General features: G+C 37.4%; 4 protein-coding genes and 1 long non-coding RNA gene across 5 annotated transcripts; 1 reads left to right on the top strand and 4 right to left on the bottom strand.

The window, feature by feature from the left end:
- Window positions 1–89,587: 89,587 nt before the first annotated feature.
- uvrag (UV radiation resistance associated gene) lies at window positions 89,588–203,996 on the bottom strand. Its single transcript, XM_039677630.2, has 15 exons — window positions 203,661–203,996; window positions 197,615–197,732; window positions 196,341–196,375; window positions 192,747–192,908; window positions 191,727–191,801; window positions 191,466–191,551; window positions 177,347–177,452; window positions 166,867–166,993; window positions 158,836–158,920; window positions 156,228–156,315; window positions 155,758–155,818; window positions 151,587–151,752; window positions 131,099–131,174; window positions 99,110–99,201; window positions 89,588–90,606 (listed from the first exon to the last, which is right to left on the bottom strand). Exons 1-15 carry the CDS (start codon window positions 203,766–203,768, stop codon window positions 89,841–89,843), a joined length of 2,151 nt encoding a protein of 716 aa, XP_039533564.2. The 5' UTR covers window positions 203,769–203,996; the 3' UTR covers window positions 89,588–89,840.
- Window positions 203,997–206,120: 2,124 nt separating this feature from the next.
- Window positions 206,121–216,534, bottom strand: dgat2 (diacylglycerol O-acyltransferase 2). Its single transcript, XM_039677353.2, has 8 exons — window positions 216,197–216,534; window positions 215,525–215,653; window positions 215,281–215,388; window positions 215,091–215,161; window positions 211,697–211,901; window positions 210,291–210,465; window positions 208,380–208,582; window positions 206,121–206,618 (listed from the first exon to the last, which is right to left on the bottom strand). The coding sequence occupies exons 1-8, from the start codon at window positions 216,234–216,236 to the stop codon at window positions 206,464–206,466; spliced, it is 1,086 nt and encodes a 361-aa protein (XP_039533287.1). The 5' UTR covers window positions 216,237–216,534; the 3' UTR covers window positions 206,121–206,463.
- A 4,836-nt stretch (window positions 216,535–221,370) lies between these two features.
- Window positions 221,371–230,673, bottom strand: mogat2 (monoacylglycerol O-acyltransferase 2). Its single transcript, XM_039676922.2, has 6 exons — window positions 230,447–230,673; window positions 229,773–229,951; window positions 224,644–224,848; window positions 223,780–223,954; window positions 222,980–223,179; window positions 221,371–221,814 (listed from the first exon to the last, which is right to left on the bottom strand). Exons 1-6 carry the CDS (start codon window positions 230,538–230,540, stop codon window positions 221,660–221,662), a joined length of 1,008 nt encoding a protein of 335 aa, XP_039532856.1. The 5' UTR covers window positions 230,541–230,673; the 3' UTR covers window positions 221,371–221,659.
- Window positions 230,674–235,255: 4,582 nt separating this feature from the next.
- ppm1e (protein phosphatase, Mg2+/Mn2+ dependent, 1E) lies at window positions 235,256–283,330 on the bottom strand. Its single transcript, XM_039675557.2, has 7 exons — window positions 283,149–283,330; window positions 250,671–250,792; window positions 247,200–247,399; window positions 244,017–244,205; window positions 243,775–243,918; window positions 242,152–242,245; window positions 235,256–239,896 (listed from the first exon to the last, which is right to left on the bottom strand). The coding sequence occupies exons 1-7, from the start codon at window positions 283,328–283,330 to the stop codon at window positions 238,950–238,952; spliced, it is 1,878 nt and encodes a 625-aa protein (XP_039531491.2). The 3' UTR covers window positions 235,256–238,949.
- Window positions 282,153–283,583, top strand: LOC148969369 (uncharacterized). Its single transcript, XR_016149605.1, has 2 exons — window positions 282,153–282,303; window positions 283,160–283,583. It is a non-coding gene; the product is annotated as an uncharacterized LOC148969369 (long non-coding RNA).
- The last annotated feature ends 4,775 nt before the right edge of the window (window positions 283,584–288,358 follow it).

The raw sequence follows: 288,358 nt of genomic DNA, 5'->3' as shown, positions 1-288,358 counted from the left end.
CAGTGTTACCCCTTTCGTTTTTTTTCATTTTTGGGCGAAAAATTAAGTGTCTCCAATCTTCTCAAAACTCTGGATTATGATAGAGGGCTCTGAGACTTTGACCTGAGTGCAAAAATGGATGATCTAGACCCTTCCAGAGCTGAGATATCAAACTTCAAAATTTCGACCCGAAAAAAAAACGACAGTGTTACCCCTTTCGTTTTTTTTCATTTTTGGGCGAAAAATTAAGTGTCTCCAATCTTCTCAAAACTCTGGATTCTGATAGAGGGCTGTGAGACTTTGACCTGAGTGCAAAAATTGATGATCTAGACCCTTCCAGAGCTGAGATATCAAACTTCAAAATTTCGACCCGAAAAAAAAAAACGACAGTGTTACCCCTTTCGTTTTTTTTTCATTTTTGGGCGAAAAATTAAGTTTCTCCAATCTTCTCAAAACTCTGGATTCTGATAGAGGGCTCTGAGACTTTGACCCGAGTGCAAAAATGGAGGCTCTAGACCCTTCCAGAGCTGAGATATCGAAACTCAAAATTTCGACCCGAAAAAAAAAACGACAGTGTTACCCCTTTCGTTTTTTTTTCATTTTGGGGCGAAAAATTAAGTGTCTCCAATCTTCTCAAAACTCTGGATTATGATAGAGGGCTCTGAGACTTTGACCTGAGTGCAAAAATGGATGATCTAGACCCTTCCAGAGCTGAGATATCAAACTTCAAAATTTCGACCCGAAAAAAAAATGACAGTGTTACCCCTTTCGTTTTTTTTCATTTTTGGGCGAAAAATTAAGTGTCTCCAATCTTCTCATAACTCTGGATTATGATAGAGGGCTGTGAGACTTTGACCTGAGTGCAAAAATGGATGATCCAGACCCTTCCAGAGCTGAGATATCAAACTTCAAAATTTCGACCCGAAAAAAAAACGACAGTGTTACCCCTTTCGTTTTTTTTCATTTTTGGGTGAAAAATTAAGTTTCTCCAATCTTCTCAAAACTCTGGATTATGATAGAGGGCTGTGAGACTTTGACCCGAGTGCAAAAATGGAGGCTCTAGACCCTTCCAGAGCTGAGATATCGAAACTCAAAATTTCGACCCGAAAAAAAAACGACAGTGTTACCCCTTTCGTTTTTTTTCATTTTTGGGCGAAAAATTAAGTTTCTCCAATCTTCTCAAAACTCTGGATTATGATAGAGGGCTCTGAGACTTTGACCTGAGTGCAAAAATGGATGATCTAGACCCTTCCAGAGCTGAGATATCAAACTTCAAAATTTCGACCCGAAAAAAAAAACGACAGTGTTACCCCTTTCGTTTTTTTTTCATTTTTGGGCGAAAAATTAAGTTTCTCCAATCTTCTCAAAACTCTGGATTCTGATAGAGGGCTGTGAGACTTTGACCCGAGTGCAAAAATGGAGGCTCTAGACCCTTCCAGAGCTGAGATATCGAAACTCAAAATTTCGACCCGAAAAAAAAAACGACAGTGTTACCCCTTTTGTTTTTTTTCATTTTTGGGCGAAAAATTAAGTGTCTCCAATCTTCTCAAAACTCTGAATTATGATAGAGGGCTCTGAGACTTTGACCTGAGTGCAAAAATGGATGATCTAGACCCTTCCAGAGCTGAGATATCAAACTTCAAAATTTCGACCCGAAAAAAAAACGACAGTGTTACCCCTTTCGTTTTTTTTCATTTTTGGGCGAAAAATTAAGTGTCTCCAATCTTCTCAAAACTCTGGATTATGATAGAGGGCTCTGAGACTTTGACCTGAGTGCAAAAATGGATGATCTAGACCCTTCCAGAGCTGAGATATCAAACTTCAAAATTTCGACCCAAAAAAAAAACGACAGTGTTACCCCTTTCGTTTTTTTTTCATTTTTGGGCGAAAAATTAAGTGTCTCCAATCTTCTCAAAACTCTGGATTCTGATAGAGGGCTGTGAGACTTTGACCTGAGTGCAAAAATTGATGATCTAGACCCTTCCAGAGCTGAGATATCAAAATTCAAAATTTCGACCCGAAAAAAAAAAACGACAGTGTTACCCCTTTCGTTTTTTTTTTCATTTTTGGGCGAAAAATTAAGTTTCTCCAATCTTCTCAAAACTCTGGATTCTGATAGAGGGCTGTGAGACTTTGACCCGAGTGCAAAAATGGAGGCTCTAGACCCTTCCAGAGCTGAGATATCGAAACTCAAAATTTCGACCCGAAAAAAAAACGACAGTGTTACCCCTTTCGTTTTTTTTCATTTTTGGGCGAAAAATTAAGTGTCTCCAATCTTCTCAAAACTCTGGATTATGATAGAGGGCTCTGAGACTTTGACCTGAGTGCAAAAATGGATGATCTAGACCCTTCCAGAGCTGAGATATCAAACTTCAAAATTTCGACCCGAAAAAAAAATGACAGTGTTACCCCTTTCGTTTTTTTTCATTTTTGGGCGAAAAATTAAGTGTCTCCAATCTTCTCATAACTCTGGATTATGATAGAGGGCTGTGAGACTTTGACCTGAGTGCAAAAATGGATGATCCAGACCCTTCCAGAGCTGAGATATCAAACTTCAAAATTTCGACCCGAAAAAAAAACGACAGTGTTACCCCTTTCGTTTTTTTTCATTTTTGGGTGAAAAATTAAGTTTCTCCAATCTTCTCAAAACTCTGGATTCTGATAGAGGGCTGTGAGACTTTGACCCGAGTGCAAAAATGGAGGCTCTAGACCCTTCCAGAGCTGAGATATCGAAACTCAGAATTTCGACCCGAAAAAAAAACGACAGTGTTACCCCTTTTGTTTTTTTTCATTTTTGGGCGAAAAATTAAGTGTCTCCAATCTTCTCAAAACTCTGAATTATGATAGAGGGCTCTGAGACTTTGACCTGAGTGCAAAAATGGATGATCTAGACCCTTCCAGAGCTGAGATATCAAACTTCAAAATTTCGACCCGAAAAAAAAACGACAGTGTTACCCCTTTGGTTTTTTTCATTTTTGGGCGAAAAATTAAGTGTCTCCAATCTTCTCAAAACTCTGGATTCTGATAGAGGGCTGTGAGACTTTGACCCGAGTGCAAAAATGGATGATCTAGACCCTTCCAGAGCTGAGATATCAAACTTCAAAATTTCGACCCGAAAAAAAAAACGACAGTGTTACCCCTTTCGTTTTTTTTCATTTTTGGGCGAAAAATTAAGTTTCTCCAATCTTCTCAAAACTCTGGATTCTGATAGAGGGCTGTGAGACTTTGACCCGAGTGCAAAAATTGAGGCTCTAGACCCTTCCAGAGCTGAGATATCGAAACTCAAAATTTCGACCCGAAAAAAAAACGACAGTGTTACCCCTTTCGTTTTTTTTCATTTTTGGGCGAAAAATTAAGTGTCTCCAATCTTCTCAAAACTCTGGATTATGATAGAGGGCTCTGAGACTTTGACCTGAGTGCAAAAATGGATGATCTAGACCCTTCCAGAGCTGAGATATCAAACTTCAAAATTTCGACCCGAAAAAAAAACGACAGTGTTACCCCTTTCGTTTTTTTTCATTTTTGGGCGAAAAATTAAGTGTCTCCAATCTTCTCAAAACTCTGGATTCTGATAGAGGGCTGTGAGACTTTGACCCGAGTGCAAAAATGGAGGCTCTAGACCCTTCCAGAGCTGAGATATCGAAACTCAAAATTTCGACCCGAAAAAAAAACGACAGTGTTACCCCTTTCGTTTTTTTTCATTTTTGGGCGAAAAATTAAGTGTCTCCAATCTTCTCAAAACTCTGGATTATGATAGAGGGCTCTGAGACTTTGACCTGAGTGCAAAAATGGATGATCTAGACCCTTCCAGAGCTGAGATATCAAACTTCAAAATTTCGACCCGAAAAAAAAACGACAGTGTTACCCCTTTCGTTTTTTTTCATTTTTGGGCGAAAAATTAAGTGTCTCCAATCTTCTCAAAACTCTGGATTCTGATAGAGGGCTGTGAGACTTTGACCCGAGTGCAAAAATGGAGGCTCTAGACCCTTCCAGAGCTGAGATATCGAAACTCAAAATTTCGACCCGAAAAAAAAACGACAGTGTTACCCCTTTCGTTTTTTTTTCATTTTTGGGCGAAAAATTAAATGTCTCCAATCTTCTCAAAACTCTGGATTATGATAGAGGGCTCTGAGACTTTGACCTGAGTGCAAAAATGGATGATCTAGACCCTTCCAGAGCTGAGATATCAAACTTCAAAATTTCGACCCGAAAAAAAAACGACAGTGTTACCCCTTTCGTTTTTTTTCATTTTTGGGCGAAAAATTAAGTGTCTCCAATCTTCTCAAAACTCTGGATTCTGATAGAGGGCTGTGAGACTTTGACCCGAGTGCAAAAATGGAGGCTCTAGACCCTTCCAGAGCTGAGATATCGAAACTCAAAATTTCGACCCGAAAAAAAAACGACAGTGTTACCCCTTTCGTTTTTTTTCATTTTTGGGCGAAAAATTAAGTGTCTCCAATCTTCTCAAAACTCTGGATTATGATAGAGGGCTCTGAGACTTTGACCTGAGTGCAAAAATGGATGATCTAGACCCTTCCAGAGCTGAGATATCAAACTTCAAAATTTCGACCCGAAAAAAAAACGACAGTGTTACCCCTTTCGTTTTTTTTCATTTTTGGGCGAAAAATTAAGTGTCTCCAATCTTCTCAAAACTCTGGATTCTGATAGAGGGCTGTGAGACTTTGACCCGAGTGCAAAAATGGAGGCTCTAGACCCTTCCAGAGCTGAGATATCGAAACTCAAAATTTCGACCCGAAAAAAAAACGACAGTGTTACCCCTTTCGTTTTTTTTCATTTTTGGGCGAAAAATTAAGTGTCTCCAATCTTCTCAAAACTCTGGATTATGATAGAGGGCTCTGAGACTTTGACCTGAGTGCAAAAATGGATGATCTAGACCCTTCCAGAGCTGAGATATCAAACTTCAAAATTTCGACCCGAAAAAAAAACGACAGTGTTACCCCTTTCGTTTTTTTTCATTTTTGGGCGAAAAATTAAGTGTCTCCAATCTTCTCAAAACTCTGGATTCTGATAGAGGGCTGTGAGACTTTGACCCGAGTGCAAAAATGGAGGCTCTAGACCCTTCCAGAGCTGAGATATCGAAACTCAAAATTTCGACCCGAAAAAAAAACGACAGTGTTACCCCTTTCGTTTTTTTTCATTTTTGGGCGAAAAATTAAGTGTCTCCAATCTTCTCAAAACTCTGGATTATGATAGAGGGCTCTGAGACTTTGACCTGAGTGCAAAAATGGATGATCTAGACCCTTCCAGAGCTGAGATATCAAACTTCAAAATTTCGACCCGAAAAAAAAACGACAGTGTTACCCCTTTCGTTTTTTTTCATTTTTGGGCGAAAAATTAAGTGTCTCCAATGTTCTCAAAACTCTGGATTCTGATAGAGGGCTGTGAGACTTTGACCCGAGTGCAAAAATGGAGGCTCTAGACCCTTCCAGAGCTGAGATATCGAAACTCAAAATTTCGACCCGAAAAAAAAACGACAGTGTTACCCCTTTCGTTTTTTTTCATTTTTGGGCGAAAAATTAAGTGTCTCCAATCTTCTCAAAACTCTGGATTATGATAGAGGGCTATGAGACTTTGACCTGAGTGCAAAAATGGATGATCTAGACCCTTCCAGAGCTGAGATATCAAACTTCAAAATTTCGACCCGAAAAAAAAACGACAGTGTTACCCCTTTCGTTTTTTTTCATTTTTGGGCGAAAAATTAAGTGTCTCCAATCTTCTCAAAACTCTGGATTCTGATAGAGGGCTGTGAGACTTTGACCCGAGTGCAAAAATGGAGGCTCTAGACCCTTCCAGAGCTGAGATATCGAAACTCAAAATTTCGACCCGAAAAAAAAACGACAGTGTTACCCCTTTCGTTTTTTTTTCATTTTTGGGCGAAAAATTAAGTGTCTCCAATCTTCTCAAAACTCTGGATTATGATAGAGGGCTCTGAGACTTTGACCTGAGTGCAAAAATGGATGATCTAGACCCTTCCAGAGCTGAGATATCAAACTTCAAAATTTCGACCCGAAAAAAAAAACGACAGTGTTACCCCTTTCGTTTTTTTCATTTTTGGGCGAAAAATTAAGTGTCTCCAATCTTCTCAAAACTCTGGATTCTGATAGAGGGCTGTGAGACTTTGACCTGAGTGCAAAAATTGATGATCTAGACCCTTCCAGAGCTGAGATATCAAACTTCAAAATTTCGACCCGAAAAAAAAAAACGACAGTGTTACCCCTTTCGTTTTTTTTTCATTTTTGGGCGAAAAATTAAGTTTCTCCAATCTTCTCAAAACTCTGGATTCTGATAGAGGGCTCTGAGACTTTGACCCGAGTGCAAAAATGGAGGCTCTAGACCCTTCCAGAGCTGAGATATCGAAACTCAAAATTTCGACCCGAAAAAAAAAACGACAGTGTTACCCCTTTCGTTTTTTTTCATTTTTGGGCGAAAAATTAAGTGTCTCCAATCTTCTCAAAACTCTGGATTATGATAGAGGGCTCTGAGACTTTGACCTGAGTGCAAAAATGGATGATCTAGACCCTTCCAGAGCTGAGATATCAAACTTCAAAATTTCGACCCGAAAAAAAAATGACAGTGTTACCCCTTTCGTTTTTTTTCATTTTTGGGCGAAAAATTAAGTGTCTCCAATCTTCTCATAACTCTGGATTATGATAGAGGGCTGTGAGACTTTGACCTGAGTGCAAAAATGGAGGCTCTAGACCCTTCCAGAGCTGAGATATCGAAACTCAAAATTTCGACCCGAAAAAAAAACGACAGTGTTACCCCTTTCGTTTTTTTTCATTTTTGGGCGAAAAATTAAGTTTCTCCAATCTTCTCAAAACTCTGGATTATGATAGAGGGCTCTGAGACTTTGACCTGAGTGCAAAAATGGATGATCTAGACCCTTCCAGAGCTGAGATATCAAACTTCAAAATTTCGACCCGAAAAAAAAAATGACAGTGTTACCCCTTTCGTTTTTTTTCATTTTTGGGCGAAAAATTAAGTTTCTCCAATCTTCTCAAAACTCTGGATTATGATAGAGGGCTGTGAGACTTTGACCTGAGTGCAAAAATGGATGATCCAGACCCTTCCAGAGCTGAGATATCGAAATTCAAAATTTCGACCCGAAAAAAAAACGACAGTGTTACCCCTTTCGTTTTTTTTCATTTTTGGGCGAAAAATTAAGTGTCTCCAATCTTCTCAAAACTCTGGATTATGATAGAGGGCTCTGAGACTTTGACCTGAGTGCAAAAATGGATGATCTAGACCCTTCCAGAGCTGAGATATCAAACTTCAAAATTTCGACCCGAAAAAAAAACGACAGTGTTACCCCTTTCGTTTTTTTTCATTTTTGGGCGAAAAATTAAGTGTCTCCAATCTTCTCAAAACTCTGGATTCTGATAGAGGGCTGTGAGACTTTGACCTGAGTGCAAAAATTGATGATCTAGACCCTTCCAGAGCTGAGATATTAAAATTCAAAATTTCGACCCGAAAAAAAAAACGACAGTGTTACCCCTTTCGTTTTTTTTCATTTTTGGGCGAAAAATTAAGTTTCTCCAATCTTCTCAAAACTCTGGATTCTGATAGAGGGCTGTGAGATTTTGACCCGAGTGCAAAAATGGAGGCTCTAGACCCTTCCAGAGCTGAGATATCGAAACTCAAAATTTCGACCCGAAAAAAAAAACGACAGTGTTACCCCTTTCGTTTTTTTTTTTGTTTTTGGGCGAAAAATTAAGTGTCTCCAATCTTCTCAAAACTCTGGATTATGATAGAGGGCTCTGAGACTTTGACCTGAGTGCAAAAATGGATGATCTAGACCCTTCCAGAGCTGAGATATCAAACTTCAAAATTTCGACCCGAAAAAAAAATGACAGTGTTACCCCTTTCGTTTTTTTTTCATTTTTGGGCGAAAAATTAAGTGTCTCCAATCTTCTCATAACTCTGGATTATGATAGAGGGCTGTGAGACTTTGACCTGAGTGCAAAAATGGATGATCCAGACCCTTCCAGAGCTGAGATATCAAACTTCAAAATTTCGACCCGAAAAAAAAACGACAGTGTTACCCCTTTCGTTTTTTTTTCATTTTTGGGTGAAAAATTAAGTTTCTCCAATCTTCTCAAAACTCTGGATTATGATAGACGGCTGTGAGACTTTGACCCGAGTGCAAAAATGGAGGCTCTAGACCCTTCCAGAGCTGAGATATCGAAACTCAAAATTTCGACCCGAAAAAAAAACGACAGTGTTACCCCTTTCGTTTTTTTTCATTTTTGGGCGAAAAATTAAGTGTCTCCAATCTTCTCAAAACTCTGGATTATGATAGAGGGCTCTGAGACTTTGACCTGAGTGCAAAAATGGATGATCTAGACCCTTCCAGAGCTGAGATATCAAACTTCAAAATTTCGACCCGAAAAAAAAAACGACAGTATTACCCCTTTCGTTTTTTTTTTTAATTTTTGGGCGAAAAATTAAGTGTCTCCAATCTTCTCAAAACTCTGGATTATGATAGAGGGCTCTGAGACTTTGACCTGAGTGCAAAAATGGATGATCTAGACCCTTCCAGAGCTGAGATATCAAACTTCAAAATTTCGACCCGAAAAAAAAAACGACAGTGTTACCCCTTTCGTTTTTTTTTTTCATTTTTGGGCGAAAAATTAAGTGTCTCCAATCTTCTCAAAACTCTGGATTCTGATAGAGGGCTGTGAGACTTTGACCTGAGTGCAAAAATTGATGATCTAGACCCTTCCAGAGCTGAGATATCAAAATTCAAAATTTCGACCCGAAAAAAAAAACGACAGTGTTACCCCTTTCGTTTTTTTTCATTTTTGGGCGAAAAATTAAGTTTCTCCAATCTTCTCAAAACTCTGGATTCTGATAGAGGGCTGTGAGACTTTGACCCGAGTGCAAAAATGGAGGCTCTAGACCCTTCCAGAGCTGAGATATCAAACTTCAAAATTTCGACCCGAAAAAAAAACGACAGTGTTACCCCTTTCGTTTTTTTTCATTTTTGGGCGAAAAATTAAGTGTCTCCAATCTTCTCAAAACTCTGGATTCTGATAGAGGGCTCTGAGACTTTGACCTGAGTGCAAAAATGGATGATCTAGACCCTTCCAGAGCTGAGATATCAAACTTCAAAATTTCGACCCGAAAAAAAAACGACAGTGTTACCCCTTTCGTTTTTTTTCATTTTTGGGCGAAAAATTAAGTGTCTCCAATGTTCTCAAAACTCTGGATTCTGATAGAGGGCTGTGAGACTTTGACCCGAGTGCAAAAATGGAGGCTCTAGACCCTTCCAGAGCTGAGATATCGAAACTCAAAATTTCGACCCGAAAAAAAAACGACAGTGTTACCCCTTTCGTTTTTTTTCATTTTTGGGCGAAAAATTAAGTGTCTCCAATCTTCTCAAAACTCTGGATTCTGATAGAGGGCTGTGAGACTTTGACCTGAGTGCAAAAATGGATGATCTAGACCCTTCCAGAGCTGAGATATCAAACTTCAAAATTTCGACCCGAAAAAAAAACGACAGTGTTACCCCTTTCGTTTTTTTTCATTTTTGGGCGAAAAATTAAGTTTCTCCAATCTTCTCAAAACTCTGGATTCTGATAGAGGGCTGTGAGACTTTGACCCGAGTGCAAAAATTGAGGCTCTAGACCCTTCCAGAGCTGAGATATCGAAACTCAAAATTTCGACCCGAAAAAAAAACGACAGTGTTACCCCTTTCGTTTTTTTTCATTTTTGGGCGAAAAATTAAGTGTCTCCAATCTTCTCAAAACTCTGGATTATGATAGAGGGCTCTGAGACTTTGACCTGAGTGCAAAAATGGATGATCTAGACCCTTCCAGAGCTGAGATATCAAACTTCAAAATTTCGACCCGAAAAAAAAACGACAGTGTTACCCCTTTCGTTTTTTTTCATTTTTGGGCGAAAAATTAAGTGTCTCCAATCTTCTCAAAACTCTGGATTCTGATAGAGGGCTGTGAGACTTTGACCCGAGTGCAAAAATGGAGGCTCTAGACCCTTCCAGAGCTGAGATATCGAAACTCAAAATTTCGACCCGAAAAAAAAACGACAGTGTTACCCCTTTCGTTTTTTTTCATTTTTGGGCGAAAAATTAAGTGTCTCCAATCTTCTCAAAACTCTGGATTCTGATAGAGGGCTGTGAGACTTTGACCTGAGTGCAAAAATTGATGATGTAGACCCTTCCAGAGCTGAGATATCAAACTTCAAAATTTCGACCCGAAAAAAAAACGACAGTGTTACCCCTTTCGTTTTTTTTCATTTTTGGGCGAAAAATTAAGTTTCTCCAATCTTCTCAAAACTCTGGATTCTGATAGAGGGCTGTGAGACTTTGACCCGAGTGCAAAAATTGAGGCTCTAGACCCTTCCAGAGCTGAGATATCGAAACTCAAAATTTCGACCCGAAAAAAAAACGACAGTGTTACCCCTTTCGTTTTTTTTCATTTTTGGGCGAAAAATTAAGTGTCTCCAATCTTCTCAAAACTCTGGATTATGATAGAGGGCTCTGAGACTTTGACCTGAGTGCAAAAATGGATGATCTAGACCCTTCCAGAGCTGAGATATCAAACTTCAAAATTTCGACCCGAAAAAAAAACGACAGTGTTACCCCTTTCGTTTTTTTTCATTTTTGGGCGAAAAATTAAGTGTCTCCAATCTTCTCAAAACTCTGGATTCTGATAGAGGGCTGTGAGACTTTGACCCGAGTGCAAAAATGGAGGCTCTAGACCCTTCCAGAGCTGAGATATCGAAACTCAAAATTTCGACCCGAAAAAAAAACGACAGTGTTACCCCTTTCGTTTTTTTTCATTTTTGGGCGAAAAATTAAGTGTCTCCAATCTTCTCAAAACTCTGGATTATGATAGAGGGCTATGAGACTTTGACCTGAGTGCAAAAATGGATGATCTAGACCCTTCCAGAGCTGAGATATCAAACTTCAAAATTTCGACCCGAAAAAAAAACGACAGTGTTACCCCTTTCGTTTTTTTTCATTTTTGGGCGAAAAATTAAGTGTCTCCAATCTTCTCAAAACTCTGGATTCTGATAGAGGGCTGTGAGACTTTGACCCGAGTGCAAAAATGGAGGCTCTAGACCCTTCCAGAGCTGAGATATCGAAACTCAAAATTTCGACCCGAAAAAAAAACGACAGTGTTACCCCTTTCGTTTTTTTTCATTTTTGGGCGAAAAATTAAGTGTCTCCAATCTTCTCAAAACTCTGGATTCTGATAGAGGGCTGTGAGACTTTGACCTGAGTGCAAAAATTGATGATCTAGACCCTTCCAGAGCTGAGATATCAAACTTCAAAATTTCGACCCGAAAAAAAAAAACGACAGTGTTACCCCTTTCGTTTTTTTTTCATTTTTGGGCGAAAAATTAAGTTTCTCCAATCTTCTCAAAACTCTGGATTCTGATAGAGGGCTCTGAGACTTTGACCCGAGTGCAAAAATGGAGGCTCTAGACCCTTCCAGAGCTGAGATATCGAAACTCAAAATTTCGACCCGAAAAAAAAAACGACAGTGTTACCCCTTTCGTTTTTTTTCATTTTTGGGCGAAAAATTAAGTGTCTCCAATCTTCTCAAAACTCTGGATTATGATAGAGGGCTCTGAGACTTTGACCTGAGTGCAAAAATGGATGATCTAGACCCTTCCAGAGCTGAGATATAAAACTTCAAAATTTCGACCCGAAAAAAAAATGACAGTGTTACCCCTTTCGTTTTTTTTTCATTTTTGGGCGAAAAATTAAGTGTCTCCAATCTTCTCATAACTCTGGATTATGATAGAGGGCTGTGAGACTTTGACCTGAGTGCAAAAATGGATGATCCAGACCCTTCCAGAGCTGAGATATCAAACTTCAAAATTTCGACCCGAAAAAAAAACGACAGTGTTACCCCTTTCGTTTTTTTTCATTTTTGGGTGAAAAATTAAGTTTCTCCAATCTTCTCAAAACTCTGGATTATGATAGAGGGCTGTGAGACTTTGACCCGAGTGCAAAAATGGAGGCTCTAGACCCTTCCAGAGCTGAGATATCGAAACTCAAAATTTCGACCCGAAAAAAAAACGACAGTGTTACCCCTTTCGTTTTTTTTCATTTTTGGGCGAAAAATTAAGTTTCTCCAATCTTCTCAAAACTCTGGATTATGATAGAGGGCTCTGAGACTTTGACCTGAGTGCAAAAATGGATGATCTAGACCCTTCCAGAGCTGAGATATCAAACTTCAAAATTTCGACCCGAAAAAAAAAACGACAGTGTTACCCCTTTCGTTTTTTTTTCATTTTTGGGCGAAAAATTAAGTTTCTCCAATCTTCTCAAAACTCTGGATTCTGATAGAGGGCTGTGAGACTTTGACCCGAGTGCAAAAATGGAGGCTCTAGACCCTTCCAGAGCTGAGATATCGAAACTCAAAATTTCGACCCGAAAAAAAAAACGACAGTGTTACCCCTTTTGTTTTTTTTCATTTTTGGGCGAAAAATTAAGTGTCTCCAATCTTCTCAAAACTCTGAATTATGATAGAGGGCTCTGAGACTTTGACCTGAGTGCAAAAATGGATGATCTAGACCCTTCCAGAGCTGAGATATCAAACTTCAAAATTTCGACCCAAAAAAAAAACGACAGTGTTACCCCTTTCGTTTTTTTTTCATTTTTGGGCGAAAAATTAAGTGTCTCCAATCTTCTCAAAACTCTGGATTCTGATAGAGGGCTGTGAGACTTTGACCTGAGTGCAAAAATTGATGATCTAGACCCTTCCAGAGCTGAGATATCAAAATTCAAAATTTCGACCCGAAAAAAAAAAACGACAGTGTTACCCCTTTCGTTTTTTTTTTCATTTTTGGGCGAAAAATTAAGTTTCTCCAATCTTCTCAAAACTCTGGATTCTGATAGAGGGCTGTGAGACTTTGACCCGAGTGCAAAAATGGAGGCTCTAGACCCTTCCAGAGCTGAGATATCGAAACTCAGAATTTCGACCCGAAAAAAAAACGACAGTGTTACCCCTTTTGTTTTTTTTCATTTTTGGGCGAAAAATTAAGTGTCTCCAATCTTCTCAAAACTCTGAATTATGATAGAGGGCTCTGAGACTTTGACCTGAGTGCAAAAATGGATGATCTAGACCCTTCCAGAGCTGAGATATCAAACTTCAAAATTTCGACCCGAAAAAAAAACGACAGTGTTACCCCTTTCGTTTTTTTTCATTTTTGGGCGAAAAATTAAGTGTCTCCAATCTTCTCAAAACTCTGGATTCTGATAGAGGGCTGTGAGACTTTGACCCGAGTGCAAAAATGGATGATCTAGACCCTTCCAGAGCTGAGATATCAAACTTCAAAATTTCGACCCGAAAAAAAAACGACAGTGTTACCCCTTTCGTTTTTTTTCATTTTTGGGCGAAAAATTAAGTTTCTCCAATCTTCTCAAAACTCTGGATTATGATAGAGGGCTCTGAGACTTTGACCTGAGTGCAAAAATGGATGATCTAGACCCTTCCAGAGCTGAGATATCAAACTTCAAAATTTCGACCCGAAAAAAAAACGACAGTGTTACCCCTTTCGTTTTTTTTCATTTTTGGGCGAAAAATTAAGTGTCTCCAATCTTCTCAAAACTCTGGATTCTGATAGAGGGCTGTGAGACTTTGACCTGAGTGCAAAAATTGATGATGTAGACCCTTCCAGAGCTGAGATATCAAAATTCAAAATTTCGACCCGAAAAAAAAAACGACAGTGTTACCCCTTTCGTTTTTTTTCATTTTTGGGCGAAAAATTAAGTTTCTCCAATCTTCTCAAAACTCTGGATTCTGATAGAGGGCTGTGAGACTTTGACCCGAGTGCAAAAATTGAGGCTCTAGACCCTTCCAGAGCTGAGATATCGAAACTCAAAATTTCGACCCGAAAAAAAAACGACAGTGTTACCCCTTTCGTTTTTTTTCATTTTTGGGCGAAAAATTAAGTGTCTCCAATCTTATCAAAACTCTGGATTATGATAGAGGGCTCTGAGACTTTGACCTGAGTGCAAAAATGGATGATCTAGACCCTTCCAGAGCTGAGATATCAAACTTCAAAATTTCGACCCGAAAAAAAAACGACAGTGTTACCCCTTTCGTTTTTTTTCATTTTTGGGCGAAAAATTAAGTGTCTCCAATCTTCTCAAAACTCTGGATTCTGATAGAGGGCTGTGAGACTTTGACCCGAGTGCAAAAATGGAGGCTCTAGACCCTTCCAGAGCTGAGATATCGAAACTCAAAATTTCGACCCGAAAAAAAAACGACAGTGTTACCCCTTTCGTTTTTTTTCATTTTTGGGCGAAAAATTAAGTGTCTCCAATCTTCTCAAAACTCTGGATTATGATAGAGGGCTCTGAGACTTTGACCCGAGTGCAAAAATGGATGATCTAGACCCTTCCAGAGCTGAGATATCAAACTTCAAAATTTCGACCCGAAAAAAAAAACGACAGTGTTACCCCTTTCGTTTTTTTTCATTTTTGGGCGAAAAATTAAGTTTCTCCAATCTTCTCAAAACTCTGGATTCTGATAGAGGGCTGTGAGACTTTGACCCGAGTGCAAAAACTGAGGCTCTAGACCCTTCCAGAGCTGAGATATCGAAACTCAAAATTTCGACCCGAAAAAAAAACGACAGTGTTACCCCTTTCGTTTTTTTTCATTTTTGGGCGAAAAATTAAGTGTCTCCAATCTTCTCAAAACTCTGGATTCTGATAGAGGGCTGTGAGACTTTGACCCGAGTGCAAAAATGGAGGCTCTAGACCCTTCCAGAGCTGAGATATCGAAACTCAAAATTTCGACCCGAAAAAAAAACGACAGTGTTACCCCTTTCGGTTTTTTTCATTTTTGGGCGAAAAATTAAGTTTCTCCAATCTTCTCAAAACTCTGGATTATGATAGAGGGCTCTGAGACTTTGACCTGAGTGCAAAAATGGATGATCTAGACCCTTCCAGAGCTGAGATATCAAACTTCAAAATTTCGACCCGAAAAAAAAAACGACAGTGTTACCCCTTTCGTTTTTTTTCATTTTTGGGCGAAAAATTAAGTGTCTCCAATCTTCTCAAAACTCTGGATTCTGATAGAGGGCTGTGAGACTTTGACCCGAGTGCAAAAATGGAGGCTCTAGACCCTTCCAGAGCTGAGATATCGAAACTCAAAATTTCGACCCGAAAAAAAAACGACAGTGTTACCCCTTTCGTTTTTTTCATTTTTGGGCGAAAAATTAAGTGTCTCCAATCTTCTCAAAACTCTGGATTATGATAGAGGGCTCTGAGACTTTGACCTGAGTGCAAAAATGGATGATCTAGACCCTTCCAGAGCTGAGATATCAAACTTCAAAATTTCGACCCGAAAAAAAAACGACAGTGTTACCCCTTTCGTTTTTTTTCATTTTTGGGCGAAAAATTAAGTGTCTCCAATCTTCTCAAAACTCTGGATTCTGATAGAGGGCTGTGAGACTTTGACCCGAGTGCAAAAATGGAGGCTCTAGACCCTTCCAGAGCTGAGATATCGAAACTCAAAATTTCGACCCGAAAAAAAAACGACAGTGTTACCCCTTTCGTTTTTTTTCATTTTTGGGCGAAAAATTAAATGTCTCCAATCTTCTCAAAACTCTGGATTATGATAGAGGGCTCTGAGACTTTGACCTGAGTGCAAAAATGGATGATCTAGACCCTTCCAGAGCTGAGATATCAAACTTCAAAATTTCGACCCGAAAAAAAAACGACAGTGTTACCCCTTTCGTTTTTTTTCATTTTTGGGCGAAAAATTAAGTGTCTCCAATCTTCTCAAAACTCTGGATTCTGATAGAGGGCTGTGAGACTTTGACCCGAGTGCAAAAATGGAGGCTCTAGACCCTTCCAGAGCTGAGATATCGAAACTCAAAATTTCGACCCGAAAAAAAAACGACAGTGTTACCCCTTTCGTTTTTTTTCATTTTTGGGCGAAAAATTAAATGTCTCCATTCTTCTCAAAACTCTGGATTATGATAGAGGGCTCTGAGACTTTGACCTGAGTGCAAAAATGGATGATCTAGACCCTTCCAGAGCTGAGATATCAAACTTCAAAATTTCGACCCGAAAAAAAAACGACAGTGTTACCCCTTTCGTTTTTTTTCATTTTTGGGCGAAAAATTAAGTGTCTCCAATCTTCTCAAAACTCTGGATTCTGATAGAGGGCTGTGAGACTTTGACCCGAGTGCAAAAATGGAGGCTCTAGACCCTTCCAGAGCTGAGATATCGAAACTCAAAATTTCGACCCGAAAAAAAAACGACAGTGTTACCCCTTTCGTTTTTTTTCATTTTTGGGCGAAAAATTAAGTGTCTCCAATCTTCTCAAAACTCTGGATTATGATAGAGGGCTCTGAGACTTTGACCTGAGTGCAAAAATGGATGATCTAGACCCTTCCAGAGCTGAGATATCAAACTTCAAAATTTCGACCCGAAAAAAAAACGACAGTGTTACCCCTTTCGTTTTTTTTCATTTTTGGGCGAAAAATTAAGTGTCTCCAATCTTCTCAAAACTCTGGATTCTGATAGAGGGCTGTGAGACTTTGACCCGAGTGCAAAAATGGAGGCTCTAGACCCTTCCAGAGCTGAGATATCGAAACTCAAAATTTCGACCCGAAAAAAAAACGACAGTGTTACCCCTTTCGTTTTTTTTCATTTTTGGGCGAAAAATTAAGTGTCTCCAATCTTCTCAAAACTCTGGATTATGATAGAGGGCTATGAGACTTTGACCTGAGTGCAAAAATGGATGATCTAGACCCTTCCAGAGCTGAGATATCAAACTTCAAAATTTCGACCCGAAAAAAAAACGACAGTGTTACCCCTTTCGTTTTTTTTCATTTTTGGGCGAAAAATTAAGTGTCTCCAATCTTCTCAAAACTCTGGATTCTGATAGAGGGCTGTGAGACTTTGACCTGAGTGCAAAAATTGATGATCTAGACCCTTCCAGAGCTGAGATATCAAACTTCAAAATTTCGACCCGAAAAAAAAAAACGACAGTGTTACCCCTTTCGTTTTTTTTTCATTTTTGGGCGAAAAATTAAGTTTCTCCAATCTTCTCAAAACTCTGGATTCTGATAGAGGGCTCTGAGACTTTGACCCGAGTGCAAAAATGGAGGCTCTAGACCCTTCCAGAGCTGAGATATCGAAACTCAAAATTTCGACCCGAAAAAAAAAACGACAGTGTTACCCCTTTCGTTTTTTTTCATTTTTGGGCGAAAAATTAAGTGTCTCCAATCTTCTCAAAACTCTGGATTATGATAGAGGGCTCTGAGACTTTGACCTGAGTGCAAAAATGGATGATCTAGACCCTTCCAGAGCTGAGATATCAAACTTCAAAATTTCGACCCGAAAAAAAAATGACAGTGTTACCCCTTTCGTTTTTTTTCATTTTTGGGCGAAAAATTAAGTGTCTCCAATCTTCTCATAACTCTGGATTATGATAGAGGGCTGTGAGACTTTGACCTGAGTGCAAAAATGGATGATCCAGACCCTTCCAGAGCTGAGATATCAAACTTCAAAATTTCGACCCGAAAAAAAAACGACAGTGTTACCCCTTTCGTTTTTTTTCATTTTTGGGTGAAAAATTAAGTTTCTCCAATCTTCTCAAAACTCTGGATTATGATAGAGGGCTGTGAGACTTTGACCCGAGTGCAAAAATGGAGGCTCTAGACCCTTCCAGAGCTGAGATATCGAAACTCAAAATTTCGACCCGAAAAAAAAACGACAGTGTTACCCCTTTCGTTTTTTTTCATTTTTGGGCGAAAAATTAAGTTTCTCCAATCTTCTCAAAACTCTGGATTATGATAGAGGGCTCTGAGACTTTGACCTGAGTGCAAAAATGGATGATCTAGACCCTTCCAGAGCTGAGATATCAAACTTCAAAATTTCGACCCGAAAAAAAAAACGACAGTGTTACCCCTTTCGTTTTTTTTTCATTTTTGGGCGAAAAATTAAGTTTCTCCAATCTTCTCAAAACTCTGGATTCTGATAGAGGGCTGTGAGACTTTGACCCGAGTGCAAAAATGGAGGCTCTAGACCCTTCCAGAGCTGAGATATCGAAACTCAAAATTTCGACCCGAAAAAAAAAACGACAGTGTTACCCCTTTTGTTTTTTTTCATTTTTGGGCGAAAAATTAAGTGTCTCCAATCTTCTCAAAACTCTGAATTATGATAGAGGGCTCTGAGACTTTGACCTGAGTGCAAAAATGGATGATCTAGACCCTTCCAGAGCTGAGATATCAAACTTCAAAATTTCGACCCGAAAAAAAAACGACAGTGTTACCCCTTTCGTTTTTTTTCATTTTTGGGCGAAAAATTAAGTGTCTCCAATCTTCTCAAAACTCTGGATTATGATAGAGGGCTCTGAGACTTTGACCTGAGTGCAAAAATGGATGATCTAGACCCTTCCAGAGCTGAGATATCAAACTTCAAAATTTCGACCCAAAAAAAAAACGACAGTGTTACCCCTTTCGTTTTTTTTTCATTTTTGGGCGAAAAATTAAGTGTCTCCAATCTTCTCAAAACTCTGGATTCTGATAGAGGGCTGTGAGACTTTGACCTGAGTGCAAAAATTGATGATCTAGACCCTTCCAGAGCTGAGATATCAAAATTCAAAATTTCGACCCGAAAAAAAAAAACGACAGTGTTACCCCTTTCGTTTTTTTTTTTCATTTTTGGGCGAAAAATTAAGTTTCTCCAATCTTCTCAAAACTCTGGATTCTGATAGAGGGCTGTGAGACTTTGACCCGAGTGCAAAAATGGAGGCTCTAGACCCTTCCAGAGCTGAGATATCGAAACTCAAAATTTCGACCCGAAAAAAAAACGACAGTGTTACCCCTTTCGTTTTTTTTCATTTTTGGGCGAAAAATTAAGTGTCTCCAATCTTCTCAAAACTCTGGATTATGATAGAGGGCTCTGAGACTTTGACCTGAGTGCAAAAATGGATGATCTAGACCCTTCCAGAGCTGAGATATCAAACTTCAAAATTTCGACCCGAAAAAAAAATGACAGTGTTACCCCTTTCGTTTTTTTTCATTTTTGGGCGAAAAATTAAGTGTCTCCAATCTTCTCATAACTCTGGATTATGATAGAGGGCTGTGAGACTTTGACCTGAGTGCAAAAATGGATGATCCAGACCCTTCCAGAGCTGAGATATCAAACTTCAAAATTTCGACCCGAAAAAAAAAACGACAGTGTTACCCCTTTCGTTTTTTTTCATTTTTGGGTGAAAAATTAAGTTTCTCCAATCTTCTCAAAACTCTGGATTCTGATAGAGGGCTGTGAGACTTTGACCCGAGTGCAAAAATGGAGGCTCTAGACCCTTCCAGAGCTGAGATATCGAAACTCAGAATTTCGACCCGAAAAAAAAACGACAGTGTTACCCCTTTTGTTTTTTTTCATTTTTGGGCGAAAAATTAAGTGTCTCCAATCTTCTCAAAACTCTGAATTATGATAGAGGGCTCTGAGACTTTGACCTGAGTGCAAAAATGGATGATCTAGACCCTTCCAGAGCTGAGATATCAAACTTCAAAATTTCGACCCGAAAAAAAAACGACAGTGTTACCCCTTTCGTTTTTTTTCATTTTTGGGCGAAAAATTAAGTGTCTCCAATCTTCTCAAAACTCTGGATTCTGATAGAGGGCTGTGAGACTTTGACCCGAGTGCAAAAATGGATGATCTAGACCCTTCCAGAGCTGAGATATCAAACTTCAAAATTTCGACCCGAAAAAAAAAACGACAGTGTTACCCCTTTCGTTTTTTTTCATTTTTGGGCGAAAAATTAAGTTTCTCCAATCTTCTCAAAACTCTGGATTCTGATAGAGGGCTGTGAGACTTTGACCCGAGTGCAAAAATTGAGGCTCTAGACCCTTCCAGAGCTGAGATATCGAAACTCAAAATTTCGACCCGAAAAAAAAACGACAGTGTTACCCCTTTCGTTTTTTTTCATTTTTGGGCGAAAAATTAAGTGTCTCCAATCTTCTCAAAACTCTGGATTATGATAGAGGGCTCTGAGACTTTGACCTGAGTGCAAAAATGGATGATCTAGACCCTTCCAGAGCTGAGATATCAAACTTCAAAATTTCGACCCGAAAAAAAAACGACAGTGTTACCCCTTTCGTTTTTTTTCATTTTTGGGCGAAAAATTAAGTGTCTCCAATCTTCTCAAAACTCTGGATTCTGATAGAGGGCTGTGAGACTTTGACCCGAGTGCAAAAATTGAGGCTCTAGACCCTTCCAGAGCTGAGATATCGAAACTCAAAATTTCGACCCGAAAAAAAAACGACAGTGTTACCCCTTTCGTTTTTTTTCATTTTTGGGCGAAAAATTAAGTGTCTCCAATCTTATCAAAACTCTGGATTATGATAGAGGGCTCTGAGACTTTGACCTGAGTGCAAAAATGGATGATCTAGACCCTTCCAGAGCTGAGATATCAAACTTCAAAATTTCGACCCGAAAAAAAAACGACAGTGTTACCCCTTTCGTTTTTTTTCATTTTTGGGCGAAAAATTAAGTGTCTCCAATCTTCTCAAAACTCTGGATTCTGATAGAGGGCTGTGAGACTTTGACCTGAGTGCAAAAATTGATGATCTAGACCCTTCCAGAGCTGAGATATCGAAACTCAAAATTTCGACCCGAAAAAAAAACGACAGTGTTACCCCTTTCGTTTTTTTTCATTTTTGGGCGAAAAATTAAGTGTCTCCAATCTTCTCAAAACTCTGGATTCTGATAGAGGGCTGTGAGACTTTGACCCGAGTGCAAAAACTGAGGCTCTAGACCCTTCCAGAGCTGAGATATCGAAACTCAAAATTTCGACCCGAAAAAAAAACGACAGTGTTACCCCTTTCGTTTTTTTTCATTTTTGGGCGAAAAATTAAGTGTCTCCAATCTTCTCAAAACTCTGGATTCTGATAGAGGGCTGTGAGACTTTGACCCGAGTGCAAAAATGGAGGCTCTAGACCCTTCCAGAGCTGAGATATCGAAACTCAAAATTTCGACCCGAAAAAAAAACGACAGTGTTACCCCTTTCGTTTTTTTTCATTTTTGGGCGAAAAATTAAGTTTCTCCAATCTTCTCAAAACTCTGGATTATGATAGAGGGCTCTGAGACTTTGACCTGAGTGCAAAAATGGATGATCTAGACCCTTCCAGAGCTGAGATATCAAACTTCAAAATTTCGACCCGAAAAAAAAAACGACAGTGTTACCCCTTTCGTTTTTTTTCATTTTTGGGCGAAAAATTAAGTGTCTCCAATCTTCTCAAAACTCTGGATTCTGATAGAGGGCTGTGAGACTTTGACCCGAGTGCAAAAATGGAGGCTCTAGACCCTTCCAGAGCTGAGATATCGAAACTCAAAATTTCGACCCGAAAAAAAAACGACAGTGTTACCCCTTTCGTTTTTTTTCATTTTTGGGCGAAAAATTAAGTGTCTCCAATCTTCTCAAAACTCTGGATTATGATAGAGGGCTCTGAGACTTTGACCTGAGTGCAAAAATGGATGATCTAGACCCTTCCAGAGCTGAGATATCAAACTTCAAAATTTCGACCCGAAAAAAAAACGACAGTGTTACCCCTTTCGTTTTTTTTCATTTTTGGGCGAAAAATTAAGTGTCTCCAATCTTCTCAAAACTCTGGATTCTGATAGAGGGCTGTGAGACTTTGACCCGAGTGCAAAAATGGAGGCTCTAGACCCTTCCAGAGCTGAGATATCGAAACTCAAAATTTCGACCCGAAAAAAAAACGACAGTGTTACCCCTTTCGTTTTTTTTTCATTTTTGGGCGAAAAATTAAATGTCTCCAATCTTCTCAAAACTCTGGATTATGATAGAGGGCTCTGAGACTTTGACCTGAGTGCAAAAATGGATGATCTAGACCCTTCCAGAGCTGAGATATCAAACTTCAAAATTTCGACCCGAAAAAAAAACGACAGTGTTACCCCTTTCGTTTTTTTTCATTTTTGGGCGAAAAATTAAGTGTCTCCAATCTTCTCAAAACTCTGGATTCTGATAGAGGGCTGTGAGACTTTGACCCGAGTGCAAAAATGGAGGCTCTAGACCCTTCCAGAGCTGAGATATCGAAACTCAAAATTTCGACCCGAAAAAAAAACGACAGTGTTACCCCTTTCGTTTTTTTTCATTTTTGGGCGAAAAATTAAGTGTCTCCAATCTTCTCAAAACTCTGGATTATGATAGAGGGCTCTGAGACTTTGACCTGAGTGCAAAAATGGATGATCTAGACCCTTCCAGAGCTGAGATATCAAACTTCAAAATTTCGACCCGAAAAAAAAACGACAGTGTTACCCCTTTCGTTTTTTTTCATTTTTGGGCGAAAAATTAAGTGTCTCCAATCTTCTCAAAACTCTGGATTCTGATAGAGGGCTGTGAGACTTTGACCCGAGTGCAAAAATGGAGGCTCTAGACCCTTCCAGAGCTGAGATATCGAAACTCAAAATTTCGACCCGAAAAAAAAACGACAGTGTTACCCCTTTCGTTTTTTTTCATTTTTGGGCGAAAAATTAAGTGTCTCCAATCTTCTCAAAACTCTGGATTATGATAGAGGGCTCTGAGACTTTGACCTGAGTGCAAAAATGGATGATCTAGACCCTTCCAGAGCTGAGATATCAAACTTCAAAATTTCGACCCGAAAAAAAAACGACAGTGTTACCCCTTTCGTTTTTTTTCATTTTTGGGCGAAAAATTAAGTGTCTCCAATCTTCTCAAAACTCTGGATTCTGATAGAGGGCTGTGAGACTTTGACCCGAGTGCAAAAATGGAGGCTCTAGACCCTTCCAGAGCTGAGATATCGAAACTCAAAATTTCGACCCGAAAAAAAAACGACAGTGTTACCCCTTTCGTTTTTTTTCATTTTTGGGCGAAAAATTAAGTGTCTCCAATCTTCTCAAAACTCTGGATTATGATAGAGGGCTCTGAGACTTTGACCTGAGTGCAAAAATGGATGATCTAGACCCTTCCAGAGCTGAGATATCAAACTTCAAAATTTCGACCCGAAAAAAAAACGACAGTGTTACCCCTTTCGTTTTTTTTCATTTTTGGGCGAAAAATTAAGTGTCTCCAATGTTCTCAAAACTCTGGATTCTGATAGAGGGCTGTGAGACTTTGACCCGAGTGCAAAAATGGAGGCTCTAGACCCTTCCAGAGCTGAGATATCGAAACTCAAAATTTCGACCCGAAAAAAAAACGACAGTGTTACCCCTTTCGTTTTTTTTCATTTTTGGGCGAAAAATTAAGTGTCTCCAATCTTCTCAAAACTCTGGATTATGATAGAGGGCTATGAGACTTTGACCTGAGTGCAAAAATGGATGATCTAGACCCTTCCAGAGCTGAGATATCAAACTTCAAAATTTCGACCCGAAAAAAAAACGACAGTGTTACCCCTTTCGTTTTTTTTCATTTTTGGGCGAAAAATTAAGTGTCTCCAATCTTCTCAAAACTCTGGATTCTGATAGAGGGCTGTGAGACTTTGACCCGAGTGCAAAAATGGAGGCTCTAGACCCTTCCAGAGCTGAGATATCGAAACTCAAAATTTCGACCCGAAAAAAAAACGACAGTGTTACCCCTTTCGTTTTTTTTTCATTTTTGGGCGAAAAATTAAGTGTCTCCAATCTTCTCAAAACTCTGGATTATGATAGAGGGCTCTGAGACTTTGACCTGAGTGCAAAAATGGATGATCTAGACCCTTCCAGAGCTGAGATATCAAACTTCAAAATTTCGACCCGAAAAAAAAAACGACAGTGTTACCCCTTTCGTTTTTTTCATTTTTGGGCGAAAAATTAAGTGTCTCCAATCTTCTCAAAACTCTGGATTCTGATAGAGGGCTGTGAGACTTTGACCTGAGTGCAAAAATTGATGATCTAGACCCTTCCAGAGCTGAGATATCAAACTTCAAAATTTCGACCCGAAAAAAAAAACGACAGTGTTACCCCTTTCGTTTTTTTTTCATTTTTGGGCGAAAAATTAAGTTTCTCCAATCTTCTCAAAACTCTGGATTCTGATAGAGGGCTCTGAGACTTTGACCCGAGTGCAAAAATGGAGGCTCTAGACCCTTCCAGAGCTGAGATATCGAAACTCAAAATTTCGACCCGAAAAAAAAAACGACAGTGTTACCCCTTTCGTTTTTTTTCATTTTTGGGCGAAAAATTAAGTGTCTCCAATCTTCTCAAAACTCTGGATTATGATAGAGGGCTCTGAGACTTTGACCTGAGTGCAAAAATGGATGATCTAGACCCTTCCAGAGCTGAGATATCAAACTTCAAAATTTCGACCCGAAAAAAAAATGACAGTGTTACCCCTTTCGTTTTTTTTCATTTTTGGGCGAAAAATTAAGTGTCTCCAATCTTCTCATAACTCTGGATTATGATAGAGGGCTGTGAGACTTTGACCTGAGTGCAAAAATGGATGATCCAGACCCTTCCAGAGCTGAGATATCAAACTTCAAAATTTCGACCCGAAAAAAAAACGACAGTGTTACCCCTTTCGTTTTTTTTCATTTTTGGGTGAAAAATTAAGTTTCTCCAATCTTCTCAAAACTCTGGATTATGATAGAGGGCTGTGAGACTTTGACCCGAGTGCAAAAATGGAGGCTCTAGACCCTTCCAGAGCTGAGATATCGAAACTCAAAATTTCGACCCGAAAAAAAAACGACAGTGTTACCCCTTTCGTTTTTTTTCATTTTTGGGCGAAAAATTAAGTTTCTCCAATCTTCTCAAAACTCTGGATTATGATAGAGGGCTCTGAGACTTTGACCTGAGTGCAAAAATGGATGATCTAGACCCTTCCAGAGCTGAGATATCAAACTTCAAAATTTCGACCCGAAAAAAAAAACGACAGTGTTACCCCTTTCGTTTTTTTTCATTTTTGGGCGAAAAATTAAGTTTCTCCAATCTTCTCAAAACTCTGGATTATGATAGAGGGCTGTGAGACTTTGACCTGAGTGCAAAAATGGATGATCCAGACCCTTCCAGAGCTGAGATATCGAAATTCAAAATTTCGACCCGAAAAAAAAACGACAGTGTTACCCCTTTCGTTTTTTTTCATTTTTGGGCGAAAAATTAAGTTTCTCCAATCTTCTCAAAACTCTGGATTATGATAGAGGGCTGTGAGACTTTGACCCGAGTGCAAAAATGGAGGCTCTAGACCCTTCCAGAGCTGAGATATCGAAACTCAAAATTTCGACCCGAAAAAAAAACGACAGTGTTACCCCTTTCGTTTTTTTTCATTTTTGGGCGAAAAATTAAGTGTCTCCAATCTTCTCAAAACTCTGGATTATGATAGAGGGCTCTGAGACTTTGACCTGAGTGCAAAAATGGATGATCTAGACCCTTCCAGAGCTGAGATATCAAACTTCAAAATTTCGACCCGAAAAAAAAACGACAGTGTTACCCCTTTCGTTTTTTTTCATTTTTGGGCGAAAAATTAAGTGTCTCCAATCTTCTCAAAACTCTGGATTCTGATAGAGGGCTGTGAGACTTTGACCTGAGTGCAAAAATTGATGATCTAGACCCTTCCAGAGCTGAGATATTAAAATTCAAAATTTCGACCCGAAAAAAAAAACGACAGTGTTACCCCTTTCGTTTTTTTTCATTTTTGGGCGAAAAATTAAGTTTCTCCAATCTTCTCAAAACTCTGGATTCTGATAGAGGGCTGTGAGATTTTGACCCGAGTGCAAAAATGGAGGCTCTAGACCCTTCCAGAGCTGAGATATCGAAACTCAAAATTTCGACCCGAAAAAAAAAACGACAGTGTTACCCCTTTCGTTTTTTTTTTGTTTTTGGGCGAAAAATTAAGTGTCTCCAATCTTCTCAAAACTCTGGATTATGATAGAGGGCTCTGAGACTTTGACCTGAGTGCAAAAATGGATGATCTAGACCCTTCCAGAGCTGAGATATCAAACTTCAAAATTTCGACCCGAAAAAAAAATGACAGTGTTACCCCTTTCGTTTTTTTTTTCATTTTTGGGCGAAAAATTAAGTGTCTCCAATCTTCTCATAACTCTGGATTATGATAGAGGGCTGTGAGACTTTGACCTGAGTGCAAAAATGGATGATCCAGACCCTTCCAGAGCTGAGATATCAAACTTCAAAATTTCGACCCGAAAAAAAAACGACAGTGTTACCCCTTTCGTTTTTTTTTCATTTTTGGGTGAAAAATTAAGTTTCTCCAATCTTCTCAAAACTCTGGATTATGATAGACGGCTGTGAGACTTTGACCCGAGTGCAAAAATGGAGGCTCTAGACCCTTCCAGAGCTGAGATATCGAAACTCAAAATTTCGACCCGAAAAAAAAACGACAGTGTTACCCCTTTCGTTTTTTTTCATTTTTGGGCGAAAAATTAAGTGTCTCCAATCTTCTCAAAACTCTGGATTATGATAGAGGGCTCTGAGACTTTGACCTGAGTGCAAAAATGGATGATCTAGACCCTTCCAGAGCTGAGATATCAAACTTCAAAATTTCGACCCGAAAAAAAAAACGACAGTGTTACCCCTTTCGTTTTTTTTTTTAATTTTTGGGCGAAAAATTAAGTGTCTCCAATCTTCTCAAAACTCTGGATTATGATAGAGGGCTCTGAGACTTTGACCTGAGTGCAAAAATGGATGATCTAGACCCTTCCAGAGCTGAGATATCAAACTTCAAAATTTCGACCCGAAAAAAAAAACGACAGTGTTACCCCTTTCGTTTTTTTTTTTCATTTTTGGGCGAAAAATTAAGTGTCTCCAATCTTCTCAAAACTCTGGATTCTGATAGAGGGCTGTGAGACTTTGACCTGAGTGCAAAAATTGATGATCTAGACCCTTCCAGAGCTGAGATATCAAAATTCAAAATTTCGACCCGAAAAAAAAAACGACAGTGTTACCCCTTTCGTTTTTTTTCATTTTTGGGCGAAAAATTAAGTTTCTCCAATCTTCTCAAAACTCTGGATTCTGATAGAGGGCTGTGAGACTTTGACCCGAGTGCAAAAATGGAGGCTCTAGACCCTTCCAGAGCTGAGATATCAAACTTCAAAATTTCGACCCGAAAAAAAAACGACAGTGTTACCCCTTTCGTTTTTTTTCATTTTTGGGCGAAAAATTAAGTGTCTCCAATCTTCTCAAAACTCTGGATTCTGATAGAGGGCTCTGAGACTTTGACCTGAGTGCAAAAATGGATGATCTAGACCCTTCCAGAGCTGAGATATCAAACTTCAAAATTTCGACCCGAAAAAAAAACGACAGTGTTACCCCTTTCGTTTTTTTTCATTTTTGGGCGAAAAATTAAGTGTCTCCAATGTTCTCAAAACTCTGGATTCTGATAGAGGGCTGTGAGACTTTGACCCGAGTGCAAAAATGGAGGCTCTAGACCCTTCCAGAGCTGAGATATCGAAACTCAAAATTTCGACCCGAAAAAAAAACGACAGTGTTACCCCTTTCGTTTTTTTTCATTTTTGGGCGAAAAATTAAGTGTCTCCAATCTTCTCAAAACTCTGGATTATGATAGAGGGCTCTGAGACTTTGACCTGAGTGCAAAAATGGATGATCTAGACCCTTCCAGAGCTGAGATATCAAACTTCAAAATTTCGACCCGAAAAAAAAACGACAGTGTTACCCCTTTCGTTTTTTTTCATTTTTGGGCGAAAAATTAAGTGTCTCCAATCTTCTCAAAACTCTGGATTCTGATAGAGGGCTGTGAGACTTTGACCCGAGTGCAAAAATGGAGGCTCTAGACCCTTCCAGAGCTGAGATATCGAAACTCAAAATTTCGACCCGAAAAAAAAACGACAGTGTTACCCCTTTCGTTTTTTTTTCATTTTTGGGCGAAAAATTAAGTGTCTCCAATCTTCTCAAAACTCTGGATTATGATAGAGGGCTCTGAGACTTTGACCTGAGTGCAAAAATGGATGATCTAGACCCTTCCAGAGCTGAGATATCAAACTTCAAAATTTCGACCCGAAAAAAAAAACGACAGTGTTACCCCTTTCGTTTTTTTCATTTTTGGGCGAAAAATTAAGTGTCTCCAATCTTCTCAAAACTCTGGATTCTGATAGAGGGCTGTGAGACTTTGACCTGAGTGCAAAAATTGATGATCTAGACCCTTCCAGAGCTGAGATATCAAACTTCAAAATTTCGACCCGAAAAAAAAAAACGACAGTGTTACCCCTTTCGTTTTTTTTTCATTTTTGGGCGAAAAATTAAGTTTCTCCAATCTTCTCAAAACTCTGGATTCTGATAGAGGGCTCTGAGACTTTGACCCGAGTGCAAAAATGGAGGCTCTAGACCCTTCCAGAGCTGAGATATCGAAACTCAAAATTTCGACCCGAAAAAAAAAACGACAGTGTTACCCCTTTCGTTTTTTTTCATTTTTGGGCGAAAAATTAAGTGTCTCCAATCTTCTCAAAACTCTGGATTATGATAGAGGGCTCTGAGACTTTGACCTGAGTGCAAAAATGGATGATCTAGACCCTTCCAGAGCTGAGATATCAAACTTCAAAATTTCGACCCGAAAAAAAAATGACAGTGTTACCCCTTTCGTTTTTTTTCATTTTTGGGCGAAAAATTAAGTGTCTCCAATCTTCTCATAACTCTGGATTATGATAGAGGGCTGTGAGACTTTGACCTGAGTGCAAAAATGGATGATCCAGACCCTTCCAGAGCTGAGATATCAAACTTCAAAATTTCGACCCGAAAAAAAAACGACAGTGTTACCCCTTTCGTTTTTTTTCATTTTTGGGTGAAAAATTAAGTTTCTCCAATCTTCTCAAAACTCTGGATTATGATAGAGGGCTGTGAGACTTTGACCCGAGTGCAAAAATGGAGGCTCTAGACCCTTCCAGAGCTGAGATATCGAAACTCAAAATTTCGACCCGAAAAAAAAACGACAGTGTTACCCCTTTCGTTTTTTTTCATTTTTGGGCGAAAAATTAAGTTTCTCCAATCTTCTCAAAACTCTGGATTATGATAGAGGGCTCTGAGACTTTGACCTGAGTGCAAAAATGGATGATCTAGACCCTTCCAGAGCTGAGATATCAAACTTCAAAATTTCGACCCGAAAAAAAAAACGACAGTGTTACCCCTTTCGTTTTTTTTCATTTTTGGGCGAAAAATTAAGTTTCTCCAATCTTCTCAAAACTCTGGATTATGATAGAGGGCTGTGAGACTTTGACCTGAGTGCAAAAATGGATGATCCAGACCCTTCCAGAGCTGAGATATCGAAATTCAAAATTTCGACCCGAAAAAAAAACGACAGTGTTACCCCTTTCGTTTTTTTTTCATTTTTGGGCGAAAAATTAAGTTTCTCCAATCTTCTCAAAACTCTGGATTATGATAGAGGGCTGTGAGACTTTGACCCGAGTGCAAAAATGGAGGCTCTAGACCCTTCCAGAGCTGAGATATCGAAACTCAAAATTTCGACCCGAAAAAAAAACGACAGTGTTACCCCTTTCGTTTTTTTTCATTTTTGGGCGAAAAATTAAGTGTCTCCAATCTTCTCAAAACTCTGGATTATGATAGAGGGCTCTGAGACTTTGACCTGAGTGCAAAAATGGATGATCTAGACCCTTCCAGAGCTGAGATATCAAACTTCAAAATTTCGACCCGAAAAAAAAACGACAGTGTTACCCCTTTCGTTTTTTTTCATTTTTGGGCGAAAAATTAAGTGTCTCCAATCTTCTCAAAACTCTGGATTCTGATAGAGGGCTGTGAGACTTTGACCTGAGTGCAAAAATTGATGATCTAGACCCTTCCAGAGCTGAGATATTAAAATTCAAAATTTCGACCCGAAAAAAAAAACGACAGTGTTACCCCTTTCGTTTTTTTTCATTTTTGGGCGAAAAATTAAGTTTCTCCAATCTTCTCAAAACTCTGGATTCTGATAGAGGGCTGTGAGATTTTGACCCGAGTGCAAAAATGGAGGCTCTAGACCCTTCCAGAGCTGAGATATCGAAACTCAAAATTTCGACCCGAAAAAAAAAACGACAGTGTTACCCCTTTCGTTTTTTTTTTGTTTTTGGGCGAAAAATTAAGTGTCTCCAATCTTCTCAAAACTCTGGATTATGATAGAGGGCTCTGAGACTTTGACCTGAGTGCAAAAATGGATGATCTAGACCCTTCCAGAGCTGAGATATCAAACTTCAAAATTTCGACCCGAAAAAAAAATGACAGTGTTACCCCTTTCGTTTTTTTTTTCATTTTTGGGCGAAAAATTAAGTGTCTCCAATCTTCTCATAACTCTGGATTATGATAGAGGGCTGTGAGACTTTGACCTGAGTGCAAAAATGGATGATCCAGACCCTTCCAGAGTTGAGATATTAAACTTCAAAATTTCGACCCGAAAAAAAAACGACAGTGTTACCCCTTTCGTTTTTTTTTCATTTTTGGGTGAAAAATTAAGTTTCTCCAATCTTCTCAAAACTCTGGATTATGATAGACGGCTGTGAGACTTTGACCCGAGTGCAAAAATGGAGGCTCTAGACCCTTCCAGAGCTGAGATATCGAAACTCAAAATTTCGACCCGAAAAAAAAACGACAGTGTTACCCCTTTCGTTTTTTTTCATTTTTGGGCGAAAAATTAAGTGTCTCCAATCTTCTCAAAACTCTGGATTATGATAGAGGGCTCTGAGACTTTGACCTGAGTGCAAAAATGGATGATCTAGACCCTTCCAGAGCTGAGATATCAAACTTCAAAATTTCGACCCGAAAAAAAAAACGACAGTGTTACCCCTTTCGTTTTTTTTTTTAATTTTTGGGCGAAAAATTAAGTGTCTCCAATCTTCTCAAAACTCTGGATTATGATAGAGGGCTCTGAGACTTTGACCTGAGTGCAAAAATGGATGATCTAGACCCTTCCAGAGCTGAGATATCAAACTTCAAAATTTCGACCCGAAAAAAAAAACGACAGTGTTACCCCTTTCGTTTTTTTTTTTTCATTTTTGGGCGAAAAATTAAGTGTCTCCAATCTTCTCAAAACTCTGGATTCTGATAGAGGGCTGTGAGACTTTGACCTGAGTGCAAAAATTGATGATCTAGACCCTTCCAGAGCTGAGATATCAAAATTCAAAATTTCGACCCGAAAAAAAAAACGACAGTGTTACCCCTTTCGTTTTTTTTCATTTTTGGGCGAAAAATTAAGTTTCTCCAATCTTCTCAAAACTCTGGATTCTGATAGAGGGCTGTGAGACTTTGACCCGAGTGCAAAAATGGAGGCTCTAGACCCTTCCAGAGCTGAGATATCAAACTTCAAAATTTCGACCCGAAAAAAAAACGACAGTGTTACCCCTTTCGTTTTTTTTCATTTTTGGGCGAAAAATTAAGTGTCTCCAATCTTCTCAAAACTCTGGATTCTGATAGAGGGCTCTGAGACTTTGACCTGAGTGCAAAAATGGATGATCTAGACCCTTCCAGAGCTGAGATATCAAACTTCAAAATTTCGACCCGAAAAAAAAACGACAGTGTTACCCCTTTCGTTTTTTTTCATTTTTGGGCGAAAAATTAAGTGTCTCCAATCTTCTCAAAACTCTGGATTCTGATAGAGGGCTGTGAGACTTTGACCCGAGTGCAAAAATGGAGGCTCTAGACCCTTCCAGAGCTGAGATATCGAAACTCAAAATTTCGACCCGAAAAAAAAACGACAGTGTTACCCCTTTCGTTTTTTTTCATTTTTGGGCGAAAAATTAAATGTCTCCAATCTTCTCAAAACTCTGGATTATGATAGAGGGCTCTGAGACTTTGACCTGAGTGCAAAAATGGATGATCTAGACCCTTCCAGAGCTGAGATATCAAACTTCAAAATTTCGACCCGAAAAAAAAAACGACAGTGTTACCCCTTTCGTTTTTTTTAATTTTTGGGCGAAAAATTAAGTGTCTCCAATCTTCTCAAAACTCTGGATTATGATAGAGGGCTCTGAGACTTTGACCTGAGTGCAAAAATGGATGATCTAGACCCTTCCAGAGCTGAGATATCAAACTTCAAAATTTCGACCCGAAAAAAAAACGACAGTGTTACCCCTTTCGTTTTTTTTTCATTTTTGGGCGAAAAATTAAGTGTCTCCAATCTTCTCAAAACTCTGGATTCTGATAGAGGGCCATGAGACTTAGACCTGAGTGCAAAAATGGAGGCTCTAGACCCTTCCAGAGCTGAGATATCAAAATTCAAAATTTTGACCCGAAAAAAAACGACAGTGTTACCCCTTACGTTTTTTTTTTTTTGGGCGAAAAATTAAGTATCCCTAATCTTCTCAAAACTCTGGATTCTGATAGAGGGCCATGAGACTTAGACCTGAGTGCAAAAATGGAGGCTCTAGACCCTTCCAGAGCTGAGATATCAAAATTCAAAATTTCGACCCGAAAAAAAAACGACAGTGTTACCCCTTACGTTTTTTTTTTTGGGCGAAAAATTAAGTATCCCCAATCTTCTCAAAACTCTGGATTCTGATAGAGGGCCATGAGACTTAGACCTGAGTGCAACAATGGAGGCTCTAGACCCTTCCAGAGCTGAGATATTGAAATTCAAAATTTTGACCCGAAAAAAAAAAAACGACAGTGTTACCCCTTACGTTTTTTTTTTTGGGCGAAAAATTAAGTATCCCCAATCTTCTTGAAACTCTGGATTCTGATAGAGGGCCATGAGACTTAGACCTGAGTGCAAAATGGAGGCTTTAGACCCAGCCAGAGCTGAGATATCGAAACTCAAAATTTCGACCAGAAAAAAAAAAACGACAGTGTTACCCCTTTCGTTTTTTTTTTTTGGGGCGAAAATTTAAGTATCCCCAATCTTCTCGAAACTCTGAATTCTGATAGAGAGCCATGAGACTTAGACCTGAGTGCAAAAATGGAGGCTCTAGACCCTTCCAGAGCTGAGATATTGAGATCCCACGTAGCATTTATGCCATTATAAATATCTCAATATCTTAGCTCTGGAAGGGTCTAGAGCCTCCATTTTGGCACTCACGACTAAGTCTTTATATTTCCTGCTTTATATTCTGGGGTGAAGTGTGACCAGGATCTGTGTTTTGATGAGATTCACACACTGACTGCGGTGTGTGTGTGTGTGTGTGTGTGTGTGTGTGCGTGTGCACCAGCTGTCTGGTCTAGTACACAGTAGTGCAGTGCCAGATCTTTGCTGTGTGTAATAAGCCCAGCAGTGTTTATGTGGATGAGTGCGTGTTGGCGCTGATTGTGTCCTCTTCACATCCGTTCCTCCACTCCTCCAGAACCTGACTGCCAACACTCACTTCAGTCCCTAATATGAAGACATGTTGTGATGGATCCGTATCGATATCGGGATTCTGATCACACCTGGTTTGGCCTATACATCCTTTAACATTCCCAGTTATTTAAGCCTCTAAATGTGTGTGTTGTGTACCGTTATAACCGATCTTCAAGCAGTTTCATGGGATTTATGTAACACGTTGGCCCCCCCTTTTTTGTAGGGAAAGTGTTGGATATTTATAATGGCATAAATGCTAAGTGGGATCTCCATATCTCAGCGCTGGAAGGGTCTAGAACCCCCATTTTGTCACTCAGGTCTAAGTCTCATGGCCCTCTATCAGAATCCAGAGTTTCGAGAGGATTAGAGAAACTCAAAAATTCGACTCGAAAAAAAAAACGACAGTGGTACCCCTTTCGGGTTTTTTTTCGGACGAAAAATTAAGTTTATCCAATCTTCTCAAAACTCTGGATTCTGATAGTGGGTCATGAGACTTAAACCTGAGTGCAAAAATGGAGGCTCTAGACCCTTCCAGAGCTGAGATATCGAAACTCAAAAATTTGACCTGTAAAAAAAACGACAGTGGTACCCCTTTCGTTTTTTTTTTTTCGGGCGAAAATTAAGTATCTACAATCTTCTCAAAACTCTGGATTCTGTTAGAGGGCCATGCGACTTAAACCTGAGTGCAAAAATGGAGGCTCTAGACCCTTCCAGAGCTGAGATATTGAGATCCCATGTAGCATTTATGCCATTATAAATATCTCAATATCTTAGCTCTGGAAGGGTCTAGAGCCTCCATTTTGGCACTCACGACTAAGTCTTTATATTTCCTGCTTTATATTTTGGGGTGAAGTGTGACCAGGATCTGTGTTTTGATGAGATTCACACACTGACTGCGGTGTGTGTGTGTGTGCGTGTGCACCTGCTGTTTGGTCTAGTACACAGTAGTGCAGTGCCAGATCATTGCTGTGTGTAATAAGCCCAGCAGTGTTTATGTGGATGAGTGCGTGTTGGCGCTGATTGTGTCCTCTTCACATCCGTTCCTCCACTCCTCCAGAACCTGACTGCCAACACACACTTCAGTCCCTAATATGAAGACATGTTGTGATGGATCCGTATCGATATCGGGATTCTGATAACACCTGGTTTGGCCTATACATCCTTTAACATTCCCAGTTATTTAAGCCTCTAAATGTGTGTGTTGTGTATCGTTATAACCGATCTTCAGGCAGTTTCATGGGATTTATGTAACACGTTGGCCCCCCCTTTTTTGTAGGGAAAGTGTTGGATATTTATAATGGCATAAATGCTAAGTGGGATCTCCATATCTCAGCGCTGGAAGGGTCTAGAGCCCCCATTTTGGCACTCAGGTCTAAGTCTCATGGCCCTCTATCAGAATCCAGAGTTTCGAGAGGATTAGAGAAACTCAAAAATTCAACTCGAAAAAAAAAAACGACAGTGGTACCCCTTTCGTTTTTTTTTTTCGGGCGAAAAATTAAGTATCCCCAATCTTCTCGAAACTCTGGATTCTGATAGAGGGGCATGAGACTTAGTCCTGAGTGCAACAATGGAGGCTCTAGACCCTTCCAGAGCTGAGATATCGAAATTCAAAATTTCGACCAGAAAAAAAAACGACACTGTTACCCCTTATGTTTTTTTTTTTTGGGTGAAAAATTAAGTATCCCCAATCTTCTCAAAACTCTGGATTCTGATAGAGGGCCATGAGACTTAGACCTGAGTGCAACAATGGAGGCTCTAGACCCTTCCAGTGCTGAGATATCGAAACTCAAAATTTCGACCAGAAAAAAAAACGACAGTGTTACCCCTTACGTTTTTTTTTTTTTGGGCGAAAAATTAAGTATCCCCAATCTTCTCGAAACTCTGGATTCTGATAGAGGGCCATGAGACTTTGACCTGAGTGCAAAAATGGATGATCTAGACCCTTCCAGAGCTGAGACATCGAAACTCAAAATTTCGACCAGAAAAAAAACGACAGTGTTACCCCTTACGTTTTTTTGTTTTTGGGCGAAAAATTAAGTATCCACAATCTTCTCAAAACTCTGGATTCTGATAGAGGGCAATGAGACTTAGACCTGAGTGCAAAAATGGAGGCTCTAGACCCTTCCAGAGCTGAGATATCGAAATTCAAAATTTCGACCCAAAAAAAAAAAACGACAGTGTTACCCCTTACGTTTTTTTTTTGGGCGAAAAATTAAGTATCCCCAATCTTCTTGAAACTCTGGATTCTGATAGAGGGCCATGAGACTTTGACCTGAGTGCAACAATGGAGGCTCTAGACCCTTCCAGAGCTGAGATATCGAAACTAAAAATTTCGACCAGAAAAAAAAAACGACAGTGTTACCCCTAACGTTTTTTTTTTGGGCGAAAAATTAAGTATGCCCAATCTTCTCAAAACTCTGGATTCTGATAGAGGGCCATGAGACTTAGACCTGAGTGCAACAATGGAGGCTCTAGACCCTTCCAGTGCTGAGATATCGAAACTCAAAATTTCGACCAGAAAAAAAAACGACAGTGTTACCCCTTACGTTTTTTTTTTTTGGGCGAAAAATTAAGTATCCCCAATCTTCTCAAAACTCTGGATTCTGATAGAGGGCCATGAGACTTAGACCTGAGTACAACAATGGAGGCTCTAGACCCTTCCAGTGCTGAAATATCGAAACTCAAAATTTCGACCAGAAAAAAAAACGACAGTGTTACCCCTTACGATTTTTTTTGGGGGGGGCGAAAATTTAAGTATCCCCAATCTTCTCAAAACTCTGGATTCTGATAGAGGGCCATGAGACTTAGACCTGAGTGCAAAAATGGAGGCTTTAGACCCAGCCAGAGCTGAGATATCGAAACTCAAAATTTCGACCCGAAAAAAAACCGACAGTGTTACCCTTTACGTTTTTTTTTTTTTTGGGCGAAAAATTAAGTATGCACAATCTTCTTGAAACTCTGGATTCTGATAGAGGGCCATGAGACTTAAAACTGCGTGCAAAATGGAGGCTTTAGACCCAGCCAGAGCTGAGATATTGAAACTCAAAAATTCGACCCGAAAAAAAAACGACAGTGGTACCCCTTTCGTTTTTTTTTTTTGGGCGAAAATTAAGTATCTCCAATCTTCTCAAAACTCTGGATTCTGATAGAGGGCCATGAGACTTAAACCTGAGTGCAAAAATGGAGGCTCTAGACCCTTCCAGAGCTGAGATATCGAAACTCAAAAATTCGACCTGTAAAAAAAACGACAGTGGTACCCCTTTCGTGTTTTTTTTTTTCGGGTGAAAATTAAGTATCTCCAATCTTCTCAAAACTCTGGATTCTGATAGAGGGCCATGCGACTTAAACCTGAGTGCAAAAATGGAGGCTCTAGACCCTTCCAGAGCTGAGATATTGAGATCCCATGTAGCATTTATGCCATTATAAATATCTCAATATCTTAGCTCTGGAAGGGTCTAGAGCCTCCATTTTGGCACTCACGACTAAGTCTTTATATTTCCTGCTTTATATTTTGGGGTGAAGTGTGACCAGGATCTGTGTTTTGATGAGATTCACACACTGACTGCGGTGTGTGTGTGTGTGTGTGCGTGTGCACCTGCTGTTTGGTCTAGTACACAGTAGTTCAGTGCCAGATCATTGCTGTGTGTAATAAGCCCAGCAGTGTTTATGTGGATGAGTGCGTGTTGGCGCTTATTGTGTCCTCTTCACATCCGTTCCTCCACTCCTCCAGAACCTGACTGCCAACACTCACTTCAGTCCCTAATATGAAGACATGTTGTGATGGATCCGTATCGATATCGGGATTCTGATCACACCTGGTTTGGCCTATACATCCTTTAACATTCCCAGTTATTTAAGCCTCTAAATGTGTGTGTTGTGTACCGTTATAACCGATCTTCAGGCAGTTTCATGGGATTTATGCAACACATTGGCCCCCCCTTTTTTGTAGGGAAGTGTTGGATATTTATAATGGCATAAATGCTAAGTGGGATCTCCATATCTCAGCTCTGGAAGGGTCTAGAGCCCCCATTTTGGCACTCAGGTCTAAGTCTCATGGCCCTCTATCAGAATCCAGAGTTTCGAGAGGATTAGAGAAACTCAAAAATTCGACTCGAAAAAAAAAAAGACAGTGGTACCCCTTTAGTTTTTTTTTTCGGGTGAAAAATTAAGTTTCCTCAATCTTCTCAAAACTCTGGATTCTGATAGAGGGTCATGAAACTTAAACCTGAGTGCAAAAATGGAGGCTCTAGACCCTTCCAAAGCTGAGATATCGAAACTCAAAAATTCGACCCGAAAAAGAAAACGACAGTGGTACCCCTTTCGTTTTTTTTTTCGGGCGAAAAATTTAATTTCTCCAATCTTCTCAAAACTCTGGATTCTGATAGAGGGCCATGAGACTTAAACCTGAGTGCAAAAATGGAGGCTCTAGACCCTTCCAGAGCTGAGATATCGAAACTCAAAAATTCGACCCGAAAAAGAAAACGACAGTGGTACCCCTTTCGTTTTTTTTTTTTTTCGGGCGAGAAATTAAGTTTCGCCAATCTTCTAAAAACTCTAGATTCTGATAGAGGGCCATGAGACTTAAACCTGAGTGCAAAAATGGAGGTTCTAGACTCTTCCAGAGCTGAGATATCGAAACTCAAAAATTTGACCCGAAAAAAAAAAAAAAACGACAGTGGTACCTGTGGAGACAAGCACGCATACACACACACACACACACACACACACACACACACTTATGGCGCTTTTCCACTGCATAGTACGGTACGGTTCGGTTCGGTACGGCTCACTTTGGCGCTTTTCCACTGCATGGTACGGTACAGTACGGTTCGCTTCGGGTCGCTTTAAATGGTACCTGGTCTGTTGAGGTTCCAAGCGTACCGGTACTAAAATGTGACGTGAAACACTGCAGATCACTGATTGGTCAGACAGAATCTTCACTACTAGCATCATTGGATTTGCGACACGAGACACAAGACACTTTTTTAGCAGTATTTTGTTTTGGTGCCATCAGCCTCATTTTAAACACATTTTTCCGTCTAGCAGTTAAAAACAACCACATACCGAGAATCAGGAACACCATCCCCTCGATAGGCTCCATTGTTCCTGTGTTGTGGGTTTGAAAATGTGGCGCTTTTAAGATGATGTCATGGCAGTAGAGGCGCGCGCAAATAATGATCAGCCCCACACTCTTTGAAGGGGTACTACTGCAGTGGAAAAGCAACTGAGCTAAGCGAACCGAACCGAACCGATCCGTACGAGTCGAGTCGTACCACGCAGTGGAAACGCGAAGCGAGCCGAATTGTTCCGCGCCAAGTCGAACCGTACTGAGCCGAACCGTACCGCACTATGCAGTGGAAAAGCGCCATTACTTTCAAACAAACACACACACACACACACACACTTGCATGTTGAATGGTTTTCTAAAATATTCAATTTACTCACTGCATATTTGTATAATTCAGATAATAATAACTATAATAATAATAGTTATTAATAATAATCTCATTAATACTTAATAATAATAATAACCAGTACACTATAAAGAAAATGACAAAATATAAAGTTAAGCCACTTTATAAGACTACACAATTTGGAGTATCCATTTAAGACTGCAAAGAGATTGCGGAAAACTTTGGCTGAGGCTTTAAAAAAATAGATGACTGTCAAAAACAAACGATGATTTTATTTAGCAGAGATTAAGAACTGCACGTTTACAGCACAAGGTTCAACTCAAGACATTAGGTGGTATGTAATGGACTTAAGCACAGCTGTGGGTTGACCAGACCGAGGCTTTACAACAAGGAAATGAGACCATGTTTGGAGAAGTCTACATCAACAGAGCCAACCTGGACAATAAGTCAGTGGAGCTTGTCCAGCTTTACCTTGGCTTGAAGTCCGGACCAATTATCCCTCTCACAGTAAGATTGAGTAATGATCGGCACACCGTAACAGCAGTTTCTTCTCCATCTACGCTAACAAGACGAGAGAAGTTCTGGCAACGCTGAAAGACTCGTTTATTAAAATATCAAGAGGAAAATGTACATTAATCACTATGCTTTAGCTCTACAATGCTGGAATGAACATGAAATAGAGTGATTATAAAACACGCTTTGTCCTGTGGACTACAGCATGATAAGCAAATGTTGTTAGCGAAAGATTTCAACAACTTAAAATGGGGCTGAAAGATAGACCTGAACCCTTAGACCAGAGACAAAATAAAAACATATTTTCCTTTCAGTTTTCTCCAAGGAAATCAGAATCCAAAAAATAAGTTCCATGCAGAGGATAATTCTAGGAATTGTAAGCCAGCAGCGCATGTGAGATATTAGCTGCTTGATAAATTCTGGGAATTCTAGAACCGCAGCTTGAATGGATTTTCATAATTCTTCCAATTATTATTTTAGATACGCTGCTTTTACCATGTTTTTGGACATGCATCAATTTAACACCATCTGTTTGGACGTGCATTGGTAACTACGTGGTATCATGTGACATTTTGCTTACTAAATATTATGACTATGGTTTGGAATTACCATCTCATAGGTTTCATATTTTAGTTCGATTATTTTGCTAGCCATTTAGGTATTCTGTCATTTCTTTAGTTTATTGCCGCCGATTTTGGTGCCTCCGAGGTCATCAACAAGTTTTTTTTCTAATCAGTTATGTACATTAGCGTTTTATGTGACATTTAATTTTGTTAAATTGATGTTTATTGCATTTTTCAAATTCAACACGTTACCATGACGGTGTTTAATGTTTTTGTGAATGACACTGTGCAGCTTCTATATATTAGTATTAACTTTCTTGTGGAAGAGCACTGATCATGTGACTCTCATTACTGATGTGATTGTTGGCTGTCAGTGTATTACAATAGAACAAAACAGATTTTAATATTTCAAAAGGTCAGTAAATGAACATTATATCAGAGAATGAAAAATTACAGTTAAAAGTCTGTAAAATCTAAAAAACTTCTGGTAACCACAGCTGCCAGTTGTTGTTTTTTTCTCGGTATATTTAACGGAAATGTAAATTTTACAGTGTAACTACACTCAAAAAATGAATTTTGGCCTCTTGTTAAAATAATTAATTAAAATAAGCAAAAGTAACATGATTTTTTAAATATTGTCACAACTTAATTTAATTGTGTTCAATCAACCTAATTCATTTGTGTGAAATCTACATGAATCATTGTTGTTGACATCTAACTGGGCAGTGGATCTGTAGTTCACAGCATGCTTTCCAAGGGGACTGCATTGAGAGGGTCAAGTTATGGAAAAAGTGTTATTTTATGTATTTTTCAGTAAATGGAAAGATGTTGTTAGTGTTTTATGTTCAGTTATGTTAGAAACTTAGAGTACTTTCTGTAATGTTTTTGAATTTTGTGGTTACCATTATGCAGAAGAGCGGTGACTGTGTTTAGGTCAGTATTGTGTTCAGACTCCATACTACACTATATGTGCTTGTGTAAACCTCACTCACAGTCCTGCACAAGTAATATAATATTACTATGTAAAAAATAGTTTAAAAGTGTCTATCATTAGAAGTGACCATAGAGTCAAAAGAACTAAAATTATTATGTTGGTGAATTAAGGCAGGACAAAACTAAATGTAGTTAACCTGACAAAACTTTATCTAGTAGGAATGACTAAATGAATTTAAATTCATACAAGATTACAACAAATTATTTCAAACTAATTTGAATTTGTTGGAAAAATGTAATTCAATTTCGTGGAAAACCTTTCCTTAATTTAATTAAGTTCGTTCAACAGATTATTCGTAGAAAAAAATATTTATGTCAAAAAGCTCTATTTGAAGAGAAATGCTAGCGAAGGGCTATTGCAGCCCTTCAAGAACATAGCTTCTTCTAATTCCTGTCCAAAGCATTGCAGCGAAAACAGGTTCAGGATGAGGAAATGAGGACGACGCTGCTGGCAACGGACATAAGCCTGTCTGAGTCGGTGCCATCCTCAGCAGGAGCAAAGCATGCCTAAGAGCTGATGGGGGCCGTGATAGCTCCCACATGCCTTTATCTACAGCGACAGGAATGCCCCTTCTGAAGTCCTGTCTGTGTTTATAATTTGATAACACGTGTTTGTTTGTGCATTTACGTTTGTTTTTATGCTGATTTTGATAGCTCTGTTTGCTTTCCCGTTCGCTTCACTCTATTACGAATAGGATGTTTGTGAAGTGGATGGGCAAAGACATTTATTAAGCCTTTTTCCGAGCGAAACAGCATTGATTTCGACGTAAACAACGTTAGGAGTAATCAACAATCATAATTATCTCCTGTTGTGGTACGATAACAAACACTTCTCACTTTAAAAGAAATTATAATCAGACTTTGATCAAAATCAAAGGAATATTTCTCTCAAGACATTATTACAAATAACGTGTGGATTATTTTGAACTGCAGAGATATACAGGGAATGATGTAAATAACGTCGAAACGCAGAAACAAATACTCTTAACATGACGTGCGAGAGTAAATCAGTGTTTAGCGATCCAAAGTTTGTGCGGTCACAAATGTAAGCAAGTCGTGAGAGATTTTTCTTTCGCATCTAAAGTTAAACAACCAAACAGTTCAAGCCGAGCACCATTAGCGGGCTGATTAATGCTATATTGCTCCGACAGATGCGGAGCCAGTGAGTTGTGGAGCAACACTCTCCTAGGAGACAGATCTTGGCCACAAACACTTTGATAAGCTTAAATTTCTTTTTGAGAAGGTTCAGTATATTTAAAGGATATAGCACAAAAAAAAAAATGAGGCAATCAATTTCTCTTCTTATTGTTTTTCCACAGTTCCTGTTTGTTTGAGTTAGATGCCATGTTTTCACGAACACATATAGGCCTCCTTCTGGTTGGCTTTGTGTCAGTGTTCTCTCATTGCTCTACTGAGCTTGCATTTTCCAGTGCATTGCGCTGGGTTGGTTTAACAGCTGTGCAGGGTGAAATGTGGGCTGTCTTTTTAAGCTTGACGATCATTTCCTGTGCACCCCTCTAACCTTTTCTTTGCCTGACTGTGCCTCTAATCCACAGCATGTATAACGGCATAGGACAGATACAAGCGAATGACAATGTAAGCTTCATTCAGATCTGATGCCACAACTTTAAACTGGGAACAAAAACGACCTGCTCTTTTGTGTGGAAACTAATTTTCACCTCATAAGAAAAAAATGATGCTTTGGTAAATCGTAACTACACTCATGTTTATGTCCAAAAGTTCTATTTAAAGAGAAATGCCTTAAACGATTGCATAATACGTTCATGTTAAAGGAGCGATAAAGTATGTATACAAGCTGTTTAATTAATTAAAATATCATTTTTTTTATACAATGATCCCATAAAGGGATCCCTTAAAAGGTTCTATATACTGTATGAAGCACATGACAGAAACTACTTTTAAGGTTCTATTTAGAACATTTTATTATAAGGGTATAAGACATTGGATGCTACACATAATTAAGATAAAATGTCAAAATTATGACATACTAAATCATAAATAGTAGGTCTGTCAAACGATTAATCACGATTAATTGCATCCAAAATAAAAGTTTGTGTTTACATAATATATGTGTGTATAATTATATATAGAAAATAATTATACATTGTACACACACACATGTATTATATAATCACAAACTTTTATTTTGGATGCGATTAATCGTTTGACAGCCCTAATAAAAAGTCATAAGTATGAGATACATTGTCATTGTGATAAAAAGCCAAAATTGTCATGTGATAAAAAGTTACAATTATGTAATACAAACATTTTGACCATAATTATGATCTATGACTGCTTAAAGCGATAGTTCACCCCAACTTCTGTCATCATTTACTCTCCCTCAAGTTGTTCCAAACCTGTATACATTTCTTTCTTCTGCTGAACACAAAAGAAGATATTTTGTAGAATATGGGTTACCAAACAGGGTTAGAAAATCAAATTGAAAAATACAATGGAAGTTAATGCGACCCTTCAACTGTTTGGTTGCAAACATTCTTCAAAATATCATCTTTTGTGTTCAGCAGAACAAAGAAAATCAAACAAGTTTGGAAAAAATTGAGGGTATCTAAATGATGACAGATTAAAAAATATATATTTATTTTCTCATGGGTAATGGGTGGAATGGACAATCCATACTTTTGACTAAAATAAAACCAAAATTAACATATACCTAGCACTAAACGCGAATGAGAAAGTAGTTAGCAATTAAAACTTAGCGACTTATAAATAGATAGGGTCTGCTGTTGACAGAATACAATGAATGGGGAAATGGAAGCACCATTTTACCTAAAGAAATTGAAGTTCAGTTGTCCTTTTTAGACCATGACATAGTTTCATGTGTCGAAGTTCAGTGTGCTTTAAGGATTAAATTATTGCACGGTGGCCATTACGCAGCATACAGAAATTCGGTTTGATATTGGCTGACATGAATATGAATGAAAAGTTTGGTAAACATGACATCCATATTTTTGATTCAGCAGGACGCTGCTGTCCTGAAACTACACAGCCCAGTTCAAATCGGTTTAATTCTGTGTGTAAACATGGATCTGTATAGCTTTACATGCCTGTTTAACTGCTATGTTCCACTTAATCTCTACAGGATACGATTTCCATTTCAACCCACCACAGAAATCCCTCCCCAGTGGGTTTTAAGTCAAAAGCTATGGCTGAACAAATTAAATTATTTGAATGCATATTCAAACAACCTTTTTGTATATCACCGATTCAATTTTTCTTTACATCACAGCATCCTAAAACAGATGGAAACTTGATTTGTACAGGCTAGCCGAGAACCATGTTATGATTTGTGCGATATTCAGACCCACGAGACACCTTTACATGGGGGTAGAAACTTCCATCTGACTTGTGAGCTGAATTGTAATCGTGTCTGACATAGCAATGCCACATCCGTTGGCTCTGCCCTCCCTCCCTGCGTGCCGTGTGCAGCCAGACAGCAGGAGTGAGTAACAGCTGATTTATCGATGGGTTAATGTGGAGCAGAACTCTTGGAGGGGGCCCTGAGATGGAAAGCCATGCACAAACACAACTCGCAGGCACGCACATTTGAGCAGTCACACATATTCTAATACACATACACTACCAGTTAAATGTTTGGACACACTTGATTGATTTTATGTTTATCATGATCTTTAAAAAGGAATGAAAGAATGTCTTGTGCTTAAGGGAAAGGAAAGATGAATGTGTATTTAAAATGGATCATTTATGTAGAAGAAATGTGAAATTATTTTTGAATTTGGAGCTTTCTAGACTGAGAAAAGCCAGAAAATGTGTTTTTGGCTTATGTGGATGAAAGACAACAACTCCCAGAATGCACTTGCTTCGCTGCCCTAGGAGGCCATGCCTACCGGTAACAGAGCGCAGTAGTTAAACAACAAGTCTAGGCTACTAGTGAGTCTCCGTGATGAGTCTGCCCGAAAATGTGTTTCGAGATCGCCCAAAATGTCCGGGATTGGGCTTTTGCGTTCTACAGTCGCCGTTCATCATGTTTCCTGTGGCGAGCGGGACGAGTGAGGGCCGCGGGAGAACGGCGCGAGGCCGGTGGCGTGATTACCGATGAGCGACACCTGTGAGACGCACAGTTCTCGTATCTCTCACGGAGGAGCGTGAATTTTCTTAGCAATGTTAAAACGCACATCAACCGATCACTTGTTTAGCGTTCATGTAAACACTACATTCAGATTCACCAATCGGAATGAATTCAGTTAGATTGAAACAAAAGCTGTGCATGTAAACAATGAATGGCGACTCCAGAAAGGAAAAGCTGAATCCCGGACATCGACGGCCGGACATGTCCGTGAAAAAGAGGATGGTAACCCCTATACTCAGCTTTCTCCACAGAACAAGAGCCTGCTAGCTTAGCTTCCAAAAAAAGATGGCCGACACTATGTGTTCATTCTGTGAGTGAGATCGCCCTCTATGGGCGCGTTGAGAACATGCGGGACAGACCTTACTACTGACTGTAGTCTTCAGCCTCTGGGCAAAAAAGCGACGATTTTTGCGTCATCGAAGTATTTTTTTCAGACAAAAAAATACATAAATCTCTCGTCTCAGGGGGATATGAGGGTGGAAAGCACGGTAATTGGAAAATACTACAGGTTTTCTACTAATACAAAGCTTAATGCTAAATCCTGAAGTATCCCTTTAATCGCCTCATAAAGACTGAGCGAATGCCCAAAATATGCAGAACTGGTAGTGTTGCATACAGAGAAATCCACCAACCACACAGCTTTTATACTGATCTGAGGCTTGCCAACTTATTATATAAACATTCAATCATATATAATTATCATTAATATATAATCCTTCCTTATTATTCATAGGCTATACTATGGTATTTACATGGTACTCCAAAGATTGTCCAAAATTTAAAACATGCCATTATTTATCAAGATTCATGTCCAGAAATCCATTTGTAATAACTTTGAATTATGGTTACAATACTTGTGCACTTTCCAGTAAAGCATTTTATTGGGAAAAAAAATCTGTAGCAGCGGTATAAATATATTTTAAAATGATGTGCAATTAACCTCTAAATATTTACACGCCAATTAAATTCAGTTCATGTCATGAGGCCCGTTTGCAAAATTACATTGAATCGCATAGTAAAAACACCCCCGTCCGACGTCATCCATCTGCTCTGACAGGTGGATTTAACTGCAAACAAAGACACCGCAAATATTTACATTCCTTCATTGTTCCTTGGTTTCTCTTCTCCGTCCCTCATCCCTCATTTTCTCCTCTCTTTTAACCCTGTCTTCCAACACTCATTTACCCAGGTCAGCTGGCGTAATTGTAGCACACTCTCCCTGGTGTTCGTATGTACAATTCCAACTTGGTTATATTTGAAAGTGTTTTATCCTGTTACAAAACAAATGTAGCTTTTGATTAAACACAGCTTTCAACACCTTAATGAGGTTAGTTAGATCTGCTTTCATCTTGCTCTCATAAAAATACACAAATTACTTCTCCATGTGCAAGTCAATGATATATTCCCATTTAATTAATTATTGGTGTTCTTTCCTTCCCCATTTTCCATACAGTGGCCCCCAAAACTATTTGGACACTTATGTTATATTAAGAATGCCATTGCATCGAAAAGTAAGATATTTTAAATGATAATACGGTAAAAAATAAGAAAAGTAAGAAAGTATTCGGATCTCAGCTTTTGAAACTGAAACATGTCCGTTAATGTGCTGAACAACACCTGTAGGACAACTATATGAACTTGAGGACTTCATACAGCCATTAAAAAATTCAGTTTTAAAAAAAAAATTGCAAAAATATCACTGAAGAGTGAAGATAGTTCTGAGAAAAGCTCCAGCATCATTTGTTTGCATATGCAGCTTGGTTTGATATTTTGCATAAAATTTAAAGACAGATTATTAAGTGATATGCTGTAAGATTTAAGGTCACTGAATATGGAGACAAAGTGAAGGACAGAGGAGAGTCTTTACAGAGCCCGACCATCTGCCCAACATACCTTCCTGAATGAGAACTCAAGGGACATTCATTCAGTTCTCTCTCTCCTGGTCATACCGACCCATTCAAAGCACAACTGAACACCCATCTGTTTCTATAGCACTTGAAATCAATGCAGCTCTAGCGCTCAGTTCTCATTATTTAGTTCCCCATGTGGCATCATTACACAAAGCCAAAGAGAAATAGAGATATGGACAGACAACGAGAGCTGCTTTCCTATTCAAAACAGACATATCTGCAACCTGCGATCTAACCTTGCGTTCTCTGTTCTCGAGCCTAATAGATTGCGTCTGTATTTTGTACTTTTACAAATCTCACAGGAAACTCACAAAGTCACAAACTATAACATTTACAGACTGTTATAACTATAAGCTGTCTGAATCATGGGGATGTTTTCAACATTAAAGGAATAGTTCACCAAATAAAATGCAATCCTGTCTTTATCTACTCACCCTCATGACATTGAAAGATGAGTTGACAATGACCGAACTAGAGTCCTGCAAAAAAAAAAAAAAAAAAAAATTACCTCCTCAATGTATTAATAAACTAACATATTTTATTAAATTGTTTCCTCGTTTTAGTTCAATTGAGGACACGTTCACTACTCTTGTCAATATAATAAAAGTGAATGAGCATTGGGCTATAAAGCTGAAAACGATAAAAACAACAATATCATACGACTCATTTGATTTATTAGTCTTCTGAAGTCACGATAGCGGCATGTGGCGAACAGACCAAAATTTAAGTTACGTTTTATTTTATTTAAAATCTGAGAGTTCATGAGAGTCCATTGTCCGATTTGTTAATGAATCGTTCTTTTGCATCGAATCAATTTGATGAATTGGTGAATTGGTGATGAATTGTTAGTTGGTCTCGCGTCCCATTAAATAACATGGGGAGGCGGGGGTTATGAGCTATACTAGGACCGGTCACAGGGGGGCGATCGAGACGTTTTGGCTTCACTTTTGAGGGCTTGTGCGGCACGCTTGATTCCCACCCGTGAACTCGAACTAGATCGATGTGAAACCATACAAAACAACAATGGTTTGTTTACATGACAACTCCTTACACTCAGGTAGTTTGGCGTGACTGGCCTGGAACGCTAAAATCTGCGCTCACACTACACGCGACACTATACCATTCATTTTCAATGGTGAGCGGGCGACGACCGTTGGCAACCGGTGGGGCGTGTCCAGCGACTCGACAAAGTCTTTATGCAAATAAAGAGCGATTTTCGCCAACGACAACCAAAAGGAGTGAAGTCAGTGGAGCGCGTCACTCTTCAGTGCTGAGTCTGACCGAGGCAAGTTGAACGAGAAGCTCATTTTAGCAGTCAGAAACTGTCCTATAATTGATGATATATCTCCGTGTACATACAGTGGTGTTCACCATTGTCAGTTAGATGGCGCTATCTAACCCTAACCCTACCCCAGACCTAAACCTACACGCGTCATCTAACTGACGCTAAAGGTAAAGAGTCTAGATGACGCCCTAGGATAGCATCATCTAACTGACGTTAAAGGGTGCCCTAAAACGTCGTCTGTTGACGTATGGTCAATGAGATGACGTCTTGGGATGAGAATGTGTTGCGCAAACATATGATGAAATATATTGCACAAGCTGGACCACCTTTTTTGATGCATTTTTTGTGCCTTTGCTTCCATTTTGAATCCTGAAAGCTCCCCATTGTAAGCTCACAGACTCGAGCAAACCATCAGGATATTACTGAAAATGTCTCCGTTTTTGCCATATGGGCTTTGAAATGACATAAGGGTGAGCAAATAATGGATGCTACCCCTTCGCTGATAACTCGTGTATGGTGTATGAACAGCTATTCTTTACACAGTTTCCACTGTGATGAGACAAGGGCAACCGGTAAGCATGCACAAGGGTATTGTATTCCCTTTAGAAGCAGTTTGCTATACAGCGGTCACAGCAACAACAAAAGAGTTTATTAGTCTCTCCCTGTAGAGCTGTCAGCATTAGTTTTATAGTTATAGATGGATGTACGAGGAATGGACACATCCTGTTGTCCTCTAGAAAGGTTACTGGAATCATGTGAGCTGGGGAAAGGTCAAGCCCTGCAATGTAGCCCAGTAGGGGGAGACATATGGGGGATTATTGGAAGGTAATAAGCTATATCTCATGCTCTAGATCAAAGTAAAGCCACATCATTGGAGCTGTCCATGGCACACAGCAGGCCATGGGCAGGGTCAGAGCAATGTGCCCAAAATAAACATGAACCGAGCCTGTCACCTTCACACTGCCGCAACATCTTCTCTTAAAGTCACAGCATGTGTTTGCTTTTGTCTCACTTTTGGTTTGGTTGCCCTGAACCAGATTTTGACCATCAGGCCAGAGGCAATGAGGCCATTAGTTTAGAGAATAGCCACGGTTTGCAGAAATGTTTTACCAAAACTGTATATAAACAGAGACAAACAAAAGTAGATCTGCCGAGCACCTGTGCTTACATGCTTTCCTTTTGTTTGTCATGAACCAAGTTCTAGACATATTGAGTACACAGCACTCTTTCTTGTGATCATTATTTGCTTCTTGAGCATCAATTATTTCTTGCGTATCAAGAATTTATGTAAACTGTGCCTGGATGGGGTTATTTATATCTGTAGTTCGTTATAAAATAAATGTGCTAAGTCGACATTTCTCATGCCCATTATTTCCAGTTCAGTTTCGGATCTATGGAAACAATAAGAATATTATGGCAAGGGAGACATCTGTGATGGACATTCAAAATCCAACTGCAAATAAAATAAGGTTTAGGATTTGGATGAATTTAAGAAAGATCTGTCAGAAGATGTGTTGCTACACTGCAAACTAAAGCACATTAGGGTTTCATCTGCTATTGTTTGTGTGGCTATAATGAGTCAAACTACCACCTCATAAAAGTATGCATGCCCACAGAGTCCACCATAGTGGTGACTGCTTTCATGTTTAACACCAGCGTTGGCCTGAGACCATGTGTAACCATCTGTCAGACCTCAAACCTTAACCAAACACTAAACTATGTAATGTTTCTCTTTATGAAGACAGTTTGAAGTCAAATTCTGTTTAATCAATGCATCATAATAGGGCTGTAGTTGTTAGCTAAACTTTGCAAAGACACTATTAGGTATCATAACAGCCTGATGGTATGGTATAAATTATCCTCCGTAAATCACAAAGAATGAAAAGAAAAAAAAAAAAAACGCTTTCCTCGGCATACATGGCAACCGTACAGATTTTTCACAAGGTTTGGAAAGGAACTTTGGAACCACAACCTGAATGATATCATTTTACTGTTAACCGTTATGACGTTTGTTTGACCGAGCGCAATTCACGGGGAACCGGTTTTCAGAATGGGATCTTTTTAAAGGGTGTTTGTGGGTGAAAGCTTCTTTTAGAACGACATAAAGAGAATGTTGTTGGTGATGAAGAGGAGTTTGCATTTTCTATAGTGAATGTTTATACTCTATTTATACTTAAAGACATGGCATTATATATATATATATATATATATATATATGAAGAGTTCAGATGCAAAAACCTCCATATGAAGTGCCATATGAAATTTTCTTCTAGAATGATCATTTTTATCAAGCTTGTATACTTAAGTTCAGTAATTTCATTTAAATGGCAATAAAGATTAGCTATTAATTGTCATTTAAGTGAAATTACTGAACTTAAATATACAAGCTAGATAAAAATGATCATTCTAGAAGAAAATTTCAAATGGCACTAAGAGGGTTTTGCATCTGAACTCTTCATATATATATGAAGAGTTCAGATGCAAAAGCCTCTAAATGCCATTTGAAATTTTCTTCTTTAATGATGATTTTTATCAAACTTGTATATTTAAGTTCAGTAATTTCACTTAAATAACAATTAATAGGTAATTATCTTTGCAATTTAAGTGAAATTACTGAACTTAAATATACAAGTTTGATAAAAATCATCATTAAAGAAGAAAATTTCAAATGGCTTTTAGAGGCTTTTGCATCTGAACTCTTCATATATATATATATATATATATATATATATATATATATATATAAAAATCAAAGACATAGCATATATATATATATATATATAAATCAAAGACATGGCATATATATATACAGTATATTATATATATAAATGCTTGTGTACCTAAACATAGACAAAACTTTCTTTTTAACTGATTTAAATTTATGACAAAAATACAGATAACTCATCCTGCACTACACAGATTTTTGTCCAATCAAATCATAAATGATAATTGCTGATAACACCTGCAAGCGATTGGAAAGTATGATTTGTGGCTTTAATGCCATGCAAGCTTGCAGTCGATTGTAAAAAAAAAAAAGGAAGTTTAAGCAGGCTAAATAGAGTAAATATTTTAATTAAAAATGAAGTAAAAATGGAAAAAAAAGAAAGAACAATAACATGCATTTTGGAAGAAAAAAAAAATAGGGTGAATTTCCTTTTCATGCCAAAAAAAATAAAATCCTGCCCAAACTTCCTGTTTCAATAGGAAATATGACTACACAGGATAGAAAACTTTCCTTTAGACCTTAATACCAACCAGAGATGATGCGAATGGATAAAACAGAGACATTCCTTTCATATTGTTTCTCCATATGGGGCTGCATGTCATTAGGATATATATTTGTGTAGATGCTAAGCTCTGCCTGGTACCATAGGTCTCGGTAACATGAGTCTCCACAAACTCATGATAGATCTGAGAGCAAATGTACAGAAGTAGCAAAATAAAGCAGCTAAGGTCATGGCCACTATGCAGATGTCATTTCTCAGAGACTTTGAGAGCCAACTAGGAGCCACTGATGTGTGTGTTTCTATTCACTGCAAGAGGAAATATTCTCACTCTATTTTTCAAAACACACCGCCTACACTTTTTTCAAGTCCTATTCATCTGGCCCACATTTTCCAGAAACTCATTAAGCGTGTTGTGTCAGTGCTGAATGGTTTCAATAATCCAGGGCAGGTGGTTATGACTCTACCGAGGCCGTAAAGTGTCTAGTCAACTCCAGAGTACGAACCTATAGGCTCTAAAGATCCTGATATACTCACAGCAAAGGTCATTTTTCGTCCTTCGCTTAGGGGTAAAAAGAAGTTTGAAATACCTTTGCGGCGATATACAGTTAGCAAACGTCCCGCTACTGGGAGTAGCATTTAGATTAACATGCAAATATGTACTGCGTTACTCTCAATAACAATGACAGCGGTAAGCAGTTAAGAAAGCATTTAACCATATAACGACGTGGATATGTTTGCTCTAGTCACGTTATGTTTATTTAGGGCTCCATACAACAAATTGCAGCTTTGCAGCACTAAACATGAAAAAACAGTGTCAGCGTCTCTTTAAAGGGGTCATGAACTGGCTTTTTAAATTGTATTATATTGTTGTCTGAGGTCAACTTATGACATTCGCTTGGTTTTTGCATTCAAAATGAATAAGTAATAGGCTATTTTGTACCCTAGTTTTGAGCCTAGCTGAAAAACGGCGTTTTTTATGGGCGTCTCGCACTGAAGACTTGGAAGTAAACGCCCACTGCTGTGAGTGAATAACAGTTTTGCATATTATAATGAGTTTCGACTCACCCGTCGATGCACTTGGGGGAAATTGTTCTGAAAACATCCAATGTTGAAAATGGCAACCGGAAGGATTCGCCCATACATGTTCGACCCAGAGTCCGTGTGTTGAACCATTCCTGTCAGATCCAATATAGACGGCACAGCACCGTTCTTTACTCTTAATCGGTCTGCAAATCCAGTCTTGTTTACAAAACAATCCTCAGTGAAATGAAGGGAACAGACGGACAATGTTTTACCCTCATCAGCTGGAACGTCATTAAAAATAAAGTTTATCCAGTCCTATTGGGATCCAGAGGAAGCTTATGCAGCGACTGTCTTCTTCCACAACCAGGGCACTGCACAATATTCTGTATTGCTCGGTAGCTCGATCCGGTTTGTCATCACGAGGTAGGGATTTATGTTATTTAGCTATGCGTGTAATGCGGGGCTAAACCGGCAGTGTTGAAGTAGGCGTTGATCTTCTTCTGCGGGGGTGGTGTTTTATCCTCTTTGTCGTCATAGTTCCCCACTTTGAAAAACGAGTCGTTTGCTGAGGCTGGTGTCAACAAAAGCTTTTATTGGATTAACAAGGACGTTTTCAGTTCAGAAACTTACAGGATATTCTTATAATCTGATGCCCTCTTAGATGTCAAAAGCTCAAGGAAAATTTGATTTCTCAGTTCATCACTCCTTTAAATTAGATTTAGCCGGAGACTCAGAGCACATCTATTACGTAACCACCATGATGGACCAGTGGAAGTTCAAAGGGGTTTACCTGTGGGATCCAACTTTTCAGAAACTCCAGAAATGAACTCCGAATGAACTTCTTTTTGTTTGAAAGTACATCACAACAGTTTGTTGCTCGATTTCACTTGAAGTGGCCTTTAAATCAAGCCTCTTTGCCATTCCCTGGCTTTCCTTTCAGGTCAGAATTTGGACACATGCACCCAGGAGCTGAAACACAACCCCGCCCACCCTGAGAGCTTCATGTCAAAGGTCACAGACATCAAGGGGACCCTACGACCCAACTGTTGACCTCTGGGACAGCTTCACTCTACTTTGTGCCTTTGTCACCATGGCCAGTTAGAAGAGCAGCATTGATTTGCATCACTTCTGTCTTGCTGGCGAGGGAGGTCTCGTCATCTCTTCCCACCCAGGGACTTCATCTCACCAAGTACCGCTGACCCTCACCCTCTTGGGGCCGACGGGAGCTTTGAAGCCCCTGGGACTCGGCTACTAAGCCTAGTTTTATTGCGAGGGAACGGGATGGGTCAGGTGCCTGTGGAGACCTGTCGAGACATTCTTATCTGTACGAGGCTAATCTACACAGCAGCTACTGTGGATTCAATCTCAAGTGCCACTCTTTGCTGCAAAGGTTCACATGTGATCATTTCCTCACACTGGTCCTCAAAGCGAGTGTGTCGTTGAGGTCCGGAGATTGGATTGAATTACGCAGAGGAGTCCGAGTCCTGGGGCTGTTGGGCTGCGTTTTGTGCTTTCCTGTAATTCATAACACAATGTGTAAGTGATCAATTGAGGCAAAGTGGCCTTACAATTGCCATTTAGAAGCAATTGCTTTTAAACAAAACGCCGGCACTTCGGGGAATTTCACTGGGAACATTTGAAACATATTTCTTACAGTAGAGTAGCAGAAAGATCACAGCTTGAGATGTTTTTTTGTTTAGCTCCATTTCAGAAGGTCATATTTTACACTTGCATTTACCATTAAAGCCAAATAAGACATTTGCTGTCCACATCTAAACATGAATTTACTCCAAGATCAATCTGGAACCGAAGAAACCGTGGCTGCAGATTACGACCCACGTGTCCCATGTTCTGCGGACTCCCAATTTTTTTTTTTTTTACCCAAACAGGCGGGCATTCTTGCTTTGGTACGACCTCAAGATGAAACCTCTTTGTTCTCACTTAGCTTTACACAAATCTTCCTCATCATCGAGCTCCTTCAGCTCCCTCTCCCTCAGTCTGTTAATCATTCACAGAGAGCCGAAATAAATCACCAAAGCAAGAATGTGCCGCTATGAAACCATAGTGCTCTTTGATGGGGTAGATAGGGGAATCAGATTTCACAAACATGCCAGTTTTGAATTTTTATAGAAGTGTATTGAATTCATTTCTAAATTGAATTGGGGATTTTGTGCAAGAGCATGCAACCATCGAGAGAACGCTTGAAAGATGAAGGCCCGTTGGATCGAAACAAGAATGTTACAGTCTAAAACCTACAGTTTGGAAGCAAATTGGATATAAACATGAGAAAAGAAATGTAGTGTTATTTAATTTAATTTAATTATTTGCATCAGACTGCAGGAGGGAAAAATGTCATTTTTATTCTTGAAAGTTTCTTTTCAATACTTTTTGTCTGACTGCAGTCAGGGCTTGTTGCAGAAATGGTTGCACTGGAGCAATGGTTTAATGCATGTTGTGATAGTTTAAAGGAGAGACCTACTAGAACACACAAACCTGCCCGTTTCCCTTATAAACTTCTCCTCTTATGGAAAACCTTCCAATGGCACTTTTTACTGTGACTGCTTGCAATCTACATCCCTAGAGTGAAAGACATGCGTCCCAACTCCCATTTGCATATGCACACATACTTTTCCTGTATTTTACACTCTCAGAAAAAAGGTACAAAAGCTGTCACTGGGGCTGTACCTTTCCAAAAGGTAGACTTTTGTCCATTTTAGGTGCTAATATGTACTTTTTAAGTATTAATTTGTACATTTTAAGTGTTAATATATACATTTTAGGTGCTAATATGTACATTTTAATTGCTAATAAGTACATTTTTGGTGTTTATATGTACATTTTAGGTGCTAGTATGTACATTTCAGGTGTTAATATGTACATTTTACTTGTTAATATGTACATTTTAGGTGCTAATATGTGCATTTTAGGTGCTAATATCTACATTTTAAGTGTTAATATGTACATTTCAGGAGCTAATATGTCCAATTTAGGTCCTAATATGTACATTTTAGGTGCTAATATGTCCATTTTAAGTACTAATATGCACATTTTAGGTGTTAATGTCTATTTAAGGTGCCAATATGTACATTTTAGGTGCTAATATGGGCATTTTAGGTGCTAATATGTACATTTTAAGTGTTAATATGTACATTTCAGGAGCTAATATGTCCAATTTAGGTCCTAATATGTACATTTTAGGTGCTAATATGTACCACTAAGGTACCAATATGCAGCCTTTGGGTACAAAAGTGTACCTTTTGAAAAGGTACTACAGCCCCAGTGACAGCCTTTGTACCCTTTTTTTCTGAGAGTGTGTTATAAATGCTCTTGATGTTACAATATGACAAAAATCTCGCTCTCAGCTTGTTCCTAATCACTCAAAAACCACTTACTGACAAGAAAACCTTCAGCTCAGAGAGCCAGTACAATAAAAGTCTTGGAACCAGCAACCAGGCAATTGGTTACATTCATCACACCACAGAAATGTCACAGAATATGAGAACGATGTCTTTCAATTACAAGAGTGCATCATAAAGTTGAGTGTGATTTCATAAAGCTCAGGCTTAAACATACAATTAGTCATTCACTATTAAGTCATGCGTTTAGGAGCTACTGTACTTCCTGAAAAACATGTCATAATATCCTGATAAGCCCTGAAAGCTTTCACAGGACATAATGGAAACTGCCCCATTACAGAGGCCACCAAAACAATGTTCATGTGAACACAAATTACAAAGACTCAAACATACTGGGCATACAAGTGGTTTGAATTTGATAAAAAAAAAAAAGGCTCTGACTTTATCTAATTGCCCAGTATTGTCGTCATTTCATTTTCACTATGTGGTTGAAGTCTTTGAACATTTATTTCGTTTTTATGGATATCTGTGGAATGAATTAAGCTTATGGTGAACAGATTTTTCCGAATATTTCAAAACATGATTATGTTTTGAGGTTGGGCCTTTGTTAGAAAAGCAGCTATAAAGTCAATTTATCTGGTACATTTTTGCAAACTTGTTTGAATGACCCAGCCATACAATTCACTCTTTTACAGTCACTGTAATTATCTTTACAATGTAATTCAACGAGCCTTTTTATCAGTTTCAACATGTTTTTTGGTGTGCTTTACTATAAGTGGCTATTTTATTGATTCATATTGTAGACATTAAAGTACATACATTTTCATTTGCGGACAGATGCCACATGGAACATTTGTACACTGTTAAAAATATAGTTATAAAACCATGGTCTTATCACCACTCGAGAGCTTAAAAAATATAAGCTTAATTCGATTTTTAACATTTGCCATTTGTTAATGCTATTGTATAATGTATTTTCCCCAAATTTGCTCAATAAATATTTCCAACAACAAATCTTTAATTTTAAATAAGCATCAGCTAACAAACAAGTCAATGTTTAACCCTAAAACCGGACGAATGTGGGCAAAATAGTTTTGATTTATTTTTTAAAGATACTTCCCTTGATCTGAGCGCTACAAGACTTGGCTACTTTTCCTAAGTTTGCCTCCTGAACACACACAATTTTTGACTCAATTCTACAATGTTAAGAGGGTGAAAAAAAAAAAAACTCCTTAATCTTGTTTTTGGGTCAAAAATGGGCACCCATAGAAATGAATGGGAAAAACTGTAATTTAGAGCATTCTAAAATAAGCCAAAATAAGACACCAGGTGACCGCAAAGTCACTTCATCTTTAAGTTTTAGCTCTAAAAACTTATTGGAATGATATTTTAATGTAGTTAAAAAAATAAAAAAATAAAACATAAAAATAAGGATTATTTACATAGTAAATATGGTACTTTTTCAAGTAAATAAATTCAAAAATACCCCCAAAATAAAAAAAAAACACCAAAAATGGATAGACAAAACTTTATCGAAGACAGTGATATAACATTTATAATAAATAAAAATTAGCATCACACCTGGGTCCTCTGTGCCCACATTTGTCCCCAATTACAGGATTAAGGGCTATAAAGTGAATATGGTTTGAGGGCTACTAAAAAAAAAATTGCATTTTGCATAAGCATGAACAAATAGTTCATATGAAATTATTAATTTTACATAAGCATGCAATAGAAACGTTACATTGCACCTCATATTTTTTTAAATGCGAAATGCAACTGACATTTGGACATTTTTTCACACAATGCTTATGCAACATGAAAAATCGTTTTTTTTTTTCAACATTTGTTTTTTGTTGCACTACATAACTCAAGCTAAAATATTTAAAGTTGTACGCCAATTAGCAATTAACAGCTAGAAATCATCATGACAATGGTAATTTAACACAGATGGTTCCGCAATCTTGTTTTTGTGGCATCCGACCTCAGAGCGATCACACTGATGACATCAGTTCCTCAGATTCGGTGCACCTCACACCCCGTAACACGACAGTACTGCTATATGTTTTAAAGACCTGTCAGCTGTGACGGATTGCCAGACCTCCCTTTAATTCAAAATGTCCTTCTGTCGGATCAGGCAAAGGCTGTGGTGGTTTTACGTTGTCTGTGTACAGCTGAGGGAATGTGAGATGGTTGTTCCCCTCTGACCTCACAGTGTAGTTACTGTTTTACAGAGATAAGAACTAAAGCTTTGAGGAGACCAGATCCCTTTTTATGTGTCCAGTAAAGACACACAGCGGCATCATTGTGCAGGTGGTTCAGGCCCTCGCACACAAACACAGAAAGCGCTCCAACTTTTGTCGATTGTCTGGACTGCTGACTGAGAAAAGCTTTCCCTATGGAGTTCACACGGATATGTTGGGCAGACTTACAGAACGGATGAAAATACACTGTGACCCTTTCTAAAACCGGCCCTGATTTTTCCTCAGCGCACAATAAATGTTTATACTCTCCAGCTCTCGCCTTCTCATTGATTTTAAAACCAACGGCCTTTGGTAAACAGGTCGGTATTTAAATAGGGAACAACCTCTGGCTTCGATTGGAAAAAAAAAAAAAGGAATGCTGTTTGTTTGCCCAGGAACCAATGCTGAACATCGCAAGGGCCAAGTCTTATGACAGCTGAAAAGAGACTCAAATGGAGGTGGATGGTTTTAAATAAATCGACCTCATGTTTTGCTAGAAGGAGCCAAGAGTAAAATTGCAGGAAAAACTTTAACTGAGGTAATACATGTCCGTGTTTATTTGCACACACAAGCTCTGTTCCAAAAACCTATGCCGCTTCACTGCCTATAGACAACTTCCATAGCATCAATACATTTCAATAAATATGATACACAAGTGGACTTTTTCTTCTGTTGGTCCAAAAAAAAATTGGCTTTATCTGAGATTATTAAAAGGAAAAACATGAAGGAAAATGGAAAATTAAACAGGATGATGAAAGGAAGAAGCCCAAAATATGTTCGTTTTTTCTGCGCTGTAGGTGGTGGTGTGTTTCATCCATATTATTTATGGCTGGGATGGAGCTCTTGTAAGGTAATTAATAATGACTTAATTCATCCCAGTCCAAGAGTTCTGGAGCCTGTGGGAGGGGAAACAGGGAGGCTTGACCTTATCCTCCAGGATGATTTAAATCCCAACTGCCCCTTCTCCCTGCGGTGTCCTCTCAGTGAATATACAGACCCATATGATCCATACAACCATGGACAGTTATTATTAAATTCTTTTTGGTGTAACTACATCTATGGGGATTTTATGGTAAACACCTCGACACACATATATGAGACAAGTTTTGGTGTGAGATAATAGCATACTTTCGTAATATCATTTTAAACAATTTGATTGTTTTTTTGTACAAATAAATCTTTTTTATTAAGTTTATATTTCGCAATAGTTTACATCTCACAGTTCTGTTTCAAACTGAATGTCAGAATGGGAAAGAAAGGTGATTTAAGCAATTTTGAGCGTGGCATGGAGGTTGGTGCCAGACGGGCCGGTCTGAGTATTTCACAATCTGCTCACTTACTGGGATTTTCACGCACAACCATTTCTAGGGTTTACAAAGAATGGTGTGAAAAGGGAAAAACATCCAGTATGCGGCAGTCCTGTGGGCGAAAATGCCTTGTTGATGCCAGAGGTCAGAGGAGAATGGGCCGACTGATTCAAGCTGATAGAAGAGCAACTTTGACTGAAATAACCACTCGTTACAACCGAGGTATGCAGCAAAGCATTTGTGAAGAAGACACAACACGCACAACCTTGAGGCGGATGGGCTACAACAGCAGAAGACCCCACCGGGTACCACTCATCTCCACTACAAATAGGAAAAAGAGGCGACAATTGGCAAGAGCTCACCAAAATTGGACAGTTGAAGACTGGAAAAATGTTGCCTGGTCTGATGAGTCTCGATTTCTGTTGAGACATTCAGATGGTATTCAGAATGAGAACATGGATCCATCATGCCTTGTTACCACTGTGCAGGCTGGTGGTGGTGGTGTAATGGTGTGGGGGATGTTTTCTTGGCACACTTTAGGCCCCTTAGTGCCAATTGGGGATCGTTTAAATGCCATAGCCTAACTGAGTATTGTTTCTGACCGTGTCCATCCCTTTATGGCCACCATGTCCCCATCCTCTGATGGCTACTTCCAGCAGGATAATGGACCATGTCACAAAGCTTGAATCATTACAAATTGGTTTCTTGAACATGACAATGAGTTCACTGCACTAAAATGGCCCCACAGTCACCAGATCTCAACCCAATAGAGCATCTTTGGGATGTGGTGGAACGGGAGCTTCGTGCCCTGGATGTGCATCCCACAAATCTCCATCAACTGCAAGATGCTATCCTATCAATATGGGCCGACATTTCTAAAGAATGCTTTCAGCACCTTGTTGAATCAATGCCACGTAGAATTAAGGCAGTTGTGAAGGTGAAAGGGGGTCAAACACACTATTTGTATGTTTGTATTGTTGTTCCTAATAATTCTTTAGGTGAGTGTAGATAGCTTCTATTATTTGCCAAAAACAACAACAGTCCTTATATGCCTCCACTCTATACCAAGCCTATGTAATTAAATATTCAGGTGCTAGAACCAATAGCTTTGCCCACCATAATGCAATATACAGATTGCAGCTGAAAAACCTGAAAATCAATCAGAAAAAACTGAGAAAATAAATTTGTTCAGAGAATGCATATCCAAACCCACTCATTTAGTCAAAGGAAGAATATAAGAAAAAAAAAAGTACTTTCTCTGTACAGACGGAAAGCATCATTTGAAAGAAATGACTTTCTCCCTCTTCATCCTTAGCAGGTCTGGATTGTCTCAGCGTCTCTGCGAGGTCAGAATCTGACGAGCGTGTGACCTCCTCTTTTTCCTGTAGCTGGTTCTGCATAGGCATGTCAGGTGTTAGCTGATACCTCTTTCTGCAGAGGAGGAAAAGGGGACGCAAAAATGGGGGAGGGGCATTTTAACAAGCCATATTAAAAGCAGGGATGCATTAGTGTGGAAAACATTCGTTTCTGAGCAAGGATCAAAGGTCACTGACGAAAAAAGTGCTGCATCTCTATCACTTTTTGTGTTTTTAAAGGAGTATGTCGGGGTGGCTCGGGTAACAGCCCCAATAACATCACAGCTTGTATATATAACTCTCAGGAGAGAAGACAGACAGAGAGTGACGGAGTAAACGAGGCTAGAAATGAAAGAGAGGGGAAGAGAAGGGAGGGGTGGTGACTTTTTGGACTTGCCTGTCTAATATGTTTTCTGTATTGGGGCCTCTCGGCTCGCTGGTGGAAATACTCATGGGAGAGATAGAGACAGCCTCGCCGGCACTCACACAAGCCACCTGAAAGACACATCCCAGCACAGTGTGACCATTTCCTCTGGAAAAAAAAAACCTCTTGCAAACCACTCAGTGCCTGCACATACCTCCGCCCGGATCCGCACGATAGCCTTTCCAGAGATGCGCTTTGAAGTCGGACATCATCATCAGGTTTATACCCACAAAACAACTGCTTAAAGTGTCCTCCAGTAAACAACATGGATCTGAATCACTCACGATTCATTTGGAAGGCTTTCACAGGACAATCACTTATATGACTTTATGGCAACCGTTCGAAAGGATTGAGCAGATAATGAGTCAAAAACATTCAATCATCAGTATTGAATCATACATTTTTCATTTATTTCATCTATAATTAGCATTACAACAGCCTCCGCCACCTAGAATGTTAGCTACCAATTAGCATCTATCCTAGCCTGGTTAAAACCAGTTGTAACTGAGTTATGGTCTGGCAAAGCGTCATAGACAAATCATTTCCAGAGGGGCGTCACCAACGGACGTCACGGGTAGACCTAAAACCAATCCCAATAAAACCAAAAAGCGATGAAGGAGATGACGTTTGCAGAGTGGTGGAGAAACATCTCCGATTGTTGTTCTTTGCTCGGCTTGTAAAAAGCAAACGTTCAAATCGCTTAAAACAGACGCGATAGCTGATTCGAACGAGCGATGTTCGACGGCGGCATACATCTTTGTAACAAACCCTGCTTCAAAATCCCAGCACTGTCGTCATCGTGTAAAGCCCGCCCCAACGTTTCTGATTGGTGCCGCGGTTTCGACGGATTGAAAATGGGCTTGAATGAGCTCTTTGCAATCTAAATTTACCGTAAGTTGTCTGGGTTTTCCCAGGCTACATCTATCCATCATTTGAGCTAGCTTCTAACTAACAACCTAAAGAGAAATAGAAGTCACTTTAGATTGAAAAGCATGAAAATTGAGACAAATTAGCTTATTGGTGGACAGCCAGAACATAGGTATGGCCATAAATATGTATCACTTCCTCCATTATCCAATACATAAAATAGCACAAAACTATTGATTAAAAACAGAACTCCAATTTTACAACTGAAAGTCTCTGGCGAGTGCGTGTTGTGCTGTTGCAGTCGAAATTGCTTGGCCGAGTCAGAACCTTGAGGTTGGTGGATCGGTTTACTGTCGCATCCCTGACGCATGGTAAAATGCAAGATTCATGAACGAGGGCATGTTGAAGAAGTGTCTGGCAACAGTTTGGGATCAAAGAGTTATTACTTTCCCCCAGTTTAATTGTCACGAGGGACTCGAAGAATTCGGTTAACGCCAGCCATGATTTAAACCAGCGACCGAGCATCTCCCTCTCCTCTGAATCAGTCGGAAGAGCTTTTACCTATGCCTCGTTGTCTGTCGTCTTGCGGTTTTCTCCGAAGAATTTGACAGTGCTGGAAACATTTTTGGCTGGTATTATTTTCCCATGATACCATGCTGAGATTGCTTCCACTTGAGGACGATTGTGTTTATCCTCCGAGGAAGTTTAGTCTTGGAAATTACAAGCATTTCTCCTCTCATGAGCCTATGTTTGACATGAACCAAGAGCGAATCTTCACTTTTCTCAAGAGGCCTCTTCTGTGTTTCACAGTTTCAAGGTGAGAACTAAATTTTGGGGTTCAAAGACCATACTGTTTGCTCCAAGGAAATATTAAAAATCCCACACTTTTTTTTTTCCGGGAGTTGCCGGGAATCTCTGATAAGCGTCTGTCCTATGCTGCAGGCTCCAGCGCTGACCATGTAAACATGACCTTGAGGTGTACAGGCCCATGTGGTTACAGGTCACTAACACATTCAGTGTGTGTGTGGTGAGAGGCGGTGGGGTCATAACGTGTCAGCATGCGTCTCCAAGCACTCGTTGACTCCTTACCTGACCATGTAAACACCTCTGGACACACAGCTGAGTTTATGAGCAGGGTGAACCCACAGGGCTTTGGCTGGGATTTTGTATGCCGAACTATTCAAGCAAACGCCCTTGGCACATAAAAACACAAGGCTATTTGTGTTTACAGCAGTACAAGGGGAGTGAGGTCTGGATCGCAGCGCAGCGCTGATTTCTAAGGGATCGCTTTTCCCTAACCTCACTTGAGCCTGTGAAGTCAGTGTTCCAGTAAAACCCAAAACGTGTTGTCTACAGCGGTCTGTTCAAGGGTTTGCATACAGACTTCTTTCAGGGTGACCGAGTGCAAAGGTAGCAACCAAACGTAGGTGTTACTATATACAAACTCATCACTATCCTCTCTCTCTTTTGTAAAATTAGAAAAAGTAATGGCAGGAAACTTCATGGAGTTCTTACTGAAGATGTCTCAGGTGTTTTAGTAAAAATCCTACTGGGAAATTAAAATGAGACAATTGTTAGCACTCTCAGAAAAAAAGGTACAAAAGCTGTCTCTGGGGCTGTACCTTTTCAAAAGGTACACTTTCGTACCCAAATGCTGCATATTGGTTCCTTAGTGGTACATATTAGCACCTAAAATGTACATATTAACACCTAAAATGTACATAGTCCTACCCAAAATGTACATATTAGCTCCTGAAATTTACATTTTAACACTTAAAATGTACATATTAGCACCTAAAATGTACATATTAACACGTAAAATGTACTTATTAGCACCTAAAATGTACATATTAACACCTAAAATGTACATATTAGCACTTAAAATGTACATATTAACATCTAAAATGTACTTATTAGCACCTAAACTGTATATTTTAACACTTAAAATGTACATATTAGCACCTGAAATGTACATATTAGCACTTAAAATGTACATATTAACACCTAAAATGTACTTATTAGCATCTAAAATGTACATATTAACATCTAAAATGCACATATTAACACTTAAAATGTACATATTAGCACCTGAAATGTCCATATTAGCACCTAAAATGTACATATTAGCACCTGAAATGTCCATATTAGCACCTAAAATGTACATATTAGCACCTAAAATGGACAAACGTTTACCTTTTGAAAAGGTACAGCCCCAGTGACAGCTTTTGTCCCTTTTTTCTGAGAGTATAGTAAAAAATATAGAATATTATTGTAGATAGCATTCAGGATTGCCAGGTTTGAATAACAAAACCAGCCCATTTACCATTCAAAACCCGCCCAATCACGGCCAAAACTAAATCTTCAGACATGTTTGAGATCTCTTTGGGAGTTCTAGATGAGACACGTGTGAGATAACTAAGGGGAATTTATTAGAAGAAAACTCAGTGAAGTAGGAGATTTAGATGAATAGTTGCCCAAAAATGAAAATTCTTTCACTAATTATTCACCCTCATGTCATTCCAAACCTGATGTCCTTCCTCTTATGGCAGATCATTACATTTTGAGCACAAAAATGACAAAACAAATTTCAATGTGGGTTTCCAAATTTCTTTGTGGGTGAATTATTCTTCTCAAAAGGTGCATTTAGATCTCATTTAAGTCAAAAACTGCTGTTTTAAAACAAAATAAAGCCAACAACCAAACCCCAAAGACCATATAATGATCATAAAAAAATGTCAATATGGTGAGCCACTAATAACAGGGTCATTTTTGGGTGAATTATTACTATTACTAAAAATATAATTTAATTGTATTAACAATAGAAACAACTGAGATATTAAATTAGAGATTGTATTTGTAATGGCAAAATGCTGAAATGGAAAAAAAGAGCACCCCTAAATCAATAAAAAAAAAAATAACTAAACAAAAAAAATATATATATATTATAAAAATTGCCAATACAATAGTATGATTATTTTGGGTGAAATATTCCTTCAAAAAGGTGCATATTTGGAAATACAGGTTCACTCTCAGAAAAAAAAGGTACAAAAGCTGTCACTGGGGCGGTACCTTTTCAAAAGGTACACTTTTGTACCTAAAGAGTTCATATTGGTACCTTAATGGTACAAATATGTTTTCAAAAGGTAGGTACCAATATGCACCCTTTAGGTACAAAACTGTACCTTTTGAAAAGGTACCGCCCCAGTGACAGCTTTTGTACCTTTTTTGCGCATTTGTAATGGTTGAAAATGGAAAACAGGACAACACAAAACAAAAGCAAAAAAACAAAACTACAAAATCTCAATGCTATTAACTCTAGTTGACTCGGTTGTTATAATCTAGCATGTCATTTCTAGATGGGCCTGTCATTGTGCTTCCTTCCTAAAGCGCTGATGGATAATGCCCTTGATGGATAATCAGCTCCTCTGAGGAATGCCTGCTCTCGCTCACGCTTACCATCACATGCGTATGACATGATCAGAGGGCTCTGCAGAGGTCAGTGAGGGGGGCGGGCTCCGCGTTATGGGACAGCTTGGAACATTTATAAAAAGACTACACCAATCACTACAGGAGAGGAAATACCGGGGAGGTAGAAACAGCCTCGATAGACAAATACTTCACAACCGTCACATGGGATCATTAATTTGCTGATTCTGGTGCAGATGACAGTGTTTTTATTTATAGAGGACGAGGGTAGATAGACTCACTCAACAGCTGCTCTCCACCTGGGACAAATAGTAAAATCTGTCTTAGGCCACATGGTCACCTTCAAAAGAAAGAGTGTAATGCGAGAATAAGAGAGAGGGAATCCGTGAGCATCTACCCATGATTCAGTGGGGCATGACGGGCACGCTCTCTCACACTCGCCGCATTTATAGTGAAAGCAGACAGGCATCTCCAAAGCTTTGAACATTACGGCCATGCGAACCCCTGTATTAAAGCCTGCTCCGGTGAAATTAATCATACAACACTAGATATTTCCCAGAGTTCTCGCTCCACACACACATTCACATCATACCCTCCGTTCTCACGCACATGTGCCTGGCTGTTACAGTAGTCGTGAGAGGGCTCAGACACACAATTCTTCCATCATTTAATTAAATGTGTTTGTTCTGCTTCAATTATTTTATTTTAAAAACAATATTTTATTTTTGAGCGTGGCATGGTTTTTGGTGCCAGACTGAGTATTTCACAATCTGCTCAGTTACTGGGATTTTCACGCACAACCATTTCTAGGGTTTACAAAGAATGGTGTGAAAAGGGAAAAACATCCAGTATGCGGCAGTCCTGTGGGCGAAAATGCCTTGTTGATGCTCGAGGTCAGAGGAGAATGGGCCGACTGATTCAAGCTGATAGAAGAGCAACTTTGACTGAAATAAACACTCGTTACAACCGAGGTATGCAGCAAAGCATTTGTGAAGCCACAACACGCACAACCTTGAGGCGGATGGGCTACAACAGCAGAAGACCCCACCGGGTACCACTCATCTCCACTACAAATAGGAAAAAGAGGCTACAATTTACAAGAGTTTACCAAAATTGGACAGTTGAAGACTGGAAAAATGTTGCCTGGTCTGATGAGTCTTGAGACATTCAGATGGTAGAGTCAGAATTTGGCGTAAACAGAATGAGAACATGGATCCATCATGCCTTGTTACCACTGTGCAGGCTGGTGGTGGTGGTGTAATGGTGTGGGGGATGTTTTCTTGGCACACTTTAGTGCCAATTGGCAATCGTTTAAATGCCACAGCCTTGTTTCTAACCATGTCCATCCCTTTATGGCCACCATGTACCCATCCTCTGATGGTGACTTCCAGCAGGATAATGCACCATGTCACAAAGCTCGAATCATTTCAAATTGGTTTCTTGAACATGACAATGAGTTGACTGAACTAAGTACTAAGGCAGCGAAGGATACATCAATACTGCCTTCAAAAATCGATTAGATGAAGGCATCTTAGGTGAGACGTGAAGATAACTTTGGATTTGGATGTGCCTTGATGCCTTCCTACCTTACGAATACGTATTCGTTCTTTACGCAACTGTGAAAAGAAAACAAAAAAAAAAAACAGATTTTTTTTCTTTTCTAATAAATAAAGAAGAGAACTCCACCGATCTCCATCAGCGGCATTATTAGTACAGAACTGATTAAGGAACAACACTTCTGCGCCCAGCCATCTGAGAGTATTCAGTCTGTGTGAGGCGATTAAATCAAAATGAGTAACAAGTCCCATAACGACAGCCTTATAGCAACACAAAAATCCATCTCCTCTTCGTCATAAACCTGTATTCAGACAGAGGGATTCCTGAAACGTTCCCATGATGACATCAGGTCTCCATCAGAACAGAAAAGACATGCACTTTGTCATAAAGCTGTAGAAATACTTGAGAATAATGTCCTTTCTGCTCTGGCGCTGTTAGATTACAACACCACTGAGGAACTCGGAAAAGTAAAATAAGATACTCTAGGTGAACAGAAACCTCAATGAAGCAAAGGTTTTATTGGACGTCACATTGGTATTTTTTTGTGGTTTTGTGGGTGTTTTAGAAAGCAATTTAAAAGTAACTAATACAATATGTATACACTACCCTTTAAAGGTTTGAGATTTTTTTTTAAAGAGACTTATGCTCACCAAGACTGTTCATTTGATCAAATAAATACAGAAAAATGGTATTATTGTGAAAAATTATTATTATGAAAGATTTGTCACTTTCTATTTCAATATGTTCTAAAATATAATTTATTCCTATGATCAAAGCTGAATTTTCAGCATCATTACTCCAGTTTTTAGTATCACGTGATCCTTCACAAATCATTCTGACATGATGAATTCTTATTATTGTCAATGTTGAAAACATTTGCACTGTAATGTTTTGTGGAAACAGGATTATTATTTTTTTTCCAGGATATTTTGATAAGTAGAAAGTTCAGAAGAACAGCGTTTATTTGAAATAGAACAATCAAAAAGAAAAAAAATACTACTTTATTACTGTAAAAGCAATTTTTTTAATGATCAATTTACTGACCCAAAAATTCTGAATGGTATTGTGTATTGTATTGAAAATTCAAGTGTGCAAATACAAACTAACAAAATATGTTGTAAGAAAATGTTTAGTTTTCTAAAACAACGATATTCATCACATTTTGGAGATTTTGAACTGATTGAAATCTGAAGCACGCAAAGTTGATTTGCATATGAAATAATATCTGAAACACAGTGAGTCTGTGAAGTTTGTGTGTAGTACACATCATTAAATAGCGAGTTATTTGGAGCTCAGTTCACTTCTGGCATAAACAGGCTTGTGTGTGGCCACATGCGTATGCATGAGTGTTTTTAATTCCTCCTGGCTGGCATCCTCACAGCATCCATTTCCAAAGCAATCACCTTGTTGACAAGCCTCCACTCAAACTCTACTACAACTCACCCGCTCTCTCGGCTGTTTTTGACACTTCCGAGCTGTCATTAAAACACACTCAAAAACCGGCTTCATTTCACCCTCGGGACCGAGCGCTCCTGTGCAGAGGATATCCGTCTTCTCCATTTACCTGCCCCCCTCTCTCTCTCTACTCTAATACAAAACGTACAAAAAACATACTCATATTAATAGACATTACAAGCATGCCACAGGCTGATGTCCGTGTTCCTGCAGGTGAATCATCACCTTTGTGTATCATCGTATCGTGACAGAATGTGTTATGGGGAGGAAGACGCTATTGCCTATCACCTTCAATGACATCACTGCAGTCAGGTTCAGAATAATCTAAAAATATCCCCGTGTACGCCAAACATGCTTTATTTCAGAATAAATATTTTAATACATTTAATAGAAATTATTAAACATTCTGAAATGAAACATGTTTGACGCAATTAATTTTATTATTTTTATATAGGCCTAAGTTCTACAATCCGCGAATGAACTATCCAGTGTCCACAGATCAGCAACATTCACCATGGGTTTACTGTAGTAACACTAACCTTAACCATGTCAGTTTGGCAGGAATAGTAGGCTATAATGCTTTCAAGTAACATCACGTTGGTTTTATTTTCACATTATGAATACAATCACTGCCCTCAAATGTTAATAACTGAACTAAAATAAACCTTTGTTTATTACTACTACAATATTACATTTCAATTTGTCCAAGGAGCTGTTTTGTTTTTTATGCTCTTAAGAAAAGTCAAGTATAGCTCCATCATTGCTAAAAGTAAATAAATATCATACTTTATGATGTTAGTTTAAATAAAAAAATATTTAATAAATTGTATTAAGGACATTTCTCTGGCATTTCTTTCTTTTTGCTGTATCGAAAATGTACCGAACCGAACCGTGACACAAGTGTATCGTCTCGTATGGAACCGAACCAAGAATTTTGTGAACCGTTACAGCCCTAATATATATATATCTTAAATATATACATGCATGCATATATATATATATATTAGGGATGCACCGATATAAAAATGTTGGCCGATACCGATAATTCTTTATATTTGAAAGCCGATAACCGATATATCGGCCGATAAACTCAAATCCAAATATGTGTCTAATTTTGGAGCCTAAATTACAAAAACAAAAGTCTCACAATAAAATTAATCCATGTCCCAAGCACACAATTATAATGATGTTCTCATTATAGTGTTGTACAGCCGATAAGACAGATATGTGCTGCACATGTTGTACCGAACCGTATTTTCATTTTTTGAAGTGCTTTCAATCCTATTTCAAGAAATTCAAAAACATAAACAGTGCTCAACAAGCATCTCAGCTGAAGGGAATAATACATTATTTATCGGCTTTAATATATTGGCCACGTTTTCTTACCAGGCCGATAACGATAACATTAAAAATGAACATATATCGGCCGATATCGATATGCTGGCCGATATACAGTGTATCACTGTATCGTGCATCCCTAATATATATATATATATATATATATATATATATATATATATATATTAGGGCTGGGCAAAAATTAATTGCGATTAATCGCATCCAAAATAAAAGTCTGTGTTTACATAATATATTTGTGTGTGCTGTGTATAATTATTTTGTATATATAAATACACACACATGCATGTATATATTTAAGAAAATGTGTTATTCATATATAAAATATTTATATTTATATAATATAGATCATGTAATTATATATATATATATATATATATATATATATATATATATACAGAATTTAAGCGCAAATAATTCTTAAATATATACATGCATGCATAGGTATTTATATATACAAAATAATTATATACAGCACACACAAATATATTATGTAAACACAGACTTTTATTTTGGATGCGATTAATGGCAATTAATTTTTGCACAGCCCTAATATATATATATATATATATATATATATATATATATATATATATATATATATATAAATCACACACACACACACACACACACACACACACACACACACACACACACACACACACACAAACTAGTTTAATTGTGAATAATTTAAATGTAACTATTATATTATACAGTCCAACATATTATACTATAAATGTATAATGTGATCTAAAAATGATGTTTCTCTTACTACCAAGACACAAAACTGCTAGGCCACGATTCTGAGTTCAAGATTTATGGGCTCCACTGCTTTTTACATGCATTATGTTATGACAATACCTCAGTGTGTGCAAGGTATTGTGGGGTCAGTGTGAATTCTGCTCATTTACTGAGATTTATTCCCCAGCTTTAAATTAAAACACATGCCGTTTCCTTCCCACAGGCCGACAGCCCAAAATCACACAGGATCATTTTCACATCCGCTCACAGATAGCGACGGCACCTCTTCGCCCTGATAAGGTTTACAGCTCGAACTCAGAACACCCTGACAGGTACAGTTAAACAGATATGACGCCATCGGTTTCACACAATCAGATGTGAAAACCGATCATGACAAGCTGCTTTTCCGATAGCTCGCCTTGCAAACGCAAACCATATTATCCACTATGTCATTGAGAACGAGAGCGACTCTGAGGGCTATGCTAGTCTAAGGTTTCTCTTTGATAATACAGTTCAGGCTAAGTGCTCAATGGGTGTTACACATGTATTTCCATGCCAAACAAAAGGACAGAGATCACAGCGAGGATGTACACGGAATTCCCACCTTTCCCAAAATAGCGCTCTGATTCAGCTGAGTATCAGATCTTATTTATAGCGCGGGTTTTGATTGTCGTAAGGCCGTTTCTGCTTTCCTTGGCTGCAGGGTAGCACCGTCTTGAATGAACGTCCTCTTGAGATGGATCGGCGCTACACTACTCTACATATAAACCGTCACGAAAGCAGCAGCGTGGGGACAGTTTTGGGCTCATATATCAAACTTTCCACACAAACTGAATGGAAACAGTGTGTAGAAATTTCACGTTAAGCATGATAATCTCCAGACAGGATATGGAACCCCTTTAGAAGCGTGAAACCGCCCACACTTAGCTGCAAAATTACATGCTATTACGAAAAAGCGTGCCCTACAGCGGTCCAGACGCTTTGCTCGATGGCCTTTGGGGTCAGAGATGCAGCGATAAGGGATACTGGCGGATGTTGTGGCTAGACGGAACTAAACCAGTTTAAAGTCCATCCGAAATCACTCTGAACCAAGCCACCATGTCACTGTATCCATTCCGAGGCCGTCTTTGTAATAGGCATGCCAAATGCACAGGATCTCCAAAAACGCTCACATGTGATTCCAATAATACCGTTTTCCAAGATGGGATGAGGAGAGTCAAAGTTCAAGCCTCTAAAACTAACCAAACATCAGAGGATAGGTGAATAAATCAGGTCTAGGGTGATGCTTTGCAGGTGATAAAAGGTGAATCAAAACTATGCGTTTTACAATTTGGCTCCTTCATCCCGTCGGTCTCGTTTAGGCTCATCCCACTATCCCACTCGCCTCTGATCTCAGCCCAATACTTTCCACAAGAATCCCAGAATCACATCCCACTTTTGTCTCTTTGTGGCTGACAGTGAATCTCTGCCGATGAGATCAAACAAAACACAATTACTCACATTTCTGTTCAGGACACGTACTGTATGTTACACAAACAGTCAATCAAAATATCGGCTTAATGAAAGCAGTGTAATGCACTGGCGTGATTTGTATTAGAAAATGACAGGCACAATCTTTTATTTTACGCCCCATGTGTTATTTTACAATATATTTTAGTTTTATCCCTCAGATTTGTTTTGAATAGAGTGAAAAATCCCTATATTCTGCATGCTAGAGATGGCAAGCATTGATAAATAAACTGACAAGGCAGGGCAGGGATATAAATATTAAAGGAGATCAAAAAGAGAACATGTTTTTGTGATGCATAAATCTTTGGAGTATATGAAATGAAAGCCACTATAATTAATTCATTCCAGACTGCAGATAAAAAGCCACTAAAGATCCCAAGAAGTCACTTTCAAACATACAGGTCATAAACAATAGCTTCTACAAAGACCATTGAACTGGATTACATTAGCTTTGTCTGATTTGTATGAGTAGTCATGATGCTCCGAAGGATCTTTTGCTTATGACAGGAAATTTATGAAGTAATAATGTTGAAGACTACACATCCTCATGGCCAGATAAAGTCAAGGCAGTTCAACTCTACTTGAATGGGGAAATCTCCAAGCTATTTGTCAAGATTATATTTCAATAATATGATCAGCAGTCTGAAAAATGTAGCTTAAGTTGTGTTAAAACCCTATTTTTCAACAATCATGCGCATGGAGTTAATAAACAGGCAGTTATTTTAGATATTAGTTTGACATTTAATGTTAAAAACACAATCATGATGCAATGTAAAGGCCAAATATATGACCTGATGTGTGTGTTCGTAGAATCAACATAAATGCAAAAATTTAACTTTAGGCCAGTAGTATTGTGTTTGACAATATTGGGGAAAGTTACAATAATTGTAATGCATTACAAATTACAAATTCACAGGAAAAAATACTAGGGCTGTCAGACGATTAATCGCATCCAAAATAAAAGTTTGTGTTTACATAATATATGTGGGTGCACTGTGTATAATTATTTTGTATATATATATAAATACACACATGCACGTATATTTAAGATAAAAATATTATTTATATATACAATAATGATATTTATTGATATTTATATATAATATAAATTATATATAAATCTTTATACAGTATATACATGAAAATATTTCTTAAATATATACAAGCATGTGTGTGTATTTTATATATATATATATATATATATATATATATATATATATATATATATATATATATATATAAAATAATTATACAGAGCACCCACATATATTATGTAAACACAAACTTTTATTTTGGATGCGATTAATCATGATTAATTGTTTGACAGCCCTAAAAAATACATTATAAAATATGCTAAAATATAAAAGTTATTTTAAATTTTAATAATATTTAATGTATTTTCAATAAATAATCAAATAAATACAGCCTTGGTAAGCATAGGAGACTTCTTTCAAAGATATTTTGATAAAATTGTGAAAAAAGATATTTCACATTTTTTGACAGGTATGGTGTATATATAGTTTGAGAAATGTTCTCACATTGTACCATATCTGCACCAAAACCAGCCAAATCTCTAAAGATCTCAAAAGAAGATCAAGAAAGAAAGAAATGCATGCATCTCCGTCAGGTTGGAATCCATCAGGTAGCTCATGGACATATTCAATGAAATACTGCAACCTCCGTATTCAAGTCTTTGAAGTGAGTTTGAGAAGCATGTAATATTAAAGACATCAGCCATGGGAGGGTTTGATTAAGTCCATCAATCACAACGTAGACGCCCAAGTGGCGGGTCGTGCTCCACAGAGTACACACAGTAAATAAAATACAATTCCCCCCTACCAGGATTTAAGACCACATTTATCCAGCCTCTTCTGAAACCATTCCTGACGCTGTGCAGAAAAAAGGACCGGTTTGGATTTAGCACATGTTCCGTGCCAGCGGGGTTCCCGAATCTAGAGGGATGGCAATGTCTTAACGCAGAACAGGCCATGGCCGACGAGGCCAAACCATTTATTGCCCTATCTGTCTATTTCATTTCATTCGGCTCCTGGAAAACAGGAGACAAAAAGGCAGGTGTGGAGGCGAAGAACGGAACGGAAGGAAAAGACAGACAGCCTTCTGGATTCAGTTGGATTGGGGTGCCCATTGTTCAATCCAAAGTGGAAAGGTGGAAGCACTTTGTGGTGACCCAGTCACAACTCACAGTTTCTGATGGGGCTCAGTTCACCGAGAGACCACCTGGGACGTAGTAAATAATTATTCAACTCACACTCCACAGACAGATGCGAGCTACTGTTGGGGTGAATGTGTAACCTGACCGTCTCTTTAGAGATCTACCATGTTTCTTTATCCGGAGAGATGAAAGCGGATCCCACTGCTGCCCCCAATGGCCTGTCCTACGAAAAGAATTGTCTTTACAGTTTATTTTACACATTTTTGTTCTTACAGACATCATGAAGCGTACACTCTAAAAAATGCTGGGTTGTTTTAACCCAACTTTGGGTCAAATATGGACTAACCCAGCCGTTGGGTTAAATTTTTACATTACATTTTTAACCCAACATTTCAGGTTTGTCCATATTTGACCCAAAATTGGGTTAAAACAACCCAGCATTTTTTAGAGTGTAAGTAACAATTGCAATCTAGTGAACTGTCTTCCATGTATAAAAATGATCTATCCATCTATCTGATTTTAGTATCGCTTCAAAGGGGGTGGGGTTCTAGACTCATTGTTATGGTTGCACACCCTCTATTGCTGTGACATCATCATAAATGCGACACAAACAAACGCGCAACACAGGAGCAATGGAGCATATCAATGGAATATCCATCCATCCAAATTCAGTTAAGCTTCATTAAAGGTGTAGTTCACTTTTAAAAAAAAAACGTTTGCTGATAATTCACTCACCCCCATGCCATCCGAGATGTCCATGTCTTTCTTTCTTCAGTCGTTTTTGATGAAAACATTCTTCATATAATGCACTTCACTGGGAACCAAATGATTCAAGGTCCAAATGAGAGTTTCAGTGTAGCTTCAAAGGATGAACGAATCTTTTTTTTCGAGTCATTTCGTTCTAAACCAAATGACTCGAAAAAATATTCGTTCATTTTGATGAACGAGTTCGAACAGGAGAGTCACAAACGCTCATCACAGAACAGAGCAAAGCGAGCATTTTGAGCTTATAAACTTTTTTATTTATTTTGTAAATGAGTGATCGTTTCGCTAGATAAGACCCTTATTCATTGTCTAGTGTCGTTTAAAGCCCTTTGAAGCTGCACTGAAACTCTGATTTGGACCTTGAACCTTTTGGTCCCCATTGAAGTCCATTATATAGAAAAAATCCTCGAATGTTTTCATCAAAAACCTTAATTTCTTTTCGACTGAAGAAAGAAAGACGTGGACGTCTTGGATGAGATGGGGGTGAAAATTATCAGCAAAAATATTTTTTTTTAAAGTGAAATACTCCTTTAATTCAATATTCATTCTCTGAAGATATGTCTTAATTTAATACAAGTACGTCGTGTTTTAGCAAGAAAGATGTTTTACTTGAAAACAACATTCATTACAAAAAAATATTCGTACTTTTTTCTTTTAAGAAAGTCTAAAATTTTAAACAAACCAGTATATATAGGCTATATATTTTTTTACTGTGACCCTGTTCAATCAAACACAAAAATTTGAGCCATATTCAAGTGATATCCCAGTATATTCCAGGCCATAGTGAAAGGCTCTCAGACTGAGGTGACGAGAGTTAAAGAGCCAGAAACCAGAGATCAGGAGCTCTGATTGTGTAAACAACAGCAGGGATAAATCGACACAGTATGAAAGCCTTTCACAACCGTTACCTTTGACCCTTTAACCTCTATGTGTATGAAACATGAGCTATTTACAGTGTCTGCATTGCATTCCCTCGGCACACACACACACACACATCTGTCACAGATTAAGAAAAGGTGGATGGACTAAAATGACTGATGGAAATCAAACCCACCAAATGACCTTCTGTACATAAATACACATGTACGTACATACACTTTATGTCGAGCTGAAGGCTTTAATCATATTTCTGGCTCTTCCTCTGTATTTGCAGTAGTTAATCAGACTGTTGTGAGTGAGTCAACAAACAATTTGGGTTTAACTACTCAGATTCTTTCTGACAGCTTTCAGGAATCTGTTTATGGGAAAGATGAGTGATAGATTGAAGAAGACTTGACTTGACAGTTACAGACAGCGGTAATAGGTTTAGACAAGACCGTTTGCTGAAAGAATTTGTATTCGGTCCAGCTGCAGCTCAAGTTTTTTTGGGCCAAAAAATTCTAATTTCGGATGTTCTGGACGTGCTTGTGATTAAACCAGCATAATATAATTAAGCTCTGTTACAGAAACCTAAGAAACTGCCTCGCTGTTTCCCGTCTACATAGTCAGCTGTCTTCTAAGGCTGCATCCTATACTTTTTTTTTATATAAATAATACTAATTTGTTTGGTTACACTTTATTTTAAGGTGATGTATTTACATTGTACTTAGTCAAATAAGTAATAATCACTACATGTACTTACTATATAGAGTTAGAGTTCGGTTTAGGGTTAGTCACTTGGGTAACACTTATACTTTCGCTCAATAATGACATTTTGAATGCAAATATGACATTGTTTAAGATGACAACTTTGACATACAATGAAGTTAAATTGTTATGTGGTTGGCTTTGACATGAGGCCATTACAACTGTGTCATGAATATTGTTTGTGACCTCAACTACAGTGGTACACACTGAATTTGTCATTAAAAAGTTATATTCATAAAGCTGTCATGAAGCCATTGTCAAAACCAACCAGCAGACCGTTTAATGAAATGTTAACCAATAAAGCTAGGTGGTTTCTTAAGTTTGATCATTAATCTGCTATGTCTTGTTTATGACAGGTTGTGTTGTCTTAGTAATGTCAAGTTGTCATGACAAAGACACTGACAGGTTATGAAGTATTGGTTTATGTCAAGATGTCATAACAAAGACATCTCAAACAATGTCATATTTGCATTAATGTCATAATTGAGCGAATGACACTTAATGACAGTTGTCACAAACATGCACGAAACTTTAAACATATGTCATGTCTTGATTATGAAGGCGTCATGTCAGTCTTATGCACACCCCTTCAAGTAAAGTGTTACTGTTACTTGTAATTAGGCATAATAGACTGTGTTTAAGTATGTATTAAAAGATTATTCTTAATTTGATATACTATAATCTCTTCATTTCAACATCATAATCTTACACAAAACTTTGCATTCATTTACATTATGCAAGTTGACTGGTCATCTTGAAAACACAGCTAATGGTAATCTAGTCAGAAGGAGCCTTTGAAAGTGGATCTCTCATATCACATTTCCCTAAGTCTGAAATAGCCCTATTACACCATTAAACTTACAGTTATTACCAATTTTAAAGAAAAACATGACTATGAAAATATGTGTGTGTGTGTGTCCATGTGTATGTCCATTCCTTGCCATGAAGCTAAAGATGACAGCCTCATTTTCAGGGGTGATTATTTTTGTCATTATCAACAAAAATGGCAGCACTGGCTACTTTCATCAGCAAAAATGCTGAAAATCCCTTATAATGAAGGTATCGTGTTTACCCGTAGCATTTTAGCTAATTGTTTTTTCCCCCCGCTGTGCCCTAATATCGAATGTCACAGCAAAAGAAGCCATTTCAAAGTCAGGTAGCGAGAGGCTTCCGTCCTCACATGATAATTATCTTCAAAAGCACCAGCTATCCAAATTCATATCTTGACTTTGGATTAAAAGGTCATGTCCACTGCAAGGTATGTATAATAAGCACAAATAAGAACAGATGGACAGGCTGAATATTAGTCTGCCGGTAGTGTTTTCCACAAACAGTCTTGAGTTAAACTAGCGAGCACTAGAAACTAGAAGAAACTACTGAATTATTTAGATTTATTTTCTCACATAAACATTTATTTTATATATAGCCCTCCAAAAACATCTAATAATCATATTTATTATATGCAGCAGTACCATGCTAACCAGCCAAACCCTTGACCCTTGGTAAAAACTGCCAATATTAAGAGATTTTATTTTATTTTCAAGAAGCTTTAAGATTTTAACAATTTTCTTCTTTCCAAGACCAAAGAAAAGATTTAAGATCAAAAAGTTTTAGGCCCCATGGATCCAAGAAGCGCAAACCAACCTTGATGGCACCAAGGCCATGTAGCTTGTTTCTCTTTTTAAATTGACACAGCAATGCACCACAGCTGCAAACATTGACAAACCAAAGACAATTTTACTTCTATAATGAGTGAGACAAAGAAGAGAACGAGAAGAAAGTAGCCGACAGAAAAAAATCAAGTATCTCACTAATGCGTCGATGGATTTCACAAGAGCTTGAATAACTATAATTTACTGAGCCGAGTCTGATGGGCAGAGAAAAAAGGCTGGGCAGGAAGTGAGGAATGGGCTTCGCTTGCCAGGCCAGCCACAGTCCTGGATCCCTCAGCAGGGGTTATGAAGAGAAGATCTGACTTGGCATGCTCTTCATCTCCCAAGTGAAAAAATAAAGCCATGTGGTCCTCAAAAGAATGCATTCACATCACTCGCTCTGACCACATGGAAATTAGACCATAAACACAGAATGTCTACGACACAGATAACACGAGCCATTGCACAGAAGTCTGTGTCATTATGCCAAGAATGCAAACTTGGCAAAAACCATTAACAATCCCACTTGGATCTTCCATATGTCTCAATATAAATCATATATTATGTGTCCCTCTGATGATGGAAATGAAGGCTCGTATTTAATAACAGCTGTTAATGCACACATGGGAAAACACAATCAAAAACAATGAGAGTTTGGAGAAATGAAGCACATCGACATCCAACACTGCTAGCGAGCCGATGCAACGGGTGAATCTGATGATGGCTCCTTTGGGGACAAAGTGAGAGGAGAAGGAAATGGCTTGGCATGTTATGAAAATCTGAAAAGATGTGAAGTAACGAATGTGGTGGTCTCCTCCATTAAAGAAAGTCAGCAAATGCATTTACTGACAAGGCATGACTCCTGATAATCCAAACGCATTACTCTTTTGCACCAGCGCTTAATGGGTAGATTCTCAAAAAAACAACAAAAAAGTGTGTATTTTACGGAAGCGTATTGGATTCACTTGAAGAACAAAAATCCGCACTTTTTTTCTGAATTAACGAGTTAATTATTTTAGAATTACGAGATAATTTGTCATGGAAAAAAATGTGTGCTTTCCATGAAAAATCATCTCGTAATTCTGAGATAATTAACTTGTTAATTCAGAAAAACAGAACAAAACTTTTTTCCATGACAAATGATTTCGTAATTCTGAGATAATTAACTCAATAATTAGAAAAAACAGAGTAAAAACTTTTTTCCATGAAAAATTCTCATAATTCTGAGATAATTAATTCGTTAATTCAGAAAAACAGAGCAAAACGTATTTTCCATGAAAAATTATCTTAGAATTCTGAGATAATTAACTCGTTAATTCAGAAAAACAGAGCAAAAACTTTTTCCATAAAAAATTATCTTGTAATTCTGAAATAATTAACTCATTAATTAAAAAAAACAGAGTAAAAACTTTTTTCCTTGCAAAATTATCTCGTAGTTCTGAGATAATTAACTTATAAATTCAGAAAAACAGAGCAAAAACTTTTCTCCATGAAAAATTATCTTGTAATTCTGAGATAATTAACTCGTTAATTCAGAAAAAGAGTAAAAACTTTTTTCCATGAAAAACTATCACGTAATTCTGAGATAATTAACTTGTTAATTTAGAAAAACAGAGTAAAAACTTTTTTCTATGAAAAACTATCATGTAATTCTGAGACAATTAACTCGTTAATTCAGAAAAACAGAGTAAATTTTTTTTTCAAGTAAATGCAATATGCTTCCGTAGTATTTGATGCCAGAGTTAGAAACCCAAGCACCAGTCAAAAAAGATGAATGAAATGGCTGTAAATGATCAAAATACTGTTATTTATTTGTAATAAAATAAAAAAATATATAATATAATAAAATGTTTTACGTTACAGACATCTAAGCTCAGCTGATTTTCATTAAAAAAAAAGTTTTTAGGAACTGCCTGATGAAGCTATCAAAGTAAAATGTAGTAGAAAAAAAAAGCAATCATTAAATCAGGTTAAAGCCTATGTAAGGTGACATATCTATAAATGGCTGGCTTAACTCGATTTCCCAGACACACAAAACCAACTTTTGGGTTTGGCAAGGACAGAGCGGTCTAATGTTTTAGAAATATATGTATATAAATTGGTATTTTCAAGTTGAAACTGTCAAGACAAACCCATCAAATAAATTTAAAATGGTTTGGCTCTAAGTTTCAAAGCTCTAGTCACAGGAGGTTAGAAAAGCCAAACCCAATGTTTCCATAGTGTTACTCTACAGATAGTGAAGCATTTCAGTAGACTGGAAGGAATTCCACTCTGTGTGTAGACAGAAGGAGTCAGAGAAAGAGACCACCACGGAAACCCCCCTGAAGCACACACTGTACGGCACTATCAGGTGAGAGCTATATGTTTATGAGTGTCAGGCCAACCCAGATAACCCTTGGTGTGCCTGGTGCCAAAGCCTCATTTGCCCCCTCTGACCTGAAACATAATATCAAGCACATCTTTCTTCTCCAACACTCCCTTCTTCTAAGCTTCATCTGTTCTCACCTCCATTCGTCATTTCCACACGTTACCCCGGTTTTTCCTGTCCTCCATCATTCAAAGTGTCCATCTTTTAACCTGTCATCAGAGCTGCAGATGTATAGGGATCTGCCAAAAACATCAGTTTCCAACACGACCGAAACCTTTATGATGAGTCCAATGTATTTAGGGAGGCATTCGCTTCATTCTGGAAGGTAACGGCGTCTGTGAGTTAGAGAAGAAAGAACAATAGCAAATTAATTCAACGTCTAATTCACTCCTCTAATGGATCGGCATATCAAGGAGGTTATGTGGAAACTGTGTAGATAGCATTCACTATGATCATAATCTGGGAACATCAGATATTTTCATCAATAAGTCAGACAGGAATTATTTTTTTTACAGAATGGATGCCACATATAAAAAGTAGTTCAGTGTAGAGAAGACATTAAATTAGTAGTAAAATAAGACCTAAAAATGAAACAATGTAGCACAATTCATTGCTTATGCAATCTTATGAAAACAAACTTGTCATATATTTGTCAAACAGTTCTGTTAAATTCATTTAAAATAAAAATCTAGAATCAAAAACAACTTACACTTTGTACGACAAGGCTTTCAACAAGGCTGTCCGCTCTATAGGGCTCAAACGGGGATCCTATACAAAGCAATAAATTATATTGTTAATGAACGTGTTTCCATAATAATAATCAGTAAATACAGTAAACACATAAAACTAGGGATGCACGATTTATCCGCCAGCATATCGGTATCGGCCGATATATGTTCATTTTTAATGTTATCGTTATCGGCCTTGTAAGAAAATGTGGCCGATATATATTAATAGCCGATAAATAATGTATTATTCCCTTCAGCTGAGACACTTGTTGAGCACTGTTTATAATTTTGATTTTCTTGAAATATCTTTAAAAAGAGATTTTTAAAAATTAAAATACGGTTCGTTACAACATGTGCAGCGCAAATCTGTCATCAACACTATAATGAGAACATCATTATAATCGTGCGCTTGAGACATGTATTTAATTGTGAGACTTTTGTTTTTGAAATCAGGCTCTCAAAATTAGATAAAAATTTGAATTTAAATTTATCGGCCGATATATCGGTTATCAGCTTTCAAATATAAAGAATTATCGGTATCGGCCAAAATTTTCATATCGGTGCATCCCTACATAAAACAGTTCAACATGGAGATAGATGGAAACAAAGACTGAAGTTTTCTACTACCCATAACACACACATAAGTGTGTAATTTACTCAAATGTCTTTCCTTTCATATATTAAAAATGACTTGCTAATTTATGACTTTATTACCTCTGAAGACATTATGACTGTAAGATTTGTGCAGCTGATGCTCCTTTGGTTATGAACAGCTCGTGCAAGCGTGTGTGTGTTGTCCGTGAGCGTGCACACCACTGGTTGCAGTTTCGCTTGTCGCCAGAGGGGGCGTAGTTCTGCAAAAACTCAGAGACTTGCGCAATGCACCTTTAATCATAATACAACATTGTCTACATTACAGTCAGATTGATTGTGGTCACTCTTAATAACACAACTCACATGGCTGTGCACTCATAATGACAAATCAAGGATGTTAAGAGGCTAAAAGCAGGTTTCAAGTCTAAAAAGACGATAACATGGTGTAGGCAACACCGATTTTTGTCATTTTTGTCTGTACTGACAGCACTCCAAATGTACAAAAAAATGAGCTCAATTGACCGGAGTTCTCCTTTAATATCCGTGATGCTGGATTGGTTCAGGCTAGCGGCCGAGCTGCACAGTCATTCTGTATCACACAAAAGCATTCTGACCTATAATAAAAGCCGAAACCGAAAAAAGAACAGAATACGAGAAAGAGATGACGGATGGTGCGCTAGTCACAAATAAAGCAGGAAACGCACAAAGAAACATCCACACATGGTCTAAGATAACATATACATCCAAATTTCAACACACAAAGGCATATGCTGTAAATATGATCCGCCTGTGCCATTATGAGAGGGATTACGGTGATTTTGTTACCTATTGTTAAACAAAGGTTAGTCTTTTGTGACTTAGGGAGTTTTCCATGTTGCCCACTCTTACGCCTGGTGTCAGTTACGTCATCGGCACATGCTTAAAGGTGATTATAGAAAACCACGTAGTGTGGAAGTGTTAATTTAACACAAAATGTGAACTTGAGCTTGTCAGGGTGTAATGAGTTGACGTCAGTCTCAGGCCATTGTGTCCAAAGCGCTCGTTTCCAGCAGAGGTCGCGGAGCATGGTCACCTGACTGACTGTTTTTCTTTTTGGAGCTTACGTGCCCCAAATCGGTCCAATTTAAATACTGATATTGATCCAGTAATATCCGTTCCGCTCAAATGCATTTCAAGAGGCCAAACATGAGGCCGCAGAGAGACTGAGAGAACAAGCAAAGTTCAGTCTCATTAAGGGTTTTGAGTAAAAACATGATGTGTTCTTAAGCAATGAGGCTTAACTGTGTAACACGTCCAGAATGCCAAGAGCTTTCGAGAAGTGATTTGTTGTTTTGGGAGCCGTAACAGCGGCGACAGCTGATTGGATGGCAAGATGGAATAGCCTTCAATAAGACTTATGCTAACTAGTCAAATATATTAATAGATTGCAGAAAATTAGCAGATGCATTATGAGAAAATTAATTTTATGGAGGGACAGAAATCTCTCAGATTTAATCAAAAATAATCTTCATTTGTGTTTTGAAGATGAACGAAACGAAAGGAACGACATGAGAGTGAGTAATTAATGACAGAATTTACATTTTTGGGCAAACTATCCCTTTAAGTTACAGATATTTAAGAGCTTGGAATTCCAGACACGAGAAATTAATTGAGGACCTCAATCTGAAACGATGTCCTCGGGAATCCCGAATGTCTGAAGATTTGATTGAAGAGGGTTTAGGCTATATCCGTGACAACTATGTTATTTTTAAATAACTAGACTTTTTCTAGACTTTACATCAAGAGTCATAGAACTATATAAAAGGTTACAATGATTAGACATTTTTGTTGCCTTGAATTTATCGGCTGAATGAGACACTTTGCCGTTAGCGAATGAGCAATTATTACAATTATTAATGTTTTTTGAAAGATTGCAAAAGTATTAAAGCACTACTTTAAATTTGAAACTTCTCAACAATCCTCTTTTTTCACATCGCACTCCCATCATGTAGAGGTGTTATTGTCCTGTTGTAAACCAAATATAGGTTTTTACAGTATCGTGCACAGGCTGAGCATGCAGTGTGTCTCTGAGGCCATTGGGTGCTGGACGCTTTTGTGAGGTGCTGATGATGAGGAACAGAAAAGCAGACACACACACTAACTGGACTGATTTCACTGCAGCACACACACTCTTAGACGAAAAGGTTCTATATAGAACCTTAAAAGGTTCTAAAGCGCTACGTTTTTGGAACCCCTAAAATGCAATGCATGTGAATGATCACAAAATTCAAGATATGGGGGTTAAAAAATTAATCGTGAAGAGTGACATTTCAATTTTTATCCTCCAAAAATCTCATGATTAAAATGTGATATTAAGTTACTACAACAGTTTAATAAACAATAATTTAATTTCAACTACAAAATGTTGCAGAATAATGTAATGTAATATATGAATGAATAATAACCTATAAAGGACCTTTGTGCCAAAAGGGTTCTTTCTTGTCATTATAGAACCTTTTTTAGCATAAAAGTTCCTTTGGAGTTGAGTAAAGAACCCTATGCTTCATATATAGAACCCCAAAGAACCCTTTTTTCTAAGAGTGTGCACGAATGAGCTGAATTAACATACAGGGGATCAAGAACACACTCAACAAGGAGGAGCTGCATTGCATTAACATGGCGGTCTCTTGGTGTTTTCACACCAAATTTACTGCAAACATGGACGTATAAAATTCACACTGTCAGATAACAGATTTTTTGTCTTTTTCTTGAAGTTCAGATGGCAAAAGAAGTTAAAAGTGTACTGTAAGTTCACCCAAAGGGAAATTTCTGTCATTAATTGCTCACTCTCATGTCGTACCTTCGCCACACAAATTAATATATTTTTGATGAAGTCCGGGAGCTTTCTGAACCAGCAAGTGACTGCAACCTTATTAGCACTTTCACGGCCCAGAAAGGTAGTAAAGACTTCAGTAAAATAGTCCATGTGACTACAGTGGTTCAACATTAATGTTATAAGTGACGAGAATACTTTTTGTGCGCCGTTCTGGCATAGAGCGCGTTTACAACTGGAACAGCATCAGAGACTGACACTGAAGAGAAGAAATTGTTGAATAAAATCATTAATTTATGCACAAAAAGTATTTTTGTCACTTTATTACATTAAGGTTGAACCACTGTAGTCACATGACTATTTTAAGGATGTCTTTCCTAGCTTTCTGGACTTTGAAAGTGCTAATAATATTGCAGTTTATGGTATGGAGGGATCAGAAAGCTTGCGGATTTTATCAAAAACATCTTAATTTGTGTTCAGAAGATGAACGAAGATCTTACGGGGTTGGAACGACATGAGGGTGAGTAGATACTGAAAGAATTTTCATTTTTTGGTGAACTAACCCTTTAAGCTAAACAACAAAAACGAGCTTCATTATATGTCTTTTGCAATATTTTGTTTTATATAGTGTATTTTTGCATGTTGCACTGTTTTGTATTCTGTTTTTAGTTGATCAAAATCTACAGTCAAGCATATTCAGCATGGAATTTATGCAAGAATATATATATATATTATTGAATCTCAAGCATGACTGTGCCCATCCTTCAAAAAGAGATGAAAATAACCTCAAAAAAGAGTCAAAAAAGCCAAATCAGTGACACTCTCATGACAGCATGAAGAGTTCAAGAAAGTTTTCTAATGCGGTCTCCCTATCCCATAATAATACACCAGACACATTCACATTCACACATTCCAGCAATCCGGTTGCCGTGGCAGTGCCGTCACCTGCTTCTCTGATGGGGTGACGTGATTTTCCAGCGAAGCTAACTGCTAGATCTGCCTTCAATCCCAGAATTCCTCACACCTGCAGTGGATTAGCTGTCCAGAAGGACACTGTCCAGTCTGAAAGAGTCTTCACTCCACAGCTCCTCTGTCTTGGGAAACAGAACACTGTTTATCCGTGGTCGTGTTCACATTAGGCGTCTCCTGCAGAGCGATTTATTGAAGTAGCAGCACTCTGTGAGAACAACAGCACCAAATGATTACATCTGCCACAGAATCACACATTATCGATTATTTATAGGGCTTAAACAGAATTAATGTAATCAATTGACATGACCCTATATTGTGCTAAAATATACAGTACTACATACAAATATAGAAGGGCAAACGCAGGCTAGGGTACGAAATATATGATTACATGGATTAGGAAGTATGTCTGATTGGTTAATGCCATAGCGTTAGAAGAACCAATCTGTGCAATGATTTTAAGGTTTAGTTCACTTTGAAATTAATTTCTGTTATGTTTTAGCTTACCTCAAGGGCATCCAAGATGTAGGTGTCTGTTTCCGCAGTATTTTCAATTTTTATATTTTTTAGGTCAAACCGTTCTTATCTGTCAGTCATATAATGGAGGTCTATGGTCACCACCTCAAAGAGTCGGCACAGAGAAGTCCAAGTTAATCATGATTTAATGACTCGTAAATGTAAGTACATATTGATGTCCTAAGACACGAAACGAGCGGTTTGTGTGAGAAAACGAACAATATTTATATTGTTTTTCTCTGTGGACTTCTCTGTGCATGCTATTTGTGGTGGTGACCATAGACCTCCATTATATGACTGACTGACAAGAACGGTTTGACCTAAAAATAACAAAATTGAAACTACTGCGGAAACAAAGACACCTACATCTTGGATGCCAATTGAGGTAAGCTAAAACATGCCAAAAATTAATTTCAAAGTGAACTATCCCTTTAACAGCTTGTAGAACCACCTTTAGCAGTCAGTGTTTTCTGTATGACGATATCAGTCTCTTACATCGCTGTTAACGGATTTTGGCCCACTCTTCTTTACAACATTGCTTCAGTTCATTGAGGTTTGTGGAAAGAAAAAATGCTCAAAGCCATATCATGTAACTGGTCTTTAATAAAACACCTTTCATACAAAAGTATATGTACAGTGTCACAGCAATTTATGGAAACACATTTCTTTGTAGTTGTCTTAAATACATCATGTATCAACAGTCATTCAAAGAGACAGGGTATCAGGCCAGGATGAAATAATGTAAAAGTCAACCATTACTAGTCCTTCCTGACAACGTAGACCTTTCCTTAAGAGTGTTTATTACATTCACGATGTGATTCTTATGGACTCTAGTGTATACCTGAAAAGCAGATTAGAGTAAAGGACACCAAATTATAAATATAAGAATTAAATACTGCTTAGGGAAAAACACAAAATGGCTTTTAAAAGTTGTGCAGATGGATGAATATTGTTTTTAGAGGAAATTACATTGAAGAATAGTGTGCTACACAAAACAATGAGGATTAATGCCATGATCGAGATAAAAAAAGAAAGAAAGAACCGCACTGAATACAGAGGAACGGCCATCCTGCTCCTCTTCAACAGTGTACAGTGCACATCATTAGTATTTTGGTGTTTCTGATAGCTGAATAACTGTATACAGTGGGAAAGATCATTGACATTAAAGCACCTTTAGATTTTGCCTAAACTGTTATTTAAGCCCATGGTAATCTAGATCTTTTACACCATGTCTATTCTGATGTCGCATGTTTCCACATAGGTATGCCATTTTACTTTGTATAGGTTATTTATATGTTTAAAAAACCAAAGATGACTTTAATTAATTTATGTAATCGATTTCTTTACATTAAACAGATGGGAAACAAAGCTGGAGTGGCTGTACAGCACACACACACACAAAATTTAAACTGGCGAAAGTCTTTAAAAGAAAAACATTTGAGAATTGGGTGCAAAAATGAAAACGGGCCGTCATCAATGCGACACAATGAACACTTCAAGTGTAGACAGATTTGTTGGTTATAGGAGCTATTGAGATTTGTTAGGTGGTGATGTGCCACTCACATCCAGTGTTGACAAGGCATCAAAGTGTGTGTGTGAAGCACAGCTGTCAGGATATCAGAGAGAACAATACAAGGTCTCGCAACAGTCAGACTGGGAAAAACGGAGCTTTGCGCAATATGTGTGTGCATGTTTTTCATCTTCTTGAGGCAAGACTCGGGTGTGTCAGCATGAGAAAGGGTGTCATTGGCACGCGGACATTCCTCGCCCTTTCCGCCCACCCTGACCAACAGCCGTCCCATGGCCTGGGATATATCAGGGTTTGCTCTCAGGTGGATCCGGGTGGTCCAGAGCTCCCGCTGTAACACTGCGTGGCATTTAAAGGGATAGTTCACTCACAAATTCTGTCATAATATAATCACCATCATGTTGTTCCATTCCTGCATGACTTTTTCTTCTTTGGAACACGAAAGCAGAAATGTAACATTCTGAAAAGTGTCTCAGTATGGAAGCTTGTTTTCGCCACAGAATGAAAAATAAAAAAGGTAACTGGGACTTTTTATCTCACAATTCTGACTTTTTTTCTCCGAATTCTGTGTTATAAAGTCCGAATTGCGAGATATAAAGTCAGAATTCCGCGTTATAAAGTCAAAATTGCGAGATATAAAGTCACAATTGCCTATTATAAAGTCAGAAATACATGATATAAAGTCGAAATTGCGTGTTATAAAGAGATATAAACTATTCTGAGGGGAAAAAAGTTTCCCCTTAGAATTGGCCTGATTACTCGCAATTGCAACTTTATTTCTCACAATTCTGAGAAAAGATGTCAGAATTTCGAGATATAAACTCGCAATAATTTGTTATAAAGTCAGAGTTGTGAGATGTAAACTCGCAATTGTGAGAAAAAAAGTCGCAAATCTGTCTTTTTTCCTCGCAATTGCAACTTTATATCTCGCAATTGCGACTTTATTTCTCAGAATTGCGACTTTATATCTCGTAATTGCGACTTTATATCTTGCAATTGCGACTTTATTTCTCAGAATTGCGACTTTATATCTCGTAATTGCGACTTTATATCTTGCAATTGCAATTACATTTCTCAGAATTGCGACTATATCTCGCAATTGCAAATTTTTTTCTCAGAATTGCGACTTTATATCTCACAATTGCGACTTTATTTCTCAGAATTGCGACTTTATATCTCGCAATTGCGACTTTATTTCTCAGAATTGCGACTTTATATCTCGCAATTGCAAATTTTTTTCTCAGAATTGCGACTTTATATCTCACAATTGCGACTTTATTTCTCAGAATTGCGACTTTATATCTCGCAATTGCGACTTTATTTCTCAGAATTGCGACTTTATATCTCGCAATTGCGACTATTTCTCAGAATTGTGACTTTATTTCTCAGAATTGTGACTTTATTTCTCAGAATTAAGACTATTTCTCGCAATTGCGACTTTATTTCTCAGAATTGTGACTTCATATATCGCAATTGCAACTTTATTTCTCACAATTCTGACTTCATATCTCGCAACTGAGAGATTAAAAGTCGCAATTATTTATTTATTTATTTTTATTCAGTGGCGGAAACAAGCTTCCATATCTCAGTGATTTTTACCTTTTAAAAATATTTTAATATTAGCATTTTGAATTGCTGATCAATATTAGCTTGAGCACAAGGATATAAAACCATTTATAGTTTTTATTTTTTTTTTAATCTCTCCATTAATTGCCTCAGGCCACATTCAAACTTAAGTTTTTTGGTACCCGTTCAAAATGAATATATAATAATGATAATAAATATTAATATTGCCATTTATATCTTTTTATTTTATTAAATTAATCTGTACAAATTAAACAAACTATTAAAGGAATATAATTAAGTTTGGAGCCCTGCACATGACTTCTTTTGTGTTCCACAGAGGAATAAAAGTCACACAGGTTTGTAACGACGTTCGGGTGAATAAATGATGACACAATTTTCATTTTTGGGTGAACTATCCCATTAAGACTGCGCATCCATTCACCCAGAAAGACGTCCAACACGCATTTCAACCACAAACATTCTCTTTATTTCACTTTAAAGGATTATAGAAATGCTTTGAGAAGTGCAAATTGGTCAATATTCCAGATATTTCCTAATAATATTAATGATTATTATAACAATATTAATAATAATATATTTCTTTATGCAATGTCTATACTTGTTACAGTCAGGGTGAAATATTACGCAGGCTCAGCCTTGTGTCACCAACCAACTTGGACACCCGTCACTCTCTGACCCGTTTTTCCTGCATCCCAGTTATTTTTCAGAGTTCTTTCGAGGCCGTCGGAAGCTAGACATGTTCTCTAGTGCATAGATGCGCCGCGAGACCTCCTCGATCCCGGCGGCGTCGAACTCTCCCAAAACCTGTTCGTCGCACTCGACTGCGATGGCGTGCTCCACCGGGATGCATGGGTAATCGTCCAGTCTGGCGCCGCCTCCCAATCCCAACCCTAATCCTAGTCCCAATCCCAATCCCAGCCCCGTGGCTTCAGTGCCCATGATCTCCTCCGCCTGCTCTACGGAGCAGCACAGCTCACCTCTGCTCGCGACACCCAATCCCATACCCCCGCCGGGCACGGCCGAGCCGTTCATGGCCCCTGCGTGCTGAGGCGAGGAGTCAGACGGTAATGTACTGGCTATGTCTGTAGGTACTTCCAGAGGTTTCTCCGTATGTGCCTCGGGAACAGTCTCCACATCCCCATGTGTTTCTACAGTCTTACCTACTTCCACGCTCGCAATCTCCATGGACGGCGCTGATGGCATCTCCGGAGTGGCCATGGGATCCGTGGACGGCGCTGACGGAATCTCCGGAGTGGTCATGGGATCAGGTTGCGCCATAGTAGTGTTGTAACTCGGCGGAGGGGTTCGGCATTTCCGTTTATCGGCATCTGAGCCAGACCGCTTCTGGACGTCCCGTTCAGGTGAACTGGAGAGAGTTGGAAATCCCACTTCGGATGCGGTGGAAACGCTGAGATGAGACTTCAGAGGGACGGGGATGGACATGGAGACGTGGTGCCTGTCGCTGAGAGAGAAGAACAGAAACAGAGGCACACGGTTATGATTTTCCATCGCCTTTAATTCGCTTCAGAATCGGGAGAGCGAGAAATCGAGAGTGTGAAGATGCTGATGTCAGAGGAGCTCTTTGTTGCTGATGGATCATCTCATAATTCATGTACACACATTCATAGCCTGGGAGAGCTCAGCAAGAGTCTGATCCTCAACCTCACACACACACTCAAACAAATACACTCGCACCCCCCTAAAACACACACAGCTGTTGGACTACATACATCATCTGAAATATGGCATCTAGAAAATAAAACAATTGTATAAGATTAGTCATCCTTCACAGAGAGCTGAAACAAGCTACGAAGTTATACATGCTAAAACAGTGTAGTTATCTTACATTAAGAAAAAAATAATAGCATGTCAGGCTCAAGGTAAAATACCCCATGGATACATTCAACGAACGAATTGACTCGGAAAAAGATTTTTGATAAACGAGTTCGAACGGGAGTCACGAACGTACATCGCAGTACAGAGCAAGGCGAGCATTTGAGCTTATAAATTTTAAACTTTGTTATTTATTTTTTAAATGAGCAATCGTTTCGCTTGATAAGACCCTTATTCATCGTTTGGAATCGTTTAAAGCCCTGTGAACAGTTTGTAGTTTGCACTGAAACTGCCTTTTGGACATTGAACCGTTTGGTTCCCATTGAAGTCCATTATATGGAGAAAAATCCTTCATTTCTTTAGGACTGAAGAAAGAAAGACATGGACATCTTGGATGACATGGGGATGGATAAATGTAGATAAACTGTTAACACTCACATAAAACGTGAGTCTCACAATGAGAAAAAAAAATCAACAATTTGAGAGAAAAAAAAATGGATTTAAAAGGTTTTGAAATAAATACTAAATACCACTCGTTTCAACATAACATGTTTATGGATTATTGCTATTTCTTCACATAGATTTTTTTTCAATTGTTGGCGATACACAATGTAATCTTTGTGTCTTCATTACAGCAGTGAGGATATTCACCCAAAGCCCTACAGTATGTGTGGTGGAGAAATATGCGGTTTTATTCCTGTGTGTCTGGACAGGAACCATTGCTATATGCTTTGAGGTTGTCCAACCGCAACAATGAATTTCATTACCAAGAATAAGCAAAGAAACATGCTCCCAAATTCTTCATCAGTTCACTGAAAACAAACATCTAACGGTTGGCCACGGCGTGTCGTGTACCGTATATTGGGTTTCCCAAATTATTCTTCTTGCACTCTTGCAGACCACTCAGAACGTAATTAGATCCAGTGTTCAGATGTGAAATTGAGAGAGATGGTCCAAATGAAATGTTACTGTGAGCAAAACCATAGCACTTGAAAACAGCAGTCAGATGTACAGTATCTGCAAAGCATTAGGGTGGCGTTCAAAAACGTGTCAACTAAAGACTTGTCGTTGAACTCCATCTCTTAGACTAAAATCATTTATATATATATATATATATGATATATATACAGCTGGTTATTTTTAAATATCTTAAAGGAGTATTTGGACCTTGAACCGTTTGGTTCCCACTGAAGTCCATTATATGGAGAAAAATGAAGAAACCTTATTTTCTTTTCGACTGAAGAAAGAAAGACATGGACATCTTGAATGACATGGGGGTGAGTAAATTATCAGCAAAAGTGTTTTCAAAAGTGAACTACTCCTTTAATACGACCAATTTATGCATGTGTTATGTAGATATGTAAAACATATGGGCTCCATCTATCCGAGTGTTTAGACGTCACCCCCTGCCCCCCTAGCAGGGAAAAATAAAGCATTTTTTGTTTGGAGCAGGAGGCTATTTGTTACACAGTGCTTCCTCTTATAAATGAGTTCCTCTAAACATGTGTCAAACCGCAACCCTTAATCAAGAGCAAGGGGCCGATGTGTGCTGGTGTGAGTCGGGACAGAAGACGAGGGGGCTTTTTGCGCTCAAGCATGCCAGACTGATCTCCCAGAACCGTCATAATATTTTTCATGCAGCACTTTTTTTTTTCTGTTGGACTTAAATTTGACTTTTAATATTGGCCAATTAGGCTGTTCCCTCCCCTTCCTTCCATCCATTGGCAGAGAGAAGGGAACGTATCTCAGGGCTTCCTGTGTGAGGATGGGTGGTGGTCCGAGAGCGAACCGGAGGTGTGTGTATTATTGTGAAACAGACTCTGGAACGAGAAACAGATTCAAACTACCCAGGAGGAATTCGGGAAACCACAAATTCTCCACAGTTGGGTGAGAAGTGAAAATAAATTAAAAAGGACGACGATAAATAAAAAAAAGATAGTTTGAATAATGTTTGCTTTAAACCTTACACCTCTTCTACAAACATTACATTAACGGCCCGGCAAATATGTCCGCGTAAAAACACACTAACAAATACATAGACATTCAGATCACTTTAGAACTATAAAAAATTATATAAAAATGGATTATGTAATTATAATAATAGAATTAACTATTTTAATTGACGATTATTTAATTACAATAATATAACTGAAAATTTCGGGTATGAGTAGGAAAATGAAATAGGACATTTTCTGTTCTTTTTGGAAACTGAGAAAGCATCTTTTTCAGATTATAGCAGGGCTGGTCTTCATTCAGAGTCAAGGAGCATCCCACAAATGCCTTTGCGCTAATTTACCTATTGACATGAAAATGCATTGTTTATGGGGGTGACAAATTGTTTCCTGTATTGCCTGTCTGGATACGCACCAGTAATGATGCTTCAAAACGACGACACATCCTGCATGTTATGGAGATTTTATGGAGACTGTTTCCGGAAATTTAGTATGATGCCTGAAGTTGTCATGGCGACCGGGGTCTGCTTTGGGTTCTGTGATCGGAATGCTTTCTTGGCGGGATGGCTGAGAGGATTGTAAAGAATAAAGGAACACTGGAGGAACGCCGATGGAATTATGGAGGGACGCTCCACCAGATGTAAGTACAAACACCTATCAGTACATTATTCACAGAGACGGCTTCATCCCACTGTGGAAATCTGTCTGGACAGTTCCAAGATTTCTTCACTTTTATTCAATACCTATAACTTTGTTTGTAAGCAGCAACTGATATAAAACTGAAAATGTATATTTACATATATATTAAAATGATATGTGTGTGTGTGTTTACATTGTTTATGGGCCATTCTATAGAATTGGTTCAAAGTCAGAGTTGTAAACGTCTTAAAAAATGTGTATTTTTCCACAAATTTTTTATGTATGCAAATGGTATAATATCCAAGGTACACATTTCAAATAATTGTGCAGTTCAATTATCATATTGTATTTTCAGAAATTTTCGGAACATCTTTCGTGTGTCAACAAATTTGTCACTACCGAAACAATTAATTTAATAAGGAGACCTGTTAATAATTTGTTTGCATCTACTTTGTAAATTCTTGTTTATGTTGCTTTAAAAAAAAAAATTCACCGGTAAATCAATAACTATTACAATTGTAACACTATTTTTAAGTGTAATTTATAAGATTTGTTGTATTTTGAATCCAATCTTTCTTTGTTAAAGGCATTAAGTTAATCATACTGATTTCAAAGTTAAGGATTCATTAGTTTGAATTTTTGAACACATTTCCCTCAAAATGATGGTATCTATCTACAATGAAAGAGAGAGGCACACAAGAATATTTCCTGATTAAAAATGTAGGGGTGTGGTTAAAATCAGTCTAAGCCAATGGACTAAAACACAGTTTTGGTAGTGACAAGAAAATGCGGGACACATTTTTTTACATTATGTTTCATGATTTAAAAATGAAATCTAAATGTGTTTTTTTTTTTTCACTTTTTAAAAGAAATACAAAAGTTTTTTTTTTCACTTTTTAAAAGAAATACAAAAGATTTTTTTTTTTTCAAAAACAACAATGAAGACGAAAAAAAATAAATTTCAATATAATTTTTACAAGTTGAAATTTAGTGGTTAGGGTTCGGGACAGCCAAATCCTAATTGAAAGTACTCAATAAATTATGATTTTATATATCTATTAAGCTAACTGATTTTTAAAATATTATTGTGGGATTCAATATTTGATAGAAGGATCTTTTTAAACCTTTTAAAACCTTTTAAATGTATTTTTGGTTGTGGGACAACAGTTTGCACCAATTCTTTAGAATCCTCAAAATAAATGTATCATTTTATGTGAGACACCTGTGTTTCAACCAAGATTGGTTAACTTAAAGTTGTCCACATTAAACTGGCATAATAGAAGGTATTTTAACATTGAAAGGACTTATATTTCTAAGTGTACCCAGGATTAAGGGATTACTATGGGTGGACATCTAAAAACATTGTTTGTAATGTGTCAGGCCTTCCTTCAAACTATTTGACAGGCATTTATATACTGGATTAGCAAAAGCGTGTTGTGAAAATCTATAATAAAACAGTTGCTTGATGAATCATGCTCTAAAATGGATGGAAAAGAATCCACCTATGGTGCCAAGTTTTAGGACTTACTGTAGATGGGTGGAGCTTGTGAAGTTGGGCCAGCGCTATAGGCTAAATTGGGTGGGTGGGGTTTAGATTTGAACCAAAGAAAAACAAGAAGGGTTGAAAAAGATAAAAAGATGAAGATTTATGGGTTATTAGTGTTGCACTTTCACCAGAGTTCCAGGAGGTTCTTCAGAACTCCCAACCCCACCCTAGAGCTTCCATCCTGGGGTGTTGAGTCACATCAGCCCCTTCACTTCCACACTCCCCCCTGCGCCTTCCTGTCTTTACCCGTCCTCAAGAGCTCCACAGTGGGGCTGCAGGACCTCTAAAGCGCTGCCAGAGTCCTGAGCCATAAATAAGAGAATGTTTCGCATATTCGGTTTGAACTCGGCAGGACACGCCATTAACACAGCGGCACCATGTCTTGCACCCTCCCCGTCTGCCTTTCACCATCTTCGCTCTCTGTTTCTTCTAATACTCCATCCACTGTTCTAAACTGTGACTTTTTCTCTCGTCGTTTTGCTCTTCTTCCCTACTTGGCATCTCAGACCGTTCCCGCTCGAAATGGAAACCGCCAGAACGCATGAAACTGATTATGGCTCCAGAGGACTGAATCTCGCTGACAATCAGCAACAGGATGGTGAAAGGATCAGTTAGAGATGTGAGATAAGCAGACTGAGCTTGTCCGACAGGACTCAACGTTTTAGACTAACTGAAAGATATGGCACAATCTGCATACAATTTGCACCCACAGAAAGCTCAACATACAGGAGTGCCTGTCTTTTACAAAGTTCTACATTTTCCTCAAAAGCAGATCAGAAAATGCAAAGTCCACAGATTCTGCATGGGTTTTGTTGGTCAGCCATTTCTAATAGACTTGAGCAAACATTATTTAATGTGACATTTTTTTAAATTGACAAATCTAAAAAAAATTTAGATTTTTTAGAAAGAGTGTTTTTACAAATGTAATTTAATGTGCCTGCATAATCAAAATAACTCCCTCTCCCACTTGCAGCGACATCTCTTCTCTTCTCTGATGACATGTTTACTAGTGTGAGGGCGGGACAACCTCCCACTCACATGAGATTGACCAATAGCAAACCACAATGTGGTTGGATTGCCAGTGGACAAAATCAAGGCCCATTTTGAAGCTGTTTCTCTCATATAAACATCATAATAGGGAAGAAAAGACGATCACAACTTCCGTTTCATGCCCACACTATTGTGACAAAAACCCAAATCTTCAAAAAAAAAAAAAAAAAAAAAAAATGTTTTACTTAAAGGGTTAGTTCACCCAAAAATGAAAATTAAGTCATTAATTACTCACCCCCATGCTGTACCAACCCCGTAAGACCTTCGTTCGTCTTCGGAACACAAATGAAGATATTTTTGATTAAATTTGAGAGCTGTATAACTACCACATTGGCTGCCTAAGGGACTGCCTCTTGACGGCCCAGAAAGTCAATGAAGAAAATGTTTAAATATCCCAAGTGACTACCGTGGCTCAACTATATGTTTATCAAGCGACGCGAATACTTTTTGTGCGAAAAAACAAACAAAAGTAATGAGTTTATTCGACTATTTCTTTTCTTCCTTGTAGGCCAGAAACGAGATTTCCTTAGATTTCCACGACGCATGCGCGAGAATTGCGATCTGAAGTAGTGTAAGCAGATAGCAATTCTCGCTATTCCGAAGCAATTCCGAAGACGAACGAAGGTCTTACGGGGTTGGTACAGCATGGGGGTGAGTAATTAATGACTTAATTTTCATTTTTGGGTGAACTAACCCTTTAATCTTACCATTAAGGGTCAAGTGTGACGTGAAAGGAAGCAAATCAGCATTGTTCATACTGAAAATCATCTAGGCATCATTTACTGTGTTTTAAATTCTCTCAGCAAAAGTTTGCTAAACAAGTTCTGTAGGAATTGAGTACAATTTTATTTTAATAATTTTGATTGTTTTAAGTCACCATTTACCAAATAACTCCTTTGTTTCCGGCCATGTTTAAATAGTGTCAAATATCGTATTCCCAAAACTATTCAGAAAAACATGGAACAAGTTAGTTTTCCCTGAAAAAAGAGCTTTACTTTATCGTCCAGTCTGTAAATTGAGCCGAGTCCAGGTATCTGAGCCAACGGTTCTGCCAAAGGATCAGATATTAATAACCTCTTGTTCAGAAATTCAGTTGTTAGAAATGCAGAACACACTCGCTCACACATCGGGGGCGATGTACAATGTATGTGTTTTTTTATATAACAAATTTGAAAAGATCAAACAATTTCATTAAGCCTGTCTCGAAAACTCCACCGTCTCCCTTTACTATATAAACGTCCATTGGGATTAAGGAAGAAGGGCAAAATAAATCTTCATATTTTCCCAAAATGAACTCCTCTGAATCCCCAGAAGTTCTCATGGTACACCTGTGCAGTACTCCCACCATTCCCATTTCTTCCCGTGCGATTCCCCTCTTAGGACCTCCTGCAGCTGCCCTGACGCAGGTTTTTATGCGCCGATAATTCACATCTCTGGCCCCTGCCCTGGAAACATTATCTAAACTGAGAGGGGAGGAAGTGGATGCAAGGGTAATAAAAGCAGTCTGCAACAAACGGAAAATAAAAGAATCCATTTACTCTATGTTTCATATTTCAGCTCTGGATCCAGAGAGTTGGAGAACGAGTCTAGACCTCGTGTTTGACTCACTCAGGAGTCAACGCTAGCAGACCGCCAATCTGTATAACGTAACATGATTCTTCGAGGGTCTCAACGTGCTGTAAGTTATGGTTTACGGCCGCGGGGCCGTATAAGGAAGATGGCGAAAGGAATGTTCTGCAGTTTTGTGTTTGTGTACACGGCCCCCCCTCCCCAGCGGAGACGGAAACTGCTCTTTCACGGTTCTAAGCGTACCGTCAAGTCAACACGACTGCCCTCCAGGTTCGCTTAGCCACGCAGCGCAACCGCCTGTTCACCGGACTTCCACTTCCTCCTTTACTTCCTGCCAATACAGTTCAAAAGGTCAAAAGGTCATTCTTTCATCTGTTCCATCTTAAGCGTTTCCACAATCCATTAAACATTTACTTTTGGGGCGGGGTGTGGTGGGGGTTACTGAAGCATTTTACTTACACTGGCCTCCTTCCTTTCAAAACACAGATTATTAAATTAACGTTTAGATAGACGGTTTATCTATCACTGAACCAAGAAAGGCTTTTTTAGCGGTGTGTTTTTGACTGCCATTGGTTTTAAAGGGATACACTTTTGTAAAAAATGTTAATTTTGTTGCTGGCTAGGTTACTTCATAGTGCATATCAACAGTTTCCAGATTTAGAAAGCAAATGTTCTGTTTATAAACCTTTTAGATATAAGGATTTACCAGTTCGAAAACATAATTATAAAAATAGCTTCTTGCTAGGCATTAATAAAAACAAGATTTTCACATTTTCTGAAAATGTATGACTATATGTAAAGAAAATATGAAAATGAAGAAAGAATATGTTTACATTTTCTAAAAAATCTAAGTACAAATATGAAAAGAAAATATAAAAAATATGAATATTATTATTAGAAGACAATATAGAAAACAAATATAGAACACAAATATTTGTATAACTTCTGTACAAATATCAATATAGAAAATAATTATACATTTTATGGATATTTTTACATTTTCTGTAGAAAAATAGGAATTATGAAAAATATAAATATAATATGCATGTGTATATGTATCTGTGTGTGTGTATATGTATATTTGCACTGGTTACTTGGATCCTAATGTATTTATTAATGTTATGTATTCCTCTTTTATTGTGAAGCACTTTGTGATTTAGTACAGTAGTTGCCAGAATGTTGCTATGCCGTTGTTATGATGTTCTGGGTTTTTGCTAGGTGGTTACTGCCAAGTCAAAAGAGCCCACTCCCAAGCCTATTAGATATCGTTTAAAGTTTAAAATAAGTCTATTTTTGGCCAGTGTTCTGATCACAAATTGAGGTTTACTTTATGTCCACAGCTTAGCAAACACCAATAATAATGGTACATAACTCACCATCTTACAAGTAGTCCATGCTCTAGGAAGTTTTTGAGGTTGGGTAAAGTCTGACGTAGGTCCGGGGTGGAAAGCCCATGCTGGTACCTCAACTGCAGAATGAGAAACACAGAGGAAATATGTTTGTTACAGCCATCATCACCTGTCTGAGGGATATGAGTATACAGTCACTATATTGCATCACCTGGGCATCATGCCATCAGCTAGTGCAGCAGGTTAATGCATTACCCCACAGGTGAACATACTGCACACACACACACACACACACACACACACACACACAGGATTTCCATCTGCAGATGTTTAAGTTATTTAGTCTGCATGCTGCAGAACCACTGACAGGAGACGTTAACCAGCTCCTGGTTCTCTTCAGTTTCAAATTAATATTTAATAAAGATGGTGTCATAAAAAAGAGGATTTTTTAAAGCTGTTCAGGCATGTTTTATATATATATATATATATATATATATATATAAAGTCTGTCAAACGATTAATCGCGATTAATGACAACCAAAATAAAAGTTTGTGTTTACATTTAAGAAATTTTTTTAATTTCGATATAAAATATTTAGATTTATGTATAATATAAATTATATATAAATCTATATATAGCATATGCATGAAAATATTTCTTAAATATATAAAAGCATGTGTGTATTTATATATATAAAATAATTATACACAGTGCACCCACATATATTATGTAAACAAAAACTGTTATTTTGGATGCGATTAATCATGTGACAGCCCTAATATATATAAATATATTAAAGTCATTTAAACAAATAAATAATATAAAATTATTTATATTTATGAATATTATTGTGTCAATCTCAAACATTAATAGCCTTGTAAACCATTAAAAAAATAAAGGCTGTGCCATACCACAACATAGCACTTTTATAGGGGAAGCTACAGAAGAGATGCACTGACAAGATAAAGAGTAAAAGAAAGAGATGTTCAGTCAAAGAAAATACTAGACTGGTGTGTGTGATAGAAGACCTAACAAGCTCAAACATTTTATTTCCCCCTCTTGTACAATCACTCAGTCTAAAACACTGGCCATCATTGTTCTCTGACATGTTAACATCAACACACACTACAACAACCACAATAATATACAGCGTGAGTGTGTGTACAGATGGGGATGGGATGTAGGAGGGGAAAAAGACAAAGATAAGAAAAAGGAAGTGAGAGAGAGAGAAATGGCACACATCTGGAACTAATGAAAGACGGGAGTTGGGGAAAAAACACACAACTCTTCCCCAAAAAGCAAGATTTTTTTGTATTTTTTTGACTATGGCATTGACAAAACTGTCTTTCCTAAGAGCCAAAATCCAAACAGTCCCCCAACCGTATGCGAGAATTAAACAGTAAAAGTAACAATATTTTTAGAAAACCACAGCACCCCTTCTGGCTTGGAGGTGAAACGCAACAATGGCAGTCAATATATTTGAATTGAAAAACAACTGCATGAGGTCTCAAGGGCAACTAATGCATTAAGGACACTCCTTGACCGCATGGCACCACCCTCGTACGTCTTCATAAAACCTGATCAATCATAATAACACTATGATAGGTGATCCGCATGTGATTTCAATTACAACTGACACTGCTGCCACGATCACACTCCTACAGGCCAAGAATTCAATAGGGATACCAGGGGTGAGAGAGAAAATGAGAGACAGAAATACTTTGGAAAATGGAGTAGGTGATAACTAATGACAACATGGAGCAAAAGCCATTTCCATTGGTTCGCTAGTGCTCTGCTACAGGCCAAAAAACGGGCTGTTTATTTCATAATACTGGACAGATATTGGGGAAATGAGCATGTTATACAATCTATTATCAACCAAAATGATAAAACTCAACAGAAAATTGGCCGATACGGCACCAATATAGATTAAAAAAAATATTTAGGCCTTAAAGGTGCATTGCGCAAGTGTCTGAGTTTTTGGAGAACTACGCCCCCTCTGGCGACAAGCGAAACTGCAACCGAGTCAAGTCAAGTCTTCAGAGGTATTAAAGTTATAAATCTGCAAGTCATTTTAAATATATGAAAGGAAAGGCATTTGAGTAAATTACATATGTCTGTGTGTGAGGGGAAAACGCGGGTAGTAGAAAACTTTGGTTTTTGTTTCCATCTATCTCCATGTTGAACATGGAGTGTTTGTATGTGTTTACTGTATTTACTGATTATTATTATGGAAACACGTTCATGAACAATATAATTGTTTACTTTGTATAGGACCCGTTTGAGTCCTAGAGTAGACCGGAGATCTCTCCATTTGTTGAAAGTCTTCCTGATGTCGACTCTCGTCTTATTCCGACGCCTGGCACTAGAGAAAAGTTTTATTTTCTTTCTCTTACGTGGAGTTTGCGTTGGGGTTTGGAATGAACTACAAGCCGGTCTCTTTGAATCCATATTTTAATATTGTCGAAAGTTGACTAAAGTTTTGTCGCTTGAGTTGTCTACGCGATACGGAGAATGGCGGCGAATACACAAACCTGCCAGTCATAGCCAGGTTAGCGTGAACGCGCATGACGTCAGGTTAGAAAAATGGCTATTTTTAACATGAAATGTTGCGCAATGCACCTTTAATGTATTTGAATTGCATATTGGACTTCCATCCATTTGGGTTACATGGTTTTAACATCAACAAACTAACAAAGTGTCAAGTGTATTGTGCAAATATCATAATGTTAGCAGCAATATAACATCATTTTGATACCCAAGTCTTTGTATTCAGTGTGCTATTTCTCTTTGCCTCCCTAGAGCAATCTGACATCACTGTGAATATGTGTAGTTTCTTTTCAACAAAACAACCCCTGGGATCTACCTTTTGTTTCTTTATAGAGGGCACAGCTCCAAGTCTCGGCTGGTGATGAAATGGTCAATTCCACACAGAACTAACAGCCTTATTCATTCATGGATAAAAGTACACCTCTGGCTTTGACCAGATGACCATGTGCTGGGATCCACATGTGGACCAAAAGGAAAAAGGACTTTGGATGTATGTGCCAACAGCAACAGCATTCCGTATTAGAATCAGAACGATGTGTACCACTTACGCCTGGCCAACGGCCTAAAACCATATTTGTTCAGTGTTTCTCTGACAAAGATACTGATTAGATTAAACCCAAAAGTCGGTGAGAGTTTCCAGAAAAGTGAAACTGAAAATGAAGTAGGACGGACATGGTTGAACAGCCAAAAACACAATCCAATCCGACCCCCTCGTAAAGAGTTGACTCGGCGTGAATGTTTTTACGAACCGTCACTAATGCTAGGAAACGTGGCTTTCACTCTGTGGTGAAGAAGACGATCATTATCGGTTTGCCTGATGAGCTTCCCTGATGAGGAGTCTATAGGTCTGGTCCAAAACATGAAAAATGCTAGCTTTGCAGGAAGAAGATCACTAGTTTTGGTCAAATTTTAATGCAGCATTGCAAGTTTCGCAAAAAAAAAAAAAATAATAAAAAAAATAAATAAAAAATCCCAGAATGTATTGTGCAAAAACGTTAATAAGCACAAAGAAATCTTGATTTGATGTAGAAGAGCATCAATAAAAATAGCTTAGTGGAATTTAATTAATAAAAAATTCAAAGTTATGGTCCCCAAGTGGCTAGCCATATCAATCTGCCTTTGAGAAAATGCAAGCTCAGATGGGCTGATCTTGAATCAGGCATGTCATCCAATCAAAGCAGTGGGCGGTTCCACTGAATCCCAAAAGACACGCCCCTTAAACAAAGCGTTCAAATCTAAAATCCGGCTAGAAAAAAAACTTTTATTTCTAAATTATAACTATTTTTGATCTAAAAAAAAGCATACTAACATTATAAGGGAAACCCAGGAAAGATTATAAAATAATAAAATAACCCCATGTCAGGGGACCTTTAAAATTAGATATTTGTAAGCGTGTTTTTAAGTTCATTAGAGTATCATACTGTAAGCTTAGTGAAACGCACATAAAGCTCTTTTGAATCACTTGTGTGTTTAGTCTTCAATGCAAAATTATTATGAATAACATTTAAATCACACATTTTTTACTTTTAATTAATGGAATCAAATACACTACCAATCGAAAATTAAATTTTCTAAATATTCATGTATTTCAAATAAATACTGTTCCTTTGAACTTTATACTTATAAAACAAAATACATCACTGTTTACACAAAATTAATAAGCAGCATAACTTTTTTCAACATTGATAATAATAATAAAAAAAATCAGCATATTAGAGTGATTTCTGAACGATCATGTGACACTGAAGACTGGAGTAATGATGCTGAAAATTAAATTAATTGTAAATTGCATATATTACTGTTTTTACTGTATTAATGATTCAATAAATGCAGCCTAGGTGAGCATAAGAGACTTCAAAAGTATTAAAAAATCTTTCTGACCACAAACCTGTGAAAGTTAGTGTACATTTATTTACTTTATATATTTCCATCTTGGATTTATCTCACTGAGCTCATCACAATGCATTATGAGATTGTTTTTTTTTTTTCGGTGAAGGACATATGTGGCGCTGCCTTAGTATTTAGCCAAAAAAAATGGGCCCATGATGCCTAATAATACTGTCTCAGTAGACATTTCACTAGTTTTAGAACAGAGCATTTGTGTGAAGACCTGAAATGCAGCCAACGGTGTTGATCCGAAACCCGATAGGAAGAGCGGAATTGTGACATCATTGGATCGAAAGGGGCACAGTCGTAATTGTTTCGACTGTAGACTTGCGTCAGTGTGTGTGTGTCCTAGAGTACCATTGTGAGTGCCTCCTCCATCTGCACGCCAACCCTTCTCATATCACATAAACAACAAAATCCCTTTTTATTCACACATTTATGAGCATATAAACAGACAAAAGGAAAGATATGTTTTACACCATAAAAAAAAAACTCACGTAGCATGTCGATAATTCAACTAGTAGTCATTAATATTCCCGCGGGCACAAAGCCCCTACAAAGCAATGCATCACGGGAAAAGAAATCTGCTCCTGCAATCTTGCAAGTCAAAGGCATTTGGCATGGACATTTGATTTCATTACTGGCTTTGTTCATCCTTACAATTTCTGCTACACGTGTTTAATAGCCGAGCACATCTGGCCCACGAGCCCAACGCTGGCGTGCTGCGTGACGGAGGTATGCGCGCTCCTCTTTCCCCTGTGTGCTTCACATTACACCGTAGCTTGAGTTGCAGCGTTTGTGAACTGCTTTTGGCAAAGAGCGCTGGGATAGATTATAGTATAAACCTGGACATAAAGTATTTTTAAGCAAAAAACTGCCCTTTTACCCCTCCCTAAGCTCGAGGACAAACAAATAAATATCCAGAAGACTGAAAAACACGCCATCGGTGAACACCAAGTTGCGACGGGAACTGCACGTCGGTTAATTAAAAACGACGGCCTGACTTGCTGACAAGTTGAAGCAACAAACAGTGCAGCGGGTGGCACTGGGTTCTCGCAAATAGAGATTTAAAAAAGTATGAAAGAAGAGAGAGACTAACACGACAGTATATTTAGTTTTTAAATCAAAGCGGGTGCTGACAGACAGAGCAAAGTGAATCGTGGGTGAATGATGTGTTGTTAGTGTAACGACGGACGGATTTAAAACCTTGGTGAGGATTTCGATAAACATTATAGTGCAGGGTCATTTGAAAGTATGTGTAAGCTACTGAATTATATAAAAAAAAAAATACGAGGATTCAAGGCGACAGACTTTTCTTCATGCCTTTTTTCCCTTGTGGTTCAATTTTAACAATCTGAAACGCAAGTATCAAGCGGCAGCGCAAGAAACTTTGTGGGCGGGTCTTGGGCGCTGTTGCTATTTTACCGGCGGGATAAATGACTCTTGCGGCCGACGCAAGTTTAAAAGGGGTTTGTCTGAAGAAGCTTCGTTATTCATAGGTGTGATTTGGGCGTAACTGAAACAAACCAAACAAACTTTTTTTTAAAAACTTTTGCTGATAATTTACTCACCCCCATGTCATCCAAGATGTCCATGTTTTTCTTTCTTCAGTCAAAAAGAAATAAAGGTTTTTGATGAAAACATTCCAGGATTTTTATCCATATAATGGACTTCAATGGGAACCAAACGGTTCAAGGTCCAAAAGACAGTTTCAGTGCAAACTGTTCAAAAGGCTTTAAATGATTTCAGATGATGAATAAGGGTCTTATCAAGCGAAACGATCGCTCATTTAATAAATAAATAACAAAGTTGACAAAAAAAACAAGTTCGAACAGGAGAGTCAGGAACGTGCATCATAGAACAGAGCAAGGCGACCATTTGAGCTTATAAAACGTAAACTTTGTTGTTGTTGTTTTTTTAAGTAAGCGATCGTTTCGCTTGATAAGACCCTTATTCATTGTCTGAAATCGTTTAAAGCCCTTTGAACAGTTTGCATTTTGTTCTGAAACTGTCTTTTCGACCTTGAACCGTTTGGTTCCCATTGAAGTCCATTATATGGAGAAAATCCTGGAATGTTTTCATCAAAAACCTTAATTTCTTTTCGACTGAAGAAAGAAAAACATGGACATCTTGGATGACATGGGGGTGAGTAAATTACCAGCAAAAGTTTTTTTTTTTTTAAAGTGAACTACTCCTTTAACATTAAATACAAATATTCTGTAATAACAAATATACTAAAACATAACTTAATTACATAAATATATAAAAAAAAATAATCCTACAAAATAACAATACACACTGAAAAAATAATATGCTTTATCTAATCAATAAAATTGTGGCAACATATTACAAGCAATATTATTAATTAAATTGTACAAATTAGAACAAATTAGAATATTAATTTGATTAACTATTACTCAATTCTAATTTGTTCAATTTAATAAACAATATTGCTTGTTGCCACAATTTTAGTGATTAGATAAAGCATATTCATTTTTACAGTGCATTAAAAAAAATAAAGAGTATTAATATAATATCATTTGAACCCCACCGTGTATATAGAGATTCCCAAAATAACAAAAACATTTAATAGAAATGATCTTAACACCTGGAATCCCAGCTGTATTTGTGTTCCTTCGTCTCTATTCAAATTCAAATCCCCCTTTTCTTCCCTTTCTCCTGGTTATTTTTCCCATTTCTGCCACAGCCAATTTTCTAACATAATAGAGGTTAAAGAGGTTCTCATTTTTGAGGGAAATTAGAAATGTCACAGGATATGAAGACTGTGTCCCAAATGAAGCCTTTTTAATCCATCAGAGGTCGTGTTGATGAGGGTTTTGTCATCGAAAAAGTCACATCAATTCAATGCAAAGGAGCGCAGAGAACATCTCGATAACACAGCGAGGCAGATGCTTGGGAGGGTCGGAAATCCGCTAGGCCATAACTTTTCATCAGCAGAGTCATTTTACAAACGTAGATGGCCGAGCAGCAGCTCTGGATCCACGCAGTGACCTTTGCAGTAAATTACAATAAAAACTGAATCCTTTAGGTATAAACGAGGACATTTCCTTCTTGCCACGTTTCATAAAATATAGACATGGGGAATGGTTTTGCTGGTTGGCCGAGTTCTTGCCCCCCCCCAAGGGATGGCAATCAGGGGCCCCGGATGGTCCCTTATTAGTCTGCTTAGGAGGGGCCGGCACAGGTGCTTTCCTTATGTTACCCACCCAGGTCAGAGATATAAAGGGGCCAGGAACAAACTATGGGAGTAAAAGACACGCAAACATCTCGAGAGATTCTGGATGTTCTTAATCAGGTTTTTGGTAATGGTCTAATGTTATATGGAAGGTATACAATCTCATAAGTCCACAAAATGATGGCTTTGCTCAAAGCGAGAATGAGTCATTAAATCATGTTTAATTTGGACTTCTCTGAGCATGCTCTTCGAGGTGGTGACCATAGACCTCCATTATATGACTGACAGACAAGAACGGTTTGACCTAAAAATATCAAAATTGAAACTACTGCGGAAACAAAGACACCTACATCTTGGATGCCCTTGAGGTAAGCTAAAACATACAAAACATTAATTTCAAAGTGAACTATCCCTTTAAAAGAAAATAATATATTCTTGTCAGTCATCTCTCCTTACTACGCTACGTAGTAAAATCTGACTCCTGCTGCGACTGCTCTGGAGCATAGCATTGTAGCATGAGTTGTCAAACTGAACTAAATGGTTTATTTATATTTTATATTTATAGTTTATTCACACACAGTTAAGAACAGCCGGTACAATCCTCTTCTAATCAACACAATGTCCAAATATCTTTGTCTTCTTATGGTTTAACAACTGTTGTCATCTTTAGGCCTATAGTTTCCTCAACCTTCAAAACACTGTTGACAGTTGTCAAAACTTTCAGAAAATATGAGGACAGACATTCTTAACAAGGACTTAATATTGGATTTAGAGCGATAACACTGAAATGTGTTTTCTTGATTGACAAATAAGCTCATGCCAAATCAGACTCGGGGGGGAAAAACCTCTTTTGAGAGCTCATTCATTTTTTAATGTGTGTTACGTTTAGAGGAAGTATACCAAATTTCTTAATATCACCTCAGGTTTCACAGTCCTTGACACTTTTATCTCAAACCCTCTGTAACACTTTCCTTATTTCCCTTCCTCTGTTCTTCCCTTCTTTCCGTCAAATCCAGTAATAATAAAACACAGGTGTGGTTATACGTACCGGTCGAATTTAGCCAGATGCCAAAAAGCTTAATTCAAAACATTTCCAGCTATTACGTTCCTCAACCTTAAACTTTATTGAGTATCATATGGACACGTTACAGAGACAACATATTTACATAATTATGGGAAAGGGTTACAGAGACGAATAGGAAATTTAATTTGGAGACCACCGGTAACAAGGGCCCACTGTGTTTCCAGGCCCTCACGAGACACCAAAGCTGCTGTATTACAGGACTATAATTAGACCGACACGCTGCAGTTTCAGACGTGTACATACTTTCGTTCGATAGCACAATAAAGGGTTGTCCGATAAAGGCTTTGCCAGGTGAGCTCCTCGTGTGTGTTTAATGGTGTATGTCTGGAAACTAATGTGCCATTGTTAATGTGATGTCATAGACTGGGCATCCACACAAGTCAAGTTTTTTAAGAAAAGTCAGGGCAGAGTTTGTTTCACAGTGAATATCTGATTGATTAATACACCAATTATTTTTTGCAATAATATATATTAAATGTGTTATATTTTGTTTGTAATGGGCTAATTAAATTATTTCAATAGGGAATATGTAATATTAAAAAATATCCTATTAGCAATACCAGATTAAATGGATAGCTCACCCACAATTTAAGTTGATGTCATCATTTACTCACCCTCAAGTTGTTCCAAACATGTACGAGTTTCTTTACTGATAAACACAAAAGAAGATATTTTGAAGAATATGGCTAACTAACTAAATGGTTTCTGGTCCCCATTGACTTCTATAGTAGGAAAATAGGTAACACTTTACTTGAAGGGGTGTGCATAAGACTGACATGATATGCCCATAAGAACTTCATAAACATGACATGACACTGTCATTGAGTGTCAAATATGAGTTGTCATAACAAAGCCATATCAGACAATGCCATTTTTGCATTAAAAATGTCATAATTGAGTGAACAACACTTAATGAGTTGTTAATGAGTTGTTAATAAGTTGTTATAAACATGCATAAACCCTCCTTCATATTCATGACATGTGTCCTGTCATGATTATGAAGGTGTCATGTCAAACATGATGGTGAGTAAATGATGTCATAATTAAACGTTTTTGGGCGAACTACTCCTTTAAGACAAAATATTAAAAATATGTTTAAATGAATACAGATGTAAAAACAAATATTGAAAGATACTGTCAATAAAAACAAATTTAGATAAAACAAAATTACTGTCAATGACAGATCATTTTAATACTTAATACTGCAAATATACTATCAATTGGTCATAGATTTAGACAAATTATAAAGAAAAATACATTGTCAAAATATTTCTTTTCTCAACACTCAAACATATTTATCCTGTGTTATTCTGATTAATATGCACAAATGCTAAAAATCAATCAACTTCTAATTCTTAATTTTTATTTCTGGCTTTTTTCCCATGGCGTTTTGAACAAACAATGGCATATAAGACGGTAACACGGAACGTTTTGGCAGGCAATATCCTTGATTATAATATTATAGGTATTGAAGTATTGATATCAAAAGAAAGTGCCTATTCATTAGAAGCCGTCAAATAGATTATGGCTTTTAATAATTGGCCTTATAACATTATAAGAGAATATCTGAGTGGTGAGTCACAAAATATAATGGCAAAGCTATAGTCTATGGTTTGTAATATTATAGGCACATATGGTGCATATTAATGGTAAATGACGACTGGATGTTAAAAGGAACATTTACACAGCCAGCATTATGAATTTTGTTCCTTTTACATTTTTCGCCTACATTAATTATAGTATTTTACTATGTTATGAATGGAACACTCCTCCAAAAATGTCATTAAAAAATATTTTTGTCATTACTTGTTTGTTTTTTTTGACAGACAGATTGAATAGATAGAACGAACGAAGCCTAATAGAGTGTAATGACCACATATGGTGCACTGGCACCTGTCAGAGCAGTCGCCCTCCGAGGGGTCCCAGAGCCATCACTGGTGTCGTAAACTTGAATGAATGGAGTAACGTCAGCCGTGTTAACCTAAGGAGGGGTAACTCTAAACCAACACTGCACTGCAAGGGGTCAGAGTAACCTGTTAACACCATAGAGACATAACAAAGACAGCCATTCATCCGATCAAGTGGGGAGGGACGCGCCACCAACTTAAAGTATTCGCAAAATGTGTACAGGACACATTTTTTTAGCTATATTACTGTATTTACAGTTTAGACAAAAGGAGCCCTTTCCGATTAATTCCGAACCCGCAACGAATGAAAAAACCTCATTTAGGTGTAACTGCCAAATAAAGCCATTAAAACATCATTTTCATTTCAGCCAAAACGCTTGGCGAGGTTATAATCAGCCTTTATAATTTGGAATAGAGCTTGTTGAGGGTTTCTTTATTGGGCCTGTTATTTTAGGGCCGAGGAAAGGGCACGGGAAAAAAAAAACATGACACGGAGCAGCTGTAAGATGCCTAACCTACACAATCACAGCTTATTGCAATAAACCCTCCATTCTCCCATTCAATTGTGCTCTCCCCTCTCAGTCTGCATTAATAGAGGGACTTTATGGTGGAGGATTGTGTAAAAGCCTCTCCGCAAAGGTCAAAGGTTAGTGCTCAAGCCCTGAATGGTGCGCATTCTTGTTCATCTCTCTTGGTGATGAACCAAAATGATTCTTTGGTGTAATAAGAGGTAAAGTAAACATTTCTGGTGTCAATGAAACGCTTTTTTGAGCATTATTAAAGAAAAAAAGAGCTTAAGATCAATTAATCTGACGTTGAAATGACTATGACATTGATTTACAGTGATTTAATGAGCAGTTGCCAGGACAAAAAGTTAATATAACCTAAAAACAATAGACAAAGGATCCATCAAAGCCGACAGACTCCTGAAAGAGGCCGTTCCAAATTTGAGATGTGGGGATTTCTGCAGTACACTTCAAACCGGATGTTTCAAGCCATTTCACACCAGTGATCGTCAGACAGCAAGTTTTATCGTTGTAATTGCAGTTCAGACTAAAGGGTGCTGACAATCTCCTGTTTTGAGATGATGACAGATCTGTTTTTTTGCTTTTTTGGAGTTTAACACTAGGCTGTGAGTTCTTGAACAGCATTTTTGGCGTGTGGCTCAAAGGGTAATCTCTCAACACAGGTATGTCAGTCTGTGCCTCCTCGTAGACGAAACAAATACAGATACTGTATGAAGTTTTTTTAATCGGTTTTAAAATGCTGGGTGGTCTTTGGTTGTTATATTGAGGACACGATATAAGAAAAAGCTACTGTAAATTAATCTGTTGGGAACTGTATCTGCGTCCAAATCCATTAAAGTGTATTAATAAAGCCCATTCTGTTGAGGTTTGTGTCTGAAGAGATTGTTCTGATTGTAGGCAACACTATGTCCAAATAGGTTTACTTTTGTCCAAAAAAAACTCTTCATATATATATAAACTCTTCATTATATAAGTGTCATTTGAAATTTTCTTCTAGAATGATAATTTTTATCAAGCTTGTATATTTAAGTTCAGTAATTTCACTTAAATTGCAGTGAAGAATTTACTGAACTTAAAGGATTAGTTCACTTTAAAAAAAAACTTTTGCTGATAATTTACTCACCCCCATGTCATCCAAGATGTCCATGTCTTTCTTTCTTCAGTCGAAAAGAAATTAAGGTTTTTGATGAAAACATTCCAGGATTTTCTCCATATAATGGACTTCAATGGGAACCAAACGGTTCAAGGTCCAAAAGACAATTTCAGTGCAAACTGCAAACTGTTCAAAGGGCTTTAAACGATTCCTGATGATGAATAAGGGTCTTATCAAGTGAAACGATCACTAATTTAAAAAAAAAAAAAGTTTAAGTTTTATAAGCACAAATGCTCACCTTTCTCTGTTCTGTGATGCGCGTTCGTGACTCTCCTGTTCGAACAAAATGAACGAATCTTTTTCCGAGTCAATTTGTTCATTTCATTCGTTGAATGAACTGAATGACTCGAAAAAAGATTCGTTCAGACCTTGAACCGTTTGGTTCCCATTGAAGTCCATTATATGGAGAAAATCCTGGAAGGTTTTCATCAAAAACCTTCATTTCTTTTCAAATGAAGAAAGAAAGACATGGACATCTTGGATGACATGGGGGTGAGTAAATTATCAGCAAATGTTTTTTTTTTTTTAAAGTAAACCACTCCTTTAAATATACAAGCTTGATAAAAATTCAAAAAAATCAAATCAAATGGCACTTCATATATAGAAATAAAAAGAAAATCTGAGCAAAGTTTTACAATTAGTTTTTAAAAACTTAAATATTTTAGAAGTAGGAATGGAATTTGGATTTTTGTATGTGGAATAATTATTAGATTTATTTTTAAAAAAGAAAAAAAATATTACAAGGACTGATTGTAATTGGACTTGTAGCACAGTCGAAATAAAAAAAAGTCCCTGTCAATCAGAATTGCCAAATCCCAATAAAGTTCATTCAGATTATAAGGAGCGGTTTAAACCTTTTCTAGTGCGATCGAGAAGACAAACTTGATCAGATTGAAAACAGGAATACAGGAAAGTACTGACGTAGAATCGGCATAATGATATAAGACGTGTGGAACGAGCTGTTGTTGTTAAATGAAGTGTCCGTCTAAAATGTCTAATGGCCGTCATGTTATTCTAAAATTCTCCTTATTTCGGACTCTCATCCCAAGATTTTTATTGCTTGATAAATATCAGCAGCAAGGCACAAATATTCATGTGCTTGTCATTTACTAAATAGATACATTTTAAATCTGCTCTTTATAAGCGATGTAAGAGAAATAAATGAAAAACAGAAGCATTTTGAGACTTTTACACCCTGCTGTAGGTAAACATAAATGTGTGTCTGCATAAATATACAGTGCTATAAGAAGTGGGCCATATTCCCGGAGTAAGCCAACAGTGAGATAAGCTAAAGCTGATACCCTGAAGTATCTGAGGCAGGAGATTGTGGTCCGCTTCAGCACAAAGTCCACATTATGCCTCCCGAAAGAACAACAATCCAGCAAGAGCTCAACAAAAATAAATAATAAAAAAAAGAACAGGAACAGGAACAGATATCAAACCAAATGTTTTTACAAGGTAAAAAACAGCCTGTTCAGAATTTCTTCACAACTATTAAATATCCATCCATATATACATCCCCAAACAAAACTAAGGACGCTGGGAGACTCCAGCAAGTAGCGGTGAGCATGAAGACTTATCTCTTCCAAAACCTTTTGTGCCAAGAATTTGTGATTTCAAAAAAGGAATTGTCCAGCTGAGGTACGCCGTAATCTTTAGAGATAAAACAATTTATTTTTCTTTTGTGAAACGAAAAGTCTACTAACAAGAGGCAGTTATACGTGAACAAATGTGGGAGCTTTTGATAAGCATCCACAATTCCCGTTTGTGCAATCTTTCAGATGGAGATCACTGCCTAACCCCACTATTGTACTTATCAAACCTAAATAATGTGTATATGACATTATATAGAACAACTGTAGACAACACAAATAATGAAATAACCAGATTTGGTCAGTGTATCTTAGCAAACCAAAGAACCTCAGGTTCTCAATGGCCTCAATTATTGTTGAATTGGGGATTTTTTTTAGGAATCTTTCTCTCGGTCCAGCTCATAAAAGATTAGTTAAAAGCTTAAACAGGTTAACATCAACTAGAAAGTAAAGTATACCTGCCTAAGATCTTTTCAATACACTGACTAATCCCCAAGAGACTGAGATAAATGCCAAGCCGATATCAGTTTTCCTAATGCTACCGCTTTGACTACATCCTGCTCCCACAACACAGCAAATGTGGGCATTTTCATGGGCAGACCTAGAGATGGCAGAGACAAAGTTTCCATTCTCCCCTTCATGAAAAACAAGAAAGGTGCAGGTAGAGGGAAAAAAGAGTGGGAGGACTGAGATTAAGGGCTAAACCGTCCGATCGACTCCACGCCAGAAAAAGAGTCGGGCATTATTCTCGGCCCTGGCCGCAACTTCAGAGAGCAATTCAAAAGGAGGCCATGCGAATTTGGTTAACAGAAAAAAAAATACTATAAAGTCCCGAATTATGAATAACGTCCTGCATTTTTCCGCTTCTGACACCTACTTGCCAAGGCCAAAACCCACAGCGTGTCCTGTTAATGGTGATTTGGTTAATGGCCATTGGTGGAAACAGGACTTGGCCAACGGCTCTGAGCAGGAACAGACTAATGAGGAGATTGTGAATGAGCCTGTGCATAATGAGTACATATTCCTTGAGTCATTTAACACATTGCAGCTCTCTCACCACGTTCCTCTACCTCTGCTCGATAGCACCATGTCTAAGTGAGTTTTAAGCAGGGATGAAGTTCTATAGATATTTTGGCCAATATTGAATATTTTTGTATTTGCATTATGATTGCTTATATTATCATATAAATTTAAAAGTGATAAAGGGATAGTTCACTTTGAAATTAATTTTTGATATTATTTTTTAGTTTTAGCTTACCTCAAGGACATCCAAGATGTAGTTGTCTTTGTTTCCCGAGTGTTTTCAATTTTGATATTTTTACGTCAAACCGTTCTTGTCTGTCAGGCATATAATGGAGGTCTGTGGTCACCACCTCAAAGAGGTAAATATATATTTATGATATATTTAATGACTCATAAATGTAAGTACACATTGACGCCCCAAGACACGAAACAAGCGGTTTGTGTGAGAAAACGAACAGTATTTATATCATCCAGCGACCAAAGCGCCAACGGCCTGATATCGCTTGGACATGGCTGTGGTTATAAGAGGTAAAAACTATTTAAATACTGTTCGTTTTCTCACACAAACCGCTTGTTTCGTGTCTTCAATGTGTACTTACATTTACGAGTCATTGAATCATGTTTAATTTGGACTTCTCTGTGCATGCTCTTTGAGGTGGTGACCATAGACTTCCATTATATGACTGACAGACAAGTACGGTTTGACCTAAATTGAAAATACTGCAGAAACAAAGACACCTCTTGGATGCCCTTGAGGTAAGCTAAAACATATCAAAAATTAATTTCAAAGTGAACTATCCCTTTAACAATTAAGCTGTAGAATATCACAATGTTGAATATAACATTTTCCTTGTTAAACAATATCTAGGAAAAGTACCTAGTTAAATAAACACTGTTATAACCAAAAAATATATCAGGTATATTAAAAATATAACTATTTAGTATTGAATTAGATTTAAGTTCTGATTTTATTAAAATAAATAAATATATATATATATATATTTTTTTTAAATGGTCACTGATCCACTGATCCTTTGATTAAAAATTATGAAAATTGAAACAAGCAATACTGTATTCTGTATAAAGAAGTCTGTATACATATTATATTGATTTTAAGAGGTTTATTTTTACTAGTAGTTATTTTTTTGCAGTTTATTGACCATAATGGACAAAACAAAAAATATGCTAGCAATGTACGGAATATCTGAAAATTAAAAAAGCATGTAAACGGGAGGAGCAGATATCTGAATTATTGGCTGCAGGTGGGATTTGTCCAATTGGCAGGATGATGGAAAAGCTTACACAACCCATCAGAAACACGAGGAAATGCCTGGATAACTGGGAAGTTAAGCCTTCCTCGGGAGACAGAATGAATGGATGGTGTTAGAGGTGAAAAAGTATAAGACAGAGGGGAAAAAAACCAAGTCTTTCTGGAAGCTTAAAGAGAACTACTGTTGTAATGGGCAAACACACAAAACGGTGAAAGCAACAGAATACTGCTTTGTTGAAAAACAACATTGAACTTACTGTGAAGAAATGTGCTTCACGTCCTGGGCAGTGTTTTATGCATCCTAAAATTTCCAACCCTGGGTCTATAGGTCTGAGCATGCTCTATCCCCATTATATCCCCATGGTAATTGGTGCTAAAGCCAGTTGGTGTCTTTGTGGCCATTTAGATGCCTCATATCACAAATCTGGCTAAAAAAGATTTATCAACTATTGAGTGACATCTAACACCAATTAGGGGCGAGAGGTGTCAGGAGTCATGAGGTTTGTGTGTGTGTGTCTGCATGGGAGAGAGTCAAATTAAGCAATTCCAGACTGTTAAACTTCAGTGGTGTTTATTTAACAGCCACTTTCACTGGCCAGTTAACTCTTTTTCATCAGCTGTGAAACCATTACAGGGGCCCTGGGAGAAGAGGGAACCGGTAGGCCTCACCCCATCACCAAACACTTCATTCACTTTGCTAAGATCCACAGCTTTCTGTAAGCTCTCGGGGTGAAGTTCATGACTGATGCTTTTCAAAATCCTTGATAAATATCCATTCCCCTTCCAGGCGAAGTACAGTAATACAGGCTGACAGGATGGGCGCAAGGTAGAGATGATCCTCCTTAATGGAGTGATACTTTATAGGCCCCGAGAGAGTCCGGAAAAACGCGACAATCAGCGTGAATGTGAACAGAACGATGAGAGAGAGTCCAAGAGGGAATGGAAAAGAGAGATAGAGGAAAAAAAGGCAAATGAATGATAAATTATGATGGAAGAAGAAAGCTAGATTATAACTGAACTATTGTCTATTTCTTCCAAAGATCTTCTTCAAAGTATCGCAGCTCATCCATTGTGCCCAAATGAGATTGAAAAGCTGCAGATCAGCAGTAATACAACCCAGATGCTTCAGAAATGGCCAGCACAGGCCTGAAAACTACCAGAACATCAGGCTTTTACTCTTTCCCCCCTCATCCTCATCCTTTTTAAATCTCCACCAGATGGAATCAAGCTTTTTTTTCTTCTTCTGGGAGACGGTTTAACTTCATCAAGGGAGAATTACCCAGCAGATGTGTTCAGCAAGTTAAGCGTGACACGTTAAAATAGCCCACAAAGGTTTGGTGTGAATTAAGAAGAACAACAAGTCTTCCTGCCCTAAACACATAAAACTTCCCCGGAATCTGCAGCCGGGACAGAGGAGAGCCGAACGTAGCGGTTTCCAATCTCTAAACCAATTGACATTCCCTTTGTACGGATGTGCTCTGTGACCACCGTGATGACAATCTAAACCACTTTAAAGACTCACTTCACTTCAAGAAGAATTTCAGCCAGAGATTCGGGTCAAATCAAGCTCTACGGGAACGCTAACACTTAGTAAGCTCAACTTTATCCATTGTTGCATAATGAAACTTGGTGAGTTTTATGGCATTGGGTATGTGAACACACACACACACACACACAAAAAAATTAAGATTATGATCCGGGCAAAGCTATGGAGAGGCTTGTGGATTCTCTAGTTGTTTTTGGACAAAATTACTTACTTTTAAGATGTGGATTTGAATGTATTTTTTCGGTCAGTCAAAATGTATTGGTGTGTATGTGTGGGTGATTTGCACTCTTGGTGTTTTACAGTGTCACCCCTTCATTGTTGAGCACTTTTTTCTGGATTGTGGCCAAATTGTAGATTGTACACACAAAAATTCTCAGACTTTTTGTGTTTTTGTCAATTTCCCATTCATTTCCTATGGTTGGTCATTTTTGACCGAAGAGCACAAGTGTGACTATTTTTTTCTCGGATCATGGTCTTAATTTTTTTTTTGTGTGTTCACATACCCAATGACATAAAACTCACCAAGTTTCGTAACATTTCGATGAAGCTGTGATTTTTAAAAATTCAAAACAGAAAATTTTTCGGTCAAAAATGACCGAAGAGCACCAGAGAGTTTAATTTCTGAGTAAACTTATTTTAAGTACAATGAAACCACGAACTTGCAATACATTGGCATCATTCTCAGTGCCAGGGCACAAGCTATTTGTAAACTCAGTAGTATGTTTTGGGGTTGGTTGGACCACTGTGTGTGAATAAACTGGATTTTGTTATGTGAATCTTGAAATAGTCAACAAACACATTTTCTTTGTAAAATTCTTCAGATCGGCTGTGAAACAGAGCCTCAACTTTCACGCGGTGTTTTTGTTCCTGCAGCGAAACAAATGACAGCACTGAAAAATGGCAGTCAGCTTTACGTCACCACACTTTCTTGATAAGATGACAACTCAAAACGCAGTTGGAGAATAACAGGAACTTAATAAACCCCTTGCAGACTACATGACGACTTCTCCACTTTTCCCTGTTTTCTTTTTTCCCTGTATGTAATTTGTCAGTCATTATAAAAACTGTATTTGAAGAGAAACTTATAAGGAGCACCAGAGGTTATCGATTATTTTTAAAAAGTACACTTCATTGGAAAATAGAAGAGAGCCAAATGAGACTTCACACCACTGCAAACCACTGTAAATTTAAAAACAGCTGGAAACAGTAGCTCGGCTATTAAGTCATTGACAATGATTGTCCGCCAACTCTTTCTTGCATCTGTGAGAACATTTTTTCATTTTTATTTAGTAAAGAGCTCGTCAACAGAGCCAAGGGCTTGGCAGGCGTAGACTTTCAAAAGAACATGTTCTTTAAAAACTTGAATGAAGCTCAATGTATGATATGTATTCTCAAGATCATATATTTTCAGACTTGGGAAAAGCTCATAAATTCAAGTTCTGCTCTAAAAAAAAAGTGATTGGAATTTCAAATAACCTGCTAATATGGAATTGGCTCTTCTAGTATTGCTTACAGCAAATGTCTGGCTTACGGTCAGGCTCAAGGGAAACCCTCCTTCTGTTTGCGAGCTTTCACTTTCCATAGAGCAGTAAACAAACAAACAAACAAACAAACATATACAGTACCCTAGAGACACACCCGCATCATTAGTGGGCCACTGGAGACTGGGGACTACCTTTTCTGAAACATATATATTTAGTGGCTCTCTCTCCTCTTTGCGGTGTGAGGCGAACCCCTGGCTCCTGACCTAAAACCGTGGAAATTCAATTACAGCCATTTAAGTGTTTCATAAAGCCATAGGAGGCTAGCCAGAGGTATGCTTATAAAACCAGGAGCAAGTGAAGGTGACGAGTGCTAACGGTCCTGTGCTCTCTTTTTATACTCCCCCTCTCCTCGCTTAGAAACGCTGAATAGGTTACCAGGAGGACAATGACAGACAAAACAACAGTCCCAGATACACTCGTAAATCAGTTGGGTTGGCTGAAGTCCTGGGCTAAGAGTAAGCCGCTGTTTCTGAGCTTCATGCACATCCAAAAGCTCACAGGAGGACCCACCCACTCAGGGTCACCAGCCAATGTAGAATCCACTGATAGATGAGTGAGCAAGAAATGGAAAGAGGAAGAGATTTTGAATCTTCTCTACAGATGGATCAAAAGAAGGACCGGAAGAAAGTGTGGTGTGCCTCAGGTTTCTGTCTTAAGGCCAATTTATATTTTCTTTAAAGGAATGTTCTGTCATTGTATAACCTCATGTCCTTTCAAAATTGCATTACTTATTTCATGTATAGAATCATACTGGTCAAACTTGTCCCTGTATTTAGAATGAATGAGACTAAGGCTTTCAAGCTTGTGGTCCATACAATTGTGCGTTATATTCCAAGTCTATGCCATAAAATAGCTTTGAGTGAGAAACAGACCAGAATGCAAGTCATTATTCAAATCAAGAAAAATACTTTTCGGCCCGCTCCACACATAAAGCTATTAAATGGCCTCAGAATACTTAGAATATAGTGGATTCATTTTATTATACTTTCTGAAAAAAAAAGCTTCATCCACATTCACTGTAATTAAATAAGTAATGACTACATTTCTTCAAAATGTGGCAATTTGACAAATAAAAAAATCATACAGGTTTGGGAAGACAGAAAATTTAGAAATGGAAGCACAATTGTGAGATACAGTTGGCTGTTGGGCGCTACATTAATAGGAATGATGGGGGCAACTCCTTGTGGTGAAATGCTCAGTAATTTCTTGTGGTGTGATATAGCTTTTATGAGTCCTGGAAGGCATCCCCAAGAGGTTTCCAGCTCGCTCCGCAAGCTGCTGTAGGTGCTACAGAAACAAGCAAGACCACACAAAGCTAAAACTAGTGGGAGTAGTAAAAGCAAGGGAGGAGTGTGTGCTAAAACACATAATGTTACCAGACAGACGAACAACCACAACAGCATGTGCTTTAACAGTTCAGAACCAGACCAATTGCCAGGTTTAAATTAAGAACCAAGACCCCACCGTGTAATGGCTAGAACATATATCTCAGCTGTGATGTGCATACATCACATGGGCCTATTTTTGAGAGGGCATCAGTGGCAGTCTTTTAATTACTTTATCTGTGTCTAAGCAGTACAGTGTAGTATTTGATTAAATAAAAAAAATTAATAAAAGTTCTTCTAAATAATATTGAACTTGTGTTTAAAAACCAATTGGTTCAAAAATATTACGGGATTAGTCGCAATTAATCGCATCCAAAATAAAAGTTTGTGTTTACATAATACATGTGTGTGAACTGTGTGTAATTATTTTGTATATATAAATACACACACATACATGTATATATTTAAGAAAAAATTGTTATTTATATATAAAATATTTACGTATAGTACAAAATTATATATATAGGACGCTTGTCAAAAAGTACGGGGAAGCTTGTTGGCCGCTTTGAACGCTCTGACGTTGCAGGTAGAATAGGAGTGTCACAACATGAAATGTAATAAACAGAAAAAAACAAGCAACAAAAATTTGAAGAAACCTTTTTTAATGACAGCATTTTTTATAACGGTTTTGGTCTGGAAAAAAATAGTTAGCTATTATTATTATTGTGGTCAAATCGGTGTTACCGTGAGCAAATTAATGGCATTCCCACTTTAAGGCCCTGTTTACACAAGAACGCTCGCGGGTGAAAACGTAAAAATATTTTATCGGATGTACCTTTTGTTTACACGGCGACGACATTTTTGGGGCTTAAAAACGCAAAAAAGTGAAACCACCCTCCAGAGTGGAAATCTTTAAAACGCTCCACCGCCACGTTCCCGTGTAAACAGTAAAAACGCAAAGGTCTGCTTGACAGTGAAGGTTTTAAGCAGGCGCGTGGACATGGTGTTGTTGTAGTATGCACTCCTAGCCACCTGGAGTGCATACTACATTGAATTTCACAGACTTTTGCGTCACCATCTGCAGGCGGATTTCCCACACAAAACGCTCATCTAAACGCAGAATAAAAAGTTATAACGCAACGCCACTTTTACGTTTTCTCTTCAGAATCGTTTCTGTTTAAACAACATAGCCTAAAACAAGCATTCGTAAATATTTCAAATAAAAGTTGCGCTCATGCGGTCCCCTATAAGCAAATAACGTCATGTCATAAATGATACTATAAATGATGCATGTCATAGCTTCTCTTCCATTTTCTCGGAGCTAATGTTTTGGTAGGAACGAAAGTTTACATTCATGTTTCTCCGGAATCAGCCAGCGTGAAGGACGTCTATATTCCGATTGGTTGCTGAACCGCGTCACAGCTCATTACCATAAAGATGAGCTTCTTTCAACTTTCTGAATGACGCTCAAAACGCCCAAAACGCAACGCCGATGGATTTGACGCTCCTTGCAGCTGAGAAAAGCCAGCTTCCATTGAAAACGAATGACTTCCGGGCGCTTTGGAAGCTCAAGTCGGCGGCGGTGTAAACGTACGGAAAGTCGCTTGTAGTGTGAACGAGGCATAAGAGTGAAGTCTAGTAAAATGAGCTGCTCGTCCAAGAGATCAGCCAGGAGAAACTGGGATCATATATAAAGCTATGAGAAAGGAGAAAGTTGAGAATCTCTGAGGACATCTGAATCATGCTTCCCTGAACAGAATATCACAGTTAAAAGGAGCAAACGCTCGCCAACAAATTCTGGACAAAAGCACAGGGCTTCCTCTGGTGATATGACACAGCCATATAAAAACACCGGCCAAAGTATCAGATCTAATCTCAATGTTTCATCTAGTCATTGACTGTAGAAGAAAGATGGAAATGGAAAGATGACTGGAAGAAACAAATGCAATGAAGATTTGGACGAAGAAAAGTATCAATAAATCAATAAAGGGAATACAAATAAATAGAGTTTAATCTATATAAACTAACACTGCCATTCAAACATTTTGGGTCGGTAAGAATTTTTAAAATGTTTTTGAAAGAAAGAATTTAGCTGGGTCTTTTCCAGTGATCCATCACTGGCTGCATTAATATCCGTAATTTCAGTTTGGTTTGAAATACAGCAGCCATCTGTTATCTTAGAATAACTGGTCAATGCTTTTATTACTGACTGGGTGGGCATGTACAGTCCTAATGGATGAGGTGTAACACACTTCCCAGGGCTGAAGGAAACTCAGCTTATTAAGCCTGATGACTTATGGAAAACAAATCGCTCCTAAGATAACAGCGAAAACGTGCACCCGCACTGCGATGTAATTACACGGAGCGCCATTACATAAAGCTGTTGAGACCAACCAAATAATCACGTCTTTTTCTCAGAAATTCCACCAGTCAGGTGCAGCAGAGGGATGTAATCTCTTCATCTAGACTAGTTGAGTCCATCCGTTAATCCGTTTTTCCCTCCCTAAATCAGTCCATAAATCAATTCTGAAGTAGGAGACGGCGGGTCCACGGGCTTCGTTCCCATACCCTTTTGAGAACATAGGGTGGTCCCCATGCATGCAAGTGCAGCCCGTTTACGCTCTGCCAAAGACAATTCTGCGCTTGAGATGTGACAAATAAAGTGGCTTAAAAAGTGGTATTTTTTATAGTTAACCCTTTTAAAGCGGCACCTAAATATATTAAAATATAGAACACATTTTCGACGATTACGTGGCCGAGCGGCTCTTAGTACAGTAACGACCAACATATGTTTGCTAAAATCGCATTTCGATTTCCTCTACAGGAAAACGAAAATTACCAGTACAGCGAGTGAACTTCCATAGGGCTAAAAGACAGAAAACAAGATTCATTATGCAGTTCACCAAAGCAAACTTCCTTGAAATGGAAAGCGGATGCTGTCCGTCTTGGGAGAGATGGAGAGCTGCTTAAAGAGTTGATCAGTTCCAGTTCTTCTCTTGTCCCCAGTGATGTTGGTTTGGCGGTGAAACTAGGGGGACCAGGGTTCACGGCTACGCAAACAAACACGGCGTAGCGCTGGTTTGGACGGACTCACTGAGCCTGGTTTGTGAAGATGAGGCTTTTTATGGAGGGCCGACAGGAGAAGGGCTCTCATTGTGCGTACGCAATACAGCGGCTTTTTCTGGAGGGTCCAGCTCGCCGCGTTGGGCTGACTCACTCACCGCAGGCAGGTCTGCCGGACAGGGAGGAAGGATTCTGGGATAGCCTGGGAATAGTTTGAGCTAAATATGCTGTTCTCTTGGGAGTCTTCTCTCACACTCATCAACTCCCACTTTTATTTACCTGTCTGATCTTAATTAAAAGGAGGAAGAGTAAATAAGTAAATATGACCAGTCAGCCTTTTTGACTCAATGGGCTGCCTTCAATGGTAAACTGAGTTAGGAATTGAGAGGTGGGTGTTTCTTCAACCACTTTTGGCCCAGTGGACTATTAGAAACTAAAAAATAACACTTTTCACATTCGGACTAGCTTACTTCATTTGTCTAATAACAAAATTATTTACTTTTATTGAACATTTCCACCCCAGTGTAATTTTCGATACATCTCACATTATTTACTGTGGACACATTTGACACTTTTTTGGAATAAAATCACGAATCTCAATCTTTATGTATCCTAAATAGACAAATAAATTATATTTTTACACATGATTAGAAATCATGCACAATAACTACACTCACAACAAAAATTACATTCACCTTGATTTATTATACTGACATGGTTGTCATGGTGGGGTGGAAATTATGTGGAAATATAGTTCTTGAAAAATACCTATGTAAATCATCTTGGAACAATACATACTGAAATATAAGATCTAAGATCTTCGAATAAGATTTAATGTCTCGATCTAAGACAAGAGTACAAATAGAAATGCTTGTGTCGTTGGTTAACAAGTATACCAACTAATTTCACACAAACTAATTTTTAGAGTTGGTATTCAGTTCGGTGAGGTGGAAACTGTGGTATAGTATTTCTTTAAAATTTTACATTTATACACAAATATGGAATGAGTCTGTTTAGATTGTCATAGTTTATTTTAGTGCTGTCAAACGATTAAAATATGTAATTGCGATTAATCACATTAATGTCGTAGATAACTCGCGATTAATCACATCAATGTCAAAGTTAACTCACGATTAATCACATTAATGTCAAAGTTAACTCGTGATTAATTGCATTAATGTCATAGTTAACTAGCGATTAATCGCATTAATGTCAAAGTTAACTCGTGATTAATTGCATTAATATCAAAGTTAACTCGTGATTAATCGCATTAATGTCAAAGTTAACTCGCGATTAATCGCATTAATGTCAAAGTTAACTCGCGATTAATTGCATTAATGTCATAGTTAACTCACGATTAATCACATAAATGTCAAAGTTAACTCGCGATTAATCGCATTAATGTCAAAGTTAACTCGTGATTAATCACATTAATGTCAAAGTTAACTCGTGATTAATCACATTAATGTAATAGTTAACTCTCGAATAATCGCATTAATGTCAAAGTTGACTATCGATTAATCGTACTAATGTCATAGTTAACTCGCGATTAATTGCCTTAATGTCATAGTTAACTCGCGATTAATCACATAAATGTCAAAGTTAACTCGTGATTAATCACATTAATGTCAAAGTTAACTCGTGATTAATCACATTAATGTAATAGTTAACTCTCGATTAATCGCATTAATGTCAAAGTTGACTATCGATTAATCGCATTAATGTCAAAGTTAACTCTCGATTAATCGTATTAATGTCATAGTTAACTCTCGATTAATCGCATTAATGTCAAAGTTAACTCGCGATTAATCGCATTAATGTCATAGTTAACTCTCGATTAATCGCAATTAATCACACATTTTTATCCTTTCTAAATGTCTCCTGATTTCTTTTTGTCCCATTCTTTTTTCTCATTTTAATGCTCATCAACATGGAAAAGTGTATCGGCTTGCTTTTTGCAAATGTTTTTTTATTGAAAATAACATTGACAATACTGTGTTCATTTTCACACTAACATTCTCAAAAAATGAACGCCTTTAAAACGGGTTTGCATTAACGCCGTTAATATCGCGTTTAACTGAAAGCCCTGGTTTATATATATATATATATATATATATATATATATATATATATATACATATATATATATACATATATATATATAAGACAGATTTTTGTAATTGAAAGTGGCTAAAAGTCTAGTTCTAGGGTAAGGCTAAAACAAGAAACAGGCATGGTAAAAGTTTGTAAAAGGCTGTTGTAAAGCAATCTTTATATAACAGAAATAGTTCAAATCTGTTATCGTTCATAAAAATCAGCCTATAGGACATAAAAGTGGCCAAAGTTGAAGAAACACCCACAAAGGGAAGGGTAGATCAGCAACAGGCTTGTGCAGATCATTAGATCCAAGTCTCTATTTCAGGAATACAACTAAAAAGGATTCAAAATCACGATCTGATTTCCTAACTCTGCGTTTCTCTCAGTGTTTGGACTCATCTTACAGTTAGCGAACCATGATGGTAATCACATTCAACGTTGTGTTGATCTTTCTTTCACAGAACACAGTAAATCAAGTAAGATAAAAGCGCAGTCATGTTAGAATGCATTCAAACAAGAGGAAAACCCTCAGACGAGAGCAGGAAAAAAAGAAAAGGAAGAAGAAACGTGAATGAAGACAACATACGAAAAAGAAATTAAAGCCTTAGATGGACTGGAAAACAAATCACACATAGATGAACATGTATAAGAAAATAGCACCACATCTAACGGAGAGCCATTGCCGGCTCACACTCCGAGGTTATGTACACAGTCTGATGGAGGTAAATGCTGAATGTGACATATGGAAATTCCTGCTTAATATACACAAATAAAGCCACTTAGCCTGAGTCATTAATCACACAGAGGTGATTTTGTTCACAAAGCGCCGTTGTGGCCTTGCTAACGCTCGCATTAAGGAAAAACGCTCTCACAGGAAGGCAGGTATGTAATAGTAGTAGTTAACTTCTCATACAGGAACCAGCAGTCTCTCACTACACACGTGTGACAGTGAATGAGACTTACAGGCGTGCGAGTGTTTGCATGCATATCTCCTCTCTCACCTAAGGTTCATCTGGTTTCCATCACAGAAAAGTCATGTTAGATAACAGCCATGACACTAATGGCAACCAAGAATCTCTCAGCCTTTTTACAACTAGAGTTCATGTGCACCTGCAAAGGAACGAAACATATTCATGTATCTCGAATGATTCGATCGCAGATGTAGCTGAAACCGAACTGAGCTTTTACGTTTTAAATAACAGTTTCCCACTTTTGCTGCCCCAAAAACATTAAAAAATTAAAAATCTAAAATTAATCTAAAACAAACAATGACATAGTAATGACTAATGAAAACGGAACTAAATCCAAAAGACAAACTGAAAATAAATTAAAAGATAAAGACTAAATAAAATGTTCAATATAAGAACGGTTCTCAAGTGGAAACTGTCAGTACCTCAACAAGTCCAAAAGCATCCTTATCAAACGTACAATCATGAGTGCACCAAAATACGCGTATTAGCATTATAAAGAAACAGATCCGGTCAATGAGAAGTGCTGATACTTCCAGGTTTCCTGGCTTTGCGCACAATGCTAGACTACACTTCAAAATTCCCCAATAATCTTCAACCCACTCTGGATTTAATTCCAGCCCTTCCTGCTGAGCTCCTTGCCAAATAAGATATCTCACTAGCTTGGCAACTGAGTGCTAATTGTAATATTTCTTTCACCGTTCAGTTTATGCAGCGTCTCGGGAGGAGGTAATCCGTCCTCAGAGTGCTGCGGTGCTTCAACTGAGGGTTGGTCACTTCACTTCTGCCATCTAGGGGAGGATGAACCACTTAGACAACACACAAATTCACACATATAAATGCTTGGAAACTTTTTCAAACCCGGTTTGACCTCAACGGTATGCTGTCCAAATCTCCAAACCAACATTCTGAATGATCCATATGAAATACATTAAACAACAGCAGCACAAGAGTGTTTGTTGTGCTGCCAACATGAACAAACATTTAATGACTATTAAAAGCCGAATTCACAACATTCCAGATGTTGTTATGACAGTTGAAGGAAGTCTCGGCAGAGGCGTAATGAATTAAATACTCTTGTTATTTAACATAAACAGAAAAGACGTATAAAAAAGGATTGTATTTTTTTTTTCTTTACAGTTTGTTTAACTTGTCTTCCTTGTGTTGAAGTCCAAACCAAAGGAAGTACACTAGCCAAACCTAACCACCTAAAAAAAATTAGAGCTTCAGTCTCGGTTTGAAGACCTCATTGGTAAACATGCTCTATAATGCAACAAAAACAGACAAAAACTGCTTGAATCTCTCTCACACACACACACAAACCAGCTTCTGCCGTGATTACCTCGCTAACAACATCCAAATAAGTCACGTAAGGTTGCGATTTAAGAATAATTTCACAGTTGGCACGTATGTGGGTTGTCAGAATAACTAGTCAAAAGAAGCCTTTTATAATTACATTAGATTAGGGTCACGAAACACCAATAAGATGCATTTCTTAGAAGTCATTCACACAGAACGTGTTTTTAAAAAAAACAAAGAAAAACAAACAACTTTTGACTAAGGGCAAATATACCATAGGACAGAACACATGGTGGGCTAACTTTCCCCAGTAATGTGATTGTTTATTAAACCCAGCATAATGGGTTGATTTTATTCATTCATTTTTACTGTATGTACACACACACACAAAAAATGATCTTGCCTTAAAATGTGTTGTTGATGTTGGTGAAATTGTCTAGCTTTGATGGCAACAGCACAGTGCTTTAAAGGGAATGAATTTAGAGACTTAACTTCCCTGAAAAGACTTCTCACAGCACGTTAAAAACGCTCTAAATTCAACGCTTTTAAAGCACTGTCACTAAATATTAAAGCAAAAATGAAAACTAAACTAGATGTCTATTCGGACTCATCCCTAGCAGCAAAGCAATAGTGCAAACGGCAGAGAAAAACAAATAAAAATACTATATATATATATATATATATATATATATATAGATTAGGGCTGTGCAAAAATTAATTGCGATTAATCGCATCCAAAATAAAAGTCTGTGTTTACATAATATATTTGTGTGTGCTGTATATAATTATTTTGTATATATAAATACCTATGCATGCATGTATATATTTAAGAATTATTTGCGCTTATATTCTGTATATATATATATATATACATAACCTATTTTATATAAATATAAATATTTTATATATGAATAACACATTTTCTTAAATATATACATGCATGTGTGTGTATTTATATATACAAAATAATTATATACAGCACACACAATATATATTTTATGTAAACACAGACTTTTATTTTGGATGCGATTAATCGCAATTAATTTTTTGCACAGCCCTAATTAATATATATACAGTATATATATATATATATATATATATATATATATATATATAAAACAGTTGGTTCCAATACTTGATTCTGATTGGTCAATAGCTGTGCTTTATTCATGATAAAACACAGCTATGAGTAGTCAGAGACTATTTTTTTCTAGCGAAATGAAGGCTTTTAGTTTTTTTGTTTTGTTTTTTTTTAAGTAGATTTTACTTCATGAAAGTTGCACTAATACGTTTTTTTTTTTACTTTAATATTTTTATTCTGTGGTAACCATTTTATAAAAGCGAGGCAAGTGCTGTACCTTATTGCTAACACACACACATATATATATATATATATATATATATATATATATATAGAGAGAGAGAGATAGATAGATAGATAGATAGATAGATAGATAGATAGATAGATAGATAGATAGATAGATAGATAGATAGATAGATAGATAGATAGATAGATAGATAGATATTTAAAAAAAAAAAAATTTTTAACTCATCTATTACAGACAAAAGTGCCCTGGCGAAACCCCGCTGGCCACCTGACATTCTTCTCCCTTCCTCTCATGACACGAGGACTAAATAAAAACAACATCCAGTCAGCGCGCTGCTTCAAAGCAACTAAAACACCCCTCCTTTCTCTCTCCCTCCTGCCTGCTTGGATCATTTTCAAACACACACAATTTAATAAAAGATAGACGTTTAATCTCCTCCATTCCAGAACAAGAGCGCCGCCGTGAAACCCGATCTCTGCTTAGTCTCAGCAGCCGGACACACTGAGCCACCGCGGCTACGTCTAACGAACGGAACGCATTAAAGACGACGAGAGGGACAGACGGGAAAAAGTTAAGAGGCCGAGACCACGAGAAAAAACAACAACAAAATAACAAACAGCACTTCGCTGGCAAGTTATTCGCAAATCATATTACCGCTAGGTAGGAAAAGCCAAGCTCAATTTTCGAATATTTGGGGCTCGATGTCAATGAAGCAGCCTTAGTCCTATTCGTATTAGCAAGGGGCGGATCGGGAGGACTATATACAGCAGGCCTAGCTGTTGGGATAGTGAGTTAAACTAAAAGTAGCGTGACTCAAGGGCAGAGCGTCATGCATTCTCCGGACAGTTTCTCTCCCGAACTGGAACACATGTGCAACAATTCAATGGGTTCTAGCTCATCTGTTTTGCTACGTAGCCATGTTTGAGCTCAACCAACTCAAATGCTTCAAAATGTTGAGTTCACTGAGCTCATATGACTCCGGGTGAGAGGCTTCACAAACGATGAGTTTAAAAAGCGCTTGATCTCGCGGTCGACACGCCGAGATAAGCTCCATTAGTTTGCCCTACAGAGAAACCCTGACAAGGTTAATGAAGATTTCTGGCAAAGGTGCAAAGCATTACATTCGTTCTGATTAAGGGGACGTGGAATGGAAATGGTGGGCGACAGGCAGTATGAAGAACAAGCTGCGGAGGGCATCTCGCAGTCGGACTACAAATGGAGGCATATATCAAACATGACAGATATATAAGTTTTCCCCTCAGAGTTGGCTAAGCTTACATAGCACTCCATTCCACGCACAGCTACGTTTTTTGTTCCAGCGACGTGCGTGCCGCTCGCGTGGGTCAGAGACGGACCGATTCGGTCGACCTCCTTGGTTGTTTCTGAAGTCGATTCTGTATTATTCATCTCCACCTTAAGTTGGGGCAACAGCTGGAGAACAGGAGGCTTGGATTCCACTCCCAGAGCCATGGAGGCGTGTTAATCTTACACTTAACCAGGGAAATCGATTCAATTCGTGTTGTATAATTCTGAATCAAAGCTTAAACTTGAAATTGGATTTGAGCTATGGCTTATGAAACTCTTTTTGGATGACGTTAAAGGGATATGCCACTTTTATTTTTTTGGCAATAGGCTCATTTTACAACTCCCTCAGAGTTAAACAGTCGAGTTTTACCGTTTTCGAATCCATTCAGACGGTTTTCTGATATTTAGAAGAATGTCAGTAACCAGAGAGTTTCTGGTCCCATTGACTTCTATATATCAGAAAATTGGCTGAATGGATTTGAAAACGGTAAAACTCAACTGTGTTTAACTCTGAGGGAGTTGTAAAATGAGCCTGTTTCCAAAAAAAGTGGAGATTTTGCACAGCTGAAGGTCTAGAACTGATGTGCATTGTAAATCACTTGCATTAAAGGGATACTCATTGAGTTTTACCATTTTCGAATCCATTCAGCCAATTTTCTGATATATGGAAGTCAATGGGATCAGAAACTGTCTGGTTGCTGATATTCTTTGAAATATCAGAAAATCGTCTGAATGGATTCGAAAACGGTGAAACCCAACTGTTTAACTCTGGGGGAGTTGTAAAATTAGCCTATTTCCCTTTAGCCTATATCCCTTTAATGCAAGTGATTTACAATGCACATCGGTTCTAGACTTTCAGCTGTGTACGAATAAATGTACGAATCTTTTTTCGTGTCATTTGTTTCATTCAACGAACGAAATGAATGAGTTGACTCTGGAAAAGATTCGTTCATTTTGATAAACGAGTTCGAACTTATAAAACTTCAATTTTTTTCGCTTGATAAGACCCTTATTCATCGTCTGGAATCGTTTAAAGCCCTTTGAACAATTTGCAGTTTGCACTGAAACTGTCTTTTGGACCTTGAACCGTTTGGTTCCCATTGAAGTTCATTATATGGAGAAAAATCCTGGAATTTTTTCATCAAAAACTTTAATTTCTTTTCGACTGAAGAAAGAATGACATGGACATTTTGGATAACATGGGAGTAAATTATCAGCAAAAGTTTTTGTTTTAAAGTGAACTACTCCTTTAAAGTACTAACATTCATCCCTTCTGTTTCAGATACACTCTTTGTAATCAGTCATTCAGCCATCTTGATTTTTACAGTGGAACCTGTTGAGAGATTCTTACCTGGGCGATGTTTTTGTTGAGCAAATAGACACCGTATTCAAACTGGAAACGCTCTCCTCTGGGATAAAGGGGGAACCTGCAAACAAGATCATGAGAAAGAGTTTCAGCACAATTACACATGGTTCCCATACTAAACACAAAGCGAAGAACATTTTTTACGAGGTCGTAATCAGTTCATAACTTTGCACAGCACAACCTCACACGAAACAAAAAAGAAAAAAACAGCAGGTCATCTGGATAAACAGCTAACCAAACCTTTAAAGCCTGAAACTAATAACTGTATTTACAAACCAACATTCAGAGTCCAGACTCTTTTAGTGTTTATGTCCTGTGTAGTTAACTGAGCAATGATGATGCTTCAAACTCTTCGCAAACTTCGCACAGCGACAGGCCGTTTCTGACGTAAGACATTTGTGCAGATGTTAAGAGACCGCCTGGAGCTCTGGAGGTCTGGTTCTGATCCGCTTCTCAAATGCATGTCTGAAATACAATCTATTATCCCTTAAAATCATCATTCTGGCTTGTTTCTTTCGGTCAGTTCTCATTTAAACCACAAGTGTAATCATGATTCAGAAATGGCCGAACGGCACACAATATCAATGTCTACATCAGAGCAACGAATAATGAACTAACCAGTCAAGATGCACAACAGATGAACACGCCGGACTATTAATGCAATTCTGAAGGGTGCACATTGAAGCATTTACTGAGAATATAAGATATTGGAAAAAAGCTTTTTTTTTTTTTTTTAAATAAAAATAGTGAAGTTTCAGAGATCACTGGATGCCTATGATGAGGACAACACTCATTTTTAGCTAACCATTTTAGCCTCTTGAAGCAATACATCAATATAAATATTGATCATTAGTCAATAAAATATGAACAAGAGCCGAATTTGCACTTCTAAAAAAGAAATATTAGTGCTTGTAATGCACCAAAAGATTAGAAGTAAAGTTTGGTTTAATACAATACAATACAATGCAATAAAATACAATATAATATAATTATGATATAATATAATATAATACAATATAATATAATATAGTACAATATAATATAAAACTAAATTAAAAATCAAGATTTTTGAATGGATAATTATTTTATACAATCTGTACTTGTATAGTTTTGTGTATATTTTTTATTATACACAAAAGGAGGTATTGTATAATTTTGTAGTTTTGTAACATATTTTGTTTCCATATTATTTTTATTCATTTATTTCTTCCTGTATCTTTATCATCCTTTTGGTATAGTACCCTTGCTAATATATATATATATATATTTTTTTTGTGTGTGTGTGTGTGTGTGTGTGTGTGTGTTATCTTAATTTTTCATTTATTATTGCTATTTTTTGTTTATTTATTTAAATTTTTTATGTACTATTATTATTATTATGTATATATTTTTATATTATATATTTCTCTTGTCTTTTTTACAGGGGTAATGGCTGATTGTTTGTCTTCATAATTTTGTATGTTTAAACAATAAAAATTTGATAACAAAAAAAAACTTTGCATTGATTTGAAAGTTTTAAAGTAGGCTACACTTAGGTTTTAAGCATTGGTTTGAAGTAAATTAGATTAAAATGCTAAAATAAAATGAACAGACAGTATAAAAAACTGAATAATTGTGCTAGCAGTTAGCAGTTTAGCAGCAATGGACACGTTTCAAAAACAAGCACACATCCTGAACCGAACATCCTATAAATTTTATTGGAATATATGGCCTAAAAAAACCCAGTTGGAAAGTCCCTCTGAAAAAAAAAAAAAAAAAAAAACATGGGAAAGGCTCAACAAACAGACAGAAAGACAACTTGTGAATATTCTGCGCCGTCCTCAAAGCTACTTCCAATAACACCTGACATAACTGCAGCCCTCCTAATGTCAGAGTATGACATTACTGCCCTGTTATTAAGAGCTTACTGAGGAGAGAAAGAGAGGGAGAGAGAGACAGAGAACAAGAAGAGGACAGAAAAGCCTTCAGCTTAACCACCTGTGATCAACAAAAACATCACCACTTTAACCACAAAGCTCCCGTGACAGCGCTGTCAGCCTTATTAAAACACAGCGTGTGTGTTTTCAAGACTTCATACCTGAGGAATGCATTTATAAGAGTCTCACGATTGTGAACGTGCGACGTACAGTCATTCATATTTTATTTTCATAAAACTGCACAGTAGGAGAAGTCGTGGACCGGGGTCACAGTCTTTAGCCTACGGGCGGCAGACACCGACAACCCGGAGGTGTGAGTGTTCTTCCGGAAGTTCCTCTGTAATCCGTGAGGCCTTTTTGTCAGTCACACCTGGGACTCGTGCTTTTAATCGCGGAAGAGTGGAGACAGACCCAGAAATCCCCACCCTGTACTTCCTGTCTTAACAATTCTGTCTCTCACAGACATACACACGCACTCACATACTTCCTGTCTGACCCGTCAGACCCAGGGGGGCATAATCTCGAAGCAGGTGCATACTTAAAACCCTCAACGGACTGAACATACACACACGCACACACTTCAACATGCCATTCATGTCACTTTGAGTGTTAAAGAGCAGAACAAGGTACAGTGTTGCAACTTATTCCTCACCCAAACCTAGTGAACTGCTTCGCTACTTTCCAGGACAAGTCATAGAAGTGTAAAGCAGTTATTTGTTAATGATTTAAAGCAATACCGTATTTTACGATACATTCAGAATTACTGGTATTAAGTAGTGCAAGTACACTGGTTGCACTGAATGTGTTTGACTCAATCAGATTAATTCATTCTGTGATGGGACAAAACTGCTTGTGATGCATGTTTCTGATTCAATGAAAAGAATCGACTCATAAGAGTGATTCTTTCAGAAATTGGATTACACTGGGTTGCACTGTTTGGTTTTTGGTTCATTAAATAGAACTGGATGATAAGAGTCATTTGTTGGACTACACTGATTGGACTTTATGTATTTGAATCACTAAAAAGAATCGGTTCATAAGAGTGATTCTATCAGAAATCGGATTACACTGAGTTGCACTGTTTCGTTTTGGTTCAATAAATAGAAATGGATCATAAGAGTCATTTGTTGGACGACACTGGTTGGACTTTATGTATTTGATTCACTAAAAAGAATCGGCTCATAAGAGTGATTCTTTCAGAAATCGGATTACCCTGGTTGCACTGTTTTGTTTTGGTTCACTAAATAGAACTGGATCATAAGAATCATTTGTTGGACTACACTGATTGGACTTTATGTATTTGAATCACTAAAAAGAATCGGTTCATAAGAGTGATTCTTTCAGAAATCGGATTACACTGGGTTGCACTGTTTCGTTTTGGTTCACTAAATAGAACTGGATGATAAGAGTCATTTGTTGGACTACACTGATTGGACTATGTATTTGAATCACTAAAAAGAATCGGCTCATAAGAGTGATTCTTTCAGAAATTGGATTACACTGGTTGCACTGTTTGGTTTTTGGTTCAATAAATAGAAATGGATCATAAGAGTCATTTGTTGGACTACACTGGTTGGACTTTATGTATTTGATTCACTAAAAAGAATCGGTTCATAAGAGTGATTCTTTCAGAAATCGGATTACACTGGGTTGCACTGTTTCGTTTTGGTTCAATAAATAGAAATGGATCATAAGAGTCATTTGTTGGACGACACTGGTTGGACTTTATGTATTTGATTCACTAAAAAGAATCGGCTCATAAGAGTGATTCTTTCAGAAATCGGATTACCCTGGTTGCACTGTTTTGTTTTGGTTCACTAAATAGAACTGGATCATAAGAATCATTTGTTGGACTACACTGATTGGACTTTATGTATTTGAATCACTAAAAAGAATCGGTTCATAAGAGTGATTCTTTCAGAAATCGGATTACACTGGGTTGCACTGTTTCGTTTTGGTTCAATAAATAGAAATGGATCATAAGAGTCATTTGTTGGACGACACTGGTTGGACTTTATGTATTTGATTCACTAAAAAGAATCGGCTCATAAGAGTGATTCTTTCAGAAATCGGATTACACTGGTTGCACGGTTTTGTTTTGGTTCACTAAATAGAACTGGATCATAAGAATCATTTGTTGAACTACACTGGTTGGACTTTATGTATTTGATTCACTAAAAAGAATTGGTTTGTTAGAGTCATTCGTTCGGGAATCGGACTACACTTGTTGCACTGTTTCGTTTTGGTTCAATAAATAGAACTGGATCATAAGAATCATTTGTTGAACTACACTGGTTGGAATTTATGTATTTGATTCACTAAAAAGAATTGGTTTGTTAGAGTCATTCATTTGGGAATCGGACTACACTGGTTGCACTGTTTCGTTTTGGTTCACTAAATAGAACTGGATAATAACTACACTGGTTGGACTTTATGTATTTGATTCACTAAAAAGAATTGGTTTGTTAGAGTCATTCGTTCGGGAATCGGACTACACTTGTTGCACTGTTTCGTTTTGGTTCAATAAATAGAACTGGATCATAAGAGTCATTTGTTGGACAACACTGGTTGGACTTTATGTATTTGATTCACGAAAAAATTGGTTTGTTAGAGTCATTCGTTCGGGAATCGGACTACACTGGTCGCTATGTACATTTCTTGCTGTAGATTCCATAACAGTCTTGTGTCGCAACTAAATAAGAAGTGCAAGAAACCCGGGTAAGTCCGGGTATTTCAGTATAGCATTCTGTTCGCATTGTGCAAGAACCAGAACCGAACATCACTTGGTTCCCAATCATATCCTCAAAAGCCACATCTTACCACATTCCATAAAAAACAACGACAGCAACCCAGCCAAAAATCACTCACACACACACACACACACACAAACATACGCCGGCGTGCACATACCGTCACCTAACAGTGATTAATGAGCGTTCTCTGGTGTGTGTGTGTGTGTGTGTGTGAGATCATACTGCTGTGACTCTGGTTCACAGAGCACCAGGAATTCCTCAAGGGAATGTCCAGTCAAATATATTATAACAGAGCAACAGGGGGCAGGAAGCGAGTATGTGTGTGTACGTACATGTGAAAAAGTGTGTTCGGTTTAACAGGAGAGAAAGAGAGGAAATAAGAATTGTTTTCATCACTGTTGGAAATGTGGAGGATTACAGTGAGAAGGAGAAATGTTCACTCTTATGTGACAGGACACCTCACACAAAATGTCTCCCAAAACAAGCCACATCGCAAATGCATGTATTTAAAAATACAGAAATCATTCGTTCACACAGTTAAAAAACATTTTTTTTAATGTTATATACTAGCAAAAACACTGTATAATATTAATGTAGAATTCCAAACTGCTATAAGCAATTCTGCATGTGGCTGAGGAGATTACCATTCATGACCTCTAATGCAAACATTATTATAAATTAAAGACAATTGATAACTTATTGGTACAGCAAACAAGTATATCTGGAACTATTTTATATTTCAACATGTATAAATCAGTGAATAATAGATTATGAGTATGCTCATTGAAAAATGCATGACTTAAAAAAATAATATAAATGCAACTATAACTGTCCTTATAATGCAGTAAAGGTCTTAAGTCTTTATAAATATTTTTATAGAATAGTAATACTTATAAATAAGTATAAATGGGGCTATAATTCATTATACTGTAAGAATGGGCTTAATAGAAAGTGTTACCAATATTTTTAATATATACATATATATTAGAAATATACCAATATATTAAAATTTACATAATTTTTGTAATACGTAATTGCTATTTTCATGATTTGTAATCACACATTTTTTTCTTTTGTCAAATCAACTTAGATAATTTATGTAGTTCAGATAACATAATATTTTGAGTTTCTTTAATCTCCTTCATTGTATTAACCAATTTTTTCAAGCAGGTTACTTATTTTTTTAAGTTAAACCAACAATATTTTTTACAGTGATTCAAGTTGTGAAAACAGTTTAATCTCTTAATTTCATTTTAAATATAAATATAAAATATTTTTATGTATTGTTAAGAAACCGCTTAAAAGAATCTGCTTTTTTTGCATTTAACACATATTTAATACTTGCACTGTAAACAAAATATTTTAATGATTTGTAAATCACAACATTTTTTCTTTTGTCAAATCAACTTAGATCATTTATGTAGTTCATATAACATAATATTTTGAGTTTATGGTGATTAAATTAATCTCCTTCATTGTATTAACTTACTGTTTCCATTTTAATGAACTTAAAATTTTCAGAAAACCAGGTTACTTTTTTTTTTTTAAGTTAAACCAACAATATTTTTTTTACAGTGTGGAGGTGGCAGGAGAAAACATTAGGTTTTGGGGTGCTGTGGACCCCATCTGTCCCATCCAGAACCTCTCTTTGTTCTGTATAACCGCTCAATGACAAAGTAACGTGCTCAACCTAACAACCTAACCTCAACCCAACTAAAATAGACTAAACGGACTAACTGACCTCCCACTGATTTATCGCCTATTCACAAAGTCACAAAAATTAATTCAACAGTACATCTAAATAATCTTTTGTTGCAAAAATACAGTAATACCTTGAAATAAAAGGAGTAGAGAGACTGGTTATATTGAAGTGAGGGCGTAGAGTACTGTAGGATCTACCATCTCATCCGCTAAATGAACTTTGACCTCCTAGAAGCAGCGAGTGGCTTAAAAAAATTGAGCTAACTAGTCCTGGAGTGATTTTCAGTCAATGTGTGAAGTCAGTTATCATCAAATCAGAAATTTTTGTAACATGTTTTGATTTAAAAGTGTGCCGTCTAGTGTGTCCAAATACTTTCAGGGCCACTGCAATGTACACTAGTTTGTTTATTCCTGCTTTGATTATGTTTAAATATGTCTGAAATGTTATTATTATTATTCAAACTAACATTCCACCAATGTTTGACTCAGAAAAGGGCATATATGAGGAAGTTCACATGCATATCATAATAATAAATACCTATAGCATACAGTAAAAAGTGTTCCCTTCCAGTTCTCCGGCCCCGTTTCTGGTCTTAATTAAGCAGCTGTGGGGGAAAATGCACCTTGTTCTCTTACACCAGCTCATAAAGAAACTAAGACGACAGAGCAAGTGACCCACAAATCCCTTTTAGACCTTTTCAAGACACGCATACTTTAAAAGAGAGCCTGAAAATGTCCGAACGGTTACAGCGTGGGCTATCGGCTGTGCCTGGCCTATTAAAAAAGCATTGTGTGGCAGGTGCTCAGTGTAATCATTTCTATGATATTGGGAGTTACAGCTATGGTTGATTTATACGGCAAGTGCTGCCATTAGCTGTGACAGTTTGGAGGCAGGTGTTTGTTTAAAAGAAGCAGGCTTGATTTATGAATCCCCACATCTGAAACTGCATTAAAAACTCTGTAGTTAAGGGGAATGTTCTCTCTTTCCCAGGTGAATTAACCAAAAATGTGTGGAGAGTGTATTGCATATATGTGTGATCAGAAAAGCAGGAGATAGAAGCAACAAGTGTGAGCACCGGAAAGAGCGAAAGACTGTGGGAAAACGTGCATGCATGCGTGTTAATACATAAATATGGGCTGTTCACAAATGGAGAGAGAGTATATGCACCAACACGAATCAGAGTTAGGATGACATGGTTATGTACATTTTGGAGTATCAATTATGATATGTAAACAGGCAGGCGCAACATATGCTGTGACTCGCGGCGAGTATACATTAGCGCAGGTCGTTTTGAGTAGCTGGGAAGATTTTCAACATTTCTTGGACCCATGCGCGATCCACTCCGACCACCCACCAAACAGCAAGCTGCTGTAGAATTCCCTTAACTCTCATCGAAGCCAGTCGCACGCCAGACGGACGCAAAGAGTGAAGATCGTAGCTGGTCTGGAAAACTGCAGCACTAGCATGGAAATGCTACCTCCTGACCAACAACCAAAAAAGCTTTAAACAAAAAAATACATATAAAAAGAAAACAATTTCAGATCTATATTCACTCACCTAAATACTAATACTGTGTTTGACCACCTTTCACCTTCAGGACTGCCTTAATTCTACGTGGCATTGATTCAACAAGGTGCTGAGAGCGTTCTTTAGAAATGTCGGCCCATATTGATAGGATAGCATCTTGCAGTTGATGGAGATTTGTGGGATGCACAGCTCGCGTTCCACCACATCCCAAAGATGCTCTATTGGGTTGAGATCTGGTGACTGTGGGGGCCGTTTTAGTGCAGCGAACTCATTGTCATGTTCAAGAAACCAATTTGAAATGATTCGAGCTTTGTGACATGGTGCATTATCCATAATAACAAATTTCGTATCAATATTTTGTGCAACCCTAATAAAAACGTAACATAATAAAGATCGTATCTTCCAAACTGGATCAAGAACAAGATTCAATTTTAAACAAACAAGAATGTTGACAATTTTGAAACGATAAACTGAACTATCAAAAAAGGCTATTTCAAATAAGGGATTTTAAAGCATCATAAACAGGTAGCTCAACAAATACTGGCTAATCAAAACTGAGACAATTTGGACCTAAAGATATTAACAAGAGCTGAATGATTTAAAGAACAATGGAAACATGGTAGGATCCACACCTTGAGAACGTTTAGAAGATAGAGGGATGGAAATAAGGAAAATACAGCCAGAGGGATGCCGAATACAGCCTTCTGTCTTTATGATGAGCACTTTTATCAACTTTCATTCCCATCAAACTAATCCTGGCAGACCCAGACTTAGTGCCTGAGGGCCAAATAAAAGACTGACGAGTCTTTCCACTGTCTTTAAAAGATATCAGCCCTTGAAGAAGTCACAAAAATCAATGGTTTGATTGGAATGGTTTAAATTGTCTCAAGAAAAGCATTCAGACAAGGAGGAACTGAGCTGTGATCCTTTCAAAGATGGAAATAAAATACAACCAGCCAACCCCAAAAAGGAAGTACAGGCCATCTTAGAAGACATCATCAAAGGATCCTTTAATAATTTTCCTTTCCTTTGAGCTCACGGTTCCTCTCCGGTCTGGGAGCCCAAGCTGGCAACTCCACAACTCATGGAGCGATGTGTCAATCCCTACTTCCATTTTTACGCTTGTCATAAAGTCCTTCTGAAAATGTGGACAGCGCCATCATACAGTTCCCCATAAAAGCCAATATGAGAGGGGGGCTTGGGTTTAATGGGCCATTCTCTGGACTCCATCACCCAGAGTACATCTGGATCACATCTCCCGGCCTTTCTGAGCTCTGCGGCAATCAGCCGTGCCGAGATGGGCTAGAAGTGAAGAAATGTGGGTGCAACATGTTGTTAAAGTCCATTGCATTTCAAGAATGCATCCAGGGGGGCCAAAATAAGCTTCCAAGATTGCAAAGAACATTACAGTAAAACAATTGTGTGTATTATTAGTGCTACATTAAGGAAAGAGGAGGGCCAAGGGATAGTAAATTAAATATTGCAGGTCTTGTTGTTCTGGAGCAAAACCTCCAAACCACATCATTTGGTCACAGATGAGGCATCCCAGGTGGAGAAAGTCGGAAGGAACCGCAGGACTGCACGCCAAGACTCACTGCGAGACAAGCTCTAATATGCAGAGAATATGCAATGGTCTGTAAGGGTGGTAGCGTAATGGTCAGAGCTGCTTATCTTAAGTTTCCAGGTCGAACTGACCTTGGAAATCCCATTTCAGTCCCTCCAATTAGTGCATTTTAAAGTCATTTTAGATAGGAATTTTGGCTAAATAAGTCAAAGTAGTGAAGCTTTAACAAGAAGCAAAGAAGGTTGTATGTCGAAAAGTATGGTTTTATGGCCGAATGGGGATTCATTTACGAGACTGGTGGGTCAATATTACAGTGAATGTTCAGGTTTAATGGATGAGCCCTGTACAATTTAAGAACCTATAAAATCAAATAAACACGGAAATGACTCAGAATGTGGACTGACACTGAAAGTTACACAATTGACCCTTCGCTAAGCCACGCCCGAAAACCGCCACTGGCCAATCATGTCTTAGCAACCGTAACTATGCGCGGGAGGTCTGGCAAGCTTTCGAACGAGGGAGCATGCTGAAGCATTGTGCGTATGGATTGGGCAAATCTGATACCGGTATACTAAAAGTTTGGACGGGGGAGAGGAATTGTTTTCCTTCCAGAAAATCTAAAAGCCAAGGGGAGAAATGATTGGCGTGATCGAGCGTCTATGTGCGAGACCCATTCTGGTAAATGTCGACATGCTTAACAAAAACACCCATTGCTTGGAAATATTGACGCTTTGGTCATAATGATAACGTAAAATAAGACGATTAAAGAGACAAGACAAAGGCTCACTGACATACTTTAAAATATATTTCAGCATTTTGTTAATCGACGTCCTACTAACGTTACCCCTTAACTTACGCGGCTCTCCCGGTATTAGTTATTCCACAAGATTTATAAGCTGTTTGATTTATAATTATTAAGATTATTTTCACATACCCTGCTGTGTATGAACATAGCTGTTCCTTAATTTGTGTTTTCCATTTGAACGGTCAGCGTATGAGGCGCTGCTGCTTGCACTGGGACTATAACGTTAGGCTTTAACTTCAATTTTTAAGAAATTATTCTCTAATCGGTTGCATATAATGTCGTGAATATATCCCTCGAATGCATACTGTAGTCCCTTTTGTCTTGCTCTCTCAGATATTTCACTTGTTCGCCGAAAATTACTAATTATCTCATTGGGAATGTCTGACACCGGGTGCATCCACACTATAATAGATGGGCCAGTCGCGAAAGCTTGACAGGCGTAGCAACAGTAACTAGGGAGGGCGGGGCTTAGCGAAGGGTCAATTATTACACAGCTAAAGAGGCATCCAGGTCTATAACCATATACTGGTGACAAAAATGACAAGAAAATACTGGCTCTGTACCAAAACATAGCAAGCTGCCTCTTCGTCTACTGTCTACATAGCCAAAATACTCTGTTAACAGTCACTCAAGCATGCCACGCAAATTCACATGACGTGACACTCGGTAATTACTTTGGCGTCACCATTTATCAAATATTGCAGCGTTTATTATTAATTATTTATGCGTGTACATCATAATCTTCGATGAAAAGAACTTTCCCTCACACTTGCATTGATAATTATCCGTAAAGCATAAATATGATGCAAACATAAAATTCATCTAAAATTAGGAAGCATTATTTCGCTGCTTGGGGCACGAGATACGAGCTCTAGCGTTTGAAACAGAGCCATTATCATGTCAAAAAGTAACAGTAAAGAAAAACAAGATCTCCAAATGCTTCACAGTTATGACACTGGGAATTTGGCCTGACAATTCTAGATCTCAATTTATGTACACAGTAGGCTGGAAATTCAAGAATGTTGATATCAACTGTAACGCTTTCAAGATAACATTATCGTTTCAGTAAGTGAACGCATAGAAACACAAGACACATTCTCAATAACATCTCTCCAACATCTCATTTGTTATGGGACGGTTAAGCCTATTCCTACAGAAACAGGTCAACAATCACTGGATATGGAAAATTACACAATAATTCTTAATCTGAGTCCAGCTAACCAACTCCATGATTCATTAAAAGTCAAGTTCATCTGCTTTAGGAAGATTTTTGGTGCTTCAGTGACAAATGAATACCAAAATACTCATCTTTATTCACAATCACCGTCCTGACAGTTTTATCATCAGATGGGTAAATCTTGGCCTGGGGTGGCCACATCATTTCGATCTGTTTATACACACGCTGGGTGATCGGATGAAGCCCTAAACAATGTGAGGGAGGTGAGGTCAGAAGTTGTTCCAGCTTATGGGCCACCTCACTGACACCTAAGAGGAGTCTGAACGAAGCTGAAGTAAGATGATGTACAGATTGTGGGAACATTGGTGCAATTATACACAATAGCAAGAAATGTGATCTGGTAACCAAAAGGTTGTAGGTTTGACCCTGACAACAAGAAATCTATGAGGGCTGGGTAATAAATATCGATTTCTCGATATTAATCGATTCTCATTTTTACGAACCGATATCGATTCTTAAATCTCAACAATCGATTCGTCATCCTGTTTCATTTGAATGAATGGGACATTGTATCGCGGCTGCGCGCATCCAAAAGAATCGCAATAATCTTTGTCCTTTGTTACTACTGATATGAAACAAAGTCTCAATTTTCAAATTACGTCCATTTTCTTTAGAAATTCAGAAACATAAATAGCGTTTTGGCACTATGGCGTGAGATCGCTCTGACGCAGCTCATGAGAAGCAGCAGCGCTGATCTCTCTTCCGGCTTAATAATGCCAGTTACAGCGCGAAATAAACATTAATGAGCATCTGAAAGTGTGTTAAAACATAGAGTACAACTTATCGAAATCCGTATCATGTCACATTGATTCGCTCAATCAGCGTTTGGAAAGACGTCAGTTAAACAGCTTGTAATTAATGTCATGTATCGTCATATTTACCTCAGAAAACCTGTTAGTCAGTTAGAAAAAATAACTCTAGAGAGGAGCATTTTGCTAAATATATACACCATATTACATATGCATTATAATCTTAATGTTCTTCAATATTTAATGCATATTTGAATAAATATGGCAGGTTTTTATGACAGCCACCATTTATATGTTTATATTTCATATAATCTTCTTATTATAAAAATAAATAAAAGTGTCATTTAGGTGTTTGTATAGCTACGAAACAGTTCATTATTACCATCATATTAGGCTAATGAAGTCTATAGGCTACAACTAGACTCCCATAGTTTACAGCATTTAGGAGATTTGATTCCCTTGAGAAAAATGGCCATTTATTAGTGTGAATGCTTCAAGCATTCACACTCTTGAAATCCAAATCTTTCTTATTATTCCGTATTCTTCCGTACGTTTTTCGGTCGCTTTCTTCTCCTCGCTACTTTGTGCTACAAAAACCATTCAAGTATCAAAATGTGCAGCTTTTCAAGGACATGTGTGCTATTACTTTTCTTGTTTATAACCTTTATACTTTTTAAATTATTAAGCTTTTTGTGCATTTTTTTTAACATGGAAGTCAATGGAGAATTCTTCAAATTCTGCTTTATGCTCCTTCTGCTTTCAAAGCCTACAACTTCTGCATACTTTCAGCTATTTCTGTCATTTAAACTTTAAAATGTTGAGAAATTTGTAAGCTATTAAAGTTGTATTCAACTTTTTGATATCTATTATACTTTTTTCACAATCTCTACTTTAGTCTCATGATGTTTTTCAACCCGTTTCTGAAATTATAATGGGAGTGAATGAGAGAGACTGTTCAGAGCTAGAGCACGTGCTAGAGTGAGCCAGCTTGAAACCTAATGCTAAAAAATAATTTTTAAATCGCTGGCCTGGCCACAATTTTCACTCTTTGGGCATAAAATTATACTTGAAACGTAGGTATTTTTGTTGTGGTTCCTCTCATGTGTTTAGTAAATCCCTGGGACTTATAGTTTTTTCACTGTGTCCTTCCAAAGGACAAGAGTGACAGACATTCCTCCATTGGCAGCAATTATAAATTCAGGTCAAACTTTTGTGATCAGAGCAATACAAACCAGTTTTTTAACTTGCCAAAGTGGTCCCTTTTTTTAACTCTATCCACAAAAAAAATACATCACATCGTTCACAAAGGCCTTGTCTCACTCACGGTCAGGTCATTTCGCCAATACAACCTATAGTTTTGTCTCTATTGAGGTTTGTTCGAGGCCAAGTATCAGCAATTTTGGCCTCTGTCTAAATAGGAAAGCTGATTGCACAGGTGATGCTGATTAGCAAAGATCAAAGGGAGACACACATAATTGGTCCTGTGTTCTGATTGGTGGACAGTCACTCAGCTCTTTTCTGAAGGATACTACAAGTTTTTGTTGCATTTATGCCTCTACTTCTCCTGTTCTCCCTCTCTCTTCCCTCCTCTTCTCCTCCTCCAATCCTCTACTCCTCCTGTCCTCCTATTCTACCCTCCTTTCATAATCTCTTCTCCTTTCTACTCTTCCTTTTATCCTCTTCTATCCATCTGCCTGTCTTAACTATTTGACTTTCTGTGTCCAAATGATCTATAATGATCTATCTATGTATAGACTATGTATGTATCTATCTGTGTATCTATCTGTGTATCTATCTATCTATCTATCTATCTATCTATCTATCTATCTATCTATCTATCTATCTATCTATCTATCTATCTATCTATCTATCTATCTATCTATCTATCTAATCCATCTATATTTCTAACTAATCTATCTTTCTTTCTTTCTAGATAATCTATCTTTCTTTCTAACTATACTATCTTTCTTTCTAAATAATCTTTTCTTTCTAGCTATACTATCTATCTTTCTAACTGATCTATCGTTCTTTCTTTCTAAATAATCTTTTTTTCTTTCTAACTATACTATCTGTCTTTCTTTCTAACCAATATATCTTTCCTTCTTTCTTTCTAACTAATCCTTTCTTTATTTCTAACTAATCCTTTCTTTCTTTTTTCATCCTTTCAAATCCATCTTTCTTTCTAACTAATTCTTTCTTTCTTTCTTTCTTTCTTTCTTTCAAATTCATATTTCTTTCTTACTAATCATTGCTTTCTTTCTTTCTTTCATCTATCTATCATCTATTTTTCTTTCTTTCTTTCCTTTTTCTTTATTTCTAATAATCTATCTATCTTTCTTTCGTTCTTTCTTTCTTTCTTTCAAATTCATATTTCTTTCTTACTAATCCTTTCTTTCTTTCTTTCAAATCCATATTTCTTTCTAACTAATCTTTCTTTCTTTTTTTCTTTTTATCTTTCTTTCTTTCTTTCTTTTTCTTTATTTTGAATAATCTATCAATCTATCTATCTATCTATCTATCTATCTATCTATCTATCTATCTATCTATCTATCTATCTATCTATCTATCTATCTATCTATCTATCTATCTTTCTTTCTTTCTTTCTTTCTTTCTTTCTTTCTTTCTTTCTACCTAATTCATCTTTCTTTCTTTCTTTCTTTCTTTCTTTCTTTCTTTCTTTCTTTCTTTCTACCTAATCCATCTTTCTTTCTTTCTTTCTTTCTTTCTTTCTAATAATCCATCCATCCATCTATCTATCTATCTATCTATCTATCTATCTATCTATCTATCTATCTATCTATCTATCTATCTATCTATCTATCTTTCTTTCTAACTAACTAATCCTTTCTTTCTCACTAATTCTTTCTTTCTTTCTTTCTTTCTTTCTTTCTTTCTTTCTTTCAAATCCATCTTTCTTTCTAACTAATTCTTTCTTTCTTTCTAATCCATATTTCTTTCTTTCTTTCTTTCTTTCTTTCTAACTAACTAATCCTTTCTTTCTTTCTCTCTCACTAATCCTTTCTTTCTTTCTTTCTTTCTTTTAAATCCATCTTTCTTTCTAACTAATTCTTTTCTTTCTTTCTTTCTTTCTTTCTTTCTTTCTTTCTTTCTTTCTAATAATCTATCTATCTATCTATCTATCTATCTATCTATCTATCTATCTATCTATCTATCTATCTATCTATCTATCTATCTATCTATCTATCTATCTATCTATCTATCTATCTATCTACCTACCCCCTGTCTTTCTCTACCTTTCTTTTTTGTACTCCTTTACTTCTCTACCTCTGTCTCTTTCTCTACCCCTATATTTCTTTACCTCTGTGTCTACATCTCTACCTCTCTTTACCTCTCTAAGTAAACTTGTAGTTTTCTACAATTTTTTGGATCTTGTTTTGCATTTCAGCTTATTAAATGCATTTGAATTAAGCTTTTTTTCTTTTTTGCTCTGTTTTGCTGTTGTTTGAACTGCAATATTTTTTTTAAGCATTTCAGTTCAGCTTTTGAAGCATTCACACGCATATTCCGCAGGAAATGCAATTTTTCTAGTTGTAACTGATATCCAAAATAATCGATATTGAATCGAATCGAAATCGAATTGCAAGCTTGTGAATCGAAATCGAATCGAATTGTGAAATTTGTCCCAATACCCAGCCCTAAAATCTATGATTGTGCAGTATTCAAAATGCCTTTTACATTTCAAATCAACTCCTGAATTTGAATTGCAGTGAAATTCACACTGTTTGGCTGTAGAGCACATACAAAGAAATGTCATTCGGTAAGCATAGTTATGAGGAACCTCAGGTGCTTCTTCCCAAACTGGACGAGATTAATGCGCTGCCTAGACCGCAGCTATACAAACCCAAGACCCAGCTACGACACAGATAGACATATGAATCCAAGGCCCAACAGGCCATGAGAGAGATAGAGAAGATGTTTTAAAAAGCATTTGTCATGCGTAAGGCTGACACGATGTTAAACAATGACACTTTGGGGCTGATTACGGCTCATATTGCTGTAAGTTATGGTGTGTGGAGGTCACAGGGTCAAGGTAGGAGTGGGGATAATAGGATCTGGTGAAGGCCCGGCTCGTGCGGAGTTAATTACGAGGGCCACATAGGTCCCTCTGTTCTCCTTCTCCTTGTAACTCATACCTAAATGAGCTTTGGAGTCTGACTTCTGAAGGGTTAGACCTTCATCTTCTCAACGGCACCTGATTCATCTGCAGACACACATACATGGGGCAGTTTAAACAGCTGAGCGGCTTCACCCCCTGCTCAGCTGCTGCTAATGGCCGTGCGCTGGCCGGCCCTCACACAAACAAGCGTACATTCACAAACACACATTCTAAAGTTCAGGAAGAGTGTGTCCTGATTGTTTTGTTTGATTTTCATACAACGCTGTCTCCAGGGAGTCGCTGTGACTGGCAGAAAGGGGAGGTGGGCGGACGAATGTACTGTCTGTGAACTTTGCTGAAACTTCTACTACACTGGCGCTCCGCGGAAAGACGGACTATTGTGTTACATTCATGTGGATGAAAAGCACAGAACATCTAGAGATCTTTACATCGATGTTGAACGCAACAAATCAGAGAGCTTTGTGGGGGACCTGTGCGCTAGACATAACCGAAAATAGGAAATGTGCAAGGCCTAATCTGAGCCAGCCACTGCTAAAGGGATGTGGTCATTTCTACTGGTGGAGGACTTGACAGATAAATCAGATGCTATTTTGGGCTCTTTTTAAATATTTGGTCTATGTTGCAGAGCAGAGGTTTTATCTAACTAAAAGTAGTGACGCTATTGGTTTAAAGGGATAGTTCACCCAGAAATGAAAATTCAGTAATCATTTAAATCACCCTCATGTCGTTACAAACCTGAATGTCTTTCTTACTTCAGGTGACCCAATGGTGTCCACAAACTCCATTAGGTGACCCAACGGTGTCCTAAAACTCCATCAGGTGACCTAATGGTGTCCACAAACTCCATCAGGTGACGTAATGGTGTCCAAAAACTCCATCGAGTGACCTAAAGGTGTCCATAAACTCCATCAGGTGACCCAATGGTGTCCAAAAACTCCATCAGGTGACCCAATGGTGTCCAAAAACTCCATCAGGTGACCCAATGGTGTCCACAAACTCCATCAGGTGACCCAATGGTGTCCACAAACTCCATCAGGTGACGTAATGGTGTCCAAAAACTCCATCAAGTGACCTAAAGGTGTCCATAAACTCCATCAGGTGACCCAACGGTGTCCATAAACTCCATCAGGTGACCCAACGGTGACATAAAACTCCATCTGGTGACCCAATGGTGTCCACAAACTCCATCAGGTGACCCAATGGTGTCCACAAACTCCATCAGGTGACGTAGTGGTGTCCAAAAACTCCATCAAGTGACCTAAAGGTGTCCTAAAACTCCATCAGGTGACCCAATGGTGTCCTAACACTCCCTCAGGTGACCCAATGGTGTCCACAAACTCCATCAGGTGACCCAGTGGAGAAAAAAAAAACCTTGGGAGAACCCAGGCTCAGTCGGGGGGCCAGTTCTCCTCTGGTGTTTATAAACTAGAGGCCAGATTTGCAGTAACTGTAAGGTAAAAATGTATATGAATTTCTCTAAACAGACTTTAAACGCGAACCTGTGATAAACGCTTATGGCGTTCACACGCGCATTACGAATTGATTCTATAGTTATGTGCGTTTGAATATATGTGCATTTGAATATATGTGGGCAGGTTTGAAAATCCCTACAGAACCATGCCTGAACAAACCACTTGTCTTATCTATAAATTTGATACAGAATTTTGTTTTATTTTATCACTTCGGGGTGGGTAGTGGTACGCGAAACGACATTGCGACATTGTACATTGCGTAGCACATTGGTGGTACATTGCGTCTCACGGTTTATGTCATTGTATCACCTGTTTTTCAAAAGTGTCCCAATCAGATCGCAAGGACAAACAATACAGCATGGCGCTTAAAATGACATCATGCTTTAGGATTCCAGGGAGTGAATAAACTGGTTTATTTATTTTTTATATGCAAGTAACATTGGATAAAAATGTCTGCCAAACACCATCGTAGCAAATCATTTCAATAAAGTCATTTCCGAGTACTTGTGTGCAGCTTCAGCACGAGGAGAAGAGGAGAAAAGCTGGCACGATCCAGGATTATTCTTTCTGCCCCCCTCTCTCTCACACCTCGTCATCTTCCTCCTCATTTATAAGCTGTTGAAATCAGCCATTAATCCTACATCAAAAGCAGAGAAAGGCATCTCGACCCGTCACTCAAAAGGGGGCCCATCTGATTATAACAATCCAATTTTATTGCGAGTTTCATTAAGGGGCTTTTCGCCATGTGCGGAATGCAGGAATGCGATACCTCTCTGGGCATGTGCACCACAGACATGTAATCAGCACACACCAGCAGCCTCGCTTCTTGGATCGCTCATGCTTAGTTACGGCACCAAAACACAGAAAAACAATAATTTCAACTGGGTAGCCGACGCCGTAATTGCAGTGCCCAAACATTCTGCCATTAAAATGCCAGGGTCTTCGGACCCCAAAGGCCAAGCCTGAAGAGTATGTATCCGTATCCATGGCAAACACAGCATAGCATGCACACAAAAAGTCAAATTACAAGTATCTTGAGACACGGTAGGGCAACATCATACCCTGAGGATACAATTTAACATCAAACTATGAAGATTAGGGGGACAAGACTGCATTCATGATGGTGGTTGCAAAAGTTGCGTAAAAATCTTATTAGATGATGAAATGTTACTCTTGCCGCTAGAGAGCTATAAACATGGACCTACGATGGATATCAAAAGTAAAACTATTTACCAACAAACGAGGAGGAATATAATGAAGCATTAACACAATCATATTGCTATCTCCAAATAACAATAATGCACATATGACTCATGGGTTAATGAAAATGTCATCATGAAAAAAAGTCAAAGCCTCGGCCTAGTGGTAGGTGCCAACACTTTTTGTGGTGCTCATTCAGACACCACAAGTTTGAGTCTAGTTTGCAACAATTCTAGGATGCATCACACTGATAGATGTCTTTGAATTCTTGGCACTTAATTGGACATTTTTTATTTGATAAAAGTATTTTATGAGAAAATTTTTAAATGAAACATTGAAAAGATTCAATTGTAGATGTTATGGTTATTATTTATCAGAAAATAATCAATGGATTAATTGAATAATCAAAAAAAAGAATCAATATATTAATCGATTATCAAAATATTGTTAGTTGCTGCCCTAAAAAAAAAATCCCTGTCGCTTCCTGCCCTCTTTTTACAATCAATAAACGTGACTAAACGTAAAACAGTACAGGCAACTAAAATACAAAAAAATAAATATACTGAAGAATTTTTAGAAAGAGGTAAAAAACGATATAAATACTGTTCGTTTTCTCACACAAACCGCTCGTTTCGTGTCTTAGGCCATCAATGTGTACTTGCATTTACGAGTCATTAAATCATGTTTAATTTGGACTTCTCTGTGCATGCTCTTTGAGGTGGTGACCATAGACCTCCATTATATGACTGACAAGACAAGAACGGTTTGAAAACCGTTCAAAATTGAAAATACTGCGGAAACAAAGACACCTACATCTTGGATGCCCTTGAGGAAAGCTAAAACATATCAAAAATTAATTTCAAAGTGAACTATCCCTTTAAAAAGCTATAAATCTATTTTCATTCCCATAAGAGGAGCACTTCTGCCACTTCTGACAAAATGTGTCAATTAGTAAAATACGCAAATGTATTATACAAAAACTTAAGCAAGCAAACATCGAGGATGTTATTTATCTCCCACGCTGCAACAGACTGTAAATCTACAGAGGAGGAGGATGAGAGAAAAAGATGAAAGAAAACAGACTTAAAGAGGAATGGATGAAAGGGAGGTAAGGGGCTCAGGGGGACACATGAAAGCCAGAATCCTGTGGTGCTTAAGTAGCGCTTAATTCAAGAAGGGCCTGAAACCACCCCTGAACACACATATTGAACCAGGCAGGTGTACAAATTACACACATCCATAAATCGCAGGTGCAAAAAGAGGCATACCGTAAATATCCCTCCGAGTTAAGTGTGTGTAATGTATGCGATAAATCAATTGGTTTGTTTTTGATGCTTTTCTGCTTAAATCTGCTAATAAAAAGTAGGGGGAAAAGGATTTACAATAATAAGTGAGCAATACAACACTTACTCTCGCTCCTTCTCTGTCAGTTTGTCGGTGATAGTGTCTTTGATGGTGGATCGGGAACCCTTGTGGATGACTGGATACCTGAGCGGAATCTGCAGGAAGAACGACATCATCAGCACCAGGTGTGCCGTGTAACCCAGGGCCACTGCAATACTCCCATCATCCTTTGCTGCAGTGGAAAACACAGAAAAACATACATAAATTTGAAAGAATGTAAAATGAGGTGCAAATCAAACTCAAAGATGACAGTAAACGAGTGAATTTCATAAAATAAGCTCCCGATCAGTCATATTTAACCAGAATTAAAGATCATTCAGATTTTTCTGCATTGTGACATTTCCCACTCACATGCCTCTGCATTACAAATTCATTATATATAATAAAATATTCAAAACATTAATTCACTATACAGCAAACAATTTCAATTCTGAATATTTAAAAAAAAAATTGTAATACATTGGTGTCTTACAATAGTGTCTAATAATTAATATAATAAAATTTAGATTTTTTTTTTTATATAAGAGAGCATTAAATGTCACAATGCAAAAAAAATATTAGCACTCCAAAAATGGTTCTTTATTCTTTTAATAGCGTGCTGCAACCTTCATTTCAGTTGAGGTCAAAAGTTGTACACTCTGGTTTAAAGGATGAGTCACCGCATTTGAAGTTAATTCACTCCAATCAAAAGTTGTAAATCAGAGGCCATTTGTTAAGTTGATGGAAGCTGATGAAGGCCATTCATTTTGTCTCCTTAGGGCCCTTGAGTTATAGGGAGCCGCATAATAACCTAATACCCTGCAAAAGTTCAGTTCACCTCAGCGATGCCCTTTCCTGATGGGGTCAAAGGCATCACCAGAGGCTAAAAGCTCTGAACACAAGGATCGGCTTAATGTTAGTGTTCTGTCTATAAAAGTGTATAATCACACTCCAACGTGTGCATTTCCTAAATAATTATATGCAATCTAAATCACTCTGATGGCCCCATTTCAGTCTGAGCAGCAACCTTTTGGGGCATTTCTAGCATATTCAAATAAAAAGCCCGAATGCCAAGCAAAAAATATTAAGTTGCTAAGCAACTGAAAGGACAACAGGTCAACTAGTAATTACGTGTTATGAAAAAACTGCAAAAGGCTTTCTTTTCTAACACGCACACTTCTGCTTTATCATAAACATGCATCCAAACTACATTTCCCAGAACACCCATTAAACTACACATGCTCCATTGTACTCACTACATTTCAGCTTACAGAAAGTTTCCAGGCTAGAACAGCCACGCATTTGCAGATGAAAACAACGCGCTGTGGACACAGACCACACTGTAAAAAAATATTGTTGGTTTAACTTAAAAAATTAAGTAACCTGGTTGCCTTCAAATTTTAAGTTGATTGAACTAGAAAAAGTGAGGTAATACAATGAAGGAGATTGATTTAATCATCAGAAACTCCAAATAATAAGTTATCTGAACTAAATAAATTATTTAAGTTGATTTGACAAAAGAAAAAATGTTGTGATAACAAATCTTGAAAATATTTTTTTTACAGTGATCACTTATGGAAACACTGTAAACACTAACACTCAAAATAATTAACTAGTTTGAGTAGGACAAACTTAAATTAGTTCAGTCAAATGAACTTTTTTGAGTATTTAGCGCACTCTTTTTCTTTCAAGTTCACAGAACTGACATATTTTAAGTAAACGGAACGGTTTCATTGTTTTGAGTTTTATGAAATTATTTATTTTAATTTAGACGAACGCAAGTTTAACTGAAATGGTTCGGATGTCAATTTCCCAGCATGCTTTGAAAGGGAGAGTAAATACTAAAATTAAGTGTATTGTTGTTTTTTTGTGCAAGATTAATGTTAAGTGGGAGATTTAGTAGCGATTAATGTTTTGTCATGCTAATTTAGAAGAATTTCTGTTAATGTTGGTTTTAGGATAGTTACCATCATGGTGACGTGTGCATGCAGTGGATTTGAGAGCAAATACAGCCTTTCATACAGGAACTATTACTAACAAGTTAACAAATTAGTATGTAAGCAAACTAGCTAGTTAAAGCGAACTAGGTTTATACTAATAAAAGTGTTCTCATTGAGATTACATCAGTTAAATGTATGAACTAGTGCACTCAAACATTTCAAGTTAAGTACAATTAAATAAAATCTGCCAGTTCTGCTTACTTAAACTTTAAATTTCTTAACTTTAAAAGACTGAGGCAACTGATTGCCTTAATTGTTTTGAGTTTTGCCAACTTATACAGGTTTACAGTGTGTGGGAGACTTATACTGAATAAGAAATAAGTTGTAGGCTATATTCATATGAGTTGCTTTCAAAATGCATGAATGAGAAAACATATGTGAAGGACTGCATGTGCATGTATGTGAATATGTGTTTTGTTGCGTGCGCGGTTCAACCTGGCTTCCATTAACCTCTGTTCTTTTGAAGTCATGCCTCCCTTGCCTGAAAAAAGCCAAACCTGATTCTCTGCGACACATACAGTGCTGCCTAAAGGACACATGGGAAATGAGATGAATAACTCTCCCCACAGCCAGCACAACAAAGGACATCACTTGTACCCATCATACACAATTCATCCTCCTTATTAAAAACCCCCAAATGCCTAACTGGGAGATGAATGCTCTAATAAAATCCTATTCTCTCACATAATGCGAGAAGTCAGAAGGTCCGACCACGGTTCTCGCTGTGTGAATAACTGACTCGAGTGAGCTCACTCTTAACCACAAGTTGAAGGCTTCCATGGACACAGGGCTTCATTGATCAGAACAGAGGAGGATGATTGATTGATGGCCTGGAGCCTGTGATCCACAGCCAGACTGAAGAAACCCAGAAATCGAGAGAATTACAGCCAGTCAAGCAGAACTGGCTGGGGATTCAAGAGCTCCTTGCCAGATGAGTGTCGAATCGCTGTATCTGATTGTGAACTGATTTAAATCAGCGAGTGACAGTGCAAAGAAATCGGACAAATATTTCGGACTTTTTTAATGCATGATATCAAATGAGACATTTAAACCCCCCAAATTCATGGAAAGTTTCTCGAAATTCACTCAAAAGCCACAGAAATTACAGATTGGAAATTAATTGACCAAGCGGGGACAATCATAATTTCAAAATAGCCAAATGTAAACTGATTAATCAGCTTGGCTCAGTTTCCTCCGATGTAAGGGTGTGTTCACACTTGGCAGGTTTGGTTCGTTTAAAACGAATCCTGGTGCGAATTCTCCTTTAGTGCGGTTCATTTGAATATGTGTGAACACTGAACTGACAAAAAGCGAACCGAGACCCCTGAAAAGATGGGTCCCAGTCCACTTCCGAACGAACTGTGGTGCGGTTAGACTGAAATATGAACTTAACGCAGACCAAAGATATCAAAATGAACCAAAAACAGACTGTAATGTCACAAGATGCAACCCTAAAAAGGCTTTTCTAGTTTGCATCTTTAGGTTTGATGTTAAAGGGATACTTTTTTGGAAATAGGCTCATTTTACAACTCCCTCAGAGTTAAAGAGTTGAGTTTTACCATTTTCGAATCCATCCAGCCAATGACTTTCAATGGGACCAGAAACTGTCTGGTTACTGATATTCTTCTAAATATCAGAAAATCGGCCGAATGGATTCGAAAACGGTAAAACTCAACTGTTTAACTCTGAGGGAGTTGTAAAATGAGCCTATTTCCAAAAAAAAAAAAAAAAAAAAATGGAGTATCCCTTTAAGAATGGCAGTGTGAATTTAAGTGAACCATTATTTTCTTTTTCAATCCAGACTGAGAGAACTAAGTGAACCGAACAAGTGTGAACACAATTCTGAGCTCATTTTATCGTCCGACAAGCACAAATGCCAAGTATAAATGCTTGGAAATATAAAACCACAAAAAAGTCCTAAAAAACGTTGCATGATTTGACACTTCATTCATGTCCACAGCACAACTTAATGAAGTTTCCTAATTAACGTTAGGGATTTAATAACATTATTCAAAATTCACTCAATATATTTGAAAAAGGAAAATGTGAGCTTTGTCGAGCTGTTTGAAGATTTTTTTGACTCAAGTGAGAGCGAAGACTAAAAAATATTGGCCAATTAATTGGTTAATTGGTAAATCAGTCAGTCACAACTCGGGATGTTTCTCAGGTATATATTTAATTGCCAAATCAAAACTTACCTTGAAAGTCTTCAGAATTGGGCAGTTTAACACCACAAATCACATAATCGTTCTGATTGTTCTGCAAACAGAAAAAGAAAACAGCAGAAAAGCAGTTGTGAGCGCAGCATGATAAATCAGACCCTTCATACACTGACTGAAAAAGCTTGGCAGAGGATAGTTTGGTCTGAATGTGGTTTTCTGCTCATTTTCAGTGGCTTTATTTTGTAAACTGATTTGACTGGCAGCGGGACTGTGGGTACCAGGCAGCGAACACACTGAACAGTAGTTCTAGGTCATCCTGAAATGGTGAGAAACCAAAACTTTTTGAAAGCCAGTAACAGAAAGCCAGTCCGCAAAGACCCAGACCTCTAATATTCCCAGCATGCCACACGCTCCAGCTATCAGCACGACATGAGAAAGACAGGAAGCCGCATTATGAGTGTTTTTGTTGAGTGTGACATTGTTTGTGTGTGGAGTTAAACACTCACCACATCAATGGGATAAATGTAGGAAAGCTCTGATATGAGCTGACGACAGCGGAAGGTCAGCTGGGCGTTAGACTTCAGAAACAGCTCTCTGTTGAGGAACAAACACAGAACTTCAAGATCTTTCACTCCATCATTTAAACTAAGAGTAAACAGACACATATTATTTGTATTTCTAGCAGTAAAATAATATAATAGTAATAAATTATGAATCTTTATTCTGATTTACTCATATTATTATACAATACATCATATTTATTTATTTTTCTACATTGATATTATTTCATACATTATTGTTAGTTATATTATTACTATAATAAGAATAATAAGAATAAAATAATGTCAATATATAAATAAAAATAAATATAAATGCGCGATTAATCGCATCCAAAATAAAAGTTTGTGTTTACATAATATATTTGGGTGCACTGTGTATAATTATTTTATATATATATATATATATAATTATACACAGTGCACATATATTATGTAAACACAAACTTTTATTTTGGATGCGATTAATCGCGCATTTATATTTATATAGATCTAAATAATACACACACATGCATGTATATTTAAGAAAAAAATATTATTTATTAGGGCTGTCAAACGATTAATCGCAATTAATTACATCCAAAATAAAAGTTTGTGTTTACATAATATATGTGGGTGCACTGTGTATAATTATTTTATATATATATATATATATATATATATATATATATACACACACACATCCATGTATATTTAAGAAACAAATATTATTTATATATAAAATATTTATACATAATATAAATTATATATAAATCTATATACAGTATATCCATGAAAATATTTCTTAAATATATATAAGCATGTGTGTGTATTTATATATAAAATAATTATACACAGTGCACCCACATATATTATGTATGTAAACACAAACATTTTTATCATTTGGCAGCCCTAATAAATATAAATAATAGTAATAATAATAATTGTTGCTGCTGTTATTTCATTATATCAAATCAATACATATGTACATAATATACTAGGACAAATGTGTGTTCATACATCCACTAAAACAAACAAATGTCGGACCATTTGGTTAAAAGTTACTGGAAAAAATGGCAACAAAAAAAAAAAATCCAAGCTTTAATGACATTTGTGTGCCGATGTAACTTGGTTTGATATTTACAATTATCAAAGTATTTTAAGTATGATTTTAGTGTCAAAAGTTCCTCAATGACAGAGACGAAAGAGAAAAAGAACAAGAAGAGGAAAGAGAAGAATTAATTGCAATGTTTATATTGGCTTCAGGAAGTTCACTTCGCTAATGATGCTCTGAATCATCTCTCTAGTAATAGTAAGAGCTACTCAATTATCATAACTGCCAAATTACAATGAACTTCCTCCACTCTGACTGGTTAACAACCAACCCCAATCAGAACACATCTGTCAAGAAAGGGACACACCATTGCCTCAGGACGGGCACAGCTAAACCAAGACCTGTCTAGGTAAGGTGCAAGGGGTTAAAAAATGTTTACTTTTCATGTCCAGCTTTCTGCTACTGATCCTATGACTTGAGGAGAAAGATGAAGAGTAATGGTAGAGGATAATGTGGTATTCATTCACAGTCATGAGGAGGAGGCAGGAAGGAAATAATGATGAGGTATGAAGGACATGCCTTCCTTACTGGACTATAGCTTCCATGTGGGTCCACCAGGCCTGCTCTACACCACCCAAAATCTGGTCAAAACAACCACTGTTAAACTGTGAACAGAACTTGATCCGTCTTTACTAGAAGTGGGTATCCGATGTGCCACAAAAAGCATGCGGTGTGAATCAACACCATAGGTGACAGTGGTAAGAGACCCAAACTCCATAGGGTGACAGAAATGGAGAAAAAACCTTGGGAGAAACCAGGCTCAGCCAGTTCTCCAATGCTCAAATGAACGAACATGGTGTGATTTATAAACTGTGTTGAAAGATTTGAACTGGATTATATTGAACTGGGGTGGTGATGACGCATACCTTTGGTGTGACCCGGGTTCGAATCCACTGTGAGACACTTAGCAAGAGACTGAACCCCTAGTTGCTCCTCTGACGTACATAGCAATTGTAAGTCGCTTTGGATTAAAGCGTCAGATAAATGAATAAATGTAAATGTATATCATTTCATATTTCCGTTTACCCTCTATTGAATGTTGCGATCTAAAAAAAAGGCAAAAATACAAAATACATAGCAATGTTTACGGCAGCGTTACGCGAAACCTGACAACTCCGCTTCAAACACCGCCAGACATACAAATGCATTATTTCATTATTTCAGCCCACTGTGTGTGACCTTTTGGGTCGTGTCAAACCCATTAGGGTTGGCACAACATAATCTGTTTATTGTCACACTATGCAATCTGAGTGGGTGGGAAAACACAAATAAATCCAGCATGCCCTCAGTCTGCTTGAGTTGACCGTATAATCTCCCAAAGCGCTTGGAAAAACCAAAAGAATGGAGGAGCGCCCAGTTCTGCGGCCCATCAGGGTAATGTCTGACAGATGTGAGATCACTGGACTCGAGGGTAGAGAACGAGAAAAGAGAGGGACGGATAATTGCAGGTTGACAATCACTCACCTTTTGGCAGAGCATTCCTTCTGCAACTCCGTCAAAGACTTGCGTTCAGACTCCAGACCCTGGTGCATGGTAGACGACGCCTCCTCTGAGGAGAAGAACACAGACAGGTGGAGAGAATGAAGAGGCAGAATGAGGTGAATGAACAGGTAGTCTCGTGTGTGTTTGTACAGGTGGGTAGGAGTGTCTCATTTTGATAGCAGTCTATTAAATTGTGCTGAGTGTTTCATCATTATAAAAACATTTCCTTTACAGGCAACATAAAACTAATTGAGATTCAAAAAATGCTTGTAGGGTTTTTCTTTTCTTTTTTTTTTAGATAAATATAACTGCTCAGAATTATAATAAAAAGACGAGACCGTATAATCAAAAACACTCCCAACATGACATTTGGATAATGATTCCTGGGAGCAGGATAAGACGAGCTTAGATTACAGAACGTCTGACAGGTTGTAATGATGAAATCCTGCAATTTCACAATCTGAAATACTTCCTGTGTTGACCTTGAGCACATTTCTGGATGTTCCTTTGAGAACTATGACTTTGTGAACTTTAAGTAAACTATCAATTTAAAAGAAACAAATATACACTCACCTAAAGGATAATTAGGAACACCTGATCAATTTCTCATTAATGCAATTATCTGATCAACCAATCACATGGCAATGCCTTGTTGCCTTGTAGAGGTCAGAGGAGAATGGGCCGACTGATTCAAGCTGATAGAAGAGCAACTTTGACTGAAATAACCACTCGTTACAACCGAGGTATGCAGCAAAGCATTTGTGAAGCCACAACACACACAAACTTGAGGCGGATGGGCTACAACAGCAGAAGACCCCACCGGGTACCACTCATCTACACTACAAATTGGAAAAAGAGGCTACAATTTAGAAGAGTTTACCAAAATTGGACAGTTGAAGACTGGAAAAATGTTGCCTGGTCTGATGAGTCTTGATACATTCAGATGGTAGGGTCAGAATTTGGCGTAAACAGAATGAGAACATGGATCCATCATGCCTTGTTACCACTGTGCAGGCTGGTGGTGGTGGTGTAATGGTGTGGGGGATGTTTTCTTGGCACACTTTAGGCCCCTTAGTGCCAATTGGACATTGTTTAAATGCCACGGCCTACCTGAGCATTGTTTCTGACCATGTCCATCCCTTTATAGCCACCATGTCCCCATCCTCTGATGGCTACTTCCAGCAGGATAATGCACCATGTCACAAAGCTCGAATCATTTCAAATTGGTTTCTTGAATATGTCAATGAGTTGACTGCACTAAAATGGCCCCACAGTCACCAGATCTCAACCCAATAGAGCATCTTTGGGATGTGGTGGAACAGGAACTGTGTATCCCACAAATCTCCATCAACTGCAAGATGCTATCCTATCAATATGGGCCAACATTTCTAAAGAATGCTTTCAGCACCTTGCTGAATCAATGCCATGTAGAATTAAGGCAGTTCTGAGGGCGAAAGGGGGTCAAAAACAGTATTAGTATGGTGTTCCTAATAATAATCCTTTAGTTGAATGTATATATTCTATTCACTTGATTTCATCTCAATCATGGTACACTAATCAAAAAAAATTAAAACATTATTGGAAGCAAAATTATTGGCTGTGGTGGAAACAATTCCATAACTGAGGTAAATTTGTGTACAGACTGGTAGAAATAATTTTCACCAAAAACTTTCTGTTAATTTCAAATTAATTTAAAATGGTACATTTAAAATTACTTTTTTTCATTATTTAGCATATTTTAAGATTGAATGCCTGGGTCTGGTATATTTAAAAAATAAAAACATAATCTGACCTAAATATAATGAAAAGGAATATGATAATCTGTTAGTTCTGGCACATAAAAGTACCCAAAGTTTTTTTTATTACTATTACACACCCTGAGCTAAAACCTGAGCTATTACTATTACGCACAACAGAGCTAAAACAATTGTATGCATATTAAAACCCCAAAATTTCAAACGTACAAAATAATATTGTGTCTAACTGACGCTCTGTGCAGAACTCCAGTATGTTTGCGTACATTCAAGGAAAACAGAACAGTAAATCTCAATCTGATTTGCTGGAAAGACACCGTGCCCAGATTTACTGGATCTAAGAGTTTTGCTGATGGTGTTCAAAAGACATTCTCCAACCCGGCCTGCATGGCCACACCACCCCCATGTCATCAAATGTCATCAAAGCATCTGCCAGGAGTGAGTGTGTGTGTGTGTGTGTGTGTGTGTGTGTGTGTGTGTGTGTGTGTGTTTGTGCGCGCAAGTATGAGTTACTGTGGAATGCAAGTGTCAGCCCCACTTCTTTGCAATGCTTTTGTGGTTCATTATTTCAGACACAATATTCACAGAAGAGAGAAAATGGAGATTGAGACATAAAGCAAGAGAGCTCAATGAGTGAGAATTGAAGAGAGGATGAGATTTTAAATTATCTCTATAGATGGATCAAACGTAAACGTCCAAATCATAAACAGTACATACATACATATACTGTATATAAATATTCATGAATAGTATTCAAAAGTTTAAGATCAGAAAGAGTAATACTTTTCAGAAAGGATGCATTAAATTAATCAAAAGTGAATGTAAAGACATTTACGGTGTTTCAAAAGATGTTCTTTTGAAATTTATAAACATATTTTGAAGCACTACAACTGTTTTCAATGTTATTAACAAGACATGTTTCTTCAAATCAGCATATTAAAATGATTTCTGAAGGATCATGAGACACTGAAGACTGGAGTAATGATGCTGAAAATTCAGCTTTGCCATCATAGAAATAAATTATATTTTAAAAGATAATAAAATAGTAAACAGTTATTGAAAATTTTAATTTTCCACAATATTAATGTTTTACTCTATCAAATAAATGCAGCCTTGGTGACCATGAGAAGTTTCAAAAATATTAAAAACAAATCCTGCATGAAAAAAAAAAAAACTATTTTTCCACAGAAGAAAGTCACAGGGGATCGGAATGTCATAAAGGAGAGTAAGCGAAGAAGATATTTATTTTTGGGTGAACTATTCCTTTAAAGAGTTGATTCTTGTCTGTTCTTTTCCACTTCACTTACATAAAATGAGAAGATGAGAGTGGAAAGAGAAAATCAAAGCAGACTGTCTGGTTAAAAAAAAAAAAAATGCACAACTCTTTTGTTCTGACCCGCACTTGTAAAAACAGAGAGTGTCTGCTTTATAATATGCCTCACATTCTCTGCTCTTTTACAGCTCTGAGGGATCTTTCTGTCCTAAAGCAATACATGGCGGGACATCCCGGGCCCTGGTGCTGTCTTTCTGAAGACATTAGAGGTGTGAACCTGGGAAATTGAAAGAGAGATCATTGTCGCTGGAGCAAAACGGTCCCACATGCAAAGCCTTGAACCTCTCACTAGGATACGACGGCAGGAAAAAGAAAAAGAGCCAGAGGCAGAGAAAAAGACTGAGAGGTCTAAATGCTTTTGTTCTCTTTAAATGATCCCCTATGACACACTCTGCTTTAGTAATGCCACCTCTCTCGACCATCAGAGTTGTCAGCACCAGGTTAAGGCCTCCTATTGGCCGCCCACACCTTTCCTAAAGACTACTGGCAGGAAGTCATCTGCGTTTGCTCGGGAGAAAGCAGAGGTTAAAGGAATAGTTCACCCAGTAATATAAATTCTGTAATTATCATCTCACCCTTATTCCTGCTGTGGAACCTGTGAAGACATTCTGATGTAAGTTTCAGTTGTTTTTATCCCTACAATGTTAATGGGGATCAAAACAACTTTGGAGTTGACCCAAAAAAAAAAAAATCTGAACAAAGCAAAGTTTCCATTAGATCCATAAAATCGTCACTTCCTGGGAAATTGGCGTAAAATATCTGTAAGAAAAATGGAAGTTTTTGTAAATCATAAATTACTTGCACGCAGACAAAATTCAATGCCTGAATCTTGTGTTCAGGCATTTCAGAATGACCAAAACAACATCTGAGATGCTGAGATTTTTTTTTTAAATCAAATGATTTCTTGAGGAAAAGTCTGTTTTTGTTGTGCATCGAGGGATTTATTCGGTAAATGTGTTTCCATCGCAGTTTATGCGCATGTCTTCCAAATGGGATAAAAAAAAGATCTGCCTCAATTCAGTGTATTTTGATATACCCCAAAATTTACATACAAATTGGTGGAAGGACTTCCATTGTAAGTAAAAAACAATTCACTGACATTGTCACACTATATTTTATGTTCCACAGACATAGTTAATCTTGGTAATGAAGATTACAGATGGAATTATTCATTGATTTTTTTTTGTTTTTTTGATGCCAATGATAGAGACATCGTGGCATTGGCAATAACTGCTATGAAAGCTAAACCACAGGAAACATGGTGAAGCCAGCGAGTGTTTCGTGTTTCTAATGCCCTAATCAAAAGGACTAGTAAAAGTGTCCACTCACTCTGTACAACTTTTTGTTCTGTAGTACCTCAGCATCTGACGTTTACAGGCCCACGGTCCAGAGCACAACTACCGATCATAACAACGTCAAATGGCTTTTATGAGCATAATTTACAACATGTGCACGGACGTGATGAGAAATTAGAGCGAGGGAAACGGTGACAGGAGGCTTGACCCAGCAAAGCTTTATTCTTCAATGGAAACGAGGAAGCGCTCAGTGACCAGAACCGCCGGGGGAGAGCGAGAGTGCATGACTGCAGCTCTGTACATTAAACAGAGATGAGACGTGGTTACACTTAAGTCATTTTGTGCAATTTCTGGCAATCTCCCTTTGTAAGTGGGATAAACTACGGTAGTTTTGGAAGGTGGCTTTCATGCTGCTTCACGGAGTGCCGGCCCGGTTAGTATCACAGCAAATAAGCGCTGACTGACAATAGCTTAAAGGACCATTAGCGTTTAAATGAAATTTAGGTGTGGGGGATTTGTTAGCGGGAATGGGAAAGGCAGGAATTAACAGAAAGGGACATGACGGGAAAGAAAAAAAGTTGGAATCTGTAGTTTCTCATCTCTCTCCCAGAAGAGAGCGCTTTCCTCCCTTTTCCTTACTACTAATAACCCTTTGAACATCTTTTACTGAAAAGACGTTCACAAAAAATCTAAAACATTATATATTATTATATTATTATAAAATGCATAAGATATCATTTCAAAAACATGTCCAGGTGGCATGGTTTGCAAATATATACAATATTTAATTTGCAATGCAACATTAAGGTCATCCAAGTGTTACTAAAATTAAAACTCTTAAAAGTAAATTTCAGTAATTTAAATGAAATTAAATATAAATATTAGATGAAAAATGTAAACTTAAAAAAAAATTAGAAATGTTGCCTTGGCAACTACCTGAAATAAGTAAGTTTAAGCTATAGCACTAAATTACTAAAACTAAAACCAAAATTAATAATAAATTAAGATATGTATCATGTATACACATGTATATTAAAAATGAAGAATAAAAAGGTAAAAGCACATAATTACTAAAACTCGCAAAAAAATCAAAATATTAATAAATTCTATAAATTATACTATAATAGTTTTAAAAAATAACACTAGGTAAGATGCAGAATTTTTTGTTCTGTAAATTTAGAAAGAAATTTAGAAAGACATTTAGAAATTTAGAAAGAAAGAAAGAAATTTAGAAAGAAAGAAATTTAAAAATAGAAAGAAATAAAGAAATTTAGAAAGAAATTTAGAAAGAAAGAAATTTAGAAAGAAATTTAGAAAATTAGAAAGAAAGAAAGAAATTTAGAAATAAAGAAATTTAGAACGAAAGACATTTAGAAAGAAAGACATTTAGAAAGAAAGAAATTTAGAAAGAAAGACATTTAGAAAAAAATTTAGAACGAAAGACATTTAGAAAGAAAGAAATGTAGAAATTTAAAAATTTAGAAAGAAAGAAAGAAAGAAAGAAAGAAAGAAAGAAAGAAAGAAAGAAAGAAAGAAAGAAAGAAAGAAAGAAAGAAAGAAAGAAAGAAAGAAAGAAAGAAAGAAAGACCAATAAATCAATGAATGAATGAGGCAGGCCAAGCAGTGTGCCATTATCCTTTCCTCTTACTCTAGTTCAAATAAATGTTTTATTCAGCTCTTAAAAGTATTCTCCAATGCATGAATGTGAATGGGCCGCTCCCTTCGGCTCCAGTCAGGACAGGCTCCTCTTGGCAGAGGCTGTTGGGTAGACGTCATCCATCTAGAACAGACCTTTCCCTGAACCTCAAATCCGTTGTTTGCTTCTACACACTAGGAGGTCATGAACACAATGCATTATAGGATGGCAAGTGCCAGCCCACTCAATCATTACGGTTGTGCAAGTGTGCGTATATGTATTCTTTATGAACCCACAGTATGCAGCCCAACCCTCTAGCCAAACACCAGCCACCACATCAATCAAACACACCTCTTCGCACCTCCCGTCCCATGCACAACATTTGCCAAATAAAAAGAGCAGGATTCAGAAATCAAACATGAATGGCAGGAGGCTGTGACGAATGGGGCGGTGAGGAACTTAAGCTTTGAATAAACTCTGAATGTTCAATGTCCGCCTGCACAGTCTGGATCTTTGATGGAAGCAGTGTAAAGTAACATAAAAGAATAATGAGATCACTAACTCACAACAAACAGGGGTGGCGGTGGTCTTGACAGGCCAAAACAGCACAAGTGCCCTTTTCCGACAAGAGGATCTGCCATTATAATAACTGGACAAACTGCTCGAATCAGGCATGTACATCATGGTAATTTAAACAAAAAATTGCCCAAATCAGTGACGACGAGAAATGTACAATGCAACAATGCACGTCCTTTGATTGGGTAGCATGAGACACATTCAAATCGAAAGAGTTCTGAAAGAGAAATTCCAATAGTTCCGAAATGGAATTTCCAACTTCTTAAAGAAGTGCAAAGGAATCACAACTTTAAGTTGGATTGTGCCAGATGAATGTGGCAAAAACAGAGCGAACTACACAATTAATGGTGAACAACAACCCCATTCAAGCAAATTATTAGGGTTGGGTATCGAGAATCGATTGGAACCGGGACTAACTTTTCGTTTTTCCCGGAATCGTTCAAAAGTTAAAATTTCGATTCCTAGTTTCGATATTCACAGTCCGCCGAGCGGAAGAAGAAACCGCTGAACAACACCAACGAAGAAGCGTCTCCCGGAAGTGTTGGCATAACCGCGCGAGTCGAACATGAGTAGCTTACGTCGGCGGTCCAAAGTGTGGCTTCACTTTTCTAAAAATAACGAAATCTCGGCAAAATGCAAAATTTGTGACAAGTATTTGTGACAGTAGGAGTATTTCCTTCAGCAAGACCGTTGGTTAGCAAGGTTAGCTAAACTTTTTTGACCCTGCCTCTTAAAAGAATCGGAATTGAGAATCGTTAGGAACCGGAATCGAAACAAGGAATCGGAATCAGAATCGTTCAAATTCAAACGATACCCAACCCTACAAATTATTGAATCCAAATTCCTAAATAAGATGATTACAAGATCATAAAATGTGTTTAGGAAACATCTGCTGAGACAGGTGTATAAAACAAGATCTGTGTTGATATTCACCTTTTTTGGTCGGAAGGTGCAGATATCAAGTAACAAGAATCGAATGCATCACTACATGTCAAATGTGTTCTTATTGGCTGCAATTGTGTTGTTTTCTTTACTTTAAATGAGGACAGGAAAATTACTTTTTTGTATAAAGGCTGTTTAGACGTAAAACAACTGCCTTGCTCAATTCAAGGCACGGAAATATATTTACATGAGAATGTGGAGCCGCCGTTTTAGATCTGGAAATACATTTTAGCAGATGGAACTCTATACGGTCCCCCAAAGTACTGGAACACGCATGAAGTTGAGTTACATCAGTGAAAAGCAAGATGAAGAGTTTCACAACACATTCAGTCTGACACACACTTTTTGGAAGAGAATGCTGCCTGATTGCAGATGTGTGGGAATAGTATAGAGGAAGAAAGAATACATTTTCAATACATATGGTGATGCGTTTTTTGACCAAAAAGGGACAGATCTCTTATCAGTGAATTTTGTTACCTTTCTTTACAAGCTGTGCTCTCTCTTTCTGCATCAAGTCCATTTCTCTTGTCAACGCCTTCCTCTGTCTCTCCAACTCACACCTCAGAATCCCGATATGTAGCTGCATACACTCCCTCTCTTTCTTCTGCGGAAAGAAACAACAATAAGTATAAAAACTTTTCCGTTTTCCTCACCATGATGAACATCATTGCGTATGCACTTAAAGTTTAGGGTCAATTTATTTTTTTTAAGAAATTGCTTTTATTCAGCAAGGATGCATTAAATAGTGAGAGTAAAACATTTGTTCAGTTATAAAAGATAACATTTCAAATAAAGGTTGGGTTTTTTTTGCATTTACATTTAGTCATTTAGCAGACGCTTTTATTCAAAGTGACTTACATCTGAGGACTAAATCAAACAAGTCATTGTGACTTTCTATTCTTAAAGTATCGTGTTAAAAAGTTACAGTTTCCACAAAAATATTAAGCAGCACATCCACTAAAACAAATATTTTAAAGAATAATAATTTCATAACAATATTACTGTATTTTTGATCAAATAAATGCAGACTTGGACTTTTTTCAAGAGACAAGAGACTTTTTTCAATAACAATGTATATATTTTGCACTAAACTGTAAAACACATTGGAAAGCAAGCGCAAGCCAGAAACATTCACATGAATGCAATAAAACAGTAAGATATGATTTTTTAAGCAGATTACAGCAGACATCAGTGCCGGATCTTCCCTCAGATTCTCCAGCACCACAGCAGATCTATCTAATCTACATCTACAGCCCTGCGGCTTTCGGGACTGTTAGCGAGCCAAGCGCACTAATGAGGAACAGTGATCTGACGAGGGTGAAAGTGGGATAGAGAGTAGATAGGAGAAGAAAGAGAGCGAAGGAGAAGAGATAACAAGCAGAGAAAGTTCACTATGTCTTTAAAGTGATCGGTGGTGGTGATCCCGATCATAACCAGAACTGCTGAGTTTAATGCAGAGCAGGATGGAGAAGCATCTCTAATGTGGCCTCCAGTGTCCATTAGAGACATATTCAGAATAAACAATAAACACATTCATCATGAATGCGATTACAAACCTTACAGAATGGACATAGATGTGATGTCTCTATAAACAGAGATGGAAGAAACCACCATGAATCCACCCTACAGGGTGTTGGGGAAACTGAGTGGAAGTCATATAGCAATGAAATCTGTAGGATCTACTGTAGGCAACATCTCAGGATCTTGTATCCTTGCACTTGGCAGCTGAGGAAGTGTCAATCACAGAGATATAGAAGACATCACCTCAACCTTCAGATAGCTTGAGCCCTTATACGGCGAGAAAAGACCAAGAGCTTGCGTGTTCACTATCAACGTCACTGGCACGACAAAATATGATGTTTCACACACAGCTAAACGCTTCAAAAATGCGCACATGCACGCATTTTCCTGAAAAAAAAAAGGGATACATACTGTATATTGACACTAATACTTATAAGTTAATATTTATTTTCACATAGTTTGATATAAAATTGTTATACTAGTTTGTGTATAATAATAATATGAATAATAAAGTAATATTAATAATAAATAGTTGAATTTAGCCATCCCAACATTATAATTGAAACCATAAATGACTCATTTTATACATAAAATAAAATAAAAAAGTTTTGAAATTTAAGATTACATTTAATGTTATTCAATTAATACGTTTTTAAAGATAACTAAAGTGACATCACGTGAGATCAAAGGTCATCTACACGTAAAAATAGGCAGAATTGAACATGCTCAGTTAATCCTATAGTGGTCAAAATATTAACTGTTAAATAATAACATAAATAAAAATCATAAAAAAATAAAAGTAAAAAATAAAACTAATAAATATAGAAACAACAAACATCAGCTAAGTACATTTAAAAGTAATAAGTAAATAAGCATGTAAATAAGTAAAATATAAGTAATAAATAAAAAATAGCTCTAAAAAAAACATTTGATTGAACAAAAGTCTGTCAAATCAAAAACAAAAGTCCAAAATTTTCGGTGTACACTAGCATATAAATTAGCTTTAAAGCAAAACACACATAGACCTTTAAGGCATGTACCCACACAAAAATCACATTCTGCTTTAATAGCCAGTAATAAGAAAGCTCTGAATAATTCAATTAGCGTAGCAATAACCGGTACAGTGTAGCGAGCGTGCGTGGGCTGATTGATTGCTTGAAGTGCCCTAATAGGCTCCAAACTGACCTGAGGCCAGTGAGAAGTGACAACTCTGCTGTTCCAGAGGTGAACGCTCTGATCTGTAATCAGGTTCACATATCCTCAAGCCTGAAGGAAAACTCAAAACAGACTTTTGCTCATTAAGCCCCGTAACCGATACACGTTTGCAGGAATTTCAGAGCCTCGCTGACCTTTGGTGCGGTCCAGGTAGCGCTCGTGCGATCGAGGGAGAGTGTCAGCTATTAGTGTAAACGTATCCTGAAATTTGACATGTGGAGAACTCCTGAAACTTGCCAATTCGTTTTTTGGAGAGGAAGAGACTTCACAGTCGCTCACGGAGACTTGACGAACCGCTAAGAAAGACGTGTGATAATATTCCCAACATATGTAGGCTTCAGAAGGCTTTTGGAGCCTTTGGATGAGTATTGTGTTGGATATCGTAAGACAAAAACTTACTTGTAATTATTGCATGCCGTATTGTGTTTGCTGTGCTTTCTCGTTTTGGTTCATTATAAACGCTTCATGTTTTGGCAACTTCTTTCCACGTCATGATCATTTCTGGCTGATTTGGATTCAAGCAAGAGTGAGAGGGAAAAAAAGTGAGCTCATGTTCTTTGCTTTGGAACCAAAAACAAAGTTTGAAAACAGAAAATGACAAAACTCCAGGACACTGAGGCAGTGGAGATCAAGAGATGGTCCGCTGAACATCTCACCCTCTGAGAAAACAGCATTTCAACAGGTGGAGGGGCCGCCCCATACAAACACTAAGCACTTAAACATCAAAGACAGCAGGAGTGTGTGTGTGTGTGTGTGTGTGGTAGGGCACTTTGAGTGATGGCATCTTTATGACTCACAAGTGTGTGAGAGGGCAAATATTTCAATGCATTTCTATTCAAGAAACAAATTTCAGTTTCATTTAAAGGAAAGGCACATTATGTAAGATTTTTGGATCAATATATCCAAAAACCACTAGAACAATGTTATATATTTTGTTGATTTGTGTACTTCTTAAAAATGTTTCTAAGAATGTTTAAAGGGATACTCCACTTTTTTTGGAAATAGGCTCATTTTACAACTCCCCCAGAGTTAAACACTTGAGTTTTAACATTTTTTAAATCCATTAAGCCAATTTTCTGATATTTAGGAGAATATCAATAACCACACAGTTTCTGGTCCCATTGACTTCCATAGTATCCCATATCCAACATGACACCATGACTTTTGCATAAACATACATGCCACTTTCAAGTCCAGTGGCGTGTTATCTTTACGCATTTTGAGCTATCCGCGTGTATGAGTGTATGTCTACGCCGTTAAATTTCCGAGTGAAACGAAGCAAAATGTAGATCTGGGGAGCGATTTTTTTTTCCTAAGATGGTAGGGAAAGACTCATAAATGCTATTAACCCAAGTGACGGGTAGGTTTAGGGATGGGGTTGGGGTAGGTCATATATTTATATTTACAGTAATAACGTTAAATCAACGGCATTCATAAACACGCTGAAAAGCGATTATGCGTGTTGATAGCACGCCAAAAATGGATATACGAATTGGCGTGTCATACACACACAATTTCATGAGATCAGTCTGCCATATCAGAAAATCGGCTGAATGGATTCGAAAACGGTAAAACTCAACTGTTTAACTCTGGGGGAGTTTTAAAATGAGCCTATTTCCAAAAAAAGTGGAGTATCCCTTTAAATCCAGAGAAATAAGCAGTTTTAACCAGGACACGGACCGTTAATGACATTTACCGTTGATTTCTGATTTATATTATGTGTTTTATTAGACAGGTGATCAACTGTTTTGATATATTCATCGACAGAAAACTAATCATTGTTATACAGCTCAACACAGTTAGTCTTTTTGTTAAAATCTCTTAATCTCTCTTATATTAAATCTCATATTTTCACATAATTTGACAAAATAATTGTGAGAGAGCAAAATCTCAACTTCCCATCTCATATTTTTTTAGAGCCCGACCGATAAAGGATTTTGAAGGCCGATACCGATACAAATATTTTTATTTTATTTTTTACTTTATTTTAAAGGATTTTTCAAGTTAAAACACAAAACAAACAATGGCTCGGACTACACACACTCACAGGAGAAAAAAAAACATTAGTACATTAGTAAAAGGCTGCAGATCAGACTAGGTAATTATTTGTTGGTTTTAAAATCCGATATTCCGATATTTCGGCCGTTTTTTTTTTTTTCAGAAACGCGCAACAAAACATTAACAGATTTCCCTAACATAAGTTATTTGTAGTTATTTATGAGTTTTAACTAAAATAATATGATAATTCAATTTAAAGAGAAACTTGTTTCTTTTATTGTCACAACAGAACAGACTGATGATAGTGGCATTAGCTAGCTTTGTGGTTAGCTAGTCTATGATGAGCCATAATTTAGCAATGGATTACGTCATACTGCAAATTGTAAAACATACATTTTCAATATAACAGGCCAAGGAGAGATGATACGTCTCATTGCTATAACTGTCACGCGCTATTAAAGAAATATTTCAGTCACATTGTCAAAAGTTAAAAGGACAGTCAGTCAACTACACTATAACAACGTAACGTAACTATTACTAGCTAATTCCGCTTCACTCTCGGCTTATTTAACAGCAGCAAAACTGGACATGATAGTCAAATTTTGTCATGCTTATTTGAGTTAAGAGAACTGATGCGGATGTTCTTTTAATTGTTATTCAAGCAATGTATGTCTCGTGACTAAGGTTGGGTATCGAGAATCGAGTATCGATTGGAATCGGGACTAACTTTTAGTTTTTCCCGGAATCGTTCAAAAGTTAAAATTTCGATTCCTAGTTTCGATATTCACAGTCCGCCGAGCGGAAGAAGAAACCACTGAACAACACCAACGAAGAAGCGTCTACAGGAAGTGTTGGCATAACCGCGCGAGTCGAACGTGAGTAGCTTACGTCGGCGGTCCAAAGTGTGGCTTCACTTTTCTAAAAATAACGAAATCTCGGCAAAATGCAAAATTTGTGACAAAAGGAGTATTTGTGACAGAAGGAGTATTTCCTTCAGAAAGGATTATTTCCTTCAGAAAGACCGTTGGTTAGCAAGGTTCAGTGTTTCCTCTACATTCATTCTCCCGTGGCGGGCCGCCACACTTAAAATCCTCCCGCCACGGCTACAGCTTCTCAGTGACGTCCGATATTCTGCATAGTATTATGTTATTTTGTTAAGCCCCACTAAAGGCATAAAAAACTTTGTAAAGCACAATCAAGTTTTCACCCTATATTCCAAGACTTCTAAAGTCATTGCATAATGTGTAATTTTAGTCGCTAAGTTAAAGTTAACGGAAAGTCATCTCGCCTCAGTCATTCTCCATTCAGAATTCACACAGCCCGTCGCGTTCGTTTGCGACACGACAACACTCTCTTCAAGGTCAATATTCCCATTATTACTTCATTTGTAGATAAAGCATAAAGGTCTATGGTTTTCATAAAATGACTTTATCTTGCTGGAGTGGAGTTTATTGCCCATACCTTTCACAATCCCTTTAAGTAAGATTACAGCATGGAGTCGAGAGAGTATTGTTCTTCATGCGCACTGAAATTTAATACTGTTAAAAGAAAAGGCTCAAAAAACTGTTGCATATAGAATACACTAAGCATTAGTGCTGCACGATTAATCATATCGCAATCGTAATAGCGATCTCAAACCTATGCAATTATATAACGCAAAATGCCGCGATTTTATATGAAATAAACAAATTAGGGCTATTAACGCAGCATCTCTTCTTTTTTTTCATCCTTTGACTAGTGTTACACGATCCTGCTCTTATTTGTGCAAATGCCTTTTCGCATTTTGCACGACAAGAACTGAAAAGCTGCCTGTGAATGCCCTAAATGAGACTCGCAGAAAGACGCGCGCCATAATGCGCATGCACTGACACGTGCCAGAATACAGTTCTCTTTCGAGCTTGAACGAACAATAACACACACAATTATGCCAAAATGTCGTTTTGTCGAGTATCTTCATAACGTAAGAAAAGTCTTATGGACGAAAAGAGTTGTGCTATGAGGCGCATGTGAGATCCGCGTCTCGGCAACGGGTTCTCTTAAAGCGCCAGCAGCGAATAAAGCGTTCTGTCAGTCAAGTTAAAAGAACAAAGGGAAATTAGAAATTTACTCACTGATCTTGACTAAAGAACTTTTGTAGCTTTAATAAGGATTATTCTATATATAATTTATAATTCATGCAGCACAGACTGTTTGATAACTTTATTCAATTTCTGTATCCTACCTGTTAAGACAGGAAGGGCACAGGTAAATATGGTTTTTATTATGGGTTTATGTGGGGATTGTTTGAAGTTCACTTAATTTAAAAGTTGTTAATTTTTTTTTTAGCCTAATAATTTTTTTTTAAAAGTTGATAGCTTTCACTGTAATGATGGTTTGGTTGATGGTTTATTGATCATTATAGGTGTTATCAATCATTTAGTTGTTGTCTGTAGTTTGAGTTGAGAAATAAACATTAATACACAGAATGATCACTAATCTGTGTGTGCATTTTACTTTAGAACCAAGCAAGTTGGACTCATGAAACCATTTTATTATATCGGAATCGCACATCACAATTGCAATATTGACCTCAGTAATTGCAATGGCAATATGACTTTTTCCCCAAATCGTCCAGCCCTACTAAGCATATTATAGATATAATCCCTTCGCTATGTTCTTTTCAATGTGAAGCATTGCTTGCTGTGACTTGGTGTTGCTTCAAGTGCATCATTCTGCACACGGGATGCGCATGATCGATTATAATACTTTGGGGAGACAAGGCCCCCCCACCGGGGAAATGGGCCTGCCCCCACAGCTTGGAAAAATCCTAGAGGAAACACTGAGGTTAGCTAAACTTTTTTGACCCTGCCTCTTAAAACAATCGGAATCGAGAATCGTTAGGAACCGGAATCGAAACCAGGAATCGGAATCAGAATCAGAATCGTTCAAATTCAAAGATACCCAACCCTACTCGTGACCAACTCAACAAGTGTTGCCAACAAGGATGGTTTAGAATGCCCTCTGGTGGACAAACTATACAACTCCAACTCTCATGACATGGTTCAAGCATGTTTCGTCCATTTTTATTTTATATTTGAAATATTCATTTATCGGCAATTATATCTGCCGATATCGATATTTTGGAAAATGCCTAATATCGGCCGATAATATCGGCCTGCCGATATATGGGTCTGGCTCTAATATTTTTCCATCCCCATGTCCCTCTAGGGGCTCCATAGAATGTGTAATTTCCTTTCCGAACATAGTACTAGGCTTCGAGCACATCCCTACTACCTAGATTACAAAATACGAAACAAGCGGCGTCTATGAACAAATAACGCCAGACCATTGGTTGGTGCCTATGTAGACAGCAAGTGTGCACTAGATCAGAGTTCTGAAGAGTTTGAGAGAAGGAGAAAATATATATATATATATATATATATATATATAGTGTGTGTGTGTAAGATTACATTTATTCTGATTGGAAGGTATTTGGGCATTTACAGCGAACTAGGAGAGGAGAGGGGACAGACTTTTGAAGTTTTCATTAACTATAAGCACAACTATAAAACCTTCGTTTTCACAGCTGCTGACTGTCACCTCCAAAAATGCTAAATATGTTTTCCTTTGACTTTTCATTCAGTGAGTGTGGAAACACAAAGAGAGGATTTTCTGGTAACAAGGGCACGGTGATACTTAGAGAAGGGATAAAGCTGTGGGATTCGGGATCTCTAAATCCACCAAAACACAGGATACAAGAGCCGCCGGAGGACCTAATGACATATTTATGAGGATCTGTGTAACACAAGATACACAACTCTGAGGCCATTTACCACACTGCTGCTGTTTGTGTTGAGTGACTGGGTACCCTGACTTCCTGTCTGAAACTGAGGGTACTAGCACCAGCATACTCTCATTCTCACCTGTAAAAATAACACTGCAACTGCTTGAAATAATCAGCAAATAATAAAGTAGTTGCAATAGTAACAAAAAAGAGAGAAAATAAATGATCGATCAACTTATCTATCTACTTAATTCACTTTTCCATGTTGATAAGAGCATTAAAATGAAAGAAAAGATAAAAATGAGATAAAAATTTGCACTTAATCGCGAGTTAACCATGACATTAATCCGATTAATCGCGATTAAATATTTTAATCGTTCGACAGCACTATTATATATTTCTGAGAAAGTAAATGATCGATCTACTTATCTATCTACTAGGGATGCACCGAATATTCGGCCGCCGAAAATTTTCGGCCGAAAATGGCCCAAAAGTGCATTTTCGGTTTTCGGCCGAAAGACTTTTATCACCGAAACAATACGGCCGAAATGTTGTGATGACGCAAACAGAAACCGCGACCTGCACGTGCTTGTCTGAAGCAACATGTCTGTGGTGTGGACGTATTTTAGTGTATCTGAACCCGCAATGAGACGGAAACCTTGTTTATCCACCTATATCTGCTCTAAACAATGCGCGCCGCCATGACGACGAGTCCGGATGCGAGCGGGTCAAGAGCGGTGCGCGCGCTGTCTGTGGAGACTCGCGCTGCGGAGGCAGGCGAAAGTATAAACAAGGCAGCGCGAGTCTCCACAGACAGCGCGCGCACCGCTCTTGACCCGCTCACAACCGGAGTCGTCGTCATGGCGGCACGCATTGTTTAGAGCAGATAAAGGTGGATGAAACAATTAAAAATTATAATTAAGACTCGCGCTGCGGAGGCAGGCGAAACAAGGCAGCGCGAGTGTCCACAAACAGCGCGTGCACTGCTCCAAACGGTCGAGGCGTTTATACTTGACGCGCTCTCCGTTGTACTATTCCTTGAAACGACAGGGGACGACTCTAACTGTCCCCTAACCATCAGGAATCGGCGAGAAGAAGACAGATAAATACATGACAATGTTTATTTTTTTAGTATTCCACCACCAATACAAAAATAATCATGTAAAACTCAGTAAACCCTGAGATTATTACTTGTGACATTACAAAAAAATATGTATATTTGGGAACATGTATGTATAGAACTAAATTAATTAAATATTTTCTACATTCACTAAACATGTTTCATTAAGTTTCATGTACATTTGTATTAAACATGGACCATTGTTCATTTAAAAAGGCTTTTTATGCTATTGTATGCTAAATTTTTAAAATGTAACTAATTTAGACATGCAAACTGGGTGCTAGTGTGATGAGAAGTTTGCGCTCGGCTTTGTTTTTGAGAGAACATTTCATTTTAAAACCTTTCTGCAGGCCAGTAGATTATTATTTAGTGTACACATGAGTGGGGTCAAGTTAAACATTTTAGTTTGAATTTTATTTTATACTGTGCATTGTGCTAAATAAATATTTGCATAATTTGTAATTGATTTATTCTTTGAAAATGTTATATTAATTTATGCAATTGCAATGCCTTGATTTTAGTAAAGTTTGTACACAGTCATAGCCATAAATGCAATTATACTAATAATTGGCATAATTTCTTCCGGTGTTTCGGTTTTCGGTTTTCGGCCTTGGTTTCCTCTTTTTCGGTTTTCGGTTTCGGCCAAGAATTTTCATTTCGGTGCATCCCTACTATCTACTTAATTCAGAATGATGGAACATGTTCAGTTCATAAAAATGTAGTAGTAAATGTTGAGTTTAACATTTACTAAAAATAATAAAAAATACAGAATTGCTAATGCAGATGTAAGTTCCCAAAGCTTGTTCTAACAGACTCCTATGCATTTATTTATGTTTGAAGCTTTGTTCATAATTGACAAAATATAATACTGGGGGCACCTTTTAGTTTTTAATGTTTCCCAGTTGTGTTTTCTTTAGGACATTCACTGAAATGCCTGTCTGATACACTGCTAGATATAGCTTATCAAAAGCTGGTTTATACTGCCATCTCTCATGAAAGAGTAATTCTGTGAGCCTGGAAAGACAATATCCCCACTACAGAGTGAAGTATTGAATTTGAAATTGAGTTTGACAATACGCTATAAAATTCTGTCAAGCATACAGCAACTGTAAATTTAGCCTTTTATACTTGCAGAGGTGCTTTACAGAGTCTTACCATCAGTACTATGTGTACCAGGTGTAAAGGAAAAGAAAACCCAACAGGCCGGATAGGATTTATGAAGTTAGAGAACATGGAAAGTATACAGAATATAAAAATAATCCTGAATGAATAGAAGCACACAAGCAGACCTAGACAACCCAAGAAATCCCACTGGTTTGATTTGTTGGGTGGGGTCTCACCTTTTCTGTGCAGGACGCTGTTGTCCTCAGTTTCTCTTCAATTTCCTTTCCGATCTTCTGAACCGTCACCTGAGTCTGCTTTATGGCTCTCTGGGCTGTGTGAAGCCTGTGGAGGAAACACACACAGGATGCATCACTGTTAGGGTTTGAGAATGTGAAGAAAACGCCATTCCAAGTACTTGATCCGAATGATTTAATGACATTAATACACACAACATGTTTGATCAGAGCTGTGAACCTAACAAAAATAGTCTACCAAGTCAAAAAAAACAGTGTTCTTTTCACATCTGCTCTCTGTATAGTTCAAACCACAATCAAACGACTCTTATGATTCTTTTTAATGAAGCAGTCAAGCGAATCAGAATTACACTGATTTCAACATGACATGTGTAGTTAAATATACTCAGTTATTAAAAATAGAACCCACAAAACATATCCAAACTAGTTAATCTGACATGAAATAAACAAAAGAAACACAAAAAATATGCATATACAGTAATTATATAAACAAACGTTATTTATGAAGCATGTTCAAGCTGCTATCTCATACAATTAAAGTATATTAATCTGCTATACACAAGAAAGTAATTTAGATTTGGAACGACATGAGAGTGAGCAAATGATGACAGGATTTTCATTCATATTACTTTAATTTGAAAAGTTTTGAGCATTTGTATTGTAAAACCGAACTAAAACACAATCAGTGATTGGATCTTGACTCACATAGATGGAATTAGGTCAATCAAATGAAGGATGACAGCGGACACATATAAACAGCCGTTCTCATATATAATGGAAACAGAATTGCCGCAGATGATCTCACACGGAGACCGATTTCAGATTTATATTTGCGGTAATTAGAGAACACATAAACTGAAACCTCATGACAGGACCGCTGAACTGAAGGGAGGTCAGCCGCTGTTTTTGTATTGTTTGTTTATTTCCCAAAGGCAATGGGCTTGTTAAGATAAACTTTTATAAATAAAAACAGGTTCGTAAGGAGATTAATAACGCCGCAGATGGGTCTCCTCATTTCGCCTGTTTTTGTTTGCACCATGGGCCTAATTTTATGACTCATCTGGTTTTACAACAAAACCAAATGGTTTTAATACCCATTGTTCAATTGCAGTGGTATGGTGAAATTTAATTCACCTGAAGGAAAAAATTCTGTCAAATTGAATTTAAAGGATTAGTTCACTTTTCAAAAAACTTTTGCTGATAATTTACTCACCCCATGTCATCCAAGATGTCCACGTCTTTCTTTCTTCAGTCGAAAAGAAATTAAGGTTTTTAATGAAAATGTTCCAGGATTTTTCTCCATATAATGGACTTCAGTGGGAACCAGACGGTTTAAGTTCCAAAAGAAACTTTCAGAACAAACTGCAAACTTGTTCAAAGGGCTTTAAACGATTCCAGACGATAAATGAGGGTCTTATCAAGCGAAACGACCGCTCATTTTTAAAAAAAATAACAAAGTCTAAGTTTTATAAGATCAAACGCTCGCCTTGCTCTGTTTTGTGGTGCACGTTCGTGACTCTCCTGTTCGAACTCGTTCAACAAAATGAACAAATCTTTTTTCGAATCAATTCTTTCGTTTCTTTCGCTGAATGAACCAAATGACAAGATTTCTTCATTGATGAACGAGTTTGAACAGGAGTGCGTTACAGAACAGAGCAAGGCGAACGTTTGAGCTTATAAAACTTAAACTTTGTTATTTATTTATAAAACGAGCGATCGTTTCCCTTGATAAGACCCTTATTCATCGTCTGGAATCGTTTAAAGCTCTTTGAACAAGTTTGCAGTTTGTACTTAAAGTTTCTTTTGGAACTTGAACCGTTTGGTTCCCATTGAAGTCCATTATATGGAGAAAAATCCTGGAATGTTTTCATCAAAAACCTAAATTTCTTTTCAACTGAAGAAAGAAAGACATGGACATCTTGGATGACATGGGGGTGAGTAAATTATCAGCAAAAGTTTTTTTCAAAAGTGAACTACTCCTTTAAGAATTAAGTGCATCCATGGATTTTACTACAAACATGATTTCATTGCACGAAATGTTCGCTCCCTAAAAAGTCCAACAATGCACCATGAAAACCAGGGAGCATTGATGGAGCTTTTGCTGTTCCCTCTCGGGAGCTTCACGTAAGGCAGCTGATTCGCTCGCTCGACCACAAAACCTTTCAGCGACTCTCCTAACTCACTCGCTCATCCTCCATTAATGGTTGTTTCTCTCTCTTTTTGAACGGTAAGATTAACACATTCTCACTTGAATCCCTCAAGGACAATCAGAAGTGCACATCGCTGGGATTAACAACAAACTAGACAAGTGGACGAGGAAGAGGCCAGGTAAAATACAGTAATCAAAGAAATTAATATTTTTATTCAACAAGGGTGCATTAAATTGATCAAGTGAGGGTTAATGTATCAATTTAAAGGGATACTCCACTTTTTTTGGAAATAGGCTCATTTTACAACTCCCCCAGAGTTAAACAGTTGGGTTTCACCGTTTTCGAATCCATTCAGCCGATTTTCGGATATTTAGAAGAATATCAGTAACCAGACAATTTCTGGTCTCATTGACTTCCATAGTAGGAAAAAAAATATACTATGGAAGTCAATTAAACCAGAAACTGTCTGGTAACTAATATTCTTCTAAATATCCGAAAATCGGCTGAATGGATTCGAAAACGGTAAAACCCAACTGTTTAACTCTGGGGGAGTTGTAAAATGAGCCTATTTCCAAAAAAAAGTGGAGTATCCCTTTAAGCAGTACAACTGTTCTCAACTTTGGTAACAATAAGACATGTTTCTTGAGTACCAAATCAGCATATTAGAATGATTTTTGAAGGATCATGTGACACTAAAGCCAGTCATGATCCCGCAAAATGTAATAAATAATAATAAATTACATTTTGTGTACATGGGTGGGTTTATTAGTTTCCGATAAGTTTTCTCCAAATGCTATGGACCTCCTTGTTCAACAGATTTTGAGAAATCCTGGGAAACTGAGCATACCACATTGAGCGTAGCAGGGGGAGAATTTCCTCCCACATGCCGACAGAAACCTTGCATTTCATCTTCCCATCTGTGGGCCTTTTTGAATCCATCCGAGGGCGGCCAGAGTACTTTGTGACACTGCTTTAAAAATGTTTCTACCGCTCCTTTCTTCCCAAAGTTTTTACACTGACGACTTCATTACCACACACGTCATTCGTAAGCAATCAACGAATTGCAGCGGTCCAATAAGAGGTCCGAGAAAGAACAGAGAGATGGCCAGCTTCTGATCCGGACCGTCAAGATTCTCCTATGGCTAGCATTAGAGAATTCAAACAGTTTGCTGACAAAGGTTAAGTGCCAATATCAGCATAGTGAAACAATGCAGACTAATACTCCCTGAGCAACTCATCTGGGTTACGTTTCGGCCCTCCTGTGACCACACTGATCCAAAACTAGACCTGGACTCTACATCTGCTAGAACTACATCTGGCCACTCCAAGCGAAGCTCATTCAAAAGTCATCTACTTTTAACAAACCACTGTAATAAAGTTTCAGGAAAGTAAGGTTTTACGATTGTCTACACACAACTATGGTGATAATTTCCGGTGGTTGCCCACCAAAACTATATAATGCACAGCTACCATTTCTATAAATCCACATTTTCTTCTATATACCTCTTTTTCTGAAGCTAGAGATTGGAAAACTACACCCCTCTCGCTCATATTTGGGGCCTCTCTCGCACTTTCCCAGAAGCACTCTGCATGAGCTGACCAGGGCATAAATCACTAGGCCTTTAAAATCCACCCTGTAACAAGTTCACACAGCGACAGGAAAAATATTATTTATTTTTTATCAGCCGTGTCTCTCTCTCTCTCTCTTGTTATACGCAGGGTGATATGGCACGCCGATAAGTCAAGTCAAAGCTGATTTGACAGCTTTATCGTGACCGTGATTGAGATGGAGAAATCTGATAGGCCACTTCCCCCAGGTGAGCGGCAGTTATCGCCCAATCGGATTTCACGCATGTCTGCACTCTTATCAACCCGTCTGCCCGTCAACACCTATCTCCCTCAGCCAATCAGAGAAGGGCACAGGACGCTGCCCGGCAACCAGCAAGGCAGCTCAGACATCAAACACACGCTAGAACACAAACACTTCAGTAACAACAACTTTCTTTTCTGGCGAATCACCTTTTAAAAAACTAGGGGAATGATTTCGGAGATTGACATCGGAGGGAAGCTGGGTGCAGTGACCCAAGTAATAGATTACTAGTTGTGTTTGCCAAGTCAAGCATCACTTTTACTACTTTTCACACTTAGGCTGCATCTGAAATCGCATACTTCTCTACTATATAGTAGGCGAATATAGAAACAGTGTGTGAAAAAAGTAGTATAGCCGAATTTGCAGTACTAATGATCTACTTCTTTTTCACTGAGACTCTAAATTTGTGATTTGTGAATTGAAATTAAGCATAGGTCATGCGATAAGGGCAACATGGTTATTGTTAGTAGGTACAACCAGATTACATTCATACTACACACATTTATACTACATAGAACGTAGCTTTTAGTGAAAATAAGTACCGACTCAAGGGAGTATGCGATTTCGGACGCAGCCTTAGAGTTAGGGAACTATTAAACTTAGTAGATAAAAATCAATCAAACATTAAAATCACTCAAAAATTACTTTTCTATGCAATTAAACTAATGATTTGTTCCCCTAGCAATCACTCAAAACACCCTATATACTGCAATACACAAACCCTAAAACCGTATTCTGGACAAATGTGGGCAAAATAGATTTGATTTATTTTTAAAAAATACTTCCCTTGATCTGAGCGGTACAAGACTTGGCTACTTTTCTTAAGTTTGCCTCCTGAACACACACAATTTTTTTTTTACTCATTTTTACAATGTTAAGTGGGTGAAAAAAAACTCCTTAATCTTGTATTTGAGTAAAAAATGGGCCCGCATAGAAATGAATGGGGAAAACTGTAATTTAGAGCATTCTAAAATAAGCCAAAATAAGACACCGGGCGACAGCAAAGTCAATTCATCTTTAGGTTTTAGCTCTAAGAACTTATTGGAATGATATTTTAATGTAGTTAAAAATATTTAAAAAATAAAACTACATAGTAATTAATTTACATAGAAATAATTTACATGGAAAATATGGTACTTTTTGAAGTAAATAAATTCAAAAATACCCCCAAAATTAAAAAAAAACACCATAAATGGACAGACAAAACTTTATCGAAGACAGTGATATAACATTTATAATAAGTAAATACTAGGATCACACCTGATTCATCTGTCCCCACATTTGTCCACAATTACAGGATTAAGGGCTATAAAGTGAATACGGTTTGTGGGATACACAAACTACCACTCAAACAACCATAGCAACCAGACAACCACATAGCAACACCATGGCAACCTAGATAACCCTAGCAAACACAGCACATTGTTGTGTGTTAGCACATTGCTCTAACCAGCACACATCTTCAACCATATCGCAATGGCAATGTACTAGCAACACACAAGAACACCTTGGCAACCGATCATCAACATTCTGACTACCATGTCAAACATATCTATAAAGGCTAACTACCAATCAGAACAACTTAGGAAATGCATAGCAACACCCTGGCAACCACACAGATCATCCTAACATTATGGCAGACAAGAAAATGTAAAAATCTAGTTTCACTTATCTTAGAAAAGCATAAAAAACTGAACAAAAAAGACTTAAAAGAGAAAAAAATAAACATAGAAAAGTATTAACTCCTTGACCTGAAACACAAATTCATTCATTCCAGTGGCTGGAACAAGAACAGAGACAGATTATTGTAAACATTGCTTTCTTGACATTCCTTCTCTCCCACATTTACCTCTCAGTGTGTTTATGTATTTACTGTTCATTGATAACCAAATAAATCTCCACTTGTGTTTGTATGCAACACAGCAGGGTAGCATTGTAAAACCAGGCCGAAAATAAAACAGGAAATGAAAACAAAGACAGATGCTTCAGGAAAAGAACAAAGATGCGCTCTGAGAAGTTTTGACGGCCATCTTATGTCATATCCTGAAATGGCCAAGAAAGACTGTAGCATGTCAAATCCAATTACATTTTACTGCCCAATCCTAACATTGCTTGGCGCTTGTAATTATGAAGATCTTGAAGAGAACGATGAAACAAACATTAAATACTGCTCTTCATTAGTCGCTGCCATTTTTTCCCATTTGTCTTCTCATCTCATGATGAGTAACTCCTATACATATAGGAAGTGTAAAAAAATGACTTTTTTTTAGGGCTGTCAAACGATTAATCGCATCCAAAATAAAAGTTTGTGTTGTGGGTGCACTGTGTATATGCACATATGCTTATATATATATATATATATATATACATATAGAATTTATAAAATATATAGATTTATATATAATTTTTATTATATATAAATATAAATATTTTATATATAAAAAATATTTATTTCTTAAATATATACAAGCATGTGTGTGTATTTATATATATAAAATAATTATACACAATGCATCCACATATATTATGTAAACACAAACTTTTATTTTGGATGTGATTAATCGCGATTTATCGTTTGACAGCCCTAGTTTTGTTTTGTTTTTCACATTTCTGTGCGTACAAGATCGGGTGACAACTTTTACTATGTCAATAATTTTTGTAAAAATTAACTTTTTCTTTACCAATTTCTCCTGACTGTAACAGTGCCATTTTAATTTTTTTTTTTTTTTTTCAGTAAAGTTGTATTTGTATATAATTTATATTTCAATTAGTTGTCAAAGTTTGGGCTAGATTACCAAATATCCACATTTTGATTAAAAAAGCTTTGATTAAAAGCTAGCATGCTCTTCTATTTATATATCTTTTATATTTTATCTAACAAATGATGGTTTCATTCCATTTTAATAAAATTAAAAATTTAATTAAGAAGTACAACGCAATTTATCAACATTTATACATCAGATAAAACTTTTAATTTTTACAAAAATGTACTTTTAAAATCAAAAGAATGCCTTTCATATCATTTGACCTTTCAATTTTAAGCAACCGCTTCAATTGAACATTCCCCGGATCGCTTCGTGTGTGTATGAGTGTGAGTGGAAAAGACAAAGAAAGGAAATGAAATACAGTCTGTCTGGTTGGTATCTACAAAATGAAGGGATGAAAAATGTTTTCTGTCTCTTTTTATGTTTGGATAAATGCTGATAAATGCCCTTATATCAGGTGACAGCCAGTCTTCTGTTGTCTTTGCAATTCCTTCACGTCCTCTTTCCCTCCTGGAGATATGGGTCACACACAAATACACACTTAGTCAAACACAACGCACAACTGCCAAAGCCACAGATCTGCTTGCATATCACGTGTAATTTACCTAAAGGAAAACTTCGATCCAGTATAAACTAATGCTCGAACAATACTCTCATCCTGCATTGCACTCATTCCACTGCTATGATTATACCTGAAGTGTCACTGATCGATCTGGATTTCACTGTAGGCTAATAATTACACTCGCAGTACATAAATCAAAGATAATGTGTGTAGTTTGTGCAAAGGAATCAAACACACTGGGTTGTGCTTATGAAAACACAACACATCTGTTAACCTGCGTCCAAATATCCTTCACAAAAAAAAGAAACAAAAACACTTTTATTGCACAATGAACAAGTGACACGACACGGAAAAAATCTAGAGTGCAAACAACTTCGAAGGGATGTGAGCCTGAACGGAAAAGAAAACAAACACGCAACTATCTACAGTGGACCCCTACCTGCGGCTCAGACCGGGAGAATGTCAACACACGCCTCCGTTTACACACACCTCAGGACTCGCCATTGTCTCCAGTACTGAAGGGACAGATAAGATTGTGCACCATGGAAATATTTTGGGCGCTGACATTCCTGCCTGGTCTTTGCCGAGAGACGACCAATCCTTTTGACACCTCGCCATGACATCATCTTTGCTCAAAAACAGTTTAACGGATATCTTGGCTCAACCGGGGTAAAGTTAAGTCTGTGGGTTACATAAGACATCAGGCATTATTAGGGCCCACAAATATTCCCCCATTTCATTATTATATATCATAATCATCATTATATATAGTAGTTTAATGTAGTACTGACACTAAAACTCTGAAAAAATAGAATTTTTTCCTCACAGAGTAATTTTTATTTTGGGGTAACTATCCTCGATGTATATCGATACGTATTTTAGTATTGCGATATATTGTTACACCCCTACAATTAATGAATTATAAATATATAAAATATAATATTAATATAAATATTTTTTGTGGAAACCATGATTTTATTCAGGATTCTTTGACAAATAGAAAGATTTATTTGAAATAGAATTGATTGTATCATTATACATAAATGCCTAGACTCTTTTCCCTCACTCTTGATAAATTGTACGTGTCCTTGCAGAATAAAAGTACTCATTTATTTAATAAAAAATAAAAAAAATTAAAAAAAATCATCCTGACCCCAAACTTTTGATCAGTGTAGGCAATAAGGTTCTGAAAAAGATCTTCAATGTGTAGAAGGTGATGGAGAGAAGCTGATGCGCTTTTATCCCTTTATTAAAGCTTCCCTATAAGCAGGGCTCCAATATCCCTCTACACTATTATTACCACAGCCTCCCACAAAGCCCTGAGAGACCAAAACACTAGCATCCATTTTCAGCCAGGCGACGCGGAGCTTAAGGAGGAGTTTGTTTTTCCGTAAGGCATGGCAGGCGTTACCGGTCCTGAAGGTTGTTGCTTTAGGGTTTTAAGGGGCTAGCATGAACCCAGCTGCTAAAGCCGTACCCGATAATCCGGTCCAGAACTATGCCCTTCGGCGGGGGAGCGTACGACCCGTCGACCTGTTGAAAGGCGCTAAAAGCAGGAAAGGCTTATCACCGCAGCAACCACCGGGTCACACTCTACTCCCTGAACTTTGCCGTACAACGCCGCCACTGTTCTTCACTTGCTACTTTATTGATGGGAGAGTGAGGGGAATCCATCTTAAAGGAGTTGTTCTCTTTTGAAAAAAATTTTGCTGATAATTTACTCACCCCCATGTCATCCAAGATGTCCACGTCTTTCTTTCTTTAGTCGAACAGAAATTAAGGTTTTTGATGAAAACATTCCAGGATTTTTCTCCATATAATGGACTTCAATGGGAACCAAACGGTTCAAGGTCCAAAAGAAACTTTCAGAACAAACTGCCAACTGTTCAAAGGGCTTTAAACGATTCCAGGCGGTGAAGGGTCTAAGCGAAACGATCGCTCATTTAATAAATAATATAACAAAGTTTGAGTTTTATAAGCTCAAATGCTCGCCTTGCTCTGTTCTGTGATACACGTTTGTGACTCTCCTGTTCGAACTCGTTTATCAAAATGAACAAATCTTTTTACGAGTCAATTTGTTCGTTTTGTTCATTGAATGAACCAAATGACTCGGAAAACGATTTGTTCATTTTGATGAACGAGTTCGAACAGGAGAGTCACACAGTACACAGCAAGGCGAGCATTTGAGCTTATAAAACTTAAACTTTGTTATTTATTTATTAAATGAGCGATCGTTTCGCTTGATAAGACCCTTATTCATCATCTGGAATCGTCTAAAGCCCTTTGAACAGTTTGCAGTTTGTACTGAAAGTGTCTTTTTGACCTTGAACCGTTTGGTTCCCATTGAAGTCCATTATATGGAGAAAATCCTGGAATATTTTCATCCAAAACCTTAATTTATTTTCGACTGAAGAAAGAAAGACATGGATATCTTGGAAGAAATGGGGGTGAGTAAATTATCAGCAAAAGTTTTCAAAAGTGAACTACTCCTTTAAAAAAAGAACATGGAATGCTTTAAAATAATTTTGAGCTAACTGAACATCTTAAAAGAATAGTTCTCCCAAAATATTGATGTATGATTCTTGAGTGAAATATTAGATTTAGTCATGTTACAAAGAATACTAGTCTAGTTATGATAGAAAAAGGATTTGGAAAGCATCATGTGTTGATTATTCCCAGTATGAACCAGCTGAGAGGGGGTGATGGGAGATAAAAAGTTGAATTCATACGCAAGCAGGACTTTCCTTTGGCTTACATAAGCCACACTGAGAACATTTCCTGAATAAGAAAATACGGGAAGGAACCAAGAACCAAAGAACCAGGAGAAACAGCAAACACCTTTTCCAAAGACAAAAAGCTACTTTGGCCCACTAACACACAATCATAAAACAAATGCAAAAGAAAACACCCCTTACAACAACTCTGACTGATTTAGATCACCGAATCACACTTTTTTCCCACGAGTGGCCCGTTAAAGCATGACTGACGGGCTGCCCACCCTAGAGTAGCATAAATCGCACATGGAGAGGAAACATTTCTCTTCAGATTAATGATTCATTTTATTAGAAGACTAACTACTCTGATTTCTTGTTTTTCCTCTTTTCCTCTCTGTATTATTCCTACTTAAAGATCGTCAGGTTGAGTTAATCGCTGACAACACGGCACTGTCAATCAAACCAAATGTTTCCTAAGTGCTGATAACCACCGCCGCCATCCGCCCATTCAACCCGGACACAAGGAGTTTGGCCAAGAGTTGTACAGACTTTACACACCAACCGTTTCTTCTCTCTGTATTTCTGTCCGTCTAACTGAAACACACAGAAGATTGACGGCAAAACAGAAAAGCAAATCAAACTAAATTTTACGATGAATGAAATTACAAAACAGACAAGTATAGTCCAATTATAGAGAGATGACCCTTATGAACTGGTTCTTTTTAATAAAACATAAGCCAGTTTAGTCCGATTTCCGAATGAATGGCACTAATTAATCTGTTCTTTAATGTGAAATCAAGCACACAAAATGTAGTCTGATTCCCAAACGAAATAACTCTTATGAGGCCAGCACTTTTAAGTGAATCAAAAACATCCTACTGTGTTATTTGATTCTGAAAATAATGACTCTCATGAATCTGGTATTTTAAAGCGATTTAACAGATACAAACCTGTATAGTCCAATTTCAGAAAGAATAAACCGTATGAACCGGTTCTTTTAAGGGGATCAAAAACACACAGTGCAGCAAGTGTAGTCTGATTCAGTGAATGAATCTTATATGCAGGTTCACTTTAGTGAATCAAAAACACACAGTGCAGCCAGTGTAGTCTGATTCAGAGAATGAATCTTATATGCAGGTTCACTTTAGTGAATCAAAAACACACAGTGCAGCCAGTGCAGTCTGATTCAGTGAATGAATCTTATGAGCATGTTCACTTTAGTGAATCAAAAACACACAGTGCAGCCAGTGCAGTCTGATTCAGTGAATGAATCTTATGAGCATGTTCACTTTAGTGAATCAAAAACACACAGTGCAGCCAGTGCAGTCTGATTCAGTGAATGAATCTTATGAGCATGTTCACTTTAGTGAATCAAAAACACACAGTGCAGCCAGTGCAGTCTGATTCAGTGAATGAATCTTATGAGCATGTTCACTTTAGTGAATCAAAAACACACAGTGCAGCCAGTGCAGTCTGATTCAGTGAATGAATCTTATATGCAGGTTCATTTTAGTAAATCAAAAACACACAGTGCAGCCAGTGTAATTTGATTCAGTGAATGACTATTGTGTGCATGTTCACTTTAGTGAATCAAAATCATATAGCCTAGTGCAGCCAGTGTAATCAGATTACTGAAAAAAAATGACTCATTAGGTCAGTTCTTTGCAGTTACCAATGTAACAACGTGTAGTTAAAAAACCACATTGAGCAGTTTTTCAGTGGTATTTTATAAAATAAATGAATGAGATGTTACCATTTTTTATTTGATTAGTTATTGTTGTTTTTTATACATTTAAGGACTATTTATTTATGAATGGATTGCATTTATGCTGCCTCTAAAAAATACTGTAAAGTCATTGAAAAGCCACTGTAAACACCCTTTTCGAGTATAGTTTTAAATTCTCTATCTATCTATCTACAGTATCTATCTATCTATCTATCTATCTATCTATCTATCTATCTATCTATCTATCTATCTATCTATCTATCATCTATCTATCTCTAAAAGAACTGGGTCCAACTATATATTAAGTGGCTTTAAGTACTATGCACTTACATTGAAACGAATAATTTGATACAATGGACTTATTGTGTACACACATGTTTTTAAATTGTACTTATATTTTAAAAATACAAGCATGTCATTACAGCTGTAACTAATTTATGTAATTTCATCTGTAATTACACCGCTGACCCATCCCTTACACTTTAACCTACCCTTAAACCTACCCATACCACCACACCTGTCCCTAACCTTACCCGTATCACACCTCAATAGCAGCAGAAGTGTTTTACAATACAACATTATTTACTTATTTTTCAATGAGAGTACATAGTTCTTAAAGACACTTAATATAAAGTGGGACCTGGAATGGTTAAGAGGAATTGTTCAATTGTTGGAACGAATCATAATTTTTTCTGCCATTGTTCATTTTCCACACAAATATCCTCAAAATAAGAGTTACAAAAAAGATAGAATAATGCATCCCATGCATGTTTCCGTCAGTCGTGCGTTTATACAAATATGCGACCAATGCATAAGATTTCGGACTCATAGTCAAGACTACCAAGAGACTCAGAAACACGAGCGTCAGCCTCCTGCTAACTCTATATCACCCCACTATATCCACACAACAAAATCTGCACATGCCCATTGAGGTGCGTATGAATGAAGGTTCGGGAAAACGGGTGCTTGTGTGTTTCTTAACATCTGTGGGATCAAAGACATTCTTTAGATAGATGTCATTTCAATGTTGTAATCCTGCAGATGTGTTCACACAGAAAAATCTGAATACGGGAAGTGTGTCAGTTAATTAACCCTCTCCAAAGTGCCTCCCTTCTCTCAGGTTTCATTTCGTTACAAAACATATTAGTATTAGCAGAGAGCTGTTGCCATCTAGTGGTGCAACAAAGCTACAGCAGAACATTGAGCCAACATTCAACTTCACTGGGTTTGGAGAGGTCTGCCAATACCCTGACAAGGGTGGACTAATTTTTCTTCCTTGATTTCCTGCTCTCCTCATCCATCAGGTCTTTCATCCAAGGATTACGGTTATCCAAGACGGCAAAAACATCAGTCATCTTTGGCTGAAGAACGAGACGCCACCCTGCAGCAGGGGTCCAATTCGAAAGAGGAAAAAAAACACAGAGCGCTATCTGGCGGACAAGGAAAGGAGCTTTTGTCTAAGATGGGAACTGCTTCTGGGTTTCAAATTGGAAGATAATACAATTCTGGAAAGTAACTTTCAAATTGGAGCTGAACATATGTTAAGAGCAAATGCTAGTCCTGTAGGAACGAAATTCAAATTCTTTTCGCAATGGTCAGCGATGTGTCAATACAGTCAAAGTACTGCAGATGTATTATTAATCAAAGGAGATCTTACTTTTAATTATATATGGCAATTGTACAGTGTAAAAAAAATTGTTGGTTTAACTTAAAAAATGTAGTTAACGGGTTACTTTAAAAAAATAAGTTCATTGAAATGGAAAAATTGAGTTAATTCAATGAAAGAGATTGATTTAATCACCAGAAACTCAAAATATTATGTTATCTGAACCACATAAACTATTTAAGTTGATTTGACAAAAGAAAAAAAATTGTGATTACAAATCATGAACATATTTTTTTTACAGTGTGTCAATACAGTCAAAGTACTGCAGATGTATCATTAATCAAAGGAGATCTTACTTTTAATTATATATGGCAATTGTACAGTGTAAAAAAAATGTTGGTTTAACTTAAAAAATGAAGTAAACAGGTCGCCTTAAAAATGTAAGTTCATTGAAATGGAAAAAATGAGTTAATACAATGAAGGAGATTGATTTAATCATTAGAAACTCAAAATATTATGTTATCTGAACGGCATAAATTATTTAAGTTGATTTGACAAAAGAAAAAATGAATCATGAACATATTTTTTTGTACAGAAATGGCCATACTCTACACTTGCATAGGATTTGATTGCATTGTGAATGTTAAAGTAAAATAAAAGGTAAAAAGGCCTTTTTTCCATGATATATTCCATTGAGTCTTCTCTCACCTCAGTAAAGAGAAAACACTGTAGGAGTTTCTGACAGAGCTCTGGTCCACCTGGAGCAAACTGTTCTTCTTCTTGTCAGAATTCTCCTGTGGGAAAGAAAACCGTCCATGAGCTTCACAAAGAGTTTCTTCTCACCATGTGAAAGATTCTACAGGTTGAAAAACCCAAGAGATAGAAGTGAATTCGAGCTCTGATAGATGACAAGGTTTGAAGATAGTCTGGAATTTATTTTGAAACCCATACCAAGAGTTTGAACAATACCTTCTGATCAAACTCAGCTGCATAGTAGCCGTCATTCAGTCCAAAGATGATCTCATTTGGATTTCTGGAGCGAATCTGAAAGAAAAGAGAAATGTTAAAGGATTTTTGGGATGTGATGTGAACCTGAAGCAGAATTTACAGAATTATATACATTAACTAGAATGTACATTTCCAGAAGAAAATGTGATGCTGTGCTTGCAGTGGCAAAACTCATCACTCGGTTGCTAGAGTGTGGTACATGATAGCATACGAGTCAACAAACATGTCTGTACGATGATCTGGTGTGGAGATATGGCTTATTTATGTTGTTCAGGTGGTTGCTAGGGTGTTCTGAGTGGTTCCTAGGCGGTTGCTAAGGTGTTCTGGGTGGTTGCTATGGTGTTGCTAGGCGGTTGCTAAGGTGTACCGGGTGGTTGCTAGGGTGTTCTGAGTGGTTACTAGGGTTCTGTGTGGTTCCTAGGGTATTCTGGATGGCTGCTAGGTTGTTGATAGGGTGTTTTGGGAGGTTGCAATTATATATATATATATATATATATAAATATATATCAATTATATATAATAATAATTATTAGTAGTAAAAATAGGACATGAAAAAAGGACCCAATGTACATTATAAGAAGGAATTTTCCATGTTGATTTTTTCACAGGTATGTTGCCCAATATATTGAATTATGCATTGCATTGTGTTTTAGGGTATAACTAATTAACTATTCTGCAGAAAATACCTTTTCTGTTTTTCTACTGCCATTTTTTACAGTGTAATATAATAATACATATTATAATTATTATCGCTACTACAATTAAACATAAAAGTGTTGTATGATTTTATACATATTGAACTTGGAATGTTACTCAGGAATTCGAAACATATTTACATTTATTTTCCCTCATAAAACTTAAATAAAATCTTAGAACAAAACACTTCAGGAAACTAGATGTTCATAAAAGAAAAGCAAAACATACTTGGTAGAGAATAGAAAAAGGAAAGCAAGAGATATATAACACATTTTGACTACTCACCTGTTGTCCTGTGTATCTGAGCCCATCTAGGTTGACCTTCCACTCAATAAGCAGTTGGTATTGTTCTTCCCTCCCACCCCATATTCTCACCACAAAACACGACACAGACATGTCCAAGAGGTCCGGCAGCATGGCAAAATCTAAGCTCCGCCATGTCGGGTTCTGAAAAATATACAAGCAAAAAAACATGAACAGGGTTTATAGCCAACTGCTTTACAATGTATTAATTTTCACAATTTTCAGAGTGTTGATGTTTGTAGCCAATCACTGACATATCTGTTGAGAGTGTGAACGCAATGGCCAATCAGACATGTTTAATTTGACAGAATATACTCAAAACATGAATCCTTACATTATAACCAACAAAGCTGTCAATAAAAGATTCATGGCAGAGACCTCACGTTGCAATGTAGTGTTAATGTAAATAAAGAGTGTGCGTACCGATGGATGGCCATGTTAATTTTTGACCCTGCAAGGGTACTTTGTGAGTAACATCTCTGCTAGCAGATCTGAAATTAATTTTTGATATGTTTTATCTTACCTCAAGGGCATCCAAGATGCACGTGTCTTTGTTTCCACAGTAGTTTCAATTTTGATATTTTTAGGTCAAACCGTTCGTGTCTGTCAGTCATATAATGCAATTTGGACTTCTCTGTGCGTGCTCTTTGAGGTGGTGACCATAGACCTCCATTCTATGACTGACAGACAGAAACGGTTTGACCTAAAAATATCAAATTTGAAACTACTGCGGAAACAAAGACACCTACATCTACAGCTAAAACATACCAAAAATTAATTTCAAAGTGAACTATCCCTTTATTAAACTAATACAGCCAAAAATGCAGCCAATATATGATCAAATAGACCAGCAATTAAGGCTGTTGGACATATCGACTTCATTAATAATGCATAAGTGTGGTCAAAGACGCAGCACGCCAAGCTTTCAAAGACTAACAGCAGAAACAGATTTGCAAAACTTTCCCGTCATGCAGTCTGGAGGCTAAAGAGGGTCTTTCTCCAAGAGGATGTGCAGCTGACAAAACTACCATCACAGTGACTAGGTCAGCAGAAATAAATACAAAACACTGAAAACAGCCATCAACATGACCACCAGAGGGCCTTAAATGAAGGCATGATCACATAAATGAACAGCGGAAGGACGAACAGGAAGGCCGTAAAGGAAGGGAAATGAAGAAACAAAAAAGGAGGCAGAGTGGGACAAGAAGGTTAGAGGTTAAAGAAGAAAATATGTTGTGTGTGTCAGAAAAAAACAGTAGTTACATTGAGCTCATTAAAATAGTATTTTTAGCATGTTTGAATACACATATTATATACATTTATACATTACAAACAGGGCCTGAAATTAACACCCGACCTTTTCTGACTACGTTTGGATGTGCGAGTATTAAACTGTTGGTGAGATGGGATGAGATAATAGAGTGCTGAAGTGATGACGTCACTTTGTAGGACAACTCGGAAGCTAGTGGCGCATGGTGTGTTTAAAATAAAATGAATAATCGAATTTATTAAAAATAAAGATAGTATATGGAATGTTTTCCCAAATTACATATTTAACTCTTTGGGTGGCATTCATTTTCTTTTAAAATGTAATTTCTCAGTAGATAAAATCCCTGTTAAATTGGCAAATTTTCATAAGCACACACTGCTGGCTTGGCAATTAATATACAAACACAATTTTTCACCGCATCGATACTTCATATGGAACAACAAAGATATCTTGTACAAGAAAAAGTCAATCTTTAATCAGACAGGGTACAACAATGGAATCCTCAATGTTAATCAGTTGCTTAATGAACAAGGTTTACTTTTAACATATCCTGAATTTCTCAATAAATTCATGATTCCTGTGAGGCCAAAAGAATATGCTATAGTTTTAGATGCAATCCCTGGCAGAGTAGTTTCACTTTTACGAACTTTTTTTTACTACTTTTACTACCCATAGATCACTACCACGTTTTGGCCTACAGAGTGACGTCGTAACTTCGGAACTCTATGTAACGCTAATGTAGGCTACAGTACAATGAGAGTTGCACAGATGCGTGTGCAACTGTGCATGTTGGGAACCGGTGAGAAAATGTCCGGTACCCGGCAACTTTACCAGTAATAACAATATTAATTTAGTTCATAAGTAACGGTTCCTGAACGCTGTAACTAAAGGCTGTTAAGACCTGTAACGTTACGTGACTGTGGCGGATGTTGTTGGTGAGCCTGGGTCAGGTCAGTTTGAGTTTTTATTTCATGGAATTTGTTTACAGTAAAGAATACACAACAACATTATTTTGGTTTAATAAACTTTATTTAAACTTTCGTTTGGAGTTAAGTGCGCACACTCTTTAACGTTTAAGTTTATTCTTACCGTTCTTTTTGTTTGTTTGTACGTTAGTCCCGTGAGCTGGTGCACCATCAAAAGGGGTTCGAGCGGAAACATTGGACGTATTTATATGGTTCCGGCCGATGATCGGGCCACAACCACTCCGGTTTCCGGTTTCTTCTCCGGGGGAACTCAAAGGACTATTTTGCTTGCTTTTCTTTTGTTTGTTTATAAGAAGTATATTTATTAACAGAAGTCATTTGATAGTATTATTTGAGGTGTTTGTCAAATGCAGTGACCCATCATTATTGTATTTTTTTTGTTATTTGATTTTTGGTATGTTTGGTTTACCACCATTGGGTTAGCATTGGCTTTACTTTTGTAACCCCATCCTATGGAAATAAACCCCTAAACGTTTGCAGTAGCCTGTTGCCTCCGTGTTCTTTTATCCTTTACTGGTCTCGTCTATCACAGTGACTAAATCAGCCATCAACACAGCCGCGTGTGATTTGTTTACATACGAGCTGGGTAGGTCTATCTGTTGCGTATATATAGTATATATACTATGGACTATAAGACCAAGATGTAAACAACACTTGGTCCAGAAGCACTTCCTGTTTCAGTTTTAACACTACATAAAAGCTGGGATAAAATACAACCAACAGAACATATAAAACTGAATCAAAAAGTTAAAAAAAAAAAAAAAAAACATCTTTAAGATTTTTTCTTTACATGTGAATTAAAGAAAACAGTTACAAACTGAAACAGGTGTTTCTGGACCAGTGGCTCGGAGGCCTTCTTGGCGAACTAAAATAAGGAATTGTTTCAAAAGTGAAAGGTTAGTGGTGTGAGCACAAAAAAAGTCCATTTCGATTTTATATAAGTAAATGACAATGCCTTTTTGTGTAGGTGAGAGGGTAGATTTGTCATTTGTGGACCACAAAACCAGTCACATGGGTCAAATTGTGAATTCTATATCACCTTAAATGAATGGAAATGGTTTCATAAATGAACTATGAAAGCTATTGCTACCATTGCTAATTTTTCAGCAGTCCCATAAGGCATAACAGACATTGAGGACATTAGTGAATAAACCAAAAGACATTCACTTTTATTATCTGATGGAGACGATGCTGATATGCAACGCTATAACACGTTCAGCTACACCACGCTACTAAGCTGTGATATGCTGTGCTCCGTCTACCATTTCACAAATTTTAAATAATAAGCATTAAATCGCATGACCAAACAAAAGCACTCACCAATGAGTCTCGGATGACTTCGCTCTTATAAAAATCTGGAAAAGGAAAAAGAAGCAAGTTAGAAGTCATACAAAAGCTTTTAAATCAGAGTGACTTACACACTTCTGTATATGTTTATTCAGCAAGGACACATTCATTTGATCAAAAGTGACAGTAAAGACACTTGTAATGTGAGTCATGTGACAAAAGATTTCTATTTCAAATAAATGCTAAAAAAGTTAATTCCACAAAAACTACAACCAGCCCATCTTTTACTACATTACTGTCCATTAGGGAAGGGAAAGGGTATATTGTGAAAATTAATACTATATACGGGTCATTCATTTAAAGAGTTAAAATTCTCATTAGTTTAAAGCTGCTTAGCATAACTGTTGGCTTTTAATATCCAACTGCAAAATACACTGAGATAACCAAGTACACAAATCTCCAGGTTGATCTCCCCGAATGTGTACAGTGTAAATACTAAATTGCTATTAAAACATTGTAGTGTTTATTTAAGCAGTCCCAGACAACAGCTCAACCAATAGCGTGACTTTAGGGGTGGGGCCATCTCTTTGATATGGAAAAAATGTGGGGAAAAAATGGAAAAATTGAAAAATTTGTTTGGTGTCACTTATGACACAGAAATTACGCACTGCAGTTTTAAAGTAGTTGACTTTTAACTAACTTTTGCTAATAATTTACTCACCCCCATGTCATCCAAGATGTCCATGTCATTCTTTCTTCAGTCGAAAAGAAATTAATTAATTAGAAATTTGATGAAAACATTCCAGGATTTCGTGACTCTCTTGATCAAACTCGTTCATCAAAAATGAAAGAATCTTTTTGAGTCATTTCAATCATTTCGTTCGTTGAATGAACCAAATGACTCAAAAAAAAGATTTGTTCATTTTGATGAGCGAGTTCGAACAGGAGAGTCACGAACGCGCATCACAGAACAGAGCAAGGCGCGCATTTGAGCTTATAAAACTTAAACTTTTTTATTTATTTTTGAAATGACCAATCGTTTCACTAGATAACCGATCACTTATTCATCGTCTGGAATCGTTTAAAGCCATTTGAAGCTGCACTGAAACTCTCATTTGGACCTTGAACCGTCTGGTTCAATTAATTAATTTCTGTTCGACTGAAGAAAGAAAGACATGGACATCTTGGATGACATGTGGGTGAGTAAATTATCAGCAAAGTTTTTTTTTTAAAGTGAACTACTCCTTTAAGTACTAAATTAGGCGAACAGTCAGAGAGTCTCAGCGAGCTCAGCTAGCATCAGTCACCTCGTGATATCCGTTCTTCCTGGCAGAGGTGAAGGCTGAAGTAAGTGTCAAGCAGAGGAGAGCCATTCTTGTTCACAATGTTACGGGCCGCTATGCTCCGCAAGTGACGCAAACGCCTCTGTTGGGACAAAGACAGAAAGACATTTAGTGAGAAAGACAATCAAATTTTTTAAAAATGACTTTCAAATTCAATTTTATTTTTACTTTACTACTTTCACAAGCCGTACATCAACAGTAAAGATTTTTCAAATCTTTCAAAGTAATGCATGTACGATGGTTTTTGAGAGTGCCATTTAAGCAAGCAATTGGGAATACATCATGACATTTCTCAGATATTTCTCAAGATTTTTTTTTAATAGGTGATGTCATGTGCTGGATGTTGAACGCGCTAAATTCTGAATGTTTTGCAGTTCTCCATTTTCCATCACAAGCAACTGACAGTGAACAGGAACAGACTAACACACAGGGCAGGCACAAAACAAAACATCATCATGGTCTCATTGTGAGTCTCAATGTCTACAGTCGACTGTTTGATTACCAACATTTTTCAAAATGTCTTTTTTCTGTAACAGAAAAAAAGAAACTCGTGCAGGTTTGGAACAACTTGAGGGTGACACGAGGACAAAATATGCATTTTTGGGTGATCTATCCCTTTAAATGTGTATTTAGTTATTCAAAGACACACAATAAATGCTTATTTAATTAATGCTGACGGTAGATCATAAAGTATTATGGCATTTGCTATTCTATAATAAAAGAAAAGCAAATGTTATTATACTTTTTCATTTACCATTTACTTTCTTTGTTTATTTATTTAATCTAATCATTTATTAGACAGAACTGTTAACTCTCCTGTTACCTTCAAATCTGATAACATTTTTTACCTAATTTAAACTTCCACAATATTATAATTTTTTTTTACAAAGGTTTGTCTCAGGTAATTTATGTCTTTGTTGACTCGTTAAATTTCAAGAAAAAACTCGAAATACGATCTTGAGAATGTATTCCGAATTTTTACTTGAAATTTAACCATTTTTTTCTCGAAACACAATGACTTTATTCTCGACATTTAATGAGTTTATTCTCAATATTATATTACGACTTTTTTCTCAAAATGTAACGATTTTTTTCTCGAAACACAACGACTTTATTCTCGCAATTTAATGAGTTTATTCTCAAGATTGTATTTCGACTTTTTTTAATCTCGCATTATAATGACTTTAATCTCGAGATAGTTTTATTTTTTTTATTATTGCTTGGCCCTCATCCTCTTCCGTAGAAAAGTCATTCAATCTGAACTGAAGCAAAAAAATAATAATATTTACAGACGTTAAACAACGAATGGGGTCAAATTGACCCAAAGATAATAGACGGGTTAAACAGAGATGGTGAAATTATGACAACAGAGAATGTGAACCTGGATGCGTAAGCACTGGACCTTCAAAAAAATTATAATTCCAAAACATCGACCAAACTGAAAAATGTATAAGCTGAAAAAAATTGGCAGATATTGGCAATATATTGGTCAACATGAAAAACGCACCATTATTCTTTATATTTTGGAAAGGGATAGTCATCATAATTGTGATTCTGTGGCATTAAAAACCCTTGTTTATTCAAAAACTAAAGTTATTAATAAATAACAGATACAAAATGAGATGGAGAGAAAGTCCTGAGTCACCATTCACAAGGTCCAGATTTAAGGCACAGGCGCAGCCGTTTCAATGAAACACTTAATCTGAGAGTTCAGCACACTAAAGTCTTCACCTGACCAGCTTTCATCACAACCAGCCACAAAGAATTTCCAGTGCCGACCGTGAGGCATTAAATACTAAATCTGAGTCATGGGATGCCCCACAGGATTATTGAAGCTGCAGGAACAACACCACACTTTGTTCAGTTTTTTCCCCCATTTCTATCTTTTTTCAGACAACAAAACACTGATGAATATCAAGGGTCAGTTTGGTTGAATGGTAAATGTTAGTAGGTTAGCAGAATTAGCCAAGGAAGCTAGCATACGATCCACTTTCCCTTATTAGGCAGTTTGCACTTTGCAGCTGTTTCAAACACTTAAAATGAAACCGAAACATCAAACATGACTTCATTCTAAATTTGATCAATTATATCACATTGAACAAAAAATGCTTTTCTGCAGGAAAACAAATTAATTGTGTTTAAGGGTGTGAACGAGGTTATCTGTAGTCCATTTAACAGTGGTCCTTTAAGACTTTGCCTCAGGCAATAAGAGTGTCACAAGTGACTGTGTAACTGCCAAAGAAATTGGTGTCATAACAACCATTTCCAGAAAAATAAACCTCAGACAGGTGTGACAAGCTCTAACAACCCCCATCATGTGATAGGGACTTCATATTTGGTTTCACATTTCAGTGTTCCTGATAAAAATCATGCCATTTTTAAGCTTCTGTTGCACGAAGCCGGTCAGGTACGTTTGATATTAGTTTGAGCAAACTCTGGATCAAAACCGAGTTGACAGAGAGCGTTTATATTGAGCGTTGTGAACCTGATCTAAACCAGGTTTGATTTGTATGGTTATTATGTCTACTCCAGAGTTTCCACTACGGACATTTTACGGACATTTTGATGATATGAAAAATATTTGATTACTTATCAATGATTATAAAATAATAATAGTAGTGATAATAATAATAATTATAGTATTAATTATTACTTATAATTATTAAATTATTACTAAATTAATTACAATATTCAACAAAATAATAAATACTGTAATATTGCGCTGTAAAACAAAAATTGATTGAATTATTAATATTTTATTTTGCAGTACAACTGTAAAAATACAATACTATTATGGTAAATGTTATATATAAATCGCAAATTTTTTCACAAATTTTTGGAAATTACCACCACAAAATCAGTCATTTTGATTGCAAAAATCACCAAAAAAAAATCATGAAATCCTGGAGGGACTGAATACTAATGTTAATGTGTTAATTTCTTCGTTTTCATATTTTAAACCATCTAGCTCTTTTTGGGTGGGGGGAGGGTAGTTTATAAGTGCATAAGTGCAAGTTTATAAGTGTAACTGCCAAAGAAATTTGTGTCATAACAACCATTTCCAGAAAAATTAACCTCAGACAGGTGTGACAAGCTCTAACAACCCCCATCATGTGATAGGGACTTCATATTTGGTTTCACATTTCAGTGTTCCTGATAAAAATCATGCCATTTTTAAGCTTCTGTTGCACGAAGCCGGTCAGGTACGTTTGAGATTAGTTTGAGCAAACTCTGGATCAAAACTGAATTGACAGAGAGCGTTTATATTGAGCGTTGTGAACCTGATCTAAACCAGGTTTGATTTGTATGGTTATGTCTACTCCAGAGTTTACGGACATTTTACGGACATTTTGGCGGTAAAATATCGCCTCTTAGTTAGTCAAAACTGGAGGCAGGCTATGTAACAAAAAAAAAAGACAATCAGTCCGTATTGAATGCAACATGTTTTTTTAGCCTAACTTTCAAATTGGTTTGAAACAATTGTTTTTACCATGGTTTCACATTCACAGTTTAACAAACCAAGCCCCCTATCCCTGAATAGTAGCCTATTTTGCAAGATGTAAACAACACTGGTCCAGAAACACTTCCTGTTTCAGTTCGTAACTGTTTTCTTTATTTCACATGTAAAGAAAACATCTTAAAGATGTTTGTTTAACTTTTTGATTCAGTTTTATATGTTCTGTTGGTTGTAGCTTTTGTGTAGTGTTAAAAAACTGAAACAGGAAGTGCTTCTGGACCAGTGTTGTTTGTTTACATTTTGCAAAATGGTCTATTGTTTTTACTCAAGCCAACTTAATGATACACTCTCAGTTTGTCTCATTTAGCTGGTAATATTAAAATTGGCCACCGTGAAATGACTCCTTATCAAATGAACTGGAACAAACAAATGACTAGGCATATAACATTGTCTCGAGTCATTTTAGGCTACTTTTTACGCTGTTTTGCAGTGCTGAATTGTGCAGCTGTCGACTTAAAATCAAAACTTCCCAGTGTCTCCACAACTTAAGCCGCGTAAGGCCCTGTTGTTCACATAACACGTCTTTGAAAATTATGTCCACACAATTTGCCATGTTTCATTGCATTATAACAAATAAAACAATTCACTCCAATTAAGCACAACTACGCAATATGCTTACAAAGTAGTTTTTAACAAATATTTAATAATATTCGAATAAAAGGTGAAGATGCCGATTTTTCTTGTAAATGGACTAAATATATACTGATGACTCATCTTGCAATATAGACTTTTGTCCAATCAGATGCTCTCAACAATGGGAATGTTTATTTCTAATAAAAGTTGTGTTTGCAATTAAAAATGTGATTGTAGAAAAAAGTTTATTGTGCTTGTTTGTAACTCAAAATATTTGATTACTCATCAATGATTATAAAATAAAAATAATTAATTAATATTTATTATTATAAAATTATTACTAAATTAATTACAATATTCAACAAAATAATAAATACTGTAATATTGTGCTGTAAAACAAAAATTGATTTAATTATTAATATTTTATTTTGCAGTACAACTGTAAAAATACAAAACTAATGTCTTAATTTCTTCATTTTCATAAACCATTTAGGTCTTTTTGGGTGGAGGGAGGGTAGTGTTTATAAGTGCTTTTCTTTACAAGAGGTTGCATGTTTTGTGAATGTTGTGTTTGAGTCCATGTCACACTTTCAGTTTTATTTTAATTAATCATACAACTCTGCATGAAGCCGTCAAATCATACAGTAATTACGAGCATCTTTCTATTTGACAGCATCAATATTACTGGTATATATAGCAGCAGGACACGGGAATATACTAATGGCAATATATTACATTAAAAATATTCACATTGATATTGCCATTAGTATATTTTCATGTGCTGCAGTTTATACCAGTACATATTTATATCTAAAAAAATTAACTTAAATTTAAATATTTAATATGATGTATTATTTTATATAGCAAATATTCAAAGTGAGTTCTTCCTGCAAGAAAACGCTCTTTACTTAAAGCAATGCTAAAACATAACTCCAGCCCCATGTTCGCAGCATTAAGTAATGCAACATTTCTCTGCAGAATGCCAAGTCATCAACAGACACGACTTAACAGGAAACCCTGCGATCCCCAAAACACTTCGCGGGAACCAGTGGTGATTAAACCGCAAAACTGAGGTCTACACTCTCAGTTAGGACAGCTTCAGGCCATGTATGTGCACTGTGTGTATTGTGCAACATTGCACCATTGCAATTGTTACAACACACACACAATCAAAACTACTCTCTAACATCTCAAGCATTACATCAACAATAATACACTATATGCAATCTTAAAATCCTTAAACCCTTAATTGCAAAGATTTTTTAATAAAAAGGTATAAATTAAAACACATACTATCAACAAAAATAACTGGGTTTTTTTTTCGTTTGTTTGTTGTTGTTGATAAACCATTAAAATGTCAATAATAGACTGTAACATGAAACCAAATGAACCAAACATTGATAACAAGGGTTTATCTTTGCAGAGCCCCCAAACAATGTCTGCCAATGTGTAAGTATGACATCATTTACAGTCATTTAAGTCAGTGCTGTCAAGCTGCAGTGCAAATTAGATAAGCACAGCTCACTCCATAAGACAACACCAGCACTACCTTCCTAGGCAGTTTCAAAGTATTTTAAGCATGAACAATAAATATTAGGAAGCTGTCTGGTCTATTTTGTGTATGTGTTTTTGAGTTTGGAGACCCACTACAGTGATAAGACTACACTACACTGTGAAACCGCTCTGGTATTTCTGACATGAACAAGCCAGCGCTTTATTATTAACACAGACTTATTAATTGCTTCCGAAATGTCTATTTGAAACCCCGTGCATTCGTAAATGTGGACCAGAGCTTGACTGGACATGGAGGCCCAGTGTGTTATGATCATCCGGTGACATGTGACACATGCACCAGAAGATCCGCTAGATGTTCGCGCGCACATATGGAGCATTAGGCTGGGACTGCAGGTGTAACGTTACCTGTTGTGATGTGAGCTCCACATGCAGGACTCTGGAGGACCCTGCTCCGGGGTTGCTGCTGACAGCTCCAGCGGACACTGCGAGATCCCGACCGGCGATTGAGTTCATCCTTCTACGCTATCATAGGCGATAGCCTCATTCAGCCATACAACTCAGCCCCATCGGCGAGAAACTTCCGGTACGAAGGTGTCAGATTCTGAACTTTCTTCAAAAACGTGCAGGTTTGTATTATAATGTACATTAAGCACACTAAACACAGCTACTAGGGTCCACACGGCGGCATAAACAAAGTAAGTCTTGCCTAGGAAGCCATTACCGCGACCTTGATCGCCAAACCCTCGCTTCGTACCTATTCGCTGAGGAAGCTGTCACTAAAGCAGAAACTCGGTGACGTAAATGGGTATTCTACGTTGATTGGTGTAGAGCTTGTCAATCAAATTGAAAAGGGCGGCAGGAGGCCTTTAGAAACTCATGCTGTGCACTAGTTCGTAGAAAAAATGAGGAAGCAAGGGGTAACGTGACCAGTTACCAGTTTAGTCCCCTTATTTTAATATCTGGGTGAGCATTGCATTGATACCAGCATAAAATAATGTGAAATAAACGGGCATGTTCCACGAATTTATAAAACGACAAAAGTGTAGTTCTTTTTTAAAATCTTTTAAAAACAAAGATTTTTTTAAAATAAATTACTACAAATTAAAGACTAATTTTATTAATAATCAATAAATAACTTTTATTAGTATTTGTATTTTCATTATTATTAGTAGTAGTAGTAGTAGTATTATATGAAGTAGAATTCTCCATGAAGCACAAGGGGGCGCCATTGCCCAACTAAGCCAAATTACAAATTACAAGTTTTACGGACCTAGTTCATTTCTGTTCATTTTAAAAGAATGTTTCATTTTATTTTATTTTTCATTTTTTTATTGCAGTCAAAAAAAAAGTAAAAAAAAACATTGCATGTGAACATATATGAAGTCCGTACAGACTACATTATTAATCATGCATAGTCCTACTCATTATAACATGAAAAAATAAACTAAAAGCAAAAAAGAGAGAATAAACTAATATATAAATAAATAATAAATAATAATAAATAAATAAGATATTTGGGGGGGGGGATGATTAAACAAATCATACAATTTCTAGATCATAATTTTAAGGCCTCAGTTTGTAAAATAAATATTTAACATAAAAGTAAACAATTAGTGACCTAGATAAATAATTAGAAATCTTTCATTCATGGCTATGTGCCCCACCTCACTTTAAGCCAATCAAATAAGTCCCAGACAGTGACACTTTTCTGCCCTACAAAAGTGGTACACTAGTTGCTTTATTAATACATCTTGAGACTTTACATGCTGTAATAAATCCTATAATATTCTCTACCTTAAACATATCCTGGGGTTTTCTGTTAGTTGGTTTATTAAATGCATATTTAAATTTTTACAAAAGTAAAACAAACATTTATTATGTTTAATTTGTGAAGAGAATACTGATTTGGCCATACAGCCTTATTGATTAATTTAACCACTAATAATCTCTAACTGTTGCATAAATAAAGGTTTTAAAACAGGAATAAGAGAACATTTTCTGTTATATGTCATACAAAGACAGTGTTACGGCTCAAAACAAGACAGCACATGGTACTTTTCCGTTTATTCAGAAAATATACAAAAGTTGAATTCAAAGAATCAGGATTTCATGTACATAAATGAAGGCTGATATCAGAGATGGACGCTGCAGAATTTATTCCATATTCATAAGTCACGATCCTTGGTTAAATGTCAGCATGTATTGCATATTATAAACCAATCAAGAGCTGCAGGTCCCCTGAATCCATTTACATACAAAATCACAATAAAAATGTGTTCTCTCAAATATGATTGCACGTGTACTTGGCACTTGAATTCAGGTTAATTGATATTCCAAAAAAAAGGCTTGTTTGATTTGGCATGCAAACACATGTTTGAGGTCTTTCAAGCATTTGCTTTTGGAATAATTACCTGATACTTGTAACTGGGACAAATGTTGATGTCAAGGTGAAAACTGAACTTTGCAAACGTCAGTAAACAATTTGCTTGAGCTTAACAAAACATGTGCAAAATTAATACTTCTGTGGTAAATTATCAAGTGTTACAGAAAGATAACCAGTATTCTGATAATACTGTCACACATTTACAGAAATTCATTATCATCTTCACCTCCTAGACTTCACTTTAACCTTCGAGCTATCGGATCATTTTCTTAAAAGCAAACTTTCCTGTCCTTCATTCCGACGTATTATTCCAACAATTGAGTCACAATTTTCCTTTTTGGTTAGTTGCTATATAACACAAGGCCAAAATCCATCTCCACTCTTTGGTTACACAACCACCCTTTGGCTTTTTAGTAAAGCAAAACTCCCAATAATTGCATTGCATGTGCATTAAAAATAATACAATAGGGCAAACACTTTTATCTAGTACAGCATTTAAATTAAATATTTAATACATTACTTGTAATATATATATTGCCATATATTGAGGAATATACATCCACCATCTGAGAAATCGAGATTATACTAGGCAGCCGTCTGCGAAGTATTTATTGTAGATTGCCACCCGGTGGCGATGAGCAGAAGTGACACAGGCTAGATTCCCTGCATCCCATGTAGAACGGTACATTTCAGTACTGTTTACACCATTGAATGAATAGAAACCGCATTGATTTCTTTCACCTTCTCTGAACAGGCACTTTAGTTATAGGCGGATGTTCCAGTGTGTTCTTTTATAAAGTTATTACAATTCTTCAATGTATTCTTTCATTGAATTAGAAGGATGTCACTCTCATTTAGACCAAAACGAGCCTTGTAATTGTCAAAGAGAGACTTAAGGGACCTGATGTACATATCATGGTACATATCTATGACGTCCTGACTCGGCTCCTCGATTTTCGGGACTGTGATGGGTTCACCAACTGTAGAAGAGAGAAGTGTTTTTTTATCAAGTTCATTGACAGAGCATTAAACGCTACCAAGTTCATGTCAACAAATGTCTAAATTTTAACCAATAATGGGATTCTGATGTCAGGAAATATTGACCGTATGCTGAAAGAGCAGTTTTATCAATAGAGAGACTGTCCTTGAACTTTATAAAACTATTTTAGGTCTTTTCTAGATATTTTTATGTCTCATTACCCATGCATAGCCCTTAGAATAAGCAGAATATCTAGTACAATTCAAATAGACACATATTAATTCTATTTACCATTAAACCTGTAAATAAACATATATAATGTATAATGTATTATACACTGTATTTGTGATCAAAATTATTCAACCCTCATTGCAAAATCAGGTTTATTATTGGCAAAATGTGCATTTTCAGCTGTTTGCAATGAATAAATCAAACAAAAGTAATTGAAATAGCTCAACGCAAGTTGTTTGTTTCAACAATTTCAACTGAAAATGCAACTTTAAATTACTTCTCATAATTATCCATCCCCTTTATAGCAAGCATCTTTAGTACTTGCTTTAACTAAGGGTGAACTTAACTTTTTGGACCATTCTTTTGACAAAAGCCCTATTCGCACGGGATTAGTATTATCTGGGGACCTCGTGTGAATTTGAAAATACCCACCCACATCTGAATTTCATGTGGCGCATTCGCACGGGATAAGCGAAGCCTGTGATTTTACTCGAATTTACTGACTTATCTCCCGGATATGATGTCATTAGGCTATAGCTTGGAAATGTCTTGTCGTTATTATGTCTAGCTGTATATAATAAACAGAAGAATTGCCCTGCTATACATGTCAATCATCTCCATCTAATCATTCTTTTTGTTTTTCAGCTTTCTCTGGGTCACGATATGACCCAGCACCCAAAATACTATCAAAACACTCCAACGCAGCCTCTATTCTTCATTGAAAGATGGATAAAAAAAAAAAAAACTTTGAAAAAAAAATATAAACGACCCCGCCAGATCACAGAGATGTCGATTCGCACAGGACTAATATTATCACAGGAGCTACGTTTTCTGCGAAATATGGTCGGTCATTTGCGGGAGAATTATTATAGACATGGCCGATTCGCACGGGATAAAGATCTCAGACAACCTACGTAATTATTACAAATGGCTAGAGGTCACCAGGTGATACTTATCCCGTGCGAATAGGGCTTTAGTCATATTTCTAAGATGCAGCTCAACAAACCCACTCTAAAAAAATGCTGGGTTGTTTTAACCCAATTTTGGGTAAAATATGGGCAAACCCAGCCTTGGGTTACATTTTTTAAATGACATTTTAACCCAATGGTTGGGTTTGTCCATATTCTACCCAAAATTGGGTTAAAACAACCCAGTATTTTTTAAAGTGTAGCCAGTTCATATATTTCATGTGTTCTAGCTCAAGCTCACCTGGTGCAACTAATGAAACCCTTGATTACCTTGAACACCTGCTGTTGTATTCAGGAGGTTATATGCGGAAAACACTTGAAACATTTGTTTTGTTATGCAATTTAAATTACTTTTGTTTGATTTATTCATTGCAAAAAGCTGAAAGTCTGTAATTTTTGCCAATAAAGATGATTTGCAATGGGGGTTGATAATTTAAGAAAATTACAACTGTATATATGTATAATTTACTCTTTTAAACTCTATCTAATTTTGCAAAAGGCTAACATCTTGATTACCTAGATAGAGAAAAATGGCCATAAAACGTCTGTTTGGTGTCACTCACCAACAGTAGTGATGGGTTTGCAGTAAGGTACAAAACCCCATGACTCTGGGAAGAACAGTCCACAACCATGAAACAGGCACGGGGCAAAGCCTAACATCTTCTGAAACCTCTTTTGAACCACACGCCACCAAGAACCATCGTTGAAAATCAGCTGTTTGTAAACCTCATTCTCACCAAATGAGTAGACGGGCACCAGATCAGCACTGAGAGGGGAACAAGAAGTTATCATAATACACATTTTCAATCATAATCAATTTAAAGGTGCAATGTGTAACAAAGTTGAGTATCTATTAACAGAAATGCAATATGACATCCATAACTATGTTTTCAGTGGTGTATAAAGAACTTACTTAATTAGCCGTAATGTTTTTATTACCTTAGAATGAGACATTAATAGCTCCATAACCGCGGGAATCCCCTTCTATGAAGGTCGCCATGTTGTGACGTCATATTCCTACCGTAGCCGAACGCGAACAAACAGCGCTACAGAACGCGTTTCATCACTACCTTGAAAGAGAAGTAGCGGAAAGCTGGAAGCTAGCCTTACACTCCGTGAGTAGTGACTTTTCCCTTGTGAGTTGTGTAAAATATGTAGTTGGGATTGTTTCATGTAACTTAGTTCTCCCTCGCTGTGTTATGGGTTTGTTATGTTGGGGATAGATGTGCTGTTACGTTCGTGAGACAGCTGATGATTAGTATTCATGTCATTGACCGTAAAACAGTACGTTACAGGAATCACTAACCTGTCGATAGAGACTTTTACTAAAGTCTTTTATCACTAAAGTCGATCGCGAAGAATTTTAAAAATCAGAGAAAAAAGCCTATTGTGTGTAGTAAATAGTATCTATGGGATGCGGAGATGACATGATTGTAACAGCGCGCGCAGTTCCGACCTTTGGACTCATGCAGACGCGTCCCAGCTCAGCCACAGTAACAGCTCATATTAGCCAGCTAAACTATTACTACCCTGTTAGAAAAAATATATAGCTGCTCCCTCGCTGTATTATGGGTTTGCTACAGTATGTGGGGAGAAATGTGCTGCTGGTTACGTTTGTGAGACAATCAGCTGATTATTATTTTATTAAATTTTATATTAAAACCCTTGATCCTCACCTGACTATGGCTTTGTAAACAGACAGTATTCATGATGTGGTTTATAATGGACTGTGGTACAGAAACAGTGACAATGTTACACACTCTTGGCTTCCTATGGCTATTCTCTGCTGTCTCAGCCGACGAGATGTTTGTCCCGTTTTAGCAACCGTAGCTTCTTCCAAAGGGAGGGGTGAGCAGTGGGCTGAGCCCTTAGTGCAAACCTGGTGCAAACTCGCAACCGAACCACTAGATGTCGCTAAAAGTCACACATTGCTCCTTTAAGAATCAGTTTAATTTTTTCCCAAAATCTTGTGAGAGAGGCAAGTCGTATTTTAGGAATTTATTCAAAAGCACTTTTCTTGTAAGCTTCTTTGAGATTTGGGGATTTTCAGTGTATTATTAGGCATTGCTTTGTAATGATGTAGTTCCATTAGCAAAGTTCTTGTTGTTTCTCCACGTTTTATGATTATAAAACACTGGCTTAATACTTCACTTCAAACTACTTTCTGCTTTGTGTTGCTTCACCTGCAAAAACCCTGATGATGACCAAGAAAACCTGAACAGAACTGAAAGCATATTGCATTCACTTGAAGAAAAACAATCTACTGTTTTTCTGAATTAATGAGTTAATTATCTCAGAATTATCTCAGAAAATCAAGTCATTAATTCAGAAAAACAGAGCAAAAAAAATCCTTGAATTATGATCTTGTAATTCTGAGACAATTAACTCATTAATTGAGAAAAGCAAAGTGAATGCAATACGCTTCCATAAACAATACTGGGAAGGTGGTGAGGAAAATGATTTGCGGTTCTCACCCATGCTTGAGGGCCAGTTTCACAAAGCCTTTGCGTTTTTTCAGCGTGACGGCATTCATCCCCGGAGCACAGTCCAAAGATTCGGCAGCCCCTCCGATCACGATGACCACAGCGTTGCCAGTGCCGTTACTAGACAGGAGGTAGTCAATGGAGTTTTGATTTACAGGGCAGATACCTGAGTGACGGGAGAGTATAGTGTCAGACCTTTGGCATTATTATATTATATTATATTATATTATATTATATTATATTATATTATATTATATTATATTATATTATATTATATTATATTATATTATATTATATTATATTATATTATATTATATTGGAATTTTGAGGAAAATATTTGACATTTGTTTTTCAAAGAAACTATTGATGTTTGTTTCTTATAATAGGGTGGAGGAATAGTCTATCAATCACTGGGTACATAGGGCAGGTTTCAGCAGTTCTTCAAAAAATATTGACATCAGCACTACAGCAATGCTGGACTGTGTCTCTGTACGCAATAGGACAAAGCTCAGAGGTCCTTGACTACAGGATTCTTATCTACACCACAGAGAGCAACTGTGGTCCTTTTTTTAATCAGACAAAGAAACAAACTTCTTGCATTGAGAAATTTACTCTCCTTTTTTTTTGTTGAGAAATTTACTTACTTTTTCACCTGACCAACACTCTCAGAAAAAAAGGTACAAAAAAGCTGTCACTTGGGTTGTACCTTTTCAAAAGGTAAACATTTTTTGTCCATTTTAGGTGATAATATGTAAATTTTAGGTGTTATTATGTACATTTTAGGTGCTAATATGTACATGTAGGTGCTAATATGTACATTTTAGGTATTGACATTTTAGGTGCTAATATGTACATTTTAGATGCCATTATTGACATTTTAGGTGCTAATAATGTACATTTTAGGTGCTATTATTGACATTTTAGGTGCTAATAAGTACATTTTAGGTGCTAATAATGTACATTTTAGGTATTGACATTTTAGGTGCTAATATGTACATTTTAGATGCTATTATTGACATTTTAGGTGCTATTATTGACATTTTAGGTGCTAATAAGTACATTTTAGGTGCTATTATTGACATTTTAGGTGCTAATATGTACATGTAGGTACTATTATGTACATTTTAGGTGCTAATTTTAGGTGCTAATGTACCATTAAGGTACCAATATGCAACCTTTAGGTACAAAAGTGTATCTTTTGAAAAGGTACAAGGTTTGATTTTGATTTTGAAATTGGTGGAGACGGGGACATCAACTGCTGCTGAAACCTGCCTATAAATATATAAATATATTTTAAGTTTTAATTGAAATTATTGCTATTGTCACTGGATATTGGTAGCATCCCTACTGAATTCTACACCTCTGGTTTAATCCATAAAATAAAACAAGTAAGGTACCTCCAGACATCAGGTAATCCCTAAACACTGGCAAGCGGAAGTTTCCAGCCAATGTGGCAAGAGATGGCTTAATCCCGGGGAATATCTTGGAGAATCCGGTGGCCTCTGTCCCGAAGTTACAAAAACCACCAAAACAGAAGATGCCATGAGGATGGTAGCCAAAAACGTAGTTTCGGCTAGGGAGCAGGTTATGCGTCTTGATGAGCTGCAAATAATCAGAGAAAAATGAAGCAGGAGATTACTTCATTTGCATTGTTTCTATGCAATGCTTAAATTTCACAGTGAGAAATTATTAACTTAACTTGTTAAACAACTTCATTTGAACTAATAGCTATATATTGCATTTTCAAAAGGCCTCCTAGATTTAGGACACTTTATCTAGGTAAAGGCGTGTGTACATTATATTGTTCACGAACACATTTTCTTATCATTAAGCACTTATCTGCTGTTCTAATACAGTACATAATATTTTTAGCAGATAACTAAGGACAGACATGCCTTATTAATATTCGCAGTAGATAAAGCGGAGCAACAGTTAATGAGTTGAATGAGTATGTACTGTACAAGAAGCTGTAAATACGTAAGAGCTGCTTATCCTCGTTTCATAAACAGCAGTCAGTGTTACATAATGACATTAACGGATGAAAAAATCAAAGGTTTTAAGACAGATCCTGATGTAGTGTAAACATCTGGAGGGGAAAGTCTAGCCTTTTGTACGTTTGCAGGTGCAGTTGCTAGTTTTTCGAAATCTTACACTCAAAACAACACATTTATCATACAACAAATTAATATTATTCTTTCCACAATAATATGGTGTTGTGATGTTGCCAAAACAAGGTTTCTGTTGGTCATCACGGCGAAATCTCGTGACCGATTTCAACTCTTTGCGAAATATGGGTGAGGAAATGTTTCGCCCTCAAGAGAAATTCACAATTGTGTGTATTCATTTATTAGATGACTGATGAATTAATGATTTTGACCATGACAATTCGCCCTAACCACACCTTAAAGAGATAGGTCACCCAAAAACTGAAATGAATCACCCTCATGCCATATTATGCCCTTCTTTCTTTTATGGATCTAATGGCAGTGAATAGCAACCAGCATTAAGCTTTCTAAAAAAACACACACTAAAGTATCCCATGTGACACATATTGTATATTTCATACACAACATGTGTTTACATCGGATGATTCTGTGATGCGTTTGCGTCTTTTTTTAAAAGACTGATGCTGTTCGCTATTCACTTTCACTTTAAAGATACGTTTTTAAAAGAATCTCCTTTTGTGGTCCATATAAGAAAGAAGGACATACAGAATTAGGACAACACCAGGGTGAGTAATGTATGACATAATTGCCATTTTAAGATAAATTATCCATTTTAAAGGAGTAGTTCACTTTTCAAAAAACTTTTGCTGATAATTTACTCACCGCATGTCATCCAAGATGTCCACGTCTTTCTTTCTTCAGTCGAAAAGAAATGAAGGCTTTTGATGAAAACATTCCAGGATTTTTCTCCATATAATGGACTTCAATGGGAACCAGACGGTTCAAGGTCCAAAAGACAATTTCAGTGCAAACTACAAACTGTTCAAAGGGCTTTAAACGATTCCTGATGATGAATAAGGGTCTTATCAATCGAAACGATCACTCATTTAAAAAAAAAAAAGTTTAAGTTTTATATGCTCAAATGCTCGCCTTGCTCTGTTCTGCGATGCATGTTCGTGACTCTCCTGTTCGAACTCGTTCATCAAAATGAATGAATCTTTTCCGAGTCAATTTGTTCGTTTCGTTCGTTGAATGAGCCAAATGACTCGGAAAAAGATTTGTTCCTTTTGATGAACGAGTTCGAACAGGAGAGTCACAAATATGTGTCACAGAACAGAGCAAACTTAAACTTTGTTATTGATTTACTAAATGAGTGATCGTTTCGATCGATAAGACCCTTATTCATCGTCTGCAATCATTTAAAGCCCTTTGAACAGTTTGCAGTTTGCACTGAAAGTGTCTTCTGGACCTTGAACCATTTGGTTCCCATTGAAGTCCATTATATGGAGAAAAATCCTGGAATGTGTTCATCAAAAACCTTAATTTCTTTTCGACTGAAGAAAGAATGACATGGATATCTTGGATGACATGGGGGAGATTCTCAGCAAAAGTTTTTTCAAAAGTGAACTACTCCTTTAATCATTCCCATATCTATCACACTTTTCATATAGACAATTTTTAATCACAGCTGACCTTATTTCTCCTCACTCTTATCACTGCTGGCACACACTATAACAGTAGGCAAAGTGATGATCTCATCATGTGACTCAAACGCTCTATGTGTACTGCAAGGTAAATTTCTAAGCCAACTGGCCTATGCAGGGAATTCCTTTGAGAGAGTCCTTTGTATTAAGAGTTTTAGTTAAATATGAATACTTCAAATTAAGATTTGCATTTAAATAGTACCATATTTTAAGACTGAATTTATAAAGTGAGTCACAGAGGTCACAGTTCACTTTTCCGTTCCTCAAGCAGATATTTGTTTTATTCCAAAATGTTTTTGAGTTCCTGTTTCACCTATGTTGTTCAATGGAGCCCTTGTGTTCTGGTTCATATATCAGAAGTATGACACAAGACGAACAGAAAAACATGACTGATCAGGACGAGCAAAGTCTAGCAGAGCTCTTACAGCTCACATCAAGATCCACCCAATCCAGCAATGTCAAGGAGAGACCAAGACGAAACCAATCAATGCATGTTTCATGCTTATCAGAATATGCAAATTACACTACTGTTCAAAAGATGGGGTCAGTAAAGATGCGTTAAATCCAAAAAATCCTGGAACATGTATCAGTTTCCACAAAAAAAATATTAAATCTAAAATAAATATAAACACTGATAATAATATGAAATGTGTCTTAAAGTAGCAAATCAACATATTAATGATTACTGTAGTCATGTAACACTGAAGAAGGGAGTAAAATTCAGCTTCGACATCACATTACTTTTTGAAATAGAAAACAGTTATTTTAAATTGTAATAATATTTCACATTATTACTGCTTATATGCAGTCTGGGTGAGCATAAGAGACTTCTTTCAAAAACATTACAAAACCTTATCAACCCCAACATTTTGAACAATAGCGCATTTTCTGATGAAAGAGAGACAAAACTAACCTGAGTAAATAATAGACTCATTTTTGTGTGAACAGTCCCTTTTAAATCTAAACTTAAACTCTGCAGGACTCCATAAGGATTTGCACTATTAGATTTGCAACGTCCATACATTTTATAACTCAGTTAGAGGCTTATCTTTGTGTTTACCTAACTATTAGCCTTTAGCTGTTCAGTGTCTGAGCCATTTGAACTCAAACCATAATGTTGTATAAGATGTAAAGTCACTCACTCTTATGGGAAAATAGTCTCTAAAGTATGTCCACACAGTCCAATTTCTCACCCAGGTCGATCTGCGGCCTCCTAAGATAAAGATGTTGGAACATTTACAAAGAAAACAAATGCAAACACAGTCGGAACAATCATCACACACTCCTGAACAGGTTGAATCATGATGTGCTTTAATCATATCAAGACAGTACCTTGTTTTGGGGTGTTCCAGTCATAGATGAGCCAGGCCGTGTAAACGGCGGCAATTACCCAGAAGTCAGTGCAAAACATGTACATAAGCAGCAGAGAGCAGCCAATGCCTACAAGAGAAATGACAGACTTCATAAACGACCAAAAATAATTCATACGAGTTCAGTAAGGCAGCACAATGTCCTACATTGTAAATTCTCTAAGCCTTCGATTTAAGTCTCGTAAAGAACTTAACTGTTCACTCACCCATGGCAAGAAATGTCATGACAAACTGCAGGACGGAGATCATCTGCAGATGTTTCACGATCTTGGATCGTGTCAGCCAGGGGACGGACGGCAGGTCATGTAAAGCAGAGAGGATGCTGGAGCCTGAGCCTACGGGATTTAAAGGACACCCATTAATGCTTGTTCTCAACACTAAAGGTCTGTCTGAAGCCTGGGAATAAATGTCATGCATATCATCACTGTGACAAAGAAGTAACATACCAGTAATAACCAACCAGCTGTGGTTAAAACAGAAAGATATTTGCTTTTAAATCCTAAGAATCAGAGCACACACACAACCAACACCGTATAATAACTCAAATTCATTAAAAAAACTGACGCACACAGTTTAAAAAGCCCCACCAGAAAAGACAATTAATACAGTACTAAAGCACACACACTTTCTTTAGAATCAAATCACAAGACAACTCAATCCCGTAACAACAAACACTGTGAAGTAAGACACTAATGCTCATGTAACACTTTTATCCCTCTCGCTAAGTGTCTGATTGTTACACAAAAAACTATTATATGGAATAAAGTAAGGATTAAATTATTTTTAATATAGAAAAACTGTCAAATTAGGCTAAAAATTTTATTTGAACAACAAATGAAATGAGCAAAACAGCAATTATTTCACTTTCTTTTACTTACCCTTTTGGACACCGGAATATGCAGCGAGTATGGTCTTCATGGTTAAGGCACGAATGATAAATTAAACAGAATAAGTTGAGCTGGTGGAAGTTGAGCTGCTCTACAGCATCCCTCTCTGTACTGGCGTCAACGCGAGCTCACATGCACGCGCCTGTCATTTAAGCGGCTCTGGAGGAGGACTGGCGAACGCGCTATCAATCAAACTGTAAACGCCTTAGCTGTCAGAAGTTTTTATTTCCCCAAAAAAAATCAATATTCTGTCTGATAAATTTCTGATTATAGTCAAGCTGGCTGTTGCTGTTGCTGTCAACCCAACACGGCTCCGCTGGGACTGTTGCCTATGACTGGTTATCGCTTCTTCTGATCTGGAGGTTTTAAAGGTTTGTCAAGGCAAACTGGGACGGAGATGGGCGCCCAGCCAATCAGGTGGAGGATACTTTAGCCCCTCTCCCACACTTTTTTGACCAATGACCAATACTGATTGTCCACCGTTTATAAAAACACTCATTAGCCTAATTAATCATATTTTAAATTTATGAAGTATAGACCTTATTCACAGCAGCGCCATATTTTTTAAAAGGTAATGAAAGCGAGGCTGTGAGGGATAGACATACACTCACCTAAAGGATTATTAGGAATATATATTTAATTTCTCATTAATGCAATTATCTAATCAACCAATCATATGGCAGTTGCTTCAATGCATTTAGGGGTGTGGTCCTGGTCAAGACAATCTCCTGAACTCCAAACTGAATGTCAGAATGGGAAAGAAAGGTAATTTTGAGCGTGGCATGGTTGTTGGTGCCAGACGGGCCAGTCTGAGTTTTGCACAAATTGCTCAGTTACTGTTATTTTCACGCACAACCATTTCTGGGGTTTACAAAGAATGGCGTGAAAAGGGACAAACATCCAGTATGCAGCAGTCCTGTGGGCGAAAATGCCTTGTTGATGCCAGAGGTCAGAGGAGAATGGGCCGACTGATTCAAGCTGATAGAAGAGCAACTTTGACTGAAATAACCACTCGTTACAACCGAGGTATGCAGCAAAGCATTTGTGAAGCCACAACACACACAACCTTGAGGCGGATGGGCTACAACAGCAGAAGACCCCACCGGGTACCACTCATCTCCACTACAAATAGGAAAAAGAGGCGACAATTGGCAAGAGTTCACCAAAATTGGACAGTTGGAGACTGGAAAAATGTTGCCTGGTCTGATGAGTCTCGATTTCTGTTGAGACATTCAGATGGTATTCAGAATGAGAACATGGATCCATCATGCCTTGTTACCACTGTGCAGGCTGGTGGTGGTGGTGTAATGGTGTGGGGGATGTTTTCTTGGCACACTTTAGGCCCCTTAGTGCCAATTGGGGATCGTTTAAATGCCATAGCCTAACTGAGTGTTGTTTTTGACCATGTCCATCCCTTTATGGCCACCATGTCCCCATCCTCTGATGGCGACTTCCAGCAGGATAATGCACCATGTCACAAAGCTCGAATCAATTCAAATTGGTTTCTTGAACATGTCAATGAGTTGACTGAACTAAAATGGCCCCACAGTCACCAGATCTCAACCCAATAGAGCATCTTTGGGATGTGGTGGAACGGGAGCTTCGTGCCCTGGATGTGCATCCCACAAATCAGTTACGACGACAGCAAATTACAGTTGTAATTTTCAATTATAATTGTTTTTTTTTTTAAGTATTGAAGTTTATGAAATATTATAATATTAGTAATAATAAATATTTTAATAATAAAAATGTAATATTTTACAACATTTGACTATGAATTTGATACCAGATGTCACTGCAGACTGAGTGCCAATAATCACCCAACTTGGGTGAGGAAATACATTTAGTCTAGACTGCAAATTTGTAGTTACAGTCTCAATATCTAAGGTCCATTTGGCTGAGATGATTTAGCTGGTCTTTGAACCTTGGTCTACAGTATTAGATAAATTCTAATATGTTGGCATTAATACATGTACTGATTTAGAGATTACAGTAAATGCTTCTAAAGTAACATATATGTCTTATATTTTATTCTGAAGGTCAAAGAGATATGGGGATAATGTTTTTTCCAACATCTGTATTGTTTTTCTTCTTTCTTTTATGGTTTACTTCTTCATGAACAGAATGTTTTTGTTATTTGCAATAATTGTCATCCACACTACATGCACTATGAAGGTGTTGATGTTGAAGTGTTCATGTCAAGAATGTGTTGTTGAAATCATAAAAAGCATAATAAGCCTTTGGTGTTCTTGTACTTTGCTCTTTTGTTCTGAAAATACCAGATTTTCATGACAAGATAGCACACATCCCATATCAAGATCATTACATCTACTCCAGTGCAATATATATATATATATATGAAATCACTATTTAAAACAAGATTTTTTTCACCATTCATGATATGGGAAAAGTTAGACTACCTTAAAAGACCTCTATAGGCCAAACCTGATGTTAAATAACTTTTTCTTCAGGATCATATCTTAAAATACATGAATTCACACATTGTCTTAAAAATACCACATGTTTGTTGACATACACACCTCCACACCCTGGCAAACACACATGGAAGTATGCACACATGTTCCCTAACCCATATCAAGATGTACACAAAGATTAATGCAAGGTACTGTCCTTATCATGCAGATACCTGGAAAGGCTTTCATTAAGAACAACTGTCTCTGCCATTAGACCACTGGACAGATTACCTATGGAGCCTCGGTGATGACATGGTAATGATAAAAAAAAAAAATCATTAAAAAAAATTAGATTAGAGGAAAAATTCTGTTATATGTTAAATTGTTATAACGGTTTTGTATTATTTCGCAATATACACAGAAGCACTACCATACACTCACCTAAAGGATTATTAGGAACACCATACTAATATATGTTTGACCCCCTTTTGCCTTCAAGACTGCCTTAATTCTACGTGGCATTGATTCAACAAGGTGCTGAAAGCATTCTTTAGAAATGTCGGCCCGTATTGATAGGATAGCATCTTGCAGTTGATGGAGATTTGTGGTATGCACATCCAGGGCACGAAACTCCCATTCCACCACATCCCAAAGATGCTCTATTGGGTTGAGATCTGGTGACTGTGGGGGCCATTTTAGTGCAGTCAACTCATTGACATGTACAAGAAACCAATTTGAAATGATTCAAGCTTTGTGACATGGTGCATTATCCTGCTGGAAGTAGCCATCAGAGGATGGGAACATGGTGGCCATAATGGATGGACATTGTCAAAAACAATGCTCAGGTAGGCCGTGGCATTTAAACGATGCCCAATTGGCACTAAGGGGCCTAAAGTGTGCCAAGAAAACATCCCCCACACCATTACACCACCACCACCAGCCTGCACAGTGGTAACAAGGCATGATGGATCCATGTTCTCATTCTGTTTACGCCAAATTCTGAATGTCTCAACAGAAATCGAGACTCATCAGACCAGGCAACATGGTTGGCAAAAAGGCAGAAATGGTTGTGTGTGGAAATCCCAGTAAGTGAGCAGATTGTGAAATACTCAGACCGGCCCGTCTCGCACCAACAACCATGCCACGCTCAAAATTGCTTAAATCACCTTTCTTCCCCATTCTGACATTCAGTTTGGAGTTCAGGAGATTGTCTTGACCAGGACCACACCCCTAAATGCATTGAAGCAACTGCAATGTGATTGGTTGATTAAATAATTGCATTAATGTGAAATTGAACAGAGTCTATCAGTAATTTAAAATATTATCATTTCGCTAATACTTTGCTATTTTTAGTATACTTTGAATCAGACTCGTCACTAGGCCCAATTCAGAAGGGTTTTAGCCCCCCTAAATTTCCACCCAGCCCCCCTAAAAAAGTACGATTAACTCTACAGCCATATGGTTGAAATTACATGTCTTTTTCATGGTTTTCCACCAGGTGACCGAAATCCTTCACTAAAGCATGACAGATTTTCCATGTTAAATGAGAAATCTAGATCTTTTTGAAAGCCTTCCCATGCAATGAAAACGTCGCGCCATGCCATTTGTGCCTTCAGGCATCATAAATAGCTCCTCAGTGTGTTATCATAGGGCATGACACAGGTTATTCAGTGCATGTCCAATTTGTCAATCTAGCTGAGAGCCAAAGTTTCCAGGTTAGTGACAACACCCCCTTATACCTCCCCTCTAAACACACCATTCACAAATGTGACCTATTTTATTTGGTACTCTAACCAAATGCAGAGTCATATCAAGGGTTTCCCTTCAACCCAATGTTCACATGCATTTCATATTTGCACTATATTTGAAACAATGACGTAGCAACCGGCCAGTTTAATGACTTCAATTTCTTCCATATCTTCCTAACAGCCATTGTTTCTTGTGCATGTAAATGTCTGTCTGTCCAAATGCAATGTTCACAGCCTGATTTAATCGACATGGACATCTGGTCACCCCGTGGTCATTGCGTGTGTAGTCAACCTGGTTGTGAAGAAATGTTTTGGCATGACCAAGAGTTTCCTAAACCAGAATTGTGAAACAGGACAGACCGATGCATGGTGCAAGCTTACACCCAAATCATCCCGGAAGACACAAATACCCTCATGGGACAGGGTTGCATTCGTCTGTCTGTCTTTCTGATGTTAAAACTTTCATATTTTACATAATCAGATGAATTAGTTCCATCGTAACTTTGTCTTACATGTTGTAATGGCCAGAGACATTTAGACTGCAATCCTCCTGAGAGATGCAACCGTCGTTTGAGATTCAGAGAAACTTTAGTGGCTCTGTGTCAGTAGTCATTTAAACAGAATCTGATGCACGTCTATTTCATGACATTGAATGTTTGTATTATCTTCTAAATTAGCAAATGGCCTGCTGTTGTAATGAAATGTGAATCACAATCCTGCCAATCAAATTTGGAAGCATATATAGAGTTTGCCCAGCAAAATCACCACCATTTCAGGTCACAACCCTAAACAGGGGCAGCTACAGCAGTAATACATTTGTATTCATACAGTACATTTTGTAGAAATGTGTTACATATAAACTGAAAAGGTTAATTTTTTAAGAATTTTTTTAGATGCAATAGAGTTCAGAAGATCCAGCAAACAGTTGTGATAAATGCACTTTAATGCAGTTTTAGAGAATGTTAAGAATGTTTTTGAAAAAACAAATGAGAAAAACTAAAACATGAAGCATTTCGATTTTAATTTACATGAAGAAAAAAAACCATTTGTGCAGTGTTTAACAGCTGTAAGATACAAATTAAAGTACAGCCAATTGATTATAACTGTAATGACATTTATCAGGAAAATAGAATAGATGCTGATATTTTTTTCAACAATTGGTATAATATAGCAAAACAACTATGTTTTAAAAGCTGACAAAACACCACTGAAACTAAACCACACATATATACTGTCTTTCTGTATCTCTCTCACACACACACACACACACACACACACACACAGCAAATCGCTCACTGGAACAGCAGGCAAGTGTCTTCAGGTACTCCATAATTTCCTTTGTGTTCCTCGAACAGGCGGGTGAGTTCATCCATATATCGCTGGTGAAACACATCCAGTTCTTCAGCTGTTGGTTTCTCGTTTTTCTGTACTGGGATTGGCCTACCCACTGGGAGAAGACAGTTCACATGTTAGCTTCATAACTGACAAACAAAGGTGATGTGATTTTACAGATAGATAGATAGATAGATAGATAGATAGATAGATAGATAGATAGATAGATAGATAGATAGATAGATAGATAGATAGATAGATAGATAGATAGATAGATAGATAGATAGATAGATAGATAGATAGATAGATAGATAGATAGATAGATAGATAGGTAGGTAGGTAGGTAGGTAGGTAGGTAGGGTAGGTAGGTAGGTAGGTAGGTAGATAGGTAGGTAGGTAGGTAGATAGGTAGGTAGGTAGATAGATAGATAGACAGATAGATAAACAGACAGACAGATAGACAGACAGACAGACAGACAGATAGACGATGGATAAATAGACAGACAGACAGACAGACAGATAGACAGACAGACGTATAGATAGACAGACAGACAGATAGAGAGACAGAAAGACAGACAGACAGACAGATAGATAAACAGAGACAGATAGACAGACAGACAGATAGAGAGACAGAAAGACAGACAGACAGATAGACAGACAGACGTATAGATAGACAGACAGACAGATAGAGAGACAGAAAGACAGACAGACAGACAGACAGACAGATAGATAAACAGAGACAGATAGACAGACAGACAGATAGAGAGACAGAAAGACAGACAGACAGACAGACAGATAAATAGACAGACAGACAGATAGACAGACAGACAGATAGATAAACAGACAGACAGATAAACAGATAGATAGACAGACAGACAGATAGACAGACAGACAGACAGACAGATAGATAAACAGACAGACAGATAGACAGACAGACAGATAGACAGACAGACAGACAGACAGATAGATAAACAGACAGACAGATAGACAGACAGACAGACAGACAGATCTTTTGCTGATATGACATTTCTCTAGAGTTGCTAAAAAGCAAAGATCAGCTTTTGCAATGGTTTGGCTGTACATTAGGCTAAAGGTGGTAACAGAAAAGACTTGTGCATTGGTACAAAACAACTTATAAAGGGCTAGCAAATGTGAGAGAGATCATTGCATGTGTTTAGGGTAGGCTACAAAAAGATATTAGCACAGATCATGGATGTGATTTCCACCTAACCCTTGACCTGATAATAGCTAATATTTAACTAATATTTGATTGTACTTACCAACAGTGTTGATGGGCTTTCTGTAGGGCAATAGGCCGAAGCTGTACTGGAAAACACCTCGTGCATGGAAGAGGGGTAGAGAAACGCCCATTATGCGTTGCAGACGCTCTTGAATATATCGCAGCCAGGTGCCACGAGGGTTCTGCACCTGGTCATAAAGCTCATTCTCTCCAAACGAATATATAGGAACCAAATCTGCACTGGAGGAGATGTGAAATAAATATAGATTTTAAACTAAATTCTTTGTGAGAAAATAATAGATAATGTATGCAATCATTATCACAAAACCCTATCAAGAAATGGGAATTGAGTTAAAATGTTGATCTGACAGTTGAATGTTACGATTGACCAACCAAAATCAGGTATTCCATAGTTATTTTACATTATTCATTTAGCTGACACCTTTATCCAAAGCGACTTACAATTGCTATATATGTCAGAGGTCGCACGCTGCTGGAGCAACTAGGGGTTAAGTCTCTTACTCAGGGACACATTGGTGTCTCACAGTGGATTCGAACCTGGGTCTCTCACACCAAAGGTTTGTGTCTTATCCACTGCGCCATCACTACCAACAATTATAATTGTTACTCTGTTTAATCAATTTTGTGCCATGTACAATTTCTAAATCAAACTCTTTACGGGTCACTGAGTCTTTCATAAATTCAACGATATTACTAGCAACTGCAAGTTGCACAAGTTTGTATTTCAGAAATGACCAGCTGTTGCTCAAGAGAACTATCTTGCGATGAATAACTGGCACAAGGCTGCGATAACCTCTCATGCTATTAACTGCTGCTTACCCATGCTCTATCGCAAGCTTAATGAAGCCCTTCTTATTGGCTAGGTGAACAATGTGTTCCCCAGGGTGGGCATCCAAAGCCTCAGGAGCACCACCAACTGCAATGACCACAGCATTCCCACCGTCCTTCCGCCGGAGCAGATAGCTGGCGCTCTCCTTGTCAGATGGAACCAGGCCTAGAATACACACACACACACACACACACACACATAAAAGTTACAACAGCTGGTTATACAATACAGTTAATAATAAAATAAACAGTAAAATAAAATTAAATTAAATTAAAAATTAATTAAATTAAAAATAAGTAAAAATTAAATACAAATAAATTAAATTAAAAATAAGTAAAATTAAATAAAAATAAATTAAATTAGCATTAATTTAATATATATTTTTAATTTATTTTTTATTTAATTTAATTTATGCTGTTTATACTCATTTTCCCATGCAATTAGTAAAACATAATTCATCTACAAAATATAACAACTTGAATACGATGCACTTTACATCTTACAGGTTCTACATAGAAGCTTAAATGGTTCAGTCAGGCACAAGAACCTTTTAGAGGTTCCCATCATGATATCATTTTATAGATTCAGTTAATTACTTTATTTAGTTTGCATTGTTTTGATTTTGATTAAATTAAACAGCTCGTAAACAAACTTTACTACTAGAAGACTTTACTACAAACTTTACTACCAGTTCCTCCTTATTTAGAACCTTTTTGGCAATAAAGGGTTCTATTAAATTGAGCAAAGAACCCCTTTTTCTAAGAGTGTGGTTTCTGATAAAGTTTGTTTATCACGTATTAATAAATATACATATTTACAGTGTGCAGTGTTCTGAGATCCGGGAAAGTACTGACCAGCAGACATCACGTAGTCTCTGAAGAACGGGGCTCTGAACCAGAGAGGCAGCATTAGAAGGTTGGTCTTCAGCCCAGGGAAGAGTTTTCTGAAACCTGTGGCCTCTGTGCAGAAATTTGTAAATGCACCAGCCACAAGTATACCATGAGGATGGAAACCCAGTACATAGTTCTTCTTAGGGTCCAGATCAGCTGTCTTCACCAGCTAACAAAGAGATAAAGAAGTAAAGCCATCGAAGAATGTGAATATTGCTGACATGGAACAGGGAAAGGAGAACATATTTCTCCAGTATTGTTCTCTCTCCATTGGCTTCCAGTTAAACATCATATTGAGTTCATTGTTTACACTTTGTACAGCACTTTGGCCAACAGCTGTTGTATTTAAACGTGCTCTGGTATTAAATATGACTGACTGACTAACTGAATACAATTGAGAATTTTTTATGCATTTCTTAAAATGGCCGCTGTTAAAGGTCAGTGATCATGTGCTGATCATGTGCAGTGCAGTCCTGCGTTTGGCTCTATAATGACCTTTCACCCTGATCTAGGATCTGCTAATACCTTACCAATCACCAAACTGCAAGGTACAGTAACACAAGTCTAACATTAACAATCAAACACACCTGAGTTTGAGCTGGGATATTTGGATGGAGCAGAACCAGAATCACCAACACAGTTTTTCCAAGAAAAAAACAATTTTGCTATCTAAGAAAAAGTGGAAGTGAGTGCAGTGTGAAACACGTTTACAGAGACTTTCAGTGATCAATATCCGTCCACTCACTAGCTACTTCACAGCTGCAATTTGTCAATAAAAAAATTATTATTATTTTTTAGTTGTAAAGAAAAAGTAATTTTCAGAGTATAGTACGTTTTACAATCAAATATTTCAGTCTTTCTACTTCAAACCAATGTGCTACTCAAATGTACTCGCAATTTCTGAGTGAATATTGTTTCCTAGCACTTTTCAAGTAAATCCTACATCATTTCTGTCTTCTTCAGTGTACCCATTAGCAGGATAATGTACAGACGATTGATGTCTCTAAATCCTGAATGCCAAATTTCGCCATGGGGCAGGGATGACAAAAGCTGGTCCTGGAGTTCAGCTGTCCTGTTTAACTTCAAACCTTGATAAAAACTGCATGTAGCATTAGAAATCCTGAAGATATTGATTAGCTTGTTCGGGTGTGTTTGATTAGGGTTGGAGTTAAAGGGATACTTCGGGATTTAACATTAAGCTTTGTATTAGTAGAAAACCTGTAGTATTTTCAAATTACCGTGCTTTCCACCCTGAGACGAGAGATTTATGTATTTTTGGTCTGGAAAAAAATTTCCGATGATGCAAAAATCATCATTTTGTGTCATCGGAGGATTTTTTGTCCAGAGGCTAAAGACTACAGTCAATAGTCGGGTCTGCCCCGCATGTCCTCAACCCACCCATAGAGGGCGATCTCACTCACAGAATGAACACATAGTGTCGGCCATCTTGTTTTGGAAGCTAAGCTAGCAGGCTCTTGTTCTGTGGTGAAAGCCGAGTAGTCGGGGTTACCATCCTCTTTTTCACAGACATGTCCGGTCGTCGATTACCTTTTGCTTTCTGCAGTCGCCATTCATTGTTTACATGCACAGCTTTTGTCTCAACCTAACTGAATTCATTCCGATTGGTGAATCTGAATGTCGTGTTTACATGAACTCTAAACAAGTGATCGGTTGATGTGCGTTTTAACATTGCTAAGAAAATCCCCGCTCCTCCGTGAGAGATACGAGAGCTGTGCATCTCACAGGTGTCGCTCATCGGTAATAATCACGCCACCGGCCTCGCGCCGTTCTCCCGCGGCCCTCACTCGTCCCGCTCGCCACAGGAAACATGATGAACGGCGACTGTAGAACGCAAAAGCCCAATCCCGGACATTTTGGGCGATCTCGAAACACATTTTCGGGCAGACTCATCACGGAGACTCACTAGTAGCCTAGACTTGTTGTTTAACTACTGCGCTCTGTTAATGGTAGGCGTGGCCTCCTAGGGCAGCGAAGCAAGTGCATTCTGGGAGTTGTTGTCTTTCATCCACATAAGCCAAAAATACATTTTCTCAGTCTAGAAAGCTCCAAATTCAAAAATAATTTCACATTTCTTCTACATAAATGCACATTTCAAATACACATTCATCTTTCCAGAGGTGAAGTATCCCTTTAAATTCTGCAGGACAGTGGCTCTCTTGGACCAACGCTGGAATCACACCATTTTTCCGACACCAAAATGAAACTCTAGTGGAGGTAGGTTCTTGATAACTCAGACACCATTTTCTTTAAGGTAATACTAAAATTCCCACCATGCCAACTTGCATAAGCAAAAATTCCAAGATCCCTGAGCTCTGCTTTCAAGTCAAGCGGTTGAATGAGGAAATAAGGGAACATTTGTACCGGTGGTTGAAGCAAGGTTTCATCTTAATCAATTATTCACTCCGAATACAAATGCTCTGTTCTGCAGCAAGGGCTCATTGACGCATTTAGTCATATGTTGTGTCTGCTTTTGAATCCAGGGATAAACCCAGATTGTATGGTGAATTGACAAAAAGTCAATTTTCCTGAAAAAAAAACTGCAATTGTAAGTAAATGGCTCTAATGATTTGTACAACGAATGAAAATAATTAACTTAAATGACCTTTGAAGTTGTTTTGATGGGTATAAATGGGTATTTTTGTGTCCTTTCGAGATCATGGCCATGAAACTTTCATTGAATGGGGTTTAAAGCCCCTCACATTGTTTTCAGTTACTCATTTACTCTGAACACGTGTCTTCTGAGGCCAATGCCTTCTCAAAATGTAAAAGAGTGTCACTATGGACAGATACATGGATAAGAGACATTAGTGTATCAAAGGTTTAATTACCAGAGTGATAACATTTCTCTGACACACTAATCAATTCAGTGCTGTTTTGGTGTGCCCGATGCACTACTGTTGAGAAAAACAAAGGTCTTTTAAACATAATGACGAGAGTACAAAGTATAGCGAGATTAGCTCTAAAATAGCTCTTATCAGTTTAGTTTTAAACTTTGTTCCAAAATGTTTGCAAGTTCTTTTTATAGACAAAATCCTCAGTATACTGTACATTTTCTCTACATAACCTCGGATGCATTAAAGCACACAGTACACACTATTGAAAAGTTTGGGGTGGGACAAAGACTTTTATGCTCACCTGCATTTATATAATCAAACATATTATTGCCATTTAAAACAACTGTTTTCCATTGTAATATATTTTCAAATATAATTTATTCCTGTGATGGCAACACTGAATTTTCAGCATCATTACTGCAGTCTTTTAGTGTCATCCTTCAGAAAACAGTCTAATATGGTGATTTTATGAAACATTTCTTATTATTATCTGATCAGTTTAATGCATCCTTGCTAAATAAAAGTATAAATGTCTTTAAAATTCATAAAATATATAAAGTTCAGGTCAGTAAGTAAGTCAGTAAGTATGTGCATATGTGTGTATGATTTTAAAAGCCAATTGCCATTGGTTTAAAGAAGATTACGTTTCATTGTAATCCTAAATGCATGGTGTGTTTACATGGTGTACACACACACACTTTATTTTATACTAAGCTCATTATAGCAGTCCAATTGTATGTGTGTAATCCTTGTCTTTATGTCTTTCTCATTTTCAAGTGTGTGTAAGTGTAACGTGCTGTAAACACCGTGCATATAGGATTATAATGGAACGTAATGTTCTTTAAGCCAATGGCAATTTGTAAGAACTCAAATAATGTGCCCTTTTAAAATCATTAGAGCAATCTGATAATGTCACTTATCGTATTTTGAGAAGATATATATAACCACAATGAAAACAAAACAATTGATGTATGGTGATGCCACTAACCATGGACAATGTGTTTTTACTAATGCCATATCTAAATGATAATTAATGCAAAAGATGATTTTAAGATATTTAAGATGTGTTCCTTTAAAGGACATAATTTTAATCAATAATTAGATTAAGCCAGGATAAGGTCTATTTTTTAAGCTTTTTAAAATGTGCCTTATAAAAAACACATTATTGGTGTGCATCTTGAGACAACAATGGCAGACATAGGCTACTACTTTAAGATATTTCAGTACAAGCTACAACAGCTCACATAATGCAATTTAGTCTGGAACTAGGCATAAGCCTTGTCTTTGAACCCGGGGGTAAATTACATCATACTTAACATTCTCTATAGAAAGGCATGGGTGCTTTTTTCAGACATTGAATAGACACTAGATGGCAGTACTAGACTGATATCTCAGTCTGTGGGCCAAATCACCGTTTATCTGTAGCCTACATCTAAATGGGTTGGCTTTGTTTTTCTTCCTTAAGCATTTAAATGAGTAATTCACTTTTAAAAAAACTTTTGTTGATAATTTACTCACCCCCATGTCATCCAAGATATCCATGTCTTTCTTTCTTCAGTCGAAAAGAAATTAAGGTTTTTGATGAAAACATTCCAGGATTTTTCTCCATTATGTAATTTTTCTCCATATAATGGACTTCAGTGGGAACCAAACGGTTCAAGGTCCAAAACACAGTTTCAGTGTAAACTGCAAACTGTTCATGGGGCTTTAAACGATTCCAGACGATGAATTAGGGTCTTATCAAGCGAAACGATCGCTTTAAAAAAAAAATAATAATAACAAAGTTTTATAAGCTCAAATGGTCGCCTTGCTCTGTTCTGTGATGCGCGTTCGTGACTCTTCTGTTCGAACTCGTTCATCAAAATGAACGAATCTTTTCCCGAGTCAACTCGTTAATTTCGTGAATACGTGAATTACTTGATAAGACCCTATATCGTGTAAAGCACTTTGAACAGTTCCATCCAAAGCACTATTATACACTGATGTTCATTTATGCATATGATAGGCTGCAAAAAGATTGACAGCAAAGAGAGCACTTTATATATATTGTCATTCTGTAAATTATGCAAGGCTACAGTTAGGCTACAGTTTAAACCCTAAATCTCAGAATGGGCTGGTTAAGGTAGCTCATATGACATGGTTCATAAAAGTGACCAAATCTGTATCTGATCCTATTTAAAAGGTCAAAACAAACATGAGATCTAATTTTGCTATGCTTCAGTAAATCCGCCCACTCACTTTAATGGGGAAATAATCTCTCATGTGCTCCCAAATGGGCATTCGACACAGAAAGGGCACTTTTCTTCCTCCTTTTGAAGGCGTGTCCCAATCGATGAACCACCAGGTGGCATAGAGCACACTGATCAGCCAGAAACGAGTGAAGAGCAAGTAGAGGAACAGGAAAATACAGCAGGGGGCTGCAAAAATGACATAAAATAAACATACAGGATGCACAAATTCATTTAAAATCGGGATCTTTCCATCTGAAGAGGTTTTGAACTGTTTTGATCAATCACATACAGCACTCACAAACAAAATACATTAGCTAAAACGCATTTCCCTCGCTTTTAGTGATGTGGTTTTTAAGAAAGACACTGACAGGTTATGATGTTATGGTTTATGTCAAGGTGTCATAACAAAGACATCTCAAACAATGTCATATTTGCATTAAAAATGTCATAACACAGCGAATTACACTTAATGACAGTTGTCACAAACATGCCTAAAACTTCCTTCATTATCATATGTCATGTCATGATTATGAAGGTGTCATGTTAGTCTTATGCACACCCCTTCAAGTAAAGTGTTTCCAAATAATTTCCGAATACAGAACACAGACTGTGATTTGATCTCATTCAGTTCAATTTGCAAAGACACTTCAAAATAAAAGTAGTGAAAGCATGTGCACTTACCGAGGGCCAGGAAAGAGAAGACCCACTGCAATACGACAGCAGTCTGGATCCTCCTAACCAAAGGCACATCAGCTGGAGCAAAATTAATCTTCATATCCAAACCAGAGACGACAAGAGCCGACGAGAGGCCCGAGAGATCAGCACAGCGCTAGGATTTCCACTCTGGGGTCAAAGTCTGACACCATGTCTTGGTCTGCTCCCCTCCTTCATCTACCACCTTATCTGATCATTCATGGCAAGTGATAGGATTATCGCCCAAGAATACCTTGATATTACACCAAGACTTTTGACCCCAGAGGCAAAGAGCTGTTGAAAATGATGCCTCAACTTGTGCACGAAAAGAAGCGATTAATGCAAAAAGGAGTTTTTGATATGCTCATGATGTAATTTTATATTAAGTAATAATCTTCATTCAAATTATCTGCATTCAAATACTTGTGGAAAACCTTTACACTCTAAAAAATGCTGGGTTGTTTCAACCCAAATTTGGGTCAAATATGGACAAACCCAAATGTTGGGTTAAAAATGTAATTAAAAAAATTACAGTTGAAAGTGAAAGTTGAAGTTGGGTTAAAATTTTAAATTACATTTTTTAACCCAACATTTGGGTTGAAACAACCCAGCATTTTATTTTTTAGAGTGTATACTCACCTTTTGTTAGTCAAGTAACATTCAAGCAAAGATGCATTACAAATATAGAAAAGACATGTTTAAAAAAATCACAACATTTTTTATTTATATTTATATATAGATTTGTTTTTATATTTTTATTTATTTATATATTATTTATTTATTTATTTATTTCAACATTGATAAATGTTGTGCAGTTAGAATGATTTCTGAAGGATCACGTGACACTGAAGACAATGATGCTGAAAAATTCAGCTTTGCCATCACAGGAATAAACTTAAAGAGAAAACAGTTATTTTGAATTGTAATAATATAATAATTACAATGTTACTGTTTTATTGTTAGGCTATATTTGCTCAAATAAATGCAGCCTTAAAGGACTTAAAGGAAAAAAACATTAATTCTGTATCTGCAGAATATCATTATAATGATTATATGTTTCATTATAAATAAGTAAACCATGTGTTTAAACTATTGTTGAGCATCTCTCCCATCATTTCCAACAGCGATGTCTTCAGGCAACCCAGTATCACGACAAGACGTGAAATAATCACGCTGATCCACTTTGGAAAACGTGTAGATGTCACGGTTTAACCCCCTCAAACGTGAAACTTGCACGTTTGCGTTAACACGTTCCAGTCTGTCTCTTTGACTGTCTATGGTTCCAGTGGAGAGATACCATTTTGCAAGATGTAAACAACACTGGTCCAGAAACACTTCCTGTTTATGTTTGTAACTGTTTCTTTATTTCACATGTAAAGAAAACATCTTAAAGATGTTTGTTTAACTTTTTGATTCAGTTTTATATGTTCTGTTGGTTGTATTTTATCCCAGCTTAATGTTGTGTTAAAAAACTGAAACAGGAAGTGCTTCTGGACCAGTGTTGTTTACATCTTTCAAAATGACCAATGGTTTTCATTAAACAGAGAAAAATGGAATTTTGTTTTATTGACGATCACTGAGAAATGTAAAATTTAAAATGCAAAAAAAAATTTTTTTTTTATTATTATTTTCAAGGTGAAAAGGATTTTTTTTAAAAAAAAACGTCTAAATGTCACGTTTTTAATGAAGTAACCTAATGAGTAAAACGTCTATTTTTCCGGCGTCCCCCAGCTACTCGTTTAAGCAAAAGTACGCTAAAACAACGTATTACATCGACGTTAAACCATATTAACCATTACCTTTTAAATACTCGACCTAGTTCCGTTGCTTAGCAACGGGAAGAAACTCCTGTAACTTCTGTGCCATTAGCACCAGTGCTTACAGATTAGGAGACATGTGTTCGCTGCATTTGTAACGTTAATGTTATACTTTTAGAATAGGTTAACATCCGGGTATCTCTCAACTGGAACGTGTTAATGCAAACGTGTAAGTTTCACGTTTGAAGGGGTACATCCACGTTTTCCAAAGTGGACCAACGTGATTATTTAACCTCTTGTCGTGATACCGGGTTGAACATTTTGTGCTGTTGTTGAAGCCCGACATCGAATCGAACATTAATGTGCATTTCCAACAAAATAGGCTAATAATAATAATGTATAAACGACACCCTCACGACTCACGACGATAGAGCATCTTTGGGATGTGGTGGAACGGGAGCTTCGTGCCCTGGATGTGCTTCCCACAAATCTCCATCAACTGCAAGATGCTATCCTATCAATATGGGCCGACATTTCTAAAGAATGCTTACAGCACCTTGTTGAATCAATGCCATGTACTGTAGAATTAAGGCGAAAGAGGGTCAAACACAGTATGGTGTTCCCGGGTGTTCCTAATAATCCTTTAGGTGAGTGTATAGCACGTACTAGTGTTTCTTTACAAAGTGACATCGCCAACTACTGACCGGTCAGCAGAATACAGCGCTTTTAGTCGTTTTTTGCAGAGCCGTGTGAATTGCTGTACGAAACAAATGCAAAGAAAAAACATTCTTGTTTTTAGTAGGCTACATCATTGTTTTAGTAGCATTTTTTGTAGCAGATGCATGTCTTCTAATACGGGAGGATCTACATATGTATGATTGAAGCAAACCGACATTTCACAAAAAAAAAAAAAAAAATTGGAGCAAAACAAATCTTAGGCTACATAAAAAACCTTTTTGCTGTTGTTAAATCTGAACCTTGAAGCTATTTAAATCATTAATCACATCATCAGTGTGTTTAATCCATGATCTAAATCCTTCCCTCTATTAATAGCCTAATATCAAAATGATCAAGTAGAAATCTTGAAGATGAAACTGCTTTCAGCACAGACCATGAAAACTGTTACACATCCCATCAAACAACAAAAACTCGTTGGAGTACATTAGTGGTTTCTCATCAACACAGGTTTAATAGAATACAGTGATGACCATCAGTAACATGGGTTTCTTTTTTAAGATACTTCCCCCCCGTCTAAGTTGTCTGGAAACCCTTCCTCATCTTTGCTTTACAGAAGACAAGCCCTTTGAAGAGCTCTCTTCACTCATGGCTTGCGTAGGTTCATTATTGCTAGCAGAAAAGGAGCAGTACTGAACAGTACATGGACAAAAAGCAGTGACAGCAAGGAGAGGGCTAACCGTCATTAAGGAATGAGCGCGCGCCCTTGACGCAGAAACTATCGCTAACAGGGGAAACGCTGCGTCTAACAGTCAGTCCATGGGGGCCAAGGCTCAACAGTAGGCTGTGTGAAGACGAAGTGAGATGTTCTTCACTGAAATGAACCGTCCGAAAACTTTGGTCCTTTGAGTCATTACCACTCGGTGATTAAGCGAGAGCCTTCCTGTGACTGTATTACAGACGCCCAACGCTGCATCTGTTAGACTTTGCGCACTTCCGATTCGTCCTTCAAGTGAGAAAGGGGGCGGGGCCAGGGGTTGGGCCTACTGAAAAGCGTTACAGATTTCTGTATCCATCTGAGTTACCAGTGGTGATTAAAATAGCACATTTAGAAGACAGAAATCACATACACATCCCAACTGTTACGCGCACCCACGCACTCAAAACACACATACTTACGTACATGTATACAATATATGTAAGTTACTACACTTCTGATATATAATTTGTGCCCCGTACGTACGAGGTGATGGTTGTGAGGGAGATTGTGCATGATGGTGAGGGAGAGAGAATCTATAATCCGCATGGGCTATATCACGTGGAGCGGAGCTCCGTGTCCTGTGAGCTGCACGGTGCACTCATCAATCTCCGATCGCCAATCCTTCTAGACTGTGCAGATTTACGATTCATGATGGAGGTAGCAGGGCAGCCGGTGACGTGCTCAGAAACTAACACAAGGGTATAAAACCAGGTGACGAATCTCATAATGGACACATTCGGGACAGTCTTTTAATGTGGGTAAATGTTTCATTGATCCTCCTCCTTGTTAGGAGGGTTCCTCTTACATTCGACATCTGGATGTACATTCTGGACCAGTTAAAATGCACAATGACTGTTCAACTTCCCATTCAAGCCCCCTTTTTTGACGGCGTCGGGTGAGAAGTTGGGCAGGAAGCGGATGATGAGGGGAGCTTGAATGACAACACAAAGGCTGAGTGATGGATGTTAAGCCCCGCCCCTCTGCCAACTCAAATAAATAGGAAACTGATCAAGTCGTTCAGTTATAGATATAGGAGAGGAATAAAAGGTTTGCAGCATTGCTAGTCAGAAACACGTCGGGTAGTTCATGTCAAGCACCAGGCCAGCACAGGTCTCTTGAACAGAACTACTTAATGGCAAAGTTACGGCTCGTGATGACATCGTTATGAGTTCCGAATATGAACACACGTCGTCTACGGCTTTGGTGAAAATGGTGGTGATCTTACTTTGCTGTGTAGTGTTCGAGGAATATTCAGGATCAAATACAACTCAAGCTCTAGTAACAACGCATGAGACATGGGGACAGAAAATAACTTCTAAAAATTCATAAAACAAAAAAACGTGGAATAGCTGGTTTAAAAGTAGAAAGTATTTTTGTTAAAGCAATTCTGTTAAGTTTTCTAAATGAGTTTGAACATAATATTGCACAGACCATGCTAATAATGTATTGTGGGTTATACTTTTGTAACTGTGACAGTTGCTTCATAGTTCTGTCCACTTGCGGATATATAAAATATTTTTCTGTGGTAATCGGTAAAGCGTGATCGACCCAAAAATCATTTACTCGCCCCCATGTTGTTTCAAACCCTTATGATTAACATGTCTGTTTGTTTTTTTTGTCCATAAAATGAAAGTCAATGGTAACCAAAACTGTTCTTCAAAATATCTTCATTTTGAGGGTGACGGAGTTGCCATTTTTGGCTGAATTCATCCTTTCAGGCCAAGAATTTCCAAAACGTGTTGCTTCTACTGTATATGGCACCATAATATCAGTGACAGAGAGATAATAATGTATATTTCTAAACTGAGTAATGAGTCAGTGTACTCTTATTCAATTTTAATGTTAAAGTACAGTATATGTACTTCTACCATTTAATTTTTCAACAAATTCTGATTTTAAAAAGAAAAGTATGGTAAAGACGGTTAAAAAAGACAGTCCTAATTTTAAGAGTTTAGAATAAACAAAGTGGTAGAGCGGTCAAATTGACTCTACATCAACTACACAGCGTGTTCAGAACAGGCCAATGTTAGAGATAATAAAAGGCACACATTGTGCTGCTGAAACTCTATTATCCACGTCCTCAACACCTGAGGGGCACTTCAAACTATGAGCATCTCCTGTCGGCTTTGTTCTGATGTCAATCAAGCCTTCTGGGCTACACTTACACATCCTATACAAGCTTAGATTGACAATCAAACAGATCTGAATCCAGTTTGCCAATATAAAGAACTTCGATATTTGTGAAATTCGAGTCTTTGACTAATTTTCCTCTGCCAGAAGCTCTTTTTTAGGTGGTTGTAGCGTTGCGCTGTCTAGGGATGGTAGTGTGCCTCCTGATGATCATATTCTTTGGTTTTGAAACTGAATATGTATAGAATATATACAGCATCTAAATTTGATCAGACACGTTCACTCTAATCGCAAAAGCAACAGGTGTTGTTTGTCAGTGGCTTATGTTATTTCTAGTTAGCATCATCAAAGGGTGGGTGGAGATATGTTGAATGTTCAAATGCTTTAACATGGCAGCCGCCCAAAAACAGCCCAGAACTTTCCACAAATAGAATAGAAAACAAGCCTCTTAAAATTAAAATCATTTTTCGTTCTTTCAACAAAATCATCAGTGAAAGTGGTGCTTGATTTTTAGAAAAGAGTGACTGTCAACCTCAGGAGGTCAAACTAAATAGTACATGAGCTGGTTTGTTTTACATTTATTTTAAAATAAACCGTTGGTGTATGAATGAGTGAGTGAATGGGTGAATGTGAGGCAATGTGTAGAGCGCTTTGGTGGCCATTGGGTCTGTGAAAGCGTTATATAAATGCAGTCCATTTACATGCTTTTTTGCAACTCTATTGCAATAGGAAATAACAAAATCACAAAATTTTAGTATCAAACATAAAAACTAAATTGTACCCTATTTGTGGAAAGTGCCATTGATGGTTTTCACGTCTTACAAAATGAACAAGGTAAAACAAGGAGCCATAAACAGCACATACATTATGTGTGCTAAAAACAGATGAATATGATGCCACTCGCTTTTCAATGACTCAACAGTCAGGTCATAAATATGCCCGATTCTTCAGCTGCAATTTATAGACATCAAGCAACCCGTTCATACAGTGAACGCTTTGGATAAAAAGGAAAAAATGATGTAGAAGGTGTAGAACATTAAACTGGCTTTAATAACCAGATACTCTAGTTGACCACAGTCACCTGCTTTGCTTCTACACTGGGTTTACGTTATGTGTGTGTGTGTAAATAGAGGATAGTGTACAGTGTTAACACTCTTTCCACAACTGGATCAGAGAGAGGGTTATGAGGATGAAGCTGGCAGAGAGCAATGAAGGATTCTGATATGCTGGCTCATATAAGATAAACGTGGAAGCGTTAATGCAATGTTGTATCTTATATGTTTTAGTGTGTGTTTCTGTTCCAGAACCCAGTGAGCTGCCTCGCTGCCTGCTCCTTACATAGACAGCGGTCCGTGAAATCTCAAAAGTGACTCATTTGGACCATCTACATAGGCAGTAACACAAATAGCAATGCGCACAAAGGAATTTCAGTAGGGTATGTCGCTATCATAACAACAAGATAAGGTACGGTCACACAGTACAATAATGTTGAGATGTGTATTAAGCACATCTTTCAAACCAAGCAGATTTCTTTTGGTCAACGGGGCAAGTTCACATGACTAACTTTAACAAAAGCGAAATCTGCATGGTGAACATTTCTGCTCTCACGTGAAACTCACAACGCGCAAATTGCTATCGGAATGACTGGATTTGGTAAATGTGATTCGTGATAAGTTTAACTATTTTAATCAATACTTTAATTCCTCTCGTTCGTCTGCCAAGTTTGTCATGCGAAACGAGGTATCTTTTCCATCTGAAGGGTGCCTTAAAAAGTCGCCTGCTCACACAGATTTCCTTTGGTCTCCGCAGCGAATTCGCAAGACCAACTTAAACATGAGCGAAATCTGCATGGGGAACTTTATCGCCCTCTTTTTCGACCTTCATCGACCTTTTCTCTGATAAGTAGGGATGGGTATCGAGAATCGAGTATCGATTGGAACCGGGACTAACTTTTCGTTTTTTCCCGGAATCGTTCAAAAGTTAAAATTTCGATTCCTAGTTTCGATATTCACAGTCCGCCAAGCGGAAGAAGAAACCGCTGAACAACACCAACGAAGAAGCGTCTCCCGGAAGTGTTGGCATAACCGCGCGAGTCGAACATGAGTAGCTTACGTCGGCGGTCCAAAGTGTGGCTTCACTTTTCTAAAAATAACGAAATCTCGGCAAAATGCAAAATTTGTGACAAAAGGAGTATTTCCTTCAGAAAGGATTATTTCCTTCAGAAAGGCCGTTGGTTGGCAAGGTTAGCTAAACTTTTTTTGACCCTGCCTCTTAAAAGAATCGGAATCGAGAATCGTTAGGAACCGGAATCGAAACAAGGAATCGGAATCTGAATCAGAATCGTTCAAATTCAAACGATACCCAACCCTACTGATAAACATAAAGTGAATTTGTCCAAAATTAGATCCCTTTTCCATCTGAATGATATCTTAAAATGCTGTCTATGAAGAGTGCTCACAAGGTTCTGGAACGGAGCGTGAATGTACGTGTAGTGCGCCCACTGCATGAGTATGTTCAGAGAATGTCTAATTGAAGAGAATTGGCACTGGCTGGTTACTTCCGGTTTCTGGACTGGCTGCAGTAACACGTCTCTGTCCATGAGGGGGCGCTCGCGGTCGAGTGCAGAATGAATGGGAGTCAATGGGGTTTCACCCCCAGAAATCCACTTTTCTCAGGATGTAATTTTTTCTCAAGTAATTTGAAAGTTGCATTCAAAAGGGAGGGCTAAGATAATACACTCAGCTGAAAATTGCATTTTTAACTGTTCTAAAAATCCATTCAAAAATGTGATGACGTCACACAATAGCAGAACGCTAGCGTGTTCCGGCCAACAACAGCCTAACCTGTAAGAAATCAAAAGGACACAAGTACTCGTTCATTCGACTTTTGGCCTATAATCTATATTGAACTTGCGGAATCAACAATAAAATCTATGTTGATTTAACGACAAGCAGGTGAAAGAGACACTTTTAGCCGTTTAGCCGCATAGACTCCCATTCATTCTGCTCCCGCCCGCGATCACCTCCAGTGGAATTCTAATGGAACTGCAACCAAGATGATGCACAACGGGGCTAATAGGAAGTGCCAAGGCTCTCCGTTAGACGGGCTATGGTATGTTTCATTTTCAGGGACAGAGGGGGGCGGCATGAAGGGGCAAGGAAGTTGTCGATTAGACCATTTTGCTGTGGGTTACGTGGGGAAAGGCTATCCCAGGCTTCCTCTCTGGAGAGCGGAGGGGATAGGGCACGCTAGGGAAGCAGCTCAGAGGACCGTTGCTTTCCCTGGCCCTCCGAATCAAGCTCTGCGATTCCCTCCTCAGCGGCATGACCTCCAGCCGCCTCTTCCTCCGGCCCTCCTGAGGGAAGAGCGCAGCCACCTCCAGCAATTGTCCGTCTGAGGTGGTCTGCGTGTAGGGGGGCACTGTGGGTTTAGGCTGGGGCTTTTGCCTGTACCCACCGGGGCCGTTCTCTTGGTAGGGACGCCAGGCCGCGCCGACCCCGCCGTAGGGGGGTGTGAGGTCTGGCGTGACGTTTCTCATTGGGGGCAGGCCGGATGAAGCTGGGAGCCTGAAGCAGCCAGTCTCTGCACGCACGTCTGGCCCCGTGATGCTCAGACTCGTTCTGTCCGTAAACGAATCCATGCGGTCTTCGTAGGCCAGGTCAGCGGGCGCCGAGCACTGTTGAAGTGGCCAGCCGCCCCGGGTCTTTCCTCCGTTCTCCGCCCCTCCGTCTTGACACACCACCTCACTCTGCAAGGGCTCCACTTGCTCTTCCTCCTCCTCCTCCTCTCCTGCATCCTCCACCGGATCCTCTTCCCGTTGCTCCTCCGGTTCATCCGAGGGTGGGGGCAAACGGGGATCCCGGAGGAACACCACGATGACCGAGATGTTGTCGCTGGACCCCGCGTCTCGGGCCGAGGCCACTAGCTTGTGGGCCACCATGGAGGTGTCGCCGCTGTTCTCCTGCAAGTGGTCGCTGACCACTCGCACGGCTTCGTCCGGGTTCACGGTGTCGTAGAAGCCGTCGCACGCCAGGATCAAGTAGTCCTCGCTGCCGTCCAGGTCGAAGGTGGCACAGTCTGCATCACCACAGATATAGGGCTTGTGTTCTGAATCACCTGCACATAGACAGGTACAAAAAAAAACAATGATTATCTGAAAGTGATTACGTGAATCTCTCAAAAAAAAAAAAATAGGTTTCAGAAAATTGGTATATGTTTGTAATATAGAGATTTTGTATCTTAAGATATTATTTTATATTTATTTATTTTATTATTGCAATATAACAATGATTTCTTTCATTAAAATCAACAGATTAAAGGAACTTGAACACACCCTAGATTTTAAATAAAAATAGTTTTTGAAAATGATATATTAATCTGATAAATAAATTCACACTGCAGTAACGAGATTCTTAAATGTAATGAAAATAATGCCCTAATGCAAAAAAAAAAAAAACTAAAAAAAACTAAAATATGTTTCAATATTTTATTTAAACAAAATCTAATTTCTTGTTTTGTTTTTTTTCTTTTGAGTTATGACTCGGACATGCTCTGCACTTTTGTACTTGTAAACAACCAGTTGTCTAGTCTATGGCAGAATTAGCCTCACTTGTCCTTTTTATGAATCAAGAGCTTTAAGGGAATTAAATGCTAAACTGATTGGATTATCCAACTGATTAGCTATCAGCATTTAGGAGCGCAATGGTTCCTGTGCACGAAGCCTGATTTTGTTGGAGGTCAGTCTTTGTTTTTACGGCAATTTTCATTAGCCTGAAAGCTGTAATCTTACACTAGCTAATGTACATACTGCAAAGGACACTGATACTGTATCAATAATTTATTGAGGTAATGAAGAAGTCAGGTAATTCAAATAAATTTGTGGTTGGTACATTTTTCAACTCCAATTACACAGTTGGTCTGATCACAAGTTTAGAATCAGTATAGTTGATTAAGTTATAAAGGGACAGTTCACCCAAACATTAAAATTCTTTCAGCCCGTAAGACTTTCGTTCATCTTCAGAACACAAATTAAGATATTTTTGTTGAAATCTGAGAGCTCGATCACTCCTCCATTGGCTTCTTTTGTAATTGAAACTTGCCGGCCCAGAAAGTTAGTAAAGACATCGTTAAAATAGTCCAAGCGACTACAGTGGCTCAATCTTAACCCTCAGGTGCTCTTTGTTTCGGAGTCACACTTGTTATCTTCCCGGTCAAAAGTATTTTTGCCATGGAAAAATATATATATTTATATATTTTTTTTAATTATTAATGCAGTATTTTAGTTTAATATAAAGTCTAGGCCTTCAGAAAAAATAATATTTTTTGAAGAAAATTAGCACCATCTGGTTACAGTATAGAGAAAAAGCATAGAATTATTGTGTAACCACTAGATGGCATGAACAGCCCAGATGTTTATGAACACTTTTTTTTTTTTTTGGTGGATTTTAATATACAGTTGAAACAATCTCAAAAACGATTTTTTATTAAAAAAATGTAAAAAAAAAAAAATATATATATATATATATATATATAAAATAAATAAAAATGTGTGAATTTTTGTGTTTTTGTCAATTTCCCATTCATTTCCTATTGGGGTCATTTTTGACCAAAGACCACAAGTGTGACTATTTTTTTTAAGACCACTTAGCATGCTCAGATCATGACCTCAATTTGCCATAAAAGTCACCAAGTTTCATAACATTCCGATGAAGCTGTAATTTTTAGAAATTCAAAACAGAAAATTTTTCGGTCAGAAATGACCGAAGAGCACCTGAGGGTTAAGTTCATCAAGCGACGAGAATACTTTTTATGCGCAAGAAGTATTTGTGGCCTCTGAGTGAGTTCACGTGGTTGGAACAACGTGAGGGTGAGTAATTACTGACAAAATTTTCATTTTTGGGTGAACTAGCCCTTTAACAATAATCAATATGGTTCTTCAACAGCACACAGACGCAGCTACTGATTTACACCAAGTGTAAGGGTTTCCTTTCTAAAATTATGTTTCCTTCACACTGAAATCTGTCGTGTGGTGATAAAGGTTTTTTTTGCTGTGGCTTGAACATCCTTTTCTAAAAATATGCACACACTGACGTTTAGTTCACTTTACCTTACAAGAGATCCTGTCTAAATAAGTGAATATCTTCTAGGAGCTCAAAAGGAAAGTCCTTCAAAACTGTCTTAAGGAGTTTTTACCTCTCCGCCGAGGGCTGATTACTGGGATTTGTGAGATACTATTCTGTAAAGCTGCTTTAGAACAGTACTGTATAGTGAAAAGTGCTATTCAATTGATGTATGCAGTTGTTCATATCATTTATAGGGCACAAACAGGGCTGTCAAGTCTGCATGTTAAAATGTATATTGTAATCTCATACCTATGGCTCTTGACACAGACAGGCTGCCGTTCACCCTCCATGTGCCGAACCAGATCACACACCCACCTAGAGCCTCAATCCTCTTTTTCTCATCCTACACACACATAAACAAACAAACAAACAATACAGTCATGAGGAGTCATTAACTATAACAAGTAGTATCATTTTCAGTTCAGTGTCAGTTACTAAAACTCGAATTGGCTGAAATGTCAGACTGTGACTTACATACAATTTCATTATATAGCTCAAGCTCCAAAGACTCGGCTAAACGGATCCACTCTTGGGAGTGTGTTATGTAACACAGCTTTGCCGTCATGTGACTTTTGTCGATTGAATGGGCTGTGAAGGACATCCTGAGCCACATGTATAAACGTTGCATACGCACAATAAAGGCATTAAAATGTGTGTATGCCATTTTCCACACCCAAAAAATAAATAATAATAACATGTAAAGCAATTTTCAATGCCTTTTTTTGTGTGTACACAAGGATTATACATCAGGCCCCTGGACTTCTGGGGTAAAATGAAGGTCATTTGCAAAAAACGTAGGACCAATGTTTGCCAATTCTATATTGGTCTCCTACTATTTTAAATTCAATCATCTGTAAGTCTTTTTTTTCTTTGAAAGAAATCTCTTAAGCTCTCCAAGGTGGGATTTATTTGATCAAAAATATAGTAATATTGTGAAATAGTATTACAATTTAAATAACTTTTGTCCAATTTAAGTTTTTCCTCTGGTGGCAAAGCTGAATTTTCAGGGTGTTCAGTGTCACATGATCCTTCAGAAATCATTCTAATTTGCTGATTTGGTTCTCAAGAAACATTTCTAATTATCAATCTTGATGATACATTTTTTTCAGGATTATTCAATGAATAGAAATAATCTTTTTTTTTTTTTTTTTTTTTACAAATAATTGAAGAGTTCATATGCAAAAGCCTCTAAGTGCCGTTTGAAATTTTCTTCTAAAATGATCATTTTTATCAAGCTTGTATATTTAAGTTCAGTGATTTCACTTAAATGGCAATGAAGATTACCTATTAATTGTTATTTAAGTGAAATTACTGAACTTAAATATACAAGTTTGATAAAAAATCATCATTAAAGAAGAAAATTTCAAATGGCATTTAGAGGCTTTTGCATCTGAACTCTTCAATTGTAATTTGTTACAAATCTTTTTCCCAAGTCAATTCGTTCATTGAATGAACCAAATGACTCAGAAAAAGATTCGTTCATTTTGATGAACGAGTTTGAACAGGAGAGTCACGAACGTGCATCACAGAACAGAGCAAGGCGAGCATTTGATCCTATAAAACATAAACTTTGTTATTTATTTATTAAATGAGCGATCATTTCGCTAGATAAGACTCTTATTCAGCCATTTGCACTGATACTGTCTTTTGGACCTTGAACCGTTTGGTTCCCATTGAAGTCCATTATATGGAGAAAAATCATCAAAAACCTTAATTTCTTTTCGACTGAAGAAAGAAAGACATGGACATCTTGGATGACATGGGGGCGAGTAAATTATCAGCAAAAGTTTTTTCAAAAGTGTTCACAAACGTTTGAACTGTAGTGTACTGTATATCAATTAAATGAAAAAAATTATGTACAATACACCTCACCTCTCTGTCTGGTTTGTGTGGTTTCATCAGCTCCACCGGTTGACCTCTTTTCACCATCATGACCTGTGAGTCGCCCAGCCAGGCCACGTAAAGCGTGTGACCCTTCAGAAAGGTCACGACCCCTGTGGTGCCACAGCGCAGGTTCTGTTCCGGACATACGGATGCACACAGATGTTGTCAGAGCACAAAGGGCTGATAGGAGCATCTTGACGCCTGACTGTGTTTATAGGGAAGGAACTCACCTCACGTGACGCCTTCTGCATGAACCGCTGATCTGTCAGTTTGAAGGAGTGACACAGAGCCTCTAACGGATCCTGGCTGAACATCCCCTGTCTGACCAGGTTTACGTGCAGGTGATTGGCAGCGTAGACGGCAGCGTCCACCCCGCCGTGACCGTCAAACACGGCGAAAAACGCCTGGTCTTCCTGATCCTAAACACATGATTTTTGTTTGTTAGCTTTACATGCGACAATATACTTTTTGTTTTTCTATATTTTATTTCAGATTTCATCATGATTCAAATTTTGTTACAGTCACTCGCTGTCCTGAAATAAATGTTTCTGTTGTTAATAGCTTATTACCACATAAAATTCCCATAATCCATTCTTAATTGAAACAAATTAGAGCCCGACGGATAAAGAATTTTGAAGGCTGATACCGATACAAATATTTTTTGGTTTTAAAATCCGATATTCCGATATATCGGCCGATATATATTTTTAATTATTTCAGAAACGCTCAACAAAACATTAACAGATTTCCCTAACATTAGTTATTTGTTATTATTTATGAGTTTTAACTAAATTAATATGATAATTCTTTTTAATAATTTCTTTTAATTGTTATTCAAGCAATGTATGTCTTGTGACCAACTCAACGAGTGTTGCCAACAGGAACGGTGTAGAGTGCCCTCTGGTGGACAAACCATACAACTCCAACACTCATGACATGGTTCAAGCGTGTTTCGTTCGTTTTTATTTTATTTTTTAAATATTCATTTATTGGCCATTATAACTGCCGATACCAATAGTTTGGAAAATGCCTAATATCGGCCAATAATATCGGCCCGCCGATATATCGGTCTGGCTCTAAAATAAATCTCTATAAACAATGCAAAACAAAACAAGAACGTGCCAACCTCTGGCATCCGACAGATCCGAAGCTGTTCGCTTAATCAACTGCAGTGAACGTGGCTAAATGAAATATAAATATATGCAAATCAAGTGTTGGTGTTTCCCCTCGTCGATCGGTTTTCATTATCAGCAGATTACGAATTGTTAAATGGTTTAGTTCCGTAGCAGGGCTGGTCAAACGGGATCAGCTCGCATAAGGATTTCATTATGAAAGACTCCTTGAGCTGCCATTCCTGACACTGCCGACGCCGAAAAGAAAACTCCAATTTTAATCAACAAAGTTTTAACAACTATTTTGAATTAAACTGATTTTCTTTGATTATTCAATGAATAGAGTTTTCCACATCTTGCATGCAATTATCTGTAAAACAACAGCTGTCCGCCTGAAAATGAGTTTCCTCACCGACTAGGGAACAAAACAAGGATATATATAGAAAATAAATAAACATACAACACAAATCAAGATAATCAGGACACTAAAATCATAAAATAAATACAACCAAATGGATATGCAAATTTTTCTGAATACTTTATTGAAAATTATCTCAGTTATTGAGTCTCAGTTATTGAAATGTATTCAGGACTGAAATATTAGCATTAGTTTGCATTCTAGTTTCGCTTACATAGAACAGCACAACTATTTTTACATCTCATGATATCCACTAATGGCCTAGACTGGTCTCTGATCTGTTTCAGCCTAAGGCAAAGGGATGCTGCTGGTGTTCACCAATAATACCAGTAAAAGCTCAACATTTATCTACAAAATAATGGCAGATGTAAAGAACCAGCCGAGAGACTATGAGCACAGGGAAAAGCGTATTGATGAAATGTGCCGCCATCAGGGAGGGTCTATTTCATGTTACAGTGGACGGCTATGCAACAGTGTATACTCTGATTAGAGGAAGAGACCACACTTCTCATCCGAAGAATCAAGTACAAGATGTGAGACGGCAAATCTGCCTCCACTTATTGCTTTCCAGTGACCAAGCAGATTCTCACACGGCTGGAAATTACACCGGCAATTTACGTAATGCAACTTACGTAATCTTCTGGGATGTTACATTCAGCACAACTCTATTATGTTGAAAAGTGATGCTAAGTGTAGCGGTGCTTTAGCATCTACAGAACCTACACTCACATTTGTGAGAACAATCATGAGCTTTTGACAGCCATTAGTATTCATGTTAGATGCCTGTGGCTTAGCAGCTCGCTCAGAGACCCATTGAGCCCTGGTGCTCGTGTGGGCGTTGCAGGTTTAAATCAACATTTCCTGCTGATATTAAATTCTCTTCTCTCCATCAAAAAGGCCATAAAAATGATATCTTTAGAGAAGAATTTTCATTTGCCTGATATTTGCATGATACAATCTCTATAACCGTTAAAAATAAAATAATTTATTTGGCATAAGATGGATAAAATGTCCCTATCTGACAGACATTCCTGAAATAAGTATATATGAAAATATATTCATATATTTATTATATTTTTTATATATTCATATATTTATATTAATATAGTTCTGTCTCTGTGACAGAACAGAAATCTTGGATTTTTTGATGTTCATTAGACATGTACTGTTTAAAAGTATGTGGTCGATATTTATTTATTTATTTATTTCAAGCAAAATAGTGTGACAACAGAAAAGATACACAATAATAACTTATACACTTGTGCTTGAAATGGAGTGGGAAGAAGTAAAACTTATTAAACCCCACCCCAGTCTATTAAAGAATTTATTATTTCCTTCATCAATAATCTCAAAAATAAAATAATAATAATAATAATAATAATAATAATAATACTACATTTAGAAACAGTGGATGCACAAGTCAAAACCAAACACTCATACCATACATATTAATAATCTACAAATATTTCCACAGGTAAAATGCTGGACGAAATGATGGTATGTTTTTTTTTTTTTTAATGTTTTTTATGTCTTATGTTTATGATTTTTTAAAAATGTTTTTAAGTCTTTTATGCTCACCAGCACTGCATTTATTTGATAAAAAACTGTAAAACTGTAAAAAAAAAAAAAAAAAAAAGAAGAAGAAAAAAAAGAAAAGAAAAAAAAAGAAATCATCATTTATTCCTGTGATGGCAAAGCTGAATTTTCAGCATCATTACTCCAGATCCTTCAGAAATCATTCTAATATGCTGATTATTAATGTTGAAAACAGCTGTGCTAGTTTAATATTAGTAATCCTGAAACTTGATACGCACTGACACCAAACTTTCGAATGGTACATTATTAAAAATAAAAGTCATTCAAACTCACGATCAAGGTCATACCTGTATATTGAAGAGTGAGTTGAAGTCCGGAATGACAACATGTTTGTCTTCCATCTTTCGGCGCATGTTTTTAATGGCGTGGATGGAGGTCTCGTAGTACGGCATGTGGCGGCGGCGATACGGGAACTCTTTTAGCCAATGACAGCATGTCTCGCACAGCTTATTAAAGATCAGCCGTGCCAGCTTTACCGATTCGATCTCTGCCAAGGCAAGTTACATGTTACATGTTACACATGCTAACACAAACACTCTGCTTTGATGATTAATGACTAAATCAACCATTGTTTCATGTCACAACACTGAAAAAAAAACACATACATGCACCATACGCAAACAGACAGTGCTGTTTTTTGGCTCACGAGCCAAACAGATTTGACTGTAATATCGTATTGGAAAGGAAGAGTGCATGAGCTGTTGATTAAATGCACAGTGGAATCGGAATTGAGGACAGTGGGCAAAAGAGGCCATCTGCCAACTGAGAAAGAGAGAGAGAGAGAGAGTGACTGGTGACTGGTTAATGATGATGGGATTGTTCCAGCTCTGGTCTCTATGGACTAAAGCTGACGTTCCTTCGTTCTGTGAAGTTCGATATCAATATGTTTGAAACACACGCTCTACCGTTCTCGGTTTAAATCGGTTGAGTATTGAAAAGTGCCTAAAGCCTATAGGGATACTTCAGGATTTAGCATTAAGCTTTCTATTACATATTTTTATTTTGTAGGTGCAACATCTTTAAAAGTATCACTGGCAATCAAATGATTTGTTTCTCAATCTCATAAAATTTAGCTGGAAGAGTTTGATTGCAAAACGTATGGCAAAGTCCCAGATTCCCTAATAGAGAGTCTGTTTTTATCTCTCAATTTGTGGCATATTTTTCAATGGCACTATTTCCCCTTCCCTTTTTGTCCATCAGTCCACCACAGTGCTGCTTTGGACAGATGTATTTTATCATTGTGTGGACGGAGAGGCCTTTTAAATAGTTTGATGGTTGTAAAGTAGACATTACATGCTCTTTCCTCTTCCCTTATCCTTTTAGATGCTCTCTCTCTCTCTCTCTCTCTCTACGTCTTGTCTCCGTGGGCACAGAGTCTAAATTGACTCTGCCATGTCAGAGCTGCGCTGGTGAACAGTATGTACTGCCTTTGCCCTGAGCAGACGTCTGTCTGCCGCCCAGTGAACTGATGTCAGTCGTTTCCACTGCTATAACTTACACTGAACATCTCTGATGCTGGAATGGGTCAAGTCACGTAGGCCTGTTTAAAGACCCATACCTCCCGTGAAACCCTTCATTAACTGTCCCGGCTGAGGAAACCCAGACTCGGCTCGAGTGGAGTTCTCGAACTCTGACGTGTTTTTGAACAGTGCTTAAACTCAACGCAGATTGCGGTCCATCTGGCCTTATAAATCTACTGTCCAATCAGGAAAGTGTCTGGGATTAGTGTGCTATGTGAAAGTCTGTGCTAACTCATGATGGCAATAGTTAGATGTGAACCACAGAGAATTATTTCAGTTGGAATGATTGTATTTATGAGATCCGTGTATATGAATGCCACCGCAATGTGATCAGCAGTGGGAAAACTCTGAATTATGACAGAAAAAAATTGCTGTCGGTCACAATTAAAGATGGAATTTGTAATTTCTGAGTCACTAGCAGTAAAAAAATGAATTCTAATCTGTTTGGTTGTGCAGCCAGACCTAATTTCCCATAATTCACTGTGGCAGCACGGACATTTTAAAATACATACAATTACAAACAGTTACTTGTATTTTATTTAGACAAAAAAAGTATAGAATTTTAATATGCATGTAATTTATTTATTTATAAATACTATATATTATAATGATAATCATTTTCGTGTTATGGCTGCTGGTAAAATTCTACAGTAGCTTATACTGTCTAAATAAATGAAAAATATAACACTAAAAGCTAAAATCAATGCGAGGTGAATATAGCCATCACAAGATTATAATGTACAGTGAGAAAAATTCATATTCATTTTGAAATTTGCTAAAGATTACATTTTAAAAAATGTGTTTTTAGAAATATAAGGTGATCCAAAAGTAAAAATAATGCAATTTGGCATGTATAATTAAATGCAATATCTACCGATATGTGTAAATGTAAGAAATTTTAAAGGAGTAGTTCACTTTCCAAAAAAATTTTTTGCTGATAATTTACTCACCCCCATGTCATCCAAGATGTCCATGTCTTTCTTTCTTCAGTCGAAAAGAAATTAAGGTTTTTGATGAAAACATTCCAGGATTTTTCTCCATATAATGCACTTCAATGGGAACCAAACGGCTCAAGGTCCAAAAGACACTTTCAGTGCAAACTGTTCAAAGAGCTTTAATTGATTCCAGACGATGAATAAGGGTCTTATCAAGCGAAACGATCGCTCATTAAAAAAAAAAAATCATAGTTTAAGTTTTATAAGCTCAAATGCTCGCCTTGCTCTGTTCTGTGATGCGCGTTTGTGACTCTCCTGTTCGAACTTGTTCATCAAAACTAACGAATCTTTTTCCGAGTCAATTCATTCGTTTCGTTTGTTGAATGAACCAAATGATTTGGAAATAGATTCGTTCATTTTGACGAACGAGTTCGAACAGGAGAGTCACAAACTCACAGAACAGAGCAAGGCGAGCATTTGAGCTTATAAAACATAAACTTTGTTATTTATTTATTTAATGAGTGATCGTTTCACTTGATAAGACCCTTATTCATCGTCTGGAATCGTTTAAAGCCCTTTGAACAGTTTGCAGTTTGCACTGAAACTGTCTTTTGGACCTTGAACCGTTTGGACCCCATTGAAGTCCATTATATGGAGAAAAATCCTGGAATGTTTTCATCAAAAACCTTAATTTCTTTTCGACTGAAGAAAGAAAGACGTGGACATCTTGGATGACATGGGGGTGAGTAAATTATCAGCAAATGTTTTTTCAAAGGTGAACTACTCCTTTAAACATAGGCTGATAACAAATATTCTGCATCCCTAACTTCATTTGCATACCAGGCATTATTTGTTTTAACATACTTTCAGTTTACAATTGTTGCCGCAGAAAGTTGCCGTCTTGATTTTATAACAAAAAGAGGTGTTTTGACATTCAAATATGAATCGATTTTCGGTTTAACGACGGTTAAACCGTGGCACATTAGCAGCCTTTCCATCTCAAATTCCTTTGCCATTTCAATTCGAATATAGAAAGATAAGAAAGCAATTCAGGCCAGCGTTAAGTTAGTAAGTGACCTAAATTTGCACTTGAATAGGAGGTTTAAAATTGTGCAGAATGGCCTACATTCGGATCAAATATTATGTCTTCTCTACTCGATAGCAAGATTTCAACACAGATTCTCAGGCTTTATTGATGCTGCATGACTTTGGGTCACAATCGACTCAAGACTAGTCTCAGTCCGAGTTATCTTTAGTCTTTTCAGTTTACGTTTATGTGATGCAGGTTTTATGGGTCACTCACGAGGCAGCCTGTCTGCTCCGTCCTCCAGATTCTTGATGATATAGTACGTCGAGAGATCGCTTTGCAGAATGCTGTCAGCCGTACCACGGGCCAGAGCCGCAGCCAAGGAGAAAGGGCAGTTACTGTGAAAGAGAGATGAGGAGAGAAAGAGAAAGCACTTTAAAACATCTGCTGAGTAGATCACGGAAACATTATGCAAAGGAGCGCTGTCAGGATTTGATTCAATTTCCCCTTCATTTGATTCTTTTCTCAGCAGCCAGAGCGAGAGCGCTGATGAGTAGGAGGCAAAAACAATATGCACAGGTCAAAACAGAGAAAATGGCCATCTGAATAGGTTCTCATGATCACTGTGCACCAAAAAAAATCACCCTTTTGCAAACAGACTTTCTCCACTATGGGTCAACGGTTCCTTTAAACAAGCTTATGGTGGGGGAACAAGGGTAAAAAGATGAACTGTAAGTGTTAAAGCCTGGCTTTTTAACTACTGATGTGAATATCCTTTTAGGGCTTGTCGCTCTGATGGATTGAGAGCGAGTGAGGAGAGGCACTCTAAAACTAGCCTGACCCAAATCCACTTCAGCACTCCGCTGTGCCGAGAGCTGAGACCCCTGCAAATAAATACAACTGCACATTATGAAATCAAGAGCCGACACTTAAAGACAAGCCCCGTCATCCCCATAAGAGGATTTCATAAGAGATGAGCGTGGAATTCTCATCCAAACAGAGCAAGGGATCTCCCCATTAAAATGACTGACAATGATTTTCAAGATTAGAAATGCTATATTTTAACACATATTGACATGCTGACATTTTTTGGGGGGTAGATTACGAGAGAAAAATCTAATTCAAAAGTGTTTCTGCTTGAATTTTTTTTTTTTGTGGAAACCTTTTATTTTCAAGATTCTTTGATTAATTGAAAGTGCAAAAGAGCAAAATTTATTTGAAAACGCAAATATTTTGTAACATTAGAGCAGCAATACAGTATAACAGATCATATATCTGAATAAAAGTATTTAAAAAAATCTGACCCCACACTTTTGAAAGGTACTGCATATATATATATATAAAGTACACAGTATATAAATAAAGCAAATCCAAAAAAATAAGACTTAAATTATTGCTTTTTTATTTTGCGGAAAGGAAATTATCTGACAAGAGGAAGACATTAATCTCAGTGAATAAATATGCCACTGAAATCTTCTAAACGTGTGTCTTGGACAGTGTCAGTGTGCCGTTCCCGTCCGCTGTCTGCCTGTGAGGGGCTTCGGCGGCGTTTGCCAACATTCTGTTGAATTAATAGCTTCAGCTGTGGCCTGATGAGAGAGGATAACACAGCCATCCAATAATGTGATGTCCTAATCCTCAAAACATTTATTATAACGCACTCAATTTATGAATGATGGTCCATAATCAATTAAAACAATGGATTGGTTTTTTACCCCTAAGTTTCTGGTAACACTGTCTATGAATCCTGTATATGTAATGCATTATAAAAGGTACTAAATGTTCTTATACATGTATGTCATCTATACCATTATAATATAATTCTTGGTTACACCCATAAATTGTAGAATATAAAGTATGAGCAACCCACAACTACTGTAATGTCTTATATAAGTTACAGTTCTCTGTCAAGGTGCTACCGGGAGTAAGGATTGAGAAAATATAACCAAAAATGAGGCATTATGAATATATAAATAATGCATTAAAATGCCTCCGCTCTGGTGGCCATAGAAACATGAGGCTGTACGGCAATGGCAGCTGATGCGCCTGCGTAACCATGACAACCCTGACAGCACAAATGGGCTGCGCCATGACGACGGGATGGTGTGGTGAGTGATGTTGTAGTGCGGAAAAAAGCCACCATCTGCCCTCAGGTCAGAACACACGTTAGACATTAGAAATCAGAGCAATCTCTAACTGCTTGACACACTCACACACACACACTCACACACACACAAGGCTGGAATACCAGCACCGCAGACATGAGGGCGGAAAGTGGAGCGTTCTCAAGGACGACTCAATGACGGTCTGCTCCAATTGAAAGGATCCAGCAGAGAGATGAGAAGGAGGCTAAAACTAACAGCTAACAGATTCTTCCAGACAACAGCTCTCTCATTCTGAAGAAGTGATGAAAGAGAGTTCATTTTAATCAGAATCAATTTACACACATAATTATCCTAATTACACTGTTTATCTTTTTTGGATCGATCGATCGATCCATCCATCCATCTATCTATCCATCCATCCATCCATCCATCCATCCATGTATCCATCTATCCATGTATCTATCCATCTATCTATCCATCTATCCATCCATCCTTCCAGCATCCATCCATCCATCTATCTATCTATCTATCTATCTATCTATCTATCTATCTATCTATCTATCTATCTATCTATCTATCTATCTATCTATCTATCTATCTATCTATCTATCTATCTATCTATCTATCCATCCATCCATCCATCCATCCATCCATCCATCCATCCATCCATCCATCCATCTATCCATGTATCCATCCATCTATATTACCATCCATCCATCCATATATCTATGTATCCATCCATCCATCCATCCATCCATCCATCCATCCATCCATCCATCCATCCTTCCATGTATCTATCTATCTATCTATCTATCTATCTATCTATCTATCTATCTATCTATCTATCTATCCATGTATCCATCCATCCATCCATCTATCTATCTATCTATGTATCCATCCATCCATCTATCCATATATCCATCTATCCATCCATCCATCCATCCATCGACCTATCCACTTTTCTATGTGTATGTTTATCGGTTTCTATACATTTATCAATCTATACTGTATATGTATATGTTAATCAATCTATCTTTTTAGTACTCTCTCTATCAGTCTATCTATTTTTTTGGATACCAATCTATCGGTTCATCGGTTTATCCACTTATCCATCCACTTGGTGTATGAATCAGGTCCTAAAAGACACTGGAAGTCTTTGAAATCCTGTGTCCGCCATGACAGAAATATGAAAGATGGGAAAGAAAAGTGACAGTGAGATGTGGGAGGAACTGATGGCCTGAGGAGGGGACGAAGACAGAAAGGTAGAGAAATGACATGCCAATTGCCATCACATTCTGGGATCCTCCTCCGCATTTCCATTCATAGAAATGCTCTTGCTCTTTCTCTCCTTCTCACACGCACGCAGCCGTCACTACCTGAGTGGGAGGGGGTGCTGAGGTGGGGAGCTCTGATTGGCTGAGCCTCTCGGGCACAGCTAAGGTGAGCCAATGGGAGACGCCCTTTCATAAGCAGCACAGAGGAGTCTGAGGCATGCTAGGGAATGAGGATTAGAGAAGAGTCTTTTTCTGTCCTCCCAACCAAGTTGCAATATATATATATATATACACGCCACGCTGCTTTCTTTATCCCCAGACTTCAAAGCATCATCTCTGTAGTAGACTAAGATCTCACAGCATGGTTATGTGCTGCCAGAGAGACTGTGAATGGAAATTAAGCATAAATAGAATTGTCTCTGCTCTCATTTTGGTTGTTGTTTAACAGATAAGCCTGGTTACGGAAGATAAATGCAACTATACAGCAGGGGGGGTAAAAAAAAAAGAAGAGAAGGAGAGTGAGAGAAACAGAAATGTGTGTCTGGGAGCCTTGCTTTGACGTCATTCAGAGGAATGAAGGCTCAGTGTGGCTAACACTATAGTCACACTTCATGTCAGGAGAGAAATGACGCTTTGCGCACACACGCACACGAATACGCACTGTTGATGGATTTGCATTGCATATAAATGAATTAATTATAACTAGGGACGTAATTAAAGACCCACACACACATTCCAAATGAGTTTTATCTCATAAAACAATAATTAAGCAAGGTACAAGAGGCTGTGTTATATTTTAAAGGGCTTTCTTGCAAGCTCTCAAGTGCCTTAATGCTATAATTAAATGGATAATATTAGTTAAATCATTTTTATGAAAATATATCTTAACCTTTAAGTGTGTACATTAAAAATATTGGTGTAGGATATCCTTCTAAACAATTCTCTCAGAAATTGCTAGTTCATTTCACAAATATTTATAAGTAATATTGATTTAAATGAAATTTTGTAGAAAGACCGAAAGAGTGTTTTCTCTTAAAATTACGTCTTATTTACAACTTCGAAAAATCTTTTTCAAAAATTGGCTCAACCATTTTGGGGCGGGGCTATCTGTCTGTTCAACCAATGGCAAACAAAGGGAAACTAGTCATTATTTTAGCAATTCCTGTTTTATAATAGACTCCAAGACTAGATAAACTACAATTTTATTTTAACTAGATATGTAAATAGTTATGTGTATCTGGAAGAGCCGTCTTTGTTTCAGTGTGGCTTGGCAGTCACGTTCTAACCCACCTACTGAAAAATCACGTCACACATGCACAACGCTCTCAAGGGGGTTTCTACTCCTACATTAACTTTCAACGTCCTTGACTGTGTAAGATCTCCCAAACACTCAACATCATTGTGTGTGTGTGTGTGAGAGGATTTTCCTTTTCACACAGCTTATCCTCTGAGACGCCAGTTCATTTTAGCCATAAGAGGCTGTTCTGTTGTGATTCATGTTTGTGATGTGCTGCCATAATGAAGAGTCATTTATCATAAAGATTAAACTGTTAAACATGCCTAAAATGATTATTAATTGGATAGTTCCCAAAAAAAGAAGCACATACTTGTGAAAGCCATCATATGACCTCAGAAGAGTAGATGATAAATATGGACTACATTTATGGTATTTTGTTTTTTTATTTATTTTTTGTTATTTTAGAATCTGATAGTTCTAGTCCCCAACCACTCTCGTTTTATTTAGGTTGGTTTGGAACGACATGATGGAAAGTAAATTATATATATATATATATAAAACTTTTCCTTTAATGAGTACAATGTGCGCAACATACCATGTTTAATTGTGTAATACAGCATGTAAGTGGACTTTCCCCAGATCATCAAGAGCTCGTGGGTGAAAATTAAATGAAATTTGTGGTGCGTATTGATAAGTTGGAGTGTGTGTGGGTGAGTGTGTGTGCGCGCACATATATGACTCAAGGGTTATTAATAGAAACATTCAGGATTAACACCAAACTAAATCCTCTTCCTGTCCATCACTCTCTCAATCTCTCTATTACACCCACTATCCTCCCACACACACACACACACAATAACAGCATGCCTAAATAAAGACTAGTGCTTGTTCTGGGTCAAGGACCTTCATGAAAACCCCACTTTTCCCATCATTCCTCTTCTGCTCAGTATAGCGCCTCAGAGTCACGCTTTCGGAAAGGGAGGGAGAGAAAAGCGAGAGATGGCGTCATCACACCCACACATTGCGCTAACCCACACTTTTCATACTCTCTTCCTTTGACCTGCCTGCTGACGTTGCACAGGTTGAAAAGCTTTGCATACCTTTACCGAGAAACTGAGTAAGAGCTAAATAGAAAGACACAGAATATGAGACCTGAAGATAAAGATAGAAATATTATCAGAATTATCAGAAAAGGCTGCTTTTTGATGTCACTGGAAGTCGTGTTATCTCATGTAACAGATATTGGACCCCAGAAGTATCCTCATTATTTAATCTTTATACGCTAATTTGAATTTGATTTCGTCTATCATCATTTGTGGAGGCTTTGTTCAGAGTGGTGTATAAAAATACATTAAAATGAATACAATTATGTCCACGCCATTATTTACAGCAAAATAAATGACTGAAGGAAAGCTAGATCTTTCCACTGCCTGTTCATACCAAGAACGAAAACTATCAATATAACTGTAGAGAAAACAGTGTTTGTGTCTACAAACTGACACACAATAATATTCAGTTCATTATAAGCGCACTGCAGTTGTTTTCTGCCACTTTATTCATTCTGAAAGTGATTCCAATAATAGTTATAGTTAGGTTTTCCTAATTTTCATAGAATTACAATGATTTCACAATCTGCTCAGTTACTGGGATTTCCACGTGCAACCATTTCTAGGGTTTACAACGAATGGTGTGAAAAGGGGGAAACATCCAGTATGTGGCAGTCCTGTGGGCCAAAATGCCTTGTTGATGCCAGAGGTCAGAGGAGAATGGGCCGACTGATTCAAGCTGATAGAAGAGCAACTTTGACTGAAATAACCACTCGTTACAACCGAGGTATGCAGCAAAGCATTTGTGAAGCCACAACACGCACAACCTTGAGGCGGATGGGCTACAACAGCAGAAGACCCCACCGGGTACCACTCATCTCCACTACAAATAGGAAAAATAGGCTACAATTTGCAAGAGCTCACCAAAATTGGACAGTTGAAGACTGGAAAAATGTTGCCTGGTCTGATGAGTCTTGAGACATTCAGATGGTAGGGTCAGAATTTGGCGTAAACAGAATGAGAACATGGATCCATCACGCCTTGTTACCACTGTGCAGGCTGGTGGTGGTGGTGTAATGGTGTGGGGGATGTTTTCTTGGCACACTTTAGGCCCCTTAGTGCCAATTGGGTATTGTTTAAATGCCACAGCCTACCTGAGCATTGTTTCTGACCATGTCCATCCCTTTATGGCCACCATGTCCCCATCCTCTGATGGCGACTTCCAGCAGGATAATGCACCATGTCACAAAGCTCGAATCATTTCAAATTGGTTTCTTGAACATGTCAATGAGTTGACTGAACTAAAATGGCCCCACAGTCACCAGATCTCAACCCAATAGAGCATCTTTGGGATGTGGTGGAACGGGAGCTTCCTGGATCTGAATCCCACAAATCCTATCAATATGGGCCGATTTCCAGTAAAGTCGTCCAGTAAAGTATAAAACAAAATTACCTAGAAGCAAACTTGACAACAAACTGTATAATTTGATGAAATATTCATGCCATTTTTTTTTAAACAAAATGGTGCAAAACAAATTCATAGTTACGAACTTAAGCACACCCCTATAATTTGACAATTATTGTCTATAGAGAAATACTGTAGATAAAAATACATTGATAAATGTTATAATTTGAAAATTTATATATGGCGTTTGCTTAAAGACGCTGTCCTAGTGTTCTTAGATCTCCAGGGTTAATTGGACCACAATACTGAACAGATTCGAGTGCACTTGTGTTGGAATCTAGGCCATCAGCCCTCCAAATTCTACACAGACGTGGTCGCCATGCCATCTGGGCATCATCTCTCCCTGGCAAGGCGGCTCTATGTCCGATTCTCCAAAGGGGCAAGAACACAGTGGCCTGAAACCCGGGCTGAACGGTTGCCAGCAGAGGCTCCAGGCTCTGACATAATACGACACGCACCTAGCGAGGGGATTGAACACCCCCGGGAGAATCATAAATTGTGCCTGCCCTGGACATCCTGCAAGCATGTGAAAAATGAAAACAGAATCAAAATAGGCTGATGAATTAGGCAAATGGGGCAACAGAAATGTAGAAACGTAAAGGAGATTAGAGCTAAAGAAGAACAGAAAATATGAAATGATCTCACAGATCATTTTTACACAGCACTGATTGATAATGCATGGATTTCCTAATGGAGATCTTTTAGGAATTCTTAAAGCAGCCTAAATAAAGTTTCATAATCTTAATGGCATCCTAATAAAAAAAAAAAACACATAAAACATAAACAACAAATAACTGTGAAATATATGCATCCTCTATCTAGCCTAATTCCATTTTATCACAGGTCTGTTAAGGTCATTGCTCAGTACTGAATGCATGTACACAATCATCAAGTTGATTGTACATTGCCAAAATGCAGTTGAAATTATACTGTGGTCAGTATCATCACACCCTAAAAAACCATTAAACATGCCAATACAAAACATAAACTGGTTAGCCAATTCGAGTTATAACACCATATACCGAGTTCAATCTGTTGCTAGGTGCTATAGACACCTCCCCGAGAGCTCCCTCTGGAATATTTGTTTTTCCCCACAATGCTTTGCCAAACAAATCTTTTTTTTTGTATTATGGAAATCAGGGTTTGAACTTTCACTTGGTAATACATCTTTCCCAGAATAATGATTTTCATTTGATTTGTAAATAATAAATGACCATTCATAATTTTAAATATCAATATTTATGATTTTTTTTCTCAATTTTAAATGTCAAATTCCATATATTTCATTATTTACAGATTATAGTGTGGAAAAGAAATGTTCAATGATTTCATGCATAAGTTAATACATATTTAAAATGTATTATATAAATAGAAAAAAATATGTAAACAATTATAATAAAAAATTCAACAATTATAAAAATGTAATGTAATATATATATACATTTATATTTATATTAAATAACATATTATTATAATGATAAAAATTACAAATATAATAAATAACGTAATTTATTAAAATATTTATATATTTATAGACATCTTAATTAATGTAAAGTCAAGTCATCTTTAATTATATAGCGCTTTATACAATAGATTGAGGAAATAATGATTCAATTATGCAAAGAGTTCAATTCTGCTTTAAAGCAGCTCTAAAAAGACAATTGTTTACTGTCATTGTTCAGCTGAAGTTAGTCGATTCAGTGTCGTTCAACATCGTCAATATGAAATGAGTTCAATTCAGCTATACAACAGTGATGACATCGTCCAGCTCAGTTCAGTTCTCATCCGATAGTGTCAGTAAAGTCAAATTGACGAATATTAGGTGTCCCCTACTAAGCAAGCCAGAGGCGACAGTGGAAAAGAACCTAAACTCTATCAGGTGACATAAATGGAGAAACAAACACAAATTTGTCTCTCTCTTCATTTAAAATGTTAATCATATGTCAAAGGTTCAAGTTTCGGTACATAGCAGACATATTAGGTCTCAGGCTGGCAGCAAGTAGATGCTTGAAAAGCTGAAGGATAAATAAGGTGAGCGATGTGGGCTATACGAAATAAAGTGTGCAAGTCTATTTGAGAGCAGATGACCTAGTTGAGCCAAAGAGGACGGTGATTTAGGCTGTAGTGACTGACACTGACCAAAACTTTTTTCTCTCCCGTCTAATTACTTCCAAGTTCATCTTCCACAGCATCCAGTTTTCCATATTCATTGAAAAATGATTCCACCCACCCTTAGCAGACTTCATAAACTATTTTAGGCTATTTCTGTTTTAATTAGAGAGAGTTAAAGATGTCAACTAAGCTATACGTCAACTACAATGGCGTAATTTATTATTTTATGGCATATTTACAATAGTTTAATCTTAAAAGGGTTAAAACCTCACCAAAATGGCTGCTAGTCAAAAAAACATGAACGATGTATAAATGTATGACATTTCCTAATGTTGAGAGGCTCTCTCATGAGCTTGTCTGACCTTCACCTGTAATATTTGTTCAGAATAACTTTAGAGGTTGACAAGAGCAATTTTTCAAGAGAAACCAGGGCACTTGGAGAGACTCTAAACCTTTAAGTGTACTTATACGGCACCGAGAGCGGCGTCTGTGCAATGGAACGCACTTGGTTACTTCTTGTTCTAGGACCAAGGTTGTCTCCATGGCGATGGTGATGCTCAGTTGAGGTAGGCTAAACCATGTGACACTTCAAAGAACACAAATATCTTTGGTTACGGTTTGGTTTTAATTCCCAAAATAATGATCTGCTATCTTAGACATTTAAATCGTGAAATCTAATCCTTGCTATCGCATGATTTGACATTGCTCCCTCACACTGAAAAAAAAGTAGAACCTGCAGGACAGCCAGCCAGCCTCATTTCAGGACACAAACAGAACCTCTATCCCTATTGTCTTCCAACCAGGGATTAACACCATAATCCAGAGATTACCATTTGCACTATTTTCCAGCTCTATTCGGCTACAGACAGACAAAGAGAATCCGGGATGTCTCGGGAAGCAGCCGGCGCTTCCGGCGCGATTGTTAATTTCAGATGTCCCCGAGAAGGATTTCATCAGCGGCATGCAGATTATTACCCAACACGCCTCTGCTGATTAAGAGTTACGCAAAGAGACATCATGAGCGCACACAAGGCCATGACTTTGGAAGCGAGATGCTCAGCAATGCCCTGGGTTCATCGCCACTGATCTATAAGGCGATCAAATTAGAGTCTCCGGTCCACAAATGAAAGCACAGACACTGCCATGAGCGGGGCAAAATAATAATCATGCCCTGTTAGTACTGTACTTAAAGTCCTGCTCCACTAGCACCAAAAATGTGGAATAGTCTTCCTACACACACCGTCAGTTCAAAGCTTGATTAAAGCCACATCTCTTTGCCCTAGCATACACATAATACATTATAGACTTCTATAATTCAATGTTAGGCTGCTAGATTAGGTCAGCCAGAACTGGGAACACTTCCCTTAAATCCTGATGTACTCATTACATCATCAGAAGCATGGCATGTACGCTAATTTGTGTCTTTGTTTATCCCGAGGTTTTCCCGCAGCCTGCCGGATCCAGGCCGTATCCAGATCTGACGAGGAGCTAAGCCTGGACCCGATGATAATGCAGTGCTGAAGTGCCAACTAGCCTCCACCATTTGGACACCATTGGGTCACCTGATGGAGTTTGTGGACACCATTGGGTCACCTGATGGAGTTTGTGGACACCGTTGGGTCACCTGGTGGAGTTTTTGGACACCGTTGGGTCACCTGATGGAGTTTGTGGACACCATTGGGTCAACTGATGGAGTTTTAGGACACCATTGGGTCACCTGATGGAGTTTTTGGACACCGTTGGGTCACCTGATGGAGTTTGTGGACACCATTGGGTCAACTGATGGAGTTTTAGGACACCATTGGGTCACCTGATGGAGTTTTAGGACACCGTTGGGTCACCTGATGGAGTTTGTGGACACCATTGGGTCACCTGATGGAGTTTGTGGACACCATTGGGTCAACTGATGGAGTTTTAGGACACCGTTGGGTCACCAGAGGGAGTTTTAGGACACCGTTGGGTCACCTGATGGAGTTTTTGGACACCGTTGGGTCACCTGATGGAGTTTTAGGACACCATTGGGTCACCTGATGGAGTTTTTGGACACCGTTGGGTCACCTGATGGAGTTTGTGGACACCATTGGGTCAACTGATGGAGTTTTAGGACACCATTGGGTCACCTGATGGAGTTTTAGGACACCGTTGGGTCACCTGATGGAGTTTGTGGACACCATTGGGTCACCTGATGGAGTTTTTGGACACCGTTGGGTCACCTGGTGGAGTTTTTGGACACCGTTGGGTCACCTGATGGAGTTTGTGGACACCATTGGGTCAACTGATGGAGTTTTAGGACACCATTGGGTCACCTGATGGAGTTTTTGGACACCGTTGGGTCACCTGATGGAGTTTGTGGACACCATTGGGTCAACTGATGGAGTTTTAGGACACCATTGGGTCACCTGATGGAGTTTTAGGACACCGTTGGGTCACCTGATGGAGTTTGTGGACACCATTGGGTCACCTGATGGAGTTTGTGGACACCATTGGGTCAACTGATGGAGTTTTAGGACACCGTTGGGTCACCAGAGGGAGTTTTAGGACACCATTTGGTCACCTGACGGAGTTTTTGGACACCATTGGGTCACCTGATGGGGTTTTTGGACACCACTGGGTCACCTGATGGAGTTTTTGGACACATTTGGGTCACCTGATGGAATTTTTGGAAACCATTGGGTCACCTGATGGAGTTTGTGGACACCATTGGGTCACGTGATGGAGTTTGTGAACACCATTGGGTCACCTGATGGAGTTTGTGGACACCATTGGGTCACCTGATGGAGTTTGTGGACACCATTGGGTCACCTGATGGAGTTTGTGGACACCATTGGGTCAACTGATGGAGTTTTAGGACACCGTTGGGTCACCAGAGGGAGTTTTAGGACACCATTTGGTCACCTGACGGAGTTTTTGGACACCATTGGGTCACCTGATGGGGTTTTTGGACACCACTGGGTCACCTGATGGAGTTTTTGGACACATTTGGGTCACCTGATGGAATTTTTGGAAACCATTGGGTCACCTGATGGAGTTTGTGGACACCATTGGGTCACGTGATGGAGTTTGTGAACACCATTGGGTCACCTGATGGAGTTTGTGGACACCATTGGGTCACCTGATGGAGTTTGTGGACACCATTGGGTCACCTGATGGAGTTTGTGGACACCATTGGGTCACCTGATGGAGTTTGTGGACACCATTGGGTCACGTGATGGAGTTTGTGAACACCATTGGGTCACCTGATGGAGTTTGTGGACACCATTGGGTCAACTGATGCAGTTTTAGGACACCGTTGGGTCACCTGATGGAGTTTTTGGACACATTTGGGTCACCTGATGGAGTTTTTGGAAACCATTGGGTCACCTGATGGAGTTTGTGGACACCATTGGGTCACCTGATGGAGTTTGTGGACACCATTGGGTCACCTGATGGAGTTTGTGGACACCATTGGGTCACCTGATGGAGTTTGTGGACACCATTGGGTCACCTGATGGAGTTTGTGGACACCATTGGGTCAACTGATGGAGTTTTAGGACACCGTTGGGTCACCTGATGGAGTTTTAGGACACCATTGGCTCACCTGATGGAGTATTAGGACACAAGGATTGAACATTGTTATTATGTTCTGATCGATACTCTGAAGCTGCTTTAATACAATCTATATTGTGAAAAGCGCTATATAAATAAACTTGACTTGACACAAGACACGAGCACTTCCCCTGTCTGCCACAGTCAAACAGATATTTCCACCCCAAACTCACGCCATTTTTTGAGCCACTGTTGTCACGCTGGGCTGATCAAGTAAAATAACTTATGAGGGTATCAGATTAGAAAGTATTACACAAAGATCTACACAAACACTGTCTACAAGACCGCTCTTGTTTTAGATAATGTCATTGGGTGTGTTCAGATCTCTGGAATGCAGAGGTGGTTAAAACAGTTCACTCAGCTGAACCCGTAAAAATACATTTGCCCAGCCATGTTTAATGATGAATATTTTAGCTGTGTTTCAAACCTAGTGAGTTCTCATATCACTACATATATATCAAAATATATTTCAAATTTATCTATAGTATATAAAACTGGACCTTTTAAGGAAACATATTTTTATAAACCGAAAATATATTCCATTTAAACCTTCAAAAGCCAAAATATATTACAAAATATGTTTCAAAGCTTTATTATTTTATTAATGAATCTTTATAAATCTGATAAAATTTTTGCTAAATGCATGTGTTAAAAGCATAAATTCATGCGTTAATATATTTACGTCACAGAGTAATGCATATATCTTAAGTGCCGTGAACCCATATTATAAGGTTAAATTAACATGCATGTTATATTTTATCCCAAATCAAGTATGCAATTATTTTCTTGAGAGTCTACCCTCAGGACTTACTAATTACGCTGGAGACAATTATTGAGAGGCAGTTGCTCAGTTCAGACTTTGCAGTTTGCTTAATGACACTTTGCAAAATGAAATTGATCAACTTTGAACAGGCAGTTCCTCTTTAGTACAGGGCATTTTGACCTCATCCTGAAATCCGGGTAAATCAATGACAATGTTGTGGATTTGCTTCACTGAACTAAGCCATAGCGCAGCCTGCTTCTACATTAACTACATTTTTAAGAACATTGATTTAAGTTGTTTGAGTTGGTGCTTTACGCCATGATGGGATTTCCAGTGTTTTGATGTTTGTTTTGAGTGGGGATATCCTGAGTTAACCATCTATCCTATTATTTCTTCCCTCTCCCTTGCAAGTACACACACACACACACACACACACACACACACTGAGGAGAGCACATAATTCTTGTCGCTGATGCATTCCTTCTTCCCAGGTGGAGAAGAGGAGAGCTGACTGGTTGAAACTGCAACGATCGCTGACGCCACAGGAAGAGTCTGTGTTAGTGTGTGTGTGTGTGTGTGTGTGTGCTCAGCATGCATAATATTGCCCTGCACAGACAGAGTTTCTGGCACTGATACCTGTCCTTGTAAACAGAGAAGATTGACAAATTGGTTTTACTCTGATAGGAAAACTTTGACAAACTGCCCAACTTGTTTAAAGAAACAGTTCACACAAAAATGTCATTCCAAATGTTTTTTGTGTGTGTGTGTGTGTGTGTGACTTGAAAATGAAAATCCTGACCACTTTTTTCAATACAATGAAAGCGAAGAGAGACTGGGGGCTGCCATGCTTAAAAAAAACTCAATAAACGCATCATAAAAGTGGTCCACAGACCTTGTGAAGTACATTTTCGGTCAGTAAGATCTTTTTAAAATAATTATTGGTAACACTTTACAATGAGGTCCATTAGTTAATGTGTTAACTAACATGAACTAACCATGAGCAATTTGTTACTATATTTGTTAATCTTCGTTGATGTTAGTTAATAAAAATTGTTCATTGTTTGTTCACGTTAGTTCACAGCGCATTAACTAATGTTAACAAGATTTGAATAAAGTATTAATAAATATTGAAATTAACATTAACAACAATTAATAAATGCTGTATAAGTGCTGCTCATTATTACACTCTTTGAAGAATTGGTTCTATTTTGAACCAGAAATGGTTCCATCCCCCGCTTCATATATGGAACTCCAAAATGGTTCTATATAGAACCATTTTTTTTTTGGTACAAGGTTCTATTGGTCAAGTATGGAATCCCAGGGTTCTATATAGAACCCATAGGAACCCTTTTTTTAAAAGTGTATAGAACCTTTTAGGGGTTCCAAATACGTAGCGCTGATAGAACCTTTTAAGGTTCTATATAGAACCTTTTCTTCTAAGAGTGAAGTTCATGCTAACTAATGCAGTTAACTAATGAACCTTATTGTAAAGTGTTACCGAATTATTTTATTCAGCAAAGACATAAAAGTGACACTAATGATATTCATAATGATACAAAAGATTTCTTTTTCAAATAAATAAATTCCATTCACAGGAATAAACTACATGTTAAAATAGAAAAAGTTGTAATATAAAATATAAAATTCGCTATAGATACCCAATCAAATATAAAGCAACAAAAGATACCTGAATATTTTTTAGAAGATATTTTGCTCTCATTTAATGATGCGAGTCAAATTAGCCAGGCTAAGCGTCGTCAGAGAGCGACGTAAGTGGCCTTAAAACCAAAGGCTGGATTATGTAATCCACCAGCTGGCAGATCTGTTGTTTTGAGCAGCAGCGAGATCATCTTAGGGGAAAAACCTGCACAGTCATGTATCTATAGACAAAAGGCTAATGAAAACATGCAAAGTCTATCCTGTGGTAAACATAGACCCAAGCAAGGTCACGATTGCGGGCGACATGGACAAGAGGCTGCTTTCCATTTCCTCTTCCTGATCCTAGGCTTTCCTCTATAGTTATCCCACTCTAAGAAGCGCCCCAAAAACCCTGGTTAAGAGAGATGAGTCAGAATGTAAGCCCCGCAGTGGTCCACATTATTCACTGATGAGTCAGAGCTTTAGCGGAGAGAGAGCGGGGTACATCCAGGCACTTGACTGGAACGCAGTGGCTAGTCGTGGATCTTTGGGGCGGCTCTGCTCATCAGCACATTAGTTATTATGACTCAGCCCTCACGCGGTCCACTCTCCCAGCGCTGACAGCTGAAGGCCACTGCAGAGGCGGACCGACGCAGCACACTATCTTCAGTCAGCTAATAGCTCCCCGCGACTCAGAGAGGGCCACGCCGTCACTGTGTGCTTTCTCCTCGTCAGTGTTGTGAAAGTTACAGTGCCTCATCTCTCTCCCAGTGCCTAAGACGTCTTATTCACTATGTACAACGCGCAGGGTAAAGAATAACACAGGTGTGCAATTCAAAACAGCACTGACAATGGTTTTCCTGGTCGTGAAGGTCACGACGATATCAAGAATTGAGCTGGAAAGGCGGTATGGAGAAGAAAGGTCATGACAAAATGGGAAAACAAATTTGTGTGAAAGTTGTTTTGACCGAACCAGTTGATTTCATTTTTCAAAATGAATACTTTTATTAGATGTTAAATTGATCAAATGTCACAGTAAAGATTTTTTCAAATAAATTCTGTTCTTTAAACGACCCTGGTTTCGACAAAAGTATTAAGCAGCGCGAATGTGCACCAAATCGGCATGATTGAAGTAATGATGCTGAAAATGTAGCTTTGCCATCACAGGAATAAATTACATTTTAAAATATATAAAAATTATATTATTTTTAGGGCTGTCAAGCGATTTATCGCATCCAAAATATCCAAAAGTTTGTGTTTACATAATATATGTGGGTGCACTGTGTATAATTATTTTGTGTGTATATATATATACACACTCACATGCATGTATATTTAAGAAAAAAATATTATTTATATATATAAAATATTTATATATATATATAATATATACATTAAAATATTACTTAAATATATACAAGCATGTGTGTGTATTTATATATATATACAAAATAATTATACACAGTGCACCCACATATATTATGTAAACACAAACTTTTATTTTGGATGCGAAATGCGATTAATCACAATTAATCATTTGACAGCCCTAAAAATTATATAATTGGTTTACATTTTTTTAATATTTTAAAATGTAATTTATTCCTGTGATGGCAAAGCTACGTTTTCAGCATCATTACATCTATCATGCTGATTTGGTGCTCAAAATTGTGTCAAAAAAAAAAAAAAAAAAAAAAGTCGATTTTTTTTTTACTTTTATTTTGGATGCGATTAATTGTTTGACAGCCTTTATTATTTTATTACATTATTATATTTCATAATATTAGAGTTTTTACTGTATTTTTGATTAAATAAATGCTACCTCGGTGAGACTTTTTTCAAAAACATTTAAACAATGCATACCAACCACAAACTATTAGTTATTTCAATAATTAAAAAAATATATTCTTGCAATAAAATAGATTTTTTTGGGGTAATTTTGGTGTATGACTTATATTGTCCATGCAACAGTGATGAAAGTCCAACATGTTGGTTCAAAATTTGATCTGTGGCTGGGCTTCGTGGTGACAAGCGGAGACCCGACACACACACACACACACACACATACCGCAATATAAAAGCCTGGACTGAAATGAATCTGCTGTTCCAGTGCATTGAATCTTGAAACGGTGCAGGGGGCCTTCTAGTCTGAGGGGGTGGCGAGCGGGCAGCAGAATGTCTCTCGGCAGGGCGGGGGCGCTCGGCATTGTGTGCAAGCAGAGCGTTAGCCTGGAAAGTCAATAGCGGGGCCAGTGTGTTAAATATGTAGATGGCAGTGGCGTCAATAATGCAGATTTTCTCGGTGGTGGCAGGAGCCAATGTCATAGTACGCCAGACACTAAGCTGTTCAACTAAAGTGGGTTTTCATGGGCCAGAACTGGATCATGATGTCCACAAAATCCTATCACGTCCTGACCCAGATGTGAAGTTTTCTTCCATCAGAATATCTTCCATCATATGCAGAGTTTTACCTGGCTCTAAATGACTAGGTCACCCCTAAATAAAATGTCTGTCATCATGTTGTTCTTTCTACTAAAATAACTTTTTTTGTCCATACAATGAAAGTCAATGGGGTCCAAAACAACACTTGACCTCAATGACTTTCAAAACCTAACCATAACCCTAAAAATCTTCAAAACATCATCTTTTGTGTTCCACAGACAGTAAAGGGTAAAATATGACAGAAATGGCATAAAATGACACAAACATAAGTGGTAATAATACATGTATCCAGTTCAATGAGCTATCAGGGACACCAAAATATGATTTGAGAGAAAACTTTCTGACCATGGAGGAGTTTAACCTTAACCTTCTCTACATTTCTACAACATTTTGCTTAATTATTGCATTTGCAATCATTGTCCTGATACAATAACCATATGAAGACCATCTTAGAGCAATATGGATTTGGCACGCAGTACACATACACACAATATGACAAAATATACTGATGTGGTAGTTACATAACCCGACTGTAGATTGGATTAGCATGTAAGCATTAGCATTAAGGACATGTAAGCTGCAAATGTGCTCTAACTTCAGCCATTGGAAACTGAAATATGTCACTCAGGGGTCTTGACATTCACTCAACTGGAACAAGTCATGACCCAAAACTGCAATAGATGACTGCAATACTGCAATAGATTTATGAAGCCTTAAAAAAGGTACAACTGGAATAATGTTCTGTTGCATTTTGAAGAAGCTGTTTCATCTTGAGGACTAACACTGAAGATGTGAGCCTACGATACGGTCCAAGGTCAACATTACTTGAGATTGAACCTGCAATCCGCCTGGTAACAAGGATCGTGGTTATTTGATCTAATCCAGTTTATATCAAACTTTAAATAATAATATATGGAATCCAAGGATAATATCGAAATGCAGTGACTAACTAATTTTTCAAGGACAGAAGTGTGATAGGCAAGTATAAATAAACCAGTGCTAACACTACCATTCAAAAGTTAGGTGTGCAAATATACACAACGTTCAAAAAAGTACATTGTTTTTCTGTTTTGTTTCTTTTTAAAGAAGAAATAAATACTTTTATTCAGCACACATTAAATAATTAAGACACATTAGACTGATCAAAAGTGACAGTAAAGAAAATTAAAATTATATAATTCCATTTGAAATAAACGCCGTTCCTTTGTTCGCATCACGGTTTCCACAAAAATATTAAGCAACAATTTCAACATAAATAAGAATAAGAAATATTTTCTGAGAAGATATTATATATTATACATATTAGAATGATTCATTTGTGAAGGATCATGTAACATTGAAGATTGAAGGAATGGCTGATTTCATTTTAAAATATATTAAAATAGAAAAGGAGTCATTTTTATTTGGAACAATATTACTGTTTTTGCTGTATTTTTTATTTTCAAAAGTAAAAAAATCTTAATGACCCCAAAATGTTGAACAGTGGTGTATGAAATCAAGGCTTGATATGCATTGTGGGTTTTTAAAATTCACATAATAGCATATATATTTTTTTTTTTTTTCAAGCCAGTCTGCCCAAAAATGGAAAGAGTGACAAATTGGAGGGAATAGTTGTATTCTAGTGTTTATGCCAACAACAATAGCATCAATATTATAAATATTGCATTGCTATTTCTTGGATTCAATATGAGGCTTTTAGTCCATACAATGGAAGTCAATGGTAACCAAAACTGTTTAGTACTTCAAAATATTTTCTTCCACAGATTTTTGGGCTAAATCCATTTTAGGAGCACATGCACCAAATTGCACTGTTTACATGTCACTGTCAACCAATATACAGTCAACATGAATATAGTGTGTTTGTGAGCTGAAGAGCTCCAGATCCAGGGAAGCAGTGTAATGTAGGTCACTTCACCGCTCTGCCTCCACACAGCCCCAGATCCACAGCCCAGGGACTATAGGTAGAAAGTAATGATCAAGGGAGAGGATACACACACACACACACACCAGCACACTGTATTGGGTCATCCACTCCAGCTAGTCCACTTTCCCTGTCCTCTACAAGGTCACCTTCTGAGGTTGCCTAATGAAACCAGCACACTTTTCTCAGGGCGGTGATCCATATTCAGAGTCAGACTGAACCAAAATGAGGTTTAACTTATCAACTCATCACCATTTACACTGAGCATCGCAGGACAACAGGTGCATTTCATCTAGATCTCCTCAGCCACAAGGTTCACACCAAAGAGGTCAGGGACTATGCTAGCCAGCAAAACAAACATTTTGCACCAAAACTACTCGCACTGAATATGAAGCCAAAAAACTGTTTAGGAAAATAATTGATCTAGCTTTGTAATTAAAAGACAATTTTTTTTATAGATTTGATGCGAACATGTTGGAACAAAATGATGCTGCATCAATACTACCATAAAACTAAACTTAAAGTTCAGTAAATATCAAGTGTTTGCAGTTCTGGACAAAACCTGAAGTAAAACTACTGAAGAGAAGGGAAGGCAAATGAGGAAAACGGAAGGACGGGAAAGAGAAGAGAGAAACTCATTTTTCAGAGCCAGATTGGAGACATCAAGTGTCCGGATTAAGAGAGATTAAATGTGCCAACGGTTTTTGGCATTTTGCTTAACAAAAGATGCTTTTAAAAAAGCAATTTTAAGACAAACTCAACACGTTTTTTACTCAAGTTAAAGATTAAGCAAAACCACAAATTATACTTTAAAATATTTACAAAGTCACAGAATTTACAAAATACATTTTTAAATTCTGTTTATTTTTAAATGTGTTAATTAAAATAAACCAAAATAGATTATAAGATTAGACGAAGAGCTTAAACTTTAAAAACTTAAATGAAACTTACAAATGTTACATTGGCAACTAATGTAAAAAAAAAAATTACTTCAGAAACTATTAAAACTAAAAGCAAATAAATAAATTACTTCAGAAACTATTAAAACTAAAAGCAAAAAATTACATAAAATAAAAATGACGAAAGCACACTAAATTACAACAAACAAAAATTAAAATTGAAAATATAAAATTAATCTAATTCAAAATATTATTAAATACTATATATAATAATACTAAAATAACACTGAAGTAATACTAAAAGCTCTCAGTTCGGGCTCTTTGTTTGAGAAAACAAAAGGAAATAACATAAATCAGAGCGGAAAATACAGAAAATAAATCATTCTTAAAATAAATCTGGCTAATTCTGTTAGTTCGATTATAAATGTTTTTGTGTGTTGCTACACTTTCTATAAATGATATCATATTCTGTAATTTGTCCTATATAAAGTTGAATCCTCTGCATGTCTCAAGCACCTGCTAATGACTAGCTAGGTCTAATCCGGACGACGTTGTGTGTGTGCTCTACCACTTCTGACCTCAACGATATTGCAGTGGGAAATCCAGACCCAGTAGATCTCAGGGTTAAATGTACAGTCTCTTCTGACTGGATTGCAGAACCTGAGGGGATCCAGTCAGTGCTAAGAGTGGTGTCGAGAAGGCCACCACAATGGTCCATCAGCAAAGGTGGAAGGGCAAGAGCTGCAGTGCTGGGGCAGGCCTAAGTAATCCCAGCACAGCCTGATGATTAAGGGATTACCACAGCAAGAAGTTTTCCATCCCAGGAGAGCCCTGCTCAATGAACTGGTCAGCACTTTATAGAGGAAGAATGAAATAGTGGAAGAGAAAGAGACGCGAGCGGCGAGAGGATCAAAATCTGGCTTTGGGCATGAGAAACAAAGGAAAAGATATGTCGGTGGGTTCCCTGAACTACTCAGGCTTAAGGAATCCGTGCTAAATTGGGTTAACTTGATCCTGATAATATTTTTAGGGGGCATATTATGTAAAAACTAATGGAAGCTTGTTTCTGCCACAGAATGAAAAATAAAAAAAGGTATTTGCGACTTTTTATCTTGCAATTCTGTCTTTATATCACAGAATTGCGAGATATTAAGTCACAATTGATTGATATAAAGTCGCAATTGCGTGTTATAAAGTCAGAATTGCAAGATATAAAGTCGCAATTGCGTGATATAAAGTCAAAATTGCGAAATATAAAGTCGCAATTGCGTGTTATAAAGTCAGAATTGCGAGATATAAAGTCGCAATTGCGTGTTATGAAGTCAGAATTGCGAAATATAAAGTCGCAATTGCATGATATAAAGTCAGAATTGATTGATATAAAGTCGCAATTGTTTATTATAAAGTCAGAATTGCGTTATTTAATGTCGCGATTGTGGCAGAACCAAATAAATATTCTGTATTGGTCAATAGCAGCAATACATTTAAATGTGCTATATGTAACTTTTCTTCTAAAATTAATCCTTTTTTTTTTATTGCCTGTGTTTGAAGGGGTTGTAATCACACGTTACAATGATCCACTTGTCAGGTTTTGCTGTTGCCTCTGAAGGCCAGTTTTCCGATTTCTATGTTAAGTCTACGGGACGGATTTTCTGCGAAATCCATCGGATGTGACGTGCACGCGCGCTCCCGAGCCTCTCTCCTTTATATACAGTCTATCATGCGACGGCACTACAGCGAATGACATGAGTCTGATAACACCAAAACACTCCAGCCTTCGGCACAACACACACTCCAACACAAACTGTATCTGCTGAAGCTCGTCAGACCAAACGTGAATCGGATCGACTTAGGACGAAGACACGGATCGACATCGGCAGAGCGTTTGAATCATGGAGAGACCTCCGCTATTTTTATTGTGATAAATTACAGGTTTTCAGATATGCTGAAATAATGCTAAACTGAAATGAAATAGCATTATTTTTACAACTAAAATAACAGTCAAGGAAAAAAAAAAAACTAAATTCCCAAAAATTAAAGCGGAAAAAACGGAATTTGGGAAAAAATAAAATGGATTTCATAGGGCCCAACACTGTTATACTGAAATAGTTCAGTCTAGTTCTCGTTATCATATTATATATTCACCTATGTTGACATTGCTGATTGTGAAAGATACCTTTACACCATAGATAACACCACAAATGTAACGTTATCACGGTACGAGCATGAGCATTAGTTCAACGTCAAGCTGATAAAAGTGTCCTATTATTGTAACGTTGCAGTGGGAGTTTACATGAGTTTCCAGCATGTTGTGTGATGCTTTCTCCGGTGTGTTGAAAGTCTCAGTGTGGTCGGCGTGTACAGTACCGTGAGTGATCGCTCTTGAGTTTGAGCACGAGCACTCTTGTAAAAATTGGTTGCAATCTGAAACATCACCTATAGAGGCCGCTAAAAAATACATATAGCACCTTTAAAATAAATAAATAAGAAAATATATAAGTTGCTCATATACATCATCCATCTTTGGACATTTCTAAGAGTTAATTCTGTTAATATCAGCACATTAAACAACCCATATGTAAATGACAGGAAAGATCAATATGCCCAAAAAAAAAAAACAGCTAATCAGTTGTCAGACAGCTAGTTGACCGTTGCACGTCCCTAAATGTACTAGAATGCAAATTTATTTAGAAAGAACATAACAACAACACAGTGATTTTTCCAAATGCCATTCCTGATTAAGGGTTTCAAAGCTTTGGCATTTCAAACACACTTCTTAAAGGGTGATCTTTGGCTTTTGAAAGTACAGCGAACTGCACGGCGCACCTGAGCACCAAACAGAATGAAAACCAGCCCCCGTCCAACCCACTCAGCTTAATTGCTCTGCAACTGCAGGGAAGCGAGGAATCAATCATATTTCCATTCAATTAGCCAGCCACCAGTTAGAGAGGAGGTGATGGACCTCTTTTAAACAAATGAAATACAGGCAGGAATATACAACCTTGGAGGACCTGTGAGGGAGACACTGCTGGCAGCTCTACGGTGACGGGAATGTTGCGCAACGATTTGAAAGCTTGTGTTTTTGTGGTCCAAGGTTTACGTAACCCGGCGCAGGTGCTTTTTTTGTTTGTGATGGATGAATGAAAGCTTGTTGACTAGAAAATCCAAGAAAACACAAGTATTATAGCGCATTACACTGACCCCGATCCGGAAAGACATTTCAATGCCATTTTAAATGCACGTGACCTGGATTCTGATTGGTTGTCAGTGTTTTATCGTTAGACAGCTGGAAAAAAAATGGTTCTGAAAGTGATCCCAATGATATCGTTCTTCATATCTTTATCGTTATAGCTGTAGCTGTAATGTGAACTCTGTTATTCTTTAATATGGAGAACGATTTTTAGAATTATATCTTTATAGTTATCGTGCTTGGTGTGAACGGGCCTTTAGTCTTTAAAGTTAGAATAGTTTGTAAGGACACGATTATAAACACACACAACGTAGATGCGTAGAAGAGTTAACTGTTGGCGTTTACTGTTCTCGACAAGGTCTGCAGCAACTTAGCAACCGCATTTTTCAAAAAAAAAAAAAAACACAAGCAAAGCTTGCTTTAACCAGTAACCACAGACCTTATTTCAGGCTTTTAACCAAAATACCACAAAAACAAAACCAGAGATGTATAGTAACGAAGTAGAACTACTTAAGCAGTGTTGGGTGTAACTAATTACTAAGTAACTAGTTACTGTAATTTAATTACTTTTCCCTTGAAAATGTAAAGTAAGGGATTACTCTTCATTTATCTGTAATTTAATTACAGTTACTTCTGATGTAATTGTGGTAAATACTGTGTGTAGATCAATCCGATCTCACAGCGATTCGTATGCATTTTATGAGGTGTCTAAATCGTTTGACCGCACTTGTACAAATTCGTATGAATTATTGTAAAATATGTATGAAAAAAGTGTAAAATGTCATGAGATCAGACATAAAACAATAGTGGGTTTAACATCAAAATGTATTGTCTGAAGTTAAAAAGTATGTTATGTAACCTTCTCCACTTTGGTCAGTTTAAGGATAATTCATGCAATTTTATAGTATTTATTTGAAAGAATTAAAACAGATTCATGTCTATCCTTGTATTAATCAGCTGGTTGAGATTGATGTGGGATTATGAAAGTAATTAGTAATTAAAAGTAATTAAATACTTTTTAGAGAGAGTAATTAGTACAGTAATCTAATTACAGTGTTGAAGAGGTAATTAGTAACTAGTAATTAATTACTTTTTTAGAGTAACTTACCCAACACTGTACTTAAGTACTAAAATGCTCTATCTGTACTCTACTAGAGTATTGTTCTTTCTCATACTTCTACTTTTACTTCAGTAGATATTTTCGATGAATTTAATACTTTTACTTTGATATTTTTTTTAATGTTCTGCTAGTACAATTATAAAAATTTTATGAATCATTCGTTGCAAGTTGGCTTTCATGCTGCCTAAATCACACGCCAGTTTTATAGGGTAATGGTATTGATTGACACACACATTGACAACTAATGCAGGGGTTGTCCTGCAATTACATTTTTTTTGGCGGCCGCCAAAGCAAATTTGTGTCCAGCCAAACTAAGCGCCTTATTTGATAGCTAGTTCAAACTTTTGACTGCTTTCTTTAATAATTACACGACACAATACTTGTACTTTTACCTTTAGTACTTAAGTAGTGAATTTTAAAATAAACTACTTGCAATACTTAAGTACAAAAAATGTTGAATACTTCAGTACTTCTACTTAAGTGTGGTGCTTAAAGAGCACTTCAACTTCTACGCAAGTAACTTTTTTTAATAGAGCACTTGTACTTTTACTCAAGTCCGGGTTTCTAGTACTTTATACATCTCTGAACAAAACAACAAAAAAACATTGACTTCAGTACAATGGAACAGAGAGTGCTAAAATGCAAACTCGTTTCTGGATTTTGGCCTACTAAAATGTGTTTCATCTGTGCCCATTATACCAGATTAAAAATATATATAATCAAAAAATGTCATACCTTACCCCACATCTGAAACATGTTTCATTTTCAGCTGACATAGTTTGTGACGAAACCCTGTTATTTGTCAAACCGTCGCTGGATATTCCACGATCCAATCAAGACATTTTGTTTTCTCATTTTCTTGCTGAATACTCAACTAAAATGTAGGGTAAACACCACTTCATGCTAAAGTCCATGGTATCTTTTGTTCTCAAAAGGCCTGACAAACAAAATAAATGACATGATATGCAAATGAATTAATCGAATACTTCAAATCCGTGCGCTTTGAGATCAAGCACCCTGATCTCTGAACAGTGACAAAAAGACAAGACAATCTGGTCTTTGGTTCTCTCTTATCCACTCCTGACCTCCCAAGAGGCACATTTAGGGAAAACCGAAAAAGAGAAGCCGAGAGAGAAGCCGAGTACTAATTAATATCTGTCCCAGAAAACATCCTTCACGGAACAGAAGTGCAAATAACGGTTATGGATGCCAGTGGTGGTTTATAAGTAATGACTTGTGAATCCTCGAGGAGCAGCTCTCTCTCTCGCTCTTCTTGGCCACTGCTGTCATCCTTGTTTGTCCCAGTGCAGTTCTAAATTTGTCCGTATAGACTGTCGAAGCGGAGGCTAGTTCATTCTGCCGTCAGCTGAAATGAAAACAAGCTGAGGGGAGCCACACTCGCTTCTCTTAAGTGTCAGGTCTGATCTCAGTGGAGATGAACACAGTCCTAAAAGCCTAGGGGAGGCAATGAGCTGGATTGATTTATTGATCAAATATTCCTCACTGTGTTTTGTGGCTTCAGCTGCAAGCTATTACTCAGAAAATGAAATTCAATTACGAGCAATGGGAGAGCGAGCGGGGGGTTAAAACATTGCAAGGATCTGATGGTATTCTGAGCACTTCAGAGCATGCAAAGGACAAGTAAGGTACTCCATGTTGCTTGGCGAATGCATTTAACTAAAAAAATATCACAATTATTCATTTATTTGAGTTTTTTCCCACAAAATATTAATTAGGGATGCACCTATATTAAAATTCTGTCTGATACCAATAAGCAAGTAATTATTTTCTAGCTATGACTCAATTCTATTTTGTCTAAATAAATTGAATTTATAAATTTTTTATTTTTTTCTATTATGTTTTATGTCATTAGTGTCTTTTAAGCCCATGTGGGCTGGGCATGTAAGTGCAAGACACTTTAATAAAAATAACTGAAACTGAAACTATTAAATTTAAAAATAAAGTGAACAATTTAAGGAATGTTAGTAGATTATTCACATTTTAAATATTAACTTTATTAGTGAGTGAGTGTTAGATGGCAAGGTAACACTTTACCTGACTGACATACGTCTTGAATATGAAGTAAGGTTTGTGCATGTTTATGACAACTGTCATTAAGAGTCTTTCGCTCAATAATGACATTTTGAATGCAAATATGACTGTCATTTAAAAAAAACAAATCTAAATACTAGGGCTGTCAAATGATTAATCGCGATTAATCGCATCCAAAATAAAAGTTTGTGTTTACATAATATACGTGGGTGCACTGTGTATGATTATTTTATATATATAAATACACAAACAAGCATGTATATTTAAGAAATATTTTCATGCATATAGATACAATTTATATTATATATAAATATCAATATTTTATAAATAAATAATATTTTTTTCTTAAATATACATGCATGAATGTGTATTTATATATATAAAATAATTATACACAAGTGCACCATGTATATTATGTAAACACAAACGATTAATCGCATCCAAAATAAAAGTTTAACAGCTCTACTAAATACATAAATTACAGAATTGTATTGCTTTATTTGTACTTTTACAAATATTTTTTTAGACGACACACACTGATTTTGAGCCTGAAATAAATCTAAATTTGATTATGGCTCTACAAAAGAAAGTCTGTGCGTGATCGGAGCGAGAGGGGGTTGGGTGAACGGGCTACGTCGATCTTCTGAAGCACAGCTGCTGTCAGGGTGTGCCTGAAGAGAGGAGCCATGCTCTAATGCCGTGCCAAGGGTGCCCGTGGCCACACTGACCCAGATGAAAAACAGCATCCTTTCATCTAGACAACACCTGGCCACAGATACATTGTCTGCTCTAATGGAAACAAAACGCTGCTGCTGACACATCTATTTGTTTTGCTTAATTGTCGGATCAATGTTGTCATGATCAGACATCAGAGGACGGGTCGTCTACTCTGTGGTGCTGATCAAACACTGATAATGAAGAATCCATGAGAGGACAGCGGTTTAAAGAGACAGTACACCCAAACCATTTGTAACATTTTTCAATTATGGAAACTAGATTATCCCATGTGATTTATGAACACATTTGTGTGTATATGCTTAAAAAATACAATTTTTAAACGTGAAACCTTCCATCCTCTTAAATATTTGACACTAAATCATTACAAAAGAACCTACACTCGACATAAAGGGAAACTCCTGCCATCACAGATGAGTGAACGCCGCATATGATGCTACGACATGCAAATCCTTCCGTCTGCAACAATATTTCCTCCATCAACGGCACAGCTGTGTGGTGTAGTGTGCCATGTTTTCATTACCATAGTGCGTGTTAATGTGTTGCGTGTCTTTTGTGCGTGGGCACATGTGTGTACCTCTGTACGTGTGTGGTTTACAGCTGCAAGAGACGGGGGTTTAATGAGCTTTAGGAGAGCGTTCCTCTATCCATTAGTGTCTATCAGGACTCCCCATGCGGCTTGGAGCGCCTGCTCACCACAGGAGGAGGAAACAACCTTCCTCCCAACCTCCATTTTTAGCCACACATCCCCATTTATCAGAGAACAGCAACTAAACCAGACTGTACTGGATAACATCGTCAGGTTTACTGTCAAGCAGAGTGGGGTTTCCTGTTCGACTTGATTTTGAATTTAGAGATTATTGACATAAAGTGGAATAAATACGCATAAAATACTAGCATAATTGAATTTTAACATTTAGTAATGAGGGTGGGTCAAAAGGATTGTCACAAAACAAAGGGGAAAACTATCCAAAATGTAATAATAAAATGCAACTAACAATATAATTGTACATTTAGAACAGCAAAAGCATTTTTTTTTAATAAAAAATGTTCTAATATTCTCAAATGAGTTGTTGAGGGTAAAGTAAGTGCAGTGCAGCCAATCAAACTCTATAATATTTTGAAAAAAAGTAATGTCACTAAAAAACAATGCCAACATGCATAAAAAATATATATATATTTACTTTCTCACCCTCAACAACTAATTTGAGAATATTAGAATATTTTTATTTATTTATTATTTTTTTTTTTTGTAAAATTGTTTTGCTGTTCTAAATGTATAATTATATTGTTAGTTGCATTTTATTATTACATTTTGGATAGTTTTCCCCTTTATTTTGTGACAATCCTTTTGACCCACCCTCAAATCTGAATGTTGAAATTTTTGATACTATTATTGCGAGTATAATAAGTGTTTTTATTCCAAAGTATGTCAGTGATATATATATATATATATATATATATATATATATAGATATATATATATAGATATATAGATATATATATTGAGGGTGAGAAAGTAAAAAAAAAAATATATATATATATATATATATATATATATATATATATATATATAAGGGCTGTCGAACGATTAATCACGATTAATTGCATCCAAAATAAAAGTTTGTGTTTACATAATATATGTGGGTGCACTGTGTATAATTATTTTGTATATATATATATATAAATACACACACATCCATGTATATTTAAGAAAAAAAATATTATTTATAAAATATTTATATTTATATATAATATAAATTAATTACATATAAATCTATATACAGTACATACATGAAAATATTTCTTATATATATACACAAGCATGTGTGTGTATTTATATAACATAATTATACACAGTGCACCCACATATATGTAAACACAAACTTTTATTTTGGATGCGATTAATCGCAATTAATCGTTTGACAGCCCTAATATATATACCAAAATGGAACAGTTGCAAGGGAAATTAAATCAATTAAATAACCTGCCTACATTCTGAAACCAATCAAAACCAGTTGAGGAAGACTATATTACAATACTGGACGTTCAAAAAGAAAAGTAAAAGCAAAAGCTAAACCATTGCTGTGTCGTTAACATAAATCATGCATTGAGGAGTGCGCTGTATTAATATAAAAGATGCCGTGATGAAATCCTTATGTGTAGAGTCACTGTTTCTCTATTGATTGGCTCTTATTAAATGATACCCTGCATTCTTCCTCAGTCAGACAAGTCATGGGTTGCCACCATCATTGGAGCTCTGGATTTGTAACAAAGCTTATTCACCGCGCCGTCACCCACATCCCATAACCAATTTTTGCTTCTCCTCTTCTCCTTTTTACACACACACACACACAGCCACCCTGTACCCGCACAGAACAGAACAAAGGGGATCTCCACTTTTCTCTCAGAACTATTATTAGATCTTCAACCCAGCGACAAAATAATCATACGTTCAGCTGAATCACCACACAGGCAGCGCAAGCTTCAATCCTCAATTATGCGAGGCGAGCGGGCATGCCTTCGTTCAGAGCAAGGATAAACTGATGTAGCTAAATGGAAGAAGATGCATTATTTAAGGAACTAAATTCATGTTTAGACTATAAATAAATATGCATATACACAGCTCTAACTACATTAGGTAACGCTTTAGATTACAGCTCGGAAAGTACTGCGTAGTTAAAGCGATTTTACAGCATAACCTTCGGTACTTATACTTTACAATATATGTATGAGGGAACAATATTTTGAGTTTGGGGAATAAAGGGGTAACAACCAGGAGAATTTAAAAAAATGATTTATACTGAAAGTATTATAGAACTAAGGGGTGCTTATTCTACTATTTATGATATAACAATCTTACTTTTGGGAGCAATTTAGCAAGAACATACCTTTTGGAAATAATGGTGAACTAGTACATACTGTATAGGCTTTTTCAAAATTACATATCTATGCATTTATAATCTTTTTAACAAAAGTGCACTGAAAACGATTGCAACTTTTGCTTAAATATTGGGGAAATATAGGCTACTCTTGTTTCATGTAGTGGTGCTTGTTCCCCCTTAAAATAATACCCAAAATAATTATGCATTCGAGTGGCAAATGGTTAAATCAATCTATGTCAGGTTAAGGTCATTCAACTAAGCTCCCGGTCAGAAAAACGGTAAACACCCATTAACCTCAAGCAACTCTCTCCTGAGGATCAGATATTAGCCAGGGTCAGTCACCTAAAATAAACATTAACATCTGAGTATCCACATTGAGCACTGCAAAAATATGAATGTGGAAATAGCTCTGAGATTCCCTAAAAAGACTGTATTTGTACGTTTGTTTGTGCGAGAGCAAAAGGGATTGTCCACAGAAGGCCATGGCAACCTGCTGCTGACATTTGAATGAAATTCAAACACAAAAACCAATAACCTCTTTGTGAGGCGCAGTTTAGATCAAAATGAAAAGGTTAGGTAAAATATGATTTGAGCAAGTGCATTCAAGGATGTAACCAAATAAAATTCCACATTGATTCACCAATAATCTGAAGTCACATTATAATCCATGTCTAATAACACACAGATTAAATGGTGTCTAATAATATTAAAGAATATTCTTATTATCATTTCCGAGGTATATATTCATATTATTTATAGTATAATCAGAGCTTAATAATAATATAAAGATTTTATTCCATGTCTAAAAATATTCAGATTATAACTAATGTCTTTTAGACTATTCATATCATAATCAATTTCTAGTAATTCTCAGAATATTCATTTTATAATCTATGCCTATTATTTCTTAAAATATTCATAGAATCAATGTCAAATAATATTTAGTCTGTGATGGTAATGTATGACCCTGAAATCATACAGTACTCACAAGCCAAAAAAGGACCTATGTAGCCTACTATGTAAAATATACTCCATTATAGCCACAAAATGGATGCAGAAAAATATGAAACGTGAAACTAAAAACAAATCAATGTATAGCACAGTTGACAACACCTGACTCAGGAAATGTGCAACTATCTGGGCATTTGCGCAGCCATTTATCATCAGATCCATTAGATGTGTATGAGTAGGTCTATTTCATGGTCATAAAGGTTCTGCTGGGTTTGAATGGGCTATTTATAGCAAGCCAATGACGTAGTTTATCAAACGTAACCCCTTCCCACAGTCAGATCTCGCCCAGAATTCAAAACACCGCGATATCACAATGCTCGCAACACTTCCCTTACAAGCTGTTCGCGTTTGAATGTAAATGAAGATGTAGACAGGTGTGTCTTGGCATAAGGCGATGGCACACAAAACCGAAATCTTGAAAGAAAGAAAAAGGTAACCGTGTTGCATGAAACATGCATGACCCCATAAAACCAGTCATGCTGAGTTGTCTCGTCGACCGACACGGATGCTGTATGCTTCCTCAGATTACAAAACTGATAAGCATGCGATCATATCAGATAAAAACATGTCGTTAACAACTGACAGAAAAGAAAATGGTAACGTCAAAATGATTAAGATGCAAAATATGGAGAATACAGGTGCTCGTACCACATCAGAGGATTATAGGGGGTCACTGAACGGAGGGTGTAGTCTAATCAGAAAACGGACTACAAATATGCACTATGAACGCATTAGTAAAAGTATTTCCCCATCAGAATGACTTTCATGACAGTTGTCATATTTTCCCTTGTATATCTGTAATCACTATCACTGTCATACTATATAATTAAACATTAAAATCTGACGACATAACGATATTTATAATTATTATAATTAATAATGTTAATGTCATTGACACCTGTGGACATGTCATAGTAGCCTAACACATGAACTATTACAGTAGGGGAAAAAGCTCATATTTTATGTTCTTCAAAAGTGGCCAGACTAAAACTTAAAGCTTTACCCGTGTCGAAATGTAGACCAACTAAACATCCCGATCTGGAACAGTGTGTGAAACTGAAGTTCCCTACAGTGATAATAATTTTCAAGTTAATAAGAGTGGTGGATATTACTGCGCTTTTTCTCCACACACAAATAACTGTGCAGGTTAGGCTATTTCTATGCAATTCTCCTACTTGAACACTCCTACTATTTTTATTCTTAGGCTGTCTAATGTTATAAACGCATTTAGGTTAACAACACATGCATCGTAAGTGAAACAAATGAAGGTACTTAACTATTTACACAGGTGCTGGAGACACAGGTCGAGGCATTCCCCTTCCACTTCGTCCTCCGTGATGAGGTCCGACAAGGGGCGCATAGGTAGAGGTACGTCCTCTTGGAGAGGTGGCTTCATCTCACGCAAGAAGAGCTCCAAGAACCTCTTGAAGGTTTTCTCCTCGTTGGCAGAACCGGCCATTGCTTCTCATTCCTGGAGAGACCAGAGACAGCTGGAGCCGGGCAAGAAGTCTACACTACTTTGAATCATAGGCTGGAGCGACTCTCTAGTCGCGCGAGTTGGGGAGGGCCAGCGGCGCGCGCGTGAAAAGAGAGGGGAGTCGCGCAATAGACCGGCGTGACGTCACAAGGGGCGGGGTGTGATGGAGAGGGGTAATTTTTTCATTAACCCATTTAATTCCCTATTTGTGATGAAAACGTACTTTTGCATCAAATGGGTCAAAAATGTTTAAACATTTAAATTAACGTGGCGTAAATAGTCACGTGACCCGCGGTTTCATTTCAGTTGTGCCATAAATGAAGCATGTGAAACAGATAGCTACACTTATAATACACTTTAAAATATGATTTGCACCAAATACACTTATAATGACAGATACACATAATATTTGGTGCATATTTAGGTCCATATACTATTTTAAAGGTCTATTATTAATAGGCTTAATTGTCTCCGCCTCTTCACTAAACTTACCTGCATTCAACCAGCATGGAATTGTTGCAACTAAAGTTTAATTTGGAAATTTGACTTATCGTCTTCCTCTGTATTTTAAATATAAAATATTTAGATTGCTCTTATGTAAATCATGACATGATATGAACATGTCGCATTTTTTGACCAGTGGAAACATCAGAGCCACCGGTTACAAATGTGACCAGAGATTAACAAACAAAACATACACTTCTCACATAACTGGGAAAATGTAGACATTAAAGGGGTTAAAAGTGCAATAATTCATTATTTTGAAATGCTGTCAACCATTTTTTATATCTTAATATGAGGTTAATTTAAATTAGTTTTTTTAAAATACATTTAATACATAGGCCTGATTCATTATAACATTAATAATGAAAATAATAGATAGCCTATTCTACAGTTCTACAGTACAACCTTTTTATTATTATTTACACGTGCTGTGTTCTGTTGGCCTACTAAAAAAAGAAATGTGCATTGAGGAAAACACACAAAGAGACCTGAATAACGCACTTCTGGAGTGTTTGCACGAGCCAGACTATATATAAAACACTGATAGTGTGAGAATATCAGTTTTGTTATAAATAACTTTCCAGTAGACGCAAGTCCGTGATGCGACTGCAGTCAAGCCAGCCTCCAGTTCAAAATGAGCAGTCAAACTAGCCGCCCCTATATTTCTTTATGCGCTTATACACTAGCTATTACGGTAAGACCGTCAACCTTTCTGAAACTGAAAACATTGATCTTCCAGCAAAAGCGATTTCAGTTATTCCGTCCGTCCGTCCGTCCGTCCGTCTATCTATCTATCTATCTATCTATCTATCTATCTATCTATCTATCTATCTATCTATCTATCTATCTATCTATCTATCTATCTATCATTAGACATATAGACATTCTGATGTTGTTTTACAAAATAAGAGCCCCCTGTTTTGTCCATACATTCCGAAAATCATAAAAATAAAAGTCCTGGCTTCCACAGACCAATTCCACCTCAGATGGAGAGGACACCTCCTCAAGGTGTCCACTGCAAAGTTTCAGGACATTCTGATGTTGTTTTACAAAATAAAAGCCCCCCAAAACTCATATATTATAGCCTACCTGTTTTGTCCATACATTCAGAAAATCCTAAAAATAAAAGTCCTAGCTTCCACAGGCCAATTCCTTCTCAGATGGAGAGTACACCTTCTCAAGGTGTCCCTTGCAAAGTTTCAGGACATTCTGATGTTGTTTTACAAAATAAGAGCCCTCCAAATCTCATATATTACCTGTTTTGTCCATACATTCAGAAAATCATAAAAATAAAAGTCCTAGCTTCCACAGACCAATTCCACCTCAGATGGAGAGGACACGTTCTCAAGGTGTCCACTGCAAAGTTTCAGGACATTCTGATGTTGTTTTACAAAATAAAAGCCCCCCAAAACTCATATATTATACCTGTTTTGTCCATACATTCAGAAAATCATAAAAATAAAAGTCCTAGCTTCCACAGGCCAATTCTACCTCAGATGGAGAGGACACCTTCTCAAGGTGTCCCTTGCAAAGTTTCAGGACATTCTGATGTTGTTTTACAAAATAAAAGCCCCCCAAATCTCATATATTATGCCTGTTGTCTCCATACATTCAGAAAATCATAAAAATAAAAGTCCTAGCTTCCACAGACCAATTCCACCTCAGATGGAGAGGACACCTTCTCAAGGTGTCCACTGCAAAGTTTCAGGACATTCTAATGTTGTTTTACAAAATAAAAGCCCCCCAAAACTCATATATTATACCTGGTTTGTCCATACATTCAGAAAATCATAAAAATAAAAGTCCTAGCTTCCACAGACCAATTCCACCTCATATAGAGAGGACACCTTCTCAAGGTGTCCACTGCAAAGTTTCAGGACATTCTGATGTTGTTTTACAAAATAACCCCCCCCCCCCCAAAAAAAAAAAAAAAAACTCATATATTATACCTGTCTCCATACATTCAGAAAATCAAAAAAAAAAAAGTCCTAGCTTCTACAGACCAATTCCACCTCAGACGGAGAGGACACCTGCAAAGTTTCAGGACTTTTATTTTGTATGATTTTCTGAATGTATGGACAAAACAGTTACTATATTAGATTTGGGGGGGTCTTATTTTGTAATACAACATCAGAATGTCCTGAAACTTTGCAGGGGACACCTTGAGAAGGTGTACTCTCCATCTGAGAAGGAATTGGCCTGTGGAAGCTAGGACTTTTATTTTTATGATTTTCTGAATGTATGGACAAAACAGGTAATATATGAGATTTGGAGGGCTCTTATTTTGTAAAACAACATCAGAATGTCCTGAAACTTTGCAAGGGACACCTTGAGAAGGTGTACTCTCCATCTGAGAAGGAATTGGCTTGTGGAAGCTAAGACTTTTATTTTTATGATTTTCTGAATGTATGGACAAAACAGGTGATATATGAGATTTGGAGGGCTCTTATTTTGTAAACCAACATCAAAATGTCCTGAAACTTTGCAGGGGACACCTTGAGAAGGTGTCCTCTCCATCTGAGGTGGAATTGGTCTGTGGAAGCTAGGACTTTTATTTTTATGATTTTCTGAATGTATGGACAAAACAGGTAATATATGAGATTTGGAGGGCTCTTATTTTGTAAAACAACATCAGAATGTCCTGAAACTTTGCAAGGGACACCTTGAGAAGGTGTACTCTCCATCTGAGAAGGAATTGGCTTGTGGAAGCTAGGACTTTTATTTTTATGATTTTCTGAATGTATGGACAAAACAGGTGATATATGAGATTTGGAGGGCTCTTATTTTGTAAACCAACATCAAAATGTCCTGAAACTTTGCAGGGGACACCTTGAGAAGGTGTCCTCTCCATATGAGGTGGAATTGGTCTGTGGAAGCTAGGACTTTTATTTTTATGATTTTTTAAATGTATGGACAAAACAGGTAATATATGAGTTTTGGGAGGCTTTTATTTTGGAAAACAACATCAGAATGTCCTGAAACTTTGCAGGGGACACATTGAGAAGGTGTACTCTCCATCTGAGGTGGAATTGGTCTGTGGAAGCTAAGACTTTTATTTTTATGATTTTCTGAATGCATGGATAAAACCCGGTAATATATGAAATTTGGGGGGCTCTTATTTTGTAGAACAACATCAGAATGTCCTGAAACTTTGCAGGGGACACCTTGAGAAGGTGTCCTCTCCATCTGAGGTGGAATTGGTCTGTGGAAGCTAGGACTTTTATTTTTATGATTTTCTGAATGTATGAACAAAATAGGTAATATATTAGTTTTGGGGGGCTTTTATTTTGGAAAACAACATCAGAATGTCCTGAAACTTTGCAGGGGACACCTTGAGAAGGTGTACTCTCCATCTGAGGTGGAATTGGTCTGTGGAAGCTAAGACTTTTATTTTTATGATTTTCTGAATGCATGGACAAAACACGGTAATATATGAAATTTGGGGGGCTCTTATTTTGTAAAACAACATCAGAATGTCCTGAAACTTTGCAGGGGACACCTTGAGAAGGTGTCCTCTCCATCTGAGGAGGAATTGGTCTGTGGAAGCTAGGACTTTTATTTTTATGATTTTCTGAATGTATGAACAAAATAGGTAATATATTAGTTTTGGGGGGCTTTTATTTTGGAAAACAACATCAGAATGTCCTGAAACTTTGCAGGGGACACCTTGAGAAGGTGTACTCTCCATCTGAGGTGGAATTGGTCTGTGGAAGCTAAGACTTTTATTTTTATGATTTTCTGAATGCATGGACAAAACCCGGTAATATATGAAATTTGGGGGGCTCTTATTTTGTAAAACAACATCAGAATGTCCTGAAACTTTGCAGGGGACATCTTGAGAAGGTGTCCTCTCCATCTGAGGAGGAATTGGTCTGTGGAAGCTAGGACTTTTATTTTTATGATTTTCTGAATGTATGAACAAAATAGGTAATATATTAGTTTTGGGGGGCTTTTATTTTGGAAAACAACATCAGAATGTCCTGAAACTTTGCAGGGGACACCTTGAGAAGGTGTACTCTCCATCTGAGGTGGAATTGGTCTGTGGAAGCTAAGACTTTTATTTTTATGATTTTCTGAATGCATGGACAAAACCGGTAATATATGAAATTTGGGGGGCTCTTATTTTGTAAAACAACATCAGAATGTCCTGAAACTTTGCAGGGGGCACCTTGAGAAGGTGTACTCTCCATCTGAGAAGGAATTGGCCTGTGGAAGCTAGGACTTTTATTTTTATGATTTTCTGAATGTATGGACAAAACAGGTAATATATGAGATTTGGAGGGCTCTTATTTTGTAAAACAACATCAGAATGTCCTGAAACTTTGCAAGGGACACCTTGAGAAGGTGTACTCTCCATCTGAGAAGGAATTAGCTTGTGGAAGCTAGGACTTTTATTTTTATGATTTTCTGAATGTATGGACAAAACAGGTGATAAATGAGATTTGGAGGGCTCTTATTTTGTAAAACAACATCAAAATGTCCTGAAACTTTGCAGGGGACACCTTG

This window comes from Pimephales promelas, chromosome 23, assembly GCF_988280905.1.
Source record: "Pimephales promelas chromosome 23, fPimPro1.hap1.1, whole genome shotgun sequence".
Classification (NCBI taxonomy): domain Eukaryota; kingdom Metazoa; phylum Chordata; class Actinopteri; order Cypriniformes; family Leuciscidae; genus Pimephales; species Pimephales promelas.
This window is presented reverse-complemented; position numbering and strand designations above follow the sequence as displayed.

Excerpts from the sequence above, each read along its gene's own strand:
- uvrag (XM_039677630.2), bottom strand. The coding sequence starts at position 203,768 with ATGAACTCAATCGCCGGTCGGGATCTCGCAGTGTCCGCTGGAGCTGTC. Across the intron at positions 196,376-197,614 it reads GGAAGAACGGATATCACGAG|ATTTTTATAAGAGCGAAGTC; the intron begins GTGACTGATGCT and ends TTCCTTTTCCAG. Across the intron at positions 131,175-151,586 it reads CTGACAGAGAAGGAGCGAGA|GTTCCCCCTTTATCCCAGAG; the intron begins GTAAGTGTTGTA and ends TCTTGTTTGCAG.
- dgat2 (XM_039677353.2), bottom strand. The coding sequence starts at position 216,236 with ATGAAGACCATACTCGCTGCATATTCCGGTGTCCAAAAGG. Across the intron at positions 215,162-215,280 it reads CTGGAACACCCCAAAACAAG|GAGGCCGCAGATCGACCTGG; the intron begins GTACTGTCTTGA and ends TCTTTATCTTAG. Across the intron at positions 211,902-215,090 it reads GAGACTATTTTCCCATAAGA|CTCATCAAGACGCATAACCT; the intron begins GTGAGTGACTTT and ends GATTATTTGCAG.
- mogat2 (XM_039676922.2), bottom strand. The coding sequence starts at position 230,540 with ATGAAGATTAATTTTGCTCCAGCTGATGTGCCTTTGGTTAGGAGGATC. Across the intron at positions 224,849-229,772 it reads GAGATTATTTCCCCATTAAA|CTGGTGAAGACAGCTGATCT; the intron begins GTGAGTGGGCGG and ends TCTCTTTGTTAG. Across the intron at positions 221,815-222,979 it reads AAAGCCCATCAACACTGTTG|TGGGTAGGCCAATCCCAGTA; the intron begins GTAAGTACAATC and ends GTCTTCTCCCAG.
- ppm1e (XM_039675557.2), bottom strand. The coding sequence starts at position 283,330 with ATGGCCGGTTCTGCCAACGAGGAGAAAACCTTCAAGAGGTTCTTGGAG. Across the intron at positions 243,919-244,016 it reads TGCAGAAGGCGTCACGTGAG|AACCTGCGCTGTGGCACCAC; the intron begins GTGAGTTCCTTC and ends TGTCCGGAACAG. Across the intron at positions 239,897-242,151 it reads GTCTGTGTCAAGAGCCATAG|GTGATTCAGAACACAAGCCC; the intron begins GTATGAGATTAC and ends GTCTATGTGCAG.